Source organism: Mustela lutreola, chromosome 2 (genome assembly GCF_030435805.1).
Source record: "Mustela lutreola isolate mMusLut2 chromosome 2, mMusLut2.pri, whole genome shotgun sequence".
Classification (NCBI taxonomy): Eukaryota; Metazoa; Chordata; class Mammalia; order Carnivora; family Mustelidae; genus Mustela; species Mustela lutreola.
The window spans coordinates 103,066,757-103,331,583 of record NC_081291.1 but is presented as its reverse complement, the minus strand read 5'-3'; the positions used below and the strand labels follow the sequence as shown (position 1 = coordinate 103,331,583).

Genomic DNA, 264,827 nt, shown 5'->3' with positions numbered 1-264,827 from the left:
CTTTAGTGTCTTTTTATGTATCTGAAATAAATTATTTTTTAAGGAAGAAATTCAGAGGTATATGGTTTATTATTCTCCCTACTTTTCTAGAATTTGAAGGTTTTTTCCCAAATTAATAAAATATATTTCAATAATACTCTACACACACCTCCTCTTCTGTCACCTGTGTTTTACCACTTAAATGAATTAAGGAGAAGATGAAATGAGGTAGTGATATTATTTGGAAGGTGGTGAGCCAAGGCCTCTTCTACCGAGACTCGGAACTTGAAATAAATTAGGTCTTGTTCAGTCTGGAGTATTAATAGGATTTAATTATTCATAAGCTAAGTGTCAAAAGGGTCCCCAATCCTTAAAAGAACTAATCACATTTCAAAGGGCACTGAAAACCATATAAATGTAATAAAGTTGCATAGTCTAATCATCAGCTTGTTACCTGAAAGACTGTGGAGAAAGTGGCTTACTTATGTACATTCTAGAAACCAGCCCAGACATTTGCATCAGACTGTGTAACAATGTCACTTAATATCCATGGAAAGGAAGCAAAGATTTTAAACACACACACACACACACACACACACACCCCAACCCATATCTTATAAGGATACATACATATTTAACAACACATATCAGATACATTGGTGGATGATTATTAGGGTAAATGGGTAAAAATAAAATTATATAAAACTAGAAAGGGGCTTTATATGGACTGATAATGATAATTTGCTATGAATCAAGGAGCAAGACTAACCCAACTCTCAGCATGTAAGATTAAAAAAAAATAAACAAAAACCAACAAACAAAAAAACCCACCTGCTCCCTTGACCTTGAGGTGCCTATGAATTAGAAGGGGAAAAAATTGTAATATAAATGTGATGGCTTCTAAAATGCTAAGAATTTCTGGATTCTTAGCAAGAAAGACAGTACGATAATCTCTCTAATGAATTAGTAATTTGGTTACCAAACAATTTTTTGTTTCCAAAAGGGGCAAAAGACTACCATCCTGTGTTCGGAGGAAGGCATTTCATAGAGTATGCCCTTTTCCAAGTACTCAACTCCTTTGAATTGTTGCACTTGGCTTCAAGTGAAGGACCGATGAGTGCAGTTTGCAAGGAGAAGCCCATCGAGAGAAAAGAGAGCTCTGGCGAAGGATGGTGCGTCCCTGGCGTGGGTAAGCACAAGCCCTCTCCCATGTGGGACTGAAAAGGACATAAAGGCAAATATCCAAGTGATGCCACATGCAACATGGAAGGATACAGGCTTCCTGAACATCCGATCCCACTTACGCTCCTAAAAGCAGAACCAAATATATACCAAAATGACTCCCAGTTAACACGATGTGACACCAGCTCTGTGATGGGAGAATATGGGGGATTCTTCGTTAAAATGAAGTTTGTTTTAGGCCAGACAGAGAATAGGCTTAAAATAATAAAGCTTTTATTTTTCATTTATGTCACAGTCTGGTGTCAGGCCGCTCCCTTGGCAGCTCCTCTCCAAAGAGGGACCCAGGAATCTTCATCTAGAACACATGGCGAGTCGGGAAGAGAGAGCTGAAGGATCACACAGGACGTTTAAGAGCCAAACTGAAGGCGGCTTACTTCGCTCCCCTACATTACACGGATAAAAGCCAAAGACACCCACACCTGCAAGGGAGGCTGGAAACGAAGTCATCCCGGGGACCCAAGAAGAGCAAACAGGGCGAGGAATGCATTGTACCATCTCTACCAGAATCGGGTAGAGATGGTATTGGGAAAACTTATTGACAAAATCAAAACTCGCTAACTTGTGATGAGTGGGACAATAGGCAGCATGTGGCCACTTACAGAAGCAACTGATCCTGACTTTTCACATACAACTGCTGATCTCAACAGCAAATCTAAGTCTAAAAAGAGCAAAAGTCCAGCCCTATTTCTCCCTAGTTGTGTAAACCTCAGTAAAATTGTAGAATTTATGCTGACAATTTGGATCTGCTAGTGATAAATAAATCTTTCATCCCTTTAAGGTCTATTTCTTTATGTCTCTCAAAGTGTTGTTTTTGAACCCCAGGTAAATTCACGTGATTGAAAAAGAAACTCAAATTCAACCATTTACTTGGATGTGAGTTCCAAAAAGAAGAAAGAAAGGGAACAAATTAATGGTGCAAAAGAGCAAAACTAAAAAAAAAAAAAATCTGGCTCTGCCTGGCTTCCCTCTGGGCTCCACAAAACTCAGAGGGAAAAAAAAAAAAATACTAACCAGTATTAAGAATTCAAAATGTCCAGAAACCTAAAAGAAGGTTTCTCTCAACATTTTCTACAAAAGCCCTGGGAACTGGAGAGGTGCTCTCCTTGCCCTCCTCACTCACAACAACTGGCTGACCTGCGAAGCCTGGCAACTGAGAGTGCTCTTAACTACTTTTTGGCGGTACAGGTCTCTTACCACTACGCCCCTGGCCTTCGACCATCTCTGTTAGCCCACTGTGACTCTTATCACTAACCTGCATTTCCTGAATCTGCTGTAGGCCATGTACCGTGCTCTGTGCTAACACAAACTTTCTATGTTTTTGCTTCAAACAACCCAGATCTGTGCTATGGTGAGCACTGTGAATTGTGGAAGACTGATGAATCACACACCTGTACCCCTGAAACAAATAATATAGTATATGTTAATTAAACAACAACAACAACAAAAAACCAACCAACCCAGGATTGAGAAATCATCATGATGTCTTTTGTGCAGAAGAAACAACTAAGGTACAGAGAGGTCGGGTGACTTGTCCAATGTCGCACAACAAGATCATAGCAGCCTTGAGCAAGGACTGTGACCTAGGCCCTAGCTGAAGTGTGGAGCGGTTTTTCCTCACCAGACCCCTGATAATACATAACAGGAATTCTTGACATGAATACTGGTTAACACCAAACAGAGGAAAAAATGAAAATCATCTATCCTTCTAGAGGTTACAAGAGGCAACCATTATTAATTTATTGCTGTGTTTCCTTTCACCTTTTTTTCTTCCCACACCCTTGGGTCAAAATAGAGGTGACATTATTTTTTTAACTGCCTTGTTGAAGTAAAATTCACATACTACATAAGTGGCTCATTTAAAGTATATGGATTCAATTCAATTCGTCCTGCAAAGAGGTGTGCCGTCACGGCTATCTAATTTTAGATTATTTCATTGCTCCAAAAAGAAGCTCCATATCCACTCCCCTACACTCTTACCTCTCATCTCTGGGGAACCGCTTTCTGTCCCTGTAGATTTGCCTACCCTGGACACTTCATATAAGTGGAATCATACAATATGTGGTCTTTTGTGATGGCTGACTACTATCACTTAGCATGAAACTTTCAGAGTTCATCCATGTTGTAGCACTTATCAGAACTTTATTCCATTGAATTTTATACCATGATATGTGTACACCACATTTTCTTTATCGATTCATCTGTTGATGAACATTTGGGCTCTTTGCACTTTTTAGCTATTACATATGGCTGTTTTAAAGATGGACGTAGAAGTTTCTGTGTGGACATACATTTTCATTTTTCCTAGGAGTGGAATTGTTGGTTCACATGATAACTGTATGCTTAATTTTTTGAGGACCTTCCAAACTGTTTTCCAAAGCAGGTGCAGCATGTCACCTTCCCACCACAGTGAACGAGGGTCTCCCTTGCTCTGCAGCCTTGCCAACACTAGCTGTCTTGCCTTTTTGGCTAGAGCCGTCCTACTGGGTGTGAAGTTGTATCTCACTATGCTTTCAATTGGCATTTCCCTAATGATTAGTATCATTAGGGATGCAGGTGAGCATCTTTCATGTGCTTCTTGGCCATTTGTATATCTTTGGAGAAATGTCTACTTAAATCTTTTGTCTCTTTGAAAAATTGGCTGACTTCTCTTTTTATTGTTATGAATTCCTTGCATATTTTGGTTACAAATCCCTTATATCTGATTTGCAAATATTTTCTCCCACTCTGCAGGTTGCCTTTTTACTTTCTTCTTCTTTTTTTCTTAAAGATTTAATCAATTTATGACAGAGAGAGAGAGCAAGCATGAGCAGAGGAAGGAACAGAAGGAGAAAAACAAGAGGACACAGAGCTCAATGCGGGGCCTGATGTGGGGCAAATCTCATGACCCTGAGATCATGACCTAAGCTGAAACCAAGAATCTGTCACTCAACCAATTGAACCACCTACGTGCCCCAATCTTTTCACTTTCTCAACAATATCCTTTGAAGAACAAGTTTTCAATTTTGATGAAATCCAATATATCTATTTTTCCTTTGTTGCTTTTGATTTTCATATCATAAAGAGGAAGGTCAAGGCTTTTTAAGATTTATTTATTTATTTTAGAGAGAGAGAGAGAGAGAGAGAGGGGAGGGGCAGGGGGAGAGGGAGAGAGAGAATCCTAAGCAGATTCCAAGCCAAGCGTGAAACCCACTTAGCACTTGATTCCAGGATCCCAAAATCACAACCTGAGCCAAAGCCAAGAGACTGATGCTCAACTGACTGAGCTACCCAGGTGTCTTGGTCAAGGCTTATTTTTAATAAAAAATACTTTTCAAAAATAGGAATTGTGTTACATAAAACATTTTTTTCTCCATACATTTTTTCACATATTTTATCATAAGCCTTCCACCTGTAATTTACCTAAAATTTTCTGCAAAATTTTACTTTAAGTTCCTACTATCTAGCCTATCAAGCCTTCAGAAATATACTAGAATTGAAAATGCTGGAAAAACCTTGCCAAAAAATATATATATATATATCCCACACTAGCAAACCCTTGGTCCAAAACTTTAGTAACACATTGATTTTTTTAAATAATATAATCAAATCAGGAAAATACAGAAAGTAGAGAAAAGGGATAAAAGTGTCCTCACTCTGATCACCCTAGTAGCCCCATCATTATCATCTTTGTGTGCTTAGTTCTGGTACTTTTTTTTAGCATATCTTTGAAGAATTGCAATCATATAGTATATATAAATTTGTGTTCTGCTGTTAAATTTAGCATGCCATAAGATTCTTTCCATGTTTCTCCCTAGTTTTCATAACTAGCATTTTTACCAGCTGTAGAATATGCCAAATGAATGTACTATAGTTTACATAACTATTCTTTTATTAAATACTTGGCATCTTTCCAGGAAAATCTCCCTCTTCTTGTTTTTGTTGTTGTTTTTAAAGATTGTGTATGTATGGACACATTTATTTATTTATTTATTTGACAGAGAGAGAGAGAGATCACAAGTAGGCAGAGAGGCAGAAGAGAGAGAGAAGGGGGAAGCAGGCTCCCTGCTGAGCAGAGAGCCTGATTCGGGGCTCGATCCCAGAACTTTGGGATCATGACCAGAGCCGAAGGCAGAGGCTTAACCCACTGAGCCACCCAGGCACCTTTCCTTTTTTTTTTTTTTTTTTTTTTAAATCTATTACGAGTAATGCGTAGATCAATATTTTCTTTGCTTATAGTTTTTCCCCCTGCTTAGGATTATTTCCTTGGGATACATTCCTAGAACTAGAACTGCTAAATTGAGAGTTATAATTTTGTGTATCTCTCAATATATATTGCCAGATTACTTTCCAAAAGGTTTGATTCACTTCAAAATGCTGTTGATGGTGATTAATGATCATGTTTTGGGTACCATCATTTAAAAAAATACTTCATAATTTAGGTGAAAATAAAAGCTCCTTTTTAAATTTATATTTCAGTTTTTTAGTACTTAAATTCAACATCCTCCAGAGGTATGACATTCTAGTTTTATTTCCTTTAATTATTATTGTGAGAAACATGGTCAAATCTGTCATATATTAAATATATAGCTATCTATAGCTATAGATATGTGAATTTGAATATATAGTTCCAGGGATCTATTACTTTCAAATTTTATTTCAACAGTAAATTTATGTTTATGACTTTGTCATAGAGATGCAACTCCAGTAAATTTCTTCTGCACTTGCTGAACCAGGGTCCATACATAAGAAAAGTTTTGGGGGTTTTTTCCAAGGCAGAAAGAAAGGCAAGTGAGGTGAATAGATAGATTAATTTTAAAAATGCATTTAGATAAGGTATTATTATGACTTGATATTGCTCATGTTAAAATTTTATAGCCAAGTTCCCATCATTTTGTAGACATCTTTCAGTATGTAATTATTTTAAATATAGCCTATTATTTTAATTATCTCTAATTAAAAGCACTTTCACATATCAATGTGTATTCTATTAAAAAGGAACTCTGAATTCTTTCCATTTTATTATACAGTCCCCTATTTCTCTCTTTAAAGTAATTTTTTATGTAGGCAGTAAGTCCCAGGGAATTCCTTTAGATAAGCTATGAATTTTAAAACTAATCCACATTTTTATTTTATTGTGCTACAAAAATAGTGTTAAAGTACTTTTCACCAAGTGTTTTTGTACCTTCACTAAGTACTTTTCTTTTATCTGATTATTCACATGCTGCTTTCAATGAATACTAACTACTTCTATTTGGGATTTTATTTCACAGTGAGAAGGTAGATTCACCATGTCCTAATTATTATTATTATTCCATCACCCAGGTAAGAGACTTAAGAGACCACAAGAATGTGTCCTGTTATTTGTAGTTATGATTCCAATCATCACCATTGGAATTAATACACAATTAGGTCCAGTCATGAATATCCCGACTCAGATGCCTCTTCTGAAAAACTGAAGTTAAGGCTTTGCCGGCAATTTCAAAATGTAATTTTTGTTCAAAGCCTTTTAAAAGACCCCATCAGAAGTTTACAAAATAATATCCATTTACTTACCACCTAGCTTTGGGTTTTTCCAAAATTTAGGAAGCTCCAAGGGTGGGCATTTATTTGAGTCAAATGAAGGAAAGTTCAACTTACTTCATTTGAAGGTCTTTGCTCCAATTCTTTTTCTCCATTATTATGTTTGTCCCTCCCTGTAGTTGGCTTCTTCTTTCTTTCCTTATTACTATTTTATTGTAATCTCATTAAGGTCTGCATTCCCAGGTTACTCCCTCCTTCTGGGTGCCCTTCTTTTTGTCATCTCCTGCCCTTTCTTTGAAAACCACCAAATATCTAGCTGTATTTCTAGTTAAGGGGACTTCATTTTTATTTTTTTTAATAATTTATGTGTTTTTTTCTTACTATTTCTTAAGACATTTTCTTAGTATTTGTCTTAATTTTTGTAGGTCATCAAAGTAATTCATGCCTATTACAACAACTTCAAAAACACAAAAAAGTAAGAAATGAAAACTTCCTGTTATTCCAACTTCCAAGGATAACCACTATTAATTTATTGCTGTATTTTCTTCAAGTTTTCTTTTTTTTTTTTTTAGATTTTATGTATTTATTTGACAGAGAGACACAGTGAGAGAGGGAACACAAGCACGGGGAAGAGGGAGAGGGAGAGGGAGAAGAAGGCTTCCTGCTGAGCAAGGAGCCTCACGCGGGACTTGATCCCAGGACCCCCGCGGACCATGACCTGAGCGGAAGGCAGATGCCCAATGACTGAGCCAAACAGGTGCCCAAGTCTTTTTTTTTTTAAACTAAAAAACAGAACAAAACACAACTGAACCAATCAGGATCAGGATCTTATTAGACACATTTTTTTTAAAGATTTTTAAAATTTATGTGAGAGAGACAGGGAACGAGAGAGAGCATACAAGCACATGAGTTGCGGAGAGGGGCAGAGGGAGGCTTCCCACTGAGCAGGGAGTCTAATGCGGGACTCCATCCCAGGACCCCGAGAACTCTGAGTGCCCCTTTATTAAATACATTAGATTTTTTAATTTACCTTTTCTTACTTCACATTTCATCATGAGCACCTTGCCTTTAATTTATCTAAAATTTGTAATACCTCATTGAAAAGAAATTGGAATAGCTAGGAAAGCAGGATAAAGGAAATGAAAATCACCCAAAGTTTTATCATCCAGAGATAATCACTTTTAATATTTTGACCTATTTATTTCTGGTCTTCTTTCCTATGTGTATTCCTGTGCATATTATTATAAAAACTAGATTGTTGGGGTCCGTTATCAAAGGAACGAGACTGATACAAATTGAAAGTAAGGCAAGGCTTTATTTCTATGCCAAGCATCAGAAGTCAGACTGACCCGCCAGGGCCGCCTCCGAAGAGGGCGACCCCGTCCAGGTTTCACAGGCTGGTTTTATAGGGCATAACAGCAGACCCAAGTTACGTGGCTTCTATTGTTAAGGTGTCTACTCCCAGAATTGACACTCAGAACCAATACCAGGAACTACTGGGGCGTTTATCCCCGGAATGAAGTCTTTAGATGTAAACAACAATATGGCTACCCAGGTAATATGGAGTTGCTCTGGCTAAGCAGGCCCTAATAGTTAAACAGGTTTTAACATTAAATCGGCCCTAACAGGGGCGCCTGGGTGGCTCAGTGGGTTGGGCCGCTGCCTTCGGCTCGGGTCATGATCTCAGGGTCCTGGGATCGAGTCCCGCATCGGGCTCTCTGCTGAGCATGGAGCCTGCTTCCCTTCCTCTTTCTCTGCCTGCCTCTCTGCCTACTTGTGATCTCTCTCTGTCAAATAAATAAATAAAATATTTAAAAAAAAATCGGCCCTAACATAGATAATACTCTAAATATAGTTTGTAGAATATTGAATTCTGTATGAAAATTTCCAAAATACTCTACAAACATGCATCAGGCACTTATCACATGCTGCATGTTGGGGCAATATGGAAAAGTAGACAGAAAATGTCTTTGCCTTCCCAGACTTTACATTCTAGTGAGGAAGAAAGACAATAAGCAAACAAATAATAATAGACATGACATTCCAAGAGACATGTGCTAGGGAAATAAAGGAAAGCAAGGTAAGGGGTGGAGGTGATGGGGAAGGGAGCTGGTCCCTTTGCATGGGGAGGTGAGAGAGGAAGTTTCCCTGGGAGATGACAGTTGAGCAGATCCAAGAAAGAAAGAAAGAAAGAAAGAAGTATTATTTTTCTGGATTTGGTGTTATTTCTGGTATATTTCAGGTTAAGTGTTTCACTTGTGATTTCTTTTCATCCTGAATAAATATTTGCCTTTGTCCCTAATTTTGTATTCTTTTCCTTAAAGAGGGTCCCTGAACTGTATAGGCTTCAGTCCCCACCCATGGTGAACTCAGGGCTTGAGGCACTCTCTGTAAGGGAGGCTGAGAGATGTACCTCTTAACAGTGGTTTTGGGCATCCATCCTTCATCTGTCAGTGGTGTGGTCACTGGCTCGGTGGACCAGAAGCCCAGCCCGGCAGGGGAAGAGCTTGGAAGCAGATTTACATCATAGAACCCTGGGCAGGTTTAGGATTAGGGGGCCCCAAGTACACCCAAAAGTGAGGCTGCAAACAAGAGGACAAGTGGAATACACGCAGAGCTAAAAGTGTACTCCCAGGTTCCACTCTCCCTGGTGCGGTGGAACAGCCCCCAGCCCACCCTGGCTGATGCAACCTGGTTTACTTTGTCCATCCTCTGAGTTACTGCTATCAGCAATTTACCTTCCTCAGACATCTCTTTTCTTTCCCAGCATGTCAAAGACTTCTGAAACCCCATCTGCTTGCATTCAGATAAGCCCCCCATGCTTTCACGTGTTAGTTTATTTCTTGATAGAAGAGTTTTGAAACCCAGACCAATTTCTTTCCATGCAGAAAGTGGAAGGTTTGAAAGCAGTCAGATGATGACAGGAATTAAAGTCTTAGTCTGCCGAGGCTTTAACATCCTGTTAGAGGAGACATTTGTTTGGCAGACTCCCAGCCTTGTTGCCAGGCTGATCACCCAGTGATGTGGCCGCATTTGAAGTGTCATGTTCTGCCTGTCCTGCTCCCTCGCTAGTCTGCACAGATACAGTGGTGCTGTTACCGTCACTTGCTCGGCTGCCTTTGAGTCGTGGAGCCAAGATATTTTAGCTGCATGGACCCTGCATTGCATTGATAACGTGGACAGATTTACATATATCACTTCATACTGAATGTTTTTTAGAAATAACTTTTAGGAGACTTAAAGGTAGCGGTAGATCACAAGCAACTTAATTACTTAATCATAATGAAAACTTTCCAACTTTGAAGAATAACATTGGAAAAACATCCTTCCCTTCATTTTTTCCAAATTCCCCTAGCATTGCTTCCATATGTGTACGTAAGCTCAGCGGTGCACCCCGGTGAGGCCTGCAGGACTCAACCAATCAGTTCTGAACTTCAGCTGCACATTAGAACAACCTGGAGATCTTTCAACACGTGTCAATGCCAGGGACCCATTCCCAGAGATTCTGATTCGGTGGTTTTGGGGTGGGACCCTGGCCCTGATAGTTTTTCAAGGTCCCCAAGTGGTTAATCATGGAGCCAGGATTGGGCACCACTGCACCTGGGGGAAAAAATGGGCAAGAATGTCAATCTATCCTTTTCCCAAGGAGTGAAGAGGCAGAAAATTCTGGTGATTGCAGGAAACTCACCCCTTGGGGTTACTGATTTCCAATGACAAAATGCTGATGGCATCTCTTCCTTCCTTTTCCTCATTGTGGGGGACTTGGAGCTTGAGGGGGGAAGGCATCTGGAACCCATGGGGCATAGTCCTCAGCTCAGTCTGTGGGGTGCTCTCATGGAAAGAATGCCTTTCCTCTAAGCTGAAATACTTGGAGTAGGAGATGTGGCTGGAGAGGATGAAGACATTCCTGGAAATGTTTTCTGACTTTACAATCGGAAGTGATCTCAGTGAAAAGAAAAGGAACACAAGGGGAAGAATCCAGTGGGGGTTGCACTGGGAGGCTGGCTTATATCAGAAAGCAACAGGGAATAAGGAGGGCATATAAGGAGAGCCAGAGGGGGTTCCTGGGAAGCCCAGTGGACTGAGGCTTGCAACAAGGAGCTACGGACAAGACAAAAGGGCTGCTGTAATGAAGTCAAAAGTGAGGGGTTAGGGGAAGGAGACCTGGGCTCACTGCTCAGAACCAACTGCCTCATGTTGATGGACCAGGTAAAAGAGTGAACCCTACAATGATTATTTCTGTTTACTCCATCAAAAAGAACCATTACTGTACTGAAAAGTATAGGATGATCTTGGATGATAAGGAACTGAGATCCAAGACAAAAAGTTTAACTGAAAAAAATGTGCAAAAACAGCCAGGGAAATTCTGAAAATAAAAAAGTAATTAGAATGGGATATTATTTTATTTTATTTTTTAAAGATTTTATTTATTTATTTGTCAGAGAGATAGAGTACAGACAGGCAGAGTGGCAGAGGGAGAAGCAGGCTCCCTGCGGAGCAAGGAACCCAATGTGGGACTCAATCCCAGGGTGCTGGGATCATGACCTGAGCCGAAAGCAGCCACTTAACCGACCGAGTGACCCAGGCATCCCTAGAATGGGACTTAAAAAACAAACGAAATGAAAATGGACAAAGTAATGGAACAGGGCATGATGGATGGCATCCAAATAGATTTTGAAATTTACAATGAGGTGAAGTGGCATTTCAGTGGGGACAAGACAAACTCTTCAAAATGGTGTTGGGGGCAAGTCGCTAGCCATTTTGAAAAAAACTGAAATTGAAATGAATTGGAGATGTACTTTAAAATACCAGGAAGAACACAAATGAATTTATACAGTTGACCCCTGAACAACACAGGTTTGACCTGTGCAAATCCACTTCAAGGTGGACTTTTTTGACACAGTACAGTACTATAAATGTGTTTTCTCTTCCTTATGATTTTTAAATGACACTTTTTCTCTAGCTTTATTATAGGAATACAGTATATAATGTATATAACCTACCAGGTATTTGTTAGTTGACTTTTTATATGTTTTCAGTAAAGCTTCCGGTCAACAGTAGGCTATTAGCAGTTAAGTTTTGGAGGAGGAAAAAGTTATATGTAGTGTTTTGGTTGCATGGGGAAGTTGGTGCCTCTAATCCCCACGTTACTCAAGGGTCAAATGTAATGTGATCTTGGCAGAAAAGAATTTTCTGGATCTGTGTATCTACATATGCATACATATACATACACATATACGTGTACACACATACATACACACACATAAAAAGCATACCGTATGTTTGTGAGCCTCAAAAAGAAAACAAAACAATTCTTGGCCAGATACACATCAAACTTGACAGCAATTATTTCTGGGACATGAAACTGGAGGACACTAAAGACAGTTTCTCAGGCAATTATCATATGATTTCATTGATATGATGAATTTGAGAAATAAGACAGAGGATCATAGGGGAAGGGAAGGAAAAATGAAACAAGATGAAACCAGAGAGGGAGACAAAGCATAAGAGACTCTTAATCTTAGGAAACAAAGTAAGGATTGCTGGAGGGTAGGGCGGTGTGAGGGATGGGGTGGCTGGGTGGTGGACACTGGGGAGGGTCTGTACTATGGTTAGTGCTGTGTATTGTGTAAGACTGATGATTCACAGGCCTGTACCCCGAAACAAATAATACATTATATGTTAAATTACAAAGTATTTACTGATAGTGCTATTAGATTTGAATAACCTATAAATCATAAAAAAATAAAAACATTTCTCTCCCTCTCTCTCTATATATACAATTACATATATGTATATAATTTGATTAACTTAGTGTACATAAATATTATATATTTCTATATATAAATATACATATATGTATACATACATATCAAAAAATATATGCACACTAAGTTAATAACTAAATACATATTTTGTGTATAATATAACTATGTTATATATTTCATATATATTTAAGTATTAGGTGTTAGTTGATTTTGTTTTGCAGAGAAGATATATAAAACAAAGACAGATTTGTAAGAAATCAACTTTGGTTGAGAGTTTGAAGAAAAGCACTTGCTTGCTCTAAGTATAATTTCAAATTGTTTGGCCCGGAAGGATCTCTCCACTGGGGTCTGAAAGAATGTGAGACTGGTGACGTCTCGGTTCAGGAAGGGGAAGTGGCACTGAGCAGCATTATGCTGGTTAGTTCAGCAATCACTAGTGGGTGTTGGAAAGGAGGCAACTGAAAGTTCTGTTGGTTATGGGGGAGAGAAAGGGCCCCTGAGTTGCATGCAAGCTCTGCCACCCACTTAGACAAGTTGCCTAACCTCATCTGGCCTCCCAGAGCCTCTGCCTCTCCATCACAACACCATGGAGGGGTATAAGCCCTGGACAAAACGGGGCTGCTAAAGATGCTTCCAAGCAGCAGGGGTTGTGCACAGGTGAAGGCTTATTATTCTTTCACGGGGTTATTAGATTGAGCACAGAAATGTGGTAGCCAAAATACCCAGACCTGAACAAAATATCTGACGTCACTTTTCACTGTATTTTTCAGGAAAGGCTGGAAGATAGGAGCTGGTGGCTGGGACACCTGACTGGGTTAGGAACTTGGGGATGACTCTTGCCTACGGATGCAGAACTAATGGATTGAAAGAAAGTTTCTATTGGCCTGTGACAAAGTTCCAGGCTATCCTCTGTCTTTCATATTTTAATTCTTATCAAATTTGCAAGTGACATGAAGTTAAAGATAGAAAGCTTGTCAGAGACAAAAAGAGAATCTAAAGCATCCTGGTAGGCTAAAACAAAGATGGATTTTTGAGATAAATGTAACTAGAATAATTTTGTCTTACAATTATATCAAAAATATAATTTGCAAAGATCTTGAAAAATTCTAATTCCCAGAACTAGCCAGAGTTAAAAAAAAACAACAACCACCACCCCAGGTAATCTCATATACTCTTGGTAAGAATATAAATAGGCACACCACGGAAGGAAAATTCACAGTATATATCAGAGGTGTTAAAAATAAGTATATTCTTTGACCCAAAAAGTCACATCTGAAAATGTGTAAAATAACAAAACCAGAGATGTCCATCCCAGCATTATGTATGACAGAGAATAACTATAAATAACATATACATCTGATGACACAGATTTGTAAGGAAAGGATGGTATTTACATAGGCTGAAATGATACACAGTGGCAGTTCTCAACTGGGGGGTGATTTTGGCCAAGTCTGGAGTCTCTTGGTTATCACGACCTGTTGGGAAGGGGAGTGCTACTGGCATTTAGGGGAAAGAGGCCAGAGATACCGCTAAGAATTCTCCAATGCACAGGAAAGCTCCCCACAACAAAGAATTATGTTCCAAAATGTCAATACTGCCAAGAAATAATGTTGAGACCCTCCACTATACAGTCTTTAAAAATTGCGGAAGAATACCTAAGGATACAGAAAAATTTCTACATACTCTGTAAAATGATTTTCAAGTCATAAAATACTAAGAGATTTCATTTGTATGTGATTAAAAAAAAATTGGAAGACGGGTGCCTGGGTGGCTCAGTCAGTTGAGCATCCTACTCTTGATTTCCACTTGGGTTGTGATCTTGGTGTGGTGGGATCCAGCCCCATGTGGGGCTGTGCTTGGAGCTGAGTCTGTATGTCCCTCTTCCTCTGCCCCTCCCCCAACCTGTGCGCGTGCGTTCTCTCTCTCTCAAATAAACAAACGGATAAAATCTTTATTAAAAAATTAAAAGTTAGTACACCAACCTATTGAATAACTGATGAGTAGCAAGGCTATGAGTGATTTAAGTTTTCTTTTGCATGCTTTTCTGCATTTTTCCAAGTTTCTTACAACACATGTGTTACCTTGAAGATCAGTGAAGAAAAAAATTTAATGAAAATGAACTATCAAGGGTTGGTCTTTCTGTAAACAGTACAAAAAGTTTTGATGGCTTTTGTTGAGAGCAAGCTGGTAAGCTTGGACTAGATCAGCCAAGGTACATCTTATAGCATTTGGAATGAGGGATTCATGGTCTTTTCCCACTATGCTGGTCAGTTCTCAGCTGGACTCTTGTGCTCAGTACTGGGCACTACATTTTATCAGAAATGTAGGAGTTGTGTATTTACACAGTGCCTATTTATGCAGAAAAAATTGGAAGTGGGTGTGTTTTCCTACTAATTGATTTAGTAGAAGTCGTGATCTCTGTCTGATCCAATAAACTGAAAATTCTCTTCAGGTAACTATAGGATGACTCCCTAGGTAAATGCCCAGTCTTTCAGAGGCGCCTTCTCCTACAAGGTGCAGACAAACTTTCACTTTACCCTTGAGACAGCCAAGTAGGGACCTAGACCCACAGTGGGTCCTGCAGATCCTTGCATGCCCTAGTAGTCAACACTGCACCTGGAGTGGTAGTTGCTGAGGGCCAACTGGCCCTGCTCTGGGGTACTCTGGGGCTCATTAGTCGTCTTTCCTTCTCTAGTCCTGGCTGGGCACCACCTCATACCTGCTGGTGGCGTGCTCCCCTAACCCCAGAGGCTGGCCTGTGATGTCACTGAGGGGACATCCTCTAGCAAACTCAGCCAGACTCTGCCAATTTCTGCAGTCTTCTGTGGGAGCACAGGGGAACTCTGGGTCCTGGCCACACAGGACACACAGCTGCCTAGAGACAGTTAAACTCAGGCCCTCCCTGTTAAACTGGGTTGCCGAGTTTATGTATTGAGGGCAGGCTTTTTTTTTTCCATGTGTAATTTCTCTGTGTGTGGCTTTGGGGGAAAGAGGGCGGGTAAGAGAAGCACTTTTTATTTTGATGTAATTTCAAACGTATAAAAAGTCATATATACCCTTTGCCTAAGATTCACCAGTTATTTATATTTTGTGTCTTTGGCTTTATCTTTCTCTGTGTTTGTATATATGTATGTATGTATGTGTACACAGACACATTTCTGTACATACACACACACACACACACACATATATATACATATATACTTTTTTCCTGAATCACCGGAAAGGAAAAAAATCCCAGAAAAAGTTTTGATATAGACAAGATTCTCTAAAATTTATACGGAAGGGGCGCCTGGTTGGATCAGTCAGTTAGGCGTCTGACTCTAGGTTTTGGTTCAGTTCAGGATCTCATGGATTGTGGGATGGAGCCCCATGAGGGGCTCCACGCTCAGCGGGGAGTCTGCTTGAAGATTTGCTCCCTCTGCCCCTCCCTCCATGCACGCTTGCTACCTAAAATAGATACAAAAATCTTAAAAATAAAATAAATAAATTTTATGTGGAAAAAGAACTGCAATGGCTAAAACAATTTTGAAAAAGGGAGAAATCAGTCTACTTGATATTGAGACTTACTATATAACAAGTACGTTATATAAGCATAATCTTATATATTATAAATATCATATATGATATATGCTATATATCATATATAATCAACAGAGAATTCAGAAGTAGACTTCTGTAAGTACAGCCAACTGTTTTCTGACAAAGTTGCCAAAGCAACGTAGTAGAGGATAGTCTACAAAAACTGGTGCTGAAATAATTGGACACCACAGACCTAATCTAAGTCTCATACCTTGTACAGAAATTAACTCAGAATGGATCATATATTTAAATGTAAAACTTGAGAAAAAAACATAGAAGGAAAACTTTAGGAGCTAGGGCTTGGTGATGAGTTCTTAGATATGACACCAAAAACATGATCCACAAAATAAATTAATTTTGTTAAAATTAAAAACTTTTGCTCTCTGAAAGACACCGTTAAGATTAAAAACACAGGGCGCCTGTGTGGCTCAGTGGGTTAAAGCCTCTGCCTTCGGCTCAGGTTGTGATCCCAGGGTCCTGGGATTGAGCCCTGTGTCGGGCTCTCTGCTCAGTGGAGAGTCTGCTTCCTCCTCTCTCTCTGCCTGCTTCTCTGCCTACTCGTGATCTCTGTCAAATAAATAAATAAAATCTTAAAAAAATATTAAAAAACACACTACAGATAAAATATTTACAAGCCACATACCTGGCAAAGGATTAGTATCTAGAATATATAAAGAACTTCCAAATTCAACAGTAAAAAAATAACAGTCCAATTAGAAAATGGGCAAAAGACAAGAGGCATCTCACTGAAGAGGATATACAGATGGCAAATAAGCACATTAAAAAATAGTCAACATTGCTAATCATTAGGGAAATGTACAATGAGACCATGATATATTACTAATACCTATTAGAACAGCTAAAATTTTTTTAAATGACAAATGTTGGGCAGGATATGGAGAAATTGTATCGCTCATACATTGCTGGTAAGAAAGTAAATGGTACAATCACTCTGGAAATTTTGGCAATTTCTTTAAAAGCTAAACATACCCTTAACATATGACCCAGCCATCATATTCCTGGTATTTACCCCAGAGAGATGAAAATTTACCTCTAGACAAAAGGCAGCTTCATTTGTAATGGTCCCAAACTAGGAACAACAAAAATGTTCCCTATTGGGTAAATAGTTAAACTGTGGTACATCCCTCCGTACCATGGAATACTGCTCAGCAATAAAAAGAAACAAGATACTGATACAATCTAGATGGATCTCGAGGACCTTATGCAGAGTGAAAAAAGTCCATCTTAATAGATTACTTATTGTTGGATTCTATTTATATCACATTCCCCAAAGGAGCAAAGGCTAGAGATGGAAAACAAGTTAGTGATTGCCAATGTTTGTGAGGAGGAGGGGAGAACAGGAGTAAACATAAAGGAACGCAGCAAAAATCTCTACAGTGGTGGACAGTTTTGCATTTTGATTGCAGTGTTGGTTTTACAAATTACACACATGATTAATGGCACAGACATGTGGAATTTCAAGGGACCCTGAACAGCTAAAATCACCTTGAAAAAGAATGGAGTTGGAGGAATTTCCCTCCCTAATTTCAAAGCTTACTACAAACCCAAACTGGTACTGGCGTAAAGACAGACGTCTAGAAAAATGCAATAGAATAGGAAGCCCAGAAATAAAACTTCACATATATGGTCTAATGATTTTTGACGAGGGTGCCAAGATTTGATTAGGAAATGATGGTCTTTTCTACACATGGTGGTGGGGAAAATGGATAGCCATATGTGAAACAATGAAGCTGGTCCCTTACTTTACATTTAACTCAAAATGAATCAAGGTCCTAAACATGAGACCTAAAACTATAAAACTCTTAGAGGGAAACATAGGAGAAAAGTTTTGGACACTGGATTTGGTAATGATTTCTTGGATACTAAACAAAAGCACAGACAACAAAAGAAAAAATAGATAAACTGGACTTTATCAAAATTAAAAACTTGTGTGCATCAAAGGGCATTATTAAGAAAGTGAAAAGGTGACCCACAGAATGGCCGAAAATATTTGCATATCAGATCAGATAAGGGATTCATACCTAGAAAATATATAGAACTTCTGTAAGACAGCAATGATAAAAAAATAAACAACACATGTGGCAAATGGGCAAAATACGTTTTTCCAAAGAAGATCTATAAATGGCCAAAAAGTACTGAAAATATGCTCAACAGGGAAATGCGAATCAAAACCATAATAAGATGCTACACACACACACACACTCTCTCTCTCTCTCTCTCTCTCTCACACACACACACACGTATCACTTCTTAAACCCAGATCATCACCTCCTTAAGTTTCTGGAAGCCAAGCACTTCTAGAAAGGGAGGTAGTAGTATGGAGAAGATGAGAAGTGCTGGGGGGCCAGCTCTGAAAGCTCCAGTTAGGCAGTGATGGGGAATCACTGGTGTGGGCGAGAAGCATGGGGGATGCAGAGGAAGGCGGGAAGCTAAGGCAAACCAGCGGGGAGGGGAAACAGAAGCAGCAACCCAAAGGATAGAAATTGAGGCGAAGGTTATGTCAAAGCCCAGAAAGAAGATTGGGAATCAGTTCTCCCCTAAGCCACAGACACTTCCTGCAGAGAAATCTGCCTGCAAATGCAGGGTCTGGGGGAACCAAGGCGGGTGAGATGACAGCAGGTCCTCGAGGAGTAGGGAGGGGTCTGCACTGAAGATCAATGAACTCCACATGGAACAAGCGTGGGCATGAGGAACGGGACTAACTAGATGCCACAGTACTGACACCGTCTGCGCAGAGCTCCCGAACGGGGGAATGGAGGTGAAGGGTGGGAGAGAGGGTATAGATGAGGGTGGGGTAGGGAGTGGAGGTAGGGCGCGCTGTCCATAGAGGCCCCTGCATGGAGCTGGGGTGAACTTGCTCAGGTCATGCCCAAAGTCATGGTAATCACTAGACATTCTGACAATGCCTTATAAGGATCAAATCCTGCAGAAGAGGATGCCATTTCCCAGTGCTTTCAAGCCCACACCAAGAAGCCAGGCCAGGCAAGCCTGACCTTGAGGCTCAGAATAGACAAAAAGAAAGCCCCACACCTTGAAGGTGAGCACCAGTTGTCCTCAGTCAGGAAGTGGTTTTTGTCAGGTATTGTTCTAAAGATGCAGTTAAAAACATTTTTTTTTTTTTGAACACACAAGCAAATACATTCCTCCCACAAAGCCTCCAAGTCAGCATTAGGGAAAAAGCATGTCTGCGCACACATGTGCTTTCGGGAGCCCCTTGTAGGAATGGGTGCACACTACACAGCATCAGGATTACATGCCTCCTTGTATGGCCTCCTACAGTACCCAGCAGGAGCGCAGGACATGTGTTTAAATGCATGCTTCTTTCTTTCATGTCCATTCACCTGAGGCAAGACCAGGGCCACTGCTGAGAAAGTGCGTGCTTAGGAGAAAAGAAGCAAGGCTGAAGCGGCAGGGGGTGGACTGCGGAGCTGGGAACCTCCAATTTCACCTGACGGAGCCGTGGCACCTGTCAGCACAGCCATGAGGAGCTCTGCGGCTCTGTGCTCTTGGTCCCTTCTCAGCAGACCCATTAGCAGGAAGGCCGGAGGCCACTGGGAGGAAACCAGGCTAGGAAACAGGGCTGTTCCTGAAAGCCAAGTTGCCAACAGAAACACGCAAGTGAGAAGCTAAGCACTACAGCTTGGGCAACCCATCTTCTGAACGGCCCAAATCCAAGGCTTGGATGGCAGCTTATAAGTCAAGTCAAGGCAGAGGGAGCAGGAGCCATTCTACCCCCTGAGCAGACAAGACACAGGACAGGGTTCTCCAGCTCCAAGGGCTAGTGTTAAGTCACCCAGCGATGCAGGAAGCATGACTGGTGTAAAAGCCAGTTGGGAAAGAGATGGAATGGAGGAAGGAAGCAGAGTGAGACACTGGGGTAGACCAGGCGCCTGGGTGGCATCCCTCCACAGAGAACAGGGGAGTAATGTCTGGAGGTTACTGTGGCAGGGTGAGGGGGCGCTGACCCAGCATCTGCATGCCTATGGAGAATATGCCACCCACGTCTGCCCCTTCCAGTGTGCAGAGCAAGCAGCGGCACAAAGACCCCTCTCCTACTCCATTCTTAGAAGCCCGTTTGAGCCTGGGCTTGACCACTGCACTCAACTCTAGATTGGAGACTCAGCTTTTTTGTGAAGGGAGAGCAGGGAGGACTGGAGAGAGGAAAAGAGAAGACAAGAAATGGTTGAAGAAAGAGAAACATGTAAATGAAGTCCAAGGAAGACACACCCCAAGCTGAAACTGAAATGATCCAGAAAAAGCTAGTACTTCGTGACCGTTAGCTTCAGCAGCCCATTTTCTGATTATCTTAACATACTTCCTCCCCAAAGCAGTCATTTCTAATGGGATGTGCTGTGGTCCGATCTCCCTGTCTTGGTTTCCAATGGTTGAGAGGGGCAGTGTCCCACGCCATCCTCCTTCTGCCCACTCTGCCCTCACGTGTCTCTCCCGGGCAGATGGGACGCTGGCGTGCAGCTAGCTCCCCACCTTCCGGGAGAGGACGTGGCATGAGGGACAGCACGAGTATCCACCTCTTCATCTCTGTTAGTACAGGCTCTGTGGAAACAACCCATACCACCAAACAATCGGTTTAATTTTATTTCAAAAATTGTACAAAATGGCCATAAGCGGCTATAAAAAATTTTGTCTTTTGAACACGTGGAAATTCAGAAAGAACAACAAAACAGGTATCATTCACAGTGTAATGGAAAAGCTTTCTCTGAGGCAGAAATTACAACTCTTCCTTCTTCTTCCCTAGTCTCTCATGGTCTCCTTCCCGGAGCGTTCGAATAAAAGTGGTAAACCCCAATTCCTGTAGGGAAGGGGAAGAGAAAGAGAAAAAAGCCTTTAACCCCTGATGCAGATGTGCACCCTCTCCCCCTCTCCCCTTTCCCTGACCCTCCAGGTGCTCACTCCTCTGGACACAGAGAAGTGGCCAGTAGAGGCAGCTGGCCATGTCGGGAGGGCTTGCCTGGCTACAGAGGAGTCCTTGCCACTCCACCTCTGGAACCCACCCAGGCTCTGGGAGCCGGACTCCAGAACAATCTCTGGAGGCACTCTCCCAGCCAGACTCAGAGCCCTTGCCTTCCCAGCAGCATGCACATGGCTAACTTCTGTGGTGTCTGGGAAGTGTCCCTTTGCTGCCCTTCTCAGTGGCTATCTCCCTGCCCGACAGAAAGAGCTCAGAGCAGATGCCTCTCCCCAGCTTACCGTCCGATCGCTGTCATACTTCTCTGCAAACTTCCCATAGTGGTAGTAGTGAAATGTGGGGTAGGCCTTGACGGCTTCCTGCTGACACAGGTCCTGGTTCTTCTCTTTGACGCAGTCCACAGCAGCACAGGCAATCTGCGGGCCCGGAGAAAGGCTGGGTCAGTGCAGGCAGCCTCCTGTTTGAGACCCGAGGCCTGGACCCTCTGCATATGGACAGCACTTTAGGCCCACACCGTGTGCTTTCTCTGATTTCTCTCAATAGCGACGAAGAGCTGAACCAGAGCCTCCCCAGCTCAGAGCTCCACTGAGACCGCCACGGCTTGCTTCCAGTTCTCAAGGCAGATAGGTAAGGTTAGGGGACTCAGCTTGCAGGGGCCTCAGACCACCCTTTAAAATCAAGAGCATAATGGCCATCAAGGAAATGATGACCTGAGAGCATTTTTAAACACTGCAGGTTCTGTGATGCTTTCTGTGAACCATGGTGGGACTCATTCATTTATCAACCAACACTTTCCGAACATCTGTTTGGGAGGCAGTAGAGGACCAAGGTTAAGAACAAGTGCTTTGAAGGCGAGTTTCCGAAGCGCAAATCTGGGCTTGGCAGCATAGGAAGACTTTCGGAAAATGACCTAGTCTCTTGGAACCTCAGTTTCTTCATCTATAAAATGGGGGTAATAACAATACCTAAGTGATCAGGCCATTAGGAGGACTGAGCAAGAGAATCCAGGGGCGGTGACTTGGCACAGGACCCGGCACGTGGTTAGTAGTCAGTAAGTGTTCACTGCTCTCTTAACCACCCCTGTGGCCCCCAGACATGAGCTCTGCCCCTAGTAGGGACTCAGTGTCTGGTCAGAGGGGTCAGAGAGAAACAATTCCAAGGCACGAAAGGAGGTATGAGGTGATGGAGGAGGTCCAGGGTGCCAAGAGGAGGGGCACAGAGGTGCTCTGCACGTTTGCCATCTGAGCAGTGGCCTGAAGGAGGAGAAAGAAGTTCTAGCTGGGGGAGCACGTTCCAGGGACCGGAAGAGCTCGGCATGACCAAAGCAAATGGAATTTTCAGTCAGAAGGAGGTTCCCAAATTGGCCACTGGCCTCTTCCTGCCTGTCTAACAAATTCCACAGACTGGTAGTTTTCCCTTATTTTTTACTGTTTTTTTTTTTTTTTTTTTTTTTTTTTTTAAATAAAAGGGTATAAAGCAGACCAGGGGAACCTTCTGTCTGTTGAGGGTCAGAGAGCAGGGAAGGAGGAAAGAAGGTCACTTTATGCAACACACCAAACGCAAGCATTGCAGAAGCAGGGCGGGCAGCTTCTGATGAGTGAGCACGTACCCAAGGGCTGCTACGTGCTAGTGGTACACGGGTGACCTTGAAGAAGTCCGGCCATTTAGTGACCGCCACTCTTACCGAAGGAAAGCAGTTAATAGATACATAACAAGTGAGATCATTTTAGAGCCTGGTGAATGCTCTGAAGAAATTAAAAGAGGGTGATTCAAGACAATAGCCAGAGGGGCTGCTTTATGGCCAAGGAGGCCTTTCCCAGGAGACAGGATTTGATCTACAGCCCGAGTCAGGACTAGGCAGCAGGTGCAAGAAGGGGGACCCGCTCACACCAGGCCTGGAGGGGACTGAGCACGCAGTCTCCGGGAACCAGAGCCCATGAAGGCATTCCGACTGAACTCTCACCATGCTTGAAATTTCAAGTGATTACATAGTCACAGCTCACATGGTTCTATGGCTACGGGTTCTTCCCATGGGGACGGAGGCCCCCTTTCCAAGTACAAGAACCCTGCAGGCCACCGACGGTTCTGGTTGGCTCACTGACCTGGTGCCCAGGTAAGCAGGAACCCCTCTCTGCAGGCAGTGGGGCGACAGAGTGCAGAGCGAGGGGCAGCCTCTCCTCCTGTCACCCGTGGGCCACCAGTGCAACCCCCCGGCCCCCCGCTCTGCTGCTTCCCTCCCACCTCAGCTACAGAACGTCTGTACGATAAGACTTCTTAGAGCCGAGTTTGCAAACTCGCCACACATGATCCGTATCTGGCTCTCAGTCCTGTTCTATTTGGCCCACATAGAATTTAACAACAACAAAAAAAATAAACCTGAATTAGCTGCCAACCTAGAAAAAGAGCCAGAAGATTTTATATAAAAGTTTGGCTCTCCAGCTTCTGTGTGAAAGCCAGATTGGACAGCATTCGCCCTGCATTCCCGCAGGCAGCCACTGGCTGGATCGGAGGGCAGCTGTCTCTGTCGGGCAGGTTCAACGAGCCGCTGGCTGGCGTCCGCCCCCGAGCCCAATTCACTGGGCCGGCAGACGGGCCCCTGCAGGCTTCTGAGAACCCCAGCTCACCCTCTAAAGTGCTCTCTGAATTATTTAGAAACATAAGGCAGATGCTCCTCCGGCTGTCCTCAGCGTTCCAGCTCTTAGGGCCCAGCCCGGGGGAGGTGGCTCACCCCAGGCAGCCCTCTGCGTCCGCCCCCAGCGAGGGGCCAAGGCTCTCCGCTAGGCTGAGGAAGTGTTTGATGAGGGTTGCTCCGGGTGGCTGCTCTCCCTGCATCTGCTTTAAATTATGAATTTAATTTGTATACATGCCCCGAAGCTGTGGGAAATGCAGTGTACGGTTTTATAAATCGACTAAATTAAAAATGTGTACTTATTTCGAATCCCCTAAACTAGCTGCCAGCCACATACACATGGAGTGCTACTCCTGGCCCCAAAGGCTCCTCCACACTCCCTCCCTACGGGAGGAGAGGAGTCGAGCGTGGCTCTTTCTCACGGAAGCAGCTTAGACTCTGGAAAGGAGACAGACAATAAGCCTCTTCTCACCTATCCCAATTTCTCCTGTCTGGATGCCTGCCCCCCCCCCCCAACCCACTCTAGGTTTACACGGACTGAACTGTCAATGAAGGTACACGATCATTTCTAGATTTGTTCTGCCATAGTTGGTATCTTGCCATGACCCCTTAGCCAAACTTGCCACTGGCACCCATAATTCTTGGCTGCAGGGAGCCCCAAGGAAGGCCAGTGTTGGCTGGAACTTGAGGACAAGTCCCCCTGCTTCCTTGACCTTTGGGCGATTCTGTCCCTGGTGAAGCCTCTAGGGCTGAACCCAATTACGCATGAACTAATCTGTTCATTAATACACCTGTTCTGGCTCCTGTCCTGACTGTCCCCTCTTCCTCCATCCCTGAGGCTGTGGCCTGAGACCACTTCCCAAATAAACCCCTTATACACGAGTCCCAGAACCTGAGTCTGCTTCTGGGAGAGACCTCCGACAAAGCCTGTTTATCTGGTTCTGAGCTGCCTCTTCCCAGCTGAACAACTTTGGGAGAGCTTTGAACCTCTCGAAGATTCAATCTCTTGTGTAAAATGGGAGACAGAGAATACTTCGTTGCTTATGCTACAGTGACTACTACAAGGACATGACATAACCCTCGTAAGCATCAGAGGAAGAGGAGTTTTCTGAAAATATCAAATGCTACTGTGTGGTCATTCAGTCAACATTTACAGAGGTTTCGGGCATCATGGCTGGAGGGAATTCAAGGACCAATGAGGTCTCTATGCTCAGGGAGCTTTCCTTTCTGATGGACAGACAGCTTTGTCAATGCAAGGGAGTACACACACCATGGCCAAAGTTATAGCAGCCTCCTCTGCCTTGGGTCGCCTGTCCTGGGATGACCTTCCCACTTCGCTGGCCAGCCTGATCTAGGCTGGGGACACCTGGATCTGCCATGAGAGATGAGCCCCACCTTGCTGGCCCAGTGGAACCCTGCCCCTGCCTGTATCGGCCAGCCTTCCACCTCTGGCCCGTGTCCTCTGCGGCCCCTTCTCTATGGCCTTCGGTGCCAACATGAGCAGCACGCAGCCCTCTCTCCAGCCAGTGTATCAACTGCTCAAGTTCCCTAGTAAGCTCCTGGGAGGGGGGAGGCTCCCCACCTAAGATATGAGCTGCCTCATGCGGCTTTATTGATTCAGTAAAATAAATCTCTGCAGGAGCTAATATTGACTCTGGCTATGAAAATGGAAGTGAACAACCAACAGCATATTGATTGGGGAAGGAACATGGACTGGCTTCTGGGTGTGTTGGGGGGTGGAATACAATTCTAGCTAAGAGGTAGCAGCACAGGGTGTCTGGAAGAAGTGGGGGTCAAGAGACTCTGTTCTGGTTGTCAGCGACTGGCGGCTGGCTGTCCCTGGGCAAGGGACACAGCTCCTCTCTGGGCCGTGACCCCCATGAGCAGGAGAGAGCTGGATGGGCCACTGGACCCCAAACAGCAGCCACTGGCCAGTACGAGAGGCAGCTCTTAAAAATTACAAATTCCGGGCGCCTGGGTGGCTCAGTGGGTTAAGCCGCTGCCTTCGGCTCGGGTCATGATCTCAGAGTCCTGGGATCGAGTCCCACATCGGGCTCTCTGCTCAGTGGAGAGCCTGCTTCCCTCTCTCTCTCTCTGCCTGCCTCTCCATCTACTTGTGATTTCTCTCTGTCAAATAAATAAATAAATAAAAATCTTTAAAAAAAAAAAAAAATTACAAATTCCTGGGGTGGCTAGGTGGCTCAGTCGGTTAAGCACCCAACTCTTGATTTTGGCTCAGGTCATGATCTCAGGGTCGTGAGACTGAGCCCCACGTTGGGCTCTGCACTGAGTGTGGAGTTTGCTTAGGATTCTCCCCCTCCCTCTCTAAAAAGAAAGGAGGGAAGGAAGGAAGGAAGAGGAAGAGAGAGACAGAGAGAGAGAGAGAGAAAGATAGATAAATATTACAAATTTCTAGAACCATCCCTAGACCTCTGATGGGACAGTTCTAGGATGGCACCCAGCACTTGTGACACAGGTAACTCTAGTCCCCCGGGGCCGAGAGCGAATGCTTCCCTGGTGTTACCGAGAGCCTTGGAACCAGGAACCCCAGGCCTGCCAACTGCCTGGCAGAGAGGACACGAGATTAAAGCGAGTGAGGGTGATCTCTGGCTTGGGATAAAGGGAGCTGGAAGGAGAGAAGAAAGGAAATAACCGACAGGGAATGACCCCAGGAAAAGGCCAGTAACATTACTGTCCCAAGCTGAGACAATTAAGCAAAGGCATTTCAGTGTCTTGGAGAAGGAAGTCTCCCTGTGGAAACGGAGTCCCTGTGCATTAGCAGAGGGGAGAGAGGAAGAAGAGGATTGGCCGTTGGCTACTCACTAGTGGGCACAGACAGCCTGGCCCCACCTGGACTGAGGTGATCCCTTCACAGACCCTGGAGCCATAGAGACCTTAGCAGCCAGGGACAGGGAGACCCCACACCTCAGTCACTTTCCTGTCTGTCCAGAGTTTTCCAGGTGAGGGGTGATGGGGGTCAGTGTGGACTGACTGCCAGTCCCATGCTGGCTGCAGGGAGCAAAGTCTTCCCCACACCAACTAACACCCAGACTGTGACGGAGTCGTGCTGGAACTGAACCTGGGTGGCAGAGGGGTCTGGGTGGGGAGGGAGATGGAAGACAGGAAGCCCCTTCTTGCCACGCCCCTCTTGATACAGGCCAAGGGGCAGGCAAAGGAGAAAAGATTTCTGGTCCTTATATTCCCTCCTGATGTGATGAAGGGAGCCTCAAGGCATAGCCAGACTTTGTGGGTAACAACAGGACATCCTGAATGCAGGGAAGGGTCCAGGGATCTGAGTCCCAAGTTTGCCATCCCCCCACCACACACATGTCCCTGTGCCCTAGCCTGGCTCCCTCTGACCTTCTGTCCCTGTACAGAGCTTACATGCCGTCACTGTCACCCCACCCAGGGCCAACTCCAGCGTGTCCTGGCGTGTGTGTCCAGCCTGCTCTAGCTGCCCCTAAGGACCCCACCCAGTGCACATGCATGCAGCTTTGGGTTGGGTGTGTATCAGCACGCTTCTGTGGCCTGGTGGGGGACAGGTTCCCACAACAGAGTCCCAGGCTAGGCAGAGTCTTCATGATCATCTACAGCAGGATGCCAACCTTGGTGAGAGGAGAACTCAAGGCCTGGAGAGTTGACAGGACTTATCCAAGCCACATGGTTCAGCAGCAGTCAAGCTGTACCGTGCCTGAGCTCCAGGTCTGCCCCTGCCACGCCACCCCTCGGCCCCAGAGTCACACATTGCCCTCACCTGGTGGCAGCCCATGCTGCCCTGGCTGCTGGAGCTGCCTGGGGAGGTGCCTGGGGGTGCCCTCTCCCCACACTTTAATCCAATCTGCAGTTCTAGCTTGTTAATTTTATGCTTCATCAGTTGGCAGCTGTAGGAGCCTTTTACTTTGGCGGTACGAGGCTCTGCAGACAGCCTTGCCCTCCTCCACCTTGACTGCCTCCAGTTCATTTTTGTTGGATATTTTTTATTTGTATTTTCAATTACGTAAGTAATGCATGACTACAAATCCTACTGTAAAAAGATTCAAATGCTAAAAATAAGCAGGTGACCCCTTTTCCAATCCCCTCTTCCCATAAGGGGCTGAAACAGTTCAGGGTACCCATTTCTGCTAACTGATTCTTCAGCAGAAACTCAGCCTGCCCGATCCTGCCTTATGAAAAGAATGTCCTGGTTCCCAGGAATTCCCTGATGTCAGCAGAGTCTATTCAGGAAAGGGAGCTGAAGTGGAAGGGAGGGAAGTAGAGGAACCGAGGGCTGAGCAAAGTCAGGGGCAGGACAAGAAATGAGGAATGGTATCCTTACCTTTCGGTCCTCTTTGAAGACGTTGGCAGTGGCGGTAAAGTGTGGGATGACCTTCTTACAGTGCGGGCACCCTGCGGGGGAGGGGAAAGATCAAGTGTTGCACATGAGGGAGGCTGCAGGCCCAGGGGTCCTTCCTGGCACTGAAGAGAAGCCTTTCCAGGGGCTTCCCTCCACCCAACAGCAGGTGAGGGTTCATCCGACTCCCACCCCTTACACACCAGACTGTCAGGGTCCACGTGTCAACCCAGCCACTCAAACACTGCCCTGTGTGTCTGCTGTCAGCACAAGGACTTTGGGGAGAGGTCTGCTCTTGCCCGGGACCTACCACCCCATCCTCCTGTCACACACTGGGGCTGAAGAGGCTGGGGTGGGGGAGACAGTTGCTGCAGTCTTGCTCTGCAAGCTCCTTCCACAGAGGGCTGCCCTCGGAGCCAGCGTAGAGGGGGGAGCTCTGGGCTCGGAAAAGGAGGATGTGTGCTCAGGATTCTCTGAGCCTGTCACAGAGTCCCCTTCTTCTTCCCTAGGGACTGCGGTATATACTGTCCACTTCATGGCTGAGAGAACGGGCTGGGAAAGGTGTGGGGAGGAGGAACTACTTCACCTGAGCCCCCACTGCTCAATCCCCACCCCGGACCACATGGCCAAACCAAGCCCCTGGTCCTCAGGCTAGCCTTCCACCCTTCGCTCTACAGTCCACCGGAACCTGTGATTCAGGGGCGGGAGATCCAAGGTCAGGCTGAAAGGAGGATAAGCTACAGTGAGTCCCCAACGCTTCTCAGGGCCTGGGTTCCTGACTAAGGGAAGAGGCTGATCACAATGGACAAGGACCCATAACTCCAGAGGCCCTGGGTGTGACAGTGGTGCAAGTGTCACCTGACATGACAGACCCCCTTTCCTGGCAACCTCCCTCAGCATTAGCCGATCCAAACCCAAGCCCCCTTCCTGTAACCATTCTCCAGATGCTGCACCCAACTGCACCAGGAGAGCAGAACTGCTCTGAGGGAGGAGTTCCCTGACACTGGTAATTAATTCTGATCAAAACACAGGTGGGAGAGGCCAAATGCCCCACAGGGAGAGCTGGCAAACAGTCGGGCCAGCCAAGGCGGGGAACAGAAATGGCTTTGCTCATTTGCTTTCTCTCTTTTTAAAATAAGATAATAATGACTGGCATTTCAAAGAGTTTTGTGAAACCAAATTAAGGCTAGGCTACAACTTTAATATGAATTTAACATGTGAGCCAATTCCTGAGAGGGGCAGAGCAGCCAGCTGGCCCCAGAGCAGTGGGGACAGTGATGAGGAGGGGCAGTCAAGGGATTCTGCCCACATCCACTGCAGGTGTGGAGAAGAGAGCTGGGCTGCCTGTGGGTTCTAGCAGCATCGGATGCAACAGAGTGCCTAGCACAGCCTCGCTTGTGGCAGATCTAACAGATGATTGTTTAACTGGCTCAATGGCAATTATATATGAACACTTTACTAATTTGACCCAGCAGAGGGAAAAATAGCTCATATTCATAAAAATGTTACACTCAAAAGGAACGATGGTTTATACATTCCAAAACATTCAGAGGGCACAGTGTGCTGGCTGACAAGGTCTGTCAGAGCACCAGCCCTGTGGCCCCTAGAAGTCCCTTGGGAGTGGCACATGGATGCCCCACTAACAGCGTTAGGCTGGCCGGAAATAAGCCGTCCCCTCCCCCCAAATCTGGTATCACTATTAATTTTTCCTTTTAAGCTCTTTGCTTACTGAAAGTATAAAGGCAACTGTCAGCTTAGTGCAAATTCCTATTACCATCAATTTAAAGTATCTAGGTCTCAGATTAATCACCTGGTGGATCTAATTTTATCATTATCCAAAAGAAAAGGTAAGGCAAATGGGTAACTGGAGGGGAGGTTGTTTTAGAAAGGGCATGCACACGTTTCCCAGGGGTCTCAGGTGGGCCAGAAGAGACGTGATTTTTTAATTGGGGCTCTTTAAAAAGGCACCACCTTTGTGTAGCAGGAAACCAAAGATTTCCAGAGCAGGGAGTCAGAAACAAAGACCGAGGACAGGATAGAAAATTCCATAGCTAGAGACTCAGCAAGCCGGCCTAAGAAGGGCAGTCACCGGGACCAGACCACTGAGAGCGAAGTGTGTGTGTGTGTGTGTGTTGGGGGGTGGAAATGTTGGAACAGGAGAGAACAATGAAACAGCTGGAGGAAGATCTGTGTAGAAACTAGGGAAGCCGGAGGTAGAGGGAGGCGGGAGGCTGGGTACCTGGAGCTGGGAAGCAAGGGACATGGTGGGGAGGTGGGAAGTGGGGCAGGGAGGCAGGAGGTGGGAGGGCACTGGGGAAGGCTATGGCGGTTGGTTTTTGCTTTCACTTTATACCTACTTTTAGCAGGGGTGTGACCTTCCTATAGTATTGGTTCTTTATATGTAAATAAGCATCAAGAGGTATTACATAATACATAAATATGTATTATTTTTGTAATTGAAAAAATTTTTGAAAGACTTGTCTTTGGATAGATCCACTTTCCTGATGTACACGTCTCAGGAATCTGGAGTAGAGTTCAGGGACAGGAACATGCAGTGGAGGAAAAGGGAACCTCTAGGTGTGAGGCCCTTCGACAGAAGCTGAGTCACAGGGTGGACCAGCCCTGAATGGGGTTGTTTCTTGCTGGAGTGGACTAGGAAGCCCTTGAGGCCAAGCAGGGACCACACCTCCTTCCCTTGTATCCTGGGCCCCAGATACCACCCAGCACCCAGTGGTTCTGTGAGGGGGGTCATCAGCAGCCCAGAGGGTAGGAGTCCTGACCCCAGAGGTCTGGGGTAAGAGGGGAGCATTTCTGGGGGGAATGTATTTAGTCTGGACATACAAAAGCCCACCCAGTATCCGATCAAGGACCTTGACTTGTGCGGCCAGGCCTTCACTGCTGCAGAGGAAGCTCCTCCTCTCAGAACGAGATCTGGGACAGCAAGAGCCCCTCTGTCCAGACACGCTGCTCTGAGGCCTCGGGACGGTCACATGCCCTCTGCTGTCTGTCCTGCACACCCCATTCTGCCCAGACAGAAGACAGCTTCTTAAACCCCATTCAGCCTTCCAGGCATGCCCTAAGGACAGATGAGGACAGCAAGAAGCTCAGCAAGAAAGAACCCAAAGTCCCACTCCCACTTAGAGAAGAAAAGGCAAAAACAGAGCGACGGGCAGCCCGAGGGTGGAGGTCTGAGGCTGGGAAAGGTAGGCGGAGGCAGCCCCTCCCAGAAAGTGAGAGGGAGGAGAGGCATTAGGTACTACTGACACTGGAAAAGTGGGGCAGGAGGGGAGCCAACAGGAGGGCTGGCTACAAGCAAGCAGGTTTATGACTAGATTGAGTTGCCTGGCTTCTCCGCGGCGCAGAGCTTTATTATCCCCACTCCATTAAGCAGAGCTGTAACCCGGGGGAGAGAGACAAGGGCAGCGGAAGAGTGGGAAATTCAAGAGCGTTCCCTGTTAAGTATCAATTAACTTCAAAATTTTATGCACAAAATCCAAAGGTCACAAACACACGTGTCACTTCCTCAACTTAAACTCTGATGAAAATGGGGATCAAGGGGAAGCTAGCTCAGAACAATGTAGTGTGCTTTTCCCATAGCCTCAAACCCGATGGCGTCAAAGCCATGTGGGGAGGTCAGGGAGGTCAGGGAGGGGGCTGGGCTGGGGATGCTCAGGAAGACAAGGAAAGCAGAGGCCAAAATGGGTCAGCTAAATTCCAAGGTTTGAAGGTGAAGTCAGTGCCTAGTGGGGGATACCAGGAGAGTCAAGGGGTGGAAGGAAGGGGCAAGTGGGAGGCAGGCAGCCTAGAAGATTCCAGGGACCAGAGGAGACTGAGCAACTTTATGGCGTCCCTGCCACAAACAGAAGTGGATGGCTTTAGCACTGATGTGAGAAAGGCTCCCCAGAAAGAGGGAGAGACCCTGACAGAACTGACAGAAGGAGGCCCTGGATTTTGAAGGATATCAGCCTGCAATGAGACAGCATAGAGGAGCCCAGAGTCCCCCTGTGGCTGCCCTGGTCCCTGGGAGGGGTCTTCTTGGTCTGGTCTGGCCCGCCCCTCTGCCTCACACCATGGTGAGCACCCCCAGCTACTTACAAGGGGCATAGAACATGACCAAAGTGTGCTTCTTCTTCTTCAGGGTCTCCCGGAAGTTGTCCCCGGCCAGGTGCAACACGCTGGTCTGCTGCTCTTCCCAGGTGGGCTCTGGGGGTGGCGGGGCCTCAGGGCTGCAGGAATGGGGGGGGAGGGTGGGGAGAGAGTCATAAGGAGAGGCTTGGGTGAGGGCAAACACTTCCACCCCCACCCAGAGGAGCACTCAAGAAGAAATCACTTCACATCCTTTCTAAAATGTAATTCACAAGCTGAGTTTAAACTGAAAAACTCTGTACCGTCCATGAAGATACTCTGATTCCCTCTGAGGAGCCTATCAGGAAGCCATTTTGTGAAGATGTGGGAGACCTGAGCCCCTTGCAGGGCGGGACACCTCTCCAGGTACCAGCTATCCTCTTGCATGGGGATAAAAGCTCCTTTGCTCGGGATCCTGTGTCCCCAGGCCAGCTTGCTGATGAGCACGTCATAGTCACCCACAGCACGCCCCTTGTGCACAGTCTGGAAACACTACCGGACTCACCAGTGCCCACCCTGCTCCTGGGTGACAGATCTCAGTCCTGCCTGAGGATGCTCAATCCTCAGCTCTGCCTGAGGATGCTTTCTGAGCTCCCAAAAGAACCGCTATTTGTGTCTAGACAAGGCCCCTATTCTCTCTCTGAACTTTAGTCCCTTCGTCAAGGAAACAGGAATAAAAACTCTGACCTGGGCACGCTCACATGGCTCAGTCGGTTGAGCTTCTGCCTCTTGGTTTCGGCTCAGGTCATGATCTCGCGTGGGATCGAGCCCTGTGTCATGCAGGGCTCCGTGCTCAGTGGGGAGTCTGCCTGGGATTCCCACCGCCCCCCCCCATGCACATGTGTGCATGCTTTCTCTCTCAAATAAACAAATCTTAGAAAAACAAAAACTAAAACCCCTGACTTCACAGGATTTGAGCATGAAATGGGCAGCAGATAAAAAGGCACTTGGCAAAGGCTGGGAGGGAATTACCACTTACATAGTGATACGGTCAGTGACAGCTCCAAATAGCAGCTGACATCAGTAATAAAAACAGCTTCCTTCCTCTGAGCACTGCCACACCACACACCTTGCTAAGCACAGGAGTCTAATTTAATTCCCTAGACAAGTCTTTGGGAAAGTGTTGTCTTCATTTTCCAGATGGGAAGCTGGGGCATAGTGGGGTCAAGCAAATGGCCTGGGGTCACCATCGGAGTGCAGGGCTCTCAGAATCCAAAACCCCTGCTTTCTCTCAAGTGCTTTTCAGGTGCTCAGCAGCAGGGACAATGCACAAAAGGGACAAAGATCCTCGGGGCTCCCTACCTGCGTCCAGGCCACTCCAGATTCCCTGGGCTCTCTAACCACAAGTGCAAGTCCCAAGGACTTGCCTGAACCCCCACCCGGCTAATGCTCTCTGGGTACCAGCATCGGCCCCTGATGCAGGCTAGCGAGGCAGGTGTGAAGAGCAACCTGCTTCTGACACTGAGAGGCCCAAAAGGGTAAGTACCTCGTCTCTTCTAGAAGTGAACCACTGAACCTGCTCCCAGTGATGAGCAGGACAGAGCGGGAGGAGCTGAGACCAGGAGCTTGCTAGCACTCTCACCTCCTCCCAGGAGCCTCTCCTGAATCTAGTGGTAACTTTGCTCCCAATCTTATTAAGCAGGTATTTCTTAAAACAATGGCTAAGGGTTCCAATTCCCAGCTCCCGAATCAAAGCCTCAGGGACAGCAGGCCCAGAATCTGTACTTTAAAGGAGCACCTCAAAACCAGGTGGCACATGCGTACACCCAAGTTTGAGCACAAACATCCTAATAAAGGAATTCGATTTGGACACTGCTATTTTGGACAGTTCTCATGTCACATTCTGATTCTAAAGTCTTGGTTGTCACTTGGGCACCCTGATGCTGGGTACCAGGAACCTCCGCAAAGGCTGGAATATGTCTTCTTTTACGTTATCTTCCCCACCCTGTGCTAAAATGAGGAAATATTCTCAAATATTCAAGCTCTATGTGAGTGAGAGAGAGAGAGAGAAAGTGTGTGTGTGTGTGTAAGTGTGTGTGTGTGTGTGTGTGTGTGTGTGTGTGTGTCTTGGGGGAAGAGCGTAGACAGGAGAAAGTCTTCTTAACTACAACTTAACAATTTCTGGCTCTCTACCAAGGCCTGGGGCTTCTTCCACACAGGACAACTGTGTGATGCTTCCTCTCCCTCACAGGAGAAGGAAATGCTCAGAACTGCAGGTTCCAAAGACCTTGCGGAAGTGGGAGGTCCTTGGGCTAGTAATTACCAGGCTACTCAGGTTCTCTGGACTTGTAGGCGGTTATAGGCTGAGCTGTGCCCTGCTCCCCATTCACATGTTAAAGTCCCAGCCCCCAAGTACCTTGGAATGTGACTGTCTTTGGAGATGGGGGGGGTGTCTTTAGAGAGATGATTAAATTAAGATGACGTCACTGGGGTGGGCCCTACCCTAATCTTACTGGTGTCCTTCAAGAAGAAATTAGGACTCAGACACAGAGGGAAGACCCTGTGAAGACATGGAGTGGAAGACAGCCAAGGAGAGAGATCAACCCTGCCGACATCTCATCTTAAACTTGTGGTCTGTGGAACTGTGAGAGAGTAAACTCCTGCCATTGAGCCGTAAGTCTGTGTTTCCTGTTGTGGTAAATCAGCAAACTCCTACACAGACCGAGGGAGCACTTGACCGTCTATGTTCTCAACCCCAAACCACCACAGGCTGACTCGTGGATACTCCCAGAGGTCCAGTCAACCACTAGCAGACCTGGGCCTGAACGAGTCCAGCTCTGAATGTCAAGAGCTGTGTATGTCCTTCAGCCATTTCAAACAGATGGAGTAAGATGCCATGATGAAGCCTGGGGCTAGGACATAGGGAAAGGGGGGGGTCCCTCAAGAAGAGAAACATGCCACCCACTGCCCCCGGTACCAGTGAAACATGCTGGGTGAGGACAAGTGGCCTGCACACCAGAGATGGCTCTGGAACTGGGGAAGTCAAGTCCACCTTGGCTCCTGTGGCCCTGAGGAGCTCCTCAGGGTTCCTCTGTGTCCATGGGGCCAGCTCCAGGGGCCAGCGGCCAAGAGTCGGATGTGCTGCTGAGCCCGCCACACTTACTTTCGCATCCAGTCAATAAAGTTCTTCTTTGTTCTGAGCGCAGGCACTGCGGATTTCTCTCCGTTCTTAAAATACTTCAGTGTGGGAAACTCGGAGATGTGGAATCTCTCTGCCAAGGCCTTGTTGACGGTGGCATCGACAGCTGCAAGGACACCAGAGCTCTGGGATGGGGGAGAGGCCAACCATGCATCACAGCCTCAGACACGGTGCCAGCAGAAGAGGAGCCCAGATGCCAGCCCCAACCCCCGCAGGACCTGCCAGCACTTCTCTGGGGTGGCTGGCCCCCAGGGCTCATACATCCCCAGGATACGTCCACGGGTGTCCACGGTTTATTTGTGGGCTGAAGGGAGACTTTTAAATCTGTCCTACCAGCTGGGCTGTGTAGACCCTGGCTGTTCCCAAGAGCCAAGGTCCCAGAGAAAAGAGGGTGAACTCTGGGGCTTCACCCCAGGGCCACAATCTGGCAGAGGCCACATGGACAGGGCGGGAACAGGACCTTAGAGTCACTCTGCGCCCCTCCATCCCAGGTAAGGGCCCCTCCGACCTAAGACATGTGTATTTGGGGCGATGAAGTGCTGTAGACCTCCGGGAGCTTGCAGGGGAAAGTCCCTGCAGGGATCCGTGTCACTGAGTCTTCAGAGAAAAATGGTGGAGGGAGGTTCAGGAAAGGAAGCTTACGTCCGCTTCTGCGTGGAGGACTTCCGCTGCGCTCTCAAACTCTGGCTTCATTTTCTTACAGTGTCCACACCCTGTGGGAAGCAGAGAAACCACTCCCATGGCACGGAGGCTCCAGTGAGGTCCCCTGCCTCTGTAAGACAGCGGCGCCCTATTCCCAGACACCAGGGGCACCTGAGAGAAAAGCAGCACCAGCGCAGAGGACAGAAACCTTTCCCCAAACCACTCAGTGCGGGAGTGGGAGGGCGTGCCAGAGGCAAAACCAAAGCAACTACATAAAAAATACTGGCAACATACACACATATATATATAGGTCCTGAGGGCCAGGCACTGCTCTAAGTGCTTCAGAGCCTCACAACAGCCCTACAAAGGTATAAGCTGATATTATCTCCATTTTACAGATGAGAAAACTAAGGCACTAAGAAGGTAGGCAACTGGCCAAGGCTACAGACACAGCCACCGGCAGTGTGTGCCTCCCAGCCCCATGCCGCTACCCCTGTCATCCCCCCCACCCTCTAGGCAGAAGGGGGTCTGCACCTTGAATTGGGAATAAGCATTCCCAGAAGCAAGAATACATTCCAACTGTTCCCACGTGGGAGGACGTATGATAGGACAGGCGCAGGGATCTGGATCATCGTCTCCGAATGCCTCCTTCTGGGTACGAACACTGCTCTACCTTCTCCTCACCACCATGCAAACTCAGTAATGTCACGAATAATCAAACATGATACATTAACAAGTAAATGATCACTTTGATAGGTGACGTCAAGACATTTGCAAATAACTTTTGTTTGCATAAAGAGTACTTTCTGGCTTTTAATGCTGCAGGGGCTGTTTAGCGAGGTGGTCCAGACTGGCTCAGGCCCCCACACAGCCAGCTTCGGGATCTTTCCAGACAGGAAGCAGGCTAAGCAGCAGATGGGGCAAACCACCACCTTCTCATGACGGGGGCTGCTGTGTGGCAGCCGACAGCACCGCGATTCTCATAACTGTCTTGAGAAAGAGGGAGACAGACAAACCTCCAGGATTAGCCGAGGACACCTCTGACAGCCTCTAGAAGCCACTGAGCCACAGAACGGGCATTCCTGCTTTCATTGGAGCAGGGGACTGGGACAAAAGTGCCTCTCTCTTCCAGGTCATTCCCGCAGAGCCCAGCTGTAGGTGGCACTGGGACACAAACCTGTCCCCTCCGCTGCTGCCCATCCCCACCTTCCTCAGTCCCTGCATATCTGTCCCTTGTAGGGACAAGGGGTCCACAGTGGCTATGCTGCACCCACCAGGCACACTGACAGTAGAAACTGTAAATGATCATCCAGCTCCCCGGCTGGAGAGCTGCCGAGCTCCTCGCCTGGACAGAACACTCGGGAGCCAAGACATGACCCATGGACGGAACAGTCCCCGATGGCATCCAGCCCAGGGAGCAGCTACGATTCTCAGCTACAACAACATTTTGACCCTTCTCAAATGCGCCAAAAAATGAGGGATACCTATGGGCCTGTGCTCTGACTACAGCCCACTCAGGACTTTATGAACCATAGGGGTGACATGGTTGTCATGAAATTGAAACACAAGAATGTTGTTTTCCAGCTAGAAACATCTCATGCTATCACAACCCATTTGTTACATTCTAAGCCACCAGGTTACAAAGGTTTTTTGTTTTGTTTTGTTTTAGTAAGGGGGTTGTTCGGAACTGAAAATGTGCTTTCCCCAAAGAAACAATTTAGAACAAAGATTCCTTGCAGATTTTCAGGAACAGCCACAAAACCCCATTTAACAGAATGTGCCTGAAGCACACAGAGCACGCACTGCTACTTCTACTCCACTGAACCATCGCCCAGATGGAAAACAGGCAGCCCACCGTCCGCCACCCCGGCCTCTCCCCACACTCACTGTAGGCAATGGCTACCCACAGTGGTGAATGGAGAATGTCTCTTTTGGCTCAGCTTGGGGCTCTGGGCCTTCCTGGGTCACTGACACGCTTGAGAATATAATAAGGCTTCTTTTTCCCTCCTCTAATACTGATGCCAATATAGTCCAAATTTATGTATCACTTCACAGGGATCCAATCCCCTGACTGACTCCCAGATCCCAGGTTAAAAGCCATGGCAGACAAGGCCCAGCTCTGAGGCATTTACTTTCCCGTGGTGGGGGTGGGCAGAAGAGCACAGAGTTGCCCCATGGGAGTTCAGGCTTGGGTTCCCTCTCACACCCATCCAGGTAATGAGATGTTCTCAAGAAGACTCCACTGACATAACATGGAATATGTAAAAATGAACTTTTTTTTTTCTGGTTCTCACTAAAACAAAAGGAATAAGTCATTTTGGGGGGGGGGTTATGGTGGGAATGAAGGGATTCTAGACTCTTAATGGGGATCCCCCTGCCTACCTACCTCCAGGCGGACAGCTCCCTGCAACCCACTCCAAGGTACCAAGCACCCCACTGGCCTCTGCTAGGCTGGCGTTCCCTGTCTGGGGTGCTGGAGGCTCACCTAACATGAAGACAAGTCAAGAAAAGGAAGCTCACTCCTGGTGCTGATCTGTCACCCAAGAATTCAGCCTGCCCCGGAAAGGAGGAAGTGAGTGGCTTAAGTCAGACCCACTCAGCCCAGGAGGCACAAGGGAGAACATCAGGGCAGGCCTAAAAACACCTGGGCTCAAGACTCCAGCTGGCCTCCAAAGAAGGCAGGAGAGGCAGGAAGATGTACCCCTCATCACCCTCTCCCCTAAACAGGAGATAAGTGCTGCAGTCAAGGTGGGCAGTGGGATGGAGTGGGGAGGGTGGACGAAGAAAAGCCGGCCATTGCCCCTGACAGAAAAACTGTGCTTTCTTCCCAAAATATCCCAGTCAATATGGCAGGACCCGTGAAGATGAGAAAATTCACCTTCAAACCTTTATGAGATTCTGGCCCTTTGATGTCACTGCCCAGATGAGGTAGCACATAGACTCCATATCACTGGCCAGCTTCTCTCAGTGGTGGGCCAGAGATACAATCTGAGCTCGAGAACTTGCTCACTGGGACGAAGGGTCTGTCAGACATAGGAGGGAGAGGTAGAAGATATGGCAGGAAACGTCCAGACTCTCTAGCTTGCACTCACGCCTCTCTCCTGAACTTCCAGCTCAGTCTCCCAGGACTCTCCTTAAAATAATGAAAGTACTTGCCCTCTGTCCTGGGCTTCCACACACTTTCTTTGGCAGCACAGTGTGACAGACAAGACAAAGCTCCTTAGAGCCAGAAGTGGTGGCTCTGGGAGATGAAGTGACAAATGTGGGGCCTCCATACGGGATGAAGGTGGAATTTCCGGCTGGAGTTCCCATCACCATGTCCACATGAGCCCACCTTTTCTCCAAAGTTCTCCTGGCCCCCAGAACCCGCTCCTCATCACCACAACCACCGCCCCGATGGACCAGGCATCTCCACACAGTGCCTACCAAGCTCCGGGCCCTGCTCTGAGTCTTCAGTTCATTCCACCCCACCAAACCGCCCATTCCTCTTGCACTCACAAAGTCCTTCTTATGCATACATTTCCACGCCATTTAATTTTGGCCGGCCTTGTGACTGTTCCATTGCTGTCTTCTGATACTTAGGAGCAGCCAGGACATCTTTTCAAGACAAATTAGGTTATACTCCCTCGGCTGTAACTCTGCAATGGCTTCCCGTCACAGGCAGATCAAAATCCAGACCCTACGATGGCCACAGGCCACGCACCATTGGTCTCTCCTACCCACCAGCTGCAGCTCCGGTCTCCTCCCTCCTGTCCTCTGCTCCGCAGCCCGTGGCCTTCTTTCTGTTCTATCAGACCAAGCTCCTTTCCACCTCAGGGCTCGTCACGTACAGTTACCTGGAACACGATCTTTCCCCCAGGTCTGTGCATGGCTGATCACTTCACATCATTCAGGCTTCAGCTCAAATTTCACTTCCACAGAGAATCCTCTGATCAGCTAACCCCAAGGAGCCTCACACATCACGTCTCTTCCAATATCCTGTTCATCTTCTCAACGGTACTCAGAACAGTTGGAGTAACCTGCTTATCTGAACCAGTCCATCCCAACCAGAGTGGAAGCTCCCCACAGGCTTTGCCATCTGTCCGCTCTGTCCTGGTACTGAGGATGACAGTCTGCACGCTTTTTGGATGAATTAACCTCATGGCTGGATGGTTCAGGTTTACACCTGTGTACACAAGGTTTAACTGGGTGAAATTCTTTTGGGGCAAGAGTCCTGCCTGGACATGAACAGTTGCTGATTTGACTAAACACCTCTATCTAGCATCACTGGCAGCCAAGCCCGTCACTAGGCATGTCCCCTCCCTCCCCACCACCACGTGTACACTTCTCCTGCTTCTTACAAGGTCTAGAAAATAGCTCTGGAAATCCATCTATGGATGTTGTTCTACAGCTTCTCATTCATACCCTAAACTAGCCGTGGCTTGTGCTTCCACCATGAATTCCCTCAGCAATCTGAACAAGATAGGAAGGCCAAGCAACAAGCTTCTGTAAAGAAAGTTTATGAGAAGCAGACTGGTCAGGCCCCAAAGAGGAGAAAGGTCTGGCTGCGCAAACATGTCCTCTGCTGGCACCCACCTATTCTGGAGATCCATGGGTCTTGGGTCATGCCAGCCTTGACCCCAGCCCCCAAATCCTGGGCCTGGCCTTCAGGACATCCTGGCAGCGTGGGCTGCGGGATAGCCAGAAGGGGAGGTAAGAAAGCAGGAGCAGGACTCCAGCCCACTGCGTTTTAGTGTTCTGATTGTGATTTGATAGGCCATTAAGTTTTACTGCCGAAGTTCCTTGTTGGGTTTTTATCATCTGTGTAAGTGTGCGGACGCTGATTTTCATGGCCTGGCACAGAGGCTGCACATCAACTCTTTAAGCACACTCCTTTCTGGCTATGGGAATGCTGCCTCCTGTCAATCCCAAGCTTTCCAATTCCCCTGGATTACATTAACTTTAGATACACCTACAACTTTATTACAGACCAGCTATGGAGACTTTCCTGGATCCTGGAACAGGAATTTTCTAGGGAACCAAGATTAATCTGGAAAGCTCTCTTATAGCTGAGCCTCTACAGGAGCCTGGATTTTCCTATCCACATTCCTGCTGCCTTGCCTGGAACCTGGCTGAGGGCCTGTGAGGGAAGTGGGGCTCCTACAGATGCCAGCAGAAACACTCATGTTCTAACATTGTGATGAGCACCCCCAGAGACCTCAGGGCTCTTCTAAGGCTTCCAGCTGTCTACACAACAAAGCTGACTCGTAGATACTCACAGATACTCTGGGGCAGACTCACACACTGACGGATGTTTCCATCCATCATGTGGCCCTCTTCGTGTGCAAAAACAGAGTGGGGTTTTTTTTTCTTCCTTTGTATTAGTGGAAAATATAGATAACAGGCTTTTAGATTTTTTCATCTAGGCTTCTATCCTAAGGAAATAATCTGACATGTGGACAAATATTTATGCATAAAACTGTTCTCTGCTGTGTGATTTATAATGCAGAAATACGGTAAACAACTCGAACCTTCAACATTATGGAGCTGGTTAAGTAATTTATGGTGCCATTATACAATGGAATATTATGTGACCACAAAAAGCATGTACAGAAAAGCATTTTTAATAACATAAGAAAATATAAGAAAATCTTAAGAAAAATGTAAGAGAAAAACATGCATGGGGAAAAAAGGACTTAGAGAAATAAAATTAAATCCTTTCCTCCCATCTGGCACAACAGAATGAAGAATCCAGATGAATTAAAGAATGAGACAAAAAAAATATTATAACAAAACACAGGGCACTAGTTTTATATCTGAGGGGTGGATTTCCCAAGCAAGCCATGAATCCCAGAGGTCAGGGTGAGGAAAGGCAGTCTTGCAGAAGGCACAAGGGTGCAGGTTTTAACCCTAGTTCTACCTTCTTAGCTAAGTGAACTTTGGCCAGTTTCTCAACATTCTGATGCCTTTCTTTCCTAACCTGTAAACTGGGGATAATCAGAATACCTACTTCATAAGATTTGTTATGAATGTTAAATGAGTTAGTATACGGAAAGTGCTTAAAGGAATGCCTGATCCATAGTAAGTATCCCATAAATATTCTACTTACTCTTTACCACACAAAAGGTAAAACTTTTGTGCAATGAAAGGTACTACCATGAAAGTAAAAACTGGCCATAGACTACAAAGAGAACATTTGGAACACAGAAAAGAGATAAATATTACTACCCATAAGTACAGAGTTCTAGGTCAAGAAGAAAAAGACAACCGAGTAGAAAAATGGGCAAAGAATACAAATAGGTGGTTTGCAGAAATACAGAAGGCTGACCAGCACATGAAAGGACACTTGATTTCCCGGAGGCCGTGGAGCTATGCACAAGTTGCCCTTTTGCCCAGTTTGGCAGGAAGATGAGAGGCTGACAGTGTCCACAGCTGGCAAGGATGCAGGCTCTGTCACACACAGCTGGGGCATGGCCTCTGTGCAGCTCTGTCATACACGGCCAGGGTGCAGGCTCTGTCACAGACAGCCAGTGCACAGGCTCTGTCACACACAGCCAGGCGCAGGCTCTGTCACACACAGCCAGGCACAGGCTCTGTCACACAAAGCCAGGCACAGGCTCTGTCACACACATGGCCAGGGTGCAGGCTCTGTCACACACACAGCCGGGGCGCAGGCTCTGTCACATGCGGCCGGGGAGCAGGCTCTGTCACATACAGCTGGGGAGCAGGCTCTGTCACACACACGGCTGGGGTGCAGGCTCTGTCACACATGGCCAGGGCACACTCTGTCACACACACATCCGGGCACAGGCTCTGTCACACACATGGCCAGGGCGCAGACTGTCACACACGGCCGGGGGTGGTGGAACCTTTCTGGAGGGAAGCTAGCAGTATGTATCGAAGCTCAAGCACACATCCTGCAGCCCAGAACTGCGGTTTCAGGAGTTAGTCATAAATATTTAGAAGTGTTCCCAAATACATATGTTTACAAATGTTCATGGCATTGTTTGAATAAACAAAGGCTGTCGGCAAATGTCTATCAACAGGAAATGATTTAAAATCTGTATCTCAATGGTTAATGCTATTCAAAGATTAAAAAGACTGAGGTAGATTTATACACCAACATCTACATGTATACAAAACAATCTTCACGGCCCACTGCTAAGTGAAAAGAAGGGACAGAACAGAAAGACAGGAAATGATCCTATTTACATAAAGAATAAAAACAAAAACACTGTTATTTAGGTAGAAGCACAGAAGGAGAAGGTCGTACTGACTGGTAGCAGTGGTCTGCTCTGGTCAGGGAGAAGGGTGAGCAGCAAGGGCTTTCACTGTTTCCCCTACAGTCTATGTCTCCCTTGGACTTTGGATGGTCAGTAACAAAAATGCCATTATTATCCTTACATTATTGGTACAATTAAAAATTAAAGTGATAGCACGAAGGAGTTTATGGCATGATGGTTATACAAATCTACACATCAGAAAAATAAGTCAGTTAACTATATGCTAATTGAAAAGCCTTAAAAAATGGGGGAAAAGAAACTAGAAACCAAGTGAAAAATGGTTGCTTCTGGATAATAGGATTATAGCTAGGTTTTGGTTTTTTTTTTCCGATATCATTTATACTTCTCTGTACTTTCTAGATTTTCTACAAAAGTCATATTACTTGAGAATAAGAAGGAAACTAAGAAGCAGAAAATCTGGAGTCTGACAGCAATCTGCCACCAAATCTAAAGGGAAAGCCCAGCAGCCTCCAGCACACATTTCTAAGAAAACATCTGCGGGGGGAGGATGGCATCTGGGTGGCTCAGTTGGTTGAGCATCTGCCTTCGGCTTGGGTCATGATCTTGTGGTCCTGGGATTGAGCCCTACATCAGGCTCCCTGTTCAGCGAGGAGTCTGCCTTTTCCTCTTCCTTTGCTCTCCCCTTGCTCATGCGCTCTCTCTCTCTCTCTCTCAAATAAATAAATAAATAAAACCCTAGAAAGAAGACAGGCTGCTCCTCAGGGACACCCTCCCCAGAAGCCCCCTACGTTCCTTCTGCTGTCCCCACATGAGTGATGCTCGCTCAGGCGGTGTTATTTCAACACTGCAACCTGCTGTGGCCCAACGGAGGTTCTTGGAGAAGGAGGAGCAGGTGGATGTTAGTGCAGCAAAGTAAGCAGGACAAGAAGAGGAGTGAACACGCGTAGTCTGACTTTTCTCCTTCAGGATGCTGCAAAAAGAAACAAAAGGCCCGGGGAGCGGCAGAAGTCTGTGTCCTGCTGCCACACCCTTTGTGGACACTGTGTCCTCTGGGGGATTGCAGAGCTGGGCCTAGTGCTGCAGTCTCCTGCACCCATGCCAGGCTCCACACTGAGGGCCAGATAAAAGAAAGGGGGAAGTGCAGAGTGACGGCGGGCTGCCCCCAGGGCTCTACGTGAGGCCCCGGCTCCGTCCTTGCCCTGTGCAGTGCACACCCTCCTCTCAGAGCCCGCTACTCACAGACTGTCCTCCCAACGAGGCTCAGCCTGATACTGGAAAGCAAGGTCCATGGGGCAAACCCGCTTGTAAATCTCAGCTCCCATCACTCCCACGGTGTGACCTAGGTCAGGACTGGAGCTCATGTGCGTGGAGGGGCCCACCCTGTGCTGGGCCTGTGCTTATTTGCTCAGTGACCACTCAGACATCAGGATGTAGAGGAAGCAGAAGGATCTGTGTGATTTCTAACCTACTCCAGTCAGAATCAGAGGGGAAAGGAGAGAAGGTGATGAGGCTGAGGGGGCAAGTGGCAGGAAAGCTGGAAAAGGGAAAGAAGCAGACCACTGGACTGCTGATGATATCCAACAATGAGGGGCCCGTGTGCCTCTCCTCAAGAACCCAGGAGAGTAGTTCCATAGGTCCCCCATGAAGGTTCTAGGCACGGAACAAAGTAATTTGCCTCTGGAACCTACACATGCCAGGGAGCAGCCACCCGAGGCAGGCAACAGTCAGGTGGAAAGCTGAAGGCCCTTTCTCTTCCTGGCCTTTCAAGAGCAGAACCCAGGAAGAAAGAGACACTGAGCATATACTCTGTGCATAGAAATAACAGTGTAAAGAGGGACTGCGGCTCTCTCTGGGAGTTAGTATCACGAGTGTGAATTTTCTTCTCTATATTTTCCCATATTATCCTGTTATAATATGTACATGCATTCCTCTTTAATTACCAGAAAGTCCTAAGAATAAATTCAGCTTTTCGGTTTGGGCTCTACTATTCCAGTCTGTTGGCATCTTCAAAAATCTTACATGCAATTGTTCAATATTTTAGCTAGTTATCCTTTTTCCAGCTCTAACCTTTGGAGATTTAGAAGTATGCCTTTTTTTTTTTTACATATATAGTTTTAACGAAACTGCTGAATAAAAAACAAGTACCACGCTCCAGCTAGAACGAAGCTAGACTCACAGTCATTCAGCACCAAGAAGGTGGGCCACTCCACCCCTTTTCCCCCATGATAGTCAGGAAAGCACAGACTCGCTTTTGATGAAACAAGGACATGCTAGGAGCCTGGTGGTAGGTATTATGGAGGGCACATATTGCATGGAGCACTGGGTATGGTGCACAAACAATGAATTTTGGTTGGATCACTGAAAAAAAATGAAATTAAAAAACAAAACAGAACAAAGACATGCTAATTCATCAACCCAGTAGGCCTGTCACAAGAAACAAACCAGCGATCCTTTATATAAACTATGGTCTTTTCTGTTGACAGACCCCAGCTTGTTTTTCTAACTCTCCAGCATGGTCTGTTTCTAAACCACTCCTTGTTTGGTCTGAGATGGAAATGTGCCATACTGCTGTGATTTCCAGAATTCACCTTTTATGCACTTGGGAAACTTAGGACAGCATGGCCAGTCTCTGGCCTCCTGATGTCTGTCCTTTTCTCCTGGTTACCCAAACCCCACAAAAGTGGTTCACAACTGCTCTGGATTCCCTGGAGCTCCAGCATGAGCTGCACTGGTAGGCAGCCAAGAGTTCTCTGCTCCCAGCTATCTCCTCCTGGGTTCCGAATCCTCTCGAAACCCACACACAGTCCATCCTTTGCCAGATGACATCCTTTGCGTGCTCTTGGATACGGAGGGACTGTGCAGAGCTAGGACTTAATGGAAGCTTTAACAGGAAGCTTCACTGCATGCTTGTGTCCTGATCCCTGTCCCTGTCAGTCTAGCAGAAATAAACCCACATAGGTGTGTGCACGCATGCACACACACACACGGGGCTAGCCTCCTCAGAGGGTTCCTCCCGAGCAAACACCCACCAACAGAAGCCTCAGACGTCTCTGTTTGCTAAGTTTGAAATCAGAATCCCCTCAACAGGGCTCTGTAAGGAGTGTGGTGGGTTTCAAAATATTTATTAATAACAATGACTGATGGGGAAAACAAAAGCTGCCATTTGGTTACCCGTTCTCTTTCTCTAACTTAGCTCTAAACAACTTCACTGGTTTGTTTCTTGTCCATTAAGCCCTCACTGTGCCCACAAAGGCCCTTGGGTGGGGGAGGGGGGAGCGATGAACAAGATCCTTCTGGTTCAGGGAGGGAAGAGCATGAGTCATGAGGGGAAGAGAAAGGGAGGGACACTACAGACAAGCTCCAGCCCCCAGACCCTGGAGGCATTAGCTCCTACAGTGAGTTGCTCACCACCTAAGACTATAAGAAAGAACACAGACAAAAAATTCCAGTCTATGTGGTACATACTGTTTTTGGATACCACACAGGATTCATCAAAGGGGATACACACTCTTCATGCTCAGATGCATCAACCATGAACCCCTGCTCAAACCACTCGGTACTGTCGGGCTGCAAAGGACAAAGCTCCAAGGGAGGAAGTGAAAACGGCCAGTCACTACCAACCTGCTCTGTGGGGACAGGGACACAGGTGGGCTGATCCCAACTCCACGTACCACATGACTTCCCGCCGGCCTGGCTTCTGCCCCAGCTCTGAGATGGGCCCGAGAACATGTGTCAGCCGCGAGCATACTGTGCTGTGCTCATTAAGGCCTGGGCAGAGCTGGGGGTGAAGTGCTCTTAAGGCCCCATAGTTGCCCTTAATCAGGAGGCTCTCCGAAACTTAGCTTTTGGGGGCAATTTGTCAGTTTTCTAAAAATTCAGAAGGGTCATAAGAAGACTTTACCTCTGGATCTGTTCAAGAATTTGGTACTTCTCAGAAAGAAGGAGCTGGGGAAATCCTGCAGGGAGCGATCTGCTTTCGAATAGCTCCTGACTAACCAAACCCACATGCTACCCCAAGGCAGGGGCGCGCGGAGGGGGTCAGCAGTACTGCACTTGGGGAGCCATGAACAATTTGGGCCATTTCTGTGTGACAGTCTCCTTATCTGTAAAATGGGGCTCTGTAAAATGGGGCTCATCCTCCTGGCCTTGAGGCACTGTGGGTAAGATGAAAGAAGGGGACCCTGCGGGGAGCTGCTTTATCGCCACAGGCTGAAACACTACTGTTAGCACACAGATCCTCACCCCTGTGCTGATGACCACTACATTCCCCGCTGAAGATGCCTCCGTGGACTGGACGGTTATGGCACTGGTCTACAAAGCAGTTATTTCTTGCTCGTTCTTCTTCTTCATAATCCTTCCCTACCATCACTGGGCCAAAGAGCCAGCAAGAAGCTCTGAGAGAAGAGCACACCGCCCCCCCCCCCCCCGCCATGCACCTGTCCCAGGGTTCTGAGGACCCACCTTGCTCACCCATGGGGGTGGGGGATGGGCCCACCTTTCCCAGGACCTCTGCATCCCTGGGCTGGCATCCCTTTGCTTACCTCCACAGGAGCAATCTGCTCCTGCTTAGTAACAAATTACAATCAATTTTCCATTCTCTGTGGGAATGGGGAAGACATTGGCCTAGGAAATTCCTGGACTGCAGGCTTTCCAGCTATTACTGCAAACGCCTTCTACAGCATTCGCACATTTCCCTTCCTTAATCCACTGTGGCTGCTTCAGGCTACGAAACTCTCAGGTTGAAGCGGAAGGAAGGCATTCCAGATGCTGGGGGATCTGAGGCTCTGGCCCTAGCCTCACCAGGCCGTCTTAGCTATTTGGCAAGATTCAGGGCCTGCTGGGGGCTTCAATTTCCCCACCTAGATTCGGGGGGTGATTACTATTCCAGCTGGTATCTCAGGGCCCTTCCAGTCCTAATTCCTCCAATTCTGGGCAATTTGTTTGTATTTCCCAATTTGTGCTGACCTAGAGGAAGCCGCTCAGGCCCTCCAGGTTGAGGCAAGGAGCCCTGTGGCCTGATCAGGGTGCCGGAGCTATTCCGATGGTGACGTGGGGTGGGCTGTGTGAGCTGTGGGGGTGGGGACCTCGCTTGGCACCAGGGCATCCGCACAGGGGAGGCATCCAACAGGCAAGTGCTCACTGGACACACGTCCCAGAGCAGTGCCCGCCCTATGCTCAGGGAGGAGAAGACGTGGCGGGAGGAGCAAGGTTCCACTCACATGGGGCGTGGAACATGACGAGGACAGAGGAGTGTTCCTTCACAAACTGGTCAAAGTCTTCATCGGTCAGGTGATAAACGGAGCCGCCCTCATCTGCCCAGGGAGTCTCGGGGACCTGGGGCTGTGGCGGCTGCGGACTGGAAGACCAAAAACAGGCAGAGCTCAGAGCAAGCCCGGGGCCTGGGCAGCCCTTCCGAAATCCAGCCCCCTGGCCGTAGCCCCCACAGCTCGCATTGCCTGTGGCCAGGGCTCACTGGAAACCCCTCAGGGGAGGAGCAGGGGCTGAGCGATCTGGCCCTGCGCACCTCGCTGTCCCCCCAGAGCCACACGGGGGCTTAGCCGAATGTCTTCTTACAAACAGTGGCTTTTAGCTAGAGCTTCCCAGGCAGTTCAAGAAATCCCCCTGCCTCCCAGGAATCTGGGGGTTTGACAACATCTCAAGCTCTTTCAAACTTCCAGCAAACCCGAAGAGAATAAATAACAACAAAGAGTGACCTTTGGCAAGGCTCACTGTTGTGTTTGGTTTGGTAGCTCCCCACAGGCAAGGGCGGAGAGTGGGGAGAGGAAAGAACGGGTTGCGGGGGGCAGTGGTACGTGCAGTGGTAAGGAGGAAAGAGAGGCCAAGTGTCTGAGAAGGACCAAACCTGGGTCCCGGGTTCTGGGCTGGGAAAGGAGCGGGCTGTCACATGAGTGCTGCAACCTGTTCCCTGACCAGCGTGGGAGAATGGTTATGAGGAGGAAGAGTGGGGGGCCAAGGGGAAGCAAGTTGGGGGCACCCTAGCCTTGACAGCATCTACACCACATCACTAGTCCTTCCCAGAGACCAGGAACAAAGCTATCCAGCTCCCCCAGAGGTAGAGAGCTAGAGCAGAGGAGCCGGGCTTGGAGGTCAGATGCCCACTCTCCACCTGCTGGCTGAAAACCTTGGCAGGGTGCAAGCCGCTAGCTGCATCACCAGCTGCTCCAAGGAGAGGCTTGAAGGGGCCCTCTACTGCTCCAGAGTGGGGGACAAGGCTGCCGGAGGCCACAAGCTCCAGCTACTTTGCTGCCACGGGCACCTTTGCCAGAGCCCCTTAACTGCCGTGCTGAAAAAACCCTTTAGGATGACAAATGTGAAAAGACAACCATTGTTTTCTGTCTTTGAGAGCTTACTGTAGAAAAATGTGTACAGTGTCAGCAGCCAGGGTAGAGATCATGAGAACATGGCTGACACAACAGGATGGGCTGCCCCCACTGAGAGCCCAGGTTCAATGTCACCTTCAGAAGCCCTCCCTGCTGGAGGCCTCAGCAGGGCCTCCTAGGCCCAGGCAGAGAGACCCAGTGGGAAGGGGGCAAACCATTTCCAGCCTGTGTACATACAGTGTCACGGTGCTGGTGGCAAAATCATGCCTTGGGATGAGTCCCTAGCCAGACAACAGTCCCAGACCAGCACACAGAGACCCAGGCTCCTGTACTTGGGCTCCAAACATCACCAATTCCACTTCAGGGAATTTGTCGTTCAAGTACAAATGCACACGTGCAACACTATGTATGTTTGAAGCATTCACTGCAGACGGTGTGCTGTGCCAAAGACTAGAACAACCCAGTGCTCACTGGGAGGAAAGGGTTACGTAAGCTGCAGTCCAGCCACACAACGGGGGTTGAGCATGATAAGGAGGAACAAAAAAAGCTCTCGAGGCACTGACGTGGATAGACCACTGGGACACACAGAACAGGCCACAGTGTACTAATTTTTGCATAAAGGAGGGAGAGATAAAACATAGTCATCCGTATTTGCTTGCATCTGCATAAAGAAACTAATCAAAGTTGTTGCCTCGGGGGGGGGGGGGGAGATAGAACAGGATGAAGAAAAGCGGTGAAAGCGAGACTTTTCAATGTATAATTTTCAAGTATCTTTTAAAGAATTATTTTAATTAAGTGAATGGAATCTATTCAGAAATTAAAATAACTTTTAAACATCCTATGAGAGCACAGAATGGAGAAGCCACGGCTAAGATGCGGTACAAGCATATATGAAAGCACCTGAGAAACTTCTAGTTAAACACAGAGAACGAGAACACACTCTCAGACCACTAAAATAACAGAACAGGACTTAAAAAACCCAAGAACCCACAGGAACAAAAGGAACAGGAAAGAAGATGATGGTGAAGAGAGGAAAAGAGGTCTGTGCAATTTTAGAAGCGAGGAAAGTGACCCAGCAAAACAGAGGGCAGAGACCTGAGGTGCAGGTGCGGACAGCGGTCCGGGGCCCGACAACCACACCAGGAACAAAGGCGAAGGCTCTGAAGGACCCCAGGGCAACACCCCTGGAAGCGGGGCCACGGCAGAGGCTGGAAGCAAGGGCATATACCAGAAACCTGAGCAGCTCGGCCCTCAGATCCTTGCCCTCAGGCTACCAGCCAGGTGAACACCCCTCTCCCACCCAGCAGACAACAGCTGAACTTTCTAGAGAAGATTGCAAACCTAGGCATGGTGGTAAGACGGCTCACTGCAAAGAGAAGGACTGAGTAGATGTCTGAAGCCAAACACTATTCCTGACTTAGACCTTTCACAATCTGTCTCCTTGAAGACCGGGGCAACCTTTGACCGCTCCTCACCCAACAGGCAGCACACACCCAGTGAATGCTTTCTGAGTAAATGATGGAATGAGAGAAGAATAGTTGAAGGAACCTGGAGAAGAGAAGACGCAGGCAACACAATAGCGATCTTCAAATATTTCAGACTGCCATCAGAAAGAGAAATTAACTTCTCTGTGGCTCTGAAGAAGAGAAGCAAAGCCAACAAGTGGAAGCTCCAGAGAAGGAAACCAGTCACTGGAAGTAAGACTCTTCTCTCTAGAGCGGACTCGAGGAACGCTGGGAGTCAGACGAGCTGGGTTTGAGCCCGCTTTCCTCCATTCACCAGCTCCAGGGCTTAGGCAACAAACCTGACTTCAAACATCTATAAGGCAGTGTATCTGGAGGCCTTTCTTTCCCTCTTTGCTACATCTGGACAGACCATGCTCCAGAGTAAGATACTTTAGGAATGGGTAAAGTCCTACCTGCATGTTCCTAGAGATCATTTATATGAAATGCAGAAATTGTTCCAGCAGGAGCAGATGACCCCCAACATGAGTGAAGCCCTTGTTCTCTGAGATGTCTGAGTGGGGCTGGGGTAACGACGAGTGTCCTGAGGTCATGCAAACATGACAAGGCAAACCGCTAGGGGCAGAGTCACAGATGTTTCTATTTCCTTCCAACCCCGCGACTCCGATTTCCTGGGCTCTCCAGACTGGGGAGTTCCTACAGATCAGACCCTTATCTGAGGCCAGTGCCCATGCGGTAGATAAGAAGATGCAGTAAGCATTATAAGTCAAGCAAACTTTGTGCTCAGTACGCTTCTGGCTGAAATAAAAATACACAGGCAGAAACATGGGCTCAGTCAAAATAGACTACCGCGCATACACCCTCTAGGTGCCAAGCCCAACACAGCAGCATGAAGCCTGTGGAGAGAATGAGAAACGCAGCCAGTGGGAGCACAAGGGAGCAAACCTGCCATGATCAACCCACCCACTCCAGCGTCCTTGCACACTCAGACCCCAAAGTCTCCACCTGGCCTCACACAGTGCCCAGTGGCCAGCCAATCATAGCGGGGGTGGGGGTGGGGCAGGAGGTGAGATCTGGGTTCCTCTCTCCTGGGCTACTGAAAGTCACGCAGAGTGTCAATAAGGCCAGATCCACGCTCATTCTTTCATACTTGGCCACACGGAAGCCCTGAGCAGCCAACAGAAAGACCAGGGGAAGAGGTGCCAGAAAGCAGGAAAGGTGGGAACACTGCCAACCACCAGGATGTGGGTCAAAACCGGTAAAGACTTAAAACACCTGCCACAGGGAAAAATCACATACACGTAGGGGGGAAACTGAAGGATATTCACCAAAATATTACAACACATTATCTTTGGGTGGGGAAGAATGAAGGGCTTTTCCTTTTGTTTAAATATATTTTTAGGAGCACATGGGTGGCTCAGTCAGTTAAGCCACTACCTTTGGCTCAGGTCATGATGCCTCTGCCTTTGGTTCAGGTCATGATGCCAGGGTCCTGGGATGGAGTCCTGCATTGGGCTCCCCGCTCAGCAGAGAGTCTGCTTCTCCCTCTCCCTCTGCTGCTCCCCCTGCTTATGCTCTCCCTGTCTCTCTGTCAAATAAATAAATAAAATCTTAAATAAATAAATATATAGATAAATATTTATATGTATAAATATATATTTTATATAATATATATAATATATCTTTCAAGTTTCTCTATAACAACATATCACACTTGAAGAGCCTTGAAAGCAAAAAATATTTCCTTAAAAATTAAGACAGCTGGCAGCACAGACAGATCCTAGCTCTTGCTGGGGTGTGAGATGAGGGGGCTCACTGGGGGTCCTTTAGGAGGTGGTCCACTACCCTTGCTGTGTTGGGGGGGTGGGCTATGGTTATGCCTTCAGAGGAGCTGCCCCCATGAGTGCCCCTGACACAGCGATCACTGGTGGTCAGACAGCTGGACAGGGCTGCCAAGGGAGACCCAGAAGCTGTGCCCCACTCCTTTAAGTCACTCCACCAAACTTCTCAGCCTAGAGACCAGCAATGAACCAGGAACTGCTAACATTTCCTCCCCACATGGATGAGAGGAGGGAGAAAAGAAGAGGTCGGAAGTGGGGGAGGGGGCACCAGCCCTGGGCTGCTCCCGGGTCTCCATCCAGAGCAGAGTCTGAAGGAGGAGCTGGGGTGGCTGTGGGCAGAGCGGAGGGGACAGGACAGAGTGCTAGGCTCCACTACAGAGACAATTACCTGTCTCAGAAACTCCCCTGACATGCTCCCCTTGTGTAGGGTTAGCAAGCAATTCTCGACACTTAAAACAAAACAAAACAAAAAACCTAAACCTTATCCGTCCAAAAGATAGGAGTATATTTTGAAACCAGAAAAGGTCAGAGAAGGGGGAGGGAGGCAGACAGATTTTATGCTCCGGTGACAAATGAGACTGCTATTTGTTGAAACCTTTTCCCGAAGCAGAGTAAGAGGTGTCTGGCTGGAGGCAAGGACATGCTTATTATCAAATGAAAAAGGAAAACAGGGGAGTGAAGGCCCAGGTTAAAACCATGCATACATGAGAAAAGGGGGCCACCTTCCCGGGCAGAGGTGGGAAACGAGGAGGGAAAGGAGGGATGGGGACAGAGACATGAAAATGCTTCCGAGGAACAAAAGATGCTGTGCACCCACGGGGTTAATGTTGGGTCTTATCTCCCAGGGACCCACAGGACGGAAGGCTGAGAGTTTCAACCTTTAGAATCTGCCAGTTTGTTTGAGGTGGGGGTGGGTACAAAATTCACCCTCCTTCCCATTCTGAAAATACACATTTTCAACTTTCGTATCTTTGCATAACTAATTCTTTTTAACCTTGTGCTGCTCAGGGAACGATGTCAGTGAATATCCACCGTGCCAGCAATTGGGGCGGGAAAGGGGGCTCCGACCAGAACCCCGGGGAGCTGCCGCCCAGAACAAGCCCCGCGCTGCTACCTGTCCACGGCAAAAGCCTGGAGAAGCTCCTTATCACTGTGCTCCACTACTCATTCATTAAATAAAGCTGAGAATAATGTCTTCCTTACCGGGCTGTTCTGAGGATTCCATGAGAATCCATATATGGTGTTTAGAATAGGCTCAGCCATGAAGTGGAGCCCCCAAAAATGTGAGCTGGTATTATTCCAAGAATTACACACAAATAGCCACACACTGGCAGGGGCCGGTGAGTGCCAAACTGATGACAGGCAGAGCTCAAAGCAGGCAGGTCAAGTGCTTGGGATGGCCCAAGGAGGCTGCCAGGAGAGGTGGCCCCTCCCCAGCTCCCAAAGTGGGGGACACAGACTCCCCATCCAACATACCAGTCAAGGACATGCCAGTCACGTGCCTAGCATGGTGGGGGTCCAGTACGGGATACTCTGCATTATGAAGTTCTAATCACATTACAAACAAGGATCCCAAGGTTGCCATGAGGCAGCATCTGTGGGGAGTGCTTATGAATGGCAAAGCACTCCACAAATCTAAGGTATCAGAGTATTTCTTAGAAGCTTCACAGCACCTAATACAGTACAGCATTTGAAGTAAGCGTTCAATTGACAGTGCAATTTTCAGAAGGGCCTGCAGGGGAGCTTCTCTCAAAACTGACATCCTAGATGAGAAATACCCCTATCACAGGATAGACATTAAGGGGAAAAGAACTATTTGACATGCAATCACCATGGCCAGAGTCATACCAAATCCTCCTAATTCCCACATCCTAAACCCACAAAGACCCCATCTTCTCCTAGAGCTAACCCAGAAACCATCATTTGGGCAGCACAGTGGGACCTTTCCCTTCCAGGTTCTCCTTCCCAACCCTAGCCACAGCCCCAGCCCGGAGACTGGAGGCCAGCCTGAGGTCTAGCTGAGGCCCCTCCCTCTAGGCACAACCCTGCCCACCGCCCCTCCCCCCCCCAGGCAACTCTCCCACTTACTTCTTCAGCCACTCCACAATGTCCTCAGCTGTGGACCCATAGTTGTCATACTGGAACAGAAACCGTCCTTTCCTGTGAAATGCGGACAGACAACATGGACTCAGCCAGGGAAAAAGCTATCCAGGAGGCAAGTGAGCATCGGAAGGGAAGCAGGGGACTTACTCGAAATAGCAGATGGTGGGGTAGCCTCGCACATTATACTCCTCCTTGATGTTTTCAAATTCCGAGGGGTAGACGTTCATCCCAGCCAGCACCTAGGAGCAAGGGGAGAACAGGCCTATCCACACTCTGCCCTGCAGACACCCCCGCCTTGTCCACCTATCCCACCGCAAAGAGACCAAGGGGACAGAGCCTCACAGACTGACATGTAGCCCTGGGCAGTGGGGGAGTAAGGCAAGCCAACCCAGCTCTGGAAGACAACAGGGTCTGGGTCAGGAGCTGCCCTGTGGAGAGGCGTTCTTTTTATTTGCCCTGCAGGGGGAGCTCACCCAGAGCAAAAACAAAATTCCAAGGGCTGAGGACACCTGGCCTTGCTACCAAGTTCAAACAGTTCCTACTGCCATCCAAGTATGCTTTAGCTTTCTCCTTGCCGATGTGAACTCGGGCTTAACTCCTCTCCTAGGTTATAGCCACCACTCAGCCGCTCCACAACGTCCTCGCGGCCTGCCCCCCATCTGCCCACCTTGGCTTTGTGTGCAACATCCTCACACCTCATAGCTCCTGTGCAGGAGCTGACTCTCCTCCCTCCAGACTGTTAGAGCCCTCGCCTCTCTACTACTGTTTGTAACCATCCCCGACAGCCTAGTGGAACCACCTCCAAAGTCTGAACTTGTTCTGGCTGCAGGGTCCCCATATCCAATAGCCCTAGGTGGGAAAGGAGAATTGTAGTAGTTGGGTTACTAAATACTAAGAACAACTCAGAGTCCCTGGAGAGAAAGAAGACGGAGTGGCCAGACACGGGAGGACTGTTCCACAAAGCAAGGCAGCATAGAGGGGAGGGGAAAGGGAGTTCAGAACCACCAAGTTCTTGATTTCCCACCAAATTCTCCCAGTGACAGAAGTCACCTGAGCCTTGGGCAGTGCCATCCCTAGAGGCACTTAAACACATCTTCCCAACTATTTTAGGTATCTAGCACAATGCCTGGCATACAGAAGGCACACAATTAATGCTTACTAAATTACTGATTTTGCCCCATCTGTGGGATGCTGCAATGAGAATAAGCCTGAAATAGAACTTACTAGAAGCCCTGGGACCCTCTCATGGCCATTCTGCTCATTTCCCCAGACTGATTCAGCAGCCTGTTCCAGTAATAATTGTCTACTTTAAAGTTCTGTTTTTATTCTAATTGATCTCCCTAGTGTGGGCACACATCCACCACGAGATTAATCTTCCATGTCCTCCGTGTTTGTGATATCACTTTCCCGCACAAAACCTTTCAATCCCACAGAATACGGGCTAGCATCTAACTCCACACTCAGAGACCATAGGGTCCCTATCTCATTTTTGAGTTTTTCTTTCCTACAAAACCCTTAACTGTGCACCTTCTAGGATCCCGGGAATGGGACAGTCTGACACGGCTGCACAGGGAGGAAGCTGGACTGCCTGTAGTCTAAGGGACGCGGCAGATAGGGGTATACCATCGTGACTAGGATGCTGGGGCACAGGCATCAGGGTGTTGCATTTGGGTCCTAACTCCCCACTCAGTAGATGCATTTCCTTGAATAAGTCGGCTGCCTGTGTGCCTTAGTTTCCTCAGCAGCAGCCATGTTCTGTGATTGCTGGGAGATGGTAAAGGGAAGAGATCTTCAACACTCAAGGTATCTACAGCTCTCAAAATGTGTTAGCTGTTAATGTCCACAGTAGCTGAACTATGAAACAGCCCAGATGCCCATCGATAGATGAATGGATAAAGATGTGGTACATATATACAATGGAAATCTTGTCATTTCCAATGACGTGGATGGAACTAGAGGGTATTATGCTAAGTGAAATAAGTTGATCAAAGAAAGACGATTATCATATGATCTCACTGATATGAGGAATTTAAGAAACAAAACAGGATCAGAGGGGAAGGGAGGGAAAAATAAAACAAGACGAAATCATAGGAAACCAACTAAGGGTTGCTGAAGCAGAGGGAGGGAGATGGGGTAACTGGGTGACAGGCATTAAGGAGGGCATGTGATATAATGAGGACTGGGTATTGTATAAGACTGATGAATCACTGACCTCTATCTCTATACCTAACATATCACTATGTTAGTTAATTGAATTTAAATTTTAGAAAACAAATTAATAAAAAAAAAACGTTACCTATTTTCATTAATACTACTAAGAAGCTCTGTGATTCTGCCCAAATTTGTTGAACACATGCTGTGTTCCCCTGGCCCTTACTTTGTGTCTTCTAGTCCTATTGCTTAGGATGGCCACTCCGACCTCTCAATTTCTACCAAAAATTGATTCATCCTTGAAAGTAAATCAAATTCTACCTTCCTGTGCAGCCTTTCCAAACCACCTTTGCTTGTGATGAACTTTTAATTCTCTGAGGTTTTTTTTTTTTAGTACTCTTGTGCCTCTTGGGGATACTTATTAACTAGGTAAATGTTTTTTAATGATTTTATCTATTTATTTGACAGAGAGAGAGACAGCACACAAAGCAGGGAGAGTGGCAGGCAGAGGGAGAAGCAGACTCCCTGCTGAGCAAGGAGCCTGATTCAGGGCTCGATCCCTGGACCCCGAGATTATGAATTAAGCTGAAGTCAGATGCTTACCTGATTGTACCACCCAGGTGCCCCGAGACAAATATTTTTTGAAAAACTATGTACAAACACTTTCTGGAGTCCATAAAGCCAAATGAGGCAAAAGCTGGTCTCAGCTTAAAAATTAAGTCCTGACCTAGAACCACACGAGCTTGTGCCTCACAATCCAACAGGAACAAGATGGAAGCTTCATGGAGCTGGTGCTCAGGGAAGGGTAAGACTTCCACAGACATGGAAGTGAGACAAAACAAGACGCAGGCCAAGAAACAGGGAATATGCTGGTTTAACAGGACTGTAAGACACAGAAGGGGGCAGAAAGAGAAGGGTGACAGGTTCACTGCTGAGCTCACTCTGGAAAAGGCTTTAATGCCTAAGAAACCAGGACTTTATTCAGGGGGTGCTGGAGGCTTTTCCAGCTGCATTTTGTTTTTTTCTAAGATTTAATTTATTTTGAGAGAGAGAGACAGAGAGAGCACAAGTGGGGGGAGGAGCAGAGGAGAGGGAACAGCAGACTCCCCACTGAGCAGGGCTCCATCCCAGGACCCTGGGATCACGACCTGAGCCGAAACCAAGAGCTGGATGCTCAACTGACTGCGCCACCGAGGAACCCACTGCCCCCATTTTCTTTTTTAAATATAAACAGGTCACGGTGTAAGGGGCAAGTCACGGGTCAGAGAGAGAAATCAGCAGTCCCTGGCAATCACCCTGTGTGAGCTAACCAAGCCTGACCCAGGCTGGTGGGCAGAGAGAGGACAGAGGACATGAGGGAGAGAGATGTATGAAGAGGCCCCAGCAAAAAGGCATGTTGGCAGAGGAGCCTGGGGTACTTGAGAAGAGTCATGAAAGCAAGCTGGCGGTCTGCTGGGTGGGAAGACATGGAATTTTATTTTAGACATCCTGCATTTGGGACATAAAGGAGAAAAATTCAGACCAAGATGTCAAGCAGGGAGTCTGATACACAGTCGTGGAACTTAGGGACTCAGGCTCCATGGAGCTACATTTTGTTGAAACTGTGAACGTAGATAAAATCACTGAGGGAGAGGCCATCACAACAAGGAACACAATGCTGAGCCCTTGCTCCACCATGCTAAAAAGAAAAGAGGCTGAAAAGAGGAAGCTTGGGAGCACCCTCATTTATTGAGTGGGAGGAACAGTAAGCATAGGGCAGTGGAGGGAGTCAGTTGTGTGCATCTGTGAATTATCTGTAGGTTACAGAACTGTTTCCACATGCCAGCCATTCGCTCTTCACAACAGCCTAGTGAGGTAGACGGGGTTTGCATCATTATCCCCATTTTACAGATGGGGAAACAGAGACTCCAAGGCTATTTGCCCAAGATCTCCTAGCTGGGTAGTAAGAGCAAGCACCAGAGTCTGATCTGCCCCAGTCTGTCACCATGATGATGCCTGTCATGGTGTTTGTACCTAGACAGCCCTCACAGCCAAGGTTAACCAAAGATTCAGTGTGGACCTCAGTAACTAGCAAAGCTGGGAAGAGGAGGCAGATGGGGAGAGGCTCTGAAAGTTGCTCAGAGGGGGAGCATCAACGGCTGCTGATGAGGATGTCAATTAGCAGCAGTACACAGGACAGACACCGATGAGTCAGCAGATGTTAATGACAGCCAAAGAGAGGCAGATCTGAGTCTGGAAAATGGCAATGGCTGATGAGCATCGCTGACCTGGCCTGGCTTCCATCTTAAAGACATCATCAAGTTGAATATGCCCCAAGAAATCTGTAGAGGAGGAAGGTTTCTGACCCTTGCCACAGACACGGCTTGCCCGAAAGGGTTCACAGATGAAGGAGACAAAGAGGAGATTGGAGGTGCTAGTCCAGCTTGCTTGCAGCAGTGGTGAGGGGGCAAGTGTTTGATTTCAGGGGCCTACCATCCATCTCTGCCCTTATGTGAGGACACTAAAGCATCATGCTTCTGGTCGCCCTCTTTCTGGGGAGCTATGGCTGTACCATGAGCCCCTGCCTCCAGGAGCTTCCTGCAGTAGGCTGTGTGTGTGCGGCCACATCTTTCCCCAGTTATGGAGCTGGGAAAGGCCGAGAATTTTCTGAAGGTGCTCTCCTAAGAAATGTTTTGTATAAACGTACCCCAAGCCAGAAGACACAGAAGCGAGGCAATGAATGAGCTCACACAACACAGATGCCTTACGCCAATGTAACTAACACCTGGCCAAAGCTGGGCTTGATCAGTCAGGCTCTCCAGGCACCCAGACAATCCCACTGGATTTTCTGTAATGTTGTCTAGGGAACTGGAAGGGTCACTTTCATGTTTCTGGACCTGGGCCCAGGCAGGAGAAGCATACACTGCTTGTTTGGGTTTTTTTGTTTGTTTGTTTCATTTTTTTGGAAGCAAATACCCTTAAAACAAGTAATCTTCAAGGCTAATCTTGAGAAAGAGTCTCATATGAGCCCAAGGCTAATGGGAAAGCCCTCATCCCACAAACATTCGTTCCACTTTGTCTCTGTCCTTAATAACTGATGCTCTGAATTCCCTTAAAAAGGAGGAACATCAGGGCACTTGGATGGCTCAGTCGGTTGAGCATCCAAATCTTGGTTTTGGATCAAATTATGACCTCAGGGTCGTGGGAACACGTGCAGGGTCTGCTTGAGAGTCTCTCTCCCTATGCCCCTCCCTCCACTCTCTCTCTCAAATAAATAAGTAAATAAAATATTAGAAAAGGGGAACATCAATTTTTATGTAAATACAGAGCTTAAAATACAATGTCCCCAGGAGTGATAAGCCACACACTCATTCATTCATTCATCAACACATACGGGGCACCACTCTGAGCTTGGCCCTGTGCTTGTGCTGAAGAACTAGACACAAACCAAACAGAGCCCTAGTGTTCAAGAAGCTCACACTACATTGAGAAAAATCATAATTAGTATCAACGGGTGAATGTGATCTGGAATAAAAGCGAAGATGAGCAGACCCGGCCATGCATGGCAGGGACAAGCTCTGTGGGAGCACAGGAGGGGTTGGGAAGAACACTGAGCTCAGCAGGGAGATGCACCATCAGCTGAGAATCTTCCAGATGTTGCATAAGACTGGCCCCAGGACCTCACCTGCTCTGATGGAGCTGGCAAGGCATTTGTTATTTGACTGGGGCTAGAGTTGTTTGACTTCCCCAACACCACAGAGCCAAGAAGTAGAGTCAAGGACTTTTCTAAGGGTATGTGTGGGCAGGCAGAACACTAGGTAATTAAGTCTTTTCTCCAGGCGAAATAATCGTGAAATATGCTATCTACTGAGGTCCCAAAATGCAAAGTGAAACTTCCCCCCAAGTGATGTATCTGTGCCCCAAGGCCAAACATCTCTACGCAAGTTGCTAAAAATTCATTAGTGAGAAACAAGCAGGACCTTGGTGTCGCCCCAAAATGAGGTCAAGAGAGAAAGCACCAGTTCTCTGCAACCCAATCCTGTAGCCAGACTGGCTGGCAGGGCTGTCACTATGCCCAGGTGCTGCCATGTCAACTTTTTAAATTGACTTTGAACTAATCACCAACTTAATTTGATCTGTAAATATCATGATTCAGATTTAAGACCTCAGAACTCCCTTCATGGGACTCTGGCTGGCTCCGTGAATTTTTCCATGCTCCTTGGAGGAGCCAGCAGCTCTTTCTGCTGCCACTAACAAAACAAAACCCCAAATCTCTGTGGCTCAGGATATATGCAAAACTGACCAGACCATATGGTAGAAAAGAGACAAGGTCAGCAGGTGGGGGCCACACAGAGATGACCAGGACCATCAGTGAGGGGTCCTCAGCTTGGTGAGCTCTGACTGTCCGGCTTCCCTGCCCTTCCTGCACCATCCTGGCTGCTCTTCCTTCTTGAGGACCGTTTCCTCAGTGACTCCTCTTCCCCATCCTATTCCTGAAAGGTGGGCAACCCCAAGACAACCCTGCCTCCTGTCGGATTCCCATCCCTTCACATTCTGCACCCTCTCCTTCAGAGAGCGCCCGTAAGCTTAGGTCTTCAGCTTCCTGTCTGGACTATTTCTTCCTGCTGTCAGTTCCATGGTCATCCCACAGCATGGGAGCCAGAGCCTTGGCAAGCCTGGCAGGGAACTGCCCCTGAACCCGCTTGTACTTTGGGCCCACCACTGGTTACTACGCCCCTTTCTTTACCACTGGGCTACCCAGCACCAAGAGCCTCAGCCCACCTTGGCACCTAGCCCCCATCATTCTGGAGCCCTGATGGTCTGCTAATGGCCCCTCATCACCCAGCAATTCCACCTGTGCTTCTTGCTGGTTTCCTGGCTATTGTGTTACTGGTCTTGGTAGGACAGGCACCAGATTCTCCCGGTCTCAGCAACTCTGCAGAGTTCTTACCATCCATCAAGGACAGGTCTGGGTCACAGGTTCAGGGAACAGGGGCAGTAGCAGGAGTGGGTGGGCTCACAATTTTCAAACCCGCCCTCCCCCTCCCCCTGCCCTGAAGCCCTCCTCCCACAACTTTCCGGGTGAGCCAGCCAGCCCTGCCAGGCCCATGGGCCTCACTTACAAAGTGGCCTCGCAGCTGGGTGGCAGCCTTCTGGAAATGTGGCATCATCCTCTTGCACATGCTGCACCCTGGTCACGGGTGGGAGAGAAAGCAGATGCTGTTATACCAGGTACCAGGCCCCTGTCCCCTGCCCTCCTCCTGCTCCCCCTCACCCCAGGCTGACCTCCGGCTGCAAACATTCACCCAGCCTGCAGAAGGGCAGGGCCACCCCAGGGCCTGGGAACACAGAAAGAACGGGAGGTAGAGGCCCGGCTCTCCAAAGAGCTTACATTCTCGATGGCATAAAATAGGATACAGCCCAGCAGTCCCTCACCAAACATGGGCCTAAGCAAAAATAACATGGCTGGAGAAGGGCAAAGCAGGGAATAATTTAGGGCTGATCAGGAGTTCACCAGGAATTCTAGGAACCAGAATGGAGACAGGAAAGCTCAGCTAACAGCCTCCCTTCACTGCCCAGTCAGGGGCTACGAATGAACATGAACCACATGCCATCAGGAAGAAAGTGGTCCAGCCACCGAGACGATAAGCTTTGGATTTCCACAGCCCTTTTCCTTCCACCCACAAGAATAGCTGGGCAGTGAGTGGAGCACCAGGCCAGGATTGGTGTGCCTGAGTGCCCATCTTCCCATCATGCACTGCATGGCCCTGGACAGGTCACCTGTCCTCTCTGGCCGATGCCTCCTTCTGGCAAATGAGGAGGGTTGAAGCACACAACCTCAGGGCCCCTCCAGCTCTGACATCGGACAATCCTATGAGGTCAGCTCAGTCTTCTGTGGGGTTCTGTGGTCTACCATGGTCACACTCTTCTCCCAGGACACTGAAGGTCCCCCAAGACTTGGGGGACACAGGGCCCAGAGAGTCAGGCTCCAAAGATCCACGACTACTTCCGAGTGACCTTGATTTAGAAGCTCGCCCCACCCTGCATCAGTCGGAGCAGTCCACATTTCGGCACTGAGTCCCACAGGACATGAGCGCAGGTTTCTTCAGACATAAGGAATTCTGACATGACAGGCTGTTCCCCTTTCTGACAGCCGCTCTGCTGCAAAAAGGCTTTGAGATGCAACCTAAAGGCCGCAGACACCAAAGCTGCCTAGAGCCCCATGTCAGGCTAGATCTCATCTCAACATGACACTGTAGGGACAGGGCCATGCGGCAGCAGGCCGACAAGCTCTAATCCATGTTAGCTAACACGCGGCAGACCTCAGGCAGAGTGATACTGATCAGAGAGGTGCTCTTCCCCACTGGACCACACACAGACACTGCAGAACTGTGAGCAGGTCCAAGCTACCCCCAGGGCCTCAGGAACCTCCCCAGCACCAATTCTACTGGACCACATGTAACGCAGGCTATTCTGACATGGAGTCCCCCAAGTGCCCACAGTCCCTCCCTGACATGCCGGCCTGGCAGACCGATGGACACACACTGGACACATGCCAGCATATGAAGCGTGGGCTCAGGCTCATGCCATTAGTTCAGGCTTAGACTCCGGGAGACTCAGGAGAGCAGGAGCTGTTGCCAGGCCAGCACGCAGCACAAGCCCACTGCTTCTGCCCTTAGGAGACATGTGAGGTACCTCTCTCCAGCAGCCTACACAGCACCACCCCCACAAGTGTCATGAAGAAAGGAACATGACATTTGCAGGGGACACTGTTCCCACTGTGGGACAGCACAGAGGCTGGACACAGGGACAACAAGGGCGCCTCAGCCAGGTGCCCGTGCCCCATGCTGGATGCCACACAGTAGGGACAACAGGCCACACAGAAGAGTAAGAAGCTCGGCTCTGAGAGAGTAGGAGACCCAGGCCTGTGCCTCCCCTTGGCCATTTGCTGCCTCTGAAAGGCTGGCCATGTGGTCTGAGCCTTAGCTTTGCCATCTGTGGAGTGGGGACAGTACTTGTCCCGCAGGCTTAAGGATAGTGCCTGATACTCAGCAGGGGCAGCACTGTGAACACAAGACCTAAATGTATGTTCCCGCTACATCTGTGGGGGGCAGGGAAGCAGAGTAATTTCAGAGGGTGGGGGGACACTCCTCCACAGTGGACAGAGGCTGTCACTCTCGGGAGGGAAAACGAATGGGGGTGGGGGGCACTTGCTTTCACCCACTCTTTACCTGGTGACTGGATGAGGGGGTGAGAGTCAGACACCCCCTGGGCCATGTTCATCTGTCAGGAGCCTAATTTATGAACTGTCCCCAGAGGGGTGGCGTCTCTCGTCCAGCTCTGACCCTCTGCAGCGGCAGTGACCTTACCCTCTGCCACAACCTCCCAACTCCACGCCCTCCCAACTCCCTGTGGGTGGAGCTCGGCAATTCTGGAAGAAGAAGTTAGTGAGATGAAGAGGTGATAGGAAGAGTAATAGGAAGCTCCAAGCCAGCCAGTTTCCAATTTAACCTCACCAAAAATAGAGATGGGACTGTGATCCCTATCTGAATTTATCTCTCAATGGATTCAACTGAGAGGCAGGGGAAGAAATAAGACTAACTGTCACTCTCAAATCCCCAAAGTTATAGTAGTCACTCTTTTATTTGTTCACTAATTCAGTCAACAAACATTCACTGAATAAGCAGTAGGTCCTGAGGACCTGGATTCCTTGTCACAAGTAGAGCCTCCCAATGCCTTAGGGTTCATTCACCCCAAACATGATCAAAGGATCAGAGTCCTAAAAGTCTTCCCACTTAGGGAACTGGTGTTTCCAGCAATAAGCTGAATTATGAAGCCATGAAGGCTTGAGTGGACTAGTATAATAAAAGCACAAGTTTGTTTCGATCAAAACAACCACAAAAAAGAGTCCTGGGGTTACCTGAGACCCAGGAGGCTGTCCAATCTGAACCCTCCAAGAACCGAACTTAACAGCTCCCAGTTTTCTCCCTCCTTCCCCAAATGCTGATTGCTCTGTGACCCCAACAAGGGGTCTAACTTCTCCTACCCCAGCTTTCCATTCCATAATAACTATGCTTGCTTCTCTGCCTGCTGTGGTGAGAAGGATGGGCCCACTGCCAGACAGCCTGGGGAAGGGCTAGGGAGAGATGGCTCGCATATTCTAATACAAACTGCTAGGGAGCTACTCTTTTAAGTGGTCTACTAGTATCATTATCCTGAAACCCACACAACTGTACCATGTTCCTGCCTTGTGACACGTACTATGTACCGATATGCACTCAACTTTAGTCTCATTTAACCAATGCCTTGAGCTCTGAAGTGTTCTGAGATGAACCATAAGAGGCCCTGTCCCCAAGGGCTGGGTAGGCAGGACAATTCCTGGGGCAACTGGCAGCTGGGCCATTAATAATGTCCCTCCAAGGAGAAACAAAACGGGGGTAAACCAACCAGTGAACATTAATGAAGAGAATGACCCAGGGTTAAAGTGCAGATCATTCTGAGCAGAGACAGCTCTAACAAGACACCAGGATCTCCCTTCTATATGCAAGCAAGGTTTCTGAGAATAGGATGGGTTAGAGGGATACCTGGGTAGCAGAAAGGCTATTGTCATGGTGAATAAACCATAGGTCCAAGTCAGGGAGAACCACCAGATCCTCCTAGAAGGACAGCCATCCAGAGAGGCATGATCATTCAGGTGGAAATGGGAGGAGTCTCTGCTCAAAGAACTTCTCAAGAAGGGGGATTTAAGACAGGCTTTCAAGAGTAAACAGACCTGAAATGAGAAGTTACGACTCATATCACAGAAATACAAAGGATCATAAGAGACTAGTATGGATGATTGGTCACCAACAAACTGGACAATCTAGAAGAAATACATAAATTCTTAGAAACATACAATCTTCAGGGCACCTGGGTGGCTCAGTGGGTTAAGCCTGTGCCTTCAGCTCAGGTCATGATCCCAGGGTCCTGGGATCAAGCCCCGCATCAGGCTCTCTGCTCAGCAGGGAGCCTGCTTCCCCCCCCCTCTCTCTGCCAGCTACTCTGCCTTCTTGTGATCTCTCTCTCTCTGTCAAATAAATAAATAAAATATTTTTAAAAAAGAAACATAAAATCTTGTAAGACTAAATCAGTAAGAAACAGAAAACCAAAACCAACCTGAATAGACCAATTACTAGCAATGAGACTGAATCAGTAATCAAAAACCTGTCAACAAACAAAAGTCCAGGACCAGATGGCTTCACTAATGAATCTTCCAAACATTTAAAGATTTAATACCTATTCTTCTCAAACTCTTCCAAAAAAATTAAAGAGGAGGGGAATACCAAACACATTTTATGAAGCCAAAATTATTCTGATACCAAAACCAGAGAAGGACACCAGAAAAAAGGGAAAAGTATAGGCTGATATCCTTGATGAACACAGATGTAAAAATCCTCAACAAAATATTAGCAAACCAAATTCAACATTAAAAAGATCACACAACACAATCAAGTGAGATTTACTCCAGGGATGCAAGGATAGTTCAATACCTGCAAATCAATCAACATGATACACCATGTCAACAAAATGAAGGATAAAAATCATAAGATCATCCCAACAGATAAAGAAAAAGCACTCAGTAAAATTCAACTTCTGTTTATGATAAAAACCTTCAACAAAGTGGGTATAAAGAAAACATATCTCAACATAATAAAGGCTATATACAACAAACCCATAGCTAACATCATACTCAACAGGAAAAAGCTAAAAGCTATTCCTCAAAGATCAAGAACAAGACAAGTATGCCCACTCTTGCCACTTTTATTCAACACATTATTGGAAATCTTAGCCACAGTAATTCGGCAAGAAAAAGAAATGAAAGGCATCCAAATCAGAAAGGAAGAAGTAAAACTGTCACTATTTGCAGATTATATGATACTATATATAGAATACCCTAAAAACTCCACCCAAAACTGTTAGAAGTAATAAGTAAATTCAGTAAAGTCACAGGATACAAAATCAATCTACAGAAATCTGTGGCATTTCCATACACTAATAACAGACTATCAGAAAGAGAAATAAAGAAAACAATCAGATTTAAAATGCATCAAAAAGAATAACATATCTAAGAATAAACTTAACCAAGGAGGTAAAAGACCTGTACATATACTGAAGACTATAAGACATTGACAAAAGAAAGTGAAGATGGCACAAATAAATGAAAAGATATTCCACACTCATAGATTAGAAGAATTAATATTGTTAACATGTCTATACTACCCAAAGCAAACTATAGATTTCAATGCCAACCCTATCAGAATTCCAATGGCATATTTCACAGAGCTAGAACAAATAATTCTCAAATATTTATGAGCTGCAAAAGATCCCAAATAGTCAAAACATACGAAAGAACAACAAAGCTGGCAGGATCATGCTCCCTGATTTCTAACTATACTGCAAAGCCATAATAATCAAAACAATATGGTACTGGGATAAAAACAGATACACAGATCAAAGGAAAAGAATTGAGAGTTCAGAGATAAACCCACACATACATAGATAATTAATTGATAATGAAGGAGTCAAGATCATATAAAAGAGAAACAACAGGCCCTTTAATAAATGGTGTTGAGAAAACTGGACAGCCACATGCAAAAGAATGAAACTACTAGACTGCTATCTTACCCCATACACAAAAATTAACTCCAGGTGGATTAGATACTTGAACACAAGACCTGAAACTATAAAATTCTCAGAAGAAAATGTAGGCAGTAAACTCCCTGACATGAATCTTAGCTACGTGTTTGTGGCACAGACTCCAAAGGTTAGGAAAATAAAAGCAAAAATATACAAATGGTACTACTTCAAACTAAAAAGCTTCTGTACACTGAAGGAAATCATCATCAAAATGAAAAGGCAGGGGCGCCTGGGTGGCTCAGTGGGTTAAAGCCTCTGCCTTCAGCTCAGGTCATGATCCCAGGGTCCTGGGATCGAGCCCCACATCAGGCTCTCTGCTCAGCAGGGAGCCTGCTTCTCCCTCTCTCTTTCTGCTTGCCTCTCAGCCTACTTGAGATCTGTCCATCCAATAAATAAGTAAAATCTTAAAAAATATATATATATAAGAAATAACAAGTGTTGGCAAAGATGTGGAGAAAAAAGAAGACTTGTACAATGTTGGTGGGAACGTAAATTGGTGCAGCCACTATGAAAAACAGTATGGAGATCCCTCCAAAAATTAAGACTAGAACTACCATATGACCCAGCTGTTTCACTACTGGGTATTTACCTGAAGAATACAGAAACATTAATTTGAAAAGCTATATGGACCTCCACATTTAGTTCAGCATTATTTACAATAGCCAAGATATGGAAACAACTTATATAACCATCAATGGATGAATGGATAAAGAAATCTGGGATATATGTACAACAGAATACTACTCAGCTATGAAGAAGAATGAACTCTTGCCCCCTGCAACAACATGGATAGACTTTGAGGGCATTATGCTAAATGAAATAAATCAGAGGGAAAAGAAGAAAAAACTTAACTTTACTTCCATGTGGAATCTAAAAAGAAAACAAAAGTAGGGGCACCTGGATGGCTCAGTCGGTTAAAGCGGCTGCCTTCGGCTCACGTCATGATCTCAGGGTCCTGGGATCCAGCCCTGCATCGGGCTCCCTGCTCAGCAGAGAGCCTGCTTCTCCCCATCCCTCTGCCTGCCACTCTGCCTACTTGTGTTCTCTCTCTGCAAATAAATAAAAATCTTTAAAAAAAAAAAGGCAAAAATAAGCAAACTCCTAGGTACAGAGAACAGTTCAGTGGTTACCAGAGGGGAAAGGGGCTTGGGCGTGGGTGAAGGGGGTCCACTGTGGGGTGATGGATGGTAGCTAGCCTTTTGGGGGTGATCACTTTGCTGTATATGCAGAAGTCAAATTATAACTGGTATGCCTGAAACTTACATAATTAAAAAAAAGGGGGGGGGAGAAAATGAAAATGTGCCGTATGCCATATGTCTTCTAGGCAGAAATCCAGTCTAGGCAGGGTGATATATAATTGATTTGAGCACCTACACTGTGTCTTATGCATACTATTGAAATAGACATAGTAGTTCCAAAGTGGAAAAAACAAACCAACCAACCAAAAAACTAAACAGAACTCTAATGCCATAGCCTCTGAGCCTCATCCAAGCCACAGACAGGCTATGGCACACTGCCCTCCCACCACACATGGCCCCAGCCTTCGGGCTGTTGGTTTCCTGAAGGGCATATGTTGAACACAGAGTCACTAGGGGACTCCCATAGGCTATAATCTGAGGATTTTCAGTTAGTGGGTTGGGACCTATCAGATCACAGGGGTGGCCCAGGCGCAGTATTTGAGGCTTTGCAGAACATACTGTCAAGGACTCAACTCTGCTTGGCCTGAAAGCAGCCATAGACAAGGTATAAACAAATGAACGTGTCTATGTTCCAACAAAAGTTAACTTACCAAAAAGGTGGACAGTCCATGGGCCACAGTTTGTGGACACTTTATTAGAGGGTTATGAAATAGTAGGAAAAACCAATAACTTCTAAATGAAACACAACAGAAAAAGAAAATAGTGTGTACTGCATCTGGCAGAGTGGATGGCAAGTAGTGAGAGTTTAAGTATGGTTTTGTAAAACTTGTTTCAGCTTATGTACTATAAGTATACACAAATTCTGTAATTTATGTATATGTATCATTTGTGCATAAATATTATATATGTGTATAGATATATAATTTGTGTATACTTATAGTGCTAGGCTACAATGAAAAATATTTCTTTTTTTATGGCATTTAAAAAATTTTATTCATTTATTTGTCAGAAAGAGAGCATAAGCAGGGGGAGCAGCAGTCAGAGGTGGTAGCAAGGCTCCCTCCTGAGCAGGAAGCCCGATGTGAGACTCGATCCCAGGACTGAAGGCAGACACTTCACTGACTGAGCCGAACAGGTGTCCCGAAAAATATTTTTACATGAATACTATGAAATACAGTCACAAATTCTGAAAGCCATTGCTCTGATCCAACCTTCTTTCTTTCTTTTTTTTTTAAGATTTTATTTATTTATTTGACAGAGAGAGATCACAAGTAGGCAGAGAGGCAGGCAGAGAGAGAGAGGGGAGAAAGCAGGCTCCCTGCCAAGCAGAGAGCCCGATGCTGGACTCGATCCCAGGACCCTGAGATCATGACCTGAGCCGAAGGCAGAGGCTTAACCCACTGAGCCACCCAGGCGCTCCCAACCCTCTTTCTTATATAAATAGCAACTGGGGGGCAGAGAAGTGAAGGATTTGACCAAGGTCACCCGGCTCGCTGGTGGCATAGCTGGGATTAGAACCTAGGTCTTCTGGTTCTCATCTCAACAGTCTTCCTGCTATTCCTGTGGCCTCCTGTCTCATCTAGAGACTGAACCAGAATTTGGGGCCCTTTCTTCCGTGGTCCCCATCCCTCCACGCCTCGTAGGCAGCCTCAGCAGCTCTGCTGGGCGAACAGCTGCCCCGAACAGCTGCCCCAGGAGGCCAGCCAGCCTCAGCAGGGTGAGCAGCAGCAGCAGCACCTTGGAGAGGACACAGGAGGCAGGGCTCCAGGAGCACATGGCTCCACCAGGCAGACGGCTGGGGGGAAAAGGCTTCGGGCCCCCTGGGTGCAGGGGGGCAGGAAGGGGAGCCAGCGGGAGGATCTGGAGAGGAGACCTGTGCTGTTGCTGGGTGGAGCTCAGGGCAAGGAGGGCAGAAGAATGGATTCTAGTGAGAGACAAACTGATGCGGACAGCAGGAAGGGAGGAGCCAGGTGAAAAGGCAAAGAAGCAGAGAGACAGAGCAGGGTGAGGGACACACTTTGCACTTTCAGGAAGCTGAGGGGAGTTCCCAGTCCCCTGCCTCCCACCCCCAAGCTGTCCCTCCACAAGTCTGAAGGGGAGGAGAAAGATCACTCACAGGGAGCATAAAACATCATGAGGAGTGGCTTGTCTTCCTTTTTCAGGAGCCGTCTGAAGTCCTGAGGCACAAACAGAGAACACGGCAGGTCAGGCACGAAAGAACACAATGGGGAATCAGCATCCTCTGGGTGGGGAAGCACCTCGGCCAGAGAGCGTGGATGGGCCCTTCAGAAGCCCCACGGGCTGACCTGAGCTGAGGGACATGTAATCAGAGCTACAGCCGGTCAGGAGCTGGAGGACTGCGACAATCTGTACCATGTCACCACATGTGACAGATGGGGAAACAGAGGCCCCATGGGGGCACACAGCTTTCCCAAGGCCACTTAGTGGGAGGAAGTAGTCAGCATCAGGCCAACAGCTTCACTTTTAGCTCTGCCTGAACCATTCAAAGACTGCAAGGAGCTAATCTTGTCCCACATGGCTGAATGAGGCTGCCCCTTCATGGGATTTATGGAGTAGTTTGGTCTTGGGGGTGGTTGTGGTTGCTTACTCATAGCCCAGCTTGGCCAGATGGGGATCTAGCTGCTTATTAGGGTAACACAGAGTTAACCCACACCCGCTAATCTCTTTCCCCAGCCCTGCTGCTGTCCTAGCGCCCAGGAGTCCACTTTGGGCACAGAAGCATACAGAGAAAGCGAGCCCCAAAGCCCCAGGAGGTTACAAGCTAAACAGATCATCTGTATTTGTAAAACCCTAAGAATAGCACCTGGCATGTTATTAGACAATATATAACTGTTTCTTAAATAAATACAATAAATGTACAAAGACAAACGGTCACAACAGTGCTAATAGAGAGACTTGGTGTGAAGCAGGGCTGGAGACCTTTCTTCCAATGAGAGTCAACGATGTTCCAGAAAAAGCAAATCTTTGAGGGACTGCAGAGAAGCGCAATGACAGAGCATATTTTGATTAAAATGATTTGCTTCTCTAACCAGTCTCCATAGAAGAAAATTAGAGGTTTTTCTCTGTTGAATAATAAAGAAAATAAAAGGAGATTACAAAATGCCACTTTCTGGCAACAACAAGGCATTAGGTAAATAGATGAGGGTTCATCCCGCACAATGGAATACTAGTGCATCATTAAAAACGATGAAGAGGAATATTTAACGTCACAATAAGATATGCATGTTACATTAAGTTGGGGGGGGAGCAAGTTACGAAGCAGCATATAAAATGCAACGACACTTTTGTGAGTAAAAATGTTTATGCATGCGTTATGTTGAAAGCCTGGAAGGCCAGAGAAAATACCAGCAGCGGGTATCTCTCAATGGGAAGGGAAAGGGTAACTTTTTTTCTTTTAAGCTTCAGCTGTATTTTCCAAATTTTCAACAATGCATATGTATTACTCATAATTTTTCAGTTAGATAAAAAACATTACAAAGATTTTGTAGGAATTCAAAACATTTTATAATAAATTTTGAAAATGTTCACTCTTGTTTAAGTAACTAGAAATATGTAATTCTACTCACTGTAAGGAAGAATTACTAAGATCTTTGACCCTGACAATGGGTAGAAAATGCAAACGCTTTGAAAATGATCTTCTGAAATCCCTGGAGATAAAACCTCGTAAAGATCTGAGACAAAAAGGTTTTTCTGGGCCTGTAACAATGTGGTTTCATACCCTGGGCAGAAACAAATATTACATTACATTCAAAGATCCTTAACTGCCTTCAATGTGGAATAATAAGCTCACACATACGGATCGGCAATTCAAACCTGAATTTGGAACTTTTTGTTATTTTATGTGGGGACTCAATCAGGAGAAAGGCAGCTGTACCTTAGACTTCTAAAAGAGAGCAAACAGCACAAAGTGTAACAAGAGTATTGCCTATAGGTATGAAAAAAAATTTTCTGCTTAATATTTCTAGTTACAGAAGAACGATCTTTGGACTTTCAGGACATAAACATTTTAGGAGAAATATGAATATTAGGAGAATACAGACCGGTGCAGCCACTATGGAAAGAGTAGGGAGGTTCATCCAAAAATTAAAATAGAAATTCCATATGATCTAGTAATTCCACTACTGGGTATTTACCCAAAGAATATGAAAACACTAATTTGGTAAGATACATGCACCCCTATGTTTACTTCATTATATACAGTAGCCAAGATATGAAAGCAACCCAAGTGTCTGTCGACAGATGAATGGATAAAGAAGATGTGGTGTGTGTACACAATGGAATATTACTCCGCCATAAAGTCATAAAGAGATCTTACCATTTGCAACAACATGGATGGATCTAGAGAGTATAATGCTAAGTGTAATAAGCCAGTCAGAGAAAGACAAATACCATATATTTGTCACTTATACATCTTAAAAACAAACAAACAAACAAGCAAAACCAACCAACCAACCAGAAACAGACTGATAAATTCAGACAACAAATTGGTGGTCGCCAGAGGGGAAGGGAGTGGGGGGATGGGTGAACCAGGTGAAGGGGGTTAAGAGGTATAACTTCCAGTTATAGAAAAATAAGTGACAGGGAAGAAAAGTACAGCATAGGGAATAGAGACAATAACACGAATAACTTTGTATTGTGACAGATGGCAACCACACTTTTCATGGTGAGCACTATGTAATATACAGAACTGTCAAATCATTGTCAATATATTTGAAACTAATAGACCACTGTGTGTCAACAGTATTTCATATTTAAAAAAAAAAAAAAAAGGACATTCTCCTTCCATCTACAACACAGCACTGCCTGCCTCACTGTTAGAGTCCCTGTTAATACAACAAAGAAGCTCTTGCCCATCCTATATGAAGGTACCCATGGGTAAAGATGCACATTCAGGACAGGTGGGACAGGTTTAGAAAGAAGGAGGGTCACAGTTGTCTGAAGATTATCATTCAACCACCATTCCACCCCAACCCCCCATTCTAGCCAAACCCAGAATTGAAAGCTTAAAAGGATAATTTGTTCAAATTTATATTACTTAAAATTGTAGAGACCTGACCCAAGTCTCTGGAAATCCAACCCAAACCTCTGAGGTTATTCTTAAAGAAAAGGAAAAACAAAACAAAACAAAACAAAAAAAAAACCCACGCTTTTAAAAACACACACGCACAAAGCCAAACCCAGCAACAACTGAGTTACATTAGGAAAGGACGTTTAAATGGATATTCCTATGAGGAAATCTAAACCCATTAAAATACATTAAATAAGGCGGTGAAGAAGGGAAGAAGCTCTCAGGCAGCAAGCCTGTGATCTCCTGTGGGTTCCATCAAGGAGCTGGGAAGGAGAACAAATATTAGGGGCCTGGCAGTCCAGCTATCTCGGAGGAAAGCACAACTCGTCCTCGAAGACTCCCCTTTCTCATTTCCTTGGGCATCGCTCCTAGGGAGCGCCTGGTTAGGGGAGGCTTCAAGAATTGATGGGGAATAAATTACCTTTTCACTGTCAATGTGGACAACATCTTTGGCTCCAGGATCTTCCTCCCACAGTGGGGGCCCTTTTGGATCCTTCAGAAAGGCCACTATAGACTGAGGAAAGGAACAGAAAAGGGAAAACTCATTTTAGCCAGGAAAAGAGGGAGGTGGGGAAATCAGGAACCTGCCCCATCTCCCTACCCGGAGACCCATGCACCTGTGGAAAGAGTCTACGTGTGGCATGTGGCCAAACACATGGGGGGCAGGGGTGCAATTCCATTGCCCACAGACATCCCTGCTGAGAGCCCTAAAAAACGCACCCCCACCACCTCCACCAAAATTTTTCAGCCATGTGACACCTGACTCTGGTCAGCTGATCCACACCTCTGTGCTTCTTCATACACAGAAATGAGATTTGAGACAATTCACTGGTTTACTAAAATCAGAGACACACTCATGCTTCGGCTAGGTTTCATCTCCAGGAAGCTCTCTGATCAATTTGACTAAAGGCCTCCAGTCCTGTCCAAGTGCTCCACATTCAGGCACCAAAACTGTCAGTTGTATCAGCAGGTAAGCACACCTACTTGTCACCTGCCCAACACTGTGTAATCTAAACTGGCTAGGGAGCAGGTTAAATCCTGCATCCTCTGTGGGGCTCAGGCAGGGTGCTCAACCCCAGGCCTGCCTGGTTGGTGCACTTCTCTCCCTGAAGACTACTGCCCCCTTCTAGATGCCCAGGATGAAGATCTGACAAAGACCTGCAGGTTGAAGGGCTTATTTAGCCTTTGTCATGTGGACAACTGCCTCATATCTCACCCCCCTCTGCGGAAGACACACATGGGACAGGAAATAGGGGCCACGTCCCTCCACTGCCCTCCAGCCTTGCCATACTTCACTGGTCCGGGACAGGAGTGGCATTCCCTTCCCTCAGACAGCCACTCTGGAAACCGGTGCTCAAAGTCTGTGAGAGCCAGGAATGAGTACCAGAAACCAGCTAACTTCCATCTCTCCATCCCCAGAGGGGAGCTGCTGGTCTCCGTGTCAACACACAGAGCCTGCAGTGTCCCCAGTTTGATGCAAGATTTTGAGACTTTTTTCCACTTTGATCAAGTTCCAACAAGCAGATGACAAGTTGGGCGTGTCCACAAGTGTGGTGGGAAGGAGGTGGGCTTGGGCGAGAAAAGGAAACACCCTCTTAGCAAGGCGGTTCATTTGGCCCAGGCACTGGTCACAGACACAGGACCTCAGGGAGGCCGACTAGTTCTGGAAACTCCTATTTGGAAAGAGCTACCAAGGAACACTGGGAGACAGCTAAGATTTCGCAGAATTTCATTCAGGTAATGCTCCTTATTTGTCCAAATGGAGCTGTGAAACAACTCCTGGCAAGAGAAGAGGGGCCATTTGCACCATGGCAAAGGCAGGTCTGTCCTTGCAAAAGCTTCGCCTCGACAAGATAAGCCAAAATGGAAATGGCGGGGCCTCCTGAAACCCATGCTCACCCACAGCTGCAGAGGCACCTGCCGCCCAGGCCATGTGAGAGAGATGCTTCTAGGCACCCACCTGTTTCAGAAACACCTAGGGCAGGGGTTCCCAACGCAGGGCATGTGGCAGCCTTCGGGAGCCAGTGAGACCTCAGACTCCCAAGAGAGCCCTCCTTTATACACTACTTTACTTAGCATTTCCATTTGCTCGCACGCCCACATTTTACATTTACTTTATGCGAACATACTGTTTCTAGGGAGAAGATCTATGCCTTCCAGTAGATTCTCAGTGGGATGAGGAACCCAAAATAGGTTAGGAACTCCTGCTCCCAGGGGGCTCCTGTCCACACGGCAAGATGAGCTGAGTTGGAGAGTGAGCCCTGGCTCCCATCCCCCCTATGCCAGCCCCAGCCCCGCCTCAGCGTCAGGGAGAGAAGACATGGGGACACCAAAGGGAAGGGGTCACCTCTGCTGATGTAGTAACTGAAATCCTCATACTTGCTTTTCAGGTGGAGATTACTCTTGTTTAACTGAAGATGACTAACCCCATTCAAAGGTTCTCTCTAAGTCCATCTGCTGACAACATCTGAAGTGGAGGTCTGCACCTGGAATGCCTCCCTCTCCCAGCCCTCTTGTTCTCTGTGCCCTGAATCCCGGGGAAATGGCCCCAGGACTCACACCTGGTTCTCAGAACATCTTGGTGTCTGAGAAAACACACAGCCACACAGCCTTGGGAGGTCATCAGAGGCTCATCTGAGTTTTGGCTTCCAGGCACCTCCGGGCCTCACTGCTTACACACAGTAAGGATTCTGCTGGACAGAATGCTGACCAGCAGAAGGCCACTTACACAGGAAGGTCCCCTCTTTCCCCTCCCTTGTCTGGCCTCTGGCTTCTGCAGGGGCCACCGCACAGTGCCGGCGGCCAGGTCCCTGCCGAACCATCCAGCAGGACAGCGACAGCAGCCAGAGCAGGGGCCTGCACAGGCACCCAGCCGGGCTTGGACTCCTCTAGCTCTCTGCACATTGAGGCCCAGGAAACTCCCTGAGAGGAACACCAACCTGTGACCAAGGAGGGCTTTGGTCTTGACCACTCCTGCTGGACGAAGAGCAGAAGCCCTCAGGCAGTCATGGGAAACACTATGCCACTTCCTCTTAGCTCTGGAGAGCTCCAGGGGCTCTACCCCAGGCCCTGATAGCCCTGGGGTCTTTAGAGACCCTGGGACTAAGGATGCTTTCTCTCTACTGAAGACCCTGATCCTGTCCAACACTTAGACCTCTTCTCCAAGTGGAAGTCACAGAAAGGATGGAGAGTGAGCAGATGCCGCACACCTTGTCTTGGTAAAGGGGTGGACAAAGACCAGGCCTCAGCCTCCCCTACCTAGGCCAGCTCCAAGTGCTCAGGCTCCCTGCTCCTTCCCCACCCCCACAGCTCTGAGCAGCTGCTATCTCCTGCTCCACGACCCCAGGACAGCCAGCTCGGAGGGAGCCACGAAACATAAATTGGACACAGCCTCAGATATGAAAACGAAGAGCCCCCAGCACCCCTTCCATCCCTGCATGGCACTTCCCCACCTTGTTCCCGGGGAGCACATGTTCTCTCCCAGGGCTTTAGCTGACGTCTTAACAACACAGAATAAGAGGCTTAAGCAACCCTAGTTGGGAGAACTTTCTCTAAGTGTCTAAGTGGGTGTTAAGATAAGTAATCAGGGTGAGTCTGTAGAAGGTAAAATCTGTAGATTTAAAAAAGAAGGAAAGTTGGTAGGCAAACAGGAAGTGACCGGGGAGCTGAGGATGAATGGCAGAGGAGAGGGGTCCTGGCGGCTGCACAGACAGACGGATGGACAAGAACGAATGGAAGGAGATGGAGAGAGACAGAGAGAGAGGAGCATGGGGTTCAAGCCAGTGAGATAAGCAGGAGAGTCTGAAAAGGTAAGTTCTGCCTGTGTTGGGAAGAGAGGAAATACATGGCCTCAGGTATTTCTGGGGCAGGGGGATTCCGCCTGGACCAGACACAGAAGGGGACAGGCTTGATGGAGAGGATGGGTATGCTGGAGGAGGAGAATCCAAGGGCAACAGAAGGTCTTGGGGTCTTGGGGTGACAGCACCTGCGGGTCACAGCCCCTCCACACTTATTTTCATTGATGGTTTTCTCCACTGACTTCCCAACTGGCTCTGTAGCAGGAAGCAACTCGGTGACATGGGGATGTCATCTGAACCGAGCTGCAGCCGCTGATGGGGCCTACCTGCCTATGTCCCACCCCCTGTGCTCACCTGGGCACAGGGAGTCCCCCCCCCCCCCCCACCAAGCCTCTGGAGAGCCAGCATGGACATTGCCGTGGAGACGAGGCGAGGTTCACACCACAGCAAAGGGAGACCCAGGCCTCTGGAGGAGAGAGGCAGATGGTGGCTTGCCTCCTGGGATGACTGCTGATAGATTTGCACACTTATCTACGAGGCCAGTCCCCCTTGTGTTAACAGTTACAAACTTCTCCAGATATTCTGCTGACATGTGCTCCAGAGATAAGAATCCCTCAGGTCATTTGGAAGAGCTATCTGTGCAATCTGCCCTTCCTTCTCTCAGAGGGAACCTGCCAGGCCTTTGGCATCTGTTCAGACGCTATCTCTGCTGAGAATGAGGGAAGTAAATTTACCTTAAATGTCACAGCTCGGTTATATTCAGTATGAAATGCACCATCCCTGTCAAATGAGGAGAAAAAGGTGTTAACTTTAAGAATGGTTGTGAAGATACATACCTTTGGTTTCCTGCAGCATCTCAGTAACATTCAGCTATTGAACACGGTTCAAGATTTAAAGAAAGAAAAGAAGAAAGAAAGAAAGAAAGAAAGAAAGAAAGAAAGAAAGAAAGAAAGAAAGAAAGAAGAAAGAAAGAATGAACTGTAAACACAGGGGAAAAATATCGTTCTGAAATAAAATTAACCTAACTAAAAACCACCATTCCCTGAGAATACCAATGAAAGCTTTCAGCACTTACTTGGAAATTGGAAATGCCCACAGGTACTTACTGGTAATGGAATAATTCAACCTTTTTGTCCTTTGGGCTCAGGTCAACTTTCATCTTCTTGCACAATTTTCTACTCTCTGCATCACTGAAAGACACAAATGTCGGAAGCCATTTGTTACTGAAGGTCCTCACAAAGGTGTTGTCAGAGTAAAATCTGCTGTTGGTCTAAGAAAAGCCTGGTACCTTAGAATTCTCAACAGCAGGTAAGGCCCTGATGGCAGATGCATATTCCAAGGACTGGAAAAGGAGGGTAGCCAACGGGAGAGAGGCTCAATCAGGAAAGAGACAAGCAGATGTGGAGAGTGTCTCCCTACATGTGAGGGGATAGCGTGGACAGCTCTCGACAAAGCCAGGGCCCAGCAGCACAGAGGGTGGGCAGCCCATTCTAAGAAGAAAACAAACTACGGTATACATATGTGGTCCCCATCTCGGTTGCTCATCAGAATCATCTGGGGAAGTTTAAAAAAAAGACGGATTAGCCCAGCCCTCCCCAGATCATTACTTCAGACTCTCTGCCTCAGGGCCACGCCAGTTTTTGTTTTTAAAGCACAAATGTGTGCCATATGCCACCTGCTAGACACCATCTGACCAGGGTAAGAGGAAGACGTTCTACAATGCTGACGAAGATATGAAATTGGACCAGGTTTGACCAAAGCCACCAGGAGAGAGGCGCGAGCTTCTGCCAAGTGCAGCATCTGCAGTATCTACACTCTAGCAATTCTCCTACGAAACATCGATGGCATCCGTCCCATGCCATCAGTCCCCTGCCATTGATGGCTTACAGAGTGCTTATGCCTGATCTCACCTGACCTGGCTTTCTTCCTGGAAGATCAATGGATTTCAAAATGGGGTCCCTGGACCAGCAGCATCAGCACCGCCCAGGAATCTGTTAGAAATGCAAATTCTTAGCCCCATCCCAAACCTACTGAATCAAAACTCTGTGGGGACTTGAGCGAGTGTGTTTTAAAGAGCCTGCAAGGTGATTCTGATGTAGGCCCCTGTCCTGTTTGGGCTCTTCCTCCTCTCCCCAATCTCTCCAAGGTCTGGTGTCCCCTGTGGCCTCCACCAGCTGCTCAGCGGCCTCATCTGACTCAGGGCTTTCCCCATAACCTCACCATACTCAGCCAAGTCTGCCCAGCCAGAGGCAGCCAGCTGCCCCACCCCCGCAGGGCCATCTCCCCAGATCAGCATTGGCTCGGCAAGGGTATGTCAGCCACAGGTCTCCACTGGTTCCCCTTGGCTACACTGCATGAACCACTCTGTTCTGCCGGGAGTCACAGCCACTTGAGAGAAGTCCCTTCATCTCCCACCTGTGCATACATCCCACCATCTTCTACAGCCACTGGCTCCACAGAACTGTGTGCTGGCCTCAGGACAGGCAGATTAAACCATTCAGCTCAGCTCTAAAAGCAACTCCCATCAATGGACAAGTGACATTGTGGCATCTCATTTTCAGTGTGAATAAGCACTATGCAATTCAAGAAGCCTGTCTGACTGGAGAGATGTGTGGGGATGAGAGAGGGGACCACTCTCCCGGCCCGAGCCTAACTCAGGCCCAGGCTTTTCCCTCCCTATCTAGTCTTACCTGGGGCAGGCACCCCTGCAGCCACTGTGGCTTCCAGCCCCAGGCCTGGCAAACAGCGGGGACTCAAACGAAATGCATGATGAACTCCAGAATGAAAGGCTAATTCACATGACAGTGGTTGCTCCCCCAAGGAGGCAAGGACACTCAGAGACAGGGAATCCCCAGAGAAGGAATCAGCAGGGGCAGGGAGGAGATGCAGATAGGCCAGGATGCAGCAGAAGGCATGGGGAAGGGCAGCCCCCGGAATCCAGGAGCTAGAAAGCCATACCCAGAAGCCCTGTGGGGATGCCATACACACCTCCACTGACAGGAGCCATTACAGCCTGGGCATGTGCTGGCTGCAGAGGCTCTGTAGTGAAGTCAGGCTGAAGGGGTGGGGAGGTCTGTTTCCAGACGACTGCATGTAAGGTGCCCTTTCCCTGCCTGAGCTCACTCCCCACAAGAGAGGACTCCACTCTGGGTGTTTACAACCGTTCACGTGGCCCTTGCCTGGTCCAGCTTTGTTCTGCTGCACTCAACTGTTCTCCTGGGCGACCACCTGCCGTTTACCCAACCACAACAAGAAACAGCGGCCAGGTCAGGAAGGGATCTTGAGCGCTCAGGCCTCCCTCAGCTCCATCCCGGCACCCAGCAGGGGCACCCAACCAGCTTGCTTCCACTGCCACACCTGAGGGGGTCGCTCAGACTACACAAGGCAGCCAATGGAGGGGTGATGTGCCACCCCACGCTGGCTCTCCTCCAGGAGCCCAGCTGGCACCCTCTTTGATGTGACTTTCACAAAGAGAGTTTAGGTGGAACAGGGCTCAGAGTCATTCGAACCCCAATCCCCGCCTTGATCTGCCAGAACCTGCTCCAAAGAAAAGTCTGGCTGCCACAGCTCTAGGTCCTTGGTGAGCTCAGGACAGGCTCAGGGGCTGATGCTCCAATGCAACCTGCTGGGCTGAGCAGAGCCAGGAGGGTACAGAGGGTCCCCCGCCGGTTCCTCAGCATGGACCCCCAAGCTGCAGCCCCCGCCCCGGTAAAGCAAGTCACAGCTGCCTCTGCCACAGGATTCCTTGTTGCAGACTCCGTGCAATGCGCTTCCCTCTGGGTTGTGATACTCCCCAAGGATCTCCTCCTCTTCCCTGCTCCCTACACTCACAAACGCACATACACAACTGTGAATGCATACGTGCTCAGAGTGGACTGTGGGGAGGTGGCCTCCTGGCCTGTCCGAGCACCTCTGGCCCAGACCCCAGAGCCTCAGCCGAGCACCTTCCTCAGGCCCGCATGCCCTTCCCTATGGTCTTCTGTCCACGGCAGTGTGGCTCCACATCTGACCGTGTCCACTGTCACCCCTGTCTGCTCCGGGAAGGCGAGGGCTTTGCTTGGCTCAGAGACAACTCTGCAGCTGGCCCATAGCGGGCACTCTCCGAAGCCTGAGTGAGCGAGGGAGCGAACGAGGGTGTCTTGTCGCTCCTGGGGTAAGGCTCTACACTTCTGGCTCTCTGGGCTCGTCTCCTTAGCGCCAGGAATCCTGCCAGGTGACAATTCCTCATAGTACTTCCTCCGACTGGCGCCCCGTCCTCCTGTTTCTCAGAGTCCGTGTGTATGCGTGTGCGCACACATGCACATGCTAATCATTCAGTACACACAATAAACGTCTTCCAAGAGTTCAAGAAAGGCAGAGAAATTACCCAAGCTCAGGACCTTAAAAGGATCTGAGCTGATAGATGAAGCACAACTAATTGATTTATTGGCTAGCTCCCTTTCTGCTTCCCTCCCCCAGCCAGTGAGTGAGGCTCTGGGGGAAAAAACGCAGGGAGACAAAGGCAGCAATCAGGAAAATGAGAGACTTTGTTGGGATAAGGAGGGAGGGAAACCCAGCATGGATCAGAGAGCGGACTGCTGTGCAAAGGCCCTCACCTGCCATTCCCCACAGTCCTGCAAGAACAGACTGTCAGCAGGTCTGTCTGCCAGGGAGGCTGGAGCCCTGCCTCCCTCTGCTGTTTACTCACCCAGACCCGCTGTGTCCTGTCCCACCCCACCCCCCTTGGCCCTCCTCTCCACAGAATGTGAGGGAAAGATTCCAGAGGCTGCCAGGCCAGAGGGACAAAGACACACACACATGTATTTGTAGGTGTTGTGGGCTGGCGGGCTAGGAGCCCGGTGTGGCCCCCATGGGGCATGCTGCCGTGTTTACTAGATCTTCCTGTGGGGCACGGTTGTCCAAGAGGCTGGCCACTCTTGCTCCAGGGAATCAGACCCAGGAATGAAAGGTTGGGGGAGGCAGCAGAAAGGAAGAGAAGAAACAAGGTGCTGGAAGCTCAGAGAAGGGAGGCATGCCCTTCCCAAATCACAGCCTATGGAACCACGCCCTCCCTGGAGGAAGGTCTAGCTCCCGGTGGGAGGGACTGACAGCTTCTAGATCCCGCCCAGCCATCAGCCAGCCTGTGACCTCTGGTGGGGCCTGTGGTGTCCCGAGCTGCAAAATGTTGGAGCTGCCCACACAAGGCAAATAGAGCTCTTAATTCCTCTGTAGGATCCAATACTACTAACACATAAAGCGGGCTGCCTGTATCCTGACAGGTTCATCAGGAGCCAGGCCCCAGGACAGAAGGTGGAGACTCAGAGAAAGCTGAACCTCAGGCTTCTCCCTCCAGCCCCTCAACCGTGTCCTGGCTCAACAAGTCGGCATCCTTAGAGCCACATGGGCAGGATGTGGAACACGCTGTCCCAGCCATGGCGTGCCCGCTGGCTAACCCAGACTTTCCAGGTTCTATAGCCCCCTCAAAGCAGAATAAACCTCTTTCTCCCATCTGCCGGGTCCAACATGGTGGGATTCTGAGCAGATGGACCTGGGACTTCCTACAGGAAATGTAAGAAGGGTCTCACGCCCAAGACATGAAGAAAATGGGAGAGGACTAGGAGCGAGTGAGCAAGAAAACGCTGTCAGAGTGACCGCTAGGTGCCACGTACCCAGGACAACCTGAAAGAACGCTGCTGGAGGGCTTGCGGAAGGAGACAGAACAGCCTGGAAGGGCTGGATCTTAAACCTGGACCAGCCTTGGTGGTTACATAGCACCTTCTGATGAGGGGCTTGCAAAAACAGGGATCATCCCTGGTTGGCCGTTCTGTATGGCACCTACCTCCAGACGGCACAGGGTGTAAGAAGATCTCCACAGTCCTCTCCTCCCCCTCACCACCCCCCACCAGCCCAGAGATTCTCAGGCTGTGCTCCTCAGCAGGGAGCACGGCCCCCCTCTCCACTAGCAGGGGGCGATGTGCCGGAAGGCATCTGAAGCCACAACATAAACACAGCACTTCTCCTGGGAGTCCCCTTTATCCCCTGATAAGTAGTGTTAAACATGCTTACATATGAAGAAGCAAAAGCTAAATGCAAAGAATTTTTAGAAGAAAACAGAAGACTTCAAAATATGTGATCCCTGCCCTGGAAGACCCCACGGCTTGGATCTGGGAAGCCAGCACCACTCAGGGGGAAGGAGAGCAGATGGGAGAAAGAGAGCAGGGAAGACGGAAACTGCAGCTAGGTAATGGCCTTACACCCTCAGGAAGAGCCGAGAAGTGAGCTCCAGATAGATGTGCAGTCTCGGCCCAGTGAGAATCAGCCTGAGGAATTAGCATACCAGGCTCAGCTCCCTCCTCCTGGCTCCAGCTCAGCTGCCCCGACAGCAGCTCTCCGCGCCAAGGCCGAGCGCGATGCCAGGCTGCGGGGCACGAGGGGAATACCAACGCCCTCACACACAACCCACTTCACAGCTGGACAACCGTCGCCAGCCAACCCGAGCATGGCTGCTGAGCTCTGAGCCAGGAGGTGGACTGAGGGGAAGGGAGAGCTGACAAATCCCTGGACAGAAGCCAGACACCCCACAGACACCTCACAGCGACAAGCTTACAGGGTCTGGAACCTGGGAGAAAACCGACAGAGGGGCACGTGTGACTGCAGCCACACGTGCAAGGGTAGGGAGGGAAGAGCCTGAAAATCAAGAAAAAGGGAGAAAGAAACACCCAGAGAGAAAACAGAGGAGAAGAAAGACCAAAAACCTAGGGGAGGCAGGGACCCAGAGATGGGGAAGAGGCGGTAGAAACTAGCAAGGAAAAGGGAACAAAGCAAGAGAGAGGCCAGCAGCTCCGAGGGAAGGACAGGAGAAACACAGGAGAAGACACCCAGAATGGGGGGAGACACAGAGGAAGACACCCCCCCTCCCCAAGACTGCCACATATTCACGTGCATACACACACAACAAACCTGGCAGCTTCCAGGATTTTCTGAGCCATGCTATTCAGGGATGAGAGCAAACCGGAAAGCCGAACTCCATAGTTCACACAAGATTACGCTGAAGCCCAGAGAGGGGCAGCGACTTGCCAAAGGCTCTACAGCTATTAGCTGTCCATCTAGACTCAAGGCCAGGTCCCATAACCTACAGTCCTACACGTCCCACTGTACCCTAAACTTTTTAAAGGTCAGAGCAAAACAGCCTGTGCACTGGGGCTGACTCTCATGCTCAGAACTTACTTCAGGGGCATCCTCTCAACACCCAAGGGACCCTCCTCCAAGAAAGCCGTTGAAGAAGGCACGCATGGTTTCTCCCCTCGGCTTCTTCCAGGAATGCTCAAAACAATCCTGTCCAGATGAAAAGTAACAGGAAAAATGGGATCTCACACTTAAATTACGTTCTAGAAAGAACCTGCATTTACGGGCTCCTCACCACGGACCTGGAAAGGCAGCAGAAGATATACTATTGTTGCACTTACAGATGAGGAAACAGATTTGTCCAAGGTCATAGGGCTCATAAGTAGCAGAGCTGACCCTTCTACCCAGGCTTCTGCCATTATTCCACACACATTCAAAGACATTTCACGCCATAGCACTGCCTTCTCTTGCCCTAGGAGGCCTTCTATCCCCATCACCTGCCCTCAGAGGGAGAAAAGCAGAGTGGGCTCTTCACTCAAGACCTTCCCGTCACCCCCTTCTAAGCCCTGGCATCCTCAGTCTAGCCTCCAACCCTCTGCTGGCAAGCCAGAAGGCACAGCTGGAAAGGAGGAGAGAAGGGGAACCTCAGGAGGGCCCATGGGAGGGGAGGCACGCTCGGGCTGACCACCTGCCATTTAGTAGCTGCTAGGATAAAAAGTGAGCAGACGTTGGCTCCATTCCCCCTGCACACTCCACTGCAGATAATAAGAGGAAGTCCTCCCGCGAGCGCTTCTGCCCATCTCTGATCCTCTCATTCAGACTCAAAAACACACACTGAACACATTTGGGACACAATGAGAGCTGTCATCACCGGGCCCTCGGGTCAACGTGGCGGGTTCCCATTATGGTTTATAAGTCATGTTGAGAAGTCTATGACCTGGAGCAGCCGAGCAGGAGGGCAGAACCAGCTCACGCCCCTGGGGAACTCCCTGTGTCATGGCTGTCCCTGAGAACTGCCACCCCCAATGGCCTGCATGGACTAGAGCCCCGGGTTCTGTCTCTTGGGCTGCTCTGGGAAGATCTCACTGCACCCTGCCTCTGACTTCAGATTTGGACTCAGATCCTCCTCCTCCTGCTTCCAACACAACCCATTAGAGCTCCATAACCCATCTACTTATCTCAGCTATTTTAAAAGCCATCTAACATTTCAGTTCATACTTCCTCTTGGAGGGATGAACTGAGTGGCAACTATGTGGCACAGTGTGTCCTTCTGTCTTAAGGTCACCCCTTTAAGCTCTAAGGTGTCCCCCTAGATTTTCATCTTAGCACATAAGAAGTCACAGGGTTATTTCTCCCACTGGTACTCTTATTGACTCCAGATGTCGTGTCTCCAAGCAAGCACTGGATTCTGATGTTCTAACCTGGTCCCCTTTAGTCCTGCCCCTGCAGCGAGCAGGCAGACTGCTGCCTCCTTGTCCAGCTGCAGAGGGCCCCAGGCCATGCTCGGGGCCCATACCACAGGGAGCTGCCTGCAGGGAAAGCCGGGGCACTTTTAAAGACCGGGTACTCAAAGGTCTTTGCCCCAAACTGTAACTCTGCTTTCACCGTGAAGCTTTTCTCAACCTTTCCAGGCAGAATAAAGGGATACCCCTCACACCCAGAGCCTCTGCTGACTGCACTTCTCACAAGAATTATAATCACTGGGTTCAGTGTCTGCTTCCGCCTCACACGCTGAGGACACTATTATCCATCTGTGTACCTTAAGGCATAAAGGAAGTGCTTAGGAATGTTCCAGGAGAAGGCAGCAACTACATCAAAGCTCTCCTTCCCATTTCTGCCACCTGCAAGACTATGAACTCTCTGGGATAGGCTCTCCTGGTTGGCAGGCCAGTGTCATCTCCAGATACGGAGACTCCACAGTGCCCTGTCCCCTCAAAGAGGCTCTGTCGCTTTGCCAGTCACACAGTGCACTCCTGGGAGAATGCAGGAGACTCAGACACACCTAGGACACAAGAACACTCTTGCACCAACTATGAACTAGAATTAACCAGTGGCCAAGATCTCCCCAAATGTCTGGTGAGCAGTCTCTTCCACTAAATCAGGAGGGGTGAGGCTGGAGACAGGAGCGTGCACGCACACAGATACCCCTACGGCAAACAGCACTCAGCTAAGACTTCTCCTCCTGGTCTCATCCAGTGCTTTGTCAGAATAAAATCCCCCTTCAATTTTCACCAATCATGCGGAAGATAAACTTGAGGCCATCAGCTTATAAATCAGTGTGTCCCAGAAGTTCATGTCCAAAACAGCCGTTTCGAGTTCCAAATGGAGTGGGAGAAGACTGGACTGGAGCGAAGTCTGCAAAGCCCAGTTAACCCATGGTTCATAGCTGGGCTGTGGCCCGGGCAAGAACAGCTACAAGAAAGGTTAGAAAAGGTTAGGATGGCCTTTGCAGGCCATCCAGGAAAAGAACTGCCTCTTTTCCCAGCAGAGCCCCGCCTCTTCCTCATACTAACAACAGTGCAATATCCTCCTTTCCCCTCCTCTTCCCAAGCCCATACCCCTGAGGGACCCGAAGTCCAGGTGACATGTGGCTAGACACAGGGGCTCTGGAAACACCTCTCATCCTCAGTCAGAAGCAGATGTCCGCTGGCATCCACCAAGGGCAACACAGAGCCTTGCATACAGTAGGTGCTCCAAACATACAAAGGACAAACCTGCTCCCGGTTAGTTTTCCCTACGTTCATTCACTCTCTATGTGCCTTTTCTGTACTTAGGCCAATCTATACCAAATTGGGAGCTAATTATATAACGAGGGGGTGTGTGTATGTGCACACACACACACACACACACACACAAAGCACAGACAGATGTGGAAATTATTCCTGATGATTGAAAGGAAAGGGAAGCTGAGCACACCCTAGACTCAAACTCCCACACTCGGAAGAATCCGAGGAATTCCATCAAGAAAATTCCATCAAGAAACCCCAGACTCCTGCCTGTGGGCTGGTTTCTGATCCTGCCACCTTAACACTGACAAGAAAGTCTCTGGGTAGAGGGAGGTCAGGAAGGAGGAAGGAGGAGGAGGAGCGGGCAGTGCTGGCATGGGGACAGATGGGGTGGGCAGGGAGACATGGGTCAGAAGAGAGCACTGGAAGGACAAAGCCACCTGTCCGGGCCTGATCTAATGGAGCTACCTCAGAAGGCAAGGCAGCCGTCCCTCAGACCAGCTGATTCCACCACTTTCATGCTGTGGGCATCGGAGAGCTCTATGAATGACCTGGGCTGGGGGTAAAGCCCCTGGTTCTTGCCACAGACCCCTTCTAGGCAAGCCTGCCGGGTGACCCTGAAAATAACGTTGCTCTCAGGAAATCAAGTCCCCCTCTCCCACCCACTGGGAAGAAAAAAATCATGTCATACGTGGCACTATGCAAAAAGGGAAGAAGAGTGGTGGGGCTGGAAAGAAAAGGTGGGAAGCCAGAACTGCCCCTTCTCCAGAAAGCAGGTGGCCCTGCGGTAAGGTGAGAAAGGCTTTCCTACCCCAGTCTCTCCATCACATCCTCTCTCCCAGAGCCTTCATCAGGAACCATTCCCTACCCCACCCAAAGGTGGGGTTAAATCCCCAAGGAGGCCCTGCCCTTCAGCCCCCGTGCCCCATGTCCCCCGGACATACCCACAGTCTACCCAGCAGATGGTGCCTTGTCCTTTCACTGCCTGGGCCACAGTGGATAATAACCTGAGATGACTTTCAGCTGCAGCCTCTGTAAAAAAACAAAAAAAAAATTAAACATTTGTGCCCGAGCACACCAGCCATCTTCCCTCAGGAGCAAGGAAGGATGGAGACCTGTCCCAGGGAGGAGGTCTAGAGCACCGGTTACAACACTGACCCTGGGATTAATAGTTCGGTGAGAATTCTTCTCAGAAACCCCTGCTTCCGCCAGCCTCTGGAGCCCTCCTCAAGACACAGAACCCCCAACTCACCCCTCCTTTCCACCACACCTCACACCCCATTCTTCTAAGAATCTCTCAGCCAGATGCTCAACTCTCAGTAGAATCTCTGACTCATTACTCTTCTGGGACAAACTGTGAAAATCCTGTAACCAAACGATTACAACTCTATAACTAACACTGGGAACAAGTCTGCCCATTCCACACTCCTCTGTCCTGAAGCCCATGCTGGGAGCTCACAAGAGCAAGAATCAAGACTCTTCCTTTACTTGTGCGTCACACCCTCGCCTCAACAGGGGCTCAGGACAGCCTGGTGGTTAAAGGAGGTTTATATGTGACACTAGTCTCTGATGGACCAATGTCAAGTAGATCCGGGTCACAATTCACAGTCCATTTCCCCAGCAGTGACAATAGGGCCATCCCTGGCAGTACCTGGAGGGTCACCTGCAAAAACAGGCACTATGCCTTGGGGACAGGGTGGAGTGAGCATGAGAAAGTAAGTTTGTCACTGGGCCTCTGGGCCAAGTGTCACAGGCATCTGGGCAAAGCCCTGGAACCTATGGTGGGAGGGCAGGTGCTTGGGGACAGAGCCTCACAGCCAGGATTCCAACATGGCCAGCTTGTGAGGGTCTGTGGCCGGCGCCTCGCCTTTCCCCATCACACCTGGGAGCTCACTTGAAGGGCTACCGTGCAGACATAAGGAGCGAGAACAGGTCCGCTGTCCCGCCCTACCACCCCAAACCATAAGATACATTCCAAAGCCGAGCAGAAAAGATGTCTGAATTATTTGCTTCCACAGATTCCCTTTTCTAGCAGGCATAATGGTAGCTGTTTGTGAATACAAAGCACGCTGAGTCTTTCACAGAAGTGAACAAAAAGGATCTTTCTAGAGAACTGCATGAAGCCACCCAAAGGAGGCACTCCTGGGAACCCCCACAAACCCAACTGGAGGAGGAGGTGCAGCAGAGGGGGAAAAGCCATCGCCCCGGGGCTTAGATGGGGCTCCCTGGGGCAGCAGGGGAGCTCAACTTGAGCTATATGAAGCACCCCTCTCTGAACCACATCTTTCAGCCGGGGAAAGGAAGATGCTGCTTGAGAGGAGAGAAGTGGAGAAAATCCAGTTACTGCACTGCTCCACAGCCCACTGTGCTCGTCACAGCTCAGGCAGCCCGGGTAAGGGGGCAGGAAGGTAAAATTTTCACATGGGTCCTACTGCCCGGCAGTCCAAGGCGGAGAAGCGCCCAGGAAGCACTGGAACCCCACTGCCAATGAGTGAGCCAGAGGCTGGGTAAGGGGCAGAAGAGAAAGTAAGAGTGGTCAAGGCCCTGCGTCCTGCCCCACAGCTACCCTAATCATCTCCTGATCTCAGAGCCCCCCCTCCCCCGCCATTGCAGGATTCACACATTTCTTCCTAGGCTCCAGCAGAGGAAATGAGGTGGGGGAAGCACAGAGGGCCAGCTGTATCATCCACCAGCCAGTGGAGCTCAGACGAGTCAGCTAGTCTCCCCCTGCCTCAGTTTCCCCACCAGAAAACCAGACGCTCTCTGACAACCTGCAGTGCCTCCCTCATGGCAAAGGAGCAGATGGGAATGTGTCCCACAAGTTCCCTGTGGAGCCCGTGTAAGGTGATGAGCTCCTGTGATGGGACGGACCCAGAGAAGGGACGGAGCATGTTTTTGCACTGGCAGCCGCATAAGCATCCCAGGAGGTAAACCAGGCTTATTCAGAGCCCTGCACCCCAGGCTTCAGGAGCAGCTCTGCTTCTCCTTTGCCTCAATTTCCCCCTACTCCTGACAATGGAGAAATGCTAGACACGGGCCAGGCTCCCAACAACAGCTCAGGAAGGGTGTGCCAAGCCCTCCAAAGGGCAAGAAGTAGCAAGTGCCAGGGTGCTTAGCGGATGCAGGCTTCAGGAGAGACACACGTCCAAAACATCCATCAGCCCCCAGTGCCAATGAGTGTCGAGGATGAACTGCCAAGGAGAACTGGGCCCGGAACTGGCCCAGCCTCTGGCTGCTGCTTCTCCAGGGCACAGAAAACTTGGCATCCTGAGGAGCAGTGAAAACACTTAACTCTGCTGGAACAACATCAACAGTCAGATGTTCGGATATTCGTGGCCAAGAGCTAAGCAAACCTCTCTCCAGCCACTATGCCCTGGCCAGCCTCAAGGTCAGAGGAGGCAAGCCACAGCTCCTACCCCCGCCCCCTAAAACTACTCTGTCCTGCTCCTGGAGCCCACTGCCAACTCCATTCTGTGTTCTGACCCCAGAGTGGGACAGATGGGGACCGGGCAGGACCAGGGCTGCCAACCTGGTGTGTGCTCCCAAACCTGGGACCAAGTCAGCTGACGACAGCCCAGCCCCATCACTGAATCAACACCTCTGGTGAAACATAGCCCGTCGTGGCCAGCCTGCACCTGTCCAGGAAGCCAGAACATCCGTGCCCAGCGACTACCATCCTCCATTCCCCTTCACACACACCCTCTCCCTCCTGATGTAGTGAGGGCTCCAGAGGCTCTACCTAAGAACAACTGATTACAGGGAATGGAAACAGCATCTCAGAAATCCAAAAAGACAGGAACAAACACCCCTCTGTGCCTTTGCTTCATTTTCTGGGGAAAGCTGACAAGCCTGATGACCCTCAGACCCTCCCTGAATGCTTTCTGGTCCTGAGGTCTCTGTCTCCCACCTGTGCCCCGAACTCAAACCGTCCCATTCCCGATGGATGACCCCCAAAACTAGGTTGGGCACTCACCAGATTTGGAGTAAAGCACCAGCACATTATTCCGGGTCCTGAGAAGTTTTTTCAAGTCCTTGGGGTCAGAAATTCTCTCGATGAGCGAGGAGACCTTTGTGGAGGACAGCCACGTTGGCAGGACCACCTGGGGATCAAGAGACCAAGGACCGTGAGCCCCAGCTTCCTGCCAAGCCCAAGGAAGGATGGGTGCCTGCAGACACACTGCCTAGAACCCACTTTATTTCAGAGGGATAAGAACACACCAACCCCTCTCGGGACACTGCATCAACCTTTCCACCTTATTGCTTTGCCAAACCACCAACAGCTCTCCCCCAGGACACTGCCCAGCTCACTCCCAGTCTCCACCTCAGCATTCCTCTTCAGGCCCTTATACAAAGCTATAAGAGCTGCATTCTACACAAGCAGGCTGCCGGATGTACCAGCCACCTACTCAATCCAGACCTCTCTGGAAAGTCTGTATCTGTACCCCACACCGCACTCCAACACCACACACCAGAGCAATGTGCAAACTCCATCCCACCTAGAAGCACTGAAGCACAAATCCACAGAGAAGTAAGATCACTTCTCATATTTAGGATGGGAATGGAAGGTTTTCTGCTTTTCCCACTCAGCCAGTGATCTCAGGAAGCCAGCCAACAAGAAACGAGCAATTCTTCCCAGAGAACCCGGAGAACAACCTTGGGTACTGGAGGCCCCAAGCACCTCTGCAGGCACGAGGAGTGGGCTGGAAGCAGTTAAAAGTCTGAATAAGGAACAGTCACACAGCAGATCCCCTTACCCAGCCCACAGAGCTGGCCAGCAGCCCCTTGCCTCGTTGAGGGAAAACACGGGGTTACTATATGGAGAGACTGAATAAGAAAAGCTCTGCTGGGAGACACCAGGCAAACAGAAGAAGTATGGTCCTGAGAGAAAACAAGGGGATTAAGGGAAAGTCTGCAAACTGAACCTGGAAATCACCCATCCCCGTGAGCCCCCACTCCCCTGACATCTCCCTTCCCTCTTCCAGAATGCTGCCAGTCTTATTCCCCCAGGCAGGAGATTAGAGAATTTTTCTCTGTGGAAACTGAGGAGCACAAGAAAAACAGCCTAAAGATGGTGTTTTGGAGAGCCTCCAGTCAAACACCTGAGTTCCCACTGAAATGCCCACTGTGAGGCCCTCTCAGTAAACAAGTGCCCTCTACCTCCTCCTCACACTCACAGTCTCCAGTGCATGTGCCAGTGACTTGCTATTCAAGACAGATAACCCAAGTTCTCCAGATATTTGAGAAAAGCCCTCAATACAAAAGATAGGGATGAAAACAAAGTAGAAGAAAGAGGATACTTAGAAGAAAAGAAAAAGAACAGAAAACAGAAAAACTATGATTATTATTCTCAGAGAAATGAAATGCCACATCCATAAAACAAGAATAGAATGCAGGGCGCCTGGATGGCTCAGTAGGTTAAGTGTCTGCCCTCACGTCAGGTCATGATGCCAGGGGTCCTGGGATCAAGTCCCACATTAGGCTTCTGCTCAGCTGGGAGCCTTCTTCTCCCTCTCCCTCTGCTGCTCTCCCCTCTTGTGCTCTTCCTCATACTCTCTGTCAAATAAATTTTAAAAATTAAAAAAAAAAAAAAAAAGAATAGAATGCCACGAGTAAGGAATAGTCAAAGAGGATCAGGAAAAACTCTTGGAAAGTAAATTCTCAAAGAACTAAAAAAATTCCAATAGAGTTGAAAGTAAAATTAAAAAAAAAAAAACTCCTAGAAAATAAAATATAAAATTAAGAAATACAAAATAGAAGAAAAAGTTAAGGAAAATAAGAAAATGGATCCATTAAGTGCAAGAGCCAAATTAAAGTAACTCGAGGAAAAGAAACTTAAAAAAGAAAAGAAAAAAAAACAACTTCAAGAAAATACCCCAGACTTCAAGAATATAAGTCTCCAGTTGAGAAGGTCCCACACAATGAATAAAAAAAGACTCTCACCAAAGAACATCACTGAAAACTTTCAGAACACTGCTGACAAAGAAGAGATTCTGAAAGTTTCAAAGAAAAAAAAAAACCTACCACACACAAAAAGATCAGGAGTCAAAACTGGCCTAAGACTGCTCATCAGCACACAAGATGACAATGAAGCATTGCCTCCATGATTCTCATGCAACACTATCTCCAACTGGAATTCTATATCCAGCCAAATTATCTGTCAATTATAAGTACAGATTTACTTAGGCTTAAGAGCTCAGATGTGAAAAACTTACCACCAATATACCCTTTCAAAGGAAAATACTGGAAGTCATGCTCTATTAAAACAAATTAGTAAAAAATGAGAAAGACAGGGAATCTAGGAAACAAAGGATCCCACAAAGGGAGGCAAGAATTACTATGCTGATGGTGAACAGGAGTCCAGGATATATATCCTGTAGACTACACAGCAACCAGCCCGTAATGGAGCAAGGACAAAGAGTTATGGATGAATGTGGCCAATAAAAGGAGGCAACTGTAGATTATCTGATAAGCTTAACTGTATTGATCAGTTAAATAATCTGACCAAAGTTACACAGCTAATAAGTAACAGGGCCAGAACCTGAGCCCTAGTCTCTCTACTGGACCCAATGCTCTCTTAGTCCATTGCCTCTTTGCAGCCAGAAGTCTTGGGCTGCATCTGAGCTCTACCAGCCAGTAGCTAAGATGCCTAGTCCACATCACCTGACCTTTTACAGCCTAGTGCCTTGCATCTGACATGGAAATAATGATACCTCCCTAGTGGGATGGCTGTGAGGATGAAATGGGTAACTTCTCAAACATGCTTTATAAATCATAAAGCACCCCAATGGTATCAGTTACCATAGTATATAATACAATGTCCCATTTCTGCAGAGTAGAAGACCAAAATGTGGCCATATTATAGCATTTCTAAATCTGATCTGCCATTGGAATTCAAACGTTCCTTCTGCCCAGGGTCAAACCATCAAAGAGGAAGAGTTGAGGAACTGTGTCCCTCATTCTGCCCTGCCAGAGCCGGGCAACCCACCTTGAGAGCCCACCAAAAAGTTCATTCCTTATGTTATTACCTGTTATTCTACTGCTCTCAGGTTGCTAATGGACTTTAGACTAAAAACTCCATAGCTCAATACACATGACTGTAGGAAAAAAAGAAAAGAATCTGTTGGAAAAACACACTGATGTTGCTGTGGTTTTAATCCTCAGATAATACGGTAACTTGAGAAAAACAAACTGCCCTTGCCCAGTGCCTCAGTACTTTGCCCTGTAGACCAGCCCTCCTGAGACTGGCAGGCACCTACCCTTGTGGAACAGGGAAGAAGGGGAGGGAAAGGAGCCAGGCCAGGCCCAGTGCCTACCTGTCCAGGCAGTGCAGTGGCACACCGCTGGGCCACTGATAGCAAAGGGTCTACAGCAGAAACCTCAAGAGTCAAGTCCAATGGCATACCCACAGCTTCCTTTCTCTAAAACCCAATCAGTCCCTCCAATCATCTAACCAATAGCCCCCCTCATAGTAAACAAACCACTCTCTAGCCAGCCATCAAAGCCTCTGACCCAACATTTACCCTCACACAGCAGAGAACTTAAGTTCACCCTAAGAAATGCACTGAGCTAACGGAATACTTGAACACTATCACCCAGTATGATGCTAGGGTTTAAACTGGGCACTGCCCGTGGCCAGCCTGGTTTAGAACTCCCTATGGAAGTGTCTCCTTCCCCCTCTCCCTCCATCCCTACCACACCCCTAGACTAAGAACTCTGGAGGGTGGAGCCCAGCATGGTGCCTGGCCCCTTGAAAGCCCTCAGGAAGTGTCTGCTCAGCATCATAACCATGAAGAATCAATGGTCACCACACTCCTGACCTCTACAGAGGAGGTCATAAAGTGAGTCCGTGGCAGCTCCTGCGAGACCCAGGATGGACCACCGAAAGCAGACAGACCACAGGGCAGTCATCATCTGGACTGGAGAATCGTGGGAGAGCATGGCTGGGACCAACTGGGGGGTCTGGAAAGCCTGGCTCAAGAGCCTCATCCGGCCATGACCTTAGACTGGGCAGCCACCAGGGAGGCTGGAGGTGGGAGGACCAGCTGGGCAGCTGCCCAAGGGGATAGAAATGGGTCTACCCAAGAGCCTCAGGGGGAAACAAGAGAACTCAGCAATTATTCCTATGTAAGCAAGGAAGGAAGGGAGAAGAGGCCAAAATGATTCAAAGGGTTCTGGGCTAGGCGTGCACAACGACAGCCAAAATGGAAGAACTGAGCAGTGGTGGCAGGAAAGGCTGTGGTCTTCTGTTGAGAAAGTTGGTAGGTAATACACTCAGGTGTGGACATGTGGCCAGTACAGACATCCTCCAGGCTGGAGAGTGAGCCCTGAGGCCAGTGAAGGCTCCAGGGCCACGTTCAGAAGGAGACAACAAGGGAACACCTCAGCTGAGGGGAGGAAGAGGACTGAGAGGAAAGTCGGGAAGGAGAAGGTGAGAAGTGCTGCATCAACACAGACCAGGGAGGAGACCCACAGAAAAGGGGGTGATGACCCTGCAGGCAAGGCCATGGCGAAGTCCCCTGGGACATCATGAGTGAACCCCAGCAGTAAGCAGGGAGGGCGGCCAGAAGCCAGCTTGCACACCCAGCCTGCAGTGACTGACAACAGGAAGCCGCACAGGTGACCCAGCCAGTCAGGAGAAGGGTGGGCGGTCTCCCCTGTGGAGGGATGCATGCATGTGGGCACAGGGGAGCAGGACTGCCTAGAGAGGCAGGAGGGGAGGAGATTCAGGAGCAAGAGAGAAAACACAGTCAGCAGAGCCTGATCCAGGGGAAACAGATGGCGTGGTGTGCTAGGAGCAAAGGTGGCAGGCTTAACATCACTGAGAGGGGGAAGGATGAAAGGCCCCCTGGTGCCTGGCCCCAGAGGGACCACCCCCTTAGCTCACAACCAGGGGGCGGCCAGGAGGCCGTCCCTTTCCTTCCTCCCCTAAGCCTCTCCTCCAGCCACTTAACATTCTCCCTTCTCCTCCACTTCCATTCTTTAACCTTTGCAGAGTGCACGCTCCTTCCCTTCCTTGAGACCCCGCTCCAGTGAGCCTTGGATCGCCTTGCCAAGCACCTTCCCACAGACTTCCTAAGTCACAACCCACAAATAACAGCAATAACAACCATGTTAATGGTGCACACACGCTCAGGTTGTCAAGCCTTTGGGGGAGAGGGCGGTATCTGAGAAGCCAGCCACCTGCCCAGATAGCCACGGAACTGTCCCCAGGTGCCGCAGGCTCTTTACATTCTAAGTCACTAGCTTTGGTGTTAGAGGAGAGAGAAAAAAAAAAAAATCCCCTTTGTCCACCATGCAAACTCCTTCTGACCTTTCCCCATGATTGCTTTCTTTCTGCTCACCATCCCTCAGCTTCAGCAGTGTTTACAGCAAGGCTGGGCTGCCCATCATGGGCTGGGCTGAGGCTCGTAAAACTGCCCCCCACCCACCCACCCAACGCAGGGCAGGCCATGGCTGGAAAGGACAGCTGCCCTCTTTCTGCGGCCCGGGAATCCAGGTCCCCAGTGCCACCCCCGACCCCGTCGCAGTGCACACCCCCTCAGAACACCAGGCACCTCCATCAGAGTAACAGCCACCTCCGCCCTCGGGCCTCCATCCACTGCCCCAGGCCCTCTTCAGCCAGGCAATGGGTCCTCTCATCTTCCAGACGCCCTGAGCGTGCTCCTGCCTGTATCACCGCCAGCCTAGAACCCCACCCTCGTCAGAGTCCCACCCCTCAGACACCAGGGAGAGTGCACTGCTTCTGGAGCCATACAGACCTGGGGTCAGACCCAGGGGCCATTATTTACAGCAACATGACCTCAGATGTTAGTAGCCCTCTCAGGGGGGCATCTCCCCACCCATAAAGAGGGGAGGACAGTACTGATACTCCCTTGTGGGGCTGGCTGAGGTTAAATGAGGGGGAGAAAAGTACATAGAGAACCTAACATAATGCTTGGCACACAGAAGTACATAATAATCATAATTATCTCTATTAGTACTATTAGTGAGACAAATCAGAGATAGAGCAAGAACAACAGTGAAATGGGCACCACCTCTTCCTCTCCAGGGCCTTGGCTGCAATCAGGCAAAACAGCAAGTCCAGGCAGGAAGGAGCATGCACGTACACACACTCAGGATGTAAAACCTGAAATCATCACCCATCCACATGGCAACCCAGACCAGGAGCCCACGCAGCACAGGCAGAGTGCTCCTTCCAGATTTCATGCCCATTTGCCCCTCACCAAACCCAATAACTGGGGACTAGCTTCAGCCCACGAAAAGGAAACAGGCTCAGCAAGGTTCTATCACTTCCCAAGGTCATACAGTAGGTAAGCAGCAGAGCAGGGACTACACCTCGGGTCTCCCAGCTCCTGGCCAGAGGAAGTTTATTTCTCTCAACCCTATAAGCTCCCTGGACCCATGCAGAAAAGGAGCGCCTCTTTCCCAAGCAGGGCCTTTTGGAGAAAAGCCCCCAACTTCCAGAATCCCACAGCAAGAAAGGATTTCTAAACTTCTGCTTCCTGCAAGCCCACAGTGCCCAGTTGTCTGTCCTGGTTCTCAGTTTGCTGGGGCAACTAGTCCAGATCCGCTGCTCATCAGAGGTCATGTGCAGGAGTTTGTGCCCCTTTCCAGCTCCCTCTCTCCCTGACCCACAGCACGCATAAGCTCATCTCTCTTCACTTAACCTCACCCATGATCCCTACCAGACTAACGAGATAAAGAGCGATACAATTCTTGAAAATAACAGGGAGAACACTCCTTGCCACATCACACCCTCAGCTTTAAAAAGCTCCAGCTCTCTGGGGTGCATGCCGGTACCCTCATGTTCCCTCCAGCCAGGGAGGCTGGTGTTACAGATTCACTCCTCAATGCTGACCACGAAGCTGGAGGTATTCCGTTATGTAAAAGCAGTTTGCTGAAGAAGGAGGATTTGAAGACAGAAATTTAGCATTTAGGAAAAAGGGTGGAGGTGGGACTTGACCTTTTTCACTCTGTCACCTGAAAAAAGATACCCTTCTTATGTTGGGAGCTGTGAAGAAACCAGTTTAATTTAGTGTAACCCACATTTGGCTCAAAATAGTTTTCAAATGTCAGAATCTGAAAGTCTAGACTCTTAAGAAGCTGGTGGTAAAGGAATCCAGGAAAAAAATGTTAAAAACAGATGACCTGAACCCAAGATCAGAGAACTTGAGGTGGCTGAGAATTTAGAGGGGAAGGTTCGGTGGAAACAGCTAGAAACCCAAGTTTTGCACTAGTTTTATTTACTGATTGTGTGACCTTGGACAAGTCCTCTCTATTCTCTAAGTTCCTGTAAAAGGAAGGGGCCAAAAGTGATTTTTCCAAAGCTCTTTGCAACTGTGACATTGTGGTAAATCCATCCTCATGACCACTACCAGAGAGTACCTCAAAGTAATTATACCTTGTGAAAAAAACCTGCCAAATTTCTCTGATTATATGTCCACCCACATTAAAAGCCACTCCTCTCAGTCTCCCCTGCAGCAAGTGTAGCTATGTAACTAAATTCCAGCCCTTGGAATGTAAGCAGAGGAGTCATGTGCAAATTTTAGGAGCTGTTCCTAATAGACATCTATGTCTTAGTCCCCTCCTCCCCCTGCCAGATGGAATCTGGACAAGATGGCTGGAACTCAGGCAGCCACCTTGAGACAATGAGGAGAATGGATCTATTAAAGATGTATAGTAGTACGATAGAAGTACCTGGGTCCCTGACTTCCACGGGTATATACTGGCCTTAGAACACTGCTTTCTAGGCTTTGACATGAGTGAAATATATGATCTTTGTAAGGTACTATCATTCTGGGTGTTCCGGCACACACACAAATAGATCTTGAGGATCTATTGCGGAACAAAAGCTTAAACTAGAAAGAAATATTAACACCTGCTCCAGTTGGGATATTTCAAAGTGTCTAAGGCATTAAATCATGTATTATACTTCAGATAAATTGCTATAAGGAAGGAGACAGAGAAAGTATCAAAGGCTTGATCTATTGTGATCTACTTGATCTACTGTGTGCTTCATTATGTCTGTTCCAATCATGTGTATTGGTCCGTTAGTGACAACTACCCACAAATGAAAGGAAAATTAGCTAGTAGCTCTTCAGTTTCCCAGCAACCTCGGGCTTTTACTACTAAGAAGTGGGGTCACTGCAGGAGACCAAAAGGCCTTGCACTTCCCAGACTAGAGTAGGGCTGATCAGTTTCCCCGATACAGGACTCCTCTCCACATTCCTCACATGCCATATGCAGCCTCCAGGTAACCCTCCAGACCAACGACTCAAAACTGGATGCTGTTCAACGTAGTGGGTCCCCAAGGCTTTGGGAACTAAATATTCATACGTCCATGCCCTCCACACTACCATCTCGTCCCAGATAGCTTTGGTCATTAGAAAGCAAAAATGGCCCCCTCTCCCAGGCCACTCTATCAGCCCATCACACTCTGAAGATGGCAAACGCATTCCTTCTTAGAATTCTGTAGGCAAAATACCTCAGTTTTTTCCTCACCTATGCCTTCAAGCCCTTCACCGTTCTGAATGACGTAACTCAGACAGGACAATGCTCATGGCTCTCAGAGCTATCCCACGCCAGCAGCCGAGTTTTAGAGCTTGGAAAGAACAACGTGCTATATTCCTAGAATTTATTCTGGGAAATAAATACTTCTGCTTTCATAATTCAAAATATAGGAAATTAATCTCAACACAAATCTTGACCAGTGGGTCACAGTGAGAAAGAAAAAAAAAAAAAAACTGAGACACATCATTAACGAATCTCTTAAGTTATGGCGCCCAAATGTCATACAGCACTGGCAAAAGTACAGTTCTTTTGGAAAGCTACTTGGCACAATTGGTCAAGTATCTTAAAAGTATTTATGCTCCTTGACTTCGTAATTCCACTTTTGGGAATCTGTCCTGAGGAAACGAGCAAAGGTTCTGACAGATGACTCACAGGGTCCCACTTGTAAGAGTCAAAAATTGTAAACAACCTCAATATTCAAGAGCAGGGGAATGGTTATTTCGAGGAAACCACTCAATGGAATAACACAGCCATTTAAGTGATGTTTTCAAAAACTGCACAATGAAAAAAATATTTGCTTTAATATTAAGTGTTACAAAATAAAATCCAGGGAGGCGCCTGGGTGGCTCAGTCAGTTAAAGGTCTGCCTTCAGCTCAGGTCATGATCTCAAGGTCCTGGGATCAAGTAGCATATTGGGCTCCCTGCTCAGCATGCAGCCTGCTTCTCTCTTTTCCTCTGCTCCCGCCCACACCTCATGTGTGGGCCCTTGCTCTTTCTCTCTCTCAAATACAGAAATAAATTTTTTTTAATAAAAATTAAATAAAAAACAATTCAAATGTACATAGTATGATTACAACTATACACAAAATTATGCTCAGAAAAAGACTGGATGAAAAAATGCACCAAAGTAAAACTCTGTCCTTGGATAGATTTTATTCTTCTTCCCCTTTGTCTATTTTTCCGTCACCACAATATGCATGTCCAATTTAAAACTTAAAAGAAAAAAGGAATTATCACCATTTGGACACCATCATGGAAATAATTAACAATCTCACACTATCACCCCATAAGCAAATATAACTTCAGAGGGGAGAAGCCTGGCAGAAACGTCCTTAACTAAGGGACCAGTGCTAGCAACACAGATAATGAGTAAAATTGACATCATATGCCTCCAGACAGAATGCACTGAATAAAAACATCATCAAAAACCCAGCTGAGGGGCGCCTGTGTGGCTTGGTCGGTTAAGTGGCTCAGGCGGTTAAATGTCTGCCTTTAGCTCCGGTCATGATCCCAGGGTCCTGGGACTGAGCCCGCATCGGGCTCTCTGCTCAGTGGGGATGTCTCCCTCTCCGTCTGTATATGGCTCTGCCTACTTGTGCTTTCTCTGTCAAATAAATAAATAAAATCTAAAAAAAAAAAGGTGAAGGACATTCTTAAAAATTATCAAGGTCACGAAAGACAAAGACTAAAAAACTAGTCCAGATTAAAGGAAACTAAAGAGATATGACAAACAAATTCAACGTGTGATTCTGAACTGGGTTCTGAGCCAAATGCCACAATCCTGACTGCGATCATTGTACTGTGGCTGTGTAAGAGAATAGCCTTGCCTTTTAGGAAATACTGAAGGGGGCAAAGGAGCATCATGTCTCTGAACTTTATAAACGCTGGAGGAGAATGTGATAAAACAAATGTGATAAAATGTTAATATGTGTGGAATCTGGGTAAAGAGCAGATGGGAATCCTTTGTATTCTTCTTGCAACTCCTCTGTAAGTCTGAAATTAGTTAGAAAAAAAAAAACTTCCCTAAAAAAAGACAGGGAAGAGAAAAAAAAAAAAAAAAAAGATGCCCAGAACACAAGCAAATACTGTCCCCACCTCTTCCTGAAACCCTGTGCCAGCCAGCACACACTGGTGGCACCTTCCAAGGTAGGAGGAGTGCTTATCTGCCTTCTTCCCTTCCAGCTGACTCTCTGCTCCTCTGCTCACCTGACACTGTAGTTTTTTATAGGATCTATTATATGAAATCTGCAAAGCACTCTGCATGCAGCACAAACCTAGAACGGCTTTGATGAGAGAGAGAGAAAAAGAAATACAAAAGAACATTCCTTTTTAAACATGGGTAATTTATGCCCTTTAATAAGGCAAATTTTAAGCATCTGTCACCAACTACCACGGCTAAACAGCACTCTTTGCCAGGATGAAGGCCTCACCAGAAACCAAGTTTGGGAATTTCACCACTGATCCTTCCCAATGTGCAAATGTCTACCCAGCAGCCTTTGAAATGAAAACAAGTACCGTGAGTCCCTAAACGGGGTGTGTGCGTGAGTGTGTGTGTACGTGTGTGTGTGTGTATGTGTGTGTCAGACACACAGAGAGGGCCTGGCTCTGAGTGGTGGAGCCCTGACTAGCTGCAGCTTAGGAGCTAAATGTGCTTATTAAGAAAGAGAGATAGAGGGGCGCCTGGGTGGCTCAGTGGGTTAAAGCCTCTGCTTTCAGCTCAGGTCATGATCCCAGGGTCCTAGGATCGAGCCCCGATGTCAGCAGAGAGCCTGCTTCCCCCTCTGCCTGCCTCTCTGCCTACTTGTGATCTCTGTCTGTCAAATAAATAAATAAAATCTTTTAGAAAGAAAGAAAGAAAGAGAGAGAGAGAGAGAGAGATAGGAAAGCACTTGGCACAGAACAGACCAAATTCTCCAGTCCCTAAATCCAGGGCCTAGGGATGAGCCCCCAGTCATGACAACAGCTCCAAGTGCGGAGTGCTTCCTGCGGGACCAGGAGCAGCTAAGAAATCCACAGGCCCGTCTCACTTAATCATCTTGACAAGAGAACTCTGCAGGTCCTTTTGGTATCACTATTTTATAGATAAGGAAACTGAGACGAGGAGGAGCTAAGAAACTTGCTCAACATCACACAGCGAGTAGATAGGTGCATAGTGACCCAGAGCCCCATCTCACATGCTCGGATGCCCCGGCCGGAGCATGGAGACCACAGACCCCTGGAGCCACACACATGTTCCTGCTGGGTCGTCTAAACACCAAACTAGGTGCACTTCCTCTATGTTGCTTCCTTTAAACGCCACACCGCACATGTGGGCCACGCAATACAGGGTTCCTCCCTAGTGCTCCCCACAGCATGCGGCGGTCAACAAGGGACAACTCAGGGGCAGGACAACTGATCCGAGAGCTTAAGAAAACAGGTTTTCTTATCCTGAAATTGCAACTGCAGTGCATTTAACCAGGACTTAAGTCCCTAAAGCTTTTAATGTTTTGAAAAACCTCTCCTAGCGCCAAGAGGGCTTTGGGCCGCTGCCAGCCTGGTGTGCCAGGCCTGCTAACAAGGAAGAGGGGGTAGAGGGAGCAGTGAATCAGGCAGCAGGGAGGGAGGGAGAGCAGGTAAATTCCCACTCCGGAAATCCAACTGCCTCGAAGCTTCGTTAATTGAGAAGAAGGTAACAATTCAGGCGCTCACGACCCATGGTGTATATCCATGCTTTTACACACATTCTCTCTCTCTGTCCCTTAAGGTTCAGGGTTTAAACCAGTGTTTTCTCCCCTTCAGGCTTCAACTCATGAGCCGAGTCACAAAATCAATTCAGTGCATTACCACCAGCATTTTAAAAATGACGCTAACTAGAAAACATCAGTATGTACCATAAACAGCAAGACTAAGTGTTCTGTAAAACCTTTATATCTGTTGTAGTTATGTACATATACACTTGGCAATGATGTAAAATGTAGAGTTGTGTTTGCAGCAGTTGCAGTAAAAATACTCAAAAAACTGTCATAAACAATCTGGGCGGGAGGTTGTGTTATCCCCACTTTAGAGATGTGAAAACTGAGGCTCACAGAAGCGAAGGGAGAGCCCTCAGGTGAAGCCGAAGACTTGCCTGACTTCTGAAAACAGCGAGTCCACACAAACACTTCCCAGATATCCCTCAAGCCCGCTGGGCTCCCTAGAGCTCCACCCAAAACAAGACCAGGGAGGCCACCAGGACCGCCTGCCCCTCTGGGGCAGCCATTAAAGGACACCAAGTCAAGGAGATGCAGCGACAACCTGACCCATCTTCCCTGCTACCTGCTCCCTGCAGTTTCCTGCACGCCTTTAGAGGAAAGCAAAGCAATGTAGGCTCGAGCCAAGGGCCACCTTGCAGCGTCCCATGGATCATGACACAGGAGAGCGTGTTCCACGCCACTCAGCCCAGAGTAACGGCCTAGGCGGGCAAAACACTATGCACAAAACCGGTAAATCTTCCTGCTTTGTAGGCACAATAGCTCTAAGTATAGGTTTTTTAGAAATAGATTCTTGGGCCTTATCCTTGAAGAGCATCAGCCCACAGATCCGGGGAGGCCGGGAATCCAACCATACACATATCCCCTTCTAGGGGATTTGGATCCACAGCCAGGTTGGGAAACCTCTGCCACCCACCCATGTTTGGACTCCACGCCACTCCGTTCTCCTTCACAGCCAGAATCCCCCATCTCCAGTCACCCCCTATCCATTCCTCAGCCCCCTCATACGCTCCCCTACCACCACCACCAAGAAGACGCTGATTGAGGAGGACCCGCAATGACTTCCACACAGATAGCCCCACAGACATCTCCAGTTCTGTGCCTCAACCTGTGAGCCCCAGCGGGTCACTCCTGGCCTCCCTCTACCTCTCCAGTCATGCTTCCCATCTTCTTTGCAATCCCTTGTCCCCCCAGCCTTTCAATGTGGAAGCTCCTCGGGGCTCACTTGCCTCCACCTTCTTTCCCCTCTCTACACTCGCCATGGGGGCCTCACCCACCTCTGGAGCAGCACCCCTGAGTTAACATGTCCAGCCCAGACCTCCCTCCTCGGTGCCATGTCCTCACATCTTACCTACTCAGTGGCTCTTAAATGGGGGTCACATAGAATTCTCAAGTGTTAAAAACCTAAATCTCAAACAAAGAGATACAGAGCCTCTTCCAAAGTGTTACTGAGCTCTTAATAAGGGACATCAAAAAAAGATATAAGGAAAAAAAGACTTAAAAATATTTCAAAAAAAGAAGTTACAAGAAACTAATATGCATATAGGTCATAGGGAGGAAAAGGCATCCTGTTAGAAGGCTGCTAAATCCGTATCAAACTGGTTAATGTCCTGCAGGGAAACCACCTCGTCTCTCTTCTCTACCAAAGAGAAATCATTTGCATCTCATCTACCTGTAGAGTATGGGTCCTAAAGAATGATAATCAAAGTTATATTCCCTAGAGCACCAGATGGCCCTTAGCCATCCTTCTTAGACAATGCTCTAGTATGACATTATAAAGACACTAAATCAGCTTTTCTTTCCAAGTTTTGGGATAATTCTTCCTTACAATGAGGTCTATGAACTTGGGTGGGGAAAAATTCTATCTTTATTTTCACTAACCTCTAAATGAAATTTGGCCTTACCTTTATTACAAAGGTAGGTAACAAACTACAGAAGCACTAGCAGGTGTCTGTGACGCAGAAATCATACAAATTTTTTTACTCTCGTCCCCCAGAAACTACATTTTTCTCATAACAAAAGGTGCAGAGATCTTGAAACATCGTTGATGCTCATCACTAAATAGTACAGAAAATACCAAACCTGCCATCAGTTCTTCTTAAATGATGCATTTATGAATATAAATATTTTTATTACGTACTTGTTGTAGTATTTTGGTAACTGTACTTCAGTACCATTGGTTTGCTCTGTAATCTTGTGCATTGTTTTATACATTTAAAAACGTTATTCTAAGAAAGGGCCCATAAGTCCTCAGAGAAGCCTTTCCTGCCTCCCTGCATTAAGGTTAGGGACCCATGTTATACATTTGTTTATCACCTTATATTTCCTCTTTCCAGCACTTCCTGCCCGAATTAATAAATTAGTGGCTCCCCCACCAGACAAGGGGAGGAAGGGATGATGTCCATCTTATTTACCATTATGTCCCTAATGCCTCAGCATGATATATCTAACTCGTAAGACCATCAAGAAATATCTGTTTAAAAAGAAAGAAAAAAGAAAGACCTGGGGGATGAATGAACACCGTGACACAAGTAGCAAGCAGATGTCTGTCCACATGCCCTAGAGATACAGAGCATGTACCGTACTCTGTCCAGGGCCTAGCAAAGTCAGACCCCTCGACAAAAGCAGACCCACTTAGTGTTTGCAAGCCAGCTCTACTCGACCCAACAACAGAACTTTCCAGGCAACCCCACTTCTCAACTCAGATACTAGATCACCTCCATGTTTCAGCCCCAGCATAGAGCCCTCGACTTATGTCTCCATCAACACCTTCCAAAGCAAGGATTAAAGCATCTGCTCATGAGTTAAAGACATCTGCTCAAGCCAAAGGGTTGGGAGAATGGTAAAATGGGGGGGGGGGGGGGGGGGCGGGGCAGAGGGTGGCCACCTCTACCCTGACCCCAGCCAGCTGCCATGAAGTCAGCCACAGGCTTGCCATCAGGCCATCTGGCAAAATGCACATCTACCTGGGGGCTCAGGATGACCCTGGAGAATAAAAAGACATCAGAAGGATATTCTAAACCTATAGTCCATCTGAGTGTATTTAACCCCCCCACCCCATGATGGCAAAGCTAGTATTTAGAAGCGGTTTCACCAGCATAAAATACATGGAGATGCTTTGCAAACTCTAACATCCTCTACAAATGTGCCAAGTGTCATATAATCCTCGACAACAGATCAACTGGGTAGCCAGAAGCTCCAGTCAGCGCTGCAAGATACGCCAGGCAGTCCAGCGACGGACAGGCATCACTGCTCCTCCCTTCCCCGCTGGGACCTAAGATGCTAGGTATGGGGTGGGTGGGAGTCAAAGAAACCACGAAGTCCTCGGAACACAAGAGAACTTGGGCTCCTTACACCCCATGCATCACTCTCTGACCCACTGTCACTAAGCCTCCAAAACCTGCCACCACCACTAAATGACACACAAGAGCCCCAGGGAACAAAACCACACAGCTGGAGCAAACCCTCTGGGGAGATGGTGTGGTTACTCTCCTCATTCTCAAGAGAGGACCCACATTCAGAAGAAACGGGACAGAAACCCAGAGCGCCTAAATCTTTAGCTCCTCGGCAGCCTCTCCCACTCATCCAGGGCCTCTTGTGGGGGCCCACCCACTGAGAGGGACAGAGAGTCCAGAGCCCAGCTCAGAGGACCTGTGACGGGAGAATCCCAGCACCAGAGCCCCCCAACTCCCAGCCTGAAGCCTCTGCCTACACCCCCTCTGGCCCTCCACAGCCACAGCCTCCTGGCTTCCTGAGTACCTCTCCTCTCCAACTTGAGATAACTGCCATGGCTCCCATTTACTGCCCCCCCCCCCCCGCCCACCGTGTGCTGGCACTGTGCTGGCTGCTTCCTGTGTTATTTCTGATGCTTTCAACTCTGCAAAAGGGTATCATCACCACGACTAACAGAAAGAAGACGGAGGCAGGGCCCAAGGTCTCACAGCTCCTGAGTGTCAGGCTGGCTAAAAACCCATGTTCTGTCCACAGCATCACATTTGACTTTATCTTGTAGATAACAGATAAGAAAGTGTTGTTCTGGGAAAATTCATCGAGTCTCTTCCACTCCAACCCAAGCCTACACTGTGCACTGACTGCTCTTGTTATTAAAAGGGCAGCTTTCATCACATCTCTCCACTACCTACAGAATCAAATCCCCAAAGCTTTGCCAGTCATGTAATCTTCTTCACAATCCACTTTCCCACTCTTATCCCCCCTCGCCAGACTCAAATCTTTCCTTCCATTCAGCCTGGACCATAACTCCTCATTGCCTGTATTTCTGTCTCAGACAGTTTCCTTTCTCTGCCTATGACAATGGTTCCCTCGGCTAACTATGGACTAGGGATGACTGTATGCTGGGTCCTGGGCTAGGTGTTGGGGACACAACGGGCAGAACCAGGAGGATCCCCACTGGCACAGAGCTCAAGAGTCAGCTCTCGTTGTAAGGCGTGAGCTGGGACCCTTCTCGTGACAAGGTGCCCCACGGTCCCACCCCAGTCCAAATCCACAGCACTCAATGACGAGGTGCCCCATGGCCCCACCCTGGCCCAGATCCACAGTGCTCAGTGTCTCCCTTCCATATGGCTCTCAGCTGTTCCTCCAACTCATGTGCCGGTTGTGTTTTAAAACTTCCTCTGTAATGTGTTTATTTCTGTGGGAAAAGTGCACTCCAGTTTCCAAACAGCATTATAAATGGCAATTAGGTCCCCAGGCCAGCCCACAAAAGCCTATTAAATATATAATGGTGTAGAACCTAAATACGTGTACATTGAAAGCTCTGCAGGAAAGACTGGAGACAGACATCTGCTTCCTGCAGCCCCGCCCACCGTCCCACCAGGTGCTGAGCGTCAAGCCACTGTCAAGGGCAGAGACCAGAGCAGGGACTGGAAAAGAGGGAAGCAGGTGGAAGGTAGGGGGCTGGGATGGCAGTGATGGAGCAGTAAGAAACCTGATTTATAATTCAGGAGCCTGGCACCAATCCCAGCTCTGCTTTTACAAACATGGTGGCCTCGAGACCCTTCCCTCTCAAAGCCTCGCTTTTCTAAAATGAAAGAGCTGAGTTACGTTGGTATTTCTCAGACTTCTGAATCTCAGAGATTGTCAGGATATATTTTTTTAAATATATTTCATATATTTTAAAAATACTTTACATACATATGTTTTAAATATAATACATAATGTATATTAAATATTTAAAAGAATTTTATCAATACCTTCTAAAAAGCATACAATATATGATTCCTACTTTAATTTTTCAAAAGGACACTGAAAGCCACCCCCCCCCAACATGACATCATGTCAAAAAAAAAAAAAAAAAAGGCAGACAAGTTTTTAAACTGAAAATATCTTGATTGATTCATGGAAAAACCATTCACTGTTGTTACTTTTCCAATGTGTCTATTATCCTATGAAAACTGTCAGAGCCCAGCTTCGGTCCTTGGCCTAACTTTGTAACCAGCTGAGCTGGGTGACTTAGCCTTAGCATCCTCTCCAGCTGCAACAAGTCTCCATCCTGAGGACTGGAAAAAGACTACACCACAGTCAGCGTGGATGGTCTGGGGAAGGGGCAGCCGCAGAGGGGAGCTGAGCTGGGCAGCAGGAAGGGACAGTCAGCCCCAGGAGCATGGGCAGGACAGCACAGCCTCCTCAGGCCTAGGGCAGAGACACCCAGCCAGGAGGGAGGGGCTGGAACTAACTGGTCCAAAGAATTAACTGTGACTCTCTTCATCCCCATATTCTTGTGCAAGGCTGAAAGGCCGGACCCAAAGGAACATTTTTTTCCTTTATTAACTTTTCTGATCAAAAACTAATACATATTCATAGAGAAAACTTGGGGGAACAGAAAAAAAAGCATAAGCAAAGAAGTAAACAAACATCACCCACAACTGTGCCTTCCTAAACAATCACTATGGGCGTTCCAGTGCAGGGCTAATTCCTCAACCACTTACGCAGCTACCATCAGCCACCCTGGGACTCATGCTGTACCCTGCTTCTCCCCTAATTATCACACTCGAGCACTTTGCCACGTCCCTAAATATTCCTCATAAGCATCATAAAATATTTTGATAATCATGGCATTCTAGTAAATACAAACATTCTTTATAAACATCACTTTCCACGGCATGGACAGGACCAAAAGTCATTTAAACCATGCTGTTATTGTTGAGCATTTAAGCCATTTCCAAATTTTTGTTGTTGTAAAAAATGTGGTAGGTATGGATCACTGTCCATGAATCTCTGTAGACCCCTTTATACTGCTTCATGTTCCTTGGGTCACAGCCTACTGCTCTGCACATATCAGCTCTCGGTAAATATTGAGTGAACAAGGAAACCCAGTACACTCCCAGGACCTGGGAGCCCTTATCAGATGGACATAGAGTTTAAATTTACAGAGGCCCACCCTGGTATCCACAAGCCGCTCGACAATGAAACTGCACCAATGACACCTGCTGAGCCGAGCTGGGGCATGAGGAAAGGATAATGTCTATTTCATTCTGCAGATTACCCCTTCTAGTGCTCCTGGCAAACCTACTCACCACCCTTCTGTACCTCAATGCAGGAGCAGACCTCAAAGGCTGGTCTTTGCACTTTGCACTCTCCCCACACTCCCTCCAGACTGTACAACCCACTGCCTCAAGAAAGCTGGGGCTGACCTTCCCACCAAATTAATGTGTGGCCCCCCTCTTCAATGGAGGCTCTCAGCCTTTCGGGTATTAGAGTTCACTGTCCTGTCTTTATTTGCTCACAGGACTCACTCCCCTGCCCAAACCAGCACAGCACTGGGGAGGGTAGGGACAGTCTGTGCTTTGCTCTCCATCCAAAATCCAATCCAACGCCAAACAATGTGGTTGACAAATAAATGTTTGCTGAATCAAACTTCTTCCCAGTCAGGTTCCCAAGCCCTCTACTTTTACAGAAGGGTGGGGGAGGGAAGCAGGACCCGCTAAAACAGCCCAAGTGCAAAGACCTGCTAGGGGCTCCCACTGGAGCTGGCCCCCTCTGCCCAGTCCTGCAGCACCACCTGGCCTAGAGACCAGCCCTGGCCAGCTGGCTCCAGAAAATAGAATGCAAAACAGATCTTACACACACAGATGCAAGTGAAGGGACACTGTCCCACTCCACACTCTCTCCCAGAACGAGAAAGGCCAGATCCAGGAGGCAGGGAGCTTCCTTTCCCACCCACTTCCAGATAACCGGAAGAGACAGGGCCACTCCTCACTGGTGAACCCCAAAAGGCAGGGTATCTGGAGATGGAAGTGTTTCAAGTAACTAAATCCACACTCCAGTTTTCTTCATGTTGCCCTGCATCCTTGCCACACCCAAAAGAAAAAAAAACTGAAAAATCTGGGCTGGAGAGGGTGCTAGCAGCAGAAAGTTTTCCACTGGAACTTCAGGGAATAAAGAAAAAAAGGAACCAAGATTGCCCTAAAACAAGGGAGACCAGGAGTTATGGAGATAAGTGAAAACAGGCCAGATTATCCCATCACACCCCCACAGTAACACCAAGTCCAAACCCAGAGAGTCCAGGGCACGGTGGCCACACCCATTCTGGCCTCTTCTAGGGATGCCCCGGGACAGCTACCACCCCCAACCCCAAGTGTAGCAAACTCCTCTCAGAGAGTCCACCACTCCCAGCACACCGACCCGACCACCCCTCTTTCACTCTCCTCCGATTTTGCAATTCCCAGAACTTCCTTCATCCGACCCCCTTGACGGTCTTGTGAGCCGGGTGCCTTTACCGTCCCCATTTCATGGATGAAAAGACTAAGTCAGATATATTAAGTGATAGTCTGCGTCACAAGCTAGAAAGTGGCTGGGGTTCGAGCGGGAGGCCGTTGGGTGTATGAGCAGAACTCCTCCGCGGACCCCACCCAGCCCGCCCGGCAGTGCCTGCAGGCGGGGGCCCAGGCGGTGACAGGCAGTTTCCCCGCTGCTCAGGGTGGAAAACCCCGGCTGCTCAGGGTGAAAACCGAGAGCGAGGTGGCCCTAAAGCGAGGTTTCCGGCAGTGCAGGTATAAAGCACCCCCATGCCACCCGGCACTCACACAGGTGCAGGGCCCAGAGCCCGGGCGCGGCGCACCCCCCAATCTGCCGGAGTCCCGCCCTAGGCGGCGGCTGCCCCTTGACTTGCACCCCCGCAAAGTTGTGCCTGCGGCGCAAGCATCCAGCGCGGCTCCCTCCAACCCTTGCGCCCCGGAGCGCTCCGTGAGGAAGGCGCAGGGGCCGCCCCGCCGCCTCCCCCCACAGCCACTGGGTCCCTGCCTGCCCAGCACGCACGCCTCCACCCCGGGACTTGGGGGCTTTCTCCCCGTTTGTCCCACGAGGGCCGGGAGCAGGGGGCGCGGACCCCAACGCCGGGCGCACGTGCCGCCCCCGCCCGGACCCCAGCTCCGCAGCCTCACCGAGATCGCCAGCAGCAGCAGCCATGCCCGCCCGACCCGCGCCATCCCTGCCGCCGCTGCCTACGGAGGGCTCCGCTCTCCACTCAGGCTCCCGCTCCCGCAGCTCCGTAGGGTCCAACAGCCACGGCCACTTCCCAGCCGCTCCCCGCCTCCGAGTTCCCGGTGCCACGTCTGCCAAAGCATGCGCACCAGGGTGGGAGAGGCGGCCGGGAAGAGGTGCTTGCTGGGAGTCGTAGTTTGCAGCAAGGCTGGGCTGGGGGCCTCTAGCGTGGACTTGGCCCTAAACGCACAGAGGGGCCTGAGTGGAGTGCGAAATCGCAAGGTCAGCCTGTAAGGGAAGACAATTAATTTGCAGGGCTAAGTCTGTGCCTGAAGTTTCAGAAACGGAGGTAAGTTTTATTTTCCCCACTCTGAGGATGAAGAGGCAGCCCAGAGAAGTTAAGTAATTTGACTCAAATCACATAATTTGCAAAAGGTGCAAAAGCAGCAAAACGTGCTGCTTGTGGAGGGTAGAAAAATCTCACACTTACCTTGTCTTTTGTTCATTCAGAAAAACTTTACTGAGCTATTGGAAAACACTATGGCAGTTCCTCAAAAAAAGTTAAACATGGATTATCACATGACCTAAAAATCCACTTCTAAGCATATACATAAAAGAATTGGATATAGGTATTCAAACAAATGTTTGAACATAGATGTGCCTGGCACCATTATTCACAATAGCCAAGAGTTTTCCGACTCAAGTGTTCATTGAGGGATTAATGGTTAACAAAATATAGTACATCCGTACAGTGGTATATCACTCAGGCATATAAAGGAAGTATTGATGCGTGCTATAATGTAGATGAACCTAGAAAATATTATCTATTGAAATATTATGATGAGAAAGAAGTCAGACACAGAAGATTGCATATTGTATGATTAAATTTAAATGAAATATCCAGAAATAGGTAAATCCATCAGGATAGAAAGCAACTAGTGGTTGCCTGGGGCCGGCAGGGAGGAGGGTTTGTGGAGTGAATGCTCAGTGGGTACAGGACCTCCTTTGAGGGTGGTAAAAATATTTTAGAAAGAGGTAATGATTGGACAAAATTGGAGTGTACTAAATGCCACTGAATTGTCCGTTTTAAAATGGTTACTTTAATGTTATGTGAATTTTACATCAGCAAAAAATTTAAAAAAAAAAAAACCCACAAAACTCTACTGGGATGCCTGGATGGCTCAGGAGGTTAAGTGTCTGCTTTTGGCTCAGGTCGTGATCCCAGGATCCTGCGATCGAGTCCCACATCGGGCTCCTTGCTCAGTGGGGGCCTGCTCTCCCTTTGCCTGCCTCTTCCCCTGTTTGTGCTCCTTCTATCAAATAAATAAATAAAATCTTTAAAAAAAAAAAACTCTATTGAACTCATTTCATGCTAAAACATTCTTGCATGCAGTTATTCATTCAAAAATGTTTATTGAACACCTACTAAATCTTGAGGTTCAAGATACACACTAGTAAGATGAACAAGGGAATGCACAGACTGAATGCACTACAATGCTTAGTAGGTTATAGGTGAAAGATCCTTGCCCACTGTCTAGAGGTTCAAAGCTCAAAACCTAGAAGTCATCCTTGACTCACTGTCGGTTCTCAACTGACAGTGAGTTTATCCAACCCATCACCATGTCCCATCATTTCTACCTCCACAATCTATCTCTTCTGCCACTTCCTGAGTTGAAGTCACTAACATGTCTCACCTGAGCAAGGGTAAAATCTCCTGGTGTACTTCCTGCTTCTTTCTCCTCATACCCCCCATAATGCATTTGTTAATGTCAGTTAGAGGTTGCCTGTCACTTCCTTGAAACCCTCTAGTGGCTTGCTGTTGCCCTTAGAATGAAATTCAGACCCTCCACAGGACCTGTAAGCCCTGCATACTCTGGGCCCAGCCCTCTAGACCTCATCTCCTGCCTCTCCCCTACCCTGTGCACTTGTCTCCAGTTATACAGACCATCATTTTTCTGCCCATCTCCCACCTGAGAGCTGTTACTACTTCTGGGACAATACTCCTCCTATATCCCTTGCCTTGACATTTTCCCTTGCCCTTGGTCTGACTGGCTCCTTCAAATCCTCCATGACTCTCCCCTCAGATAGGCCCTTGGAGCCACCCATCTCCAGGAGATTTTACCCTCCCCACTCCCAAGCCCATTATGCTCTAGCTCAGGGTCTGTTCATCTCTTGCCTAGCACTTACCACAATCTGCAATATACAGTTAGTCGCATTGTCTATTGCTACAAACGAAATGTAAGTTTCACCTCTCTCTTGTTTGCCACCCACCTTCTGAGCCTAGCACAGGACCAGAGCCTCTGGTGTTTCTCAGAGTTCTTGATGAGTGACTGGATGATTAGGTAAGGGGATATGTTTGGGACTTTCAAGAACTCCTAATGCAGGTTGGGAACAGGACTTTCTCTGTATGTTCTGCTCTGAACTTCAAGTTCGTGATCTATATTGGGGAAAGTGGGCCTTTCAGCTCTGTGGGTCTCCATTTCTCATCTATACGATGAAGGGGCTGGTGAGGATGTTAGGACAACTGTGCTCTCATACTTACTAATAGGAGTAAAAACTGGCTCAACCACTTTGGGCAACAGTACAAGGTATGTACCAAAATGTTCATAGCAGTTATATTCATAGTAGCTATTGTGGGCTAAGTTGTGTCCCCCAAAGTTCATATATTGAAATCTTAACCCCCAGTACCTTGGAATTTGACTGTTTGGAGAGAAGGCCTTTAAAGAATTAATTAAGGTTAAGTGGATTCATTGGGTGGACGCTCTTATCCAGTATGACTTGTGTCCTTACAAAAAGGGACAGTAGGGAAGACAGAGGGAAGACTATGTGAAGACAGAGATAGACAGCCATCTACAAACCGAGAAGAGAAGTCCTCAGGAGAAACCAGTCCTGTGGAGGAGAGTGAATCCTCGTGCACTGTTGGTGGGAATGTAAATTGGTGCAGCCACTGTGGAAAACAGTATGGAGGGTCCTTTAAAAAAATTAAAATGGAACTACCACACAATCCCAGTAATTCTGTTGCTGGGTATTTACCCAAAGAAAATGAAAATACCAATTTGAGAAGATATATGTGCCCCTTTGTTTAGTTCAGCATTATTTATAATAGCCAAGATGTGGAAGCAATCTAAATGCCCATTGATAGATGAACTGATAAAGAAGATGTGGTATATATATACACACATAATAAACAATGGAGTATTACTTAGCCATTAAAAAGAATGAGATCTTAGGATACCTGGGCAACTCAGTCATTTAAGTATCTGTCTTTGGCTCAGATCATGATCCTGGAGTCCTGGGATCAAGTCCCGCATCAGGCTTGTTGCTCAGCGGGGAGCCTGCTTTTCCCTCTCCCTCTGCCCTTCCCTCCATGCCCACTTGTGCTCTCTCTCTCTCACTCTCTCTTGTTTTCTCTCTTTCAAATAAATAAATTAACTCTTTAAAAAATAAGAATGAGATCTTGCTATTTGTGACAACATGAATGGACCTACAGAGTATTACGTTAAGTGAAATAAGCCAGGCAAAAACCAAATACCATATGATCTCACTTATATGTGGAAACTTAATAAGAAAACAAGCAAACAAACAAACAAACCAACCCCCATAAATACAGAAACAATCGAGTGGTTGCCAGAGGAAAGACGGTGGGTGAAATAGGTGAAGGGGATTAAGAGGTACAAACTTCCAGTTAAGTCACAAGGACAAAAAGTACAACATAGAGAATACAGGCAAAACAGATGAAGGGGATGAAGGGGCACAAACTTCCAGCTATAAAATAAGTAAGACATGAGGATGAACAACACAACATAGAAATATATAGCTAATAATATTGTGATAACTTAGTATGGTGACAGATGGTAAGTACACTTATAATGGTAAGCGTTACATAATGTGTAGAATTGTGAAACCACCTGAAACTAGCATAACATTGTATATCAACTATACTTCAATAAAGAAATTAAAAAAGATTCTTCTCCCACTAAAAAAAAAAAAAAAAAAAGGCAGCTATCCCTGCTGATGCCTTGATCTTGGACTTCTAGCTTCCAGAATTGTGAAAGAGTAAATTTCTCTTGTTTAAGCAACCCTGTCTGTGGCACTTTGTTAGGGTAGCTCTAACAAACTGATGTAGTAGCCAAGACTGGAAACAGTCCAAATGCCCTTGAAAAATAGTTAAATAAATGATAGCATATTGCGCGATCAAAGAGAACAATGTAGAGATATACAACATGAATGAATGTCAAAACCATAATGTTGAATGAAAGTAACCAGAAAAAAGCACATACTGTATCATTCCATTTATCAGAAGTTCGAGAACAGGCTAGCATGATCTATTGTGTTAGAAGAGAAATAGGAATTACCAATGCAGGGTGATGTGGAGTGGGGCGAGATGGCAAGGAGAAATCAACTGGGAAAAAACATGAGCAAATCTTGGTGCTAGAAATGTTCTGTATTTTGATTAAATAATAGTTACATAACAGCCTTCATATGTAAAAATGACTTATTAATTGAACTAAATTATAATGAGCTGTACTCTAAGATCCATGCACTTTATGTAAATCATGCTCAATTTTTTAAAGTAAAAAAAAAAGCAGGGTCGAGTGAATCCACTCATCTTTATCATCCCTTGTAACTCTTGTATCTCCAGAGTCCAGGGCTGTCTAAAAGCTCCTGGGTTGGGAGGAGGGCTGGACTCTGCAGAAATTTAAGTGCCAAAAGGGAAAGAGTCCGGGAGAGGAAGGAAGGAAGTCATGAGCCTGTGAGCCAGAGAACCAGAGGGCAAGGGACTGAGAGGGGAAAATAAAAATTGCCAAGAAAACAGGCCATTTCATTCTGCAATTGAAACTAACTAAAATGAGATTTATGGCCCTTCTGGGAATGTTTAACAATTCTAAGCTCCATTCTCCTTGAAATATTAGGAGACTAGCACAGGGCAAGTGCTGTCCCTCCTCCATTACAGCCCTCCGTGGGAGCCATCCGTTTCCCAGCAGTGGCCCCAGGGGTCAGGCCAGAGAAACCTCTTGTCCTGCCGTTTATTGTGAATTGTGTCGCCACCTTATATTTGTGTTATATATTGTGTAGCTCTTCTCCATCCTCTCAGCTCGGATGAGGTCTAGCACAATGACCATTTTCACAACATTCAAGCACAGATGAGAATTGGCCAGAACAAAACAGGAGGAATGATGAGCCAAAAAGCCAGACACAGAGAGTATATTCCATATGATGCCACATATATTTAAGGTACAAAAAGGCAAAAGTTACCTATTTTGTGAGAAGTCAAGGTAGTGGTTCCCTTTGAGGGAAGGGTGTGGGGAATGGCCAGAAGGGGTCTCTTGGAGTGCTGGGGTTCTGTGACTCTGAGCACAGAGCACCTGGGGAGGCCGGCTTGGTGAAAATTCATCACCCATATTCACAGGGGAAGCTGAACATATGTTACATTTCATTAAGTTTACAATTACAATTTACAATTAAGAACAAAAAAGAAGAGGAAGAAGATGGAGGGAAAGAAAAGTCAACTCTGAAAAGGAAAGGTGAAAAGAAGGGAACTTGTAAAGAAGAGGTAGCTGGGAAATCATTCTGTAATCCCTACACCGGGGTGAGCCTCTAGTCCCAACAAAGAGAGAGTGAACACGAGGACTCCTAGTGTCCAGAGTTCCTGGTGCTGTTCACCAGCCTTTGCCTCGGCTCTTCATGTCAGCGGGTGTGCTACTCCCCCAGCCCTCCCCTGCTCGGCTGGTTCACACCGAGGTGGGGCACCCTCCCCACTCTGCTCCAAACACCTCTTGGGACACTCATCAGCCTCCCACCAATACCCCCACCCATCTGGGTCTAAGTGTCCCTTCTCAGGGCTCCCACACAGCATGGAGCTCTTAGTTCCATCCTGTTGGAATGTGGTCCTTAAGAGCAGGGATTGTGACAGATTCCTAGACCAAAAAAGTAGAACAGTGATTTCCAGGAGCTGAGGGGAGAGGGGAATGACAAGTTTTTGTTTATTGGGTAGAGAATTTCAGTCGGATGATGAAAAGTTCTGGAGATGGAAAGTGATGATGTTTGCCCCACAATGTGAAAGTGCTTACTACGACTGAACGGTATGCTTTAAAATGGTTAAAAGTGGAGGATAGTTTTTTCAACAAATGGTGCTGGGAAAACTGGATACCTGTACCCAAAAGTATGATGCTGGAACCTTACTTATACCATATACAAAAATTAACTCAAAATGGATCAAAGACCTAAACGTAAGAACTAAAACCATAAGACTCTTAGAAGAAAACACGTGGGGAAAGCTTCATGGCATTGGATTTAGCAACAATTTGTTAAATATGAAACCAAAAGCACACGTAACACAAGTAAAAATAAACAAATTGGACAACATCAAAATTTTACAAAAACTTTACATCAAAGGACACCATTAACAGAGTGAAAAGGTAACCTGCAGAATGGAAGAAAATATTTGCAAATCATATATTCAAGGATGCATTAAAGAAAAACCAAAAACACAGGCCACAGTTTGAATATACCCCTGGACCCATCATTCATAGTCACATAACCAGAATGTAGACTCGTCTGATGTTCCTCAAATGCTGACTTGGAGCTTCAACTTAAGCTTTCTTCAGATCTTCTAGCTTCCAAGCCAGTCAGCTACAAATAAGCAAGTTTATGCCATGAGAAGGAATATAAGATTCTAATAATCAATCACAATAGAGAAGAAGGTGTTGCCTCATTCATCCTTTAGAAACTGAACTGTCATTGCTGAAAACAAGCTTCTAACCATTTTGGGTTTGAAGCCCTTGTTTTTGAACAGTTTGTTTCTTGCTCAATAAAATATTCATACTAAATAAAACTTTCCGAATGTTTCTTTTGAGAGGACTAAATATCCAGAATATATAAAGAATACCTGCAACTCAATAACAACAACAACAACATTAAAAACAAGCAAAGAAGTTGAATAAATATTTCTCCAAAGAAGATATACAAATGACCAACAAGCCCATGAAAACATGCTCAACATCACTAATCATCAGGGGAAACGCAAAGCAAAACTACAACAAACTACTATCTCACACCCATTAGGATGTTACTATTTAAAAAAAAAAACAAAACAGCAAAAAATAACAGGCGTTGGCAAGGATGTGGAGAATTTGGAATCCTAACACACAGTTGGTAGGAATATAAAATGTTGCAGCAGCTATATAAAATCATATGGTGATTCCTCAAAAATTAAAAATAGAATTGCCAAATGATCCAGCGATTCCACTTCTGGGTATATACCCAAAAGAATTGAAAGTAGGATCTCAGAGATATTTGTATATAGGTGTTCATAGCAGCACAATAGCCAAAAGGTGGAAGCAACCCAAGTATCCATCAACAAATGAATGGATAAATAAGATGTGGAATATACAGTTGATCCTTGAACTATATGGGTTTGAACTGCGAGGGTCCACTCACAAGCAAATTGTTTACAGGACAGTACTATAAATGTGTTTTTTATTCTCTATGATTTTCTTTTTTTTTAAAAGGTTTTATTTAGTTATTTGAGAGAGAGAAAGAGAACACGAGTGGTGGGGAGAAACAGAGGGAGAGAGAGAAGCAGACTCCCTGCTGAGCAAGGAGTCCAACCTGGGGCTTGATCCCAGGACCCGGAGATCATGACCCTAGCCAAAGGCAGATGCTTAATCACATGAGTCACCCAGGCACCCCCATATGTGAATGTTTGACTGTGCAGAAGAGCCTCTGTGTTGTTCAAGACACGGAGTATGATCCACATTAAAAAGGAAGGAGGGGTGCCTGGGTGGCTCAGTGGGTTAAAGCCTCTGCCTTCGGCTTGGGTCATGATCCCAGGGTCCTAGGATCGAGCCCCATATCGGGCTCTCCTCTCAGCAGGGAACCTGCTTTCCTCTCTCTCTCTCTCTCTGCCTGCCTCTCTGCCTACTTGTGATCTCTGTCTGTCAAATAAATAAATAAATAAAACTTAAAAAAAAAAAAAAGGGAAGGAAATCAGAGCACCTGGGTGGCTCAGTGGGTCATGATCTTAGGGTCCTGGGATCAAGCCCTGCATGGGGCTCTTGCTCAGCAGGGGGCCTGCTTCCTCCCCTCTCTCTGCCTGCCTCTCTGCCTCTCTGCCTACCTGTGATCTCTATCTGTCAAATAAATAAATAAAATCTTAAAAAAAAATAGGAAGGAAATCCCAACATGTGAACAACACGGATGAATCTTAAGGCTATTGTGCTAAGTGAAATAAGTCAGTCACAAAAAAGACAAATATTATGAGCTGATTTATAGGAGGTACCTAGAGTAGTCAGACTCATAGACACAGAAAGCAGAATGGTGGTTGTCAGGGGTTGGTGGAGGAGGGAAATGGGCAGTTGTCTCATAGGCATACAGTTTTAGTTTTGGGAAGTGAAAAGAGTTCTGGAGATTGGTTGCACAATAGTGTAAGTATACTGAACACTACAGAATGTATACCTAAGAGTGGTTAAGATGGTAAATTTTATGTTATGTATATTTTACCACAATTTTTTAAAAACTTAAAGTATAGGGGTGCCTGCATGGCTCAGCTGTTAAGCATCTGCCTTCGGCTCCGGTCATGATCCCAGGGTCCTGGCTCAGCAGGAAGTCTGCTTCTCCCTCTCCCACTCCCCCTGCTTGTGTTCCCTCTCTCACTGTGTCTCGCACTGTCAAATAAATAAAATCTTTAAAAAAAAAAACGTAAAAAAATTGAAAGTATAAAAAATGAAATGTCAAAATGTCAAAATAAGTTAAAGAATAAGACTCCAGGGGCGCCTGGGTGGCTCAGTGGTTTGGGCTGCTGCCTTCGGCTCGGGTCATGATCTCAGGGTCCTGGGATCGAGCTCCGCATCGGGCTCCCTGCTCCGCAGGAAGCCTGCTTCCCTCTCTCTCTCTCTCTCTGCCTGCCTCTCTGCCTACTTGTGATCTCTGTCTGTCAAATAAATAAATAAAATCTTTAAAAAAAAAAAAGAATAAGACTCCAGTTTTTTTGTAAGAGGCGATTAAAACGGTAAATTCTATGTTATGTCTATTTTACCACTATTTTAAAAAAATGAAATGTGACCTTACAAAGGTCACATTTGAGTCCTGTCTCTGCCACTCACTAGCTGTGTGACCTTGGAGAGGTCATGTGATTTCAGATCCCCATTCTGTAAAATGGGACAGGAGTACTTTCCTCCCAGGGCAGTATTGAGGATTACTTGGGATTATATGTGCAAAATATCTAGGTAGCATTTCTACTGTATGAATGTTTATTTCTTATCTGACAACCCTCTTTACAAAGCATTATAATTTCCTACAGCTTCCCATTTCTCAATCACCATAACTGCCTACACCCCGGCACACACATGCGCATTAGATGCAAACCCTTGAGGACAAAGACTACCTCTGTTTTACCTTGTTTGCCTTTGTTCCCAGTGGTCAGCCAGTGCCTGGCACATAGCAGGAGCTCATTAAATGTTTGAAGTGAAGTTTAGCAAAAGGGTTTGACAACACAGAAAAGGAAACCTTCTCAACATTAATCCAGACAAACGGCAGAACAGGCTGATCAAGTAATTTGAAGACCCAAAATAATCCTCACAGGTCTGGGTTAGAGCATGTCCTTCCCAAAACCAGGGTGTGGAGGTGACGCTTTCAGGGTCTCTGTCAGCCCCCGTTTCCATGGCAGGCCTGGAAAGAGTATGCTTGTTCATTGAACAATAATTAGTAATTCATTATTGGACATCGATTGAACATCCATCCTAGCCTCGTTTGCAGGGTCTCCCTCTGACATTTCATTAAAAAAAAAAATCACATTAAAAAGCCCAGTTCTTAAGTCAGTGAGAGCACTCTTCTGCTGTCCTCTCGGAGACAGACCCCTCTCTTCCAACTGCCTCACCCTCCTTCCCACCGGCCTCTCTTACCTATGGTTAGCAGGCTACTGCCTAAACCTGAGGCCCCTCGAGCTGACCCTTTGTCCTTTGGCTGGAACCGTCATCCTTTCCATGTGACTGTCCTCTGGCCTGAGCTTTTAGGTCTTTTTAGAGGTGAGACCATAGCACCCTGAAATTGTGCACCCCGACTCCTTTGTCATGGTCAGAAGATGTCCGAGAGAGTTATGTCCCTGACCTCTTTTTCACTTTCTCCTTTCTTCTTAGAACTTAGCTAGCTCTCTATCTGACTTCACCTACACGGCCTCAGGCTCTAGCTCATTAAAAAAAAAAAAAAAATCTTTGGCTTGCTCCAACTAAATCCTGAATTGACCTTAGATGATACCATTTTCTTCCTTAACAATGGTATTCACATTATGGAAGACTTCGAGTTGACATTTAAAGCCCAGTGTCAAAAGCCAGGATGTCCTCATATCTTCTGCCTTGTGGGGTCACCCTTCTGTTAATAGTTACATGTAAATGGCTCAAAACCACATCCCACATAGGATGGAAAACCCAAGACCCTCCCCCACCAACTACCTCTAGAGGTTTTGGGAATAATCAAGGATGGGGTTTTGAGAAGTCTCAGGGCTGAGAACGCAAATCTGGTTTCCACTGAAGCTTTTGAATCTCACTGGCACTTTGATTTCTCTCCGTCCTGTGCTGGCACAAACATGATGCAGCCCACTTTCCTCCCATTCTTGGAGGCAAGCATTAATACAAGGATCCAACAGAGTTTTATTGAAAGCTTTACTGATTAGGGAGGAGAGTTGCAATATGTGACTAACAGGCAAATACCACAAATGGCAAATGGCCTAAATGGAATAAAAAATAAATAATAAAAGCCTGTGGCATCTGCCCCCAAGGAACTCCTCGCTGGCTGGGGTTTCTTCTCAGACCTCCTCCTTCCCCCATCACCATGCTACTACATCCCCTCTCTCTGGAACTACGGTATAACCAAAATATATTTTGGGGTGCCTGGGTGGCTCAGTCAGTTAAGCATCTGACTCTTTATTTTTATTTAATTATTTTTATTAACATACAATATATTATTTGCCCCAGGATACAGGTCTGTGAATCGTCAGGCTTACACATTTCACAACACTCACCATAGCACATACCCTCCCCCATGTCCATAACCCAACCACCCTCTCCCTAACCTCCCCCACCTCTCAGCAACCCTCAGTTTGTTTCTTGAGATTAAGAGTCTCTTATGTTTGTCTCCCTCTTGATCCCATCTTGTTTATTTTTTCCTTCCTTACCCCCCAAACCCCCTGCCCTGCCTCTCAAATTCCTCATATCAGAGAGATCATATGATAATTCTTATTTCACTCAGTGAAATTGACTTATTTCACTCAGCATCTACGTCATTGCAAATGGCAAGATTTCATTTCTTTTGACGGCTGCATAGTATTCCATGGTATATATACGCTACATCTTCTTTATCCCTTCATCTGTTGATGGACATCTAGGTTCTTTCCATAGTTTGGCTATTGTGCACATTGCTGCTATAAACACTGGGGTGCACGTGCCCCTTTGGATCACTACATGTGTATCTTTAGGGTAAATACCCAGTAGTATGATTGCTGGGTCGTAGAGTAGCTCTATTTTCAACTTTTTGAGGAACCTCCATGCTGTTTTCCAGAGTGGCTGCACCAGCTTGTATTCCCACCAACGGTGCAAGAGGGTTTCCCTTTCTCTGCATCCTTGCCAACATCTGTTGTTTCCTGACTTGTTCATTTTAGCCATTCTGACTGGTGTGAGGTGGTATCTCATTGTGGTTTTGATTTGTATCCCCCTGAGTATCTGACTCTTGATCTCAGCTGAGGTCTTGATCTCAGGGTCTGGATTCAAGCCCCACCCAAAATATTCATATTTATATTCATGTTCATATTTGGTCTCTGTCCCCAGGTCCTGGCACAGAGCTTCTGAAACCTTTGGGATTTCCCAAGGGGTGACAGGAGTGTCTTTTGTTATTCATAAAAAGCCTCTTTTGACTGTATCTGCGTTTTTGCTAAGGAGCATAAATCTAGAGAGCTTCTGGATGGACCTGTCACCAAAAAGACCCAACACCTGATTAAGGGGGTGGGAACTTAACAGCCACCACCCTAACCTCCAGGGAGGCATAGGAAGCTGGAGATTGAGATATAATAAACACTCCTGAAAAAAGAACATTGGGAAGGGCTTCTGGGTTGGTGAACACACTGATGTTCTGGGAAGATGGTGTCCCCGGAGAAGGCGTGGTAGCTCTGTGTGCCCTCCCCGCCATGTACTGTGTTGTTTGGCTATTTCTGAGGAATATCCTCTGTAACAAGCCAGTAAACATAAGTACAGTGTTTTCCTGGGTTCGTGTGTCATTTTAGTGAGTTATCAAACCTGAGAGGAATTGTGGGAAACCCCAAGTTTATAGTCAGGCAGGCAAAAGTGGGGGTCATCTGAGGACTCCATTTGTGGTACCTCTTCCAGCCTGCTTTTCAAGTCTAGTTCTCCCACTTTCCTGGAATGGTTTTCACTCAAAAATATGCCGACAAATTCTTTGATATTCTTCTCTCCGGGAGCTGGGCCTTCCTTCCCCTCCCATCAGGGATAGGCTCGATTTTGTGACTCACCTCTCATGAATGGAATATGGTAGAAGTGACAACGTGTGACTCGCAAGACTGGGTCATAAAAGGCATGGCAGCTCCCTCCTTATACTCTCCTAGATCACTCCCGCTGGAAGAGGCTGGCTACCATGTCATAAGGACACTCAGGCAGCCTTATGGAGAGACCCATATGCAAGGGAAAAGGGCCTCCTGCCAATAGCCAATGAAGTACTGGGGTTTCCTGCCAACATTCAAGTGAGCGAGCCAACTTGGAAGCAGTTTCTCCAGCTTTAGTCAAACTTCAGATGACTGAACCCCCCTGACCCCCACATCTTGACTACAACCTATTGAGAGACTCCAAACCTGAACCACCACCACTAAGCTGCTCCGAATACCTGACTCCAGAAACCACGAAATAATAAATGTACAGTGTTTTTAGCCTCTAACTTTTGAAATAATTTTGTGATGTAGCACGAACCGTGAAGGCCCTTATGGATTCTGTAGGCCACCCAAAAACCTTCCAATAAATTCTTTTTCTGTGGAAGTTAGCTAGAGTCCATTTGTGCTGTTGGCAACCGAGAGCGCTGGCTAGTACCACCTCTTCACACCTTCCCCCTCTTCCCCCAGCCTGCTGCCTCAGGCTCTCAGCCCTCCCCCTTTCTCAGGCAGGGGAGTTCAGTCTCAGGTTTCTCTTGCTCTCCCAGGCATAGCCCGGATTTGTCCTGAAGTCTTCACCTTTCTCCCTCAGGCAGACCGTCCAGATATTTTCCCAGTTGTGAGATCATCCCTGCCACTCCCTGAGAAGGCAAAAGCAGCTGCAGACTGCTGTGGCATTCAATTCCATAGGGCCCGCCTCTCCCTGACTCCCTGAACATTTATCTTCCACCCTCATCATCACCTCACACCTCCCTGGGAGTTCCCATGCTCTCTTCCCTGCGGAGTTAGAGCGCCTGGTCTCTGGCCCCTGAGGACCACTTCTGAAACTGTCACCTTCCTCCGTCTCTCCTACGCTGTCCGTGCCATAGGCCTGCCCCATCTTTCAGCTACTCTGTTTTTTTATTCTCTGGCTTCCTGAGCAAGGTGCCTCAGGAAAAGCAAGGTGTCTTTTCTTCGGAAGGTTCTCCTTCAGTTGCCTTGGCCTCTCAGCTGAGGGTGACCCCCGGGTCTCTACTCTTACTGCTGACCCCTCTCCCGAATGCCAGGACACACTTCTTTCTGTTCAGTGGATCACTTAGTTCTGTCCCTGGGAGCTCAGCTCATCAGTGTGTGAAAGCCTGCTCATTTCTTGCCTGCCTCCCTCTTTCTATTAATGCATCATCCTTCGTCCTGGAAACCAGGCTCCAATTCCCTGTCCTCTTTGACATTCCTGGTTCTTTACCCTCACATCTCATGTCCTTTCTCTTGGCATCCCCCATGTCTCTCCAGCCACGGAGGCCCAGCCCCTCTCTCACACTGGCTTCTGTAGGCACCTCTCCAAGGCTCCCCCAAGGAGTCTCTCCCACACACAGGTTCTAGAGTGAGATTCCTAAGGAACAGTCCCCATCCTACTCAGCCCTTCCCTTAAAAACCTTCAATTATAGTTGAAGCATTGTGTTCCTACTGCGTGTGTATTATTTATGATTCTTTGCATGCAGCCTGCAGAAACCATCGTGCCACAGCTTAAATTGAGAACAGGAGTTGATTACTCGAATAAGGGGAGACCTCCTAGAACCCAAGGGCAGGAATGTAACCAAGCCTCACAACTGGAAAACTCTCGGGACTCCGCGGGGTTCTCTCCCATCCCCTCTCTGCTTTTCTCAGCCTCTGCTTCTCCATGCACCGGGCTCTCTCTGGTACTCAGCCCCTGGCACAAGGGTGCTGCCTCACTAGAGCCAAGGTTGATTTTTATCCCCACCACTCAAGCAACTCCCCAGTGGAAACGGAGTCTCTCAGTCCCGGGTTCCAATCTGCAGGTGTGCCCGTCAGGAATCTTCTCCTTGCAAGTGATGGACAACCAACATAACTAGCTTGGACAAAAACATGATTTATGGCTCTGATAAACAAGCTTCAGGATGGGTAGGGCGGACGTGAGGCCCCCTGGACAGAGGGTAACAGGGACTGGACGTCATTCATCTCTCCGCTTCTCATCTCTGTCTGCGAGTGTCCTTTTCTTAACGTACGCCTACTCCTTCCACATGGTAAAGGACACTAATGGCACCCGATAAATCTTGGCTCCTGAGAAGGTTGGCTCTTCTCCACAAAATCCAATTTAAGAAAATCCTTAGAGTGTGCTTGCATTGATCCAGTTCGGGGCACGTCTTGTCACTCCGGGGCCAGGTGGGAGGGGTGCCAGACCAGCGCAGAGGATCGAACACAGATGCCAGAGCCAGACTGCCCGCGTTTTAACCCTGCCGCTGGGATTAATTAGCAGTGTGACACTTGGCACTTATGGTCGCTACGCCTCAGTTTCCTTGTCTGTAAAATAGGGATGACAAGAGGCCCCACCTCACAGATTATTACTAAGATTGCATTTAGAGTGCTTGGAGTGGTGCCTACCATGAAGGACCTTCGGCTGGCTCTGTGTTATCAGCACAGCCATGGTCCTGTGGAGGGAGCAGGAGCAGAAGCCAGAAGAGTAAACCATGGGCTTGCAAGGGGAGGAGACCTTTACCAAAAGCAGTGTGTATATGAGTTTTCCGCGACTGCCATAAAAAAGTACCACAAACTGGGTGTCTTGAGCAGAAATTCACTGTCTCAGTTCTAGAGGTTGGAAATCTGAAGCGAAGATGTCAGCAGGGTGTCCTCCTGAGGGCTGTGAAGGAGAATCGGGTCCAGGCCTCCCTCTGAGCTTTGGTGGCCGCTGGCATCCTGCCACCCGGTTCCCAGCACTCCAGCCCCCAGCACTCGAGATGTCTTGAGGAGAGGTGAAAAGATACAGCACAGAAGGCAGCTACACAGATGACCTTTAAAAGATAATCTCTGTAGGTGTGGTGTTTTATGGGGCTCTGACAGTGTTGGAGGTGTTTTCTGTGTGTCTGTCTGTCTGTCTGTCTCTCTCTCTCTTCTGTCGTCTCTCCCTCGCTACCTCTCTTTCTCTGTGTGTGTCTCTCTGTCTCTGTCTTCCCTCTTTCCTCTCTCTGGTTCTCTCTCTCCTCTCTCTCTCTCTCTCTGTCTCACTCAGTCTCTCTCTCCTGCTCTGGAGGGCTCTGCCCCAGACCTGGGGGAATTCAGGCCCAGATTCAGGTGGTGATTGATGGTTAACCGTTTCTGGCCAGGTTTGACAGGGTTGGGCTGGGAGCCAGGTCTTGACTGCTCAAAGAGCTGCCGGTAAGCTTCGTGCCATGTGTTGCATTTTCAGTTGTCCATGATTGTATTTCCTCCTCTCCCCCAAAACCCTTCCAGCCAGCTCACCCTCAGACTGCCATTCTCCTCTGTTCAACCCACAGGCTGGGAGGCAGAGACCTATCACCGTAGACCCTCCGGGAAGGGGGTCCTGCTTGCCTCTTGGGTCTCATCTCTGCCATTGAGGTCCTGGAAGGTGAGCTACCTAGCTCTTCTTCACCTCCCATCTCCTCTGGGCTCCTCTGATACTACCTGAGGCCTCACCATGTATGGGGCAGGGTCAGGAGAAGCTAGGACAAATGAAAATAAGTGTTTTCTGCGTCCTCCGAACCCTGTTCCCCTGGAATTTGCTTCTAAAGTATGGGATTATGGAAAGGATGCTGGGGTCAGAAGCTGGAAGTCTGGAGCCTTGAACTCTACTTCTTAGTAGTCCCAATGCTCTTTACTTCTTTGAGCTTTGGTTTGTCTTTAAAACAGGAAAAATACTGACACAACTCATCTCATAAGAGATAGTAGTAGTGCTTTTAGAATGCTAAGGTACTGAAGGACGTACAAGTTTATTATTGCTATGGTTGTCTTTCTTTCCTGCCCCTTGTTACTGGGAAACCTTGTAATTATTTTCTTATACCTACAATTAAAAGTAACACATGCTTGAGACACACAGTAAAGCGGGAGAGAACGGCCTGAGGTGAAGAGCTCAACTTCCCCTCATTCATCCCATGCCTCCACCCCACATCACGATAACCACTCCTATTCATTTCCTCTTTTTTTTTTTAAAGATTTTATTTATTTGAAAGAGAGAATGCAGGCGGAGGGGCAAAGGAAAAGGGAGAGAGAGAGAAGTTGATGCAGACTTCAAATTCAGTGTGGAGCCTGACATGGGGCTTGATCCCATGACCCCAGGATCACAACCTGAGCAGAAATCAAGAGTCAGTGGCCCAAACGATGGAGCACCCAGGCGCCCCTCCTTTTCTTTTCTTATGTAGCTCTCAGATACCTTCCGTGTGTATGCAAGTGAACTTGCTATCAATAGGTTCTTTTTATCTCCAAATCAGAACATTCTGTACTTCCCTTCTGCATCTTGCTTTTTTCATTCAATATCTTGAAGAACATTTCATTGTAGCACAAATAAATTCTGTAATGTTCGAATGACACTCCACGAAGTGAATGGAGGTACTCAGGGTTGGACATTCCCATCCTTTTAAGTTCCCTAAGGCTGACAACTCAGAGTTTCCCCAGTTGTCCCTGACATTGTACTCTTCCACATGTCTTTTTTTTTTTTTTTCCCTAAAGATTTTATTTATTTATTTGACAGACAGAGATCACAAGTAGACGGAGAGGCAGGCAGGGGGGGCGGGGAAGCAGGCTCCCTGCCGAGCAGAGAGCCCCATGCGGGACTCGATTCCAGGACCCTGAGATCATGACCTGAGCCGAAGGCAATGGCTTAACCCACTGAGCCACCCAGGCGCCCCTCTTCCACATGTCTTAATCGCTGGACTCCCTGGGCCTCTAAAGTCAGGGCGTGAGAGCTGGATGCAGCAGACACATCCGGCCTCAGGATGGGAGGAGCAGTGGGAGACTTTTTGGCACCCATGGGCTGCAGCCTCGCTGGGGCACAGGAAACAGAGAAGGAAGTATGTCTGGAGACATCACTCAGGGTCTTTGCTTCTGTTGACCTCTTCTGCCTCCCTGCCTGCCTCTGAGTCCGTGCAGGGGAGCTCGCTTGCCCATTAGAATCACCTGGAAAACTTCTGCAATCTCAGAGCTGGACCACACCCCAGGCCAATTAAACCAGAATCACTGGGGACCCGCCCAGGACATTAGAAGTTTGGGAAGTATTTCAGGTGATTCAGGAGATGATAACAACGTGACAAGCCTGAGGGTCTTTACTCTCATCCTCTCTTTCAACCCTGTGAGAGAGGATTATCCCACAACAGACAAGTCAGAGTGCACTGACCTGGGGTGCATACATGGTGCATACATGAAGGGGTTCTTAATTCCGTGCTAAGTTTTTATTTGGTCACCTTTTTGACTCTTCTTCAAAATTGTTCATGTAAATTGGTAAGAAGCTTTTAGCGGTCAATTTAGCAATATGTGTCAAGAGCCGTAAAACTATTTAGAATCGTTGGCCTAGTTATTTCACTTTTGGAAACTATCCTAGAGAAATAACATAAATAAGGGGAGGGGGTGGGGTGCTCTATGCGAAGACACTCATTGCGGCATTATTTGTATTGATGGGAAACCGGAGCGACCTGAATGTCCAATGATACAAGAATGGGCAAGTGAGTGGTGGCACATCTATTTGGTAAAATATTAAGTAATCCTGAAAATTACAGTCATGGAGACGAAGCAATAATATGGAAAGTGCTTGTGCCATAAAGTTAAATGAAAATTTGTTTCCATTTGTTCAAATGAAGATTGTGCAGATACACGCTCTTCACAACTGCATGCAGGCAAGACTAAATGTAAAGGAAAAATAATTAGAGAGGAAAAGAACAAAATGCTAACATAGATTGTGTGATGATGACGACGATGATGATTGGATCATTTTTTTTCTCTTCCCTACTCCCCAAGATTTTATCACGTGATTGCGTTACTATTTCAGTGGAAACAAATGCCTTGTGAGTATTTTCAGATGTCTGTCTGAGACTGGGAACACCTTAATGAGGAAGTCACTACACACCTTGCGGAGGCCCCTGAATAGCTCCCAGTGCTTCACCCTGCCCAAGAGTCCTGATAATTGTCAAAGGGTCTGCTTTGCAGTCCCGCCTGCATTTTACAGGATGACCATGAGCAAATCGGTCCCCATTCTGAGCCTCAGTTTTTTCATCTGTGAAACAATGGGTTCAATGAGGAGGATGCCCAAGAAATATCCGGTTCTGAAATGTGACAATGCAGATGATGTTAACGGGCGACAGGTGCATTCGGAGTAGTTGAATGGGAGACTAAGGAGGCAGAAAAATATCTTCCTTAAAATGTCTGCAGACCGGTGCCTTTGCTCCTTATTTCTACATTCAGAATCGCTCTGGCTCCCCAGCCTGTGTTGATATCCTTAAAAGCATAACTGAATATGTGTAAGGCAAATCACACAGCTCTGTTCAATATTTGGTAATTTCTCTCCCCATCACTCACACGCAGTCCTGATGACTTGTAGCTCTAAGTGCTTCTGGAATATGCAGGAGAGTGCGCGGAGCCAAACAGGAAACCTCGCTCCACCCCCACCCCTGACTTTTCATCTTGATAAAGTGATTTCCCTCAACAGGCAGAGGACAGGGAGTCATAAATCAGTGACAACACAGCTCCTTGGGGTCTGTGCAACCCTCCGCTTGGGAGAGATGGCTCTCTTATAGGATGTGATGCGCCAGCCTAGGGCTATAGAATAACAGGGAGAAAGGTCTGGGGTTGTTAAAAGCAGAGTCATTCTGATGGGAAGGGAAATTGAAACCCCAGGATTTAAAGAGAGCAATAAAGGTGATGATGGGAAACGGGATGCCTCACTCATCTGGCAGGAGGGGATAAGCTGTTAGGATTAGGACATTTTCCACAGGACTGATGTTTAACTGTTGAAGTGCCAGGACTTGACCTTTAACCCCACTAAGATGCTCCTCCATCTTATCAGGGTCTGTATGGGGCATAATTTAGCCTTTTTCTAACAACGCGAGGGAAAAGCACCAAGAGTATATCATATATCTATTTGGGTGATTATCTGTGTGAATGCCCGTGTTCCCCAAGGAACTGGGAGTTCCATGAAGTTTGGGACCATATACCCCATCCCCAAAGACATGCCCGGCACAGAGCAGGCACAGAGACATAGTTGTTGAATGCGTGAGAACCCACTCTTGTATAATACACTGTATTACGGAGGACTCCGTCGCTACTCTCAGAAAATGACTGTTGCTAAGGTAGGCAAAAATGGAGATGATCAGAGCGATTTATGGGGTCGCTAATTGCAGTCTGAGCACCAGGAAATGACTGGGACCAGGCTGGAGCCTTGCCTTGGCGGGAGGGGGCGGGGAAAGGTTGGGGAAAGCAGGGGAAATCCCCTCTTCTCATCTCTACTTATCTTTGGGCTTCTCCTTCCTTTTTCTCTCTCTTTGCTGACTATGTTTTTCTGCTCTACAATATAAGGCTACCTTCTTTTCAGTTTATTGGTTCTCAGTTTCAGAATGAGACTAGCCTTTCTTTCTGGGTTGTTTCAGTTCTTACACTTCAGTTAGGTCCGTGTGTGTGTCTCGGGCCCATCAACCGTGGCCATGAGGCAAGGGTCTTGGTTCCAATTAGATGAACACTCTGAAAATCTTATAGGTAGAGAGAAGTATTCTAAGACAAAGGGGTATGGATCCACAAAGCAGTAAGCATCCACTGTATTCATATTATCTCCTTTAGTCTTTATAATAAGGCAGGTGAGCCTGTTATCTGTACTTTATAAGAGGAAAAAATAAGGTTTAAAAGAAGATCAAGAATTTGCCAGAGGTCGCAGAGCTGGGGATGGGTGAAGACTGAAGGCAGGAGTGGTAGGAGGTAGGTGGAATCAAAGCCCGGGATGTCCCCACCCACCTCCTGTGCCATGCAGTCTCCCGTCAGCCTCTCAAACACTGGCCATCACTTTGCACTGTAGTAATTGCGGCAGACAGGATGGCCATGGGGCTAAATGATCATTGACCCCAGGAAACCCTGCACACTGCTCTCCTGGAAAATCCCAGAGTCAGCTTGCTTTTTGGCTATTTGCTTCTCTCTCATAAAGCTAGGGGAAGGTTGTATCCTGCCTGCTCTTGGGGGCAATGTACTATAACTTGGCTTTCTGCAAAATTAATTAGCCAATCAAAGGTCAGAGCCGCCTCCTCCCCAGTGATTGGTTGGTCCTCCAGAAGAGCTTTTCCCTTTCACCGTGGCCATCCTCTCTACCTGGTAGATTGTACTGGGTCCTACTATGCCTTCACGTGTGTGAGAGGTTTGTGTTGGGATGTGAAGGAAGATTATATTTTGCCATGGCCAAGAAGTTGTGCAAGAGTGTTTGGACACCAATTTATTCAAAATATCATTGATATTATCATCCTCTTTTTCATCAGGTGACACTTTTCTCCAAATATGCCACTGATCATGATTTCCTCAAGTTGTTTTTTTTTTTTTAAATGTTTGACTTTTGACAGACTCCCGGGCACAAGCAATATGAAAGCCATATCTTTAATATTGTCACAAGACAGAAGAAATCCTCTGTAGTGTCTACATGATAAAGCAGCTTGCTCCTGACATTTGTTTTGTAATAATATTTCATATTCAGCGTATCCCCTGGTCCATGGGCCAGATCGGGAAAGTAACACGGAGTAGGGAGGGTGATGGGGGATGGCAGGAAGCTGGTAAAAATATTATCAGACCGTAACCTTAGGGAGCATTTTATAATTATCTAGTAATAGGATAGCTTTGCTTACCCAGGGAATTCTGTGGTTCTCAAGTAACCTTTCATATAAAGTTCAAACGATGTTAGTACCAGTTAGGAAAAATATCTTTGTCTGACAGCAACTGCAAACATTTTAAAAGAGAATGTAAAATCCTCAAGGAACAAGCCTTCCAAATATGGAAAACAACTCCAAATGACTGAAAAAATAAAAAGATTCACCATTAATTTGCAGAAGTCTAAAGGTAAGACAGTTTTAGAGTTGGTCAATTAATTGACTTAACATTACTGGTGATCCAAGTTCTGCCTGCCTTTCCTGTTATCCAAGTATATTAGCTGGCTTTCCTCATAGGCACAAGGTAGCTGCACTATCTCTAGGCACCACATCCTCAAACACCACCATCCAGAGGTAGAAGAGGGGAAACCTCTTTCCGGTGTTTTTGTTTAAGACTCAGCAGTCTCTCTTGAAATGTTCTGCTCAGCAAAGAGATACTAATATCTCAGTGGACAGAATTCAGTCACATGTCCTTTTCAAAGCTGCTTCCTAGAAAAATAAATAGAATTATTTTAAAGGACTAAGGTAACCCGTTGGACTGGTGCTGGGGTGACATATCCTCAAACTGCATGACGGCTTGACATCTGAACAGCACACATATTCTATTAACAAAGAAGTGATGGTGGGAGAATGGCTCTGAGCAGGGCACTGACAACGTCTGCTGCAGGGCTCAACACATTTCTTAATTTTAATCTATTTTATTCCACTTAAACCTCAGGACATTTGATTCACTGACACCTACTGGGATAGAGATCATTAAGCCTCACGTAATAACAAACCAGTTTCAGAAACACTATAAAACTGCTCAAGAGAGACAGTAGTCAGGAAACAGTTTCCTGAAAAAGCCACAAAATTGGTCTATAGCTTCGTAACGAAGTGATTACTTTTCACTAACTTGGTATAACCTTCTAATTATGTGCCTCATTTTGAAATGCCAAAGCAGCTCTTCAGAATATACGTGATTCCGTCAGCCACACTTGCTCGTTCACAGCCATATGTCATTTCCATACTGGGCTAGAGAGATGGCTGTACAATATATGAAATAAACATTTTATCCATATCTGCATATACATCTGGCTCCCTCCCTCCCTCCCTACCTGCCACCTAGCATAACTGTCCACATTCCACAAAAGCTGAGATGTGCTCTGTGACATTTTCATTAGAGGAACTTAGGAATCCCCCTCATAGGAGGATACTCGTCACGTGGCCAGCTCTGTTCTGTCACATACGGTTTCTCTCTGGTTTAACACTTAGGATCTTTCTGCTACAAGCAGTAGAAACTGGCAATGACGCATATATGTGTAAAAGAAATTTATTTAGGGACACTTGCGTGGCTCAGTCATTAAGTGTCTACCTTCGGCTCTGGTCGTGATCCTGGGGTCCTGGGATCGAGCCCTGCATCGGGCTTCCTGTGCAGTGGGAAGCCTTCTCCTTCCTCTCCCACTCCCCCTTCTTCGGTTCCCTCTCTTGCTATGTCTCTCTGTCAAAAATAACAAAAACAAAAACAAAAACAAAAAAAAACAAAAATAACCAAAAAGAAAAAAACTTAAAATAAAAGGTATTTATTTGAAGGACATGGGGTGGCCCATGGAGTGAGGGACGGAAAATTCCAGAGTTCCTATCCTGGGTAGAGGATCTAATCGGAGGGGCAGGAATGAAGTAATTCCAGCATACCAGTCTTGCTTTCAAGGTCCAAGACTCCGGAGACAAAGTCCAACAGACTCAGCTTGGGTATGTGCCCTTCTTAGCCAGAGTGAAGGTCTGTCTGGATTAACATGTCCCCAAACTAGCACCTGGAGGAAGGCATTTCCCCCACCCACACATACCCAGGGAAATCCGGGGGATGCTACTGGGGCAGGTGGGTGCTAGACAGGCAAATACAGCCATCCATAGCAACAGCAGACCGCCGCCTGAAAACAATACACAATCAGTAAAAAGGAATCGTAGGATGCAAAAATAAAACATTTTTCCTGCTGCCCATGTCTCTTTAATCCCGCTTAGCGAACAAAATTGACTTTCTGTCCCTGAATGTATAAACTTTACTCATTTTTAAAGAGCGAAACAGCCTGTGATCACTCCAAGATGCAAACGCGGTGTTAAATTCAGTAATAGAATGTTAATTCTATTAGCTCTTTAATCTTCATTCAAAGATAGGTCTTCTCCCCCATTCCCCAACTGGGATCAGCTGCGGGCAAGCTGTCTGCCTTTGGCAGTGTGAGTGGTCAGCCTATTTTCTTTCCTTTTCACTACCTAGTATTTCTCATCCCTCCATGGTCACAGCAGGGGAAGAGGGAATGGAAAGGAGGAAAAGAAAGTATTTAACTGGTGCTATCATGAAATGGCCTTGTGCTCCTTCATAGCACAGCAAGTATTTAAAGCTGACTCTCTTATGGGAACTTTCATGTATCTGTTTGAGGTTACCCTGCTGTGTCTCTTTGACGGCAGCAGCTCTCCTGCTCTCAGCCTCCCAAGGGGTCCATTGGTTTCACTTGCCCTCTAGGTTCATGGGAACAGATACCAGCCTCCTGCACTCCCCTCCTGCAACTGTAGGGGTCACATATCTAGTTTTCTGAGCCCTCCTGTTGAAATCCCCTTCACCAGGCTTGGGTTGATGGGTAGGCACTGGGATCCTACCTTGACGGGGTGTGTGTGTGTGTGTGTGTGTGTGTGTGTGTGTGTGATTCTCAGCACAACACTCTCCAAGAAATCCTCTTAAAATAATTCTTTCCTCCCCAATCGCCATCCCCTGTACTTCATTTATATCTTCATAGAATGTGAAGGATTCAAGAATTATACTTTTTAAAAATAATCTTTGCCAACAGGTGAAAATGATATTTTGTTTTCATTTGTGTTTCTTTAATTATTAATAAGTACCCATTTTTCATATGCCCTGTGGATATGTCTAATAATCAAAATAATTAGCAGAACTCTTACTATATGCCAGTTACTTTGCTTTTGCTAACTCATGTAATCTTCACAGGGATCCTATGCAGTAGACTAATGTTTTTTTTTTTTTTAAGATTTTATTTTCCTTTTTTTAAAGAGAGAGAGAGAGTGTGTGTGTGTGTGTGTGTGTGTGTGTGATCAGGGAGAAAGGACAGGGGGAGAGGAAGAGGGGAAGAAGACTCCCACGAGCAGGGAGCCCTACCTGGGGCTGGATCTCCTGACCCTGAGATTGTGACCTGAGCCCAAACCAAGAGACGCTTAACCGACTGAGCCACCCAGGTGCCACCACCCCTTTTTAAAAGATTTTATTTTATTTTAGTAAGTACTATTATTACTCCCGTTTGGCAAACGAGGTTCAGCACGATGAGCTAACTTGGCCACACAGGTCACACAGCTAGTGGGTCTGGCTCTGGAGTGCTCCTGCCTGACTTTTCCACTGTTTATTGCTCTGTAAATTCTGCTCTGCTCCCTGCCCTTTTTCTTCTTCCTTCTCTCCTTATCCCTCTTCTTATATTCTTCATTTTCCCAAGGAGCATTCTGACCTTACTAGCTGTGGTCAACCTGTTCAGCTTAGTTCAAGTCACATACAGTGAGCAGTTAGCCCTGCTGAGCACTGGATCAGGGGCTGAGAGGCAAACCCAAAGTCATGGTCTGATAGGGAAAGTCTGCATTGCACGTGTGTAGCTCGCTGAGGTTTCCCAAGTGTGCCCACACATCTCCCATTGCAGTTCTTGGTCTCTGAGAGGTTAGATGACTTATCCAAGGTCACACAAATAAGATGTGGTGGAAGACAAACGAGACTGTAAAGACTTCTGGCATAGAAATCAACCATCTCAGCGTGAGCTCTTCAGACATTTCCTGCTTTTACCATTTCGTTGTCATTCCACATCCGGGGACATTTGTCATTAGAAATTGCTTTAGTCTCCACTTTGGGGCTATGCCTGAAGTTTAAAGCCTGGAATGCTGCTCTCTGGTTAACTGAAGTGTTACTATAGCAACAGAGACAATAAAAACCAAAATAGGAAGTACAAATTTCACATCCACAGATTAGGGTGTGCGAACATCAAACCTCATTTCCTTATAATTCAGGTTAATTCCTGTTCTCATTCTGCTTGATGCAAGAAATAAATTCTAGTCACTTTCAAGAAAGCTCTATAAAATTCAGATTTCTTGGCCATTTTTTACTTAACATTTAGTCAGTTTAAGATGATTTCCCCTTTTCCCCTGGGGATGGAACGGAGTTCCTGAAGGAAGATGGAATTCTGCAAATGCTCCTCCTACATTGGGGTTGGGAGGTGGATGGTGGTGTCCTTCTGTAGCTTCTTTAGACCCTGATATTTGAGGCTGGCTGGGGTAACGTTTGGTCCTCCTTTGAATGGAGACTGCACGGTCCTGGTGCTGATGCTCCCTGACTTGTGGTCACGCCCTCATCAGATTCGCTGTGGGGACTGTCCACATCATATCCCCTGACGGCTGTCTCCTGATCCTGAGACACTCCACGCAGGGTTCCAGTTTTCTCAGAAAAGTGGAGGGCTCTCCAGTGGTCTCTCAGTTAACGCTCTTGCCCCATTCACAGGAGCTAGAGGTGCCCTCTCATGCCACTCCCAAGGTCTAAAAAATCCAGGGATCTTTCTCTTCTCTTGCTTTGAGGCCAGAATGAGATGGAGAAGCAGAAAACGAGGTGAAGAAAAGAACACAGTGGTTAACATCTCAAAAGTCATTCTGTTGCATCACACGAATTGTCTTCTTCCAAGCATTACTATTTTTCATTTCCAAGTTTAAATCGATCAACATACCTTTTTTGTTGCCTTTTCCTTTAAAAAAATTTTTTTATTTATTTATTTGGAAGAGAGAGATAGAGCACAAGCAGGGGAAGTAGCAAACAGAGGGAGGAACAGGGAGCCTGATGCGGGGCTTCATCCCAGGAATCTGGGATCATGACCCAAGCTGAAAGGCAGAAACTGGGATCATGACCTGAGCCAGACAGATGCTTAACTGACTGAGCCATTCGGGGGCCCCTTTTCTCTGCCTTTTAACCAGATCTACTTTATTCTTAGATTGACCAGGAAACACTGAGCACTTTCCCCTCATCCAAGAGCTCCCACAGATGTACCCCTATAGCACAAGCACACTCACCTGTGAGTGCTGCTGACGACCATCTCTGCCCTCCCCAGCCACCGGGCCCTGCACCTTGGACGTGTCATTCTGTCCCCAGCCTTACTCTCTCCATACTTTCATCACATATGCCTACCACTCTGGTTGACATATTTATTCTTCTTTTCCTTCTTTTATTATATATGTGTTTGTTTTCCAACCTTTTTACTTGCCTTCAATCCTGTCTGGAAGTAGATGAGCATCTAAAGTAAAATTGTAATAAATAAAATCCACGTAGCCTTTTTAAGGTTCAGTGAGTAGAACTACCCACATTATGTCATACGTAGCTGCACCATAATTTTCCTGTTTCCAAATGGCTTTCGTTTTGAGTCAATTTCTTTGTGTGAAGCCTTTGATGTTTTTCCCCCTTCTGAGTCAGTGATCCTAGTTAGGCAAAAGAAAGAAAAGGGATAACAATGCTGAGTTATCTATGATATCCCAGGCTCTATGCTGGACACGTTTATCTACATTAGCTCACTGCACGCACCTCAATTTATAAGATCCTAGCTGAAGCCTAAGCCATGTTTACCCTAAGCTTCAGACAAGCCCATCTGGAATCTGAAGAAAGAATGAGGCGAACAAGTATTCAGGGGCTGGTTTGAACCTCCTGGGAAAAAAATTAATTTCCTAAGTTTAAAGAGAGAATCCACTGTAAGAGAAATTTGCACACTAATTCACTGGACAAATATTTGTTGAGTCCTTACAATGTGCTGGGCACCACGGATACAATTGTGAGAAACTGAAGGGCAATGAGCCAGTTTTGGAGAGGAGGGTGAATTCTGAGAGCCGCAGGCAGTGAACCACTCAGACTGTCCTGTGACCCAAACCCCACTCCCAAGGTATGACAGCTGAAGTACAAAGTGAACCAACACCAAGAATCATTATGGTTCCATTTAAAAAAAAAAAATACAAAAGGGCAGTGGGAGGAAAACAGGGCTTTCTGCGTCCTGTGGGACAATGTTCTGTGTGCCAGCATCAAGACAGGCCTTGTAGGTACTCTTGGCCACCAAGATAGGACATCAGTACGGGTTGAGGACATTAACCCCATCAACCAAAGCAAAGAGGAAGAATAAAGCAAGAGCAGCCAATATGTCTTGAGCCCAGAACTTGACTGAGATCTCTGCTGGAGTGTGCAAGGACTAACCGGGAGGGAATTGGGGGAAAGCTACAATTCCACAAGCTGAAGGGGGCTGAGTCCGAGAAATACAACTTTTTGACTTCTGCCAAGTCTCTGCTTTTACCCCCAGGCTAATGCGGCCTGGGGAGGGTTATGTTATTTCTCAGAGGCTCGGAGGAGGTTAAGACACTTGTTAAAGGTTATTGATTTAGTAATGATCTTTCTCCAAAGTCCTTCCCAGACCCAGACCACTGTGTGGTTTAATAGAAAAGCCTCAGGATTCTTGTCTCTGCTCTGCTGTTAACACATTGTGGGATCCTGGGCAAGTGAATTCATCTCTTTGTGCTTAAGTTTTCCATCCTAAAGAGGAAAGGGATGGACTGGAAGAGCTACAACATTCTGTGGTTCTTGAACTAATTTTAGCCCCTCGGCTCCACTCTGGGCACTCTTGATAATCTAATCCAGTCTTGCATATCCAGACCAAACCCCCTCACTTCCTAACACGGCCCCTTTACTCTAGCCAAACCAGTTTTCTCACTGTCGCTGAACGTAGCACATTCATATTGATTCTTGACCCTTTGCCAAATCCTTCCATAGGGACACTAAGAAAATTGCAATATACATCCTGGTCAGACCGCAGTCTCCACAGCCATTGTTGGAAAGGACAAGCTCATTGCCTTCCCCAACCCCGACCTTCAAAGTGGGCATATGTCAGCTTCCCTGGGCATCCGTTTACATTCTGACATTAATTTGTCCAGATCCTTTGTGAATTCATTTATATCTCCCTCATGAGCTCCATCTTGGAGTTTATTATCCATTTCCTTTTTTTGTCCTAACTGTTCCTCACTCATCTTCCCCTCCAGCGAGTGTTTGAGTTGAATAACTCTTGGTTCATCTTCTCCTGGTTATTGATGAGTTTACTGATTTCCATCGTGTCCTTTTCCAGGCTGGAGAATTCTAACCTTTATGGCCTGTCTGCCCTCCTCAGACCTCAATTGTTCTATCTCCTTTCCTTCTCCAGGGTCAGAATATCCCTTCGGAGGTTTGCTGACTAGAACTCACCACGAGAATCAATGAGGGGAGGATGTATGGTGTTTAGAGAAATGCAAGGGTGTAAACTCATTCTCAGTCTCCGCCCCCACCCCTTGTGGATGCCTGTTCTCTTGGCCTGGAACAAAGCAGCCCTCCATTTCGTGTCTTCCAAAGACACAAGCTCTTTCCTGGCTTTTGACAGAGGTGTTAGTCACAAAGTTTGGATTTGCTTATTTTTAAACATATTTGCACATGCATGTTAAATTCATCTGTCCCTTCCCCACCAATTTACACGCGGTTGGTCAATAACAATAGTAATTAACACTTAGTAAGCTCTGAAAATGCCCCAGGCACCGTGCTAAATGCTCAGTATCTTTCTTAATCCTCTCTGCAACCCTCCGAGGTAGGGATTATTATCACCCAGTTTTGAAGACGAGAATACTGACAAGCAAACTATTGACAATATTGAGAAATTAGAGTATTAAGAAATATTGAGAAAAAGTAACTTGATCATTGCACAGCTGGTAAATGGCAGAGCTTAGACTCAACCCCCGAGAGGCTGAGATTTTTCAATCTGAATGTTCTATGCAGTTAACTGGCTGTAGATTAGAATCATCCGGGAGTTTTTGAAAAAAACACCAATTTCCCAGCCCTCACCTCACAGGACAGTGGAGTCAGACTCTCTGGGGACTGAGGTCCAGGATACAAATAGCCATAAAAACGCCCCCAGGCAATTCCATCCTCAATCCAGGATTGAGGACCATTGCTCTGGTGCCTCCTACTGTCAGAGCCTGTTAGTTTATTTCTACCGTATCCAGATTACATGTAGTCATTTGCTAGGTGGAGGTCTGTCTTGTGACTTTCCCTCCCTCCAGAACATGCATACACATGTTAAATCTGGTCAGTCTTGGCATAGATTCTTTTGTTGTGGTGGTGTTGGTGTTGGTGATAAAGTATACATAATGTAACATTTAGCATGTTGACTAATTTTTTTTTTAATTTCCTTTTTAGGGGAGCCTGGCTGGCTCAGTAGGTGGAGTACGCGACTCTGGTTCTCGGGCTGTGAGGTCGAGCTCTGCGTATGGTGTAGAGATTGCTTAAGTCAATATAAACTTCAAAAAATGAAAAAAAATACAATCTTTAAAAAATATGTATTTCCTTTTAAACATATAAACTGGATTATCCTATCTATATTGGGTTCCCCTGCATTTTTAATTGTGGTGAAATACACATGACATAAAATTCACCATCTTCATGATTTTTTAAATGCACAGTGGGGTGGCATCAAGTACATTCCCACTGTTGTACAACCTTCACCACTATCCATCTCCAGAACTCTTTCATCATTCCAAACTGAAACTCTACACCATTAAGTACCAACTCCCCATTTCCCCATCACCCCAGTCCCTGGCAACGACCATTCTAGCTCTACTCTTCTAGGTATCTCTTATGATTGGAACCAGACAATCTTTGTCCTTCTGTGTCTGGTTTATTTCACTTCGCAGAATATCTTCAAGGTTCACCCATGTTGTAGGGTGTGACGGAATTTCCTTCCTTCTTAGAGCTGAATACTATTCCATTGTACGTCTTACCCCATTTTATCTCTCCACGCATTGCGTCCATACTTGGAGAGGGAGTCTGAACAGGGCATCATCTGGAGAGACCAAAATTTGCTCCTAATTTTGTTCACTAATCTTAAGAAAAGAGACTTCATTCCCTCCTGTAGCCACAGGGCAACTTAAACTTTTAAAAGAGCCTTTCTTAGAGAACTTAGTCAAAAGTTTTGAAAAAGTCTCAGTAGATTATAGTTATTTCTCCTTTCTATTTATTTATATATATTTTTTACTGTCTCAAAGAACTCCGTTAAGTGGGTCTCTTCCCTCCCCAGTGTCTGTCTGCTCCTCCATTTTCTGTGTGGTCCAGGCAATTCCCATCATCAAGAAGCCTTCCCAGACGCAGCTCCACGGGCTCCTTCTCCCTTGAGCCTGTCTGCTGTTGACTGCCTGCAGCAGCCAATCTGGCATTTACCTGCTATTTACTTCTTGCATGCACCTCACATTCGCAATAACACGATCATCTCCTAAGAATTGCTCATCCTCTGTTGTCTTCTCCGGCCTCACTGCAGAACTGAGCAAATAACAGAGGGGGGAAATTCTTATTTAATTGAAATGAAGGAGTCTGCTGCTCCTCCCTGAGAATTGGTGCCTCTCAGCCAATGTCTGAGATCCGAGCTGCCCCCCGGCATCACCAGGTTGCCTTAAGGGCACAGATCATGCCCCTGCATTTCCCGGACTTGGGGAAGAGTCAAGGCTAAGCCATACTGGAGGTGGGGTTGCGGTGGCAAAGTTCTCTTTCTCAGGCCTTCCCCATTATTCACTTGGCTCCTGCTCCCAGCTCTCCTGGGCACGCGTATTCCTGCTTCTATTCATTCCACCCCACTCTGTCTCCATTCTCCATCCCGCACTCCAATCCCTTAGATTCCTACTTCATGCTGCAAAGGTAGACATGGTTTTTCATGACTTTTTGTCATCTCTGCCCTGGTCAAAGTCTCAGCAGCTTGTAAGGGCTGTCCTAACAGTCTCTTAGCTGGCCTCCCTCCCCCATCCACCCACTGCCACCCAGCTGAACCCATCAAATTCCTGCTCCAAACCTCAGATGATACTCCTTACCTGGCCGGTAGGATTAAATCCAGCCCCCTTCCATGGCATTCAAGGCCTTTCCAATCTGGCCTTGCTCACAGGCCAGACAGTCATCACTCCCTACTATATATCTCCTAGTGTTCAATGAATAACAATGTATGGAATGATTCTTCTCTTCGGGCTAGTGTTCTGGGACCATTTTGAGTAAATAATAAGAAAGTGTGCTCAGTAAATAAATTGAAAGGAATGATTGTTTATCCCCACTCCTGCAAAAGTGCTGTTAGTTTATGGGTTACTTGTCTAGATAAGGCATTATGCCAACCTATTGTTCTCCCAGTGGGAGGATTTCTGAGGTCACTGAACATCAGAGGAGAGATGTTTTAGTCAGGGCAAAGGAAACTTTCTATAACCTCTCAACCAGGTTAGTGGTTTTCCATGCCCACTCAGGCAGCAGGTCTCCTTCCCATTCCTCCTTGTTTCCTGTCCAGAGGTCTGGCCCTGCTCAGGTCCTCTTAGGGCCAGGCCTGGGTCTCTTCTTGGTTACAACTTGGGATCCTCGTTTTAATAGGATTCAGGTCCTCCTTCTGGGAACACTGCCTTATGTTTCCTTGGCCAACATCCATCCTGTCCTGATCAGTATGGGACCTCTGTGGCTTCACCCTGATCTTGGGAGAAAATCACAGACGCAGATCTTATGTTTTCAAATGTCTTTGAGAAGAGTGACCACACTTTATGTTCTTCCTTGAATCCAAATGTCCTGACAGTGACCCCTGCTTGCTGGCTTAGAGTTGAGTCCTTGACTCGTCCATGTAGCTCATGCACTGGGAAGTCTGGTGTCATCTGTTGGGCCAACTGTGCCTCTGTCCTTTCTTCTGCTCTTCACACCCCTCCCATACCTCACTTCCTCCCAACTCATCCGCAGGCCAGACCTGACAGTATTTGCTGGGACAACAGGAAAGAGGAAGGTGGAGAGGCCCTCTTGAGTGCCTGGGGACAGACATGTGATTCTTCTTCGGTGTTGGTCCCAGAGCGAGCTACGCAGGGAGCCTTCCTCCTCTCTCACCACACCGTTGATTTAGGAGACATGAAAATGGTGTGTGTGTGTGGGGGGTGCAAGCATGCATGCACACACTCACTTATACATGTTGCCAGAGACAATGCGTGAGGATAAATATGTGATGGCCTGGAAGGGGATTTACTTTTTCAGGAGTTGAGAAGAAAAACCAGAACTGTAACACAAGAAACAAAAATGATGCCAGGATGAGGGGCGCTAGGGTGGCTCAGTGGGTTAAAGCCTCCGCCTTCAGCTCAGGTTATGATCCCAGGGTCCTGGAATTGAGCCCTGCATGGGGCTCTGTGCTCAGTGGGGAACCTGCTTCTCTTCCTCTCTCTCTGCCTGCCTCTCTGCCCACCTTGATCTCTGTCTGTCAAATAAAGAAATAAAATCTTTTTAACAAAAGGATGCCAGGATGAGTATGTGCATGTGGGATTAGTGACACTAGAGGTTCTGGGTTTTCAGAGCTAACTCTACTCTGTCTTAACTGTGTAGGTCAATAGACCTGTGTGGTTAAGTGGGTGGAAAACAATTAATATATTTTCCCCTCTTATATGCATTTTCCATTAAAAAGTTTTTTTTTTTAAGATTTTATTTATTATTTATTTGACAGCGATAACAAGTAGGCAGAGAGGCAGGAAGAGAGAGAGGAAGGGAAGCAGGCTCGCCGCCGAGCAGAGCCCGATGTGAGGCTCGATCCCAGGACCCCGGGACCACGACCCGAGTGGAAGGCAGAGGCTTTAACCCACTGAGCCACCCAGGTGCCCTCCATTAAAAAGTTTTAAGCGCAAATATAGATGTTAATTAATAACCAGTTGGAGAGCACAGTTTAATATGGGAAAACCTAAGCTCAAATCCCTACTTTGAAAATGACCAATTTTGCTATCGTGCCTCAGTTCTCCTACCTGTAAAATGGGGATAATAATAATTCACACAAATAATTGTCATCGCACAGTTCTGTTTACCAAGCACCATTCTGTGGGCTGGGATGATAGTAATGAACAGATCAGGCAATGTCTCTACTTCCGTGGAATTCATCTTCTGGTCAGGGAAGACTGACAATAAATAGGTATGAACAATGTTGGGTGATGATAGAGAGTGAAAGGGGTTTGCTATTTTTGAAAGGATAACAATGTATCTCTAATGAACTGATATTTGAGTGCAGACTGAAGGAAGCGAGGGAATGACCCAGATGGGTATCTGATGGAAGAGCTTCCAGGCAGAGAGAACATCAAGTGCAAAGGCCCTGAGGTGACAGTCTTAGGTATTTTGGAAATAGTGGAGAGGCTGGTGGGGCTGAAGAGAAGTGAAGGAGGGGAGAGTGGTAGGAGATGGTGTCAGCAAGTCCTTGTGTGCTTGTTAAGGATGGAACATTTCATCTGGCAAGCTGGGGAGCCATGGGAGGTGTTTGAGCAGAAGAGTGACAGCATCTGATTTAGAATGGCTTCTATGTAGAGAATAGACAGTAAGTACAAAGGTGAAAGCAGGAAGAGCAAACAACCAGGTGAGAGAAGACAGTGTTTTGAATTGAGGTGTTTGAGGTGTTAGTGGAGGAGGGGGTGAGAAGCAGTTTGTTTCTAAAAGCATTTCAAAGGTCGAGACCATGGAATTTATGATAGCTTGGGTGTGGGTGTGAGATGACTTCAAGATTTTGGCCTTGAGGAATTCTAAGAACAGAGTTTTTATTTACTAGATTAGAGAAGTTGGGAGGAAGATCTGGCTTTGGAAAAGAAAATTGGAAGTTAGGCTCGGGGAATGTTAAGTTCGAGATGTCTATTAGATGTTCACATAGAGGAGAGCAGCAGATAGTCAGGTCTGTACATCTGGGTCTTAAGAGAAAGGTCAGAGCCTCGGATAAAACCTTGGATGTGATCAGCACAGAGGTGGTGTTTACCACCATGGAGCTGAGCAAAATCATCTAGAGTGTCAGTGGAGCTATCCCCTTCGCAGGAGTGTGAAGGTCAAAAGATATCAAATGGAAAATTCTTCTGTAAGCTGGAAGTGCTCTACACATGGAAAAGGCAAAGTGCATAAATACGGTAAAGAACGTAATTGTACAGAGTGTCTGCAGAAGGGTGAGAATCATAGCAAGGGGACCTTGGAAAGCAGCTGACCCACCCCTCACTTACCCTCTGTTACCCTCGAGGACCTGAGATCAGAGAGGTTAAGAGGCCTGCCCAAGGACAGTCAGCTCATCAGTGGCTGAGCCAGTCCTACAACTGAGAAGCCCTAACTGCTGGTGCAGTGCTCTTTCCAAACACCACGCACCTGCTCACATTTACTGCTTCAGCTCTCTGAATCTGTTAACCGGGGCCAAGTAATTCTTCCAAAACAGAAATCTAATTATATCGCCTGGTGCTTTCATACATGCTATTTCCTCTGCCTGGAATACTCTGCATCCTCCTGCTTCTCTGTCTGGCGAATCCCAGCCCTGTCTCCATTCCCAGCCCTGTGCCATGAAGACTTCCTTGCCCTGCCGAGTGGAGCTGGTCCCTGGCCCTCCACAGGCCTGCGGTCCTCTGGCCCTGAGGCAGTCCTCAGATTTGCTGTGATCCTGCCTGCTTCTCCCGCTTGCTGGTGCGGCTCAGACTCTCTCCTCTTCCTAAGACCTCTCCACCCAGCCTTAGTGAATGGTGCTTAAATGTTTGGAGAGGAAGGAAGGAAGGAAGGAAGGTCTTTTCTCTTGCATTAGCTCAGGACAATGGCAAAGCTGCCATTTAGTGACACTTCAGTTCCTCTGACCTAAGTGTGCTCTTGGTTCACAAATTGACAATGACTGGTGGGGTGGGGAATGTCTTTTTTCTTTTCTCTCCCCAGGCGCAATAAGCAGGTGACTGGGGACCAGGAAACTATTCAGACATTCTAAGTGATGGGTGACTTCTTTTCAATTCTCTCCTATCAATATATGTGTGGCTATTGTTTGTTTCCCTTTTGCTACAAGGGCAGATTTGTGCTTGTGTCTGGGCCGTGTAACAGGTGTGTATACATACATACACACACCTCTACACGCCTTCCTGAGAGAGGCTGCACTCTAGTTTTCCAGAGGGACCGAAGATCTCCCAGAGAAATGCCCTCAGGTGGGAGGCAGGAGGCGGTGTTGTGCTCAGACTTGTCATCCTCGAGCAGAAAATTTGGACTTACTTCTTAACCTCTTGGCAACTTAGTTCAAGGTTAAGTTTGGAATTTCTAGGTCAAGTGTGAATTCTAAGAACTCCTTTCCACCACCTATGTTGACTGCTCTTTAGCATGTTTGTTTTGGATAATTCTGTATTAATTACTGTATTTGCATTCTACTTAATTAAGTACCGTTCCGGAAGGTAGAGAATTACTTCTAATAGAAGTCATTACTGTACAGGTTATTGCCAAGTTTTAAGGAAGGGGACGGAAGGTGATGGGCATGCTGTGGTGATGGGGTCAAAGCCCCAGGTTTTGTTCCCAGTAAATGGTCAGAGATCCTGATAGGTTGGATTTGTCCAACTCAGGAGCTGCCTGAGGCCTGTGATGAGCCAGGCTAGAAAAGCAACTGTCCTTTCCTGAGGTTCGGACTTCTGAAGCTCTCTTTTATTGAGAGCTCTTGAGTAATCACTGTTAATCAATACAATACTGTAGGACACAATTAGGATTAATTAGCCCAGCATCCCAAGCAGCTCTGTTCCTCTGTGTGTGTCTCCTTGGTGTCTCCCCTTCTTGGCTCCTCCTTCCCCTAGAAAGAAAGAGTCTGACCAGTGTCCCCCATCTCCTTGCTTCCCATACTGCATCAAGTCCCCTGTCATTCATTTACTCATTCATAGTGTGGAGAGGGAGAACCAGGAAGCGGCATGAAGTGATGTGGGAAAGGCAGAAAGATAAAGCAATCAGATCATGGTAGAGAAAGAGAGGGAGGGTGAGAGAACATGGTGAAGGATGGAGATGATTTTTATTAGCTTTCAAGAGAGAGCTGCTGCCACAGAAACACTCAGAAGGCATTTTGTCTACTCTCCCAGCAGACAAATGGGAAACTCTCTGGCTCACCCCTTACCCCTGCAATACATGGAATATTTTCCTCTTCCTGTATTCATTAAAGGGTGTCTATCTATTGTACACATTTATGTTTTTGCAATGACAACAGTTTCATGATTCTGTAGGGAATGAGAATGGGGAGGTGGGTGTGGGGGAAGCAGATCTCACAGTGGTAGAAGGGTCTCAGGGGATCAGGAGACCTCCTCCCCGCCCCCAGCCTGGAACTCTGGGAGAATTGCTTTCCTTCTCTAGATCTCATTGTCCTTACCTATAATATAATAGATTTGGATTCAATGCCTTGTATTTCCCCCTTCCAACTTGATTTCGACCCCTAATTAAATGGATCGCTACCAGACTGGTATGCCCTGACACACAACTTCCTTTTCTTCTCTTGTCTGTGTCTCTCTCCTCTTGTCCAGAGTGTGTCTTACTTTTGCAAGTTCCTCTCCATTCTACACTTTATGAGTTCTGGCATTTCTGTTGCCCTAGAACGTCTTTATTTCTGAGATTGTGCACTGTTTCCCTTTTTACAGCATCCCATAAACTCCCTTCTTGGATTCTTTCTTTCTTTCCCCTCATCCTGGCCAAATTGCTTCTCATCTTAGTTAAGGGGTGTGTGTGTGTGTGTGTGTAGGGAAATGCTTCTCTGGGGCTCTTATTGTCTCCATCCCTCTGCTTTATCTGGGATTTCCTTTACCCAGAATTTCGTTCTATAAAGTGATTCACTCTAATTCTTCCATTTCCGGCATATTCCAGAAAATATTTTAATGTTTTTCTTCTTCTGACTTATCCAGTTTTATTTCACAGTTCTCTTTGGTTATCTCTTAAAATCACACTTCTCCATGTTTAATTTTTCTGGTCTTTTGTCTTTATCCTTCATTCTTTCGTTCTAAATCTTAGGTCACCTCTTCAAATTTTTAAAATACCTTTTTTTGTTCAGCAGAGGGCTCCCTTCCCATCTCTCGCGCAGCCCGGGCAGATAGAATCTGAAGCTCCCCGCCCGCCTCCCCGTCTCTCCCTCCCGCTTTCTAGCCATCAGACGCTAGATACTTAAACTTGTAAACAATCAGCCCTGATGCGTGATCTCGGTAAACCTTCGCTCTTAACCGAGAACACCCCTCTGCCTCCCAGGATCGCTAATCTCCGGGATGCCCTCCCCATGTTCCTGAGGTTATTTCATTCACTGCAGCTCCTACTGTTCCTCCAATCGTTCCGTAGGGTAGGTGTTGCTAACCCTAATTCACAGTTGAGGAAACTGAGGCTTGGAGAGGTTCACTCAAGGTCGTGTCCAGTGTAAAGTTAACCCTGATCCAGCCAGTTCTGGCTTTCCAGTCCAGCCCCACAGCCTCGCCTCACTCCCTTCGACTGCAGTTTATTCTAGATTTCCCCTGTTTCGTACGAGATTCTTTCTTTCCCACTTTCAATCCACAGGCAGGAAGATCGTCTTTAGCTAACAGGGCTGGAGAATTTGGGAGTCGGGTGGCGGGGGTGGCGGGGTGGAGGTGGGGGTGGGGTTCCTCAGGCTCCAAGGGTTGGGTGGGCAGGGTTCGGGTGAGCTGACACCCCGGAGAAGTCATGTTAGAGATGGGGGATGTCACCGAGGACAATAAGGCAGGATGTAGCAAAAGGTAGCAAGTGCTCAGGCGGACCTGGGTCTCGCCGTTCGAACGCCGGCTGCGGAGCGGGACTTGTGTCCACCCCCCGTGCGGCACACACTCGGCAGGCCAGGGGCGGGAGTCGGGCTGAGCCTGGGGACGTTGCGATGCAGGGCGCCCCCTCGCGCTGCTCCGCGCGCCTCGGGGCTGGCGGGTGAAGCGCCGGCCGCGGCAGGTCCTCGCCAACCCCCTCCTCCTTTTCGCTCCCGCTCCCTCCTTCTCTCCCTTCGCTCCCAACTCCTCCCCCACAGCCTCTCCCCCCGCTCCTTCAGCTCCCTCGGTCTCCTCCTCCCCGCTCTCACCCGCGCTCCGGGTCGGGAGCTAGTTGGAGCGCGGGGACTGCTGCCAGAGCCCAGCTCCGCGGAGCCGGGCGGGTCGGCCGCGCGTCCAGCGGCTGCGGGAGCAGCCGGAGCGCAGCGGGCGCGGGCCTGGGTCCGGACTGCACGGGGAGCACCGAACCCAGAGCCGGGGCCGTTCCGGCGCCGCCGCCCCATTCCCAGACGGGCCGCCAGCCTTCCTGGTTCGCCTCCGCCGCTTCGTGCCACCGGGAGCCGGGAGCCGCAGAGAGCCGGGCACCTGTGCTCGCAGCCCGGAGGTGAGTCCCGGGAGCCCCGGGCGTTTCCCCTGCGTGGGCTGGGGCTGCGAGTTGCAAACTTCAGCAACTCGGGTGGGCAGAGGGGTAGGGGCCCCGAGGCTCCAGCAAGTTGGAACCAGGTGGGAGAGGCCGCCGGCGGGAGGAGAAGGGGGTCCCTGTGCTCCCTCGCCCTCAGAGCTGCCGCTTTCCCGCCGCCCGCCTGCTCCGGGTCCGGGCGGCGCGGGGCCCTCGCGGGGCCGCGGCCAGGGCGTCTGGGTTGCAGCCCTGATGAGGACCCGCGGCCCGGGCCTGGAGAAGGGGACGGACGAATGAAAAGCTGAGAGAGCGCCGGGCAAAGGCGCTGAGACTGGCGCCGAGATGGAGGCTCACGGAGGGCCGGCGAGTAAACCGGGTGGAAGGAGAGTGCGGGCGGCAGCGCGCGTGGGAACGCGTGGCCCGCTCGGAGTGTGAAATCTCACGCTCGCCGGCGTCCCCGCTCCGCCGCCGCCTGCGGGGGCCCCCACCCGGGCTCTTCTCAGACCCCCTGCCCCGCCAGGGCCCCGCAGAGCCCAAACTCTGCCCTGCCAGGCCCCACACGCCGCGGCCCGGGAGCCCCGCGCTCCCGCCTCGGCCGGTGGAGAGAGGGGTGCGGCGGCGGGAAAGGGGGACGCGAACGGCGATTTCCTGATTTATTTTTCTCATGGTAATTTGTCTTTGTGGTTGGGGCTGCTCATTCACTTTCTGCTCACGTCGTGCGGGAGATCCAGCGCGGAGGGAGGGAGTGGGGGGCGCTCGGCCACAGGGAGGGATGGAGACAGGAGAGGGGATCCGGGACCCGCGCGGGGCGGGAGCCGAGAGGCAAGTGGCGGTAGGACGCGCGGAGGAAGAAGGCGAGACTGAGGCGACCCGGCCGAGCCGAGCAGCGAGCCCGCGGCCGGGGCCGTGGGGGAGGTTGGGGGGTGGACAGAGCCGGCTCCTTCGCCTGCCGCAAACTTTAAACAACGAGGAGGAGCCACCTGAAGCGCGGTTCCTGCCTCCTCCCCATCTCCCGGTGTCCAATCCCGGGGTCATCCCGCCCGCCCAGCCGCCTCGAGCTGGAGTGGGCCCCGAGTTGGATGGGGACGGGTAGCCGCTGGTCTCTGCCCCCACCTCTGCGATCCCCTCCAGGCTTTCTGCGGTGGGGATGGGAGCAGCTGGAGCTGGGAAGGGCAGCTCACCCTCGGGATGCGCTCCTTCCCAGCCCTAAGCCTGAACAAACGCAACTGGCCTTGGAGGCTTGGAAGCTCGCCTGTGTCTCGACCCCACCACGATCTTACCTTTTCTGCCTCCAACCCCCATCTTTTTCCTTCAGCCCCTAGCAATTCCAATCTCCTCGCACATTTTTCAGGCACCCCGCTTCCCATTCTCCCCAACCTCCCACTTTGGCCTCATTTTGCTCTGAAGGCAGCAGCGCCTCTCTCCCAAGCGCCCTCCATGCCCGCCTCTCCGTCCTCCCCACCCCCATTTTCCCTCATCTTTTAGTCTATTCTTTCCCATCACTTCTCACCCCCCCCCCTTCTTGTTGACATTTAAAAGTGACCTCTCACCCTTTCTGAGACTGGATAGGTGACCTTGAGGGTGGGGCAGGGTGAAATCTTGAGCCTGAGAACTGGACCTCACAACTAGGAAAAGGGGAGCAGGTTAAGAAGCTGACTGGGAAAAACGGTCAGTATCCTGCCCCAAAAGTCGACCCCCAACCGAGGAGAAAATGGGAGACTATATCAAAGAGAGAGGGGGGTGTGCCACTTGGTCCACCAGAAGACAGTTTTGGGAGACCTGCTCAGCAGGAAAGGCTGCCTCTCTCTGAGCCAGGAAAAGTGTGTGTGTGGTGGGGGAGGGGTATCAACAACTACCAACACCAGTTTGGGAGGGGGGTGACAGATATTCCGTCTCTTTTCTGTTTCCAGGGAGTAAGTTCAAGAGCTGACAGCAGTCAGCATTATCATCACTTGGACATCAAACACTTTTTAAGTACCTACTGTGCTGGCTGCACCAGACTCGGTGACTAGAGATACAGAGCGGTCCAGGGCTGAGCTCATAACCAGAGAGGCTGCTAAATTCACCAGTTTGATTCAAAGAAGACATGTGTGTATTTGTTTGAGGAGGGGAATGTGAAAGGGGAAATCCATAGGCAATACAAAACATCAAGGACTTGGTGCCAAATGGTGACCTAGGGCATAAGAGAGTACTGTTTGAAGAAAGCTCTGGGACTCAGGGGGGACCAAGAGCTGGGCTTGTTGACTCTGCCTCCCTCCCCAGCAGCTGTCTATATCTGGAGGGTGGGAGAGAAAAGGGAAGGTCAGGAAGGGGCTCCCTTTCCACTTCTAGAGCCAGACCAGGAAGACAGAGAAGCTGAGAGGTCCACCCTGGTTCTGTGGCTTGATCTCCCATTCAGAACTGGTGGATTGACAGAAGTTTTCTTTTCTTTCTTTCTTTTTTTTTGCGGAAGCTTTTTTGTTTTGGTGTACCCTTCTTGGCTTGTTTGAAAGCCCCTCAGTTTGTTACTTCTTGTTGAGGCTCAAATCTGGAAGAGGGCTTGGAGATTGTCCATATCGGGGGGTCACAAACTGTGATGCCTACAGAGGGCAGGCAGGGAACAATGTGCTGATCAGGCAGTTAGAAAGGCTGGACAACTGGATGCAAAAAGTCAAATTGTCCAAATAATGGTCTAAACAAAACCAATGTGTTGCCCTTGGGCAGTCATATCGCCTATATTTATAGATCAAGAAATCAAGATCCTGAGAAGCATTATCTCTTTGTGTGTGTGTGTTATCGTGTCTCCCAGCACCTTGGGGATTGGTTGGAACAGCCCACAGTCTCTTCCCATTTCTGACCTGTTGGACTCCCAGCTCGCTCTCATCTTCAGGACCCATTAGGATTCTTCTATGATGACTTCTCTAGATGATGAGTTCCTTGAGGGCAGGGAGTCGTCTGTCTTCTGTAAATCTGAGCATTTCACATCCACTGATGCAAGATTCCAGATGCAGAGCCAGGATTGGAACACCTCTGCCAGTCCCTACTTCCCCCTCCCTTCCCAGCACCCTAGGAACCCAGTGAATGTAAGCCAGCTTCGTTCTTTCCAAAGGAAGAAAATCCAACCTTGACTTTTTGCTTCCCCTAATGCAGTAAACCTTATTCAGGGTTTAGATAGGAAAAATCTAGAACCTCACCTAGGGGATGTTCAGGGATCCCAAGAAATATCCAGAAAGTCTTGAGCCTTGAGTGTGGGTCTAAAAAAGGGAAGAGGAACCCCAGCAATGGGGAGAGGGGTGGCAGACATTTACAGATTAGCTTGGCAAGGCTGAGGATTAGTAGGTAGAGTATGTGCCCTTGGGAGGAAGATGCTATTGAGTCCAATTATTTTGAACATTGATCATGACATTCTTGTTCTTAATCTTGGTAACTCTCTTACATCCCACTGGGAAATTTAACAAGGTAGCAACTCAGATCACTACCGTATAATCAACCAGTTTACTACTTTCTTTGAGGATGGAGGTGATAGAATGGGCACAGAGGGCAAAGGAAGTTACCTGATTAGAAGTGCCTGCCACCATGTAAACCTTAAATGACACTGGGCTGAGCCCCATGCCTCCAGCCTCCAGATGTTCCCTAAGATCCTCAAGTGTTAGCATTGTTATTGCCTAGGTGCAAGGTAGATGAGAACAATAGTGGCAGTAAACTCACATGTTCACCGTTTACTAAGCACCTCCTATACGCCAGGCACTGTGCTAAAAGCTGTGGATATTAGTAAACAAGACATATCTTTGATCTGAATGGAGGTAAACCGATATGACTAGGAGGACATAATGACTAGCCTTGCCTCGACTTCTGTGATGGAATTTACTGTGAGGGTTTTTTCCCCCCCTCTTTTCCCTGTAGGTTTGTCTGGGTGATCTGACAGCTAAGGTGGAGTTGTCCAAATGACCTGTCATCCAGGGTTTGTGGCTGGCAGCTCTAGGATGCCACCACCTCAGATCGTCCCTCGGTTCCTCAAATTTCTCATTCATCAAGGGCACTGAATACCTACCTTGTACCTGTGGTGTATACAGAGGCATAGCCAGGCACCTGGAGATGTGGAGATGAGAACTGTTGGGAGGGAGTGTTGGTTAATCTTCAGAGTCTGAGCCCCACTGAGACCTGAGACCATCCTTCGCCTCACCCAGGCACCTAGATCATTAGTCTGTCTTCACTGACTGGTGACTCCGTGTGTGTGTGTGTGTGTGTGTGTGTGTGTGTGTGTGTTGGAAATAGGTACCTCTAATGAATGAGTTCTCTTCATGTTCAGATCTTTGCATATTAGTTTAGCCACCGCAGAGCTGGTCTTAAATCTACGACAAAGCTTAACTAGCTTGGTGTTAAATACAGGAAAAGAAGCCAAAGCAAGTGGCTTAACTAATGGAGTTTCATTGAATTGCCGAATGGAGCCCTTCTTTTCCAGCTTGTGTGGGCAACACCTGAATTTCACAGTGCTCTACCTTTGTGAACCTCCCTCTCTCCAACTTTCCATTTGATAACACGTGCCTTAGCTAAAGAGATGGCTCAACAATGGGTAATCTGGAAGGGGATCTTTGCCTATGCCATTCTCTGTCTTAGATGGAGGACTCTCCCCCAAGGCTTTCTTTTCGGGGGGAAAAAAAATTCCCTTATTAACTGGCTTGAATGCTAGAAAGTAGCAGGGAAAAATTCCAGCTGGGAGCAGAGTTCTGACAAGGAAGCAGGGTGCTGAATGTTCTGTGGCTCTGCCGTGTCACTTTCCTTTCCTTCTGCTGTAGTGCTTTGCTTTAGTGAGCATGAGAGATGAAAACCAAACCTTTGCAGAATGCACTCTTTAATCCTGACATTAGTCAGGGACTCACCAGTGAGAAATTACTACACTTGATGGCTTCTAAATGGAAGGGGAAAAAAATGAAGAAGAAGCTGGTTTCCTGTCTAATTTGCTGCTAGGCACAGGGAGGAAAGCAGGAGGAGAGACCCCTGGGATGGAGACCAGGCTTGGGAGAGTTTGACCTTGAGCACACCTCCCAACAGTTGGGCTGTTCAGCCTCCTCCAGTCTGACTTGAAACAGGAGGACAAGGATTCTGTTGGGCTGTTCCTGAGCAAATGGAAGCTTTAAAGGCAATGCTGTATGTGCTGAGTTGTGCCATGACACTGCCCTCATTGATCTGCGTTTAATAAGGATGACTTAATCAGACTTGCACCTGGAACTCGTTTGAATTTGAAGCCTTGTCAATATTATCAGAATATCTTTGCATTTGAACCAAGAATGTCTCTGGCTGGCCTCTTCTGTGATAAGAAAGGGTTGGTACGAGAGGATGGCTGGTGACCATCTGCTCTGTCAGTCCACTGCGGATCATATCGGAGCAGATCAACAGTTTAAATTCCCAAAGGAGGAGGCCTAGAAATGAGGGAGTCTGCCCCATTTGAGCACCTCTGCTAGACCTCGATTCCCCATCTGTGAAAACGAGGAGGTCAAATGGACCCTAAGACTTTCTGGCCCTCCAGTTCAGCCATCTTGAATGGAGACTCCAGTTACTACTAGATTTTCCAGGAAAATCTTTTTTTGTGGCTCACTTGTGGAGAATATTTAGTCTAAGACCAGTTTCTAGTTCCCTCCAGCCCCACTGCCGGTGAGACACCTGACTGCCGGTGCCTTCAGAGGGTACATGGTCCTTTTAGCCTCTGCCTGAGCCAACACCATTTGCAAGGTAAATCTGCTGCATATTAGGTATATGCATGTGTGTGTGTGTGTGTGTAAACATATGCATACACGTCCATGTATAAACATAGATGCGATGCATTGCAAAGCGGTGTTATCATTTGGCCATCTGCGATTTTGGATTATCCACAGCTCCGTTCACCTGCTAGAGTTGATGTAAGGCTGCCCCTAGAGAGACAATTTCAGGGAAAGGGCTGGTGGGGTAGCAATTTAGATCCATCCCTACTTGCTAACCCCATTTTTCCTCCTGAACCCCAACTCCCTCCATACTGCCCTTATCATTGTCCTGAAGGGCCCCCAGGAGCTCCCCTTTAAGGAGTACAAAAGAGCTTGCAGTTGGCTCTTAATTATTCAGGGATGGATGGATTCAGTGTGTAAAGCACCCGACCCAAGTCTGTTCTTTCCCTTCTTTTGGTGCCTGGGGTAACCCTATACCTGTAGTTTGAAGCTGGGGGAGATCTTATCATTTAATACAAACTTTTGTTTCTTGCAGCTTGTTCCTTCTGCTCCTCTTCCCTCAAGGTACCCCGAGGGAACCAGGAGCCTCTGAGAGCCCTCCTCCACCTAGAACAGACTGCCTTTAAGGTCTGCACATTGCTCTGTTGACCAGGGTGTGTTTCTGCCCCAAAGCAGGACAGAAGAGGAAAATACCACCAGACTAAGTCTAGCTTGTACAGGGTCAGGTCCCTGTAGGTTTCCTGGGATTCTGGTTTTCTTCCCTTCTCCTGTTCATAGAGCTAGCTGGGCCCCCTCAGGAGTCTCCGTGGAGAGTAGGATCCTTGTGGTGAAAACTCCCAAAGGGACCAGCTCCAAGGAGTACTTCTGGGAATGCCCTTCCTGGCTGAGGGGGCATTTTCCTGCATAGACCAGTTACCTTGGGGCCACCTGCTCCCTTTCTCCCTTTCCTCTAACTTACGGAGCAAGTCTCTCGGCATACAGGGCCCAGCCTGGAGAGCAAGGCTCCACTGACCTCTGTATTCAAGTAACAGTAGCCTGGCCCAGTTCAGCTCTAACTCACTGGTTTCTATTAGAATCACCTGGAGAGCTTTGAAAACCTATAGATGACCAGCCCCATCCTAGACCTTTTAATTAAGTCAGAGTCCCTGAGCAATTGATATTTTTTTGAGCTTCCGATAATGCAGCCATGGGTGAGAGCCACTGACCTAAATCTTCGTTCCTAGGCTCCCCCTGGACTCACGCCAATGGCATGCAGAATCTCTTTGCCCTCAGCCCTTCAGAACAGCCAGGTCCTTTCTAGTAGTTACCAGCACAGCTCCTGGCATTCGGTTCATAGCTACTGTTTGTGTTCCTGTGTTCTGAATTTAATGACTTTCTATTATAAGCTGATTGTGGGAGCACCCTTCCAGGGTAATTTCTCTGTGGTCATTTCTTCTTAAAAAGCATTTATAAAAGCAATGCATATTCCTTCAACATCATTGCTTATTTCCTTCTAGATATGTAGATAACAAAATTGTGATTTGTACCCTGCGGTGCTCTGTAACCAGCCTTTTCTATTTCATAACATACTGAGAGAATTTTCCCGTGTCTTAAGTATTCTTCTCAAATGGGCTTTCTAATGGCCTCCAGTATTCCATCATATGGATATGCTATAATTTATTTAATGAACCCTCTGTGAGTTGGACATCTAGGCTGTAAACCATTTTTTACTGGTTTAAATAATGCTGCAGTGAACATCCTTGTACGTAAATCTTTGTGCCCATTGATGACTATTTCCGCAGAACAGATTTCTAGAAGTGGGGATATTTATGCTTCCTTTTAACATGGACCTTCTAGACATTTTTGACTGACTTCCGATCACAATAAAATTTTTTCATATTCAGAGCTGAAAAAACAAACTGTTTTCACTGAACTCCTCTGAGCCCGCAAGCTGGCTGTTTCACCCCCACTTGACCTGAAGGTCAGAATCCATGCCCTCGCCTGGTGCCTCAGCTCTACCTCCAGGTCTGTTCCACAAATTACTGCTACCCCTCTCCAGGTGAGCTCCAAGTCTCTCCTGCTCCTAACACCCACCCCACCCTGCCCACATATTTAGTTTCTTCTTTCACCTGCTTGGCTTTTTCTTCTTTGAATTTCCAGCCCAGGAACTATCTACATTTTCTGCCTTCAAGCTATTGTTCCGTAATAACAGCTATTATTTATTGAGCTGTTATTATGCACCAGGCAGTCTCTTACACTTTGTATACCCATTCTCTCTTTTAATACTCATGGGTCTCTGTGTGTGTATTCTGCACAAAGTAACTGAAACCTTGAGAGAGAAAACAATTTGCCCAAGGTCACCCAGTTAAAACATAGCTGAGCTGGGATTTAAACCCAGACTGCCTGATTTCAGAGCCTAGCCTCTTAACTATGTATACTTTGTATACTTTGAATGTCTGTATGTGTGTGTATACTTTGTTTCATCCTTGGCTTATGGTATCAATACATTGTTCACAAAGGCTCCATCAGCATCCTATGGACACAGACTGTGCCTTTCTCTAGCAGAAGAGCAGTTCTCTCCTACGAGTGGCAGGAGAGTGGCTATTTGTTAGGAACCCCTTTCCCTTTTTCACTTCCTTGATTCTGTCCTCATCCCTTCCTCCAGGTACCCCATGCTAGAAAACATTTCTTGCTTCCTCACTGACCAGCTGCCAAGATCCCAGCATGCCTTGCAGCTGAGCAGGCCCAAGTTTGACATATCCATCCCTATTGCAGCTTCCCTACCCAGTCAGAAGAATTTGGATGCTACTTGCCCAGTATGGCTTATAAAGCTGTCAGGGAGGCATGCTACAGCAATGATGAGGGGATAGGCAGTCTGACTTCTGTTGGATGTCAAATACTGTTTAAAGTGGAGGAGTGGATACATTTTTTTTTTTTAAAGATTTTATTTATTTGTCAGAGAGAGAGAGAGGGAGAGAGCGAGCACAGGCAGACAGAATGGCAGGCAGAGGCAGAGGGAGAAGCAGGCTTCCCGCTGAGCAAGGAGCCCGATGCGGGACTCGATCCCAGGACGCCGGGATCACGACCCGAGCCGAAGGCAGCTGCTCAACCAACTGAGCCACCCAGGCGTCCCAGGAGTGGATACATTTTTGTATTCTTGCCTCTTTAACGTCGTCCTTGCCCAACAGATAGAGAAATAGCAACTGAAACTATCCTTCTGATTTGATTCTGACCAGGTGGTGATGTCATGGTGCTTGGATGAAAGACACATCAGCCTAGTGTTAATAACAGCCAGAGAAAGAAATGACATGCCCACAGACCTTCCCTACAATCTAGGAATTCTGATTTTAGGAAGTCGGATCTTGTGATTAGGGATTCCAAAAGGGAAGATGGCTTATGGCAGGTGAGATTCTGAAAAATGAGGCTTCACATTTTTATCCATGAGTTGGATGAAACTGGAGTAAGCGAGCTTATCAAATTTGTTGATGACAAGACTGTGATGGGCAGCTCCTATAAAAGACAGAATAAATATTCAAAATGATCTCAACAGACTGGAATGCTGGGTTTAAACCAACAAGATGAAATTTAACAGGGGCAGATGGAAAGTCACATTTAGATTGCACAAATTAATTGCTCAAGTTCATGAGGGGATGGGGGCGGGAGCAGACTTGGCTTGGCTGCGGATCCTCAGGAAGAGATCTGAGGGGTTTAATTGTGCACAGGCTTTATAGGAACCAGCAGGGCGAGGGGCTTGCTCAAAACAACACCGTCTTCAGTGGTACGAAGAGACGTGCAGGGACTAGATTGGGTTCTTCCTGGTCATTATGTCCTCATCTCTGGACACGGATTTTAGAGGGGAGCCGACCAAGTCCAGTGTGCTACACGGAGGGCAGCCAGCAACAGGAGGGGTTAGGGAAACCCAGCTACAGAAGGTCTGGTGAAGGGAACTTGTCCACTTAGAGGGGGAGAAAACCCTGGGGTCCTGGATGCTGACTGCCAAAGAGGCAGGACTTCCGGTAGGAGAGAACATAGCTCATCTACCTGGGAGAAGCGGGAGACTCCAGAGTGGGAAGTACAGGAAGCTGGATTTTTTTCAGAATGAGCATTTTCCCAACCAGATGGGTTGTGGTGAAGCAGCACCAGCTGTCAGTCTTGCTGTCCAGGATGCTGCTGGGGGACTCCCGTCCTGGAGACAGATGATCGACCCGGAAGTGAACCTCTATCTCTGTGTGGCTCTGAGTCTGGAGGACACCTGCTTCCTTTCCTGATTGCTCTGGAGCATTTGTTCTCAAAGCCACATCCCTGACCAGCAGCATCAGCTCCGCCTGGCACCTGCTGGGAATGTGAGAGTTCTTGGGCTAAACCCCAGACCTACTGACTCAGCAATTCTCAGGCCAGCACCCGGCAACCTGCCCTCTGACAAGCTCTCTAGGCCATCTGGATGCTCGCTGAAGTTTGAGAGACACGACTTTAGACCACACTAAGCTCTTCTTTCCGTTGCTGGGTGCTTGTGGCATTTCTACAACCCATAACACTTTCCTGGGGACGTAGTGTGGAAACTTGGAAGGAACATGGGTTTCAGGATGAAACAGACTTGAGTTCAAACCCAGCGTGACTGGTTTGTGTTTGCGGGTCTTGTATGAAATCCATTCCCTCCCTGAGCCTGCTTTTTGCACTATAAAGTGAGGAGGGAGGACTAGTTTAAGGGAAGATTACCTGAAGTAGAGGAACTCCTGTATATAGCTTACATTCACTGTTACTATCATGTCATCCTGGGAAGGGTCTTGTTTGCATAGCCATTGCTCAAAGGGAGGCCTGGGTGAAGCCTCCTCCGTTTCCCCTTAGCACCCACCAGCAGAGCACTCCCTCAAGGCAGAGGCTGGTTGACTCTGGGTCTGCCAGTTTACTCCCCTTCTGGACAATGGAGAGCCAGGACCATTTTCCTTCCCACCCCTATTCCCGACCTCATCCTCGTGAGCATGAGCAAGTCCATCCTTCCAGTGGCCTGGGTCTTGCCAGACCTGATCTTCTAAGGTGTATGAGTCTAGCATGCAATTTGACTCACGAGAGCCTCGATGAAAGGACTTGGGCCCCAATAGTCCTCAGGAGCCTCTAAATTTACATGAATAAGGAACTTGAGTTGCTGGTGTCAGCCAAGCTGGGCAATTGGAGTGGGTCCCTTGGAGCTGGAAGGTGCCAAGATCACCTCTGCAAGTCCCTACTGAGTGGTCAGTGGGTAAAGTCTCCAGTTCTTCTTGCCCACAAGGTGCCCATTCTATTTTTGGACAACAATATCTAATAGAAAGTTCTTCTATTTCTCTGAAGTCCGTGTCTCTCACTGAGGGTTCCATCCTTTCTCATGTGGCTGTTTCAGGTGAACCCAGCCACTTCCATGCCCCAGCTTTTCAAGCTTTGGAGACCAACTGCCTTCCCCACTCCTGTTAGTGCTCCTCTGACTTGTCTCTTCATCCCTAGGCACAGAACTCTGCAAGTCCTCCCACTTGTCTTAAATTGCGGTCACCAGGACCAAATCTAGTCTTCCAGGTGAGGGCCTGGCCAGCATACCCACATCAGTCCAGGCACCACAGCTTCTCTTCCTGCAGCCTCAGTTCTGCCCTGGCTATTTTTGGCAGCCGCGTGTCCCTGCTGACTTTTACTGAGCTAGCAGCCAACCATTCCCCTCAGGTTTCTTTATCATAATCTGCAACTCAGTCCCATCTTCCAGTCGTGTCTTTGTGTTGCACCAGTTTGCTAGGACTGCTATAACAAAGGACCACACACTGGTGACTCCAACAATAGAAGTGTACTATCTCACGGTCCTGGAGACTAGAAGCTCGAGATCAAGGCGTTGACAGGGTTGGTTCTTTCTGAGGGCTATAAGGGAGAGTGTTCCCCTAGCTTCTTGTGGTTTCTGGACAGTCCTTGCCATGCCTTGGTTTATAGAAGCTTCCCCCTCATCTTTACCTTTATCGTTGCATGGCATTCTCCCTCTGTACCTGTCTGCCTCCAAAGTCCCCCTTTTGTAAGGACACCAGTCATATTGGTTTAGAGACACACCTTACTCCGGTATGACCTCATCTTAACCAATTACATCTGTAACGACCCTCTTTCCAAATAAGATCACATTTGGAGGTGATGGGGATTGAAACTTGAATGCGTGAGTTTTAGAGGGACACAGTTCAACCCATAACAGCTCTGTAGCCTTTTTGGTCTTGTGTTTGGGACTCTATATTTTTCCTTAATTCATTTCATCTTGTCTAAGTTCAGTCCATCTCCCTAGCTGATTAAAATATTTCAGATTCTGGGGATGTCTGGCTGGCTCAGTCGGTGGAGTGCACGACTCCTGATCTCAGGGTCGTGAGTTTGAGCCCCATGTTGAGTGTAGAGATTGCTAAAAATATAAAATCTTAAAAAGATTTCAGATTCTGTCTCTGGCATCCAATATATCTGCCAGTAGCTTCCACCTTCAAATGCTTCCCATCTATTGATCCAAGGAACTGCTAAGATCTTGAATGCAGTGGGATAATTCAGAGCCCTACCTGCCCCTGGACAGTTCTGTCCCAGGGGACTTGATCCATGGGCAAGCACCCTTGGGCATGATGCTGTGGGCCGGCTCTGTCCTACTCGTTTTCCCACCCTATAGCTTCCTTTCTTTAGCTTACATGCAACATTTCATGACGAGGTTGTCAGATGGTTTCAAGATCAGCTCTCCCGGCAAGCCCCATTTCCCTCGTCTACCAGCCTGGTGACCCTGTCAACAGAGAAGATGAGCTTTGCCTGACAGGACTTTATTACTGAACACACACTGCCTGCTCGCGATCTCAACCGCCTTTCCCCAGTGCCCACCACCCCTCGTTTATAGTCTTTGCAGGAATTTTTCTCGGGCAGCACATTGAGTTTCCCTCTGTGTGGTTTGCAAAACCCACCCCAGACCCCTTTCTGGAAATGAGGGCTGTGTAGCCTGCCTGAGGCCTCCCAGCGCCTCTCATGCTTGCCAGGATCCTGTCAGGATTCCTGTGAGATCCCCACAGCTGCTCTCCGCCTCATCTGCCTGTACCCCGGGTGTGCGGCTGGGTCAAGTGGCTGGCTCTCGCCCTGGCTGCAGAGCAGCTGGAGTTCTTACAGTCTGCGCACCAGCCTCCAGCTTGGGCCTCCTGCACCCGACGCTCGGCTCCCCTTTTCCTTTCCGCGGAATCCCAGGTCCTGATGGGGAAAACAGAAGCAAAGCTGGAGGAAGAGCTGACGGCCCACTGGAGAAGTCCTCGAACCTTTGGATGCCGGATCCGTTCCCTTCGGCCTTCCTTCCCCTTCCGGCTCTTCTCTCCTTCCCCAATTCCTGTCCTGTCCTATAGTCTCTCCTCTCTTTTTCTAATTGGACTCTTTGACTCCTTGAGGATAAGACAGAAGTGAAGGTGAGGTGGGTGTATCAGGAGCTGGGCGAGCACGGGGCTCCACTGGGACAGCGGAGGGGGGCGGGGAGCGGAAGGTCTCAGATGCTCTGCTGAGGAGTCCCATGTGGAAGGCGGCCTGATCCCCACGGTAGGGCTTGAATTCTGGCTCTGCCATTTACTGGTGAGTGACTTTGGGCAGATGATTTCTCCTCCCTGAGGCTCAGTGTCCTCATCTGTAAGGTGGCCATAACACCTGTTTCCGAGGGTGAGCGTGAGGACTGAATTAAATGAGCTTCTTTTTAGTAGAGCGGGACGTCTGGAAAAGTACCTGGGGACTGAGGGTACCAAGCACATCTGCCCTTCTGCAGAGTGGACTGGGGAGCTGGAGGTGGATGTGGTGGGGGCGGGGGAGGCCCTTGGGGAGGCCCGTGGGGAGGCCTGTGGGGAGGCTGGGGAGGAGGTGAGGTCACAGGCTGGGATGAGGGCCATGACTGCCTGAGGCCGTGGCAATGGGGAAGAAGAAGTTAGTGTGAGAGAAAAGGAGAGGGAAGAAGCTCTAGGATTCTGAGCAATTTGTGGACAAGGATGCGGGTGTTAAGAGGATTTCCCAGAGTTTACTGAGAGCTTAAGTTGTGCCAGGCCATTTAAAAAGCTGTTTTCTGTATTTTAGCTCACAAAGGTCCCAAGAGTAAGTTTGACTTTATTACCTCCATTTTATAGGTGGCTTGACTGAGCTACGGAGCTAGTAGATAACTGTTAAGCCAATCCAGGCCTCCAGTTCCCAGCTCGTGCTCTCCTCCTTCCGACCGACAGGCTTCTCCCTTCCCCATTCCCTTCCAACTGTCACATCGCCCCCACCCCTGGCTGGATCCTGTCGGATCCTCGCCCCCCATCTCCTCTTCATGGTTGTGGGGTGGGTCACAAGGCCCTGCCCTTCACTAAGGACCCTTCTCAGGGCACCTTCCATGAAGCCCTAACTCACATCCACGTCTGTTCTTCCCATTCCCACCGTCAGTCTGTAGAAGGACGGATTTAAGTCAGAGCACAGGGAGCCCTTGTGAAGTACGAACTGCAGGAGATACTAAAACAGCTCGTTGAAGGCAACGCTGGCATGACTTAGCTGGAGACCTTTAGGGCTGAGGTGGAGGAGCGCAAGAGGGAGAGGATGTGGAGAGGTGGTATGACTCCCGCGTCTGGACCTCTGGGAGGATGGCTTTGGATGCAGGAGGAGCAGCAGTGAGGTGCTCCTCTGGACAAGATGGCTGCCGCTCGTAATTAACCCGTGGCTTTAATTACACTTCACAGGCTGGTCCTGCTGAGAGAGAGGATTGCTCTGAGATTGTCACACAGGGCTAAATGTTGGAAGAAGTTTCCACTTCACAAACTCCTCTCCTGGAGTGGGCAGAGCCTGGGAGGATGGCTTTGCCTGGGTCTGGGCCTGGGGGTTAGGAAAGGGGGGCATGCCTGTGACTGTGGCTTGCCCTGTCCTGCGCTGGTCACCTCTCTGGGGAAACCTCCCTGACTGTGACTTAGACTTCTGCTGGCAGTTCGGTGCTGTGGCCTCATTCAGGGGTTCTGATAGCAGGAAACAGGGAGCTGGGCAGAAAGGAGCACAGGGGGGAAGGCACAGCTAGCCCTAGGGGTGGGTGAATGCCTCCAGCCCCAGGGATCAATCATGGAGGCATTTACTTTGTAGTCACAAGTAACAACCACTAATGGGGGTCAGTCTCTCATTAAGCTCCCGAGGTTCCGAAGGAGGGATTTAGCTCTTGGTTTACACCGGATGGAAAGACCTCAGTGAGGTGAAGAAATTTATCTAGCATGGCACAACTATATAGAAGTAAGGTGGAAGGATTTGAACCCAGGCCCCAGTCAACCCAGAACAAGTGCTCTTTCCTCCTGACGGTAGGGCTCTCCCAGTAGCTGTTTGCCCCTCCCAGTAGCAATCTCCTGTAGGTGGGGAGTGCCAGACAGAACCAGGGAAATGCACGTTGAGCTGGAGGGGGATAGGAAACTAGGGGATTCCGGCATTTGGGGTAGGCAGTGTTTTCTGCCACAATATTGTGTGTGAGTGCTGTCACTGCTAGGAACCCCGAGGCTCTGGGTTTCTCTGGGTCTTTCTGGGTCCTGAGGAGGTAATGGGGAAGGAAGCTTTACAGGAAGCCATCCTGCTCTCCCATCCTGCTCAGCCGTGGTCTCCCTCCCCCTGACATTCTCTCTCTTTCTGTCTCTCCCCAACCCCCACCCCCAGCCCTGTCCTGGTTCTCAGGCTGTCCCTCTCCTGTGACCTCCCTGGGGCAGCTACCTCTGTGCCATCCTGAGCCCTCTAGTGACCACTCCCTGGCCTGCACCTCTGCCAAGATCCAATGTCCTGGGCACTTTCTGAGCCTTCAGGAGAGAACCGTTGGCCCTGACTTAGAAGCGTGTATGTGTCCTTCTATTGAGGCAGGGAAGTCTTTTCACAGAAGCCTGAGGGAGAGTCTGCTGCCCTGTGGAGGCCCCATCTCTCATCCCCAGTCAGAGTTCATATTCCCATTGCTCTGGGGCAGAACTCCAGACTCCATCTCCTGTCATCCCAGATGTCCCACAGTGCTCTGTGTTGGACCTGAGCTTGCTCATGTGTGACAAGGAAGGCTAGACCAGGGGGACCATGTCTTGGGTGCTCAATATGCCTGGCATTCTGCTCTCCAAGTAATTACCAGGGAACCATCCCAAGAGTTGTTCCCTCATTTTGGTAATGGGGAAACTGAGGCTCTGGTAGCTAGGTAACTGGTCCCAGGCCATACTGACTGATACCCTCTGTTTCCTTGCAGCCCTTGAGAGGGCTTGCAAGAGAAAGGGGCTCAGCAGCTCAGAGAGGGGCTTACTACCTCCCACCCACTTTCATTCAACAATGGCTTTTGGGCCTCCCCACCAGAGGCTGGGCTCCCAGGACCGGGCACCATGGCTTTGCATTCAGACATTTAGCCCAAACCGCACCCCATATCTGTCTTAGAGATTTCGGGTGGTGAGGCTGAGATGGAGAGCCTCTCATCTCAGAAGCACTGGTAAAAATCAAGCTCCACTCACTGCGGGTCTGCGATGATCTTTCCATGGTAAGAAAACCTGTTTTGTGGGCCTGACACAAGCTGGTGCCCTTTGTGAGGGTGTGAAGGTCAGTGGGAGGGAGACGGGGCTTCAGACGCTGGGTGGTCTGTGTGCTTGGACCATCCATCCTTGCAGGCACTAAGGAAACTGAGGTTTTTCCTGTTGGGTTGGCTCTGATGGGACTGTGCCAAAATTCTTCCTGGTTCTAAACTCAAAACCTTGTGCAGTGTTTACACTGTGGATAAAAATGTTTGCAGTGAACGGGAGAACCACAGGGCTTGGAAAGATCTGGGATAACATCTAGTGTAGGCAGCAAGAGCTGGGATATGGAGGTTGTAGTGGGTCTGGAATTTCAGCCATGGCAGTCTGTGAACTTGGCTTCACAGCCGAGCCAGTCCTCCTCATTGAGTGACATTGATGAGAGATGGGCTCTTCTGAGTGTGGGTCACAGTTGTTCTCAGGGTTTGGGTTTTCTTTTTAAGATTATTTATTTATTTATTTGAGAGGGAGAGAACAAAAGGCAGGGGAGAGGGGCAGAGAGAGAGGACCCCATTGAACAGGGATCCTGATGTGGGGCTTGATCCCAGGACCCCAGATCATGACCTGAGCTGAAGGCAGACACTCAACTGACCTGAGCCACTCAGGTGCCCTGTTCTCAGGGCTTTGAAGGGACAAACTTCTGGAGCTCTCATTATCTGTTGATGATACTCACATTTCAGAGTGAGAGGTGGACCCAGGGATACCTGGCCTCCATCAGGTGGGGAGGCTGAGATGTGAGGAAATGGCAGCATCTGTGTGTCAGGATTCCCACAGCCTCGCCACCCCACGTATGTGCCCACATGCGGCAGAGAAGAGCCAGGGCAGAAAAGAGAAGGTGGAGGCGACAACAGTACCAGGATTGAGCTGGGCACCCCCGAGTTTCCTGCTCGGTCGTCTGGGCTGACAGCTCTCCCCGCAGCACAGTATGTATATATACATTTTTTAGAAATGAAGAGGGGCCTCTGGATGGCACAGTCGGTTAAGCATCCCACTCTTGGTTTCGGCTCAGGTCACGATCTCAGGGTCATGGGATCGAGCCCCGTGTCATGCTCCGAGCTTATCATGGAGTCTGTTTGGGATTCTTTCTCTCCCTCTGCCACTCTGGCTTGCTCTCTTTCTCTCTCTCTCTCTCTCTAAAATAAATATATAAATATTGAAAAGGAAGGAAGGAAGGAGGGAGGGAGGAAGGAAGGAAAGAAAGAAGGAAGGAAAGAGATTCTCCAGAAAGAATATGTCTCAGTCATACATGTAGTAAGAGGCAGTTTGAGATCCTTGTTTCCAATCCCAAACTCCATGCTGTGTCCGAACATACCACATAGTATCTGCTCTCAGGGTGAGTATCTGGGGGGACTCTGTTGCCAGGCTCTCATAAGCCCTGGTGTTCTGGACTTTCTGAGGCCTCCCTGCCCTGCACCCTGCAGAGCTAGCCATCTTGGCTACCTGCTCCATTTCCTTAAGGGTAAACCCTGACTGCTCCTCTCTAGATCTGTTCAGAATTGGACTTGAAGGTGCCCACCCATAGTGCTTGTAGTTATCAGCAGTGTCTCTCCCTTCCCTGGGCATCTAGGACACTCAGCAGGGGTGCTGTTCCTTTTCATTCCTCCAGCATGCTGGAGTGCTTAAAAAAGGCAACAATAAGACTCAGAATGAGTTTCAGAAAGAGAGGGACAGGATGCTTCTGGGCTCCATGTCAACAAAACCTCTTGGTTTTTTCTACCTTTGAGGTCAAAGTTGGGGGGAAAAGAGCCCAAAGCATTCCCTTTCTTGCTCTGGGCTGTCCTGGAACTGGCCAGAGTGGCCATTTGAGGAGGGGAGACTGTTATGCTACTTGCCATGCCATGCTTTGGTGGGGAAGGGCGAATTTGAGCTGGTAGCATTTCCCTGGGGCCCTGACTCCTTATCCTTTTTCATGTCTGTTTTGAAAAGGAACATATGCTTTAACAGTTCTCTAACCTGGCAGCACAGTAGAATCATGGGGGTGGTAGGGAATGATGGGTGTGGGTTGGCTTAAAACTACTGAAGCTCAGGTCCCACCATCAAAGAGAGTTTCCACTGGCCCAGGGGTGGGGGAAGGGTGCTGGACAATTGTCTAATTTTCAGGGCTCCCCAGCTGAATCTCAGGAACAGTCAGGGTAAGAAACCCTGGGGCACATCTTTCTGCCTTGCCCTCAGCCTTACCACTGTCTGTACTGTTTGAGAACCGGTGATGGTGTCCCTGACATGAGCTCCGTCACCCAGGGCAGGGAGAGAGCCCCATTTGTTTTCATGTCCCTTTGCCCAGCCCAATGCCTGGCACCGAAGCCTCAGTCGATGTGTGTTGAGTTGTTAATGAAAGCTGAAGCAGAAAACATCCTGGCCACCCCCTCCCTTTCTCTTTCTTTCAAAGCATGGACCAGCATGTTCTCGAAAACAGGGTCCTTGATTTTATATCTCCAGTGTAGGGTGAGGAGAAGGGTCCTGAACCCCTCCAGGAGTTCAGGGTCACTGGTGAGTGTCTGTGGCTGGAAACAGAGCGGGGGACATGGGCAGGGTCCTTTATAGGGTCGCCATGAAGCTGCACACTCTCATGTTTTCTGTCTCTGTCTCTCTCTCATACATGGTTTGAATTGTGAATGGAGGTGCTAAATCTCGAAACACGGGGGTGGGGGAGCCGACAGGCAAGGGCTGAGGGGACACCTTTTGTGTCTGTGTTTTTACCTGATGTATACATGGCACCCTCCCTCATCCCACAGGGGAAGCTTGTTGAAACCTGCACAGATAAGGAAGACCCTTCTCTCAATCCCCAGTCTCTCTCGTTACAGACACCCCACTGGGTGATCTTCTCCTCAGTGAAGTGAGGACATGGAAGAGAGAGTAGCAGCCTGCTCCCCACACTGAGAACCCCTCCCAGAGGGAGAGAATGGAGCTTGGGTGTGTTGGTAGGAGTCTGGGTACAAACTCCCTTTCATCTCCTGCTGAAATGTTGTGCCTTGATTTCCTGCCAACCCCGCTACGCGCCCACATCTTCTGCGACCCCATTGAAGACTGGGTGGCATTGATGCAGGGGGCCACGCTGGGAAGCTCGGGTTTCCTCTGCCCCACAGCCTGAGCCACATCAAAGGCGCACGTGCAGTGGGGGGTGGCCGCCTCCTTGGGTAGCTGCAGGCTCTCCCCCTCCCGCTGGAGGCCCCGCCTCCTGCCACGCCCCCTGAGCCCAGGACCCCTGGGAGAGCCCCTTCCAATAGGTCTGCAGCCTACCTGCTGCTTGGACAGTCCTGCCTCTCTCCTCCCATCTCCAAATGGGCCCAGTCTGGCCCTTCTCCACAGACCTGCCCCTAGCTTGGCTGCTCCCCGGACTGCCTCTGCTTTACCTCTGCTCTGTCAGGTTTTCCCATGTGCCGTCTCTGCCTGCGACCTCCGACCTCCGTGCCGTCCCTTCCCCCCATTCCCACCTTAGCCTCCCACACTCCGGTGGCCACTATCCCTTTCCCTGAGTGATCTTCTCGGAGGGCTTCCAGGGACTCAGCCCAGGGGCCACTTCTTAGGGCTCCGCCCCTGGGATCCCCCACCTTTAACGCTCTGCACAAAACCCTGTTTTTCCCGGGGCTTCTTTCTGGCCAGCCTGCACCCCTTGTCCTCCTGCTCTGCTCCCTGACAGCTCTCCTCCCCTCCCGTGCTGATCCCACCCACCCCCTTAGGGCCGGGACCAGGCCCCCAGAGCGGTGGAGGGTCTCAAAGAATCCTTTCACAAGTACCTACTGTGCGCACAGCTGCTGCTGGCCTTCCGCTGCTTGCGGCCGGAAAGCACTGATGAGAAGCCCTCCCCACCGAGTTTCTCTTCTAAGCAGGAAACACTGAGAAGAACCACAGTAAACCATGTAGTGTGTGAGAAGATCATAGACATGGGATAGGATGTGGTCTGAACTGTGAGCAGGACAACAGCTTGAATAAATTCCCAAATATATGGGTTACATGCATTCCTTACTTTGCCTCAACAGTTAACAATACTTAAGCCCATTTTGTTTCACCTATTCCACGTGACCACTCCGCCCCATCCCCCACCCCCTTCCCCCGGCCAAACTTTTATTTGTCCCAGCATATCAATCAATCAATCAATCCCAGGTTTCTTGAAATCTTATCTATGGAGAATTCAATGTACATCACAACTGGTTAAGATGTATTTACATTGTACGTAAACACTGCCTTTGTCAGGTAGAACAGAGTTAAACAGTTTAACTCTGCTGTGTCTGACAGTCTTACTTTGCCAGGTGTTGGAAGCCCCTTGAAAGCAAGGACCAGGGTGTCAAAAAAAAGCATCCAAAGCTTGGAGACAAGGCAAAAGGCTGATTGCTTGTCTTAGCAACCTCATACTGTTGCCTAACAGGTGCACCCAAAGGTTATATAATTCTCTAGGGGGATGTACTTTTGCTTGACTTTCAATGTATTATTGATTGGGGGCCAGACTTTATGAAGTTAAATGTTAACATATAGGTTGATAAAACACAGGTCTTTACCCAGCAGAGATGCAAATGATTTCTGTTCAGTGGAAGAGATAACTGCAAAGTTATGGGTTTTTTGCCCTGTAGGTCATTAACCAGTTTTGTCTGGGCTTTGCAAACTCATTTCTGCGTGCCTTCCCTGACTGATTATACAAACCCCCATTTTCAAATTCTCTTTGGAGCTAGCTTCACCATCCCTCATGAATGAGTTAAATCATAAATTACATTTACATGAGAGCATTGGAAAACCATCCTTTGACAGGGGCTTGTCCATTTTCTTCATCTGTCCTTGTTTAGTCTCCTGCTTGGCGTGGACTAGATTTTAAGGAATTGGATTTATACTTGACTCAGTCTCCTATTAAAAAGGGAAGAATTGAGGTTTCAGGTTGGGATGTGCTTAGCAGATGTCAGGGAGCTGGGGGGTGAGGGTGGAGGTGGCTGAAGGGGGTCCCCTGGCTCTGGCTCCCTGTGCTCTACCCTGGAGAGAGAGAGGATGGTCGGGTTCTGTGGATGTGGGACTCTCCAGAAAGCCCTTGTCCGCCCTCTGCTCCTGGGAGCAAGGCCCTGTCCAGCTCTAACACGGTGTGGGGAGGAAGGAGGGGTCAAGAACAAGATGCGTGTGTATATGTGTGTGGCAAGGATGTACCAAGAGGGTGTGCTGGTTTGCTCCCACATTCAGAGGGCGAGGGTCACGTAGCGGGCATATTCTTTTGTGTCCCCAGATTACCACCTTCTGATTCCTCATGCTTTTCTGAGTTGGGAGGGGGTTCTCCTTCACAGTGTATCCCAATTATGCTATTACAGTTTAGGCCTGGGGATGCAACGGAGGCAGAAATGTTGACAATGAAGCGGAGATTGTAGTAGGAGGGATTGTGTGTGGTGAAAAGCAGCTGTACTTTTCATCTCCTAAGGGGTCATGTTTCTGTTCTGAGAGCAGGGGTGGTGGTGGTGGAAGGGTAGGTGCGGGGAGCAGAGCTGATGGTGGCGGACGGTAGGAATTGCCTGTGAGTTCCCAGGACCGGAGCTGCTCCATGTGTAGAAATAGTTCCTACCTTGACTTAAATTACCCAATGGCTATCCTGGCTCCCTCAGCCTCTGGAGGGCCTGTTTCTCCAGAAAACCAGAGCAACATGGAGTTAGGGGAAAGCTGTGCCCTCCAGGGCCCCACCCCAAGCTCTCAAGTCCCGCAGTTCCCAATCTCAGGGTTCCCTGCGGCACCAGCCAAGGCAAGCAAGCAACCTTGGAAGGTTGTTAACAAAAAGGGTCTTTCCATTTAGCTTAAAGGTTGGATATGTTTGCTATTTATTTAAATTGGCATGGAAAAGCCTTAATAACATCTTTTTCTATTTCTATTTGGAGCTAGAGTAGCTTTTCAAAACTACCTCTTTAATCAGTGGTAGGGGAGAAGCATTCGGCAGACATTGTTGCTCCTGGAGACTGGAGGGTGATAGGAAAGAGGAGGCATTTCTTCTCTCCCCAACTTTCTTCGTTTTCACTGTCCTGGCTTGGCAGGCACGCCCATTCTGCTTTATTGTCCTGTCCTCATTCAGTTCATGTACCACCCACGGCCCTTCCTCAGGAGACATTTGCCAACTCCAGACACTGGAGACACAAAGATGAATGAGACACTTTCCCCAGCTGGAGATGCTCTGAGCCCAGTGGACAGTGATCCTTCGTGAGTGAACAGTGCTTTCGGGTTGACGGAGCACTTTCACATTTGTTGTGTGTTTTCAGCCTCATGAGAGTTGGGGAGATGAGCCAAGACAAGCATTATCCATCCCAGAAGAGGGAACGAAGGCTCAGAGAGGTTGCAGACCCTCTCCGAGGTCACACAGGTGGTGCTAAGTGGGGCCAGAACTGGAAGAGCCTTAAGGCCTTGGCCAACTCCGTAATCTCTGGCTGCACAGAGGCTGATAACTAAAGGCCACGGGAGTTGGGGAGGTGGAGGCAGAGTGTCCGAGAAGCTGAAGGCCGGCCTGCAGAACATGGTGACTTCTGTCTGGCCTGAGACCCGTGTCTCCCTAGCTGGAGTGTTTGAGGTCAGGATATCACGCTTTCCCTTGTTCGAGAAAGGTAAACGGGAGTACATGTCTCCCGTTCAGGCTAATCGCCCTTTGGTCCCTCGGAGCACGGTCTGGTGATCTTGGAGTCGTGAGTCCCAATTCCACCCCATGCTCAGCCAATTGTGATGAGAGGGACTGGATATAACATGAATAAGGCCTTGAAGAGTGAGATGGGATGGAGAGGGAGTTGAGGGTAGGGTGGGGTGGTCGATTGCAAAGAGAACCTGTGGAGTAGAAACTGGTTGTGGTGCCATGTGACAGGTGACAAAGAACATCCTTCCTGGCTGGGAGCTATCGAGCTGTGGGGCTGGGGACTGGCTGGGGAAGACTGGGGACCGAAAGAGGTGGAGGAGGGGAGCAGCTGGGTCTAGGAGGTGGACTGGCGGTGATTCTTGAGCAAGAGACTTAACCTGATGGTGGTGTGTGTCGCGTACTGTTGAGACATTCCTGTTGGGGTTGGGGCAGAGTGGTGCCCGTCCCCAGAGGGCTAAGTACCCAGAACACCTGTGGTTTCTGACATTTCATGCTGGCCTTCCTATTGCAAGACTCTTGGAGTCCATGAGGCCTGGCTCTGTCCTTTGTAGGGCTTTTCCCCTTTGCAGAGCTTTCTGGATTCTCAGCAAGGTAGCATGAGGTTTGGTGTGGCTGAGGATCAGGTTTTTTTAGGGGGACTGTTAAGGAAAGAAGAGTGTGGGCCACACCTGTGAGACTCTGCTGTGATAAATCTAGGTGGGGCTGGCAGTCTGAATATTTGTTCTAGAAGAGCAACACCATAATACAAATACCTACTATTTGTTTGGCATTGGTAATCAGCCACCCCGTCTGGAGATGAGCGGCAATCAATTTCCATCAGTGCGAAGGAGTCTGGGAGGAGGCCAGCCGTGACATCTTGCGGCCTGCCGGGGATCCTCTTTACACTCTGCACACTAAAGCCCCGCTCTCCAGGGAGGCTGAGCTGGGTCATTCCAAATTTCAAAGTTTTCTAACTCGTTTAAGGTTTGTCCACTTAAACAACAACACTTAAGAAAAATTGTCAGCCACTGCATTTGCGATTCTCTGTAAAATGTATTACATGCACCCCTGCCTTTTTAAACAGTCACACAAGCATAAATGTAACCTTTTCTTGATGTCCCACGGGTGTGTTAGGGACCTTAATTAATGTATGGGGCTGTAATTCAGTGGGGTTTACAGGACTCTTGGCTTATACCAAATGGCCCCCTGAGGTTCTGCATTTTTGTGTCAGCTTTTTAATTTTTCCAGCTGTGGTTCTTGCTGAATGATGTCCCTTCTTGCTAGACACAATGTACCTGCCTAAAGCAAATGTCTCTTCACTTCCAATTTGCATTTATTATATAGGTTTGGGAAATGGACAACTAAGGTCCTTGTAATTGGGTAGGATATCTTGTGGTTAACTTCCCATTTTTCATTCCACACCCTCTCCCCGAGTAGCAGCAAGGACATCTGGGATCGACCTCCGCCTAAGGAGGTGGCCTGATTGATTGGTATAAGGAGACACTCTTTTCTTTCATTAGTGGTTGGGTCATAAATGGGCACATGATGGAATTTTGACTAACGGGATTTGAAGAGAGGTTCTCCACTGATTTCTGAGAAAGTTCTTCCTCACTAGCAATGGAGGGCCATGGGAATTCATTTCCCAAGTAGATAGAAATGAGACACACAGCCCTGATTGCTTTTGGCAGCCAAATTGTAACTTTCAGAACTTTCTTCAGGGAAAAACACCTCCTGGGGATGGCAGAGCGGAACATGGAAATGTGACAGAGGCTGCCGTAGTGGAGAAATCGGAAAGAACCACAAGCTGGGTGGGTTTTTGGAATGTCTACACCTCCTCTCGTGTGAATTATTATATTTGCTTTCGTTTCAGCCCCTTGGAATTGAATAGGGTTTTGGGTTACTTATAACGAAAAGCATAACAATGTTTAAATATCAAATGTACAAAATAAAAGCGAGTGGGCTCCAGGTGAAGCCCGGAGATTGTAGTATGTGTACTTGTCACTCTATTCTGGTTTTTGTGTTTTGATTTTGGAGGCTTATTTCTTCCTGCATTCATCCAGGGATCTGGTGACTGCTTCTTGTTCACCGTTGTATCCCCAGTACTCTTCACAGGGCCTTGCCCTTACTAAGCATTCAAAAAAATGTCAGATTGACTCAAACTGCGTGTTTCTTCTCCTTCCTGCGGGCACTCACCTACCAAGTCTATTATGATGTTAAAGACAGACCACAAAGTCTTAACACTAGTAAGTTTTTCATAGCGCCTTCCAGCCCGTAAGTAAAATAGTGCCTCAGCCTTATCTCAGGAAATAGGTAGGGCCTGGATCATGGTCCTTTTCCAGATAAGAAAACCAAAGGTCAGTGGACTTACACAAAGCTTAATTTTATAATTAGTTCTTAACAAATTTAATTTTGAAGTGGCATCCAAAGCACTTCCTTTGAGAACAAATAACCCTGGGCTTAAAAAGGAGCCTGTCTTACAAGACTTCTCCTAAATGGGTGCTCTTCTGGTCGCTAAGAGACATAAATCACGTAATGATCAGCCACTGCGGGTCGGGTCTTGAGGATGGCACTGTCTCTACCTCCCACTGTCACCCGAAGAATTGCAATTTGCCATCAGCTTAAAGCTCTTTAAGATTCACAGTTTGAGCTTCTCACCTAGCTAATTGGTGCTTACTCTTCAAATTGGGCTGCTCTCCCCCGTGGAAGAGAAGCAGGAGTTTGCCTCTGTCTGCTCTTGTAAGTTTCGCAGCTAAAAACAGCAATCGTGAAGCTTGGGGTTTCCTGCTCTGGACCTGCGTCATGATGGTGGTCCACACAATGGCCTTTGGGAGCTCTGAAGTGGGTCTGCTGCCGAGGGAATGCATTCCCCTCTGTATAGCAAAGCTGTGAAGGGCTCCTTCGGTTTACATGGCCCAAGATTCATTGGAGAGTTAAAAGTGATCTCTACCGCATCCCCTGCACGGCCTGAACCAGCCCAGAGCCCCCAAATGATCCTATCATAGGGCATCTTCCCTTCTCACTTCCTATCGCCCCATGGGCCTAACCCATTTTTGTTTCCCTGCTTGAACTTCTGCCAGGGCCTCTCTGACGATGCTTGCCACGCTGGGGGTGCACGGCCTGTTCTGATTCCTGTTCCTTTGGATATGGCGAGCTGATCTCTGCTGCATTTCCAAACAGCAATAGAAATTATTGTGTAGAACGCCTATTTTGACATTATTTCAGAAATGACATTGTGTGTATGCCTTGTTTCCCACAGGGTGAGGATCATGATTTGAATTGCTCTTCAATGACACACCGCATCTAGCATTTACCTTATCCTATAGAATTTTTAGAGTTTTCAAATGCATTACCCAGTAAATACCTAAGAAATGTCCTTGCCTCCTAGAGTTCGACTTTATGGATTATCGGTGCTTCCTTCCTCTGCTGAGTACCTTGCCTGGCCACTCACTGTGAGACTGAATTCGGGACTCACGAAGCCTAGGCTTTTAAGGGGATGAGTGGGCGTGGATGTAGTTTATAATGTCTGAGTGCATTCCTCAGGACCTTACAGGTACGTTCTGGGTGTCTGGTCTGCAGGAGTCTGAAGGGGAGAGCGGTGGGAAATGCAGAGATACATGCCATGCGGTTAGTGTATTGAATACTAGGAGAGAGAGGTTTGAAGGTCCCGGGCTCTGCTCTGATGTCACATCTGTTGATGAAGTGGAAGGGTCCCTGATGACGGGGACACAGGGCTCTCCCAGACCATTTGGGGCTTGTACAGCTCTTCTTGAATTTTCTGCTGCCACCAGCCATGTTTTTAAAAATGGCAACAGGGGTGTGGGGCCAGGGGACAGGGGGGCCTGTGTGGCTCGGTCAGTTAGGTGTCCAACTCTTGATTTCGGCTCAGGTCAAGATCTCAGGGTCATGACCTCAGGGTTGTGAGATCAAGCCCCGCACTTTGTCAAGCCCCTAGGAGAGCCGGGCATTGAGCCCCACATGGGGCTCCACATGGAGCTCCCAGCTCAGCGAGAAGCCTCCTGGAGATTCTTTCCCTCTCCCTCTGTCCCGCTCCACCCCCTCAAATAAATAAATAAATCTTTTAAAAAATGGTGGTAGAGGGATAGTTCCTTCTCTAAAGTCAGTGGCTTGGGTTCTCAGACTTGTTTCTCTTTTTCTGCCTGATACTCTCGCTGCTACCCTGGCCTCCGTGGGAAAGGTCACCCTCTGAGATTCGGAGGACTGCGGCCGCTCTGGCCAACCGTATGAGAGAATGAGATGCTGGGGTTAAGGGAAGACAATTGAGGGAATCCCAGACTCACCTGGGGTTTCCCCTTCAAGCGTCTGTGTCTGGCTTTATGGCTTCTTCTTCTTCTCTCCCTTTTCAGGCCAGCATCACCCTTGCCTACACCTCCTGCAGCAGCCCAGTTCCCTGCTCCTCCCAGGCACCCCTCCTGTGGTTTGGCCAGCTCCTTTGTCACCGCACCCCCCACCCCAGAGGGAGCCCAGCCTCTGGGAGTCAGGGCATCTCCCCACTGCCTCCTTCATTTCCCACTTCAGCGGGTGCCCCCATTTCACAGAGTTGAAGTAGAATTTGATGTGTTGATAGACATAGAGACTTAGGACTGCCCATGTATCACAAGGGCCAGAGAACATTCCCTCTTCCTGATGGGCCTCCAGGACCAACCCTCAGCCTAAGGTCGAAGCTGTGGTCCTAGCAGACATTTGCCTCATAAACAGCTGGGCCCCCAGCCACCAGGACTGAGAAACTTGGCCCCAGGTATGGGCACTTACCCAGGGTCCTGGACCCGAGCCCCCCAGCCCGGGACGCTGTGCTTCCTTGACTCTGGCCCCTGTCCAGCTCCTCCCTCTTGCCCTCATTCCATTCGATCATTCTGGAGGGCGGCTTCTCGGATCCTCTCGTTAGAAGTCTATTTCTATGGTATTTCTCTTTTTCTCTCTCCATAGTATTTCTTTATGTTTGTTCCTGTTTCTTTTTTAGAACCTCTTTTAGGCTGTGGTACTCAAATTGCAGGTTCTTGGGCCCCACTCCAGAGCTTTTGAGTAGGATATCCAGCCGGGGACCAAGACTCCGCATCTGGCTTGCTGCTGGTGGCATCCACAGAGCAGCCTCTAGCTCCAGAGGTCCAGTGTCTGTGTCTGCTCTTGTCCAGTAAGGGGAGGACCACTGCTGCCCCCACTCCCAGGAAACATGAGGCCCATTGACATGTTAGAGCTGATCACTCCTAGGCTCAGGTACATATATCATCATTTAAAAATATCTACTTAAAATTCCACATTTATATTTTCTTCCAGCTAGGGTCATACCTCAATCTAGAATCGCTCCTTTGAGAAAAGGATAGAGGAGACAGGTAAGGGGTGACATTACTTTGCTTTAGAAGAGTGATGTAGTGGGAAGGAGGGTCTTTGGGCTAGAAGTCAATGGCTTGGGGGGCACCTGGGTGGCTCAGTGATTAAAGCCTCTGCCTTTGGCTCAGGTCATGATCCCAGGGTTCTGGGATCAAGTCCCAAGTCGGGCTCTCTGCTTAGCGGGGAGCCTGCTTCCTCCTTTCTCTCTCTCTCTGCCTGCCTCCCTGCCTACTTGTGAGCTCTGTCAAATAAATAAATAAAATATTAAAAAAAAAAGTCAATGGCTTGGGTTTCGAGCTCTGATTCTATCACTAGCCTGTTGTGTGAACTTGGTTGAGTCATTTAACCTCTCTGGGCCTCACCTTCTTCATTGCTAGCCTAAGTATGTTAAACAGGTTGGAGTTGCCAAAGTTCTCTTCCAACTCTAAAAGTTTGTAAGTTTACAAGTCTATTTAAATGTGCTGACAGCTTCAGAATGGCTAATTAATGAGTTTTTAGTGGGAACACAATTAGGTGATAATGAAGGCCTCAGAAGTAAATCTCTCCACTTCTTGTAATGAGTTGAGTGGATGAGACTCGGATTGTGTTTTCTCCTAATGGAGCCCTTGGGAAGAGGGAGCCTGGAGCCACCCACCAGCTCCTACCTGGGGACTCCGGGAGGCCAGGAGTCAGGATCAAAGCCACACATAGAGAAAGCTAGGTGGCACTGTCCTAAAACAAAATGAGCCACCTCTCAGGGTAGGCTTGGAGCCATGTGGATAGAGTGGAATATTGGCAGACTTGCAGATCTGGGGAATTGTACTTCTGCCTTACATCCATTTCCAGAACACGTTCACCTGCATTGTCTTGTTTAATCCTCCTACACCTGGTGAAATAGATAAGCTTGGAACTTTTATCTCCCCCATTTAACGGATGAGAAATGGAGGCTCAAAGGGGTGGCTCACTCAAGGTAAGGTTAAGTTGCTAATAAGTGATCATCAGGATTCAGCTCAAAGCCTCTTGATTCCAAAGCCCATGTCCCTTCTACCTTACTAGGGCTAGCTTGTCCTGCCTGGCAGGCTACCTCTACTGGCCTCCCTATGGAGGGTCTGCAAACTACCCAAGATACATTGTTGTGGGCTGGCCCTGGGCACGGGAAAGATCAGGAGGGTATGGGCGGTGAAGTCATCCAATCTGCGATCAGAGGGCTCCTAGGGGGCTCCTAGGGAGGCTCCATGGTTCTTGACCAGCTGTGCCCTTGTGGCTGAGAGTGGGACACAGCCACGCCTGCCACCGAGCCCAGCATGGCAGTCCCCAGCACGGTGGCGCTCAGTGTTTTCTGGCCCCCTGAGGTTGCATCTCAGGGAGGGATGCCCTAAAACGGGGGTGTGAGGACAAGAAATCGTGATCCACAGGAGTGGGGAGGATCTCTGTCCCAGGGAGACAAACAGTAAGGAGACCAAAGAACAATAAGAACCACCCCCAGCTGTGTGATATGGGGAGGGGCAGGGTCTCCTGGCCTGGGACTGGGGGGCAGAGAGCAAGCAGGAGAACTTCTCCAAGTCCTGGACTGATGACATTGACTGCAGAGACAGAAGACCTTGACCTTTCCCTTCTGAGTGAAATAGGGTGCAAACATTATGCAGAGATGCAGTCTTTGCTGCAGAGGGAGGGAGGGAGCACGCCAGCAAGCATTTGTCTGTGTCCTGCCCTAGAAATGCTTCAAGTAATAAAATCAGGTTGACTTAAGAAATCCATCACCCCTCTTGGCCTCCCACAGGCACCCACGTGCCTTGGTGGAGCTAGGGGAAGAAGCCTGGGGACCCAGCCACATAACGTGGCCTCAGTCTCTTCATCTGTGCACCAGGGGATGGGACTGAGAAGAGATACCAGAAAGAAAGGGGCGGGGAGAGGAGGGTAGGGATAGAGGTGAGGAGAAAAAAACCACGGTAAAATGAGAAACACACAGAGCTCAGAGGTTTAGTCTCTGGTGAGTCAGGGCCTCTGGGCCGTGCCTTCCACACCTAAAATGCAAGACTGGGGCCCTGGGGTAAAACAAGCAGGTTATAAACCATAAAGTACCACCCAAATTCACACGCTGAATTCACAATAAAAAGCACTGAGAAGAGAGGCAGGGAAGGCTGGGGGCAGGGAGCCAGGGGAGATCCTGTTAGGAACCTTTCACGTCTGGGGACGTGGCTAGACGAGAGGCAGAGGGATGGGGAGTGGGAAAGAAATGACCAAAGATGGACCAAGGGACACATAAAACCTTCCCTTGGTGAGGGAGTTTGTGTTCCCTCTGGGAGACAGAGAATGCGGGCGGCTGTCAGTCGTGGGCTGTGTCTGCATCTCCAGCTGAGGAGCCTGTGCCTGGGTGAGAACAGCTGAGGCGGGGCTGGGCCAGGAGGAAGGTTCCAGGAAGGGAGAAGGCAGACTCGGGCTTCGAGGTGTTGTGGAACTCCCCGATTTCCTGTAACTCTCGACTGAGGAGGCTGGTGTGAGGGGGGCGTGGTAAAAGCCCGAGGCAGTGATTCGAGAGGCAAAAAGAGAAAAGTCTGGATGAAGGAGTTCTGGAACGCCAAGCCAAGCTGGGACCTTCGGTCCATGTGGCCCAGCTCCACCCACGATCCCTCCTTCTGCTGCTTGTGTCTGGATCGCCATCTTGGCATGAGGCAAGGCCGAGACGGGGGAAGCACAGGGCCGGGGTCAGGGCAGCCAGCTCCCCTGGCAGGCTAGATTTATGATTTGGCTGAATTGGGGAGAGCGGGAGTCTGCAACAATCCAGGGTATGAAAAGCGGCCCAGTGTTTCCTGGAGGAGCCGCTGTGCCAAAGCCAGGGGCATCCATCTGGCCTCTCTGTGTAGTACATTTATCACCCTGGAGCCTGGAAGAGGGCTGGCCTCCCCTCTGCCATCTGTGGCCACAGCTCCCAGCCCCAGCAGGTGCTCCGAGGCGGGTAGCCTGCTCCCTTTCTTAGGACCCCCTCACACTAGGCTCTCTAACTGGTGCCCATCCTAGCTGGTAGCTTCTTCGCTTCCCCTGGGGATAGAAAGCCTTGGTGTCAGAGAGGTGAAAGGACTCCAGAGACAGCTAGTGCTGTAGTTTTAGACTTTGTTCTTGGAGGAGCTCTGGGGTTTCCCTGAGCCTCCTCGAGACTTGCTGAGAGATGCAGAGCATCCAGGGCCCCGTCCCCGCCCATCTGTGTAACTCTGCTTTTATCTGATTTAGATAAAGATATTCTAGAGAAGTTTGCATTTGAAGAATGGTTTCGGCTGCTAGAAACAAAGTTTGAAGGCCACAGATCTGGTCTCATTTCAGAGAGGAAGATACAGAGGGCCAGAGAAGGTCAGTACCCTGGCCAGTTACCGGCAGAGTGGGGACTGGAGCCCAAACCCCTCGGTTCCCCTATTGCTCCAGGGTACTGGGCTGCCTCGAAGCACTCTCTGTTTCCCCTCCCTGTCCAACAGAGTCAGGCCCACCTCTTGAGTCTGGGTACGAGGCTTTCTTAGCCTTTCCTCTGCCAGAAAGGGCTTCAGAATGTGCACCAGTTGCAGCCTAGGCAAACCCATTGCAGCTGTGAAGTGAGACTTTCATGGGCAGCCCCTGCTTACCACCTCTTTAGCCCTGGAGCTGTCTCCAGGCCCAGATCCTTTGGTTGGGGGCCCCACATCATCCCTGTTGGCACTGATGATTATCGAGGGTTTTCTGGAAGAATCTGGTAAAGTTGGCTCTCTTCTATTTAGGCTTCAGTTTGTCCATTTTGGCTTTATCTTCTTCTTCTTTTTTAAGATTCATTTATTTATTTAAGTAATCTCTACACCCAACGTGGGGCTCAAACTCACAACCCTAAGATCAAGAGTCACATGCTCCACTGACTAAGCCAGCCAGACGCCCCTGTCCATTCTGGTTTCTGATTATTGGTGCTGATCCAGCCACTCTCTGCCTCAGTCTCTGGATTCTTTTCCAGAAAACCCCAAACTAACATTTCGTTCTGGGTGGGCGGCTCTCTCTGCCACCAGTACCAGCAACCGTGCCCATTTCTCTCCTACGGTTCCTATGGGTCCTGTTCTCCAGCACAGTTGCTCCGTTTCTGTTCTGCCTCCTCTGCTGGGCTCCATTTCCCAACACTCCGCCCTTCAGCCTCTCCCCTCCAGCTCTACACACTGACTCTGCTCCTTCTCCACCGCTCTCTGTGTCTCAGAGCCGAGCCCTTCTCTGCTCAGCCCACCTGGAGACCTTCCCGTTGTAAGGACCCGCCTCAACCATCTCGGCATTCCACAGATGAAGAAAAGTAGGGACCAGGCTTTCCTGAGGGCCTGATATGGGCCAGGCATGGGGGAGGCACCTTACATATTTTATCTCTTTGACTCCTCACAGCAGTCCCATAAAGTAGATGTTAATATTCCCAGTTTTCGTGCAGGGACACAGAATGTCAGAGGTTTGGCACTTTGCTCAGGATGCCACGGTTAGTGAGTTTCAAAGTCCTAGTTGGGCCTAACTCCTGAGCCCAAGCCATTACCTACAATATCAAGCTACCTGGGTGGTCAGCTAGTGTGGTCAAGCTCATGACCTTTAGGTCTTGGGCGGGACCCTGGTGGTCTTTCTCCAAAGCACTCATCCTGTTCCAGGTCCTTCACCCAGCTGGCGGCTTCCCCATTTTCCCTGACGGGAAGTTCCATGATGGCTGGCTTCTCCTTCTCCTCTAGCCCAGGACCCCTGCGGAAGATAGAGAAGAGGGATGTGGGTCTGTGATGGGAGAAGATGGGGGAGGTATCTGGGCTCTCTTCGGGAGCATGGGCCTTGGGAGGGGCGCAGGGAGGCGAGTGACCAAAATGGGGACAGAAAAGGACACGGGCTGGGAACAGGAGAGATGGTGCCGCTGACTTTTGTGAAACACTGCTTCCTCCGAAGTTGTTCCCCGAGAGTGTGAGGGAGAGGAAGCTGACTGCTGACAGCAGCAGCTGTGGAGGCGGCAGGAGCTGGAGGGGTGGCGTTATCACCCTGTGGGGCGGGAAGGGGGATGGCGTCTCCTGCCTGTTCTGGAATCTGTGTCTGTCACCACCCATCCCTCCCCCCACACACCCTCAGGCTCAAAACCCAGGAGGAGAGAGAGAGGGACAGACACCCCAGGAAGATACACACACGCTGCCTCTCACACTCCTGCTCACATGCACACCCACACACACACACGCACACCAGCGCAGACACACACACACACACACACACACACACACACACACACACACGAACTCTCGCAGGTCTCTTTTTCTCTGTCTCCGTAAGCATTGCCCTACTGCTCTCTGGTCCAGCCAAAGTTGAAGTATTTCTGGGATGAGCAGTCTACTGCGTGAGGATAAATCATCCTAAACCATCCTTAGGCGCCTTTGAAGAAACTCAGGAGGCAGAGCCAGCCCTTGGTGGGGTGGCTGGGAGGACAGCCTGGGAACTGGCGATTGGTGTGTCACCGGCTGGGGCTGGGGCAGCGAGCTGTTTCCAGTGCTTTTGTCTTGGTGCTGGGAGCAAGGCTCAGCAGAGGGAGGGACAATCGGAGCCACTCAGGCGGGCCGCTGTCTTGTGTCCTGCCTTTCTGGTGGCCCGACCGGGCTGCCAGAGCCCCCAGGCTGGACCGAGAGCTTTCCTTGCTAACCTGAGCGCAGAAGCCTGGGTTGATTTTACCAGCAAATGTTTCTGAAAGCAGTGGCAGCAGCCTTGGTCCCCTGGACTGAGAGACACTAGCAGGGACTCAAGCCCTGGCCCTTCATCATCCCAAGGAAGCCCTCAGTCCATTTCAGAGACCTGGGAACTGGGCTCCCCTGTGACCCGGGCTCTGCCCCCAGGCTGCAACTAGGGTCCTCAGCGCTAGTGCTGGGGGTGAGGAGCAGGTGTGCGGCAGCTTGCCTGGGCTCTGACAGACAGCTGGGCTGCCAGGCTCAAGGAGCTGGTTTCCTCGGGATCGCTTCTCCTGCCTGTGCTGTGTTTGGGTCTTGCGTATCCACGGTTGAGCTGCTAGTGGTGAGTACTTGGACAGATGTGCCTTTTCGTGTTCACTGGCCATGCCCACATGAGTCACCGTGGCTAGCTCTGCCACGTGGCTATCTCTGCCATTTATTTTCAGAGAATAGATATGAATTTGCCTCACCTCATGCCAGCTGGGTGGGGTGGAAAATCTAGGGAGCAGGGCCAACTCAGGCTAAGGAGGTGAGCTTTCACGCACCTGGGGCCACAAGTGTTTTTTCAGAGGACTGAGGGAACCTTGGAAGAAGAAGCCTGTCTCACTGAGTCCCCATCCTGGTTGGGGGGGGGATGTGTCTAGGGCTGTGTGGAGGAATGGCCGCCCCTGAATGCCCGCTCCTCATGGGTGTTTCAGGCTTTGGGGCCAACTTGCCCTCTTGCTGCCCAGCCCCTGTGGGTCGAAGGGCTGAGTGAGGTTCCCCTCTTGTTTTCTGCCCTGTGGCCATCAGAGAGGGCCCTTCGGTTCTTCTCCTTGCTCGCGTGCACACTGGGCTGCTGAGGGCTAGATTGTGCCTGGCACTACCAGCACAAGACATTGGGACGGGGGCAGGTCTCCGTCTCCAGGCCGGGGAGATGCAGCCTTGGGACCCAGGGGCTCTCTGTCATCACTCCATTCCCTACCTACCCCTCTAAAGCGTGGGCCTTGCTGGTTACAGACATGTTTTCAGCGTGGGCCACCTCTGGGAACAAGGAGGTCTGGGAGGCTGCCCCATGCTGCATGAAGTCATACTTCTTATATTCCTTTTTTTCCCCCCAAGATTTTGTTAATTTATCTGACACAGAGAGAGATCACAAGTAGACAGAGGAGCAGGCAGAAGGAGAGGGAGAAGCAGGGTCCCCACTGAGCAAGGAGCCTAATGTGGGGCTCGATCCCAGGACCCCAGGATCATGACCCGGGCCGAAGGCAGGTGCTTAACGACTGGGCCACCCAGGCTCCCTGATACCTCTTATATTCCTACATGGGCCCTCCACTGTCTCTTTGGACTCCATGGTCAAAGGCCCACTTTCTAGCGTTTCAGATGTGTCGATGATCGTGTTTTCTGCTCCCTTACGATGGCACAGTCTTTGCTTATATCTGCATGAATTTCATACAGGGAATGTGTTTGGACATGATGAGATCTGAAGTCCTTTTGGGGAACATTTCCAGCTTTCTGGAGATCGTGGTGGGGGGGGGACAACTCTGTACCCCCATGTCCTATTACACCCCAATCCTTTGGGGCCCATCTGAAATCTAACGCATAGGTGGAAAACTGGGATTCTGACTCATTTGAGAATTTCGATCTTATGATTCCAAAATCACAGCAGGGGGCTGGGGCGGCAGTGTGTGGTTAGGGTGGGTTTTCTCAATGGTGGCGCCATTGACATTTAAGGCTGGATAATTCTTGGTGGGGTGGAGGGATTGTCCTGTGCCTTGTAGGATGTTTAGCAGCATCCTTGGGTTCTACCCACCAGTAGTACCCTTTTTTGTGACAGCCAAAATCATCTCCAGACATTATCAAATGTTGTCCCAGAGACAAAATTATACTCGTTGAGAATTACTGGTTCAGGTTAGTGCTCCTCTTGCTATGTTCTCTTCTTCGGCCTCATGGGTGTGCGCCCAGTGTGGCCAAGTGAAGTGTAGCCATCTCTGGTCCTGGAATGCAGACACCTGGGTTCTGGGCCTGAGTGATCTCACATTCCCACCCAGTCTGGCCTGAGAATCACTTCTAGTCCTCCCCTGACTCCGCCAACTTCCAGATCTCCTAGTGGAAACATCGTGGTGAGGCTCAGAGGAGCTGGGTAGGAGTCCCCAGGAGAGATGGGGCCTGGGAAAGAAAATCCCACTGCAGGATACCACCATTTCTTCCTGACATTTGCCCTAAAGCCAAAAGCAGCATGGAAGCCAGGATGGGTCCAGTCCCCAGGGCCAAGTGTAAATGCACACATATGTGTACATGTATATACACACATACTTGCTTGCAGCTTTCGGACCCTGTCCTGAATGAATGATGTGGAAGCGAGCCCTGCCTTGGGAAACTTGCAGAGTGAGGTGGACATCCTATTATGTACCAAGAAAGAAATAAACCAATCCAAAGGATTCTGTGCCTTGCCTAGATTAAGTTTCATTCTTCTAGGCAAATTATTTCTGAGGAAGACTAGACAAGGGGAGAAGAAAGTTCTTGAGTTTTTTGCTTATCAGAACCTCCGTGGGGTCACAGTGGTCTTGTTCTTTATCAATTCAAGAGGACTTCCTGAAGGTGGGGATATTTTAGAACCTATAATGCGGGTGGGAGGCAGCATGGTCTGTGTGTGTGTGTGTGTGAGAGAGAGAAAGCATTGGACCTTTTTGCTGACAGTGACTTTGCGGGGGCACGTAGAGAAGTTGGCTAAGGAGTGTCTATCCTTCCTCCTTGAGTAACCAAGGTGCCAGCACTTTTTTTCCATGCCTCCCACGTACTCTGCTGAAACTTGTCTTCTGAGCTGGACGGTAGACTCTTTTACCCCCAGCACAGAGGAGGGACTTACAGAGAGCCCCATGCTGCAGAGAAATTATGGCCACGTTCTAATTTGTGGATAGAGCAGAGAGGTGCTTCAGGTGCACAAGCCGGCAAATCATCGCCTAATCGGTCTGCTGGGCTTTGAAATGCCTTGTGTGGTCCAGTTGCAGCAGATTATGTCTCCTAGTGAGCCTTGATTCTGGTGGGTAAGTTTACAGGCTCCCACCAAACAGCATCTTGATGGCAGGGATGTGGAGGTGGCTGGGCGGTGGCCCCTGGCATCTCTAGTCACCCCCGATGAGCCACAGTGCAGCGTCCTTCCACCCGACTCTCCACGGTCTCACCCGACTACGTGGACTCTTTGCCCCAGCAACTCTTTGGGGGCCTTTGACCTTCCCTTTCTACCCCCCATGTCCCTCAGTGAGCCAGTTTTCCCTGAAAAGCTTGATGGGCCACGGAGAAGGGGAGAGAAATCTCATTACACGGAGAGTTTGGGGGCAACACAGAACTCTGTGACCTGCAGCTTTTGAACCCATAGTGTTGTGGTAAGGCTCTGAGGTTTGCAGTGTCGTGGTCCTAAGACAGAGCTGGGTCCTCACCTATTATTCTGTTCTGTTCTGAGCTGGTGGCCTGCAGGCAGGGCCAGGCCTGGATTTATGAAACTTCCAGGACTTCCATGAAGTTCATCCACCCTGGAACAGGGACAGAGAGGTCACTCAGAGGCACAGAGGCCCTTGTTTCTTCCAGAGAGAGAGAGCTCATCAGTGAGCCCTGCCAACATTAGGCAGCAACCCTAGCCCAGTCCCCTGAGTAGTGGTCAGACTGTCAGCGCATGTGCTCTGTGCTGGGCAGAGGCAAAAAGAATTTTTTCCCATCAGGATCAAGGAGAGAAAGATGTGGAGAGGGCATGTAGAAGGGCGCTTCTGCCCATCCCATGCCAGTGAGCAGCAGGAGCGCTGCTGGCCAGCCCCGCCCTGGGACTGAGCCTGAAATCTGAAGCAGATGTGATTCCTCTTGAGGAAGTATACGAGGACAGAGCCCACCCCTCCGGGAGCCGGAGGCCACATTCATTATGGCGTCCGTTTTGTCATCCAGCTTTTACGGAGTGCTTGCTAGCCCTGTGCCCGGTGACCCCATCCCTGGCTTCCCGGAGCTCACAGCCAGGGGGAGGATGGAGGCTGGTGGAGACAAGGTGGCCCGCACACATCTGTGGGAGCCCACTTGAGGTCCAGATTAATTGGTTTTTTGGCTCTTCTCCCAGCAGAGCTTTCCAGGCTCCACCCCAAGGCTTTTGGGGAGATAACTGAGATGCGGGGTCAAGTCACAGCGGGTCGCAGTAGAGCTGTTCCCAAACTGCCAAGTCCTAAAGGGGCTTGTTAAACTCTGCTCCCCCGGGGCTGGCGGAAGGCTCCTCGATGCCCCTCAATTCTCTGCACTCAGTTAATTGCTTTCCACGATCTGTTCGCTCCCTCCCGGCCTTTCCTCCCCCTGCTGGGTCTGCCTGTTCAGGCTCTGGGACTGTCCCTTCCTCCCCACTGGCCCATTCAGACCCTCCAGGGGGAGCCACGTGGCTGGTGTTTCTGTAGAGCCTACCTGAACGCACGGAGTATAGAGAGGGACTGTGTTGGATTTTCACTGCGTCTGGTGTTTTTCCTCTCCTTCAGCTCACCTCCACGTTCCCCTGTTCCCATTCCCCTGTTCCACGGGAGTAGGGGGGTGGGGGGGCTCTGGAAAAGGGGCTGTTGGGTACCTGGTTCTACATTAAAGCCCCGATGCTTTCTCTTGTCCCTCACATCTAAAGTGAAGGGGAGTTCTAGATAGAATGGGGGTCCTCATCGTGAGGTCCTCAGACCAGCAGCATCAGCAGCACCTGAGAGCTTGGTAGGAGTGAAGACGCTCAGCCCTGCCCCCCACAAGACCACTGAAACAGAAAGGCGGCAGGGTTGGGGCCCAGCAACCTGTGTTGGACATGCCCTCTAGGTGATGCTGGTTCAGCCCACGTTTGGGGACCACAGCTGGAACCCAGTCAGGCCCCTCTCCAACTGCAATACTAAGGCTGGGCTCATCATGTTCCACCTGGCAATAACTAGTGACTTGCAAAAATACAGCAGCCACACTCAGGAGCATGGCCAGTTATCCCGAGGGCGTCATTAAATTCTCAAAATTAAAAAAAAAACAAAAAAAACAAAAAACCCCAACTCAAATCAAGTAGAAACAAAGCCCACTATTTATACCCTTCATTTTTTCCAGAAAGGACTTAAGGTGGTTTGCATCCCAGGGGCTTTAGGGAGGACCCGCGGAGCTGGGCCACAGTCTAGTGAACAATAACAGGGCATCTGCTATGGGGGCTGCGGCCCTGAGAACCGCCGGCCAGCTGCAAGCTGCTCCCCTCTTTTCCACAGGCCCCCCACAGCAGTGCACAGAGGCCTGTGCCGGTGACTTTAATAACGCCTCCCTCCCCGGAGGAGCAGAATGCCCTAACATCTCTCTCCTGCTGCTGGCATTTAGCCCATTGCTGAGTTAATTCAAGCAATACTAATAACCGGCTTGCCGGTGTGGAGACCTCTCGCAGACCCCTAAACCCTACTCGCGGGGTGCTGATAACAGCTTAGGAAGCCTGTCTGGCCCCCTGCAGTCATTCACAAAAGCAGCGCTAGACTGGATTCTGTGATGATCCCAAAGGAAATGGAACTTTTGTCCCTGCCCTCTGTGAACCAGTGGTCTAGCAGGGGGGCCGGGGGGCCATGCCGCCGTCCTCAGCATTTGCTTCGGGCTCCCTCCATTCCCCTGCAGGCCTTTCCCCTGGCCCAAAGCCTCTCTCCTTCCGTGGTGCAGACAGCTGGCATCAGTTTCCTGGAGGTCCTCAAACCCCTGCTGGTCGGGCTCCATCGGGTCACACCCAGCATCCCACTTTGCGCTGGTTCTGTGAGCAGCCGGCCCCAGCTGAGACCTTTCCCGGCCTTTCTCTGGTCTCCAAGGAGCCTGCAAGAAATGCAGCCTGAGAAAACGGCCTCCCTTCCCTACCCCCACTGCTCTGTTCTCCTTGCCCACTCTTCCCCCCAACCCCCAGCTCCCCAAGGCTCCCCCAGGCCGGCAGCTCCTGCCCTCCCACACTCATGTTTTATGCAGAAACATCCCCATTCTCATGGAAAGTGCAGCAAAGTTGGGGAAGGAATTCCAAATCTCCTTTAAAGGGGGCAGAGAGAATGAAGGCTTATGGAGGTTAACCTCTGCTGAGAGTGTTTTCCTGGCTGAGTGGATGCCCGTGTGTGTGTGTGTGTGTGTGTGTGTGTGTGTGTGTGTGTGTCCCTTGTTTCCCTTGTGTCCACCGTTTGCAGGGGAGGGGCGGGGTAAGGAGTGAGGGAGGGGACAGACACACACAGACACCCACGCATGCACACTTGCGTCTGGAGCCGGCCTCACCTCCCAGTGCTCCACCCTGCCTCTCCTCCTTTCCGGGGAGCACCAGAAGAGTCTTATTTTGGATGTAAGCATTCTCATAAATTTGGGAGACACAGGGAAAAGAGATGGTATGTTTTTTCAAATAATAGAAAATGAACATACATACAAAACTTTCCTTTTTTAAGTTTTTTTGTTTGTTTATTTATTTGACAGAGAAAGATACAGCGAGAGAGGGAACACAAGTAGGGGGAGTGAGAGAGGGAGAAGTAGGCTTCCTGCTGAGCAGGGAGCCCATGGGGGGCTCAATTCCTGGACCCTGGGATCCCGACCTGTGCCGAAGGCAGTCACCTAATGACTGAGCCACCCAGGCACCCCTGTATAAAACTTCCTTTTGGTGATTTCACAAAATCGGATGCTTCTTTGTTTTGAAACATCAGAATGATTGTAGATGATTGATTTTTTTTTTTTTTTTTTTAAATAAAATGAGTTTGTTGGGTATGTCAAATTTCTAGTCTATCCTGCTAATTCTAAGTTTCCGGTGGTAAAAGCACCTGCCCATTCAGAAGCCTGGCATCTCTTCTCTTCTGATCGTTTTTTTTTAAGAAGTAGTAAAACCTTGAACAGAAGACTCCATCTGCAGTACACTTAGAACAAGATAAAGGACAGCGTTATGGTTTCTGGACTTGCTGCTGGGAGAGACAGAAAAGCACTTATTTTCAGGAAGGAAATTGTGCAAAGAGAGAGACGTTCCCAATCTCACCGGACACAATTTGCTCCGCAGAATGTTCTCCAACCAGCCAGATTCTCGGAGCCCCGACCTTGAGTCATTCTGGATTCTTCCAGCGCTGCATTTTTAGGGCCTTCCCAGAGTCTTGGAAACTGAGGATTCACCTAGATTGAGATAATCTGCTCTCCTTTTTTACCTGTTAACTTATCTCTTGATCTGCGTGTGTCACGTTTTTCCAAATACGGCTCCATGGCAGCCACATGCAGTGAGAGTTGGGGACAGATGGGAGCATGTTGGGGACATTAGCTTTGGACACCCCCTCCCCCAGCTTTCCCTAGATCCAGGCCCCCCAGCAATGCCCACTGTCTGCAGCACTGAGCAGCTGAGGCATGTTTTCGTGGCTTGGTCAGGCGCTGTGGCCGTTTCCCTCTCACCTGTGCACAGATCTGCCTCTGAATCCTGGACCCAGGGCTTTCACAACAATTTGAGCTGCTGAGGACAAAATTTTTTCCCATACTTGATTAAAGCAATTTGTTTTACTTTCCTCTGTACTTATAAGTGGAAATGTATTTGGATTCCCAGGAACAATTGATTTTTCTGGAGGTCGTTTCGAAAGGAATGTCAAACATGGTGCACCATTATATCCAGACAAAAAGATAGATGTAGTTCGTTTAACATAAAATCTTACTGCATAATTTTTAGAAACAGCATAAAAACACTCCATCCTCAACACTTTATTCATTCTGAAAAAGTTTCAGAATCCAGAGATATATTTGAAAGTAATCTGTTTCAAAGAAGTCCTTGGGACCAAACCAGGGTGGGGGGAATTTTTTTTTTCCCCTTATGTGTTTCTTCTAGGCCTTCACATTTTCAGTCTTATCCCTTGGGAATCTTCTGTGTTGAGCAAATTTAGGATGAAGTCTTCCTTCTTCGTTCCTCCTCTGTAGGTTCCTTTGTCATTCTTAAAGAAAACCATCTAAGGTGATTTCAGAATTCTACTATGGCTTTTGGTTGGAGCAGAGGAGGCCGAGAGTGTCAGAGAGCGAGAAAGCAAAGAGATGAAGACACAGGCCCAAACCGAAGACCACAGATGGGTATAAAGAGACATGGACGTGGGGTGCCTGGGTGGCTCGGTCGGTTAGGCGTCTGCCTTGGGCTCAGGTCCTGATCTCAGGGTCCTGGGATGGAACCCTGCATCAGGCTCCTTGCTGGGCAGCGAATCTGCTTCTCCCTCTTCTTCTGCCTCCACCCCTCCCCCCACTTGCGCTCACATGTACTCTCTCTCTCTCTCAGGTAAACAAATAAAATCTTTCAAAAAAAAATAAAAGACATGGATTGTCAGATTGGCAGCGCCAACTGACAAGTGACAAAGAAAGAGGACTCTAGTGTCAAACCCAGATGCCCTCCTAGCAATGAGCCTGTCCCCTGGCCACGATGGGAGTGAGGATCTCCCAAGCACTTTGCCAGGCATCCTCCTTAGCTCTGGGTGTGGGGAGGTTGGCCGGGCAGATGGCAGAGGGGGCCGGCTTTCACAGCTTCTGATACCTGGAGGCTGGCCCTACGTGAATGAGCTTCTGGGGTGCCCTGAGGGGAGGCAGCCAATGAGAAGGGCATGGGGAAGTTTAGCTGGAAAACTGTGGGCAGATCCTCCGAAGCAGAGCACTGCAGGATGGCAGGGGTGGCTTTTCTCCGCCCTGCCAGCTGTTTCTCAATTTACCCCCCTTCATGGCAGGGCCGCTTAGGAGGCTGAGGGATTAATGTCTTTCTAGGGCCAAACCCTGAGGGTGACCTGCCCTTGCCTCTCTGCCCTCCTTTCTCTTTTCCCTTCGTGTGCCATGACCATGGCACACCCTCCCCTTCTTCACAGCGCTGGTGATGGGGGGAGTCACAATAGCCACCTTTTACTGAGCAGTTACTAGATGCTGGGCTGAGATGAACTGCCTGGGTCTTAGGTTCTTTTTGGTCAATTTGAGTACTTCCAACCTTGAAGGGTCAGTGAGGGCTATGGGCCCCACCTCACACTTCACTACCAGGTTGCCAGGAAAGGCAGTCTCAGGCCACATTCTATCTCCTTGTATTGATTAGTGAACCAGCAAGAAACAGTCTTACCTGTTCTGGAAGTTTGGGGAAGGGCCCACTCTGTCCTCTTCAGTGGGCCAGCAGCACCTCAGTTGAAAGGTTGCCTTAAGACAGATGTCACAGGATTTGGCTAACCATCTGGTGCAGGGGCTCTGAACCTTGGAGGAGATGCTAATGAAATTGGGTTTTTTTACCCCCAAAGAAGAGCTCATAGGGAGGGGGGCCTGAAGAATGACTCAAATGACTGGTTATTTTTAACACCACAATGATTTATTTTTTCCTTTTACCTTTAATTGAGATATTATAAAACAAATATAACAAACCACAACATAGGTGTTTTAGTAGTGGGCTATATTAAGGTTCGTGCCTCACACCCACCCAGGTGCGGAAAGAGAACGCTGGCAGCCATTCCAGAATCTTCTCTGCATTCCAATCTCCATCTCCATGAAAAGGTAGATTGACTGCCTGTGTGTCTCTATGGGGTTTATTGTTTGTTAGTTTCCCTGATGATATATTATACAAAAAAGCCGAGGCCTCAGCTTCCTGAACCCAGAACAACCCAGAATTCATTGGACCTACAGCAGGAAAGATTAAAGTGAGACCGCACAAAGAATTTAGAATACTAGAAATCAGTGACACGGAGCTACAAAAAGGAAGACAATCCGTGTGATGACTGGGATGTGGTTCTCGTCAGGGATGGGGAAATAGAGATCACCCCAGTCCTAGGGCTGCCCTCAAAGGGTTAGGCAGGCCGGGTACCCCACTACTGCCAATAATGACAACAAGCCAGTAACAAAAGCACTCATGTCTGCAGGACACTGCCAAGGCTTCATGGTGGGGGAGATGGAGACAGGTGGCAATTCTGCCCACAGCCCGCGGGCTGGTCTCAGAGGTTGCCTGGTGTCGTGACCCCTTCTTCTGTGATCTGAGGCATGGTCTTCCTCCTGAAGCCTTCTAATCCTGCCATAGCCCATCAGAGAGAGTGACTCTTGAAAGAAAGAGTGACCAGCTGGGGGACAGGCCTGGGATCTGAGCCCACCCCATTCCCGGGTGACCAGGGCAGCCGAAAAAAATACACTCTGGCTCCAGGCCCAAGGGACACCAGGCAAGGTGCCTGGAGGAAATGGGGCAGTGGAATAAGAGGAGAGTGAATGGCCTCCCTGCTTTCCTTCCATTCAGTGTGTGGTTTCCATGGGGCCCCAAGTGTGTTTACAGGCAGCAGACCTGAGCGGTGGGGGCCACCGGGGACTGGGGCTGCAAGGCTGCGGGGAAGAAAGGGAGGACTACGGGGCGGGCAGGGATGGTGGGGGCACTTGGAAAACCAAATGAAAAGTTGGCTGTCGAATGCTTTTTGCCAACCATAGTCAATTCTTAATTATCCCCGTAATGGGAGGGAGCGGTGGTAAGAATGATTCAAAGCAGCAAATAATCCCAAACCATTTAAGCTACATGATTTTTAAAAGAGAGAGGAGATTTCCCTTCCTAATGATGTCTGGCTCAGGCTGATGTTAAATGAGGGAAGTATTAACAGCGAGCTCCCCAGGGATCAAGGCTAGAAGCAGTCTTATTTAACATGTTTATAAATTATTTAGAGTTCACATTTCATGATTTTGTGAACGGGTGCTGGGAGGGGGCTGTAAGTCCTCCCAGAAGCCAGAGGAAACCCTCTTTCAGGGATTATGCACTCATGGGCGGGAATCCCCAAAGTGGGAAATGAAGATGAGATTGGAGGTATTAGGCTAACCAGGCCCATCGCACAAGAGGGCCCTGCTCAAGAGGGACACCTTCCCCACTCCCCCTCCCTCCCACCCTCACCAAGCCAATAGCTAAAAAAAGAGGAGTATGAGTCTCTTCTCTAGAACATTGAATGGCTCCCAGCTTCTCCCTGAATTAAGTGCACCTAAGGCCTTCCGTAGCAAGGTTCTAACCTCCTCTCCCATCATTCCAGCCATGCCCCTGACATTAGGAAAAACAGCCTGCAGGGCCTGGCAACTTGCCACAGTCACGTGGTTAGATGCAAAGCACTTGGAATTGTACCCAGAATTCTGACTCAGAGTCTTCCCATTCATCCATAGCACGCTGGATCCTGGCTAACTCCCAAAGCCGCACCTCAGTTCCTGCCTCTTCTCTCTCTGCTGTCAGGATTCTGTTGATCCGAGGTGCCACCTCTTCTGAGGACCTGTCCCTGTTCCAAAAGTGCTCACTCTCTCCCTCTCTCTCCCTCTGCTCAGAAAACCGGTGGCAGATGTGCCTCTCTTATGGTTCATGTCAAGCTTTACCTATGTGACAGCCTTGGCGTTCTTGTCTCTTTCCACCCAGACACCCTGAAATTTCTTGCATAGTCTGTCCTCCCTGCGGAAAGCACGGAACCCTGCCTTGCCATCAACGTGTGCTGTCCAGGGGTTCCTTGAGTAGAGAAAATGGGATCCTCCCCTGGAACGGGTGTAGCGAGTTAGAGCTGAGTGTCATAGGACCGGCCTGCTCTCCAAAACATGGTGCTGTCATCTCCCAACAGAGCCTTCGCCTTCCGTTTTTCCACAAAGCCATCCAAAGCTGACTGTCTACACATGAGCTCGGTCTGGGGTGAAGGCCACCATTTGTTGCACATGGAGCGGTTCCTGTGACTATATGCCTCCCAAAGTGTGGTGCCCGGTCCCCTGCCTCAGCATCACCTGATGTCCCTGGGCCACTAGGAAGCCCTGCAGAGCCTGGAACTGGCATTGCGACCAGATTGTCATGTGTGTCTAATGACAAGGAGGTCTGAGAACAGCTCCCAAAGGGCAGGAGGGCAGCCCTCTGGGATTTGTGAAGGTCATGTGGGAAAGAGTGTGCAAGCACACGTGCATTTGCATGCTTAGACCCATAGGAGTCAAGTGTGTGCTCATGTCCATATTTATGGGTGCCACTCTGGGAACTGGGCCCCTTCTTACATCACCATGCCTCCAAAGTGCCAGCTGCCGGCATGCCTTAAAAATATTTTGGTGAGGGGAACCTGGCTGGCTCAGTTGGCAGAGTATGTGACTCTTGATCTTGGGTTATGAGTTCAAGCCCCACCTTGGGCTTACAGCTTATGTAAGGGGAAAAAAAGGGGCACCTGGGTGGCTCAGTTGGTTAAGCATCTGCCTTTGGCTCAGGTCATGATCCAGGCATCCTGGGATTGAATCTCACATCAGGCTCCCTGCTCAGCGGGGAACCTGCTTCTCCCTTTCCCTCTGCTGCTCCCCCTGCTTGTGCTCTCATGCTGTCTGTCAAATACATAAATAAAATCATTAAGAAAAATGAAAAGAAAAAAAAATTGGTGAGATGTTCCACAGTATGGATGAATCTTGAGGACATGGTGCTGAGTGAAATAAACCAGTAACAAAAGCGCAAGTACTCTATGATTCCACTAATATAAAGTTCCTAGAGTAGTTACATTCATACAGATAGAAAATAGGATAATGGTGATGAGGGGTGGTGAAAGAGGAGGAAGTGGAGCGCCACCGTTAGAGAAGATGAAGAAAGTTCTGGAGATGGATGGAGGTGATAGTAGCAATGTGAACGAACTTAATGCCACTGTAGATTTAAAAACGGTTGAAGTGGTAAACTTGTGTTATGTGTATTTCATCACGATAAAAAACTTTTTAATAATTTGAGCCATTGCCCTGCCCCTGGGAAGAGCGCTGCTAGCTAGAATGCTCCGCCTTGCCCTGGCCTTGCAACTCTCCAGAGACGGGGGGTCTGTGTCCAGCACGGCCCTGCCCAGCATCCCACACCCTGGAGACGGGGTCCTTCTTTGGGTCCTTGGGTCCTTCAGATCCACCCCACAGTAAGTCATGCTGGGACAGGAGGGGTTTGTGTCATGCATGAGTCAGAGACTGGCCTAATAAAATGGAAGGAAATGATACTTTTTCGAATGGGGGAAGCCAAATGCAGAGTCTCCAAGAAAATGTGGATGCCATCAGAAGCTTCCAAGTGATGAAATTTTGGGTCAGCTGGTGTGCATGGCTCTAACCAGAGTCAGCTTCCCTTTACCCCAGATGTGTAAGGCTATACATTTAGGAAAAAATAAGTAATGTCATGTCCTCGATCTAGCCGATACAGCCCAGCCAATCTAAAAAGCTGTTGGAAACATTCTCCCAAAGACTTTAGACTCATGTGCTGCTTTGGACAAAAAGACCAGCCAAACAGCCAGGCCTTATAGTGAGAGTGCTGGAAACAGCAAGGCATTTGGGTCTGACCTCGGCAAAAGTTGGACATGTAGCCTGTTGCTTCTTCTTGAAGGGATTGTCTTTCTGAGGTGAGACTAAATCTACCAGGACTCCAGGATGGGAGGGCAGTCATGAGGCAGGGGCCATCCCCCACCGTGAATGCCCTCTCCTTAACGTTTTGGCTGAGGTGACATATGAACTTGATCTCCAAGTCCCCCAAATCAGAACGAGGACCTGGCGAAAGGCAGCTTTAGCACAACCATGAGCAAGTGTTATTTACATGGCGGGTAACAAGCATCTTTGGAACTTATAGCCCCCAGAGGTGGCGTAAACTAAACACAGGACTAGACTCAGGGAGAGTGCGGAAATGTTCATAGATGACAATCCATAGTGGGTGGTCAGGGGGTTCTGGACTGGGAGGCCAGCTTCTGAGTTCTGTGTCACGTGGAGTGACATTTCCCCCTGGGGACACTCCTGAGTGCCCTCAGAGAGCTGGATCTGCCCCACGGCTCCAATTCTGATTCTGATTTTCCTTATACTCTCTTTGCCTTGTTTTGTTGGCTGTCTCTGGTCATCCCCTCTAGGTGATAGCCTTTCAGAGACCTGAAGATTTTGACTCTCTCCCCCCACCTCCTGTTCCATTGATATCTTGTTCCTGTTCCAATTTGTAGAGTTCCAGCCCATTATCTTTTTTTCAAGGTGTTCGTTGAAAAATGTCTCATTAAATGTCTCTTCCACTTCTCCCTCTGAACCCCCATTCCTAGGCACTATGCAATGGCAGGGCAAGCTGAAGAAGTTAAAAGCATGGGGGGAGAGGCAGGGTGACTGGGGGTGAGGGATCATGGTGGCTTTGAGATCATGGGAAAAGGGCAGACAGAGCAGCCCAGAGCCATAGGACATAGAGACAGGAGCCCAAGGGGCCTGGGAGGAGGAACCATCATCAGCCTCCCCTCCTGCCCTGTTCTCTCCCTTACCATTTGCCCAGGTAAGCTGATCATGCATTTATGGAGGACCTACACACTCCGTGGAGGCTGAGGGTGAGCGAGTCTTCCAGAAAGGACCCCCTGTCCTTCCTCTGTACCCCTGCAGAGCTTCACTCTGGGCTGCATGGCCAAGACCTCCATTCGCCTAACTCCCGTTACTCTGCGAAGCTGGTCCTGGAAGACAGGCTAATCAACCACCGAGTTTCTGTCTGCCTAACTCCCTCCACTCCCAGGCTGTTTCCTATTTAGCTGTTAGGTTTTCAGGGACATAACTTTGACCCATGGTTTATGGGAGTCCATTAAAAAACAAGCTGTGTTATAATGGGCTTCTACTGTCCTGGATCGATTTTCCTCCTTTCTGCAGGAAAGGAAGAATGCTGGCTGGCTGGTGTTTGGGATGCTGTGATCCTGCAGCCAGGCAGCCCGCCTCCCCCCCAACCCCAGCCTGTGAGCATTCAGCTGCTCACTTCCCCAGCTGAGTGAGAGGTTCTTTTCAGGGCCAACCAACTGCACACGGATTCCTGAGCCATGATCTCATCGGCTCATGAGAGGCTGAGCACGTACACCAACTCCCACTGGAGAGAGAGGGGGTTTCTAGGGTCCAAGTGGGGTGAGGGGAGGTTCAGGGCTTCACCCTTTAGTTTAGGGCCAGGGCTGGTGTAGGCACAAGTCTTGCCATCTATCTCCCATGGCTGTCTGCCCACGCTGCTGTGCATCCCCACCTGGGCTAGGACTGGCTGGCAAGGCTCCTCTTCTGCCACGGCTGTCTCCACACCAGAGCTCCAGGACACAGTCTTGCAGGGGTGATCTGGCCCTGGCTCGGACATCTTCCTGCCCACACTGTTGACTTCGACATTCCTTTAGTTGGCAAATATTTATTGAACTCGAACTGTAGTGCTTCCCGAAGTGGGAACATGGAGCTTTTGGATAGGAACCATCTGGAATGATGGTTAAAATGCTGGCTCCTGGGCACTATGCCAGACCTAATGCATCAGAATCTCTGGGTGGAGCCTGGGGATCTGCATTTTAATCAGTTCCCCAAAGTGATATTTTTGTGCCCTAATGTTTGAGACTTGCTGGCTGTGATGGTTAATTTTGTGTCAATGTGGCTGGGCCATGGGGCCCAGATATTTGTTCAAAAATTATTCTGGATGTTTCTGTGAGGATATTTTTGGATGAGGTTAACATTTAAATTGGTGGACTTTGAATAAAGCAGATTGCTCACTGTAATGTGGGTGGGCCTGGTCCAATCAGTTGAAGGCCTGAATAAAACAAAGACTAACCTCTTCTCAGTGAAAGGGGATTCTTCCAGCCCACCCTGCAGATTTTGGGCTTGCCAGCCTCTATAATCACAGGAGCCAATTCCTTGAAATAAACCTCCCTTTCTGACACACACACACACACACACACCCTTTTGGTTCTGTTTACCGAAAGAACCTCTACTAATACACTGGCTTGCTATGTGTAAGACCCTGGCCCTCACATCACAGTCACACCTGGGCAGATGTCAGCTTAAAGCAGTCCACTGTCTGCCTCTGCCCACCAGTCCTGGCTTTGTAAGCATGTGTTCTAAAGCACCTGAGAGAGGCTGGCTGAGCATAGCAGTACTGCTGTTGCCCAGCCCTGACTCTTCTCTGGGCTGAGGGTCCTGACCTGCTGCCCTCCCCAGGACAGAGCCTCGATTTTATTGTCAGATTCAGCAAATAAAAATACAGGATGCCCAGTAAAATTTGAATTTTAGATAAGCATTGAAACTTATTTTAGTAGAAGTGTGTCTCGTGCAATGTTTGGGGCATACTTATACTAAAAGACTTCATCTGCAATTCAGATCTCACTGGGCATCCTGCATTTCAGGATGTGACAGCTCTGCACACTTTTCTCTTGAGCCTGGAGTCCGTGATTGGTTCTTGTTAATTGTATTTCTTTACAAAGGGCTTTCTCTGATGTGATCTCTTTCCACCCTTGCAACGATGGGGAGGCAGAGCTGGCATCATAGCCATTATCCCCATTTCACAGTGGGAACTGAGGGTAGGAGGCTGTCAGAAGTTCCCAGCTGAGATCAGAGCAGCCCCTGCTACACAGTAGAACCACCTGGAGGGATTTTAAATCACTCCCCCTGTGTTTGGGTGATGTGTATGATGTCTGCAACTTACTTTGAAATGCATCAGAAAATAAAATGGATGAATGCATGGGCAGAGGGATGATGGATAAATATGTGATAAAGCAAATATAGCGAAACATTGATGACAGAATCTAGACGGTGGGTATACAGGTGTTCACTGTTCAATCGTTTAACTGCTTTGTATATTTGAAAGTATTCCTTAAAAGTTGGGAGGAAAAAACCCTGGATGCTTAGGTCCCACCCCAGAGCAATTAAATCAGAATCTATGCAGGTGAGGCCCAGGCAGCAGTCTTGTTTCAACGCTACCCAGGTGATCTGAGCTCACCCATCCCACCTCCCTGTGTACCAGGCACCCCCTGCAGGCTACAGGTATCCTGCATCAGTGGTTGCCCAGCTCCCAGTGCATCCGAGTGTGGAGGGCTGGGTAAAACAAATGACTGGGCCTCTTCCCCAGACTTTCTCATCCAGTAGGTCTGGGTAGGGGGCTGAGAATTTGCACTTTGTAGAAGTTCCCGGGGGTTGCAGATGTTGCTGGTGCCAGGACCACACTTTGAGAAGCACCTCGCACAGAAACACAGCCAGACACAGGGTGGATGCATGCTAAGCCATAGTATCAACCACACGCCGATCTGTCAGCCAAGGAAGCCATTAGCTGTGGGAGGGTCAGAAGAGGCTTTGTGGAAGAGCCTGCATTTGTGCGAGCTTTAGAAGATGGGAAGGTTTTCATGATGGGGAGGTTTTCAGAGGAGGAGAGTGCCTTCTGTGCAGCGGAACAGTAGAAGCAAAGACAGGGAGGTGGGCAAGTGCAGGAGGGGTAGCTGGATCTGGGGATGGACCGAGGGGGTGGTGGGGGATGGAGAGGGAACGGCCAGAGGGGAGGCAGGAAGGGTAGCTTGTGCCAGATGGCAAGAGCTCTTGGATTTGATCATGTGGGCAGTGGGAAGCCAGCGAAGGTTTATTAGCAGCAAAATGATGTGACCAAATCATCGCCGTGGACTGTTCATTCTGGCAGCTCTGTGTGGGACAGATTGGGGAGGAGAGATGAAAGATAGGCAGCGTTCTTAGGAGACTATTGTGAGCATCCGCGGTGAGTCGTGTGGAGGGTCCACATAATCACAACACGGATAATGATGATAAAATAGTGGCTGACATTTATCCAGTGCTTTCTGGGGGCTAGCCAGTGCCGTGCTTTTGCAAACGTTCCTTTTTAATCTTTGCAACTGCACTGCTTGGTCTTCCCGGTGAGGAAACCTACTCGGAGTGCCCGGGTTGGGATTCGAACCCAGGGCTGTGCGTTTTGTGTGGGTGCTCCCACAAAGGTGAGGAGAGTGGTGGGGAGGAGGAGGAGGCTGGCAGGTCCCTGCCTGGGTCCTCACATCCCCAGGGAGTCATCATCAGTCCCTAGCTCGGGGTCTTGTGCACGTCCCTGCTGAGGCTGGGCCCGAGCTGGGAGAGGTGCAGCTGGACGGGGGGAAGCCATCGCTCTTCCTCTGCCACCAGCCACGCGTGGTTTTCCTGGCAAGCAGAGGCTCAGCTGTGCCTCCCTCTACCCTGCCCCGGGCCTAGCACCCACTCTCTGTCCCTCCATGTGCAGTGCTCCCTACGGCTGCTTGTACACCACACCTGTAGTCACTTAACTAAAGCTTTTAGGAGAAAAGTGACCTTGCTTCCCACTCCCTTCGAGGTCCCTACTGTCCTTGGGCCTGAGGAAAGGACACTTCCAGGTACTTCCCCAGAATTCTCGCATTTCGGGCATTCCTCTAACCCTACCATGGCCACTGTATACCTAGGCAGTTCCATTACTGAAAAGGGAATGGGTGTGGGGGCAGGACCTGTAGGGTAAGTAACAGTCCTTACAGAAACATGCCTGCAAATAGTAAGGCTGTTAGCTGTTGTTCTTTTTATAACTGGGCTCCATGAATGCAGAGCTTGGGGACTTTGGCACCAATGACCAGGTTTAAAGAGAGACATTCATTAAGCACTGGAAGGGCTTTGTCAGATCTTGACCATCTTTCTGTCTCTAAGAAGGGCTGCTTTTATACCAGGTCAGAAAGAGCTCACTGTACTTCTCTTAAAGAACCCCCTCCTCTCTTCCCATCCCCTGGCCCAGGGCTGAAGCTCTCTGTCCTGTCCTCCACCAAGCCCCAAGGCTTGCTCAGCTCCTGGACACTCTCCACCTGGGAGGTCTTTGAGCACGTGCCCTGCCCCGCCACCTCCCCCTCCCACCAACCAGAAGGACCCGCCTCATAGATGCCTGGGGCTAGGGCAGCAGTGAGGTTCTTACTGTACCTGCAGAAGCCTTGTAGGCATCTGTGTGCGTGTGTGTGCATGCAGCTGAATGTGCACCCATGTGCGTATTCCCATATGGAGGGTGTGTGTTTGGGGCAGTGGTGGTGGTGCAGTCCCAGACCTGCTCTTCATTCAAATCTGTTTTTTACCTGTTTGTGCAGGAGGAATGGGGCTCACCTGGCAGGGGAGGATGATGGAAGCATTTTCTGGAAAGGCTTCTTGCGAGGGCTGGACAGTGGGGCTGTGTGCGCCCTGTCTCTGTCCCAGCCTCCCCTTGCCATCAGCCAACCACCTGTAAGCCTTCTTCCTCCCTGGGCTGAAGTGTGTAGCATGTGTGGGGAGCAGCTGGGGTGTGGTGTCCCTGGGCTTTTTCTCCCAGCTTCCCTCAGCCAACCAACCACGTGCTGCCAGATGGATCTGGGTGCCGATGGGGTATGCGCAGGGAATGGCAACCAGCTCCCAGCCCGTGGCCTTGCCCGATGAGTTGGAACACAGTTAAGTTCTGGAAGTTCGGGGATCTGAGCTGGCAAGACCCAGATCAACAGGAACTACGCCTGGTGGAGAAAACTCTCGGCCCTCCAGGAGGAAACCCTCCTGGAGTGGCTCCCTGCCACTCTCCGCCCCCAACCTGGGCTCTACACTCGCTGCCCTCCCTGGGAATCTTCAGGCCACCGACTCTCCTTGAGCATGAACTCCGGTCTCTTAGCCCTCCGCTGTTTTATTTATTGCACAAACACCACCATAACAGCAATAACATAAACCAAGAAAAAGTCTCCCTCCATTTCATGACCTTAACAGATGAGCTGTTCAATTTTCTTTGTTCCCTTCTAGTCCCTGTCCATATTATATCCCTCCTTCTTTTCTCCTCCACCCTCCCCCCAACTCCTTTCCTTCCTTCCTTTCTGTAAGAGGAAAGGGGGCAGATTTCAGCACCTCCTGCAGCCTGCCAGGCCCTGCCCAGGTCACCGAGGGTAGGGGAGAAGACTCGCCTGCAGGATAGAGGTGTGGGTGCTGTCCTTGGCTGCTGGCATCTCAGAAGCTGAGCTGGACCAGCATGTGCACCCTGGGCTTGATGACTAGCTGTTGTTTCTCTCTTTTGCCATGGTCTCAATACTGCTCACTCCCCAAAGCGGGTATTAAGAGTGATTTTTCTGGAGATGGTGGGATTCAGTCATTTGCAGCTTCCAGATTTCTGAATCAAGGTATGTGAGCCCTCAGAATTACCTGTCATCAATGAGGACAGGCTCTCAGTTTCAGGCTCCCAGGCCCACGTTGCTCAGAGCCTTATCCAGTGTGGGCGGCCATCAAGGCTTGACTTGGGGAGAAGATTGCATTCAAGATCTGGAGAGGGTACAGCAGGGGAGGGCCGGGGTAGGTTAACTTCGCACTCTGAACATTCGGATCTGTGGCCCTTCTTAGGGCCTGCAGACTTCATAGGGGATCTGACGGGGTCCTCAAAGGGCAGGAGGTGTGTGTCCTCCCTGACCCCAGCCTTTCCATGGAGCCATTTCATCTGCATCCAAGCCAGCATCCTAACCACCCTCACTAACTCCCGGGGAAGTCTCTCCCCAGGGCTGGACCTCTTAGCCCAGGAGCAGGAGTGAAGCCAGTGGGTTAAATGAAGAGCTGAAAAAAGTCAAACCGTAGCCCAAGGCACAGATAGTGCAAAACAGCGTGCAAACTGTGAATAACTTGTATTTGATTCACGTTCTGAGGATGACAGGTCTAGACTGAGTTTTGCGCCTCTGCAACTGGGGGAGGGGAGAGATCCGGGGAGTGCTGGATGGCAGGGGAAAGAGCTGGCACCCTTCCCTCGGGGCAGCAGAAGGATACCTGTTGCTGTGTGGTCTGAAGTTGTGTTCATTTGAACACATCACACGTTCAACGCATACTCCCCGCGACATCAGTGCGCGACTCCCAAAAAGTGTGTTACTGCCGGTTTCCTAGAAATACTGAAGAACTAGTTTTGTGGAGAGGTCTCACCAGCTGCCACTAGGGACATGATTGGGCCCCCGTGGGTCTGGTTGAGAGGCCTTCGTTGAACATTTATTTACTCGACTCGTGGTGCCACCACCTCCCCGGCATTTCATCTTCCTGCAGAGTCTATGAAGTAGCTGTCATTACCACTAGTGTTGTTGTAGTCATGATCCCTCTTTTGTTTTATTTTTTTAAGATTTTATTTATTTATTTGACAGAGAGATCACAAGTGGGCAGAGAGTCAGGCCAGAGAGAGAGAGAAGGGGAAGCAGGCTCGCTGCTGAGCAGAGAGACCGATGCGGGGCTCGATCCCAGGACCCTGAGACCATGACCTGAGCTGAAGGCAGAGACTTTAACACATTGGGCTACCCAGGCACCCCATGATCCCTCTTTTAAAGAGAAAGGGGCCAGCGGGGCCCCATGATTCTGAGCACAGCGTCTGACCCTGCCCCGCCTGGGACAGTGCCCTTTGACTAGCTCAGGGAGAGAGGCAGTGCCGGCACAGCACATACACTTGTCCCCACACCCCACCTGGCTGCCCGAAAGCCTCAGGGAAGGCTTCCTCCGCAGAAGCCTGGCACCACCCATGCAGCCGTGTGTGGAGACCCTCCTCATTGGGCATTCAGGATGGGGCCTCCTATTCATTCATTCAACAGACATCGGGGCTGGGGAATCCAGAGAGGAATATGACATTATTCTTGTCACCTCTTAGCAGACCTGTTAATATATTTGCTTCTCAGCCCACACCGGATTCCAAAAACATTTCCTATCAATTACCTTGAGCAGAATTCTCACCTGCCACGTTTTCCTTCTCCAAGCTGGCTGCTTTATGAGTATCTAAACTTTCAACCACGAGTGGGCACGTTATCTAACCTCCCTTTGGCTAAGAGCAAGGATCCCCTACCTTTTGTTCCACCGTTCAGTCATCCCCTCAGTGAACAAATAACTCTGGGTCTGCATGTCAGGTACTGTGTTAGGAGCTGGGGATACAGTGCCGAGCAGAAAAGACAGGATTCCTGCCCATGGGAGTTTACAGACATTAACCGGATGATTCCCTCGTCGTGCTCTGATGCATTCCCAAGGACTGAGGTGTTTTGTTCAGGAGTGGCTCCCTCAGGCATGGCGTTCCTAGGGTCCTCGACTGCCCCACACTCAGCCTGTCCTGTCTGCTGTGGCAGTGCCCGAGGACCAGGTGTTGGTGGATCCTTCCCTTTGGAATGAGGCAGAGGACACATGCTCACTCTCTTAGTCTCTGGCTCTTGATCCAGCCCTTCTTATGAGAGCTGCCTGCAGTGGACAAGCTTAGCAGGGCCTCTGAAAAGAGGAGGCCATTCTGCTCCACCCCCAGAAAGAGGGCAAAAGAGAGGCCTTGTTTCTCTATGGAGTTTGGTGGCTCGGCAAAGGCGACGCTGCAGTTAGGCAGATGTGGATTCCAGTCCCAGAACTGTCACCTACCTAGCTATGGGGTTGAGCGAGTTGTGAATGTCTGTGCACCTCAGCTCCCTAGCATGACATGGGGGCAGTAATCTCGCTGCAGTAATTAAATGTGATACGATACATGAAAGCTTCTGGACTGTTTGTCATTTAATAGAGGGGTGACCACTCTTCCTTCAGTGTCCAAATGACTTTCAGCTTCTTAAGGGCATGATTGCCTCTGGAGTTGACACTTCCCAAGAAAAAGCGAGCAAATGCTAGAAAATAAGGAATAATTAAGCCCCCTAGCGTAGGCCCACGAGGATAGGACAGTGGTTCCCAGAATGTGGCCCTGGACTCAGCAGCACCTGGGAACTTACTAGAAAGGCAAAGTCTCGAGCCCCACCTCAGAACTACTAAACCAGAAATCCTGGGGGAGGGACCCCAATCATCGATTTTCACAAGTCTCCAGGCGATTGTGATCGAGGCTAAAATGTGAGGAACCTCTGGGCTGGAGATTGCGAACCCGCTGTCAGGGGGCCAAGTTCTTGCACAGATGTGTTTTGTTTGCCTTCTGTCATCAGCTGGAGCTGAGCAGCAGCTGCCTCTGAAGAGTGGCTGTGCCCTTCTGAAGGGGTTACAGTCTTCGCTCTGCCGCTCCCTCCTGTGTACCACCAGCTGGCCTCCCTCCCTTGGCTGCCCAGCCCCTGGCAGCGGGCATCTGAGTTTGCAGCCAGGGCTCTAGGTCAGGGTCTGACTCACACAGAGGGAGCTGCTCTGTTTCACCAGATCCTGAGTGTCGCGGGGTTGGGAGAACATCCTGGGACGCTGAGCTCCCGGGCCCAGCAGGCAACAGGAACAAGGAAGCCCGTACTCTAATTCCCAAAGCCAGCCATCAGGTCCTACTGGTTTCACTTCGGGATTTGGTCTGAAGTGTTGTGAATTCCCAGCACATCACACACACCCACATTCCACTGTAAGTCCAAAAATACCTTCCACAGCCAAATTGAGATGATTTTTACATTCCCCACTACCTTGGATTATCTGCCTGGCTGCTCTGTGCCACCCTCGCCACTGGCCCAGCTGATGGCTAACGTGGAGAGACAGAAGGGCCAGCAGTGGGCAGCTCAGCTGGGGGCGGGACTTTGCCTGCCCCAGAAGTCTACATCCAAGTGGGATCCAGGAAGGCTGGGAGGACCGGGGGCTGTGGTGTCTGGGGGATGGAGCAGGGGAGTGTGGAGCTGGGAGCTCTCAATGCTGAGGCTGGAACAGATAATCATGACTGAAAATGGACCCAGATCTCAGTATGAAGAGAGATGGAATGGGATGTGAGGAGCAAACTGTGGGCAGTGGGAGAGGGACCGAGTTGGGCTCAACCTTGGACACAGGGGTGTGGAGGAGACTCAGGAAGCTTCCCTGCTTTGTACCCCACCCCACCCCACCCCCGGGGCCAGACCAATGCTTCCTCCCTTCTGGAGAGAATACACCTCAATAGCAGCTCGATCTGGACATAGGAAACAGGCTAAGAGTACAGGCTTTGACATCCAATGGATCTGAGGTCAGATCCTAGCTCAGCCACCTCCTGTGTGACTCTGGACAAGGGACCCAACCTCCCTGTTTACTCACCTATCAAAAGTCTGGAAAGCCTATTTCATAGGCATATGGTGAGGATGAAATGCGATAACATTTGTGAAACCATTAGCATACTGTCATAGAATAAAGAACATAATAAGCTTAGTTATACTTATAATTATCAGACAGCAGAAACCATGTCTTTTCACCGGAAACCCGGGTATTGAATTTGGCAAAATGGCGTCATTGGTGAGGAAAATGGATTCAGATGTAAGCATTAATCAATGATCATGTAATTCTTAAAAGAGAGGTACTGCAAAGAAAGAGACAGTGTCCCTAATATTTGGGGCTCGTGGCATTTATTAGGGCCCTTGATAAGTATTGGTTTGTGTAGCAAAAGAGATGCAAGAATGTCCTGTTAGTGGTGGGTGCCAGACACGGATGAAGTCACTAAGAGATGTTCATGTGACATGACTCCTCCTCCCCTCCTTGAAGCCAGCCTCAATGGAGTGGGGAGGATCTGTGTTGCCTAGACCTGGGGGTGATGGACAGATTTACCTCAGGTGTCCGCACAAACATTATTAACCTCAGGAAGATCCAAATTTGCCTGATTTCCCCCTGCCCTTTCTCACAAAAAAATGGTATGTCCCATTGTGTTTTGGCTTGGGGTTTGGGATGCAAACAGCTCCTCTCTCTTCTAATCTAAAAGGGATAGTACTGGGGCACCTGGGTGGCTCAGTTGGTTAAGCATCTGACTCTTGATTTCAGCTCAGGTCATGATTTTAGAGTTCTGGGATCAGGCCCCGTGTTGGGTTCTGTGCTCAGCTGAGTCTTCTTGTCCTTCCCCCTCTGCTCCTTCCACCCAACCCCCTGCTCGCTTCTCTCACGCTCTCTATCTCTAAGGTAAATAATCAAATAAAATATGTCAAAAGAAGTAAATAAAAGGGACAGCACTGGGAGGGCTGGACCCCTCCAGCCACCCAGGCCACCACTAGATCACCCCCAGGATCACTATTCCTTCTGACTCAGGTTCTTGCTTCTGAGGAGACCAACCCTGAAAGAAAGGCCTGGAGTGGGGGATTAGCATCCATGCATTTCTGATTCTGTCCAGCTGTGTAAATGGCTTAGTGAAGACTAAAGCAGCCCGTAATTATAACAATTATAATGAGCAGGGAGAGCATGGATGCAGAAGTATAATCCAAATTAAACGGCAAAGGGGAGTTACACTATTCCCCCAAGGCTCTTTCTGCCCGAGGACTGTGCGAGTCTGTGAGCCTAAACGTTCCTGGGGGCCCATCCTGATAATCGGGTGACATGGAGACCAATTGATGTTTGGATTTTTAGCTTTCCAGGAAAACATCCTGGAGCCTTGGAGAGGATTCACGAATTTCCTTGGAGGGAGGGAGGAATGGAGGAGAGAAAGACAGGTTAGAGGAAGAAGGTGCCCACACCGGCTCTGGTCAAGGTTCCAGCCCTAGAAGGGGTTGAGGGCTGGGCCTGGCCCACACTTTGTCATACCAACAGGGTGAAGGGAAGAGCCCCCAACCAAAGTTTCATGCAGTTTGGTCTTGACAACAGCGCGCTCCTTCCCCCAGCTCCTGTCAGCCCTCCTCTTCAAAGCCTCCTAAGGACTTGTTTTTGGGCAGATTCCCGAGAAGCAGAGTCTGAGCTGGTTGGGATTCCCGTGCAAGTGGTCAAAGGGCCCTTTTGAAGCACCTGCCAGGGTGTGAGGGAAGTTGGACAGAGCAGAGGACAAGGCCAGCTGAAGACGTGCTATCCGGGGAAGCCTGCCGATCTCCGGGGGAGCTCTGGGGCATGAATTACAGACCAGAAGCTGGTGCACCCAGGACTGGGGGCTGGGTTTTCTACTTCGGTGATTGCCCACTCGTCTCCCAGACATAACTCCAGGAGGAGCCCGCCCTGGGCTCAGGGCCAGCCTCTCAAGAAGGTTGCTGGGGGTGGGGGATGGGTACTCTGGCTGCGGAATGGGGGTCTGGGCAGGACGCCAGCAGCACCTGCTACACAGCTATTCCAACCCCACACTCGTCCTCTCCTCTTTCTCTCCTGTGAAAAGCCACATTAATTAAACTCAAGAAGTTCCTCATGTATTTCTGAAAACCATATAGAGGTCATTTGTGGGGTGATTGGAAAGGGGGGTAGTCTAAGGTTCTTCTCTATCCTAAAGTCTATAAGATTACACTCCACAGTGAGTAATTATTGGGGTAATTCTTCCAAGACCAATCATATGTAAAGGCTTATTCTAATAAATATTCTTATGATGAAATTTCACGCTGACTCGCTTCTCAAAAGGGCACTGGGAAGCAGCTTTTTTATTATTGTTGTTGTTGTTATTCCCGCTGCACAAACTGCTGCTCAGAATGGCGAAGCGCGTTACTTGAGGTGACTCAGCTAGGCAAAATAGTTCATTTCTAACAGTAAAATTGCAGGTAACACTACAGACATCTGGGGACTCTTCTTTTTAGGAGAGCTCATTCTTTAAAGGAACTCTTTAAATCATCAACCTCTTAGTCCCACCCCACCCCCAAAGCATCAACCTCAAATGAAAATATTTATCAATGGTCTTCAGTGTTCAAGACACTGGTAGTGTCTGGGGACTTTGAAAAGATTGTGTTATCTGCCTAATGGGCTTTTGGTCTAACCAGGGAGCCTGATACGTAACAAACAGGCAGGTTGGATCAAATGCCAAGTAAGAGGATAGGTGCGCATCGTAGGAACTGGATGGGTCGGGGTGGGGGGGTGGTTTTCTGAAGGGGAGTGGTGTTCCAGGCTGGCCTTAGAGAAGCATGGGTCTTGAATGAGCTAGATTCAAGCTAGCTGCTAAATATTCCCTTCCTGCCAGCTGGTTGTCACTGGGAGACCTCTGCCAAGCAGTGGCACATCCATCCGTTCCTCCATTCATTCGCAGAACACGTGCATGTCAGCTGAGTTCTCACTACATGGCAGGCTCTGTGCTTGGCTCTGGGGAGGCAGGGAAGAGAGGGCTCCGCCTGAAGCTCACCATCTAATGCAGACACGGCCCACCCTGCTGTCATCTTTCCAGTCCCTAATCTCCGGTCCTGAGCCATCCAGGCTGTGAAATGCTCTGAACAGCAGTGTGTGTTCTTGACGTCACTCACCTCTAAATAAGCAAGGGATCAGTTTGTGACCTCCTTGAATACTTTTGGTGCAGGTAACAAAAGCACCACCAAAATAACTTTAAACATAAGGACATAAGAATAGAGGTGACTGCAGCTGCTGGCCTTTGTCTCCTGGCTCAGCATCATCAGGGTGTGCTGTCATTCTCTCAGCCTGTCTCTCATAGTGTCAAAATGGCTGCCATAGCTCAAGACATCACATTCAAGGAAGTCACCAAGGAGGGTGTCAGGACAGAAGGGGTTGGTGCCAGCTTACTCTATTCTCTTATAAGGAAAGCAGCACTTTTCCAAAATCTGTAGCTGACTTCTGCTTATTTCTCATTGGCTGCAATGATACACAGAGCCATCCCTAACTGCATGAAAGTTGGGAAAGCATCTTACCTGGGGCTGGGAGCATTGCCACTCTGCAACATGGGGATGTTACTGAGAGTGGTGGGGGAATGAATATCATCCAGTGGGGAGGCAATCACAGGACGAGCTGTGAACTTCCTTGTACGATCCTAGGCACTGAGCTTCCGCCCCTGCTCCTGCCAAAGAAATTTGTGGACTGATCTGAGTCCCACCTGCTGAATCGTAAACCTGCTTCTCCCTAGCCTGTCCTCTTTCCCTTCTGCACACATGGACTTCACTTCTCCACCCTTCCCCCTGCCCCACTGCCAGCCACGACTTCCCATCCCATTCCCCACATCTGCCTTCTGCCCTCCTGCTTTCTGATTTGCTTTTTACCCACCATGAAGCCCCCTTGGGAAAGGAAAATGGGAAGGAGGATGAAAGAGGAGGGAAAGTGTTAATTAAACACCAGATGTTTAACTCTGTTAATTAATGGCTCTGTTACCCTGAGTGGCATCAGCCTTCTCTTATCTGTCTCCTTCACCCTCACTACCCTCTGTACCTGGAAAGCCCAGATTGGTGCAGGGGGCCTGAGACCAGCAGAAGGAAGTTGGGGAAAGTGGCCCAGGGTGACCCTGAGGGGGTGGTGCTCTTGTCCAGGAGGGGAGCATGGGCATGCTGGAGTAGTGACACTGGGAACAGAGAGAAGGAATAATAGGAGAGACTGAAGCCCTGAGGTCACAAACAGACATGTTTTGATTAACGCACCTAGGGATTTCAAAAAATGCAAGTAATTGCCAGCATTTAAACAATAAGGGAATTTCGCATGAATCCAGATGGATAGACTTTCTTTAGAAATGGACAGATGAGTCTACAGCCATACCACCCTGAATGTGCCTGATCTCGTCTGATCTTGGAAGCTAAGCAGGGTCGGGCCTGGTTAGTAACTTGGTGGGAGAAATGGACAGATCAAGGACCGTGTCCTGAGAAGGCAACAGTCAGCTGGAGAAGAGGGATCTGAGTCCCAGCTGTCCTGTCCATATGGGGTCCATGCCTTTCTGTCCTCTGCTGTCCCCTCCCCATCCACCTAACTCATGTGCCCCTGCTGCCCCTGAGGACTTCTGGGTTTGGGATCTGCAGCAGAGTACAAGGGCCAGGATTTGACAGTGGACCAGACAGGGGAGGCAGGGGAGGTCTGGAAATACTGAGATGTGAGTCAGGATACCTGGGGACATCATAGTTCCATTGACAGAAATGGGGGACATGGGAGGAGCAGGTGAAGAGAGAAAGGTGACAAGTGAATTTGGGACAGTCTGCTGTAGACATGTCTGTGTGACTTGATGTGGAGATGGCCATGTGGTCTGGAGTTCAAAGAGAGGGGGTGAGATCTGGGGCACTCACGGAGCTGGGGTACAAGTGAGAGCCCTGGCAGGAGCGAGTGGGGGCTGAGACCACCCTGGGAGCAGTCAGAGTGAGAGGAGAGGGAACGGGGAATAGAAACCTGGAGAAGCACACGTCTGGGAGAAAGAGCTAGAAATGAAAGTTAGGGCCAACATAAAGGTTGAGGAGGAACGTGGACAGTGTAATGACAGAGAAGTAGGAAGTGTCCAAGATTTTGATGACCCTTCTTCTATGTTCTTTGCTTTAAAGACCAAGGGCTATTTCCAGCAAGTTCTATGGCCCCAGGGAGGGAAATGGAACTAATGCCCTTATTCCTTCGAAGACATGTGAAATCATCCATTTACATCGTGGCAGTTTTGCCCTTTTGAGGCCATCCAGCGTCTTTAATAACTTTAGAAGGAAAGGCTTTTGTCCCTCATGGAAAGTTTCAGTGTCATCCCAGAAATGACCCCGTAGGCAACCAGCAGCCCCTTGTGCCTGTGCACCTAAGAGGGATGCAAGCTTCTCTAACCAACACCGATGCACAACTCCTTGCCACCCTGAAAAAGTCTCTCATCTCTAAGGCAAGGCAGAAGGCGCGGGGCTGTGGAGTCCTCGAGGCATGGAGCCCTTCCCCAGCCTGTGGCCTGCCTCCCTCTCACCTCTCTACTGTCGGTGTGTTTGTACGTGTGTGGAAGGGTGGCAGCTGGGCATGAGCACAAGGTGGGTGGCTTTCGTGGGGGCCCAGGCTGGAGTCTGAGCCCCACCCTGTCCGGCAGAGGTTCCCTCCCGCTCCCTCTGATACTCCCACCCCCCACCCAGCACAGAAGGCAGCAGATGTTACTGGTCTCACTTCATTTCAATAGATTTACAAGCATGCCTTTATGTGTTACTGAAAAATTGGGTGTAAATCCTATTTTAAGAACACAGTGGAACTCATTACTTGAAGAACACATTGGAAAATCCTTGTGGGAAGTGAATAATAATCACCCTTTGGTACAACTTTTGCGCCAGTGTCTGAAGCGCAGTTCATGGAAGGTCTTTCCCATGATCTCCTCTTAGAATTTTGGGACCGTCTTCCTTCCCACGGGACACGCTGTTCCCCCTCCCTGTACGTCCTGTCCCCCATCTGTAGTACTCTCTCCCCACTGCCCCCCTCAGGCTCTCACGTCATGCCCCCTGACCCTTCCCTCAGCAGTAGCCTCTTCCCCCCACGCCCCCACCCCCAGACTGTGTGACCACGACCTGCTGGTGATCCTTTACTGCTCTTCCTTCTTCCACAGATGTGTCTGGGGGGAGGGGAGGGGGTATCAGAAATGCTTGCCAGGTGTGAACAATTGGGTAGAATACATTGGATGAGTGTGGTAGGCAGAAAAACGACCACCGAAGATATGCATGTTCTTATCCCTGGAACCCGTGAGTGTTACCAGAATGGCCATTGCGTCTGTGATTCGGCTAAGGACCTTGAGGTGGGGAGATGGTCCTGGATTACCCGGCAGGGCCCATTGTAATCACGAGGGTCCTTCAACGCGGAGACTTTTTCCCAGGTGTGATAGAGGGGGAGGTAAATATGGGAGAATGCTGGAGGGAGGCGGTGCTGCTGGCTCTGAAGATGGAAGGAATGTGGGCAGCCTCTAGAAGCCAGAAAAGGAAGGCAGTGGCTTCTCCCCTAGAGCCTCTGGAAGGGAATCCAGTCCTGACGACACCTTGATTTTAGCCCATTGAAACAGATGTCTGACTTTTAACCCATAGAACTGGAAGAGAATGGACGTGTTGTCTGAGGCCGCTCGGTTACAGCAGCAACAGGAAGCGGGTATGGTGACAACCCCACAGTCTGTCGGGAAATCTGGCCACACACTGAACCTCGTCTCTTTGGCCTCGCTCACCGCATGTTCATGGACTCACCCGAAATTCTCCCCTTTCACTGAGTGATTTCAGCTCGTTCCAGGGTCTGTCCCTTTGGATGCTCGGTGGCTCCCCTCCCTCTCCTGCTGCCCACACCTCATCCCTGAACTTCCCAACGTCCCATACACACAGCCAAGGTGCGGATGAACAGGAGGGGGCTCACTTGGCCCTGGTCAGGGATCAGGGTTCCCTGCAGGAGGAAGAGGGAGGGGCTGGCAGGGGCCCACGCTGAGGGAAGAGCAGAGAGAAGACCTGACCATTTGGGGGGCCTGTAGCCCACCTCCTGAGATCTCCTGGTCCTCCTCAGCCCAGCGGATTTTAGGAGCTCTTTTTTTGTTTTTTAAATTGGGGCCACATACAAGAAGATAAAATGTACCATCTTAGCCACTTTGAAGCGTACGGCTCAGTAGTACCAGTATACTCACATTCCTGGGCAACCCGGACCGCCAACAGTCTCCAGAACTCTTTCCTCTTGCAAACTGAAATTCTGTACCCAGGAAATAACAACCCCAGTACCCCGTCTTCCCGGCTCCTGGCAACCCCCCCTCTACTTTCTATGGCTATGAATTTGGTCATTCCAGGTACCTCATGTAAGGGAAATCATACGGTATTGGTCCTTTTGTGTCTGGCTTATTGTAATTCAGGGTCAGGCCCCCAGAGTTTATCCATGGGGCAGCAGGTGGCCAAATTTCCTTCCTTTTTAGGCTGAATCATAGTCCATTGTATTTAGTTTACCATTCGTCTGCCAGTGGACACTTAGGTTGCTTCCCCCTTTTGACTGATGTGGGTAAGTCTGCTGTGAACACGGGGGCACGAATACCTTTTGGAGTTCCTGCTTTCAGCTTTTTTGGGGGGGCGTATCCGAAGTGGAACGGCTGGATCAGATGGTGATTCTACTTTTAATTAATTGAGGGGGCGTCATACCGTTTTTCATAGCGGCTGCTCCATTCTGCATTCCCGCCAGCCCGTTTCAGCCGGTTTTCACTGCGCAGGCCAGTGCAGGCCATCAAGTACTCACACAGCTGTGCAGCCACCTGCACCCCCCATCTTTTTAGGAGCACTGGCTTTCTGGGTGTCAAACCTCGCTCGGGAGCGGGAACAGAAATGGGCCCTCCTTTGCAAAGGTTTATGTGGAGCCAGTGAATCTGTCATTGAAACCCCAAGGAAACCTGGGCCCTTCCCGGATTTGCTGTCTATTTTTGAGTTGTAGGCATGTTTTCAAATGCAGTTTTCATTTTATACAGCAACTGAATATCTGATAGCAAAATGTTTCCACGGAGAGAGCTTGCCCATGGGGAGGAGAGAAAGGCGGCTGTTCTAATGAATAGATAAGCTTGATTTGTGTTTGGCAACATCCTTAGCATTTAATTTCAGCAATTAAAGTAGGCAAGTCTGTTTTCCTTTTCTTTGCAAAAACAATAAAATATTACAGAATGTTTGGGGGGGAAAGTCCCTATTCGTCATCATACTACCTTCGTGGGACCGCCATCGCCATTCCTAATACTGATCTGTGCCAGGCATGAACCGAACATTTGTTCCCCTTCACTTGAGCTGCTCTGCAAATATGAGGCAGCGTCCTGGGTCTAACCTGTGCAGCCCCCTCCCACACCGGTTCTCTCCTCATGCGTTTGGCCCATCTGCCATCACACATGTGCCCTCTCCTACGGAGCTCGCTTGCTTTCCCAAGTGATGTGAACATTCCCTTTGTATTTTTGTTTTCAATTCTTACCTTGGGTGGACATCCTTTGTTCCCTGGAGCAAGCCAGGGATCCATGATTATAAAGACAGAATGGCCGTGGGCTTGTGCGTTAGAGGGCTCTCATTTGCAAAAGATCACCGGAGCCGCCTGAGCCCTGGTGAGAAGCTCACGAGGCTATGTCAAATAATGCCATTTTCCAGCATGATGTGCACTAAGACTGTGCAAAGGGCAGGCTCTGGAGCCCGACGGCCTGGGTTCTGATCTGGCTGACAGTTTGACCTTATGCAAGCTAGTTAATTGCTCTGTGCCTCAGTTTCCCCATCCACGAAATGGATATGATAATAGTGTGTGCCTCCCGGGGGTTATTGTGTGGATTAAATGGCAAAACGAGCATAGAATACCACCTCATATATGGTAACACGGTCTCTGTTGTTGCTATTTATTTAGTCTTGGTTCCCCCACCACCTCCCTGCCCAGTCTTGAGCTAGACACTCTCCCTAAAGCCTCAGTCTTCTCATCTGTAAAATATGGGGTTGAACTAAATGATCTTCAAGAGCCCTTCCTGTTCAACTTTCTGTGCTTGCCTTTTTCCTTTGATCTTCCATCTGGGTTTGACTGCAGCTGGGGGGATATGGGTGGGACCGCAAGAAGGAGTACCCCTCGCTGATGGGGCAAATGCATTGCCTGGAGTTCGTGAGGGGAGAGGAGAACCCAACCAGGACCTGTCCTGGTCAAAGAGCCGAGAGCACCTTGCAAAGGCAGGGAATGAACTTGGTCCTGGAAAAGTGGGTGGGGGTGCTCACTCCCAGGTTCCAGAGCTGAAAAGTGCTGGGAAGTCTTTCTGAGCCTCTGTCCCTCCCCCACCTGGTCCCAACCTTCCCTCTGGGCCCCAGTTGTCCAGATGGTCTAAATGGGAAGAAAAGAGGAAAATCCGTATCCAATCTGCTCTATTCAGAGCAATGGGAAGGAATCTGCATCTCAATTTTATCTTTGTGCTGAGCTTGGCTAAGCTTTGCCCCCCAAGTGGTGAGTGATGGGTGGGTGGGAAGATGGCATTGGTGGCCCCGGTGGGGGAGTGAGGGGCGCCCCCACGCCTTCCCCTCCTTACCAAACCGCAGACAGAATGCATTCTTTCCTGCTCCTGGTATCCCCCGTTTCCTCTTCTTTTCTTTCCTTCTCTTTCTCTCCCTTTTCCCCAGGCAGGCAGCCAAGTGGAGATTTTGAATGGTGGCAAGAAGGGAGGGGCTGGGAAGGAGGACCAACCGTGCCCCCTTCCTGAAAGATCCTCAAGGGCTCCCGGGCTGAGCATGAGGTGGGCACAAAAAGAAGAGTCTCGTTCTCTCCCACCCAGCCTGGCCCCTGGCAGTCCTGCAGTGCTGGGGGCTGGGGTGTGGCTGTTAGCAACGAGGCTGAGGTCTGGACTCAGCCCTGTCTGTCAGCTCTGGAATTTCCTTTTCTGTAGCTGCTCAGGACCTGGAAAACTGGGTCCCACAGCCCCAACTCACAGGAGACTGATTTGCAGCAGGAAGTCAGTTTAATAATTTATAGCCAGAAAGTGCTCTCCCTGGTTGGGAAGCCAACTCAGGAAACCAAATGAAACTCTGAAGGCTGCCTGGAGAGAATGTGGAGTTAGGGCTCTGGAAGGTGCCAGGAGGGCTGGGATCCCATCTCCTCGAGGTAGGATGGCGTGTGTGGGGTGGTCCAGACTTGGGCTTCTGCAGCAGACCGTCTTGAGTTCAAATCCCTCCTCTCTTAGCCACTGGCACTGGGACCTTGGGCATGGTCCTCAGCCTTGCCAACCTCCACTTCCTTCTATCAACTGTGAAGGGTAATCCTTGAATGATAGCAAAGGCATCTCTCAGCGATCTTGCCAAATGGCCATGAAGTCTTGCAGGGAAAGAACTTAGCACTGTACCTGGCATTTCTCAGTACATAGCAGCCTTGTTTATGTAAGCCCTCATCATCAGGGTCATAGGTTGTCTTTTCCTTTCTGATTCCACCCTTTTTACCAATCAAAAGAAAAGGGTCCCCGGTCTCTCTGGAGAGGACCCCCGGCAACAGCAACATGAGTGGTCTCCATTGCTGCCTTGATTCTGCTCTGGGACACAGCCTTTCCCACCTCATCCCCCAGTCCCTCCCTGCTTCTGTCCAGGACCATCACTTGCATTTGAGCCGGGGTGTCCTCTGCAGGGTGCAGATGAGGCCTGAGATCCACCGTGCTCTGGGTGTGGGGCTGGGGTCTCTTGGAGCAAGAGGTGCCCACTTCCATTCTCTGAGCTGCCCAGCAGGCCAGCGGCCAGCTCTGACCCATTGCTCTTGCTGCCACCGCCACCCAATTTCCCAAAGCACAGATCTGACCACATCCTTCCGCTGCCCCAACCACCAACTAGTCCTCCTTTCAGCAGAAGGAACCCTCCTGATGTTGTAGGTTTTTGTGAAAGTTTGCCATGATTTGGCCTCGGTCTTTCTCTCCAGACTCAGTGCGCCCTGCCCGGTTCTCCAGCCTCTGTAGCTCATGTGAGGATGGTCCAGGGCTGAGTGCTGTTTGCCATTCCGTCCTTCTGGAATGCTCTTTGCCCCTGATGTCCCGGGAAGCTCCCCACTTCTCTCCTTCAAAGAGTGCTCCCTTCCACAGGAGGCATCTTAGACCTCCAGCCCCTGGCCTTCCTCTCTCTTCCCTTTCTCAGGACACCTTGCACCTCTCTGCAGACCCCCCTCATAACCTCCCTTCCTGCTCATTCTCCACTCAGGCCTCCCTCTCCTTTGTTGGACTGTCACCTGCAAGACACTGGGACGGACCCCCTTGTCTGTCCCCGTACTGAATGGCTTGGTAAATGAAGATGGTCTCCCGTGTGACGCAAGAAGGCCTGGGGAGTTAGTCATGCAGCAAACAGTGGGGGCCACTTTGGGTTCTATGGGAGGGTGGGATTCGTGTGCCCTCTCTTTGTCTCTCTCTCTCACCCACACACACACTCCGCCCCTGCCTCCCTCATCCTTTGCCCCAGAGAGAAGAGCAAAGCTCCTTTTGTCACTGGGCCTCCCAACAGCTCTGGCCCTGGTCCTCTGCCCTTCCCTTGCTTTCCTGCCCTCGCACTCAGCAATTCCACGCTCCCGCCCCACCCCCCCAGCCCGGGTTGCTACTAATCCTCCTCCCACTGTCTGTGCTGGGAAAATGAGCCCGGGAGAAGTCCCATGGAAGGCGAGGAGTCCTCAAGAGGGTGCCTGTGTGGGTGTTCGTTCTCTCTCACACACAAGCACATGCATCACATGCCTCCCAGCATCATTAGAGTGACCCCATATCGAGGACCGCAGGGAATTGGGGCAGCAGCAGGAGAGAAGGCTGTAGAAGCTCTGGCCCATGATTCGGGAAAATGCTTTCCTTATCACTGGCGGTTTCCCAAAATAGCAAGAGTCGGCTGGTGCTACAGTCCTCTCTTCCCCACTCCTCGAGAACCCTGCCACAGTGCCAGTGACATGTGGCTCTGGGGCAGGACGGAGTGCAGGGTTTCTGGGTCCCCTTACCTGTCCGAGCCCGGGGCCCGGGCTGCTGTGTCTGTCTAGTGATATATTGGCCCTGGGAAAATGGTCTACTCTCCTTGATTGTACTGTGAGCTCCTTGCAGACAGGGACCATGCTTTTGTCCGTCCCTTGCTTCCCCTGTCTGTCCAGACACCTGCATATAGCAGGTGTTCAACTAATGCCCAGGCAAGTGTGGTATAAGTGAACGAATGGCTATACGTGGGAAGACACTTCAGTAACTAGTGAGGGTTTTATGTGTATGAATACACTCATACAAGGGGATTTCATAAAGGGCCTACGCTGTGCCAGACTTAGTTCTCAGGCAGGGAACTATAAGCCCCATTTTACAGGTGACAAAACCGCCAATCTCCACAGGCCCGGTGGCCTCCTGAGCTCAGGACTACAGCCCTCCAGAAGATGGCGGGGAGTCGGGGGAGACCTCTGTTATGCACTGCCTGCGGAGAAATTCCCAGATTATTTTAATGTCAGATCAGACAAATGTACTAGAAATAAAAATTCCTGTTTGTCTGAGGCATATCTGGTTACAGGAATGAAAACCTGAACTGTATGAGATAGGAACTGTATGGGATAGGTGATTCCCGAGACCTGAAGAACAAGGGCTTCAACGGATGGGCAGTGAGTTATTCAACAACAACAACAACAACAACAACAACAACAACAATAGCCAACCCCCGTGCTCTGTACTTTAGGGCAGGTGTGGTTCTAGGGAGGGGCAGAGAGAATTTTCAGCAGGCTTCATGCCCAGCGCCAAGCGAGATGCGGGGCGCAATCCCACAACCCTGAGATCAGGACATGGGCCAAAATCAGGAGTCAGACACTTAACCCACTGAGCCACCCAGGTGACCGGAGCCATTTTTTTTTTTTTTAAAGATTTTATTTATTTGACAGACAGAGATCACAAGTAGACAGAGAGGCAGGAAGAGAGAGAGAGAGAAGCAGGCTCCCCGCTGAGCAGAGAGCCCAATGCGGGACTCGATCCCAGGACCCTGGGATCATGACCTGAGCCGAAGGCAGCGGCTTAAACCACTGAGCCACCCAGGTGCCCACTGGAGCCGTTTTAAGCCTCATCCAATCTTCACAACCCCTTTCCGAGTCAAGTGCCACGAGTCTCCCCATGTCACAGACAAGGGAACAAGCACAGAATTGTGATGGGCAAACATCACAGAAAAGGTTTGGATGGGGGCAGACCAAAGCCGACTGATTCTGTCACCCTCCCAGGTCCCACCTACCCTCCTGCACCACCATCCGTATCATGCGGCTCAGGGAAGTCAATGTGGCACCTTACATCCCGGCTGTAGGCCAAGTGGGGAGAAGGAAACCCTCCTCTCATGGTTCCGCAGAGGCCCCACTGATGGCTTCCTCACGCATCGCCCCGGCCATCCCTGTCTGGTTTGGTCCGCTGGCAGAGGCTTTGAGCAGGGCACCTTGCCCGCAATGCCCACCAGTGCAGAGGCTCCTTTAGGAAGGAGGAGGAAAGCATGCACATGCAGAGTTGATAGTGTGAGGCAACTCCAGGTTTGACATGACTCTGGCTGACTTAAGCAAACATGGAAGATTCTATTACAGGGATTGGGAAGTAGGCTTATGCCTCATGGAAGTAGGAAGTATCAGACTTCAGGAAATCTATTAGCATTCCAGAGAGTCTCTGTTGTCTGTCTCCCGCCAGGGCTGGCCATCTTTAGATGGCCATCTCCTCGGCTACCCCACTTATCTCATGTGACAGGGGGAAGGCAGACCCCCCACAGGGCCCATGTTGCTCTTCTCCGTTTCCTCCACAAAGACTGACTTGACCCTGGGGTGGGATGGGGGTCATACTCCCAAATCGCCACGGGAGAGCATCTGATTGGTCTGTTTTGACCACATGACTATCCTCCGTGCTTTGGGCTATGGTGGGTGGGGATGGGTGTATGCAAGACTGGCCGGACTACCCCCTTGACCTGTGGATGGAGGGGAGGTAATTTCCAAAGAGGGACCCTCAGGGGTTGGAAATCCACCCCCTCAACACACACACACACAAGTGTCTTACACTCTGCTCACGAAGACCAGTCTTGTAGGGCTCAGTGATGTGGGGATGGACCACCTTTCTCCTTTATTCGGGATGGCATCCTCGACTTCGGCGGACATTCACAAGGCTGCAAACCCTGGCTTATCAGGCTCTCTGCCGTGACCAGCAGCACTCCACACTCCGGCCCCATTCCTCGCTGTCTTGCTCATTCTGTCCCTCTTTTGCACCCCTCTTGGGGTCTGCTGGCTTTCTTACCAAGGGCAGAGGAGGTCCTTGAAGGTGATGCCAAGGAGGTGCATGTGTCCCCACGGGATCCCTGAAGTCAGCTCCTTGGCCCGAACTTGCATTCCTAAGACTCGGAACGTTCATCAGAATAAAGGCTTTTCCTGTCTCCTCCCTGATTAGCGTTCAGTCTGTCTCCCTCTGGGGGCCTGTCTGGTCTATGTGCAGTGTGCATGGCTCTCTCTTCCCCTCTTCCTCCTCCCTCATTTGAGTGGAGCTGATCTGAAATAAGGGTCCTGCCCCCCACCCACCCTTCCCCGCCCACATTTCTGTGCGCCATTCCCTTCCCGTCTCAAACAGCGCAGTGCGGGGCGCCCAAGGTGGACCAGGTTGATATTAATCTAGTAATTATTGATTCAGGAGGGACTTGGAGGACATATTTACATAAAAGCCATGATGTGACTGGAACTTCTGCTGTGGAAATTGGGTACTTTAAGGCCTGTGGCCTGGAGGAAAGATGGGGCCAAGGGACCGTGGGGAACAATGAGGGGAGGGCCGTTGCCATAGCATCTCCAGGGAGGGGCCGAGAGAGGCAAAGCCCCAGCTAAGGTCTGAAAAGATGGTATTTGCCTCTGTGTCGAGTATCACCCTGTGAGATGTTGTTATCAGTCAGTATCCCCCCAGGAAACAGATGGCACACTTAGGTCGGGATAGGGAGGGCAGCTTAATAAAGGAACTATCTATGAAGGTCTGGGAAGGGGTTGGGAGCCTTATGGGACTGCTCATCGGGCTCTACCCTGCAGCTGGTTATCAGGAAATAGCCCTAGCCCCAGGCCAAGGGAGGAAGGGTGAGCCAGGTAATTGTTGAAACCAGGGGGCTTAACCCTGACATTCTGGGGGGAAGGGGTGCAGCCACTCACCCTGCTCCCTTCTCCCTCCTTCCTCCCATCTCTTCCAGTGCCTCCATTGACCAAACAGAGGGAAGGAGTCCCCTGTCGCAGTCCAGGCACAGTGGGGAGGAGGGGACGGAGTAGAGGGACAAATAGAAAGCATCTAGCACAAGTGTCAAAGGGCAAGAGGAAATTCTGTAGCAGTGCCCAGCCCTGTGCAGCAGGAAAGACTCCGTTCAGCTCTCAGGAATGATGCCATGCCAGTGGCCATGTGAAAATCACTCGAGGGGGTATGCCTGGACCAAACCTCCCACCCGGTGGGTTTCCTCAAAGAGGGATGGCCAGCTCTCCTGGGGAGGAACAGAGAGTCCCACGTTTGCCACTGAGGCTCAGGGGACCAAGGAGGTGCTCTAGGGACCTCTGCCCCGTGGGCTGTGCGGGATGGGCCAGGGTAAAGGAGAAGGGGGCTCTGCTGAGTGCAGAGTCCACAGAGTCACCAGTGGATTTCCTACAAAACTCGAAGCAATACTATGTCAGGTGTTAGCCCATCTCACACGTGTGTGCCGGAACAGGCAGGAAGAAAATCACCCTGCTCTCATTTTCTAGACCTAGCGTAAAGCAACGTCAATAGGAAGGGAAGAAATAGGAGGGGTTGGGAGCAAAGGGTCTTAGAGTGGGAAGGACCCCCAGGGATCTCTAGTCCCTGCAGAAGTTGGTCGGAATCCCCTTTGGGATCACTCACCTGCTGGACCCAGGACCCCACCCCCACTGCAGGTGATTCTGATTTGCTCCCACCTCCAGCCAGAAATCTCTGGCCTGCTGCAACCTTGTATTTCCCAGGTAAGGATGTGACTCCAAGGAGGGGTCACAGGTGAGGGATGTGCTGTCACCTAGGTTTGGTGATGGGGAAGGAGAAAGGTGGGAGCTGATTCAGAGATTCTGAGTCAGACTCCAGAGGAACTGCTGTGCTCCCCCATATTAGACATTTTAGGGACCTAAACTAGATATAAACGGTCTTTAAATTTTTTTATGGAATGGGTAATATTAAACATATTTAATAATCAAAAGCGAAAATAACATAAACAGGTGTATGTTGAGAAGCCTCTATCATGATTTTTCTGCTTATAGTTAACCAGTTTTACAATTAGTTTGGATTTATTTATGTTAATGCTAATACAAGCATATATAAATATATAGTCTCATTTCTACCTTCTTTTTTTTTTTTTTTTTTGCATGCAAAGTTGCATACTATTACACTGTTCTGGTTTGTGGGTTTTGTTTTGTTTTGTTTTCTTCACTTAATATACCTGGAGATTTTTCCCAACCAAAATCTAGAGAAAAATCACCATTCTTTTCTAGAGCTGCATAATATTCCATCACAAATATATGCTGTATCTTATTTAAGTGGTGTCCAGTGGCTAGATAGTTGGTCGTGTCCCCATCTTCTGTTATTTCGAAGAATGCCCCATGGGATCATCTTGTACATGAATCACTTCGCATATGTACAGGTGCCTCTTTAGTCTATTTCTGCCTCTCCATGATCTCTGGTGAAGGAGCAGGTTTTACATTTCAATTTACAATCTGTCGCAGATGGGTACTTATATAAAATTCAATAAAAGTGAATTACTGGAGAAGTGAATTGACAAAAAAAATAATAAAACTAGGAAAGATACAAGCCCCCAAATTTTATTAGATCCAACGGACATAAAAATCACTGTGTCGCATTACCATAAAGTTTTTTCACCACTCCCTCTCAAGTTTCTGCGTTTATCTTACTCCAAAGTCATTGCAGGTTGTGGGTGGTCACTGCTCCATGGACCACACTTTGAGTTGCACGGGTTAAGACTCCCAGAAATCAGGTCGAAGAGTTCACACCTCTGCCGTTTGGCCAGACTTCTGTCCCTGGTAGTTGTACTGTTCTGCACCATGGTTTCTACGAGCACCCCCTTTCCCACAGCCTCGCCGAAAGTGCCATCTCACTTGGATTTTTTCTAAAGTGATAGGTGAACAGTGCTTACCTCTGCTAAGTCTTAATTTGCTTTGCTCTCATTTTTTTAAAGATTTTATCCATTCATTTGAGAGAGAAAGAAGGACAAAGAGGGCACAAGCAAGGGGAGAGGCAGAGGGAGAAACAGACTCCCCGCTGAGCAGGGAGCCCAGCATGGGGCTCGATCCCAGGACCCTGAGATCATGACCTGAGCGGAAGGCAGATGCTTAACCATCTGAGCCACCCAGACACCCCTGCATCGCTCTTATTATGAGTGAAAATAGGGTCATGCATATTTTTAAGCCCTGTTTGTATTTATATTCTTGGCCCATTTTTCTAAATGATTGTTGATCTTTTCCCTCTGGATCCCCAGGAATTATTTATGTATTAGGAATATTAGCCCTTTGTTTGTATTGCAAATAGTTTTTCCTGTTTGTCACTTGCCTTTTTGATTTTGCTTGTTGTTCACTTTTGGGGGAAGGGGGCCATGCAGAAGTTTGGGGTTTTATGTAGTTAAATTTGTCGATCTTTTCTTTAACAGCTTTTGGATTTTGAGTCATGGTTCTCTATTCCAAAGTTATAAAGAATTCTGCCCACATTTTCTTCTAGTATTTTTATGATTTTATTCTTAACGACTAAATCTTGTATCCAGTTGGAATCTTTCCTAGTACAAGGTGTGGATTATGGATCCCAATTTATCTTTTTATGAATGGTTACCCTCTTGTCCCAGCTCCACTTATTAAAACCCCTAGATACCACCTTTATCATGAAAACTAATTTTAAGCCGTTGGGGATCATAATAGAAAAAGCTCAGTAATTTGTCAGTTTTATCCAGAATACCATTACAAGGGAAATTAGCTCTCAAGATATGATCTATTAACTTTGTGTTACAAGGGCGAGGTAAACTGTAAGTCACATAAGTAAAATATAAATTTATTTACACCGACAAACAAACAGAGCCTGGGGGGACGGCTCACAACCTTGGAGAAAGCGGGAAGACGTGGGCGCTGCTGAGGAAGCGCGTGGTGAGATTCAGTGTATTTGCCTTGCAGATCTTCCCCACCTGCTTCCGGGAGCTAGGACTGCGGAGGGGCCCACCATGGTGTTCCCGGGACCCCTGGCTATTACCCTGTTGCCGCCTAGCCTCACACTGCTGGTGTTCCACCTGTCCAGCTCCCAGGATGTCGCCCCTGAGCCCAGCAGTGAGCCGCAGCTCTGCAGCCTGAGGGAACACCCCACTGTGGCCTTTGCAGGTGAGAACCCCTTCCCACTAGTTCCTGTTTCGAGATGCCTGGTTCTAGAAGGACTTAGGTCTGGACTCGGCAGGGTCTCCAGCTCTCAGAAGTCCCAGATGTCCCCCCTTGAGGATAGATATAAGAAGGATGGGCAGCCATGGGCTGGAGGGCTCTGCTTTGAGTCTCCAGACTATTTATTGAAGCTTTCATCCATGTTCACCAGGAGGAGGAGGGCCCTGGTTGGAGTGGGCAAGGGTTCTTTGGCCACCTCAGTTCTAGCTCTTCTGGAAGCATGAGCTCTGTTTCGTAGTTCCCCTGGGAGGCAGAATGAAGATAACTCACTGCTTAGGAAGTGCTGGAGCTCTCCGGAAGCTTCCTGCTGCTCTAAGACAGTTGCAGGGACTCCTGTCTTCGGGGCCCTGGGAACCCACAGGGACAGGGGGCTTGATGACTAATAACTCCCTTTGTCTGTCAAGGGAGGGCATAAGATGTCCTATTAAAGTGTTTCACAGACTGGGATTTGTGAATCGCTGGACATTTTCTGAGGAGTCTATAAATTCTCAGTAAAAGTTTCTAAAATGAATATACATGTATTCAATGATAATCTAAATCCCAAACAAAACACAAATACCAGAACATCTCGGATGTCCTCCCATAACCTGGTGGCCAGTGTGGGGCTCCCCGGTGGGGCCACGATCACATCGACCCTTCCAGAACCATCACCTGCATGGCAGCTCATGCTGGAATCTGCGGATGTAGCTTGAATGGGTCCCCAGGTTCATAAGTCTAATAAACAAACACCCGCCCTATTTCCACATCACAATGACCCTAACAGGGAGGCAGGGCAAAGATGGTCGATCTCCTTTAATAACTTGGAACACTGAAAAAAATAAAATAAAAATAAAAATAAAATTAAGATGTTAAAAAAAGAAACCATTTCAATCTTTTCCAACTTAAAAAACAACAACAACAACAACAAATGGGAGGGCTGAGGTATAGTGCTTTGGAGAGCTTTGTCTGAGGCAGGACTTAAGGGCGGGCATCCAAGGGCTCTTCCAGCTCCCTTCACGGCCCCTCGGCAGGAGGATGAGAAGCCGTCCTCTGGGATTCCACACAGCTAGTCAAAGGGGGCAAGACGGAAACTGGAGCGGAAAAATAAATGCAAGAATCTGAGGCTGGCATGGGATTTGGAGGGTGGGACAGGTGGGGGGGGGTGGCAAAGTCGGGGAGGCTGGGGTGGTTTAGAAGTGCGGGATTCCCAGCTGTGGGCTGGCTCCCGTCTGGGGGAGGAGAATCTGCAGCTGTCTCCTCCGTGCTGTCTTGTTTGAGCTGGGATCCAAGGCTTTGAAGGCTTAAGTGGATTAAAGTAAATTAGCAGTGTCTTTAAGCCTACAAAACACGAGTACACTCTCAGACTTCTGATGGCTCCGAGTTCTGGTACCCGTCACGGAAGGGAAGGACCAAGTAGGGGACAGAGAAGGTGGGATTCTGAGGGCTGTCCTCTTGTTGGATGCCCTGTGACAGCTCCTGATGGACCATTTCCTCTCAGGGGGCCTTGCTGGGGGACATAGTTGGCCTGACTAATTCTGGCAGCAGGGACAGTGGAAGGAGAGCATGGGAATTCCTGCCCCCCCCCAACCCCCACCAGGCTGGTCTATACCTGTACTGGAGCCAACTGGGGAGGGAGTGGTAGAAGATGTGTTCCTCGAGTGCCTGGCTTCCTTGTCACCCTTTTTTTTTTTCCTTGACACCATTTTTAATCTGCAGGTGTATATCACTTGAATGAAACTAACTTTCCGCCTACCCTCTTTCTGAATGGAGAAATGAGGCTCCAGCTGACGTAGAGTAACTAAGAAATCCCCTTCCCCCCAGCAAGCAGAGATGGTCCATCATCTAGACTGACAGCCCAGGAGAGAAGCATCATGTCTGCTTCTCCCTGCCCACCCCCACCCCGCTTCCCCCAGCCTTCCTGGCCTGCCCTCCACCCACTCAGTTCTCTACTCTGACGACTTTGTTTTCCATTCACCAAATTTTTTATTGAGCCTTACTTGACACCAGGGGCAGAGCTCTGGGTGCTGTGGGACATCAGGGGAGTGAGAGTCCCCTTTGGGTACTCGAATACCTCTTGTTCCTTACAGGTCACTCCCTTTGGTTCCCTAGAGCTATTGGTCCTGGACCAGGACTGGATCTTTCATCTCCTCACATCTTTTAGTACCGCTGAGCACACACAAGGGACTCAACTCATGTTGGGTGACTGACTGTTCTGGGTGATGCCATGTTCCAGAGAAGTTGCCACACGACCAAGCCCAGTGCCAACCCCCAGCTCCCAGGATCCCCTCAGATGTTACATTTTATTTCTGACTGATCAGTAGGCTTCCAGCCCTGTAGCTGTGAGTTCCCTTCTCCCCGACACCTGGCTGATCTGTGAGTAACCCCTAAATGCCCTAGAGGAACTGCCAGTTGCAGAACCTGACAGGCATTTTTCCATTTCGTAAGGTTAAATTTTCTCCTACGGGTTTCTTTTAAGGGGGGCCCACCTGTGTTTGTCTTTGGCCTGCACATCCTTCCTTCTGCCAGAGCATGGAATTTCTAGGAGGCAGGGAGAAGCCAGTATGGAGTTAACACTGACAGTGGTTAATCCACAAAGTGGGTAATTGAATTGACTATAATTAAAATCACAGGCGCGTCATGGAGAATGTCATTTTTCTCTTAAAGTCACCGTCCAAAGCCTTCTCTGCACACGGAGCTCAGAACGTGCTTGGTGTTTTAAAGACAGCCTTCCCTCTGGTCCTGTTTGCCTGTTTAATAAGAGGAAGCTGGCTCCCTTCCCGAGACAGCTCCCCCAGGATCATCGTGCTGCACCCGCTGCATCTCTCTCCCCTCGCCTCTTTCCCCTTGCCCTTGTCAGGGGGTCCCTCTGGGGCCGGGGGAGAGGGACAGAAACTGGAAGGGGCTGCCACACTCCACTCCTATCGCTGCCCCTTCCTCCCGTTGCCAGCCACCCCCCTCCTGCTCTGTATTGTCTTCCCCTCCCCGCCCCCCCACCCCAGGAAAGGACCTGAGTGGAGACCAGGCTGAGAAGTCCCCAGACAGAATTCTTCTGGCTTGCTGCACACCAATCACACTACCTCCTCCCCTGTTCAGCTGCCCACACCTGGAAGATCCCCATCGGAGGGGGAGAGGAGAACTGAATGAAGTGTGACCCAGTTGCTACTGTTGGGGAGCATGCAGTCTGATGGGGACAGGCAAGCCCCTCGTATTCCCCCCGTGCACACACAGAAAACAGACTTGAGCACATTTAGAGCAACAAAAACATACAGTGTGAGTAAACCAGACAAGGTAGAGAGAATATGGAACAAAATAAACTCAGGGTGGGGAGATTACAATTCAGGAAGTCTTCCTGGAAGAGGAGGACCCTTGGCTTAATCTCTAATGTAGTATACTATCTGCCAGGATTTTTGAGAGTGGCCCTGAGTTCTACTCAAAACCCAGCCCACCGGACTCCCAATCTACTCCTTACACCGGTATTGCTCAGATGGCGTTGCAAATTCATGACGATCCTGGCTAACCTGCAGTCACCTGCTGAGGGCTGAGGCAGACCCAAGGGGTTTGCTACATTTTGCTGCAGAGTTTCTTCCTCTTTTTTTTTTTTTTTTAATCGTGCATATCACAGTTTTCTGAAAAACATCCAGCTCACAAAACTTCGAGTTCTCCAGGGAGCGATTAAGTGTTTGCCTATCGTGCAGAAATGAAGGGCTGCTTTTACTCTGTAGTGGAGGATAATGAGCAATGATTTATTTCCCCTGGATTACACACACACACACACACACACACACACACACACACACACTCTCCTCTGGACCTTCTGTGAGCCAGTTGCTAATGCACTGCGGGGAGACAGCACAGGGTCTCACATTTCCCCCCTCATCTTCATCCCCACTGACATAAAAGTTCTCTGCCCCATGGCTTGCTCATTGTTGGCCAGGTCCCTCCCCCCACCCCATGAGGCCAGGGCTGAGGGAAGCTGTTAAGGGGCTGTGGACCTGGATAGGAGAAGGGGCTCTCCAGTGGGAGGGTAATATGGAAGAGCTAGGCACTGTGCCCCAGGCACTGTGCCCCTCCTCAGACGACTGCCCATCCATCCATAGGGCTATGAAGTCTCTGCCCAACCCTCAATCCCCTGGTGGGCTTTGGCCTTCCTTGGAGACAGGACTCAAGACTGACCACACATGTCCCTGTTATTCCCACTTCCGTGGAGTCTTGTCCGAAAACTCGATTCTTCGTATACAGAAGGGAGTGAATTACTCATGCATTCACTAGACTCCTTTCAGGCGCTGGGCAGAGCCTACAGATCTAAGAAGCAAGATCCTCCCTACCTCCCAGAGAAAACAACGGGACTAGACCCCAACAAGATGGGGGTTTTGATGGCAGTAAAGTAGAGACCTTACTCTGGCTTGGAGGAGTCAGGGAAGGCTTCTCGGAGGAGGTGCAATAGCGTTGGGGGTGAATAGGACCGTTCCATTGAGGAAGCACAGAGGGGCAAAGAGAGATCTGCGCAGTGTTCTAGTTTAGTGTGGCTGGGGTGGTTGTTTGAGGGGGATGTAAAAGATGAAGCATCATTCTCTCGGTGGGTCACTAAATAGTTAATGTACCTGGCATTCAAACCGGGAAGGAAGACAGTGAGTGCAGAACCCAAAGGCCTTCCCAGGAATTGCAACTTTTCCTTAGGGCAACTGGGAGCTAGTAAAGGGTTCTAAGGAGTCAACTGGCATGAGTGGAAGCCAGGCTAGAGAGGATGCTCTTGGCACCAGTCCAGGCAAGAGACCCTAGTAGCTTGGAATGGGAGTGGCGTACGGAGGGCAAGAGGGATGGATTTCTCAGAGGTGGAACAGTCGGGATTTGCAAGTGTTTTTAAGTGCTGGGGAGGGTCTAACGGGAGTCAAGGATAATTATAGTTTTCCCTTTGGATGGCTAGGGGTTAGGGGGAGCCCTTCTCCAAACTAGGGAACACAGCAGGAACAGTGACAACACCCCCACTCCCTGTCCCCCAGCTGGCTGCTCACAGAGGGGGCAGGTGGAACCGAGGTCTCGGTGGTGCCCCTGCTTCGTTGCTCCCTGACCTCATGCTGACTTTAGCTCTTCCATTCTGGGGGTGGATGCTGGTAGAGCAGTAACCAGAATGGTTGCCTCTCCCTCCACCAGATCTGAAGCCGTGGGTCTTTAACTTCACCTACCCTGGAGCCCGGGATTTCTCCCAGCTTGCCCTGGATCCCTCCAGGAACCAGCTCATCGTGGGAGCCAGGTAAGGGGGTGTAGGAGGGCTGGTGCCACCAGTGGCGGTGTGCTTAGACCTGGGTAGAGGGAATATTATTTGGGATGAGCCCACTATGGGCAGACTCTCTCTTGGGCCCAGGTTCCTTTTCTGTAACTGAATGTCTGTCTCCCACAAAAGGAAGCATTAGTTGAAGCAAGGTGTGGGGGGAGCAGAGGTGGGAGGTGACCTCTAGATCTCCAGATCTCAGCAAGCCATATTCCTTCATGGTTGGTAGTTACCAAGAGCAGAATACCTGCCGGCCACCTTCTACCCCCTGTCCCTACCCTGCTGCCAGGACTGCCCTGTCCATGTCCTCCCTGGGAGCTCCCTGCAGAAAAGGTGCCCAGGAGCCCCCTGCTGGCTGGCCGGCTGCCTGCACCTGGGATGCTGGACTTGGGCCGCGGGCGTCTCCTGTGAAGCCCTTCATTTCTCTCTGTGCTGCTCATCTTGCTGAACTGTTCCAGCTCCACGGAGGACTTGGGGACGCAGTATGGAGTAGAACAGAAGGACAGTTCTCACAAAAGCATGGACCATCGACTCTAGAAGGGAAGGGAGCTTAGAGACGTTCACTCCAGTGGGTCTCAAAGTGTGGTCCCTGGAGGGCAGGAGCAGCAGTCCCTGGGAACTCGTTAGAAATGTAAATTCTTGGGCTCCACCCAAACCTGCTGAATCCAAAGTTTGGGGCTGGGGGCTCAACAATGTGTTTTAGGCAGCCCTCCAGGTGAGTTTGATGACTCTCAGGTTTGAAAGCCACTAGTCTAATCCAACTGCCCTTGATTTAAACATGAAGAGGCAAGGGGCAGGAGAGGGGGAGGGGAGCTTCCCAAGATCACATGATAAGATGACAAGAGGGTACCACACATGCAGGAGAGCAGCCACAGCATGTAGTAAATGACGCATGTCATAAGTCACCTCATCTTCACATTTGCCTCAGGCAGGGTGTTCTGTGATTATCCCCATTGTATGGACTGGCACGCTGAGGCTTGGAAGGGTTGGGCCACCCACCTGTGTTCATTCGGCTCTTTCTCACCCACTCTAGGGCTTTCCCACTCCGTGAGCCTGCCTGTGCCCTCAGAGACAGGGAAAGTCAGGCCTGGACTTGGTCCCTCGCAGCCCTCACAGCAAATCAAGTGGGTCCTCAGTTTCTTCTCCCCCTTTCTCTAGGTCACTTTCCTTCCTCCTTTTCTTCTGCTAGACATTTCCCCCATTCTTTCTGAGCCCCTGGGTCTCTGGCATTCAGGCTGGGATATTTTTCACTCATGGATACCCTGTCTTATTCCATAAGGGATTCAGGGGCCGGTCAGCCTGCAGAGATCTCTCTCTGTTCTCATCTCCCAGAAGAGCAGACTGCAAGCAATGCTGTGATGAATGATTTTTGATGGGATAATAATTAATAAAGTGATGCAATGCTTCCCCTAATTTTTTAAAGTTGTGAGCAGATGCTGGTGTTCCCTGAGAGCAGAGCCGGAGCCCATCTGTCCTTAGGCCAGGACGGAGGGGGCGGGGAAGCTCTGCAGAGCAGGGGCTAGGGAGGTCCAGCAGAGGTCTGGAGCCAAGGTCACGGGGAAGGCCTGCTCAGCCCCAGCACAGCGAAAAAGTTAAGTGGAGGCTGGGCCTGGAGCCACAGCTGGGGAAGAGAAGTCCCTAGGCTGAGGTCTCCTTCAGGTCCCCGGATTCCTACAGCAAGGCCTCCCTTCTCCTGCTGGCCCACGCCACAAACTTCTCCTCAATTCTCTTCTCAGTACAGCTGAGGTACGCCAGAAAGTTCTAAAGCAATTATTCCCAAACACTTCAGTAACCAAAAGACGAACGGCCAAAAGAAGACATTAGAAGGAAATAAAGAAAATTCTTAGGGAAAACCAAGACTTTACATCTGCTTGATATTAATAAAGCTTCTTAGCACACATCACACCATTCCCTTGTCTCACAGCACTGTGAAATGAGAAAGGCAGGTGTTTGTTTCTCCATTTCCCAGATGCAGACACTGAGGCTCCCAGAGGGCGCCCAGCAGATAGCCGAGCCAGAATTCTCCCTGCCTCTGCCGAGGGGTCTGCTTAGTGAGCCTGCCGTCACTTTTGTGTGGCACGCTGACCAGTGGTCCTGCCGCCCTCCATGTCCATGATGAGTCATTGCTCCAAAGTCCATGCAAAGCGATGTCCCCGGTGCCCACCGCTCACTTCTTTTTTGCTCTGTGGAATGTTCTAGTATCTGGATACACCACAGTGTATTGACCCGTTCACCCACTGAAAGGCCTCTTGGTTGCTTCCAAGTGTGGGCAATTGTGAATCAAGGTGTGAAAAACATCCATGTGCAGGCTTTTGTGTGGACACGTTTCCTTATTTAAGGTTTTCAAGCAGCAGGCCAATGGGATGAAAACAGTGTTTGGGGTCAATGAGGCTGTGGTGTGGGTTGGGTGGTGTGGGACAGGAATCAGGAGGGGACGGACGTGGTGATCTGGGCAAGAGGAGACACGGTGGTCCAGGGAGGTGGCCGTGGGAAGGTCAGATCCAGAGTCCCTGCAGGAGGGACGGCAGGAGATGACGAGGCAGACGGGACTTGGAGGGGCCCAAGGCCCCACACTGGGAGAGAGGGCTGGCCTGTCTGAGGAGCGGAGTGCGTCGGGCTGGAAGGAAGGAGATGGCTCATTAGCAGGAGGTCCATGAGGCTCCCAGTTTCACAGAAGTAGGCTCCCTGGCTGGGAAGATGGTGGTGGGGCTGCTCCCTGGGCCTGCCAGCACCACCAGGGGGCAGGAAGTCTGGGTTTTAATCCCAGCTCCTTTGCTTGATCCAACAACCTGTTTCCTTGTCTGTAAATCAAGTTTTCTCTCTCTACTCCCGGGGTTGCTGGAAAGTCAAAAGAGCCAGTGGGGGTGAAGCTATCCCTGGGGTTGGCCTACCATAGGCCCTCCGCACTCTGCACCCAGCCCCGCATGAAACAGGAGCCAAGAAGCTGCTTCCTGGGGACCTATCAGCAGAGCCAGCTTGACTTACGATTTCTGTCTCTGTTTTCACAGGAACTACCTCTTCAGACTCAGCCTTGCCAATGTTTCTCTCCTTCAGGTACATTTGCCTCCTTTTTCTTCCCTTCCCTTCCCTTCCCTGTGATTTCCCTGGGGTTTGGGAGCTGGGGCTGGGGTAGCAGAGGGAGCAAGATTCAAAATTCAGCCCTTGGGGGCAAAAACAGGAGCCCCATGGGCATGGACTCAGACTGGCTTCCAGGTAACTGGGGGAAGGTAGCTGCAGGTGGGGACATGGCCACATAAACACGGAGACACCCCGGGGCTCCTGCATCATGGAGAGGGGCTGCTGCCGCCGGAGAGAAGGAGCACGTGGGTGGGGATGACCAGCTGGCCCTGTTTGCCTGGGAACAAGGGGTCCCAGGATGCAGGAATTATGGTGCGAAATCTGGGACATTATTGGGCAAACTGGAATGGTTGGTCCTTCGTAGTCCTACAGGAAGGTCTGAATTTTGGCCTCGAGAGAAAGGGTGTCCCTGGTTCCTTTCTTAGCTTGGCCTGAGTGATCCCATTCTAACACAGCATTTTCACTGAGCTGTGATTGATTTATTATCTGCTGCCAAGAAGGACTCCCCAAGCATAATTCCCTAAGTGCTCTGGGAGGCATTTTAATGGGACTCCTTGATCCAGAACATTTATCCCAGATTGAGAAACAGATGCCAAACCACCTCTGCAGAGGCAGAACATTCTAGAAAAAAGTCCATCTCTTCCTCAGTGAAGGAAAAGACTCAGTTCTTGTGTCTGGGAGGCTTGAGTGTTTATTTCATCAGAACTGGGGTGGGGGCGGGCAGGGGCTCTAAGACAAGCAGACTCTGACCTCTAGAGCTCACAGTGTAGCCGAGACAAGATGATAAGTGCCGCCTCGGACCTTATTATGGAACGGTTATAGGAGGTGGTCAAGTGCTGGGCTGTTTGGTACAGGATTTCACAGCAAAGGGCATTTGGGGAAGGGGCACCTCCTTGGTGAGCTGTTGTGACATTCTGGTCTGGTTTCTTCCAGCTGTGCCTGGGTGTCTACCCACAAGGGCCACATTGCAACTGGTTGCCAGAGGGGCGGGGAAATAGAGCAGGAAAGGTGCAACCATCAGAAGGGAAGGGCCCAGAGGACCTAGGACAAATTGAAAGGAAAATGCCATTCGTGCATTTATGGGTCCATCTATCCTTCAGTCCTTACCTTAAGCAGCCAAGCCGCCCTCCATTCATCCACCAACCCATCCAATAAACATTTATTGAGTACCTACTGAAAGCCGAGTCTGGTCTCAGGCATGGTACTAGGCATTTGAGATCCAAAGTCTCAGTCACTGGCCTCAGGAATAAGCAGGTGAGATCACAAATGATTCCCTGTCCTGGATGGGGTATCTGTAGCATGGTCCTGGGTCTGGGCTTTGGCCTTCCAGTGGCCTGCCAGCTTGGTAAACAAGTGCCCGTCCAGAACTTAGTCACCAATTGACAGCCACAGAAAATGAAGCCAAGATGCTAAGCCCAGCAGGTCAGGGCCTGGGGAAAGTTGGTGCTGAGGTGGTTTGAAGTGGGTGGAAGGAAGTGGATCCCGGGGCCCTGCCCTGAGCTCAGGTAGTTGGCTTTTTGTTAGGTCCCCAAGGTCTGCAAATGAAGGTCTTCTAGGAGCAGTACTAGAGCAGTAAAGCGGTCAAAGAGAGGAGAAACGGATGCACAGAAATAAAAACAATGCAGTGGGAAGCATGCAAGGCGGGGTGAATGCTGGGTTCAACCACGGCCCAGAGGCATGAGGAACCCATCAGGCTCCGCATGGTCTGCAAAGCTTTCTCGGAAAGCTTCCCTTGGGCTGGAGCTTGAAGGATGGGGGTTTGCCAAGCAACTGAGGGGGGTACACAGAGGTGTGAGATAGCATGGGGTGCTGAGGGGCCCAGTGCTCGGGATCATGGGGTGTGCCTGGGAGAGGGGTGGCAAGTGAGGCCTGGGGAAAGAGAGGGGCCACACTGGAGGGTCTTCACTGCTGAGCTGAGGAGTCTATATGTTAATTTGGATGCAGTGGGGCTCACCAAAGTGTTTTAAGCAGAGAAGTGGCATGACCAGTTTTGGTGTTTAGATCACTTGACCTGGTGCAGGGAATGGATTAGTGGAAGAGCCAGTTAGGAGGCAACTGCCAGAACCCAAGTGTGTAGTGGGGAAAATGGAACTAAGGCAGTGGAATGGGGATGGAGAGAAGAGAAAGATCTTCAGGGGACAGAAACACAGGGTCACAACATCAAACGTACCCAGCACAGTCTTCCCCGTGAAGGTGACCCCTGGAGTTGGGGAAGTTAGCAGCCCCGGAGGGCTTAGCCAAAGGCTTAAGCCCCTGTGGTGCCATCTAGGTTTCTAGCTTCCAGAGCTGGGTAGCATAGATCAGGTTGGGAATGGAGCTAGCCTGGCTCGTTGCTAGTGGCTAGTGGCTAGTGGCTAGCCAGTGGCTAGAGGTTCACCCTTCACTGCCCACTAGAGTCATCAGGAGAGATTTAAAAAACAGTGATGCCTGGGTGCCACCCTCAGAAATTCAGACTTGATTGGTTGAGGTACAGCTGGGCACTGGGATTTTTTTTTTTTTAATTGCAGGTGATTCCAGTGTGCAGCCAAATTTAGTATCTTTTCTGTAGGAGCTACCCAGCTGTTTTGGCCTCCCCAGGTGTCCTTGACAGCAGATCCCAGGTCCCACACCTGATCAGATGTTAGGACTCTCTGGCTTGCTGATGAGGCCTGGCATTGGGTTCATCCTTTTCTGTGAGGACCTGGCCTCAGCCCTAGGAAGAGACCTTATGCTGGCCCCATAGGCACACTGGGGACTCACACTAGGGGCAGGGCTCAGCTTCAGCGGTGGCAAATCAGCCACAGGTGCACCAGGAATTGGTTTTACCACCTTACCAGGGGGTCTCTTTGGGGCCTGATCTCAGGAGTCCAGAGTGGATTCCCCATGACAGAACTCAGGAGAAGAATAAATACTTTTCATGCCCACATCCACCCCCCATAGTGAGTACCTTCTAGCCACAAAGTGGAGAGAGGGAGAGAAGTTGGAGTGAGCTGCGTAGCATTTCCTGGAGAGGCTGGGAGGGGGGGGAGCCCCAGCCTCCAGTCCCCTCGTCTGTCATCTGGCCTGGTGAACAAGCCCTGACTTTTGACCACAGAAGCCTGACCTCAACAAGTGCCCTTCCATTGCCCTCTCTGGGGCTTTGGGTTCCTGCTTATAAGCTTTCAGTCTGAAGCATTTGCTATCCAAAGTGGAGCAGACCACTGCCCACAGTAGAGAGGAAGGGCCTAGCAACCCCCCTCCTGCCCGGCTTCCTCTACTCCCCATATGCCCCGGGAGTCCCCATGGCTCTACCTCTCCTTGCAGCCAAATGATCACCCCACTGGCCCCAAGGTAGGATTTAACCAAACTTAAAGCTCCATGCTTTATTGATAGTTTAAATAATTAAAGAAAATCTAATCACAAACAGTTTATGCAAACCAGCGTCCATTAAAAGGACTTCTAAGTACCCGACCCCTATTAAACAATTTATGTAAATGACTATTTCTTCAGGAAAATCGAAATGCTGAGCATGCTAAAGGGAGGGGAGATGCGTGAAGCAGCACAGAAGGGGTGTGTGCGCGTGCAGGCGTGTTTGTGTGTGTGTGTGTGTGCATGTGCGTGTGTGTGTGTGTGTGTACTCATGCTTGTGGACAGGAAGGGGAAGTCAAATCGCCTCATCTGTGGAGGTTATTTATTAGTGTAACTTAAAGTGGTTTGGGGAAAGAAAAGGTGACCAGTCGTCCACAGTGACAGGGGCTACAGTGTGATGAGCTAACTTGGATTTGTCAATTTTCTGCCCTTTGCTGGAGGGGTTCCAGGGGATGAGTTGACTGGCGGCCTAATTGCAATGGATTTATGATCTTGGGCTGCCAGATGTCTCGAAAGTGCAGAAACGCAGTCTGTTCTGCACATACGTGTCAGCACGCATATGGGGCTTTGTTCGGCCTTGGCAGTGAAGCTGATTTTGAGCTCTCTTCTAGTTATCGCTACATTCTCCAGCCTCGTCTGGCAGCGATCAAGTTCTTTGAAATCTAACCTCTGCTGAATAGTGGACTCAATGCTCAGAGGATATTTTAATGTTGAGCCATTGTCACTGGTGTCCAAGGGAGGTGCTGAGTCTCTGCAAAGAGTTCTCCAGTTCCTGACCAACTCGTCCATTCTCTCCCATAGCAAAAAACCATGTAGTTACCAGAGATTAACATACTGGAATTTCTGGGACGGTCCTAGTTTAAAACTTTATGCATGGCACATTGCTTGATCATACATATCTATCTCCACGTCTTCACAAAAACCCATTAAAAGGACAGTGAAGAATTTTTAATTGTTTGGATCCACGATGACAGAGAGATGTCAATGGAGAAGAGATTAAACATATTTCAGGGAGATGGGACATGGATGGACAGTCATAACTGATTCAGCAGAGCAGAACAGTTTACAGAAGAAAATATGGCACAGAAGTAAGCTGCACCCCCTGCACCCGAAGGGTTCAGAAATTGGGTTGCTAGGTATTGTGGAATGTGAGGATGAGGTATAACGATAAGACGGGGAACTAGTTGAAATTGTCTAAATTGAGAGGTTAGAATCCAGGGTTCCTATCCCATCCCACATAGCAGTCCCATCATCCATTTTACCCCTCCCCCAACAAAGGGAGACTAAGACCCTTTCTCTAAAGAGCTAACTGGCGAGTCTCCAAAATTTAAGACTCCAAGAAGGCTAAAGACACTAATGGGGTATGCAGCTAAAACAGTGTTTCTCTCCTTTCTCTCTTTGTGCAATTATTTATTGAAGAAACTTGGTCATTTGCCCTATAGAGTTCTCCACAGTCTGGATTTTGCTGATTGCCATGCAAGTGGTACATTGTAACACGTTCCTCTATTCTCTGTATCATCTGTAAATTGATTGCTAGATCTAAAGACTTCATTCAGTTTAGATCATTGCAAGATTGCTTACTTTGTAGATATTATTGTGTGCTTTTTTTAGAACACACAGAGTATTCTGTTTTTATCAATGTTAGCAGCCATTGATGATTGTTTCCCAGATCCATTAATTCTGCAGATGTTACAGTGTATGAGCTGGATTCTACAAAGAAAAACTTTTCATCTCCTATTTGGTTACTCAACCATAGAGTCCTATAGGAAGCGCAGGATAAATTTTGATATTCTTTATTTACCACTTTTCAAAGAATATGCTAGTGTCTGTCAATGATCAGTCTGTCAATGATGATCAGTTAATTTTATTCTTTTCTTATTATTACAAACTCAAAATGGCTTTAAACATTATTGAAGTGTTTCAGTCCATTGGAGTTATCTTTCATGACTATCCCTTCTCTGCAAGTAGGTTGCCTCTTCATTTTAGTTCCTGGGTCTTCTGACATCATGACCCTGGTTGCCTTTGGTTGCATCCTTGCTGTTTGATGTGAGGAGATGTTCCAAACTTGCCTTGTTGTACATTTCCTAACCCCAGACCTGGAATCAGCCATTACTCTAAGAGGCCAGTTCCTTTCAGTGGGAAATAGCTAGTGGATTTATTTTTAAATATTAAAAAATAGCCCCAAATCACCAGACCTATCAGGAAAGCCTCCAAAGGGAAGGAGAAAGACCAAAACAAACAAACAAATAGAATTAAGAAAGCTGTAAGAAAACAGGGACAATAAGAAAAATATAAGAAAACATTTTTTAAAAGGAATTAGAAAAAATGAATTGAATCTTCTGAGATATAAAAATGTTTTGTAAAACAATAAATAAAAATATGGAAATTTAAAATGAGATTGGGGAAATAAAAGTTGAATCAAAGCAATAAAAGAGGAGGGTGAAGAAAAATCTCCCACAAATTAGAACAACAACAACAAAAATAAGTAATGAAGAACAGGAGAGAAATAACAGAAAATCAGAGGATCAACGGACAAAGGCCAACAGTTGACTGCATTAATGAACTACAAAAAAGGGAACCAAGGAAAAGGTGAGGAAGAAATTAAAGATGAAATTGCATAAGAATATCTGCCAATGTGGAGGACCAGTCTTCACATTGAAAGGGCTGAATGAGTCCCCAAAAGGGACATGCACTAAAGCACATCAGTGTGAAATTTAGGATATTGTTATGAAAGAGAAGATCGAAAAATCTAGAGTCTAAAGAAAAAGAAAATGGTCACTACAAAAGTTGGGGAGTAAGAATTACATCAAACTTTGGGGTGCTTGGGTGGTTCAGTTGGTTAAGCATCTGACTCTTGATTTTGGCTCAAGTCATGATCTCAGGGTCGTGAGATCCACACCCACGTCTGACTCTGTGCTGAGCATGGAGCCTGCTCAAGATTGTCTCCCTCCCTCTCTGTCCCCATCTCCTAAAAAAAAAAAAAAAAAAAAAAGAATTACATCAGACTTCTCATAGCAACACTGGAATCTAAAAGACAATGGAAGAACAAATGTCTTTAAAATTTTGAGTGAAGATTATTTCCAACCTAGAACTCTGTATCATAGCTACCGATCAAGTATGAAAATAGATGAATCAGACATGCAAGAATTTAAAAAAATTAATCTGCCATGGGGAACCTGGCTGGCTCAGCCAGAAGAGCATGGGACTCTTGATCTTGGGGTTGTGAGTTTGAGCCCCATGTTGGGTGTGGAGATTACTTAAATAAATGAATAGATTAAAACTTTTAAAAAATTGATCTACTATGTTCCTTTTCTTAGGAAGATACTGGAAATGTATTTCACCAAAATAAGCAAGTAAATCAAAAAAATGGGAAAAATGGGATTTAGCAAAAAGGAAAGGAGAGAAGGTAAGTCCCGGGATAACAACCAAATAGGAGACCCCAGGAACAACCAGGGCACACTGGGGCAGGAGGGAGAGGACAGGAATGAATGGATGATCAGAACCATTTGTATTTACATGATACAAGTGATATTGAGAGGGATTTGTAACATCTGTTGAACACTCGGGAAGAAATTAATGGTAAGTACATCGCAAAACAAGCAAATGAAGAAAGCCAAGGCAATTATTCAGTTCAGGAAAATAAAAAGTTGGTCAAGAAGGAAACCTCATCAGAATAGACATGATTGCATTGACTCTCAGATGCACATTTTCACATTTTAATGAGTCTGAAATCAGGCCATGTCTTTCTGTGGCGTCTTACCATCCCCGACAGCCAGACTGTCGTCCTGATTGAGTTGTCCTCGCCTATGCAGGCGTGAACTTGGTCATTAGTCTGGTAACAGCAACCCATTAACATTTCAGGCCACAAACCATTTTAGGATCATATGAGGAGGGAATATGAGTCCTGATTTTTTGGAAAACTTTCTGTGGACACCTTCTCATAAGACCAAGAAAGTACCAGCATCCCAACTTCCAGAATGGGATCCATAGCTTGGAAGAAAATTCTGGAGACCAGAGTGGAATACCCTTTAAGAATTGCTGCATCCCTGAAGCCCCAGGCAATTCAAAAACATGATCCTCGAAAACAAGCAAACAAAACAAATGAGCACCGACCACTGTAAAGTGACTCAGAAGAGGCAAACTCTGAATTCAAAGAAGGTTTAAGAATACTTAATTAATCTTGTTTCTGTTTTTCTTTTTTGTACACACAAGATTGATAGATGATAACACTTGTAAATCTAAATAAGAGTACTTTCAATAAGTTTACATTAAAATTTTAAGTAATAAAGATTTGATTGGCGATATATTTCCTTTCTTGGTATTTCATATTGCAATCAACGGTGTTTTATATTCAGCGAAATCCAGGGCACTGGTTGGTAGTAGTGAACAATTTGTATATATTCATAATAATGCAAATACCAATGTTGATTTTAATTTAAAAACAAATAACTGTTTTAACATTTTAAATACTATTATATAATTACAATGAGAGGATGGGGAAAAGAGAAATGTATGTGTGCTTTGGGATGGGGGAGAATGGGATGGGTGATTGGGAAAAATCTTTACCTCCATAACAGGAAGTCAGAAGAGAAAGTCTGAGACTGATACATATTTCTGAGAAATTGGATTAAAAAATTAAGTTAAAAGAAATTCTATTAAAACATACACATACACAGAAATAGCTAAAAGCATTGGAAGTAGTTGTCTTTAGGAAATAGGAGGAGTTGGAGGAGGAGTGGGTTGTCGGGGGTTTTTTTTAATTAATTTTTTCATATCATTTGACTTTTTCAACTCTGTACATCATTACTTGGACATAAATAAGTTTTAAAATAAAATAAAAATTTTCAAAATGACTCAAACAAGTCTGTTCTGTGCTGTTATCATTATAAATATACATATCCTTTTCGGGCCATATGTTCTAACTTTGGGCTTGAGAAATGTATTCACTGTGAGTGAGAAGCTGCAGGATATAACAGAGAGGGCTCAGCTCTAGTGCTAACTGTCCGGGTTTGTATCTTAGGTTTGTTGCTAACTGGCTTTGTGACCTTGGGCAAACTGCTCAACCGCTCTGAGCTTCATTATCCTCGCCTATAAAATGAGCAAAAGTCTACATGTTTCACTGGCAGTGAGGATCCAAGAGGGAGGTATTGTCAAGTCCGTGGCATAGTGCCTGTCTGGGTGTTCAGCCCAGGGTAACTTGAACTGCTTTTGATGGTGCACAACTGTCCTCCCTACCCACCCAGTGGAACTCCCACCCCCTTATGAGCAAGGCCCCTTTGCCCACCAGCTCCCAGCCCCTCCTTCCCACGCAGTTTCCCACTGTCTGGAGCTTCAGGCCCAAACCTCTGCAGTGTCTGTGGGCCATTGCTCTTGTCGGGTCCCTGGGGCCCCCTGAGTTGCTTATTTATGTCCCTCTTTCCTCTCACATCAGGCTCAGCCAGGGAGCTGATGGAGGTCTGAGGATGACAATGGTTCCATTGTCCCTGTCCAGATAAACCCTATGGCTCTGAGGTCAGATGCCAGGGGTCCTTTGCCCTCCAAGGTCTGGGAGCAGAGGTCAGCCTGTGCTCCAGGCCTGGCGTGGCAGAAGGAGCCCAGTCTGCTCATAGCGCTGACGGAGGCATGACCAACTTGTCTCCCCCCACTCCCCACCTCCTGATTCCAGGCTCTGCAGGAGTCAGCCCTCCCTCTGCCCCACAAAGCAGCCGCCTGGGGAGCTGTGGGTGGACAGCAGCCTGCTGCTTCCTCTCCCAGCCCCCTTCCCCTCCCACACCCTGGCCCTGGAGCTCTGCAGGCAAGAAGGAGCTTTGTGAGAAATTAAAAGCAGGTTGGCTTTGTTGTTTTTGTTGTTTCCTGTTTGGATAGAAGGACTGCTTGCTCCAGGCTCCCTCTCCCAGGGCAGATAGGCAGTTCAAGTTTATCCATGTGACCCAGAAATCTATAAGGAGCCCCACTCCAGGGCTGGTGGCATTGCCGGGACATGGAGGGTAGCGTTCCTCCTGCCCCTGCTCTTCAGAGGCTGGGAGGGATGTGAGAGAGTAGAGACAGAATGGGTGAAGAGGAAGGGGCGGGTTCCTAGGTGGAACCGCCCTCTCCTAATGCCAAGAATACTGGGGAACATAAGTCCCTGAGCGGAAAGCCCCATCCCCAAGCACCCCATGGTGCACCCCACGACAGAGCAAGGGTCATGCTACAAGGGAAGCTGGCAGCACAGAGTCGGGGAAGGGGGAGCAATTAGGAAACAGGAAGACTGAGGTTCTGAGACAGTGGGATGAAGAGAAAAAACACACAGAGCCTCTGAATCAAGAACCTGGGTTCCAATCCCTGCTCTACCACATGGCAGCAGCAAGTCACACAGAATCAAGAGTTTCTTTACCTGTTAAGGAAAAACAAAACTAAACAAAACACTTTGCAAGATAATAGTGGGAAAATGAAATATGTCTGTCTCTAAGGTTTGCAAATCTAGCCTTTCCTCCCTCCCCGCCTCCTACCCATTTGAGGGCCATCTGGCCCATAAGGGAGGCACATTTTCCATCTCCCACTCTGGGTCTGGGGTGGTCCTAAAGGTCCTCCTTGGCCACTTCCAGCTCCCCGGCTGGCCTGGGGGAGGAAAAAAGGGGAGGTCCTAGGACAGAGCTGCCTGGGGATGGTTCAACATGGAGACATTGTTACTGCAGACCTCCCTGACCCAAGTGGGGGCATTGTTGGACTGAGGGGACGACCTCCTTAAGGTCTCTGTGTAAGGAGATCTGGCAGCCCTCTGAGTTCACATGGATGCAGTGAGGGGGACACTTACCCCACTGGCTGTCATTGACCCTTTCCCAACTCTGGTCCTCTCCCAACCTTGCCTGCTGCCTGCCACGACGGTGAGCAGCACAGCCGTGTGATGTCTGTGTGCTCCTCCCACAGGCCACAGAGTGGGCCTCCAACGAGGACACGCGCCGCTCCTGCCAAAGCAAAGGGAAGACCGAGGTAAGTGGCTCTGGGGGTCCAGGGGACTGACTTAGAGCTGGCGGGAGGCTTGACAGAGGGGCACCATGTGGGGACAGGGGCCGCCTGCAGAGAGGCCCAGCCTGGAGGAGTGTGTGGTGTGTGTGTGTGTGTGTGGGGGGGGTGTTCTGGGGGCAGTTAAAGAGGCAGCACTGAGCATGGGAGCAGGCACTGGTGGAGCGGGCTGACCTGGGGGCAGAGGTGTGAGAGGAGAGGAGGTCCACAGAGGCAACCTGAACTTCGGAGCAGGGTGCATCAGGGGCAGAGGGGAGTGTTCTCAGATGTCTGTGGTGCAGTGGCGTGAAGGAAGGACAGCTAGGCCCACATGGGGTGCACGGGTCCCTCTCTTACTTCTCTATCCCGGTTGCTTTAGGAGGAGTGTCAGAACTACCTGCGAGTCCTGATTGTCACTGGCCGGAAAGTGTTCATGTGCGGGACCAATGCCTTTTCCCCCGTGTGCTCCAGCAGACAGGTGGGGCCCCCTCGGGGTAAGGCAGACTCAAGAGGTCACGGAGGGGTGCCTGGGTGGCTCAGTCATTTGGCTCAGGATCGTGGTCCTGAGCTCATGGGCTTAAGCCCTGCTTCAGGCTCCCTGCTCAGCAGGGAGCCTGCTTCTCCCTTTTCTTCTGCCTGCCACTCCCCCCTGCTTATGCTTGCGCGCGCTCTCTCTCTCTCTCTGTCAAATAAATGAATTAAATATTTAAAAAATAAAAACAGTAAAGGGCATGGAGAGAATCTCTCACCCAGACACCACAAAGAGTGAGGTTGCCAAATTTAGTAAGAACAAAAAAACCCCAAAACAAAAAAAGAATGCCCACTTAAATTTAATTTCAGATAAACAGCAAATTATATTTTAGCTTAAGTATATCCCATGAAAACTTTGGGACATACTTATGCTAAACAGTAATTCATCAAAATTCCAATTTAACTGGGTCTACTCTATTTTGTCAGTCAACCTCACCGTGGAGGGTCCTGACTTGGGGGTGGGGCAGGGAACAGAGGCCGAAGGAGCTCCTGGCACAGCCTCCTCCCTCCACGATGGCGGCTCTCTCGGAGGGACGATGGTGGTGGGGGGGAGTAAGGAAGAGGTTGGAGACAGGGAGACCAGGGGCCCAGGAAGAAGCAAAGTCTGGGGCTCGGTGGGGAGGGGAGAGCATGCAGCCCCTGGGTCTCAGGGAAACGTGCCCCTATCTCCCCATCATCCCCAGGTGGGGAACCTCAGCCGGACCATAGAGAAGATCAATGGTGTGGCCCGCTGCCCCTACGATCCGCGCCACAACTCCACCGCTGTCATCTCCTCTCAGGGGGAGCTCTATGCGGCCACCGTCATTGACTTCTCAGGTCGGGACCCCGCCATCTACCGCAGCCTGGGCAGCAGGCCACCACTTCGCACGGCCCAGTATAATTCCAAGTGGCTCAATGGTAAGGGGGCCCAGGCCCAGGGGTGGGGGGATCTCCTGGCGGCCAGCCTGCCCTGACCCCTTTCGATCCTCGTCCCTGCCCGCCTCTGAAAGGGATCACACCGCCTCCCTTGAGATGCCCAGAATTGGGCCAATGTTTCACCAAGGACAGTAGTACATTGGAGATGGACTTCAAATGATGAAATCACAGGTGTACCCAGAACCAATGGAGGGGAGGATATGAGGGCTGAAGAGGAGTCGGGAATTCATTAGGAGAAAGGGTTACAGGAAAGAACAGATTAGGAGAGGGCAGTAGGAGTTTCTTTTCCCTTGGAGTTGAATTCCTGCTTCTCCACTGACTGGCTGTGTGGCCTTGAGCACGTACTTGACCTCTCTCTGCCATAATGTTCTCATCCGTAATCAGAGGATAATCACAGCACTTACCTCATAGGTTGTTAAGAGGATCATATAAAGTACTTATAATAATGTCTGGTGTGCAGTGAGGGCTCAGTAGCTCATAGTAACTATTATTATAACTTCATAGTGGAGGTGGGAACAGGGTTAGCTAGAGCCCCCAGGTCCGCCAACTGTCCAGGAGTGTCAGGATGCCCATCTGGGAAAACAGAAGTCACCTCTCCCCTTCCTCCCCACTGGCCTGACCCACCCCTTTGTTCCTCTTCTGCCCCGCAGAGCCAAACTTCGTGGCAGCCTATGATATAGGGCTGTTTGCATACTTTTTCCTGCGGGAAAACGCGGTGGAGCACGATTGTGGACGCACTGTGTACTCCCGGGTGGCCCGAGTGTGCAAGAACGACGTGGGGGGCCGCTTCCTGCTGGAGGACACGTGGACCACGTTCATGAAGGCCCGGCTCAACTGCTCCCGCCCAGGCGAGGTCCCCTTCTATTACAACGAGCTGCAGAGTGCCTTCCACCTTCCTGAGCAGGACCTTATCTATGGGGTCTTCACCACCAACGTGTGAGTCCCTGGCCCGCTGCCATCCCTTCTCCGCCTCGCAGACCAGTGGGGTTGGGCACGTCCCTCTCTCTGGGCCTCTGTTTCTCCTTCTGTAAAGTGGGGAGTGCAATAGCGCTCCAGCCGGTCTTTGGGGTAAACTTGCTCCCAGATCCTACATTCCTCCCTTGCTCTGGCTTGCTGCCTTTGGAGGGGGGAGCACTTTTTCTGAATTGTTGAAGGGCAGGCTGAGGCCAGATCTGAAGAAAGTAAGTGGAGTTGGATTGTGGCTCCGTGCAGGAAGAAATTGCTGGGGGAGAAAGGAAAATGGCCTGCCTTGGATGAGGGGATAGCAGCCCTGGGAGGGTCCAGGAGCAGCCACCCTATGGGCAAACTCAGAGAGAATTCTTTCTGGTCCCTTCCAACCTCAGGACTCCACCATCCTGCTAAACCTAAGCAGCAGAGTCTTCTGGCAGTCCTGCCAGCACTGGGAGACACAGGCTGGGATTCGGAGCCCCTTTTGTTTCCTGGGTGTAAGGAAGAGTAGCCCTCATGGAGATCACGAGGCCCTCCTCGCCTCATCCCCTTCTGTGTAAAGGCTGACCCTGTCAGGTGATTGTCATGTACAGAGTGCTGAACAGGCAGCAGAGACCGAGGAACTCGTTTGTCTTACACAACTCTGTGCGGGATTCTTGGTGAGGACCTCGGAAACATGTGAGCGTAGAGTGCCGTGTGCTTACCCTGGGCCCCCAGTAGCAGGGACTGGAGGAGGGCCAGGCTAGCTACAGGAAGCACAGTCTGAGGGGATGGACAAGGATGAGGGTAAAACTGGGAAACAGGAGCAGAGAGACCATCCAAGACAGAGGGACACCCAGGCATCACAGTCCATGCACGCCATGAGCCAACAACCAGGAATTAGTGACCAGTCCGGCAGTTGGCACCAGAAAGGGGACAGTCATGAGGCAGGGGCAGGAGCTGCTGTAGAGGCATGGGGAGAAAGTGATGACATTGGCATGGATTGGAAATAGTTTCTGTCTTGTGTACCTTCTCCATGTCAGGTGCCTGTTGTGGTGGTGCCTGTCACAAGCAGGGGTACCAGTGAGCAAAAGCAAAGCTGGCTCTGCCCTTAAGGGACTTACCTTCTAGAAATGGGAGTTATTAAACATCCAGTTTTAACTGTGTTGAATGCTACAAAGGGAAAGGGCAGTGCTCAGGGAAGTCTCTGCCAGTGTGGAGGGAGGGATGGTGATCAGGGAGGGCTTCCTGGAGGAAGTGCCATTTACAGGATGAATGAGAGTTAACTAGGGGAGAGGACCATTTCAGCCCAAGGGAACAACATACTCAGAGCTTTGGAGTGGGAAGAGAGAAATGTCAGGAACTTAGTCGGACCAGTGTGGCAGGACCCTGGGGGGTGAGGAAGAGGAGAAGCAGGAGAGGAGGCTGAGGGGCTGGGACAGGAAGAATTATGTCCTTAGAGACTGCTTCAGGGTTTTGATCTTTATTCTAAGAGCAAGGAGAAATTATTGAAGGGCTTGAAGCCAGCCAGAGACTAGCTTGGATGCGTATTTTGAAATGTTCACCGTGGCTGCTGTGTGGAGAATGGATTCCACGAGACTGGACAGGCTGTAGTAAGGGCAGCCATGAGATCAGCACAGCAACCATGGAGGTGATGGAGGTGCTGAGGCAAGGCAGAAAAGGCAGGGAGGGTAATGGATACCTTTGGGAGAGGGAATAAATGCAGAGAACAGAACTAGAAACATTTGTTGGCATGTTATGGGTTCTGTGACCTGTTCACATCGGACTCCCAGAAACGCCTGATCCTGGGACTGAACAGGTCTCACGAGGCTGTCCGGCCCAGGCTGGGGTGGGCAGCAGCAGGAATCAGTGGTTTGATAACCAGCTTGAAACGTCAAGTAAAATGAAAAAAGCAGAATAAAATGGAATCAAAAGAGTGGAGTACAATGCATTTGGTAAGGGTATTGTTTCATGAAAATGCTTTACAGATGTGTGTGCTCGGGTGCATGTTGTCATGGGACATATTTCTGACAGTGGGCTCCAGATTAAATGTCTGAAAAACACTAACTTTATCTGACCCTCCCACTGGAGAAGGGAAAGGGGTGAGGAGCTAGCACAGAATTCTCCCAGAGGGCTTCTCCTCAGGGGGCCTTTCCCAGGGTTTCCAGAGTGCGAAGACTGCATGCCCTCCTTCTGTGACACCGCTGGTGTGCAGAGCACTGGTCTTGTGCTAGGTCCTCAGCAGGCCTCGGAGCTGTGCCACGTCATGCCTGGACGGCCACCAGTGGGGTTTAAGGCACCAATGCCCACAGGGAGGGCAGTATCCCACCACCTCTTGCCTTTCAGAAACAGCATTGCGGCTTCTGCTGTCTGCGCCTTCAACCTCAGCGCCATCTCCCAGGCTTTTAATGGCCCATTTCGCTACCAGGAGAACCCCAGGGCTGCCTGGCTCCCCATCGCTAACCCCATCCCCAACTTCCAGGTACAGCTTCTCCTCCCCTTTCCCTCTCCTCACAGAGCAGCTTTTCCTAGATAACCAGCCCCCAGCTGATTCCCAGCTGCTTGGTGCAAACACCGACCCATCCGTGCTGGTCTGCACCCATCTGTGGGGTCTGCGAAGATTCCCTAGCACAGTGGAGTGAGAGCGGGAAAGTGGGTGGCATGCAGAGCAAGGGAGCACGCTCTGAGCAATCTCTAAATGTGACTTCACACCTCCAGGGAGACTCAATGTAGGGAACTAGGGGAGCACTTACAAGCTGTCTGGTCAGAACTGGGGGATTTTTAGCTGGAATTTGCTTGCAGTCTACCCAGCCTGGGTACTATTTCCTGGAGGGTCTGAGTGCCAGGAGTGGTCAGGGTCCAGCCATGGGTGATGGGAACATCCCTAGTGCTGTGATGGAGAAGGGGAAAGAGCCATGAGGCAAAAGAAGCTACTGATGGTTAACTTTGGAATCCATCCAACTTCCTGCCCACCGGGCAGTATGGAGTATGGGAAGACCTCAAGTTTTGCAGTGGGATCATCCTGATGGATGGGTCAAGTCACCGAACCTCCCAGAATCTCTTTACCCTTATCTGGTACTAGGGATAACACTCTCAACCTCAAAGATAAGTGCAAGGGTGGGGGGGGGGGCGCCTGGGTGGCTCAGTGGGTTAAAGCCTCTGCCTTCAGCTCAGGTCATGATCCCAGGGTCCTGGGATCCAGTCCCACATTGGGCTCTCTGCTCTGCAGGGAACCTGCTTCCTCCTCTCTCTCTGCCTGCCTCTCTACCTACTTATGATCTCTCTCTGTCAAATAAAGAAATAAAAATATATATTAAAAAAAAAAAAGATAAGTGCAAGGGTTAAACACGCACCTGACAGGATGCTGCATAAATGGTAGCTGCCCTCCAGCTCCGCTTTAGAAGGCACAAGAACTTGGAGCTGGTAGGAACACAGGATCAGGAAGGCAGGTTGTGGCCCAGCATGGGGGAGAAGCACCTACAGAAACAGTAGAAAATCTCAGGACACTTGATATCCACACTCAAAGGATTCATTTTTCGATAACCCAGCCCCTTTTTCATCCCCCGCCCCCCCTTCACTGTCCCTCGCAGGTCCCTCCTCTGCATCTTCCCAGCCTCATTTTCCCTTAGTTCTCAAGGAAGAGGCATCTCTCCTCCCAGGAAAGGGTTGCAGGGAACGGAGAGAGGATATCAGGGTGGGGGTGGCGGGGCCGGGATCGAGTAATCACGACCTGCCCGCGGGCGCCTGGGTTATGATAAGGAAGGACAGGGGACGGGGCGGCCCATCGGCTGGGCCCGCGTGACCCCCACGCCCTCCCCTCTGTAGTGCGGCACCTTGCCAGAGGTGGGCCCCAACGAGAACCTGACGGAGCGCAGTCTGCAGGACGCGCAGCGCCTGTTCCTGATGAGCGAGGCTGTGCAGCCAGTGACCCCCGAGCCCTGTGTCACCCAGGACAGCGTGCGCTTCTCACACCTCGTGGTGGACCTGGTGCAGGCTAAGGACACGCTCTACCACGTGCTCTACATCGGCACCGGTGAGCCCTCGGCGCGCGGCCCTGTCCCGGGTCGGGAGGTGGTTGAGGGGCGAGGCCGGGGCTGGGCCTTCAAGGCCCCCCTCTTCTGGCCCCTCCAGAGTCGGGCACCATCCTGAAGGCCCTGTCCACCGCGAGCCGCAGCCTCCGTGGCTGCTACCTGGAAGAGCTGCACGTCCTTCCTCCGGGGCGCCGCGAGCCCCTGCGCAGCCTGCGCATCCTGCACAGCGCACGCGCGCTCTTCGTGGGGCTGAGCGACGGCGTGCTGCGGGTCCCCCTGGAGAGGTGCGCCACCTACCGCAGCCAGGGGTAAGCCGGGGCTGGGGAGTGGGGGAGGTGTTGCAGGGCGGGTGGGCGGGCTGGCCCTGGTCCTGGTCCTGGTCCTGGCCCTGGCCCTGGCCCTGGCCCTCTCCAGGCTTAGGCCCTGCCAGTCACACCTCGGAGGTGGCTCTAGAAAGGCAGAGCTCTGAAGCCGCCTGGGGTGGCTTCCTGACCCAGTCTCCAGTTGTTTGCTTTTGGACAAGTCACTTAACCTCAATTCCGGGGTCATAAAATATCCGCAGGCTTTTTGTAAAGGTTAATTGGGCTAGTCTGCATATACCACTTATCACTGCCCGGGGAAGGTGTGTGCTTTCCCAAATGAGGGTGGCTGCTCTATTCCTTGTGTCAACCCCGCAGCTCAGGCCTGTCAGCCGTCTCTAGCTTACTTGATTTATTCTCAACCCCTTTAATCCAGAGAAAGGTCTTTATCTTTGAAACCACAGGACTTACTACCCAGATGTGTGGGGAGATCAGAGAGGACTCTCTCTCTGAGTCAGCATCAGAATTTTGCTTTTCTTCCTTCAGGACTTAGAAGAGACAGAGAGACCTGGCTTGGGTGGGGTGGGGATCAGGAACCATGTGGAGCTGTTGGTTGTATTTGCTTCCCAACTGCTTTTGGGACCTCAGCTTCAAGTGGATTCATGAATTTGGCAATGATGGCACTGGCATTTCAGGGGAAAAACAAAAACCTATTCTGAAGCCAAATGGAAATGTATCTCTGATTCCTACCATGTGAAGCGCCCCCCGAGCGGTGCCCCTTCATTTTCGAGATAAATCAAAAGCTGCCTTAGCTGGCACAGCCGCAGCCATGTGGGCTCCCGTGGTCTTTGCAACCCAGAAGCTTCCTGGCCACGCCCATCTGTCCTTGAGATCTGAGAGACACATGGTGCCCCTGCTGCCAAGGGTCATTCTCCAGTCCCTGTGGGATGTGCCAGGAGCTGAGCAGAGGGCCGGACGCCCGGGGAGGAGGCTGGATGGTCACGGGGTGGCAACCAGGGAAGAAGAAAGGGAGAGCAGACACTTAGGCTCCCCTCGGCCCCAACCCCTGGCTCCAGCCACAAAACACCTGACATTTACCAAGCTCTAGTGCTCAAAGCACTTTGCAGGACTGTGGATGTGGGAGGAGGGAGACAAGATGAAATGGGCCCAGGACACTCATTTCCCCCAGCGCTGTGGATGTCTGGTAGTGGACATGTGGGGAGGGACAGTGGGGCATCGTAAGCGGGGCTCCCATGGCAGAATTGGGCTTCTCCTTCAGCTCCGTCATCTCCTAGCTACACAATCCTGAGCAAGCTACTTCAACTTTCGAAGTTTCTTCTCAGGGGAAAATAGGAGGAAACTGTGATGGAGCAAATGATAGTTCATTCTGGCAGAGATATTGTAAGGACTGGGAATTCCATTCAGGAAGTGCTCGCGCATGGTAGCTGGCGTCCTTATTCCCTTCTTATCTCCACAAATGCATGGCGGGGCCCTGCAGCCGCCTGGGTTCTCGGGGGCTTCAGCACCTGTCACGCTGAGTTCAGGCAGCACTGCTTGGCACGAATCGCAGGCTCTCTGCTGACGGCCTTTCCCCCGTACCTTGTGTTCTGCTTCAACTCTTGTGTTGTTATTAAACTTTTCATGTGTGTCTTGTTGCTTAGGAGCTGGTAAATCTTTGAAGGCAAACCCACTACTATCCCAGTAGTTTTTAGACTTCACCAGGGGGCCACGTCCAGCCCAAGGCACAAAGTGGCCTTGCACACATGACTTCAGCTCATTGATCATATGGCCTGAGAGGAGGTCGGTGCAGGAGAGGAGTGGGGAAGGGGACTCGGGCCAGCTGGGAACGCCAAGGGAAGATGGGATCTGAACCTTCGCCTGTGGGCACTGAAGTGGTCTTTGAGCCGGGGAGGGGAGTGATAGGCAGCATGAATAGGTGTTTGACAAAGATCAATCAGACAGTGGTGAGTGGCATTGTCAAGGGGACAAGACGGTTGGCCAGCGTGAGCTAGCGTGGCTCCGGGCCAGATACGAGGGTCTGCAGGGGAACCAGGGGAAGGAAAACGCCAGGACATTGCCCCACTCACGTGACGCTGTGGAGAAGGGACAGGGAGGTTGCGTCCCGTGGCCGGGTGGAACCGCAAGGTAGAACAAGGTCAGTTTGGAATTTGATACTTTCACCCTCTCTGGATTCCTGAATTTGAGATAAGAGTGCTTGACATGTACAGTGAGACGCTGCTGTAAGGCTCTAGGTGGATCTAAAAATGTGAGGTCTCATGATCGCGACGGTAATAAAATGACCAGAGTGAGGCCCTGTAGTCACCAACCTTGTGCACCCCAGAGTCTGGAAGCCAACTGTCACGCTATATCTGAATTTGTGCTGTTGGGGGCAGGTTGTCACAGGGTTTTAGGTTTTACCGTGTCCTAGCATAGACATTTCATGCTTTTTTACCTCATTCCTTCCAAAGCTGGCAGGAGGATGAGGGTGGATTGGCAGAGGCCTTTTCAGGCCCCTCCACTGCCCAGAATCCAGGGGCTTGTCTCCATCCCCCTCCTTTGGCTCAGGCAAATCACAGCCCCATGGGGCATACCCAGGACCCTGGGCTGGCCAGAGAGAGATCGAGGCCCACAAGAGGTGGGGCAGAGGGAATGAGCTGTTGACAGGCTCTGCAAAGCAAGTGTTTTATGTGTGAACCGCCTCCTCCCTCCCTTCAGCATGCCTTTCATGCTGCACTGGAGGGGGTGTGGGGGTGTCTATACCGGTTGGCTCAGGAAGGTGCCTCACTCCCTATAGGAAATCTGGGTTTTCCTCCTTGGCCATCTGAAATGATGGCCACTTGCTCCCAATCTCCACCTTGGACAGCTCCCGCTGTGAGACTAGTGCTACCCCGTGCTGGAATCTGCCCGCTCTTCAACTTATACCATCCGTCTCTGTCCTGCTTCCCAGCCCACGGAATGAACCTGTTCCCTTTTGTAATGGCTGCCTGAGACACTGCAGTAAAGAAGACATGGTGATATCTTATTGGTCTAATGGCCGCTTTTATGAAAGGAACAATCAACTGATACCCATTTTTTGCAGGCAGACACGCTTTAATTCTCTCCTTGGAGCTTTAATTTTGTTAAAAACATTCCCTGCTCTATAAGCTTTGGAGTGGTCTTGGGCCAAAAGCAGCAAATGTGGCCAGGAAAAGAGCTTGAATATTGGCTCTGGGGGAGTCGTGTAAGCCCCATCAGGCGCCCAGGAGCGGGGAACGGCAGAGCAGGCATGTTTGTGGGCAATCTGGTCTCTTTCTTGTCTGGGAGAACTGAGAGCCGGCTGAGAGAGTAAGGGACCCCAAGTCAGGGTTCTGGGGCCAGTCTGGGCTTTTCTTCCCTCCCTTCTTATTCTGTCATGGATTGGAAAGACAAGGCATTTGGTCTCTTGGCTTGGGAGCCCTGACCAACATGGCCCCGGAACAACAATTCTCCACCATGCTGTTCCTGAGAATCACCTGGGGAGTGTTTAAAAGCTTCCAGTGGCTGAGCCAACTTTGGTCCCTAATGCCCAGAGATAGGGGGGGGGGGGGTTATTTTGTTTGCTGAAGCTTTTTAAAAGATCCCTAGGAGTTTCCAATTTGACATCAAAAGTCTAGTCTACTGGCTAGACCATAGATGAAAGAAGTAGCATGAGGCAAAATTGCATTCCTCAAGAATCATCTGCTTTTATCTTGTACAAACTGATTCAAATTTTCTGCTCTTCTCCATTTTCTCTACTGACAGACATTAGTTTCTGATGAGTAGAATTTTATTTATTATTATTATTCATCCCTAGTCATGGCTCTCTTTTATTTAATTTGTGTTGCTTCTGAAGCGCCCTGTCAGTTGGTTCTGGAGTTTGATTCTGCCTTCTGAGACCTGACGGAAATACCCTCAGAAGTGTGGACTTTAGTGAGTTCTGATGGGCTGGATTTGCTAGCGGCAAGTTTGGTCCATGCATCAGCCAGAGAGCAGAATCTCGAAACCACATGTTGCTGGGACTACTTTGCCTATGTAATGTATCTAGTCCCATGGTGTCTAGTTTGATGCATTCTGCTGGTGAAACACCCCCCGCATCAAACCAGTGGCCCCAAATGAAAATACGAACACACTTATATTGTACAATTTACACAAATTGTCCTTGAGTCAATAAAATGAAAACAGATTTTTGAGTAACAGATGAGCATTCTGGATTCCCGGGCAGGCGATGGTGTGCTTGCTAGGGTCCAGCATGGGCCTCACCCACTGAAGCCCCAGGCATCACCCCCCTTAAATGAGGTCATGGGCTGCCTGAGCAAGGGGCAGCATCTTCAGCTGCTTCTGGCAACAAGGGGAAGCCCCACCCCCCGCTTGGTGAGCTCTCTCATATAACCTTATTTCTCTTTGGAACCTGACATGGTCCATTGAACTCCACTGAAAATAAAGAACTCACCTGATGGGAGACTCTCCCTGAAGCTTTGAGAGGAAAGAAAGATTCTACCCTGGAGACACCAAAAGGAGAAAACCGTTGACTCCTTCATAGATTCCTTTCACCTTTGACATCCTTGGCCTCTTTGGCCCATCAAAAATCCCTCTGCAGAGTCACGTCATGGTGTGGACTCCCCCCACCTCCCTTTACCTGAAGCGTATTCTGCTTCCTGGCCTCCAGTTTCTGCCCCCACTCCCAGTGCTCTCTCTAGACCCTGTCTTGCAGGCCCACTGCTGGGGAGCAGCCATGTCTGGTAAAAGGGGTGGAAGTTGGGAAGGGGAGGCAGAAGGGACCCAGAATCCCCTGGGGTTGGCAGTGGGTTCATCCCAGCAGAGGGTACTTCCTTCAGGCTCCAGAATCTGTTACTCCATTTACTTAGCAATGAATAGCCAATTCTGATTCCATAACTTCCATACTCTTTTTCTCCTCCTTGAAATCTTACTATTAGAGATTTGTTTTATAAAAGTTTTATGTGTTTATTTAGTTTAAGTAATCTCCACACCTGAGGTAGTGCTCAAACTCATGACCATGAGATCAAGCATAACACACCCTTCTGACTGAACCAGCCAGGGACCCCCAACATTAACTTGTTGCTGTTGTTGTTGTTAAAAACTGCAAAGGATATTCTCTCTCTCTCTCTCTCTCTCTCTCTCTGTGTGTGTGTGTGTCAAATAAATAAATAAATAAATCTTTGGGGGAAAAAATTGCAAAGGATGGGATGCCTGGGTGGCTCAGTTGATTAAATGTCTGTCTTCAGCTAAGGTCATGATCCCAGGGTCCTGGGATCAAGCCCCACCTCAGGGTCCTTGCTCAGCAGGGAGTCTGCTTCTCCCTCTTTTGGCTTCTCTCCTTGCTTGTGTGCTGCCTCTCTCTCTCTCCCTTTCTCTCTGACAAATAAATAAATAAAATCTTTAAAAGAAAAACTATAAAGGATACAATGAATACATCTGAAGGAGAAAGGGAAGAGAGGAGCCCTAGAACGTGAGAAGTGGAGGCATCTGGGACATTCATTGCTGTGTGAACCATTACCTTCTCTAGGTCATTGCAGATAGACCAGCCCTGAGAGCCCGGGAAAGGGGATGTGAGCCACGTGATTCCCTCTCTTGGCAGCCTGCACTCATTTTCATGATGCTGACGCACTAGACTCTGGTTCCTGCCGCTGAGCAGCACAGGCATGTGGGTGCCCAGGAGGGGACCATGCCTTGGTGTTCCCTGACCCTATGCCTGTGGCTTGAGGCATGGGGCTAGGTTCCCTCAGTGGGTGAAGTCAGACACAGCCTCCAGCTGGGAGGCAAGAACATGGTGGAAGAATCATGGTCAAGAAGTCTAGGCTCCTAGAAAGAAGAATTCTAGTCTCTAGCCCCAGCTTTGCCATGTGTAATTCATGTGATCTAGGTGACACTCCTCTTCCCTCTCTGTAACTGTCTCTTCCTTTATACAATAAAAATGTGGTGTTGTGGATCCCAGTAATTCTCACCTTGGCTTCCATTAGAATCACATAGGAGCTTTTAAAACCTCCTCCTTCCTCCCTGGACATTTTTGTATGAACGGGGCAGGTATTGGTGTTTTCTAAAAGCTTCTTTCGTGATTCTAGTGTGCAACCAGGGTTGAGAACTCTGAGCCGGACTGTCCCTCATCCATCACTCATGTTTTATGGAGTTATCTTCATAGTGTCTGGCAGAGAGGCACAGCACTGCTGTCTTGGATTTCTGTTCCCCTTATCTTCTCCTGTGGGGCCTAGATGGGGAACACGGGACACCCAGGCTTGGGGAAGGCAAGGTTAAGTGTGTGGGCCCTGGAAGGCAAAGGTTTGAGTCCTTGTTCAGCTCTCTGGGTTTCCTCTATATAACATGGGGATAATAACAGTACCTCCTGCATTGGGTTGTTGTGTTAAATTAACTCATGCTCATAAGGTGTTTAAAATTATTCCTGGCACAGAAGGTGTTCAGTGAGCTTAGTTATTACTTTGGAGGGCAACTGGATGGATCAGGGCACCCAGAGGGGAGTGGCGAGGTGTGCTCATGGGTTACAGGTGAGGCTGGGAGGCCAGCAGGCTTGAGTCTCAGGACCTCTGTCTGGCAGGGCGTGCCTGGGGGCACGGGACCCATACTGCGGCTGGGACGGGAAGCAGCAACGGTGCAGCACACTTGAGGACAGCTCCAACATGAGCCTCTGGACCCAGAACATAACAGCGTGTCCTGTGAGAACCCTCTCATGCTCCCCACCTGGGACCTCTCCCCCCAATTCATGCGATGACTCTCCATCAGTATCCGCGTGTCCCCTGGGACCTGGTATCTTCCCTCTCCCTGCCTCCTTTGACCCACTGATGTGTATCTGCAGGTTCGAAACGTGACTCGGGATGGGGGCTTCGGCCAGTGGTCACCATGGCAACCATGCGAGCACTTGGATGGGGACAATTCAGGCTCTTGCCTTTGTCGGGCTCGAGCCTGTGACTCCCCCCGACCCCGCTGTGGGGGACGAGACTGCCTGGGGCCAGCCATCCACATTGCCAATTGTTCCAGGTATGTGAAGATACCTGGATGGTGGCTGCTTTGGACTGGAAAAGGGGCTGGGGTAGAATAGAGGAAATGGGGCATCCCCAGACAGGTGTTCCCACAAAGGGACAGAAGCCACTTCAGAACTGTGCAGGGAACTGGAGAGGTGGCTAAAATATGAGCCCTCCACTCTAGTGGGAAAGAAGTCTCTGCCTTGTGGGGGCTCTTGATACAAACAGGAAGGCTGGACAGGCCCAGAGTCACAGATCATGGCCTCAATAAGCCTTGCTGTTCCAAACACGAGGGATAGCATAGGATGGTGGTACAGTAGGCAGAGCTGGTGCCCATCCTGGATTGCCATCCTCTCTAAGTATGACCCTGGATTCTCTTAAAATAACTCAATTCTCTACACATGTATTGACTGAACTGTCAAAACAACCTCATGGGGTAGGAATACAATCATTATCCTCACTTTAAAGATAAGAGTTTTATGAGGCACAGACATTTTCAGTAACTTGCCTAGGCTCATACAGCCAGTAAGTGATACAGCCAAAACTTGAAAATTGGAGTCAAAGTAGACAATAGTGAGTGGTGTCTGAGATTGGAGCAAAGCGTGGGATGTTGGAGAACAGGGGAGAGAGCATGGCATTGAGTGCGAGTGCAAGGGTTGGGCAACCCAGAAAGATGAAACCAAGTTTGCATATTGAAAAGGCAAATGGAGACTTTTCTAGAGAATGTGTCCTTTGGCCCCACTAGTATCTCCAGGCCCTGGGTCCTATCTCTATGCCCTTAGCCCTGGAAAAAGGCCCTCAACACATGTTTGAGGAATGAATGAATACAGGAACGAATAAATAAGTCTGCCTGAGCCGACCTGGCTAGGAGCTGCCATTTCCCAGAATCACTGTCTAATAACAATATAAAACCCACCCGCCCAGATATAGATAGATCTGAGTAGCTAGAAGTCGGAGGGTCACCTGTTTCTGTCCCCTCTGACCCCACCAGGAATGGGGCGTGGACCCCGTGGTCCTCGTGGGCCCTATGCAGCACGTCCTGTGGGATCGGATTCCAGGTCCGCCAGCGAAGTTGCAGCAACCCCGCGCCCCGCCACGGCGGCCGCATCTGCGTGGGCAAGAGCCGGGAGGAGCGGTGAGCGAGCGTGTGGCCAGAGGTTTTGGAGGCAAGCTAGCCCTGCAGTCCCAGACTTGCCCGGCCCCCTAGGAAGTGGCCTGGATTCTACGAGTGAGCCAGTGGACTCTTGTCCTTCTCAGGCTTGCACTCCCAGTGACCTCTTGTTAGGGAAAGGGGTGCCTGCTCCCTAGTGCGTTGACTGCTCCCCCCCCCCCCCAACACTCTTCCCCTCAGGTTCTGTAACGAAAACACGCCTTGCCCGGTGCCCATCTTCTGGGCGTCATGGGGCTCCTGGAACAAGTGCAGCAGCAACTGTGGGGGCGGCGTGCAATCGCGGCGGCGGTCCTGTGAGAACGGCAACTCCTGCCCTGGCTGTGGTGTGGTGAGGCCCTGCCGAGGACCTGCCCCCAAGGAAGGGTGGGGGGAGGCGGGGCCGCAGGGCAGGCCTGGGGCTGCAGGTCCACCAGACAGCACCCGGTCCCATCCCAAGGAATTCAAGACGTGCAATCCGGAGGGCTGCCCAGAAGTGAGGCGCAACACGCCGTGGACACCGTGGCTGCCGGTGAACGTGACTCAGGGTGGGGCGCGGCAGGAGCAGCGTTTCCGCTTCACGTGCCGCGCGCCCCTGCCCGACCCCCACGGCCTGCAGTTTGGCAGGAGGAGGACAGAGACCAGAACCTGCCCAGCGGACGGCTCGGGAGCCTGCGACACCGACGGTACAGCGCCGCGCCCCACACCCTCCCAGGCCCAGAGCGCTGGCGCGGGACTGGGGGAGGCCAGAGTCGGACAGAGAGCAGGGAGGTGGATCACGTGGCTTGGAAGGAGCCGGGAGGCCTGTGGGGCAGGAGTGGGGCCGTGGGGTGTGCTCCTCACTGAGACCAGTCTCCCCACCCGTGCCCCACCCAGCCCTGGTGGAGGATCTCCTGCGCAGCGGGGGCACCTCCCCGCACTCGGTGAGTGGTGGCTGGGCCGCGTGGGGCCCGTGGTCGTCCTGCTCCCGGGACTGCGAGCTGGGCTTCCGCGTCCGCAAGAGAACGTGCACGAACCCGGAGCCCCGCAATGGAGGCCTGCCGTGTGTAGGCGACGCAGCCGAGTACCAGGACTGTAACCCCCAGGCTTGTCCAGGTGACCCTGGGCTCAGGGAGCCCCCATTTGGGAGACCCACTAGGCCATACTTCGTAACCAGATGACCTCTTCTTTTTGCCAACTCTGTAGACTGGGCCCTAGAGCAAGTCTGTGGCCTGACCACAGACACCACCTACTCCCGCAGAGGGGGGGTCCTTTCCTCATCTTCCCTGTCACTTTTTTCTCTCCCCTAACGGGTTAGCCAGATTAGAGGTTTGATTTGCAGTGGGGTTGGTTTTTGATGTCTCCTCTGCATCCTGCATTTCCCCCTGGACCCCTGAGGAGGAAGGGGCAGTCCCTAAAAATGGGCTGGGGGTGGGGGTGCAGGTGATGGGGGCAGAGTGGCCTAACTTGGGATAGGGTAGAAGTCTGTCTTGGGTCACACCTGCCCCTGCAGCCCCCTTCACACACCCCATCCCCTTGTAGTGCGTGGTGCCTGGTCCTGCTGGACCTCGTGGTCCCCATGCTCAGCTTCCTGTGGTGGAGGCCACTATCAACGCACAAGGTCCTGCACCAGTCCCGCGCCCTCCCCAGGAGAGGACATCTGTCTTGGTCTGCACACAGAGGAGGCACTGTGTGCGACACAGGCTTGCCCAGGTATTAAGAACATTGGGCCAGGGCTGGATCCCTCTGATCAACCTCATGGGGGCCCAGGTCAGTTAAACTCAAGCCAGCCTGCAACCCACAGAAGGCTGGTCCCCGTGGTCTGAGTGGAGCGCGTGCACTGAGGATGGAGCCCAGAGCCGCAGTCGGCACTGTGAAGAGCTGGTCCCAGGGCCCAGCACCTGTGCCGGAAACAGCAGCCAGAGCCGTCCCTGCCCCTACAGCGAGATTCCTGGTAGGCCCTGAAGCCAAAGGCTTCACCTCAGCCCTTCCCACCCTGAGCTCCCAGCCTCCTTCCCCTTCTAAAGAACCTTAGTAAGTCTCAAATGGAACACCAGGGTGGGCGGTACGCCTGTTTGGGACTGTTGCCCCTTCTCTAGTGAATGGGCTGACCCCTCTTAGAGACAGAGTCTGAGTGGGGACAGAGTGGAATGAAGGCCTCCGACCATGTCCCATGGCTCTGTGCTGACCCAGGGGTCCTCCTAGAGATATCCCTCACCCCAGAGGGAGCCTTCTCTCCTACCTACACCAAGTCCCTCTCCGCTTGTCTTCCCACAGTGATCCTGCCTGCCTCCAGCACGGAGGAGTCCGCCGGCTGTGGAGGTAAAGGGAACCTGCCCCACCTCATGACACTGTCTTTCCACCTCTCCTCCCCAAAGAGGAGACCAGCTCTGCTCTGAAATCTGGAGTCTCTCCACTTCCTGCTCCAGAGAGACAAACCTTGTGGAGGTCCTGGCTGCTCTGGACCGTGTATGGGGGGTCCAAGAGGTTCCATCTCTGCCCCCCAACTAGGAGGCAGTTACCAAACCTGTATTCAGGAAAAGTCACCCAGCTCCACCCCCTCTGGTGGCCTCCTCTTACTCAACCACAGGTGTCCTGTGAGAGAGGCCCCTGGCAGACTGCCCAGCTTTCCTGTTTTCAGTGGCTCTGGCCTCAAAACCCTTCCCTTTATGTCTCAGAGCCTCTTCTTGGGAGGCTATCAGAACTGGAGTCTTTCCTCTTCACAGTGGGCCTATCCTTACCACTTCCTTCTTCCTCTCCCAGGGTTCAGTCTCATCCACCTGGTAGCCACAGGTGTCTCCTGCTTCCTGGGCTCCGGGCTGCTGACCTTGGCAGTGTACCTGTCCTGCCAGCACTGCCAACGTCAGTCCCAGGAATCCACACTCGTCCACCCCGCCACCCCCAACCACCTGCACTACAAGGGTGGGGGCACCCCCAAGAATGAGAAGTACACGCCCATGGAGTTCAAGGTGGGAGCCTTCATACAGAGACTGTGGGGTGAAGGGTGTCTGGGTTCTGGCCCTGAGTTGGGCTGAACTGGGCTGGGCACTGGGGAGGGCGCCCTAGTGGTGTGAACTGTGTCAGCGGCCAGAATGTTTTTTCACTGCCTGGTGCCTGATCCCCTTGCCCTGGCCCGTCCCTTTTCCCATCTCTCCCTTACCCTTTCCTCTCTGGTTCCTTCCTTCTCCCACAGACCCTGAACAAGAATAACCTGATCCCCGATGACAGAGCCAATTTCTACCCATTGCAGCAGACCAATGTGTACACAACCACCTACTATCCCAGCCCGCTGAACAAACACAGCTTCCGGCCCGAGGCCTCGCCTGGACAACGGTGCTTCCCCAACAGCTGATAACACTGTTCTGGGGACCTGGGCTCCTTGCCTTCTTGAGACACAGAGCAGATGGAAATGGGACGGCGGAGCCAGTTTGGTTTTCTCCTTCTGCACTAGGCCAAGAACTTGCTGCCTTGCCTTCGGGGGTCCCATCCAACTTCAAAGAGCTCTGGCTGGCGGTGACCATGGGGGAGAGGGCTGGCACATGGCTGCACTTCCAGCTCAGCCCAGGTCTCTCATGGCCTCCTTGTGACCCACTACCGTGCTGATCTCCCCTGCCGTGTGTGGGCTGTGGACCTACTGGGCATGAGAGGAGCTGGAGAGTGGAGATGGCAGGACAGCAGACTTTTAGGTTTGGGCTGGAAATGAGGCTCACATGGCCCCCATGGGCCGAAGCTGTCCCTCTCTGGCTGGCCCCAGGAAGGGCCAGCCTCCACCCTAATTATCTCTGAGAGGAACTAAGCAAATGGTCCTAGAAGCTGCGGATTCTCTGCCCAGGGCTGGGCCACTGTGGTGCTGCCCCTGTGTGACCTGGCGACCAAGGCTGGCCCAGGTTGTCCACTTTTGCCTAGCAGTCTGTGCTTTGCCCAGGAGACATCCCTCCTCTGGTCAGAGGCAGTGAGGGCTGGGGACTGAAGATCGATCTTTGCTAAGAAGCCCTTTAATCTGGGCTGGCGCAGGCCTCAGCTTTGCCCTCAGAATGCAGGGATTGTGGTCCAAGAGAAAGGGAGGCAGGAGTCCACCCTCCGTGCCACTATGGAGACTGTCTTCGATTGTTGTTCGGTAGAGCTGTTGGCTGAGACCTGCTTGGGAGTCTCTGCTGGCCCTTCGTCTGTTCAGGAACACACACACACACACACACACATATGCACACACTTTCTCACACACACACGTATATACACACTCAACATGCTACAGCAACAAGAAGGATGTTGGACTGAGGCATTATTAATTAAAGATGATATCCAGTCTCCAAATAGAATTCTGTCTTTGTGCCTATGTGTGTGGGCTCCTCTCAGCGCGGGCTCGTCAAGCCGAGCAGTGCACTGGGGTAATAGGTGGTCTTCTCAGGGCTCGGGGAGTGATCCACAGAGAATTTGACTTTCATAGAGGGTATCTTTCCAAAGTGACAATATGTACATACACACTTGCTGCTCTAAACCCTTTTTGGGAAAGAGATGAGGGACAAATCCATAAGTAGGAACACAAAGTCCACCAAAGGCAACACAACTGGAGATTTTTCTGCCTGTTCCCTTAGTAGCTCTTCTGGACAACAGCTCCAGAATGGAAATGCATGAGTGCAGCAACAGAGTATTGATGGGGGTTAATTTATGACGTATTTATAAGGCTAAGTTTAATAAAAAACCAAAGCTGACTGAAACAATGAATAAACCAGTGAAGTGGGAGAAGCCCAATATAGTTTTTGCTGGATTAAGTAAAAATAACCTCAAAGCCTCAGCCCACCAAGTCAGAAAGAGAGATAAATGGATGGATATGTTCAATTCAGAGCAAAATTTCCCAACTTAATTGGCTGGATCAATTCTCCCAGGACTCCCAACGAATTCCACTTGTAGGTCAGACTTTAAGGCCTATGATCCTAGGAGTAAGGAGGAGGAAAAGCGCATTCCTGGGCCCCAGTCCTACAATCCCTTGTCCTTTCTGGGACAAATTAAGTAGTGGTGTCCTCAGGGCAGGGTGGAGCCCAATCAGAGAGAGCTTAGGGGACAAAGGAGTATTTCTGCTTTGGGGTTTCTCACCAGGTTCCTGTTAACATGAGCGCAGAGCTTGTGGGAACCAAGGGTGTGTTAGATCTTGAGGTCTCTGATTCTCTTGGACCTGGTAGAAGCAAGTGAAGCTTAAGAGTGTCCAAGGGCCCAGGGC

At 49.1% G+C, this 264,827-nt stretch overlaps 2 protein-coding genes and 1 long non-coding RNA gene across 8 annotated transcripts in view; 2 read left to right on the top strand and 1 right to left on the bottom strand.

Moving 5' to 3' along the window:
- LOC131824631 (uncharacterized) overlaps positions 1-1,998 on the top strand; it is an 18,283-nt gene extending 16,285 nt beyond the window's left edge. Inside the window, exons 2-3 of the long non-coding RNA XR_009350917.1 lie at positions 983-1,168; positions 1,457-1,998. This is a non-coding gene — a long non-coding RNA (uncharacterized LOC131824631). The remainder of the gene's footprint in view (positions 1-982; positions 1,169-1,456) is intronic.
- Positions 1,999-20,661: 18,663 nt separating this feature from the next.
- Positions 20,662-112,118, bottom strand: PDIA5 (protein disulfide isomerase family A member 5). 2 transcript variants are annotated; one of them, XM_059162859.1, is made up of 17 exons: positions 111,936-112,116; positions 91,490-91,616; positions 88,461-88,548; positions 78,793-78,876; positions 78,421-78,466; positions 74,311-74,403; positions 70,917-70,977; positions 62,108-62,175; positions 55,002-55,093; positions 54,840-54,911; positions 48,326-48,462; positions 35,884-35,954; positions 35,206-35,366; positions 32,073-32,203; positions 27,963-28,033; positions 21,300-21,434; positions 20,662-20,901 (listed from the first exon to the last, which is right to left on the bottom strand). In XM_059162859.1, exons 1-17 carry the CDS (start codon positions 111,978-111,980, stop codon positions 20,821-20,823), a joined length of 1,563 nt encoding a protein of 520 aa, XP_059018842.1. In that variant the 5' UTR covers positions 111,981-112,116; the 3' UTR covers positions 20,662-20,820. The 2 variants fall into 2 exon arrangements, with proteins under 2 accessions (XP_059018842.1, XP_059018843.1); XM_059162860.1 differs by lacking the exons at positions 20,662-20,901; positions 21,300-21,434; positions 27,963-28,033 and adding an exon at positions 28,040-28,698 and having other exon boundaries at positions 111,936-112,118.
- Positions 112,119-149,919: 37,801 nt separating this feature from the next.
- On the top strand, positions 149,920-264,273 carry SEMA5B (semaphorin 5B). 5 transcript variants are annotated; one of them, XM_059162856.1, is made up of 22 exons: positions 149,923-150,427; positions 225,903-226,103; positions 231,288-231,387; positions 234,414-234,459; positions 244,720-244,782; positions 245,174-245,272; positions 246,009-246,222; positions 246,891-247,176; positions 249,514-249,649; positions 250,993-251,200; positions 251,299-251,506; positions 258,063-258,180; positions 258,321-258,502; positions 259,478-259,621; positions 259,838-259,985; positions 260,094-260,319; positions 260,510-260,728; positions 261,155-261,325; positions 261,417-261,566; positions 261,890-261,934; positions 262,376-262,581; positions 262,806-264,270. In XM_059162856.1, exons 2-22 carry the CDS (start codon positions 225,950-225,952, stop codon positions 262,962-262,964), a joined length of 3,282 nt encoding a protein of 1,093 aa, XP_059018839.1. In that variant the 5' UTR covers positions 149,923-150,427; positions 225,903-225,949; the 3' UTR covers positions 262,965-264,270. The 5 variants fall into 5 exon arrangements, with proteins under 5 accessions (XP_059018837.1, XP_059018839.1, XP_059018836.1 ...); XM_059162857.1 differs by lacking the exon at positions 149,923-150,427 and adding an exon at positions 217,718-217,883 and having other exon boundaries at positions 246,105-246,222; positions 262,806-264,271; XM_059162855.1 differs by lacking the exon at positions 149,923-150,427 and adding an exon at positions 217,723-217,883.
- The last annotated feature ends 554 nt before the right edge of the window (positions 264,274-264,827 follow it).

Coding starts and splice junctions, on each gene's coding strand:
- PDIA5 (XM_059162859.1), bottom strand. CDS start 111,980: ATGGCGCGGGTCGGGCGGGCATGGCTGCTGCTGCTGGCGATCTCG. Junction 91,617..111,935: donor TGCTGCTGCTGGCGATCTCG/GTGAGGCTGCGG, acceptor CTTGATCCCCAG/GTGGTCCTGCCAACGTGGCT. Junction 55,094..62,107: donor CCCAGCTGCGAGGCCACTTT/GTAAGTGAGGCC, acceptor CCTTGCTCCTAG/GTGCTGGCTGGGATGAACGT.
- SEMA5B (XM_059162854.1), top strand. CDS start 225,950: ATGGTGTTCCCGGGACCCCTGGCTATTACCCTGTTGCCGCCTAGCCTC. Junction 226,104..231,287: donor CCCCACTGTGGCCTTTGCAG/GTGAGAACCCCT, acceptor TCCCTCCACCAG/ATCTGAAGCCGTGGGTCTTT. Junction 251,201..251,298: donor CGTGCTCTACATCGGCACCG/GTGAGCCCTCGG, acceptor TGGCCCCTCCAG/AGTCGGGCACCATCCTGAAG.